This window comes from Triticum aestivum, chromosome 7A (genome assembly GCF_018294505.1).
Source record: "Triticum aestivum cultivar Chinese Spring chromosome 7A, IWGSC CS RefSeq v2.1, whole genome shotgun sequence".
Lineage (NCBI taxonomy): Eukaryota > Viridiplantae > Streptophyta > Magnoliopsida > Poales > Poaceae > Triticum > Triticum aestivum.
Window position 1 is genome coordinate 260,038,070 of NC_057812.1, and position 288,358 is coordinate 260,326,427.

The 288,358-nt window shown below is 44.7% G+C and overlaps 1 protein-coding gene across 1 annotated transcript; it reads right to left on the minus strand.

The window, feature by feature from the left end:
- Positions 1-117,389: 117,389 nt before the first annotated feature.
- Positions 117,390-120,762, minus strand: LOC123151853 (uncharacterized). Its single transcript, XM_044571498.1, has 6 exons — positions 120,545-120,762; positions 119,417-119,674; positions 119,218-119,324; positions 118,971-119,103; positions 118,641-118,835; positions 117,390-118,116 (listed from the first exon to the last, which is right to left on the minus strand). Exons 2-6 carry the CDS (start codon positions 119,663-119,665, stop codon positions 117,691-117,693), a joined length of 1,110 nt encoding a protein of 369 aa, XP_044427433.1. The 5' UTR covers positions 119,666-119,674; positions 120,545-120,762; the 3' UTR covers positions 117,390-117,690.
- Between the last annotated feature and the right edge of the window lie 167,596 nt (positions 120,763-288,358).

Below are 288,358 nucleotides of genomic sequence, written 5' to 3' on the forward strand. Positions count from 1 at the left end.
CAGAACCGGTATCAAATACTTAGGGGTTACTATGAACACTAGTAAAATACACATCAATAATATGTATATCAAATATACATTGTTCGCTTTGCCATCATTCTTATCGGCCAAGTATTTGGGGCAATTCCACTTCCTGTGACCATCTCCTTTGCAGTAGAAGCACTTAGTTTCAGACTTGGGTCCAGCTTTGGGCTTCTTCACGGGAGTGGCAACTTGCTTGCCATTCTTCTTGAAGTTCCCTTTCTTTCCCTCGCCCTTTTTCTTGAAACTAGTGGTTTTGTTAACCATCAACACTTGATGCTTTTTCTTGATTTCTACCTTCTCCAATTTCAGCATCGCGAAGAGCTTGGGAATTGTTTTTGTCATCCCTTGCATATTATAGTTCATCACGAAGTTCTAGTAACTTGGTGATAGTGACTAGAGAACTCTGTCAATCACTATCTTATCTGGAAGATTAACTCCCACTTGATTCAAGTGATTGTAGTATCCAGACATTCTAAGTACATGCTCACTGGTTGAGCTATTCTCCTCCATCTTGTAGGCAAAGTACTTGTCAGAGGTCTCATACCTCTTGATTCGGGCATGAATCTGAAATACCAATTTTCAGCTCTTGGAACATCTCATATGCTCCGTGGCATTCCAAACGTTTTTGAAGTCCCGGTTCTAAGCCTTAAAGCATGGCGCACTAAACTATCAAGTAGTCATCATATCGAGCATGCAAAACGTTCATAATGTCTGCATCTGCTTCTGCAACAGGTTTGTCACCTAGCGGTGCATCAAGGACATAATTCTTCTGTGCAGCAATGAGGATAATCCTCAGATCACGGACCCAGTCCGCATCATTGCTACTATCATCTTTCCAACTTAGTTTTCTCTAGGAACATATTGAAATATATATATATATATATATATATATATATATATATATATATAGAACAACACTATTCTAATCCCGGGATTAGAATAGTTACTCTGATCACGATACTCTTGAACTTGCCGAACCAGCAGCTAAAAAAAGCAAAAATCCAACCCCGACCCTGACCCCAATGACCCCCCTCCGCAGGCGGCGCGACCTCCTAGATCCTCGCCGCCGCGCCCTAGCTTGGGCGCCGACCTAGCAGCCATGTGGGCCGCCCAACCACTTCCCTGCGCCACCGCCTGCGCACAACAGCCGCCGCAACCCACCTCCCCGCACCTCCACCTTCCCACCACCACCGCCACTGGGATCCATGCACCTCCATGCGTCACCGGTACCTGTGCTCATCAGCGTGCCTATGTTCTTCCCCGTTAACGAGATCGAGCGAGTGCCTCCGGTTCTGCCGCCAAGTCTCCTCCCTCGCACGATGCGGGCCTCCCCGAGGCATCGCGCGCCAGCAACCCACGGCTATGTCTCCCACCCTCCGGCTCTTCTTGACTTCCCCCGGCGAGGCTCCACAGCCACCGCACCGCCTCATCCAGGTGGGGCTCTTCCACCATGGTGCCAGGCTGTTCAATCACAAAGCCCAGGTATGTTCATAGGCGCAATGTCCGTATGATCCCGCTGCAACCATGCTATTCTCGTCAGTGCACCATCCATGACGGGCGCCATTTTCTGTTTCTTCACTACATATGTGAATCCTCTCCTCCAAATGGCCACTTGATGTAGACTGCGTCATCTTAGAGGAAAGCCGGTGACGATCTGTCGAGTGAAAACCGTGCACTGTCAAGCGAACATACATGTGGAGCTGACAATTTGGTCAGCGGCAGCAACATTTCTTGGCACGTGGGTGTTGGTTTTGGCGGGCAAAAGCTACTAGAAGATGAAAAAATATTTCTGGATCAACAATGTTTTACATCGCGACGTCACTTGTTTATAATTTGATGGTAGGATGTTAGATTTAGTTGACAGTTGATGGTGTCATGTCATTCCTACTATTGAATGCACTCTGAATTTGTATGGTCAATTCTATGAATTATTGAAGTTGATGGACAGGTTTGTAGAATACTCAACCAGATGTGTTAGTCTTCAAACAGCAGTAGAGTTTGTTTTCAAACAGTAGTACCAATGTACATCTTTCTACAAACAAAAAAGGTAAAATATGCTAGTCTTGCTGCTTATCTACTCTTAATTTTGAACTAAAAAAAATTATTGATATGAACTAGCAGGTGTTTTGATTGGCTCCTCTGACTCCCTTCTCCATGCCAATCACCTCGCGTAGCTGGACCACCACGGTCGCAGGCAGAATCCTTTTGTTCAGTATCCAGCGCAAGCAATCTAAAGCGCAAGCCTTCCGTTGCCGAGTCAGCCCTCCTTCTGCTGACTGCTTCTACAGTAGCAAGTCACGCCACCTGCACCTATTATCACCACAAGACGTTCTACTACACCCATGTTTTCTACTATGACTAAACGCCAATGGTGGTGAAGTTCTACTATGGCTATACGCTAAGTTCTACTACAGTTGTATGTCAGCGACCATGAAAATTCTACTACAGATGTACGCCAAGTTGTACTACTGTTATACACCGGCCGTCACAGTGGTTCGCATAACTCCTGTGTGGTTACAGGACATGTGTGTGTGTGTGTGTGTGTGTGCTTGTGGGATTACTGGACGTGTGTTGGTCTAAGCGATAGGCTTGCTCTCAACACCATATCCTTATATTTTTTATCTCTCTTACTATTTACTTCACAAAAATGTTTGCATACATTTTTCTCTGTAAAAAATGTGTGCACACGAGTGAAAAAACCAAGAATTTTGAATGAAAAATAACCATTTCAAATATTATAAGAGAAAGATTTCCTTGTTTCAAGAAAAAACCTTGAGGTTGAAATTTAAAAGACAAAGAAGTTAAAAGTTTATTAGAAACCCAACAAGCTAGAATTAAAAAAAAGCATCTCAGACAATTTTACTAAAAAACATGATATTCTCCGTTAAAAAACCCTAGAAGTTTGATTAAAAATGGAGCAGTACGATGTTTGTACAAAATTCAGATTTCTTCTTATTAAAGAATGAAAAAAAGAAGTTCAAAATAAAATAACACGGTACTTCAAAATCTTAAAATAGAACAGTTCAAAATTCACAATAAAGTATTTTCACCATTTCTAAATAAAATACTCTCGAAGTTCAAATTTAAATAACAAACCGTTTCAATATTATTACAAAACTAGGATTTTTTTCGTTACTCAAATAAATAAACCAAGAAGTCCAATTTACAAAAATAGAGTAGTCCGATATTTATAAAAAGTATATTTTCCTTGTTACTAAAGAAATAAAATCAAGAAGTTAAACTAAAATCAAGAAATAAAAAATCAATGTATACAGAAAATCCAAAATTCTTTCTGTTTCTATGAAAAATAAAACTATGAAGTTCATTTTTTTTTAAAATGCTTGATGCTTATTTAAAAACATTTTTTCTAAGAATCAAACTAAGAAGTTCAAATTGAAATAACAGAGAAGTTCAAAGTTTATAAAAAAACTCGGATTTTTTTCTCGTTAGTAAAGAAAAAAAATGAAGAAGTTCAAATTTAATTAAATGGAACAACTAAAAAATTAAATGAATTTCCCCGCTTATAAATGGACTTGTCTTAACTCTGAAAGTTTAAAGTTAATAAAATGGAGAGGTCAAAGAAAATGACAGAACAAAAAGGATCAAATTATTCCCATGGATTTCGATGAATTTTTATAATTTATAAAAAACAGAATTTCAAATTAAATAGATGAGCAGTTTGATGTTTATTACAAATCTAGAATCTTTTTCCGTCAATAAAAGAAATAAAACCAATATAGAAGTTCGAATTAATAATCCTTTATAATAGTGTTACAAACGAAAACTCGGATATCATCTATTATTAAAGAATCGACCATGAAGATCAGAAATAAAAAAGTAGTCTAATTTATGTTTAGTTAAAAATGAAAAACAAAAACTTTACTCAAAAAAATATGAAGTTCAAAGTAAAAATAACACAGAAGTTCAAATTATATCAAAACATGGGATTTAGAAGCTCAAAATACAAAATAATAATAATGCCATTTTGGGCATTTTCCCCCAATACTAAAGATTAAAACGAAAAAGGTCAATTTTAAAAAATTGAGTACTTCAATGTATGTAAGAAAACTCAGTTTTTCACGTTATTAGAGAATAAAACCAAAAAGTTCAATTGGAAAAAGTGGAGCAGTTCGATATCTATTTGAAAAAAAATCGGATTTTACTAGTTACTAAAGAATAAACCAATAAGTTCAATTTGAAATAACGAAGAAGTTTGAATTTTCTAAAAAACCTCCAATTTTCACATTTCTAAAAAGACACAATGAAGTTCAAATAAAAAGGTCAATGTTTATAAAACTCAAATATTTTCGCGTAACCGAGAGAAGTTCAGATTGATAACCACCAGAAGTTCACGTACTACACGGTGTGCATTTGTATTAAAAAGGAATAAAAAAGCAAAGTCTAAAAGTTTTGTTGTTGTAAGTTCAAGTCCTCCATCAAAGAAAGTTTAAAAAATTATTGTGAGAGAGGTTTGTACAAAAGGAATATCATTTGTGTAACACGGACAAATGAATGAGAAAATTACAAACGAAAGTACGTCACAGAAGTTCAACATGAAAACAGCAGGAAGTTCTACTACTATAGTGAATGAATTTCAGATGACAAACTTCTAAATCATCGCAAGTATGAAAAAATGATCAACACGTCAAAGTTGTGTGTTTACATCAGCTTTCCACCGGTATATTACTTGCTCAATTTCGGTGAGTGTTCCGGTGAGTGGATGGAGAGCTACGGGCAAAAAAGCCCATGAAAAACAGAGTGAAGTTCAAGTAGACATGCCGAGAAGTTCAGGTTCTTCACGCGGTGCATTTTTGAAAAATCTATTTTGCGATAAAGGCAGAACGAATGGTCTCACCATTTTTGAAATTACTTGAAAACAGATAAGAATCGGAGGAAACCATCAACATGAAAAAGTTTCACATTTTCCTTAGCTTTTCAGCGATATATTATTTGCCCCATTCCGATAAAGTTGGTAAAAGTTACAACGAAAATACATTTTTAGCCATTTTCAAAATTGACTTAAAACAGTAAGGAATTTGGAGAAACAATATATACCAAAAAGTTTCGCATTTCCTCAAGCTTTCCAACACCATATCATTTGCAACATTCGGACGTACGGTTAAAAAATTAGCTCGAAAGTACGAACTTGGTGCAACTTGGACCGTTTTCTAAATTACTTTTAAACCATTCAAAATTAGAAAAAACTTTAAACATGAAAAAGTAGCGCATTTTCATAAGTTTTCCAACGCCATATCATTTGCCTCCATTGGATTAGCCGTTTAGAAATGACATAGAAAATACGAACTCGGTTGTTTGGTTTGTGAAATTTTACGATTTTCCAAATTATTCTTTAACTGTAGGAAATTAGAGAAAACTTTCAGCATGTGGAAGGAGCGGTTTTGCAGCAGCTTTCCAACAACATATTATTTGCCTCATTCCGATGAACAGTTTTGAAATGCGATCAAAAATATGATTCACGTTTTTTGTATGAAGAAAAAACAGTTTTCAAAACTGCTCTTAAATTGCTTACATTTTGCCAAAAAGTTAACTTGGTTCATGATACTCATGTCCGTAGCTTTCGAACGGTATATCGCATGCCCCATTTGGGCAATGTTTGCGGAATTTCAACCTAGCACTAGGGGAAGTTCAGGTCGAACAACTCAGGCAGTAAAATTGCAACAGAGACATGTTTCATCACGACCCGAGAGCAAATCCGCCAATGAGCAAGATTCCTATTTAAAATGGGAATTTAGTTGCTAAAAACCGTTTGTAGATTACACTTACATCGCATAGAACATGACTGACCAAAAAAATTTGCACGAGGAGACATGGTTGAGAAGATAGCCCGAAGGTCGGGTTCCTACAGAGTGAAGTTCAAGCATGTAACTCAGGAAGTTCATGTTGTGATCAGAATAATATTCTGATCCCGTGATTAGAATAGTGTTTTATATATATATATATATATATATATATATATATATATATATATATAACACGCTATTCGTCACCCTGGGTGAGGAATATTTATTCTTCACCCCCTCTATTTTACCATCAACGCACCGTAATTTTACGTTCCGTAAGTTTTTTCTTATTTTCGACGCAAAAAAAGACCGTAAGAAAATATATAATGGCCGTAAAAATATTTTATTTTATTTAAAATTACAAACGTAAAAACATAGTCCAAAATACACATAAACTGTAAATTTTCTTGTCTCATGACCTATATTTTTATTTTCTTAAATCAAATTTTACGTAGTGAATCAAATGGAATGTAACTATTTGAATTCCAAATCTAATTTAATTATGAAGTGATCGTTGATGACCCACAAGTATAGGGGATCTACCGTAGTCCTTTCAATAAATAAGAGTGTCGAACCCAACGAGGAGCAGAAGGAAATGATAAGCGGTTTTCAGCAAGGTATTCTCTGCAAGTACTGAAATAAGTAGTAACAGATAGTTTGCTGATAAGATCATTTGTAACGAGCAACAAGTAACAAAAGTAAATAAAGTGCAGCAAGGTGGCCCAATCCTTTTTGTAGCAAAGGACAAGCCTGGACAAACTCTTATATAAGGAAAAGCGCTCCCGAGGACACATGGGAATATCGTCAAGCTAGTTTTCATCACATTCATATGATTTGCGTTTGGTACTTTGATAATTTGACATGTGGGTGGACCGGTGCTTGGGTGTTGTTCTTACTTGAACAAGCATCCCACTTATGATTAACCTCTGTTGCAAGCATCCGCAACTACAACAAAAGTATTAAGGTAAACCTAACCATAGCATGAAACATATGGATCCAAATCATCCCCTTACGAAGCAACGCATAAACTAGGGTTTAAGCTTCTGTCACTGTAGCAACCCATCATCTACTTATTACTTCCCAATGCCTTCCTCTAGGCCCAAATTATGGTGAAGTGTTATGTAGTCGACGTTCACATAACACCACTAGAGGCTAGACAACATACATCTCATCAAAATATCGAACGAATACCAAATTCACATGACTACTAATAGCATGAATTCTCCCTTGTCCTCAGGAACAAACGTAACTACTCAGAAAGCATATTCATATTCATAATCAAAGGGGTAATACTACGCATAAAGGATCTGAACATATGATCTTCCACCAATTAAACCAACTAGCATCAACTACAAGGAGTAATTAACACTACTAGCAACCTACTAGCACCAATCCCGGACATGGAGACAAGAATTGGATACAAGAGATGAACTAGGGTTTTGAGATGAGATGGCGCTGATGAAGATGTTGATGGAGATTGCCCTCTCCTGATGAGAGGAGCATTGGTGATGACGATGGCGATGATTTCCCCCTCCAGGAGGGAAGTTTCCCCGACAGAACAGCTCTGCCGGAGCTCTAGATTGGATCCGCCAAGGTTCCGCCTCGTGGCGGCGGAGTTTCGTCCCGAAAGGTTGCTTCTTATTTTTTTTCTCGACAAAAGACTTCATATAGGAGAAGATGGTCATCAAAGAGCCACCAGGGGGCCCACAAGGTAGGGAGCGCGCCCTAGGGGGGGCGCCCCCCACCCTCGTGGCAAGGGTGTGGGCCCCCTGGTCTTCATCTTTGGCAAGGATTTTTCATTATTTATTATACGGTATTCTGTGGAGTTTCAGGACTTTTGGAGTTGTGTAGAATAGGTCTCTAATATTTGCTCCTTTTCCAGCCCAGAATTCCAGTTGCCGGCATTCTCCCTCCTTATGTAAACCTTGTAAAATAAGAGAGAATAGCCATAAGTATTGTGACATAATGTGAAATAACAGCCCATAATGCAATAAATATCGATATAAAAGCATGATGCAAAATGGATGTATCAACTCCCCCAAGCTTAGACCTTGCTTGTCCTCAAGCGAAAGTCGATAACAATAAATATGTCCCCATGTTTAGAGGTAGAGGCGTCGATAAAAATAAAATACATACATGAGGGCATCATGATTATTCTCATAACAACAACATATATAGATATTGTCATATGATTACTTATGTTCAAGTGATGATCTATTCACAATGCAAAAGTATGAATCAGAAACCTTATTGAGAATCAACAAACTATAACCTCAGTCATTGAAGCAATTGCAATTTATCATAACATCAGAAAGAGTCTATGTCATAGCTGAAAAGCAAGTCCACATACTCAACTATCATCTAGTCCTTCATAATTGCTAACACTTGTGCAATACTTGTGGTTACGGAGTTTTAATCGGACACAGAGAAAGATAGGGGCTTATAGTTTCGCCCCACAACCTTTTACCTCAAGGGTAATGTCAACAATAATAACTCATGCCCCCCTACATCCAATTAGATATATCTATCAGGATCTTTCCAACACACTGTGCTTGCCAAAGGATAAAATGTAAAAAGGAAAGGTGAAGATCACCATGACTCTTGCATCAGGTAGAAGATAATAATAAAAGATAGGCCCTTCACAGAGGGAAGCAGAGGTTGCCATGCGCTTTTATGGTTGGACGCACAAAATCTTAATGCGAAAGAACGTCACTTTATATTGCCCCTTGTGATATGAACCTTTATTATGCAGTCCGTCGCTTTTATTACTTCCACATCACAAGATCATATAAAGCTTATTTCTCCCACACTAATCATACATATTTAGAGCAATTTTTATTGCTTGCACCAATGACAACTTACTTGAAGGATCTTACTCAATCCATAGGTAGATATGGTGGACTCTCATGGCAAAACTTGTTTAAGGGTATTTGGAAGCACAAGTGGTATCTCTACTTGGTGCTGAGAATTTGGCTAGCATGAGGGGGAAAGGCAAGCTCAACATGTTGGATGATCCATGACAACATACTTTATCTCAGATATAAGAAAACATAACCCATTACATTGTCTTCCTTGCCCAACATCAACTCTTTAGCATGTCATATTTTGATGAGTGTTCCCAATCATAAAAGATGTCAATAATAGTATATTTATATGTGAAACCTCTCTTTCCTTATTACTTCCTATTAATTGCAACGATGACCAAAGCTATGTCTGCCAACTCCCAACAACTTTTAATCATCACACTCTTTCTATGTGAAGTCATTACTATCAATAAGATCAATATGAACTTTTGTTTCTTCTTATTCTTTTTCTCTTTTCTTTTATTCACCCAAGATCATAGCAAGAAAATCAAGCCCTTGACTCAACACTAATCTTTATTATATAGCTCACGGACTCGATTACATAGAGAGATCATAAAGCAAAAATTAAAACTAGATCATGCCAAAAACTTTATTCTGCTAGATCAAAATACTACTAATAGGATTGAACTAAGGAAAACGGTAAAGATAGGAGTTGTGATTGTGATACGATACCGAGGCACCTCCCCCAAGCTTGGCGGTTGCCAAGGGGAGTGCCCATACCCATGTTATTATATCTTCTTCTTTGTTGTTGGTGAAATATTCTTGGCGATGATTCCTCTCAGGATACGATTCTCCTCCTCGAGCTTGTTGACTTGCTGCTTGAGGTCCATTGTTTCCTTATGAAGCTTTCCTGTGACGGCTAAAGCTCCTTGCACCCAATGGTGTTTCATAGCTGCGGGAGAACAAGTGACACTCCTCTTCATATTTTCATAAGAAAGAAATCTAATATTGGAAGGGATAACCGAGTTTGGAATAGCTGAGCTCTGTAGTTCCCCCATCGTGAACCCAGCTCGGAAACGAGAGGTGACTTCTTGATCCTCCATGGCATCTACCCTCATTAAGTCCGCCTCCATCTCTTCCTCCGTTGCTGGCCCAAGGTGGTCAGGGTCGCTGTCTGCCCTTGGTTCTGGTGCAGGATCAGATACCTGACTCTCCCCGACTGACTCTTGAGAAGACATCTTGCTCTAATCTGCAGCAGCAACAGCTCAAAACAAAAACAGAGGATATTTGCGTGATACGGGAGTCAAAACCTTGGGGAGAATATATAGTGAATTTTTACCGACCGAAATATGTATCGTGCAAGAAAACGGAGTCCAGAAGGCACACGAGGTGGTCACGAGGTAGGGGGTGTGCCCAGGGGGGTAGGGCGCGCCCTCCACCCTCATGGGGCCCTCGTGTCCTTCCCAGACTGCTACTTAATTTTCTATTTGTCTAAATATTCCAAAACAGAGAAATATTGCCTTAAAGTTGTTTTGGAGTCAGTTTACTTACTGTACCACATACCTATTCCTTTTCAGAATCTGAAACATTCTGGAAAGTGTCCCTTATGTATTCCTCGGGGTTACGATTTCAATAATATTGGTTTCAAAATTTATGAGATTACCTGAGATATAATGTTTAATTCTTTGACCGTTTACCACCTTCGGATTTGTGCCTTCGAAGTTGTTGGTTTTTATTGCACCGAAACGATAGACTTCCTCGATAACATAGGGGCTTTCCCATTTAGAGAGAAGTTTTCCTGCAAAAAATCTTAAACGAGAGTTGTATAGCAATACATAATCACCTACATTAAACTCACGCTTTTGTATCCTTTTGTCATGCCATCTTTTAACCTTTTCTTTAAACAACTTGGCATTTTCATAAGCTTGGGTTCTCCATTCATCAAGAGAGCTAATATCAAATAGCGTCTTTTCACCGGCAAGTTTGAAATCATAGTTGAGCTCTTTAATAGCCCCATATGCCTTATGTTCTAGTTCGAGAGGTAAGTGACATGCTTTTCCATATACCATTTTATACGGAGACATACCCATAGGATTTTTATATGCAGTTCTATAGGCCCATAATGCATCATCAAGTTTCTTGGACCAATTCTTTCTAGACCTATTGACAGTCTTTTGCAAAATTAATTTAAGTTCTCTATTACTCAATTCTACTTGACCACTAGACTGTGGGTGATATGGAGATGCAATTCTATGATTGACGTCATATTTAGCAAGCATTTTACGGAAAGCACCATGAATAAAATGTGAACCACCATCAGTCATTAAATATCTAGGGACTCCAAACCTCGGAAAAATAACTTCTTTAAGCATTTTAATAGAAGTGTTATGATCAGCACTACTAGTTGGAATAGCTTCTACCCACTTAGTAACGTAATCAACGGCAACTAAAATATGTGTATATCCATTAGAGGCAGGAAAGGGTCCCATATAATCAAAGACCCAAACATCAAACGGTTCAATAACAAGTGAATAGTTTATAGGCATTTCTTGACGTCTACTAATATTACCAATTCTTTGACATTCATCACAAGATAGGACAAACTTACGGGCATCCTTAAAGAGAGTAGGCCAATAAAAACCGGATTGCAATACCTTATGTGCAGTTCTATCTCCCGCGTGGTGTCCTCCATAAGTTTCAGAGTGGCACTTGCATAGGGTCTATTCCTGTTCATGCTCAGGTACACAACGTCTAATAACACCGTCTACTCCTTCTTTATAAAGATGTGGGTCATCCCAAAAGTAATGTCTCAAATCATAGAAGAACTTTTTCTTTTGTTGGTATGTGAAGCAAGGTGGTATAAATTTAGCAACTATGTAATTAGCATAATCAACATACCAAGGGGTATTACGAGAAGTACTTATGACATTTAATTTTTCATCAGGAAAGCTATCATCAATAGGTAGTGGGTCATCCAGAACATTCTCTAACCTAGATAAGTTGTCTGCAACGGGGTTCTCAGCTCCTTTTCTATCAACGATATGCAAATCAAATTCTTGTAGCAAGAGAACCCATCTAATAAGTCTAGGTTTAGCATCTTTCTTCTCCATAAGATATTTAATAGCACCATGATCAGTGTGGATAGTTACTTTAGAATCAACAATATAAGGTCTGAACTTATCACAAGCAAATACAACTGCTAAAAGTTCTTTTTTAGTAGTAGCATAATTTATTTGAGCATTGTCTAGAGTCTTACTAGCATAATGGATAACAGTTAATTTCTTATCAACTCTTTGCCCTAGAATAGCACCTACAGCATAATCGCTAGCATCACACATAATTTCAAAGGGTAAATTCCAATCAGGTGGCTGAACAATAGGTGCAGAGACTAATGCTTTCTTAAGTATTTCAAATGCTTCTACGCAATCATCATCAAAAACAAATGATATATCTTTTTGTAATAAATTAGTCAGAGGCCGAGAAATTTTTGAGAAGTCCTTAATGAATCTCCTATAAAATCCGGCGTGACCAAGGAAACTTCTTATACCTTTGATGTCCTTGGGACATGGCATCTTTTCAATAGCATCAACCTTGGCTTTATCAACTTCAATACCTCTTTCAAAAACTTTATGCCCCAAGACAATACCTTCATTAACCATAAAATGGCACTTTTCCCAATTCAAGACAAGATTAGTTTCTTCACATCTCTGCAAAACTCGATCAAGATTGCTCAATAAATCATCAAAAGAAGATCCATAGACGGAAAAGTCGTCCATGAAAACCTCGCAAATCTTTTCACACAAGTCAGAGAATATAGCCATCATGCATCTTTGAAAGGTAGCAGGTGCATTACATAAACCAAAAGGCATACGTCTATAAGCAAAAGTACCAAAAGGGCATGTAAAAGTAGTCTTTGATTGATCTTTAGCCGACACAGGTATTTGAGAGAAACCAGAATAACCATCTAGAAAGCAGTAATGTGTATGTTTGCATAATCTTTCTAGCATTTGATCAATAAAAGGTAAGGGGTAATGATCTTTCTTAGTAGCCTTATTTAATTTGCGGAAATCAATTACCATCCTATAACCTGTAATAATTCTTTGTGGAATCAATTCATCTTTATCATTAGGAACAATAGTAATACCTACCTTCTTAGGGACACAATGAACAGGGCTTACCCACTGACTATCAGCAATAGGATAAATTATACCTGCCTCTAGAAGCTTTAGTATTTCTTTTCTTACCACTTCTTTCATTTTATGATTCCGACGTCGTTGAGGATCACGAACTGGTTTGGAATCTACTTCCAAATTTATTTTATGTTGACATAGAGTGGGACTAATGCCCTTAAGATCATCAAGAGTATATCCAATAGCAGCATGGTGCTTCTTCCGAGTTTTCAATAATCTTTCTTATTCATGCTCTCAGAGGTTAGCACTAATAATAACAGGATATATCTTCTTTTCATCAAGATAAGCATATTTAAGATTATCAGGCAACGGTTTAAGCTCAAACACGGGATCACCCTTAGGTGGAGGAGGATTCCCTAGGATTTCAACAGGTAAATTGTGTTTCAGCATAGGTTCCTGTTTAAAGAATACTTCATCTATTTCCCTTCTTTCATTCATAAACATATCATTCTCATGGTCTAGCAAATATTGTTCTAAATGATCACTAGGAGGTACGGCAATAGAAGCAAGACCGATAATTTCATCCTTACTAGGCAGTTCTTCTTCACGGTGTTGTTTACTAAATTTAGAGAAACTAAATTCATGAGTCATATCATCTAAGCCGACGGTAACAACATCCCTTGTGCAATCTATGGTAGCATTAACAGTATTTAAGAAGGGTCTACCAAATATAATGGGACAAAAGCTATCTTGTGGGGAACCAAGAACAAGAAAATCAGCAGGATATTTAGTTTTCCCACACAAGACTTCAACATCTCTAACAATTCCCATTGGTGAAATAGTATCTCTATTAGCAAGTTTAATAGTAACATCAATATCTTCTAACTCAATAGGTGCAATGTCATGCATAATTTCTTTGTATAAATCAATAGGTATTGCACTAGCACTAGCACCCATATCACATAAGCCATGATAACAATGATGTCCTATTTTAACAGAGATAACATGCATGCCTACCACAGGTCTAGGTTTATCTGTATCACGGGGTTTAACAATTCTAGCAGTTTCATTACAGAAGTAAATAACATGCCCATCTATATTATCAGACAAGAGATCTTTAACAATAGCAATATTAGGTTCTACTTTAACTTGCTCAGGAGGTGTATATGTTTTAATATTGCTTTTACGAACCACAGTTGAAGCTTTAGCATGATCCTTTATCCTAACAGGGAAAGGTGGTTTCTCAACATAACAAGTAGGAACAATAGGATCATTCTAAGTGACAGTCTTTTCTTCAACTTTAATGGGTGCAGCTACTTTTACTTCTATGGGAGTATGATATTTAAACCACTTCTCCTTAGGGAGATTAACGTAAGTAGCAAAAGATTCACAGAAAGAAGCTACTATCTCAGAATCAAGTCCATATTTAGTGCCAAACTTACAGAAAATATCGGTATCCATAAAAGATTTAACACAATCAAACTTAGGTGTCATACCTGACTCCTTACCTTTGTCGAGATCCCAATCTTCAGAGTTGCGTTGAATTCTATCCAATAAATCCCATCTAAATCCAATAGTCGTCATCATAAAAGAGCCAGCACAAGAAGTATCGAGCATGGTGCCATTATTTTCAGAAAGCCGAGCATAAATTTTTTGAATAATCATTTCTCTTGAGAGCTCATGATTGGGGCATGAATATAACATTGATTTAAGCCTCCCCCAAGCTTGAGCGATGCGTTCTCCTTCGAGAGGCCAAAAATTATATATATAATTGCGATCACGATGAACAAGATGCATAGGGTAATACTTTTGATGAAATTCCAATTTCAATCTTCTATAGTTCCATGATCTCATATCATCACATAGCCTATACCATTTCAATGTGTCTCCCTTCAAAGATAAAGGGAAGACCTTCTTCTTAGCAACATCATCGGGTATACCTACAAGCTTAAATAATCCACAAACTTCATCCACATATATTAGGTGTTCATCAATATGCTTTGTTCCATCTCCTGTAAAAGGATTAGCTAGCAGTTTTTCTATCATACCCGAAGAATACTCATAAGGAATTTCATCTTCAATAGGTTCAGTAGGTTGAGGAGAAACTCTTTGCTCTACTGGTCGGGGTGAAGATACCCCGAACAAGCCCCACAAAGGATTACTTTCCATAGTAACAAGTGACAGTAAATTTCAGCACACTATATAAATTTTTCCTTACCAAATTCCACCTACCAAAGGCGCTTCACTCCCCGGCAACGGCGCCAGAAAAGAGTCTTGATGACCCACAAGTATAGGGGATCTATCGTAGTCCTTTCGATAAGTAAGATTGTCGAACCCAACGAGGAGCAGCAGGAAATGATAAGCGGTTTTCAACAAGGTATTCTTTGCAAGTACTGAAATAAGTAGTAACAGATAGTTTTGTGATAAGATCATTTGTAACGAGCAACAAGTAACAAAAGTAAATAAAGTGTAGCAAGGTGGCCCAATCCTTTTTTTAGCAAAGGACAAGCCTGGACAAACTCTTATATAAGGAAAAGCGCTCCCGAGGACACACATGAATATCGTCAAGCTAGTTTTCATCACGTTCATATGATTCGCATTCGGCACTTTGATAATTTGACATGTGGGTGGACCGGTGCTTGGGTGTTGTTCTTACTTGAACAAGCATCCCACTTATGATTAACCTCTATTGCAAGCATCGACAACTACTACAAAAGTATTAAGGTAAACCTAACCATAGCATGAAACATATGGATCCAAATCAGCCCCTTAGAAAGCAACGCATAAACTAGGGTTTAAGCTTCCATCACTCTAGCAACCCATCATCTACTTATTACTTCCCAATGCCTTCCTCTAGGCCCAAATAATGGTGAAGTGTTATGTAGTTGACATTCACATAACACCACTAAAGGCTAGACAACATACATCTCATCAAAATATCGAACGAATACCAAATTCACATGACTACTAATAGCAAGACTTCTCCCTTGTCCTCAGGAACAAATGTAACTACTCACAAAGCATATTCATATTCATAATCAGAGGGGTAATACTATGCATAAAGGATCTGAACATATGATCTTCCACCAATTAAACCAACTAGCATCAACTACAGGGAGTAATTAACACTACTAGCAACCTACTAGCACCAATCCCGGACTTGGAGTCAAGAATTGGATACAAGAGATGAACTAGGGTTTTGAGATGAGATGGTGCTGATGAAGATGTTGATGGAGATTGCCCTCTCCCGATGAGAGGAGCGTTGGTGATGACGATGGCGATGATTTCCCCCTCCGGGAGGGAAGTTTCCCCGGTAGAACAGCTCTGCCGGAGCTCTAGATTGGATCCACCAAGGTTCCGCCTCATGGCGGCGGAGTTTCGTCCCGAAAGGTTGCTTCTTATTTTTTTTTCTCAACGAAAGACTTCATATAGGCAAAGATGGTCATCGGAGATCCACCAGGGGGCCCACGAGGTAGGGGGCGTGCCCTAGGGGGGCGCCCCCACCCTCGTGGCAAGGGTGTGGGCCCCCTGGTCTTCATCTTTGGTGAGGATTTTTCATTATTTATTATAATGCATTCCGTGGAGTTTCAGGACTTTTGGAGTTGTGTAGAATAGGTCTCTAATATTTGCTTCTTTTCCAGCCCAGAATTCCAGTTGCCGGCATTCTCCCTCCTTATGTAAACCTTGTAAAATAAGAGAGAATAGCCATAAGTATTGTGACATAATATGAAATAACAGCCCATAATGCAATAAATATCGATATAAAAGCATGATGCAAAATGGACGTATCAATCATAAGATTACCTCAGATGAAAAATAACTTATTGTACACCCTATATATAGGAGCTATATTGCGAGCCATTGATCTACAACGTAGATATGCAAAACTATCAAGACTAAGTTCATGATAAATTAAGTTAAATTAATCAAATTACTTAAGAACTCCCACTTAAATAGACATCCCTCAAGTCATCTTAAGTGATACGTGATCCAAATCAACTAACCCATGTTCGATCATCACGTGAGATGCAATAGTCATCAATGGTGAACATCTCTATGTTGATCATATCTACTATATATGATTCACATTCGACCTTGTTCCAAGGCCATGTATGTACATCCTAGGCTCGTCAAGTTTAATCCAAGTATTCTGCATGTGCAAAACTGTCTTCCACCCATTGTCTGTGAACGTAAAGTATATCACACCCGATCGTCACGTGGTGTCTCAACACAACAAACTGTAGCAACGGTGCATACTCAGGGAGAACACTTTTACCTTGAAATTTAGTGAAGGGATCATCTTATAATGCTACCATCGTTCTAAGAAAAATAAGATGTAAATAAGATAACCATCTCATGCAATCAAAATATGTGACATGATATGGCCATCATCATCTTGTGCTTTTGATCTCCATATCTAAAGCATCACCATGGTCTCCATTGTCACCGGCTCGACACCTTGATCTGCATCATAGCGCCATGGTCATCTCGCCAACTATTGCTTCTACAACTATCGCTAACGCATAGTGATAAATTAAAGCAATTACATGGCATTTGCATTTCATAAAATAAAGAGACAGCCATAAGGCTCCTGCCGGTTGTCAGATATCTTACAAAACATGATCATCTCATACAATAACGTTTATCACATCATGTCTTGACCATATCACATCACAACATGCCCTGCAAAAACAAGTTACACATCCCCTACTTTATTGTTGCAAGTTTTACGTGGCTGCTACGGGCTACTAGCAAGAGCCATTCTTACCTACGCATAAAACCACAACGGTGTTTCAGCAAGTTTGCTGTTTTAACGTTCTTCAAGGACCAGCCGCGGTCAATTTTGATTCGACTAAAATAGGAGAAATAGACACCCGCCAGCCACCTTTATGCCAAACTAGTTGCATGTCAGTCGGTGGAACCGGTCTCATGTGCGTGGACATGTAAGGTTGGTCCAGGCCGCTTCATCCCACAATACCGCAGAATCAAACTAGGACGTTGGTGGTAAGCAGTATGATTATCACCGCCCATAACTCTTTGTGTTCCACTCATGCATATCATCTACGCATAGACCTGGCTCTGATACCACTGTTGGGAAACGTTGCATGGAAAACAAAAAAAATCTATGCACACGCAATGATCTATCCATGGTCATGCATAGCAACGAGGGGAAGAGTGTGTCTATGTACCGTCGTAGATCGTAAGCGGAAGCGTTTCTCAATGTGGTTGATGTAGTCGAACTTATTCACACTTCAACCGATCAAGTACCGAACGCATGGCACCTCCGCGTTCTGCACATGTTCAGCTCGATGACGTCCCACGCCTTCTTGATCCAGCAAGTTGTCGAGGTAGCAGATGAGTTCCGTCAGCACGACGGCGTGGTGACGGTGATGGTGAAGTGATCCTCGCAGGGCTTCGCCTAAGCACTACGAAGATATGACCGTGGGAGTAAACGGTGGAGGGGGGCTCCGCACACTGCTAACAATTGTCTGGGGTGTGCTAGGGGCGCTGATAACCCAGAAGTAGTAGGGGATCGCAACAGTTTTCGAGGGTAGAGTATTCAACCCAAATTTATTGATTCGACACAAGGGGAGCCAAAGAATATTCTCAAGTATTAGCAGCTGAGTTTTCAATTCAACCACACCAAGAAAGTTAATATCTGCAGCAAAGTATTTAGTAGCAAATTAATATGATAGTAGTGGTAGTGGTAGCAAAAGTAATATTTTTGGTTTTATAGTGATTCTAACAGTAGCAACGGAAAAATAAATAAGCGAAGAACAATATATGAAAAGCTCGTAGGCAATGGATCAGTGATGGATAATTATGTCAGATATGATCAATCATGCAACAGTTATAACATAGGGTGACACAGAACTAGCTCCAGTTCATCAATGTAATGTAGGCATGTATTCCAAATATAGTCATACGTGCTTACGGAAAAGAACTTGTATGACATCTTTTGTCCTACCTCCCGTGGCAGCGGGGTCCTATTGGAAACTAAGGGATATTAAGGCCTCCTTTTAATAGAGTACCGGACCAAAGCATTAACACATAGTGAATAAATGAACTCCTCAAACTACGGTCATCACCGGTAAGTATCCAGACTATTGTCACTTCGGGGTTAACGGATCATAACACATAATAGGTGACTAAAGACTTGCAAGATAGGATCAATAACTCACATATATTCATGAAAACATAATAGGTTCAGATCTAAAATCATGGCACTCGGGCCCTAGTGACAATCATTAAGCATAGCAAAGTCATAGCAACATCAATCTCAGAACATAGTGGATACTAGGGATCAAACCCTAACAAAACTAACTCGATTACATGATAAATCGCATCCAACCCATCACCGTCCAGCAAGCCTACGATGGAATTACTCACGCACGGCGGTGAGCATCATGAAATTGGTGATGGGGGAAGGTTAATGATGACGATGGTGATGGATTCCCCTCTCCGGAGCCCCGAACGGACTCCAGATCAGCCCTCCCGAGTGAGTTTTAGGGCTTGGCGGTGGCTCCATATCATAGAACGCGATGAATCCTTCTCTCTTATTTCATTCTCCCCGAACACGAATATATGGAGTTGGAGTTGGAGTTGAGGTCGGTGGAGCATCAGGGGGCCCACGAGGCAGGGGGCGCGCCCCCACCCTCGTGGACAGGGTGTGGGCCCCCTAACGTGGATTCTTTCGCCAGTATTTTTTATATATTCCAAAAATAATCTCTGTTGATTTTCAGGTCATTCCGAGAACTTTTATTTTTGCAAAAAAATAACACCATGGCAATTCTGCTGAAGACAACGTCAGTCCGGGTTAGTTCCATTAAAATCATGCAAGTTAGAGTCCAAAACAAGGGCAAAAGTGTTTGGAAAAGTAGATACAACGGAGACGTATCAACTCCGCCAAGCTTAAACCTTTGCTTGTTCTCAAGCAATTCAGTTGATAAACTGAAAGTGATAAAGAAAAACTTTTACAAACTCTGTTTGCTCTTGTTGTTGTAAATATGTAAAGCCAGCATTCAAGTTTTCAGCAAAGATTATTAACTAACCATATTCACAATAACATTTAGGTCTCATGTTTACTCATATCAATGGCATAATCAACTAGCGAGCAATAATGATAAATCTCGGATGACAACACTTTCTCAAAACAATCATAATATGATATAACAATATGGTATCTCGCTAGCCCTTTCTGAGACCACAAAACATAAATGCAGAGCACCTTTAAAGATCAAGGACTGACTAGACATTGTAATTCATGGTAAAGGAGATCCAGTCAAGTCATACTCAATGTAAACTAACGATAATACATGCAAATGACAGTGGTGCTCTCCAACTGGTGCTTTTTAATAAGAGGATGATGACTCAACATAAAAGTAAATAGATAGGCCCTTCACAGAGGGAAGAAGAAATCTGTAGAGGTGCCACAGCTCGATTTTGAAATAGATATGAATAATATTTTAAGTGGTATACTTTCATTGTCAACATAAAAACCGAGAGATCTCGATATCTTCCATGCTACACACATTATAGGCGGTTCCCAAACAGAATGGTAAACTTTATACTCCCCCTTCCACCAACAAGCATCAATCCATGGCTTGCTCGAAACAACAAGTGCCTCCAACTAACAAGAGTCCCAGGGGGAGTTTTGTTTGCAATTATTTTGATTTAGTTTGCATAAAGCATGGGACTGGGCATCCCGATGACCAGCCATTTATCTCGTGAGTGAGGACCGGAGTCCACTCCTTTTGAGAATAACCCACCTAACAAGGAAGATACAGACAGCCCTAGTTGATACATGAGCTATTCGAGCATACAAAACATGATATTTATTTGAAGGTTTAGAGTTTGGCACATACAAATTTACTTGGAACGGCAGGTATATACCGTATATAGGAAGGTATGCTGGACTCATATGGAATAACTTTGGGGTTTATGGAGTTGGATGCACAAGCAGTATTCCCGCTTAGTAAAAGTGAAGGCTAGAAAGAGACTGGGAAGCGACCAGCTAGAGAGCGAAAACAGTCATGAACATGCATTAAAATTAATCAACACTAAATGCAAGCATGAGTAGGATATAATTCACCATGAACATAAATATCGTAGAGGCTATGTTGATTTTGTTTCAACTACATGCGTGAACATGTGCCAAGTCAAGCCACTCGAATCGTTCAAAGGAGGATACTACCCTATCATACCACATCACAACCATTTTAATAGCAAGGTAAACCATTATAAACTCCTAGCAAATTAAGCATGGCATAAGCAACTATAATCTCTAATTGTCATTGCACACATGTTTCATTCATAATAGGCTGAATCAGGAACGATGGACTAATCATATTTACAAAAACAAGAGAGGTCAAGTTCATACCAGCTTTTCTCATCTCAATCAATTCATCATATATCGTCATTATTGCCTTTCACTTGCACGACCGAATAGTGTGGATTATAATTAATAATAGTGCACGTGCATTGAACTAAGCTGGAATCTGCAAGCATTCAATTCAAGGGAGAAGACAAGGTAATATGGACTCTTTGTTAGATCAACAATAATGCATATGAGAGCCACTCAACATTTTCATTAAGGTCTTCTCCTCAAGACCCCCAAAGAAAAAGAAAAGAAACAAAACTATTTACACGGGAAAGCTCCCAGCAAGCAAAAGAAGAACGAGAAATCTTTTTGGGTTTTATTTTTAGTTACTACTACTATAGGCATGGAAAGTAAACTAGCTAAAAGCTACAACTAATTTTTTGGTTTTTCTTAAGGTTTTTCAAACACATAAGAAGAAAGCTTAAAAAGAAAATAAACTAGCATGGATGATACAATGAAAAAGTATGAGCGCCGACAACTGGCATGAGTGTGTGAACATGGATGTAATGTCGGTGAGGAATACGTACTCCCCCAAGCTTAGGCTTTTGGCCTAAGTTGGTCTATGCCCATGGATCAAAGTTGTAGCTGGGGTCGTACTGAGAAGGGTCCTCAGGTTGCCACTGGTTGGTGATGTCCTCTGGATTCCACTGATAAACAGACTGACGGTGAGGATCAGATGGTGGCTCCAGCTCTGAAGCTGACATCTGGCCTCGGTACGCATGAATGGCCTCGGGCAAAATGAGGTGCGTGCCTGAAAATATGTTAAACAAAGAGGGCGCAGGCAAGGTAATAATCTCACAATAATTTTTACCAAATATTAATTTGTACTTAAGTATCTTATTCTTATCATTAACAATAAACTCATGTGCTACCATACTCTTATAACCTAGAACAATAGGAGGCAGCAACTTTTCCTCTTTCTCAAAATGCCTGATAGGTATGTTAAAGTGTGCAGCAAGGCGCGAGGCAAAGATACCTCCGAGGACGGGGCCCTTTGTACGGTTCAGATTTAACCGTTTAGCAACAATAGCGCCTAAACTGAAAGTAGTATCACGAAACATGGCATGGCGCAAAATAACAATATCAGGGGCACTAAGGTTTCCGCAGTTCCCACGACCAATTAAACATCTACTAGCAAATATTGCGAAGTAACGCAGAACAGGAAAATGTATGCTAGTGATTCTTGCATCAGAAACCTTTCTAGTTTCCCCTACAGCAATCGTATCAATAAACCCTTCCACATCGTTATGATGCGGTTCCTCTACGCTGCCCGCAAAGGGTATCAAATAGACCCGGCAAAAATCATAAAGTGACATCTCCTTATGCTTATCATATAAATAAAATTCCACCGAAGGTGGTGATCTCCTAGCATGGAAATGAAAATTTTGCACAAAAATATTGGTGAGTAAGAGATACTGTTCACACTGGTCATGGAGGAAGTCGGTGAGGCCTGCATTCTCTACCAAACAATAAAAATCATCATAAATCCCGGCTTCTCTCAAGAACTCATCACAAGGCTATTCACATGGCCGAACCTCCGCAGTACGAGGGAGATTATGCTTGGGCTTATTATTCTCTTCACTTTGCTTATCCTTAGAGCTTTGGCTCGATGAGCCCCTCAAGAATCTCTTCATCTTTTTCTGAAATTTTTAGTAACTCAAAAATAAAAGTGAACCAAACTCAACAAGATTGATAGCAACTACTCCTACAAGTGCCTAGAGGCCATATCATGCATTAGAACTACTTTTGACCTCATAAATTTGACATCAAGCTCAAGAACAGGGTCACCTAAGCAGCAAAAAATTGCAATAAATAAAGCACTACAACAAAAACTAATTGGACAATTGGAGGAGTCACATACCGAAGAACAATCCCCCAAAGCAGTTTTGTGAATGGAGCTTTGAGCAAGGAGATCGAAAATGGTAGCAAGATGAGCTAGAACTCGGGTTTGAGCTGGTGGGTGGTTTTTTCTGGAGCAAGGCGAAGTGTGTGGGTGCAAGGATAAGTGGAGGGGACCCACGTGGTGTCCATGAGGCAGGGGGCGTGCACAGGGGGTAGGGCATGTCCTCCACCCTCGTGGGCATGTGGATGCTCCCCCTGTTGTGTTCTCAGTGCCTAAAATCCTTAAATATTCTGGAAAAATCATATTTCATTTTCAGGGCATTTGAAGAACTTTTATTTTCGAGGTATTTTTTATTGCAAGGATAATTCAGAAAACAGACAGAAAATACTATTTTTGCTTTATTTAAGATAAATAACAGAAAGTAACAGGAGGGTACAAAAGGTTGTGCTTTCTAACTTCATCCATCTCATGCTCATCAAAAGGAATCCACTAACAAGGTTGATCAAGTCTTGTTAACAAACTCCTTCTTAATCGCATGAAATCGGAGAAATTTAGAATAACACTAGGTTACCTCAACGGGAATATGCATGTCCCCAACAATTAGAATATCATATTTCTTCTTGGCAGTAGGAAGAGGACATTCAAAACCTCCAATAATAATCGTTGAAATTTTTCCAATAGAATTGATACTATGGACTTGAGGTTGTTTCCTCGGGAAGTGTACCGTATGATCATTACCATTAACATGAAAAGTGACATTGCCTTTGTTGCAATCAATAACAGCCCCTGCAGTATTCAAAAAGGGTCTACCAAGGATAATCGACATACTATCGTCCTCGGGAATATCAAGAATAACAAAGTTCGTTAAAATAGTAACGTCTGCAACCACAATAGGCACATCCTCACAAATACCGACATGTATAGCAGTTGATTTATCAGCCATTTGCAAACATATCTCAGTAGGTGTCAACTTATTCAAATCAAGTCTATGATATAAAGAGAGAGGCATAACACTAACACCAGCTCCAAGATCACATAAAGCAGTTTTAACATAGTTTCTTTTAATGCAGCATGGTATTGTTGGTACTCCTGGATCTCCAAGTTTCTTTGGTATTCCACCCTTAAAAGTGTAATTAGCAAGCATGGTGGAAATTTCAGCCTTCAGTATCTTTCTTTTATTTGTAACCATATATTTCATGTATTTAGCATAAGGGTTCATTTTAAGCATATTAGGCAAACACATACACAAAAAGATAGGTCTAATCATTTCAGCAAAGTGCTCAAAATCCTCATCATCCTTTTTCTTGGATGGTTTAGGAGGAAAAGGCATGGGTTTCTGAACCCATGGTTCTCTTTCTTTACCGTGTTTCCTAGCAACGAAGACTCTCTTATCATAACATTGATTCTTTGATTGTGGGTTATCAAGATCAACAGCAGGTTCAATCTCTACATCATTGTTATTGCTAGGTTGAGCATCAACATGAACATCATCATTAACATTATCACTAGGTTCATGTTCATTACCAGATTGTGTTTCAGCATCAGAAATAGAAATATCATTGGGATTCTTAGGTGTGTCAACAACAGGTTCACTAGAAGCATGCAAAGTCCTATCATTTATCTTTTTGTTCTTCTTAGAAGAACTAGGTGCATCAGTATTAGTTCTCTGAGAATCTTACTCAATTCTCTTAGGGTGGCCCTCGGGATACAAAGGTTCCTGAGTCATTTTACCCCCTCTAGTCATAACTCTAATAGCATTATCATTTTTATTATTATTTAATTCATTGAGAAAACCATTATGAGCCTTAAGTACTTGTTCTACTTGAGTGGTAACCATATAAGCATGTTTACTAATAAGTTTAAGTTCACCTTTAACTCTAGACATATAATCACTCAAGTGTTCAAGCATATGAGCATTATGTTTCAATTGTCTACCAACATAGGCATTGAAGTTTTCTTGTTTAACAATAAAATTATCAAACTCATCTAAGCATTGGCTAGCAGACTTATAACGAGGAATATCACCTTCATCAAATCTATAGAGAGAATTTACCTTTACTACCCGTGTCGAGTTATCAAGGCCATGTATTTCTTCAATAGGTGGTAAATTCTTAACATCTTCAGCTTTAATACCTTTTTCTTTCATATATTTCTTCGCCTCTTGCATATCTTCAGGACTGAGAAATAGAATACCCCTTTTCTTCAGAGTTGGCTTAGGAGTTGGTTCAGGAAGTCTCCAATTATTTTCATTAGTCAACATATTATTCAATAGCAATTCAGCTTGATCAACAGTTCTTTCCCTGAAAACACAACCAGCACAACTATCCAGGTAGTCTCTAGAAGCATCAGTTAGTCCATTATAGAAGATATCAAGTATTTCATTTTTCTTGAGAGGATGATCAGGCAAAGCATTAAGTAATCGGAGAAGCCTCCACCAAGCTTGTAGGAGACTCTCTTCTTCAATTTGCACAAGATTATATATTTCCCTTAAGGCAGCTTGTTTCTTATGAGCAGGGAAATATTTAGCAGAGAAGTAATAAATCATATCCTGGGGACTACGCACACAACCAGGATCAAGAGAATTAGACCATGTTTTAGCATCACCCTTTAATAAGAACGGAAACAACTTAAGGATAAAGTAATAGCGAGTTTTCTCATCATTAGTGAACAGGGTGGCTATATCATTTAATTTAGTAAGATGTGCCACAACAGTTTTAGATTCATAGCCATAAAAAGGATCAGATTCAACCAAAGTAATTAACTCAGGATCGACAGAGAAATCATAATCCTTATCAATAATAAAGATGGGTGAAGTAGCAAAAGCAGGGTCATATTTCATTCTAGCATTCAAAGACTTTTCTTTAAGCTTTGCTAATAATTTCTTAAGATAAGATCTATCATTGCAAGCTAATAAGTCTCTGGCCGTTTCTTCATCCATAAGATAACCCTCAGGCACAACAGGCAATTCATATCTAGGAGGAGAATCTTCATCATCACTTTCATCAATATTATTAGTTTCAATAATTTCATTCTCTCTAACCCTAGCAAGTTGTTCATCAAGAACTTCACCTAGTGGCACAGTATTACCAAGCATAGGAGTAGTTTCATCATAAGTATCATGCAAAGAAGAAGTGGCATCATCAATAACATGCGACATATCAGAATGAATAGCAGGTGTAGGTGTCGCAAGTTTACTCAAAATAGAAGGTGAATCAAGTGCAGAGCTAGATGGCAGTTCCTTACCTCCCCTCGTAGTTGAGGGAAAAATATTGGTTCTTTGATCTTTCAAGTTCTTCATAGTGATCAGCAGATATAAATCCCAAGTGACTCAAACAATGGAGCTATGCTCCCCGGCGATGGCGCCAGAAAATAGTCTTGACAACCCACAAGTATAGGGGATCGCAACAGTTTTCGAGGGTAGAGTATTCAACCCAAATTTATTGATTCGACACAAGGGGAGCCAAAGAATATTCTCAAGTATTAGCAGCTGAGTTGTCAATTCAACCACACCTAGAAACTTAATATCTGCAGCAAAGTATTTAGTAGAAAAGTGATATGATAGTAGTGGCAGCGGTAGCAAAAGTAATATTTTTGGTTTTATAGTGATTGTAACAGTAGCAACAGAAAAGTAAATAAGCAAAGAATAATATATGAAAAGCTCGTAGGCAATGGATCAGTGATGGATAATTATGTCAGATGCGATCAATCATGCAACAGTTATAACATAGGGTGACACAGAACTAGCTCCAGTTCATCAATGTAATGTAGGCACGTATTCCGAATATAGTCATACGTGCTTATGGAAAAGAACTTGCATGACATATTTTGTCCTACCCTCCTGTGGCAGCGGGGTCCTATTGGAAACTAAGGGATATTAAGGCCTCCTTTTAGTAGAGTACCGGACCAAAGCATTAACACATAGTGAATACATGAACTCCTCAAACTACGGTCATCACCGGTAAGTCTCCAGATTATTGTCATTTCGGGGTTAACGGATCATAACACATAATAGGTGACTATAGACTTGCAAGATAGGATCAATAACTCACATATATCCATGAAAACATAATAGGTTCAGATCTAAAATCATGGCACTCGGGCCCTAGTGACAATCATTAAGCATAGCAAAGTCATAGCAACATCAATTTCAGAACATAATGGATACTAGGGATCAAACCCTAACAAAACTAACTCGGTTACATGATAAATCGCATCCAACCCATCACCGTCCAGCAAGCCTACGATGGAATTACTCACGCACGGCGGTGAGCATCATGAAATTGGTGATGGGGGAAGGTTAATGATGACGATGGCGATGGATTCCCCTCTCCGGAGCCCCGAACGGACTCCAGATCAGCCCTCCCGAGAGAGTTTTAGGGCTTGGCGGCGACTCTGTATCATAAAATGTGATGAATCCTTCTCTCTTAATTTTTTCTCCCCGAACACGAATACATGGAGTTGGAGTTGAGGTCGGTGGAGCATCAGGGGGCCCATGAGGCAGGGGGTGCACCCGGGGCGGTAGGTGCGCCCCCACCCTCGTGGATAGGGTGTGGGCCCCTGACGTGGATTCTTTCGCCAATATTTTTATATATTCCAAAACTAATATCCATTGATTTTTAGGTCATTCCGAGAACTTTTATTTCTGCACAAAAATAACACTGTGGCAATTCTGCTGAAAACAGCGCCAGTCCGGGTTAGTTCCATTCAAATCATGCAAGTTAGAGTCCAAAACAAGGGCAAAAGTGTTTGGAGAAGTAGATACGACGGAGAAGTATCAGGCGCCCCCACATATATATAAATGGGAGGGAGAGGGGAGAGGCCAGGAGGTGCCCCAAGTAGGACCGAATCCTACTTGGGTTCCTCCTAGGTTGACGCCCCCCTTCCTTATTTACGAGGGGGGGAAGGAAAGAGGAGGGAGGAGGGAAGGAAGGGGGAGGCCGAATCCCCCCCTTTCCTTCTCCATTCCCCTCTTTCCTTCCCCTCTGGTTTAGCCCATATGGGGGCGCACCAAACCCTTGTGTCTGGTGCATTTCCCCTCTTGGCCCATTAGGCCCATATCTTTTGCCGGGGGTGCCCGGAACCCCTTCCCGTTTGACCCGATATGTACCCAGTACCCTCCGGAACACTTTTGTTGTCTGAATACTATCGTCCTATATATCAATCTTTACCACTCTACCATTTCGAGACTCCTCGTCATGTCCGTGAGCTCATCCGGGACTCCGAACAACATTCGGTCACCAAATCACATAACTCATATAAAACAATATTGTCATAGAACGTTAAGCGCGCGGACCCTATCTTGATAACCCACAAGTATAAGGGGTCAATTGTAGACTCTTTCGATAAGTAAGAGTGTCTAATCCAGCGAGGAGCTAAAGGTATAACAAATATTCCCTCAAGTTCTATCGACCACCGATACAACTCTACGCACGCTTAATGTTTGCTTTACCTAGAACAGGTATGAAACTAGAAGTACTTTGTAGGTGTAACGGGGTAGGTTTGCAAGATTATAAAGAGCACATAAATAAAAACTAGGGGCTGTTTTAGGTAAATAAGCAATAAATTTAGTATAGCGAGTGTGGAAAACTGGTGGTAGGAGTTGCGAAATTGTCCCTAAGCAATTGACTACTTTACTAGACTAATAGCAAGTTTTATGTGGGAGAGGCCACTACTAGCATGCCATCCCTGACTTGGAATTATATGCACTCATGATTGGAACTATTAGCAAGCATCCGCAACTACTAACATTCATTAAGGTAAAACCCAACCATAGCATTAAGATATATTGGCCCCCCTTCAATCTTGTATGCATCAATTTCTATGCTAGGTTGAAGCTTCTATCACTCTTGCCCTCCAATACATAGTCCTATCAACATACAACTAACCCTATGGTATGATCCACGCGTGCGCTCATATGATGGGCACCAAAGGATAACAACATAACCACAAGCAAATTAAACCAATCATAGCAATTCACCAATTACCGATAGGACAACGGAAATCTACTCAGACATCATAGGATGGCAACACATCATTGGATAATAATATGAAGCATAAAGCACCATGTTCAAGTAGAGGGTACAACAGGTTGCGGGAGAGTGGACCGCTGTAGATAGATGGGGGAAGGTGATGAAGACATTGATGAAGATGACGGAGGTGTTGGTGTAGATTGTTGTCGCCATGATGGCCCCGGCGGCGTTCGAGCGCCATCGGGAGAGAGGGGGGAGACCCCCCTTCTTCTTCTTCTTCTTCTTCTTCTTCGTTGATGAGAGGATCGAGAAGTGGAGTCTAGAGGGGGGTGAATAGACTTTAATCAAGAAAATTTATAGCTTTTTAATCTCTTTAGATTTAAGTAGAGTTTTGGCACAAGTTTAAACATTCACAATACATATCAAGCAAGCATGACAAGAGTATATGAGCAGCGGAAAGTAAAGCATGCAAGTTGCAAGCATGTAAGGTGATGGGAATGGAGCGTGCAAACGCAATTGGAGACACGAAGATTTTTGGCGTGGTTCCGATAGGTGGTGCTATCGTACATCCACGTTGATGGAGACTTCAACCCACGAAGGGTAATGGTTGCGCGAGTCCACGGAGGGCTCCACCCACGAAGGGTCCACGAAGAAGCAACCTTGTCTATCCCACCATGGTCGTTGCCCACGAAGGACTTACCTCACTCAGGTAGATCTTCACGAAGTAGGCGATCTCCTTGCCCTTACAAACTCCTTGGTTCAACTCCACAATCTTGACGGAGGCTCCCAAGTGACACCTAACCAATCTAGGAGACACCACTCTCCAAGAGGTAATAGATGGTGTGTTGATGATGAACTCATTGCTCTTGTGCTTCACGTGATAGTCTCCCCAACACTCAACTCTCTCTCACAGGATTTGGATTTGGTGGAAAGATGATATGAGTGGAACGCAACTTGGGGAAGGCTAGAGATCAAGATTTAGGTGGTTGGAATGGAATATCTTGACCTCAACACAAGTGTAGGTGGTTCTCTCTCAGAAAATGTATGTTGGAAGTGTAGGCATGTTCTGATGGCTCTCTCCGCGAATGAAGAGTGGGTGGAGGGGTATAAATAGCCTCCACACAAAATCTAACCGTTACACACAAATCACCAAACTCGGTGGGACCGAATCATGAAACTCAGTTGGACTGATTTAGTTCAAAATGTGACCGTTAGGCATTTTAGTGGGACCGATATAATCGACTCGGTGGGACCGATGTGCTAGGCTTAGGGTAAAGCCCAATCTCGGTTTGACCGATTACACAAACTCGGTGGGACCGATTTGGGTAATAAGCAAAACAGAGAGTTAGCCAAGCAAACTCGATGGGACCGATTGCATACCTCATTGGGACCAAAATTATTGCAATAGGCAACAGAGAGTTTGTAAGCCCATCTCGGTGAGACCAGATCCCATCGGTGAGACCGAATTGATTAGGGTTTCTGGCAGTGGCTATGTCAAGAGAACTCGGTGGCGCCGGATAGAAAGTTTTGGTGGGGCCGATTTTGACTTTTGGTTTGGGACATATGTGGATATGAGAAAGTAGTTGAGGGCTTTTGGAGCATATCACTAAGCACTTTGAGCAAGCAAGCCATTGAGCAACACCTCATCCCCTCTTAATAGTATTGGCTTTCCTATGGACTCAATGTGATCTTGGATCACTAAAATAAAATGTAGAGTCCTGAGCTTTAAGATTGAGCCAATCCTTTGTTCTCAGCATCTTGAAGGGGTTCCACATCCTCTAGTCCATGCCACTCCATTGTTGAACTTATCTGAAACATACTAGGTAGAAGCATTAGTCCAACGAGAGATATGTTGACATTAATTACCAAAATCACCCAGGGAGCACTTGTGCTTTCAATCTCCCCCTTTTTGGTAATTGATGACAACATACATCAAAGCTTTAGATAAAGATATAGAAAATAACAAGTAAAGCTTTGGAAAGACATGTAACATGCATAGGCTCCCCCTACATGTATGCAATCATGTAAATATGGAATATAGGAGCATGTGAATGCATAAGCATGACAGAGTAAGTCATGTGTTACATGTATCTTGGCTATATGCATCAGAGCAAATGATGTGAATATAGGAGATGTACCTTCATGCTCATGAGTCCTTCTTGCAAACAATATGTACAACAGCAAGAAATCCTCATACACATGACTGTGATGCATATACTTACCTTGTGGTCTTGAGTTGGCTTAGGAAGGAATGAACCTGAGTAAACAAGGTTAGATAACATAGATACACCTACTAGCTAGAGCGAACAAAAGAAACCACAAGAGTACCAAGACTGGGATGACATATAGAGAGTGAGTACTTAGTACCCTATTGGATATAGACATGTCCCCAAAGGTAAAGATGTGCAATGAATTCAAGGATTTCCTTCCCTTGGATGTCTTGCTCCCCCCTGAATCTTGCATGGGATATTGGGAGAAGATAGGGAAAAGAAAACTAGAGCAACGAAAAGAAACAAAGCTAATGCAAATAATCGAATATGAAGATGTCTTTCCCCTCTTAAAGACATGTGACTTCTCTCCTCTGGAATACCAAGCATCTGGGGTTTCTTACACTCTCCCCCTGAGTATGCTCTCCCCTTATAAAAATGATTAAGCTTTGATGTGATCTCTCTCCCCCTTTGACATCAATTTCCAAGAAGGGCTATTCTGGATTGTTATTACAAATGGGTTCGGTCCTTGAGTCACAATGCAAAGTAGCAAGTCGATGTGATGCTGGTAGAGGACAAGAAACATTGAGTGGAGCTGGAGCAAAAAGAATGCAGGAATCAAGTGGCAAGCTATCTTTCCTGTAGTGAAATCGGTGGCACCGAGTTGTGTACTTTGGTGGCGCCGAAAGAATTCTGTTGGACCGAAGGAAACAAACCGGTGTGACTGAGTCCATCACAGAGAAAACACTTTTCACCTCAGCTCAATAGGCAATTTAGATCACACAAGGATTTGCAAGGAATTAGCTAAAAGATTTGCAATGAATTGGATGCAGGGAATGTAGAACACGAATAATCAGAAAGGAAATCTAGATGAAGTTTTTTTTTAAAGGGGAAATAAATATGCACGAGACAAATGCAAGAGCACAGAGAAACACAAGAGAACCTCATCTAGAATTGGTCGGCGACAAAGTCACCTATGTTAGAGTATATTGACTTAGGAGTCAAGTGAGGACACTTGGTCATAGGTCATACTCATAATTTAAGCTCAAAATGGGGTTACCATTTTTCATTTAAGCATCTTGATGTATTCACATCTTGTTGAGTTGCTTTGATCCATGTCTTGGAGTAAAGTTTCTCTAAGATGGAATAACATACCTTGGGTGGTAGTGTTGATCTTGATCATGTAGTTTAACTTGTGTGGGTTGCTCAAGGTCGATGTAGCTCATCAAGAGTTGGGAGCACCACTTGGAATTTGAGTTCATCTTCCTATATGGATAGCTTTGCAAGGAAGAGCACTTGTATATCCAAGATGACAATCATAAAACTTAATGTAGAATTTGTCAAAGGATATGTTTGAAGGGTTTCGTGCTTCCTTGACTTCAACCACCATTGTGTAGAGACTTTGTGATGTAGAGATTTCTCAAGATATGAGTGAGTTACAATATCATGGATTTAGATTCATCCAAGTACCTACAAGGGTTGGGTAGCATTCAAGGATGCAAGTATATCCAAGACATATAAATAGCATCATGACAGAAATATCAAGGATTAGTCAAAGGCTCATGCCTTGCATGTATCCAAATGGAATTTCTAATCCAAGTTTGAAGCATCAACGATGTTCAATTCTCCTCTCAAATGGCAAAAGACTTTCTCATCAAGCGGTTTGGTGAATATATCTGCCAATTTCTTATCGGTACGAACATGCTTAAGATCAATGTCCCATTTGGCAACGTGATCTCGAATGAAATGATGACGAACTTCAATACGCTTGATAACCCACAAGTATAGGGGATCGCAACAGTTTTCGAGGGTAGAGTATTCAACCCAAATTTATTGATTCGACACAAGGGGAGCCAAAGAATACTCTCAAGTATTAGCAGCTGAGTTGTCAATTCAACCACACCTGGAAACTTAATATCTGCAGCAAAGTGTTTAGTAGCAAAGTAATATGATAGTGGTGATAACGGTAGCAAAAGGTAATAATAGTAAAAGTAATGTTTTTGGTATTTTGTAGTGATGATAGCAATAGCAACGGGAAAGTAAATAAGCGAAGAACAATATATGGAAAGCTCGTAGGCAATGGATCGGTGATGGAGAATTATGATGCGGTTCATCATGTAACAGTCATAACCTAGGGTGACACAGAACTAGCTCCAGTTCATTGATATAATATAGGCATGTATTCTGAATATAGTCATACGTGCTTATGGAAAAGAACTTGCATGACATCTTTTGTCCTACCCTCCAGTGTCAGCGGGGTCCTTACGGAAACTAAGGGATATTAAGGCCTCCTTTTAATAGAGAACCGGAACAAAGCATTAACACATAGTGAATACATGAACTCCTCAAACTACGGTCATCACCGGTAAGTATCCCGATTATTGTCACTTCGGGGTTAACAGATCATAACACATAATAGATGACTATAGACTTGCAAGATAGGATCAAGAACACTCATATATTGATGAAAACATAATAGGTTCAGATCTGAAATCATGGCACTCGGGCCCTAGTGACAAGCATTAAGCATAGCAAAGTCATAGCAACATCAATCTCAGAACATAGTGGACACTAGGGATCAAACCCTAACAAAACTAACTCGATTACATGATAGATCCCATCCAACCCATCACCGTCCAGCAAGCCTACGATGGAATTACTCACGCACGGCGGTGAGCATCATGAAATTGGTGATGGAGGATGGTTGATGATGACGATGGCGATGGATTCCCCTCTCCGGAGCCCCGAACGGACTCCAGATCAGCCCACCCGAGAGGTTTTAGGGCTTGGCAGCGGCTCTGTATCGTAAAACGCGATGATTTCTTCTCTCTGATTTTTTTCTCATCGAAACTCAATGTATGGAGGTGGAGTTGGAGCCGGAGATGCAATAGGGGGTCCACGAGGTAGGGGGCGCGCCCCCCACCCTCGTGGCAAGGTGGTGGGCCCCCTGGCCTTCATCTTTGGTAGGTATTTTTCTTATTTTCTGAAAAGTGGCTCCATGAAGTTTCAGGTCATTCCGAGAACGTTTGCTCCTGCACATAAATAACACCATGGTAATTCTGCTGAAAACAGCGTCAGTCCGGGTTAGTTCCATTCAAATCATGCAAGTTAGAGTGCAAAACAAGGGCAAAAGTGTTTGTAAAAGTAGATACGTTGGAGACGTATCAACTCCCCCAAGCTTAAACCTTTGCTTGTCCTCAAGCAATTCAGTTGACAAACTGAAAGTGATAAAGAAAAACTTTTACAAACTCTGTTTGCTCTTGTTGTTGTAAATATGTAAAGCCAGCATTCAAGTTTTCAGCAAAGATTATAACTAACCACATTCACAATAACGCATAGGTCTCAAGTTTACTCATATCAATAGCATAATCAACTAGCGAGCCAAAATAATAAATCTCGGATGACAACACTTTCTCAAAACAATCATAATATGATATAACAAGATGGTATCTCGCTAGCCCTTTCTGAGACCGCAAAACATAAATGCAGAGCACCTTTAAAGACCAAGGACTGACTAGACATTGTAATTCATGGTAAAAGAGATCCAGTCAAGTCATACTCAATGTAAACTAACAGTAATGAATGCAAATGACAGCGCTGCTCTCCAACTGGTGCTTTTTAATAAGGGGATGATGACTCAGCATAAAAGTAAATAGATAGGCCCTTCGCAGAGGGAAGCAGGGATTTGTAGAGGTGCCAGAGCTCGGTTTTGAAACAGAGGTGAATAATATTTTGAGCGGTATACTTTCATTGTCAACATAAAAACCAAGATATGGCGATATCTTCCATGCTACACACATTATAGGCGGTTCCCAAACAGAATGGTAAAGTTTATACTCCCCCTTCCACCAACAAGCATCAATCCATGGCTTGCTCGAAACAACGAGTGCCCCAACTAACAAGAGTCCCAGGGGGAGTTTTGTTTGCAATTATTTTGATTTAGTTTGCATAAAGCATGGGACTGGGCATCCTGGTGACCAGCCATATATCTCTTGAGTGAGGAGCGGAGTCCACTCCTTTTGAGAATAACCCGCCTAACATGGAAGATAGAGACAGCCCTAGTTGATACATGAGCTATTCGAGCATACAAAACAGGATATTTATTTGAAGGTTTAGACTTTGGCACATACAAATTTACTTGGAACGGCAGGTAGATACCGTATATAGGTAGGTATAGTGGACTCATGTGGAATAACTTTGGGGTTTTAAGGGATTGGATGCACAAGCAGTATTCCCGCTTAGTACAGGTGAAGGCTAGCAAAAGACTGGGAAGCGACCAGCTAGAGAGCGACAACAGTCATGAACATGCATTAAAATTAATCAACACTGAATGCAAGCATATGTAGGATATAATCCACCATGAACATAAATATCGTGAAGGCTATGTTGATTTTGTTTCAACTACATGCGTGAACATGTGCCAAGTCAAGTCACTTAAATCATTCAGAGGAGGATACCACCCTATCATACCACATCATAACCATTTTAATAGCATGTTGGCACGCTAGGTAAACCATTATAACTCACAGCTAATCAAGCATGGCACAAGAAACTATGATCTCTAGTTGTCATTGCAAACATGTTTATTCATAATAGGCTGAATCAGGAATGATGAACTAATCATATTTACAAAAACAAAAGAGGTCGAGTTCATACCAGCCTTTCTTATCTCAGCCAATTCATCATATAACATCATAATTGCCTTTCACTTGCACGACCGAACGGTGTGAATAATAATAATAGTTTACGTGCATTGGACTAAGCTGGAATCTGCAAGCATTCAACAAACAGGAGAAGACAAGGCAATATGGGCTCTTTTGTCAGATCAACAATAATGCATACAAGAGCCACTTCAACAATTTAATTATGGTCTTCTCCTATCGACCCCCAAAGAAAAGAAAAGAAATAAAACCATTTACATGGGAAAGCTCCCAACAAGCAAAAGAAGAAGAGGAAATGTTTTTGGGTATTCTTTCTAATTACTACTACAAGCATGGAAAGTAAATTAATTAAAAGCTACAACTAATATTTTTTGGTTTTTCTTAAGGTTTATTAAACACACAAGAAGAAATCATAAAAAGGAAAATAAACTAGATGATACAAAGAAAAAGTATGAGCACCGACATCTAGTAATGAGTGTGTGAACATAAATGTAATGTCGGTGGGAAATACGTACTCCCCCAAGCTTAGGCTTTTGGCCTAAGTTGGTCTATGGCCACGGCTGGCCTGGCGGATATCCATAATAGTAGCTGGGGTCGTACTGCGATGCAGCAGCTATCGCCTGCTGAGCTGCAGCGTGGCGACGAGCGGCCTCCTCTCTCCTCTCGTACTCATCTGCCTCCTCTCTGGTAATAGTATATCCTCCTCTTTCCTGATAATCAAAGAAGGCAGGAGCAGGGAGAGTAATATGGACAGCACGGTGTCTGTCAAAGATTAGTCGATACTGGAGAGGTGATTCGTTCCTCTCGACAAACTGGTGGTGAACCATAGCATTAAAATCTAGATAAGCAGAAGGTAATTCGATATCATCTTCGCGTATGGCTATACCAAGAAAATTAGCTATGCGGGTTTCATAAATTCCACCAAAGAAATCTCCATTAAGTCTATTAAGATGCAACCTACGTGCAACAATGGCTCCCAAATTATATGATTTGTCTCCTAACACAGCACTCCTAAGAATACTAAGATCAGGGACACACATGTGACATGCCTCATCTTTACCATTAATGCATCTACCTATGAAGAGAGCAAAATAATGTATAGTAGGAAAGTGAATGCTCCCTATGGTAGCTTGTGTAATATCTCTATATTCTCCCACAGTTATTCTAGCAAGAAAATCTCTAAATTCAGATTTGCGAGGATCCCTTATACTACCCCATTGTGGAAGTTTGCAAGCAGTGGTAAAATCCTCTAAGTCCATAGTGTACGATTTATCATAAAGATCGAACAGGACAGTTGGAGAATTACGTGAAGTTGAAAATTCAAACCTCCTCACAAAGGTACTGGTGGGATAGTGATACTGGCTGCACTTCTCTTCCTCGAAGCTCACAAGATCAGCGTTACGCAAATATGCGTTAAATTCTTCCTTAATTCCCGCTCGATCCATAAAGTTCTCAGAAGGCCATTCACAAGGACGCACTGGAGCGTCTCTTGGTGGCTCTTCATCAGCATCACGCATTGCAAGCCTGGGTCCTTGCTTCCTTGAAGAACCACCTTGGAACATTTTCCTAAGCATATTTCTTCCTCTGAAAAATTCTGAAATTTTTTAGTAACTTGAAAATAAAAGTAAACCAAACTCAATAATATTGATAGCAACTACTCCTACAAGTGCCTAGGGCCTATATCATGCATCAAAACTACTTTTGACCATATAAATTTGACATGCAAGCTCAAGAACAGGGTCACCTAAGCAACACAAATTTGCAATGAATAAAGCACTAGAACAAAAACTAATTGGACCAATGGAGGAGTCACATACCAAGGAACAATCTCTGAGCAAGGAGATCGAAAATGGCAGCAAGATGAGCTAGAACTCGTGCTTGAGCTGGTTATTCGTGTTTGTGGGAGGAAGATGAAGTGTGTGGGTGCAGGAATAAGTGGAGGAGGGCCACCGTGGGCCCACGAGGCAGGGGGCGCGCCCTCCACCCTCGTGGGCAAGTGGTTGACCCCCCTGGTGTGTTCTCAGTTCCATAAATCCTCAAATATTCTAGAAAAAATCATATTTAAATTTTAGGGCATTTGGAGAACTTTTATTTTCGAGGTATTTTTATATTGCACGGATAATCAGATAACAGACAGAAAAATATTTATTTTATTTTATTTAATATAAATAACAGAAAGTAAAAGGAGGGTACAGAAGGTTGTGCCTTCTAGTTTCATCCATCTCATGATCATCAAAAGGAATCCACTAACAAGGTTGATCAAGTCTTGTTAACGAACTCATTCCGAATAACATGGAACCGGAGAAATTTCGAATAACACTATGTTACCTCAACGGGAATATGCACATCCCCAATAATAAGAATATCATATTTCTTCTTGATAGCAGGAAGAGGAAATTCAAAACCTCCAAATATAATCGATGGAATTTTTCCAGTAGAGTTGATACTATGAACTTGAGGTTGTTTCCTCGGAAAGTGTACCGTATGCTCATTACCATTAACATGAAAAGTGACATTGCCTTTAGTGCAATCAATAACAGCCCCTGCAGTATTCAAAAAGGGTCTTCCAAGAATGATAGACATACTATCGTCCTCGGGAATATCAAGAATAACAAAGTCCGTTAAAATAGTAACGTTTGCAACTACAACAGGCACATCCTCACAAATACCGACAGGTATAGCAGTTGATTTATCAGCCATTTGCAAAGATATTTCAGTAGGTGTCAACTTATTCAAATCAAGTCTACGATATAAAGAGAGAGGCATAACACTAACACCGGCTCCAAGATCACATAAAGCAGTTTTAACATAATTTCTTTTAATGGAGCATGGTATAGTTGGTACACCGAGATCTCCAAGTTTCTTTGGTATTCCACCCTTAAAAGTATAATTAGCAAGCATGGTGGAAATTTCAGCTTCCGGTATCTTTCTTTTATTTGTAATAATATCTTTCATGTACTTAGCATAAGGATTGGTTTTAAGCATATCAGTTAATCGCATACGCAAAAAGATAGGTCTAATCATTTCAGCAAAGCGCTCAAAATCCTCATCATCCTTTTTCTTGGATGGTTTGGGAGGAAAAGGCATGGGTTTCCGAACCCAAGGCTCTCTTTCTTTACCATGTTTCCTAGCAACAAAATCTTTCTTATCATAACATTGATTCTTTGATTGTGGGTTATCAAGATCAACAACAGGTTCAATTTCTATGTCATTATCATTACTAGGTTGAGCATCATTATGAACATTATCATTAACATTATCACTAGTTTCAGGTTCATTACCAGATTGAGTTTCAGCATCGTAAATAGAAATATCATTTGGATTCTCAGGTGTTTCAACAATAGGATCACTAGAAGCATGCAAAGTCTTATCATTTTTCTTTTCCTTCTTTTTAGAAGAACTAGGTGCATCTATATTATTTCTCTGAGAATCTTGCTCACTTCTCTTAGGGTGGCCTTCAGGATATAAAGGTTCCTGAGTCATTCTACCAGTTCTAGTAGCCACTCTAACAGCATAATCATTATCTTTACTATTCAATTCATTGAGCAAATCATTTTGAGCTTTAAGTACTTGTTCTACTTGAGTGGTAACCATAGAAGCATGTTTACTAATAAGTTTAAGTTCACCTTTGACATTAGCCATATAATCACCCAAGTGTTCGAGCATATTTGAATTGTTTTTCAATTTTCTACCAAAATAAGCATTAAAGTCTTCTTGCTTAGCCATAAATTTATCAAACTCATCTAAGGATGGGCTAGCAAATTTAGTAAATGGGATTTCAGCTTTATCATATCTATAGAGAGAATTCACCTTTACTACATGTGTCGGGTTATCAAGACCATGAGTTTCTTCAATAGGTAAAGAATTAAGATTATATGTTTCTTCAATAGGCGGTAAATTAAGACCATGTATTTCTTCAATAGGAGGTAAATTCTTAACATCTTCAGCTTTAATACCTTTTTATTTCATAGATTTCTTTGCCTCTTGCATATCTTTAGGACTGAGAAATAGAATACCCCTCTTCTTCGGAGTTGGTTTAGGGATAGGCTCAGGAACTGGCTCAGGAGGTGTCCAATTATTTTCATTTGTCAACATATTATTCAATAGAATTTCAGCTTCATCCGGTGTTGTTTCCCTGAAAACAGAACCAGCACAACTATCCAGGTAATCTCTGGAGGCATCGGTTAGTCCATTATAAAAGATATCAAGTATTTCATTTTTCTTAAGAGGATGATCAGGCAAAGCATTAAGTAGTTGGAGGAGCCTCCCCCAAGCTTGTGGGAGACTCTCTTCTTCAATTTGCACAAAATTATATATATATCCCCTAAAGCAGCTTGTTTCTTATGAGTAGGGAATTATTTAGCAGAGAAGTAATAAATCATATCCTAGGGAGTACGCACACAACCAGGATCAAGAGAATTAAACCATATCTTAGCATCACCCTTTAATGAGAAAGGAAATATTTTAAGGATGTAAAAGTAACGAGTTCTCTCATCTTTAGTAAACAGGGTAGATATATCATTCAATTTAGTAAGATGTGCCACAATAGTTTTAGATTCATAACCATGAAAAGGATCAGATTCAACCAAAGTAATTATATCAGGATCAACAGAGAATTCATAATCCTTATCAGTAACAAAGATAGGTGAAGTAGCAAAAGCAGGGCCAGGTTTCATTCTAGCATTTAAAGATTGCTTACTCCATTTAGCCAATAACCTTTTGAGTTCAGTTCTATTTTGGCACGCTAAAATAGCTAAGGAAGCTTCTTGATCAAAGACATAACCCTTAGGAATAACAAGTGATTCTTCATCATCACTTTCATCAGTATCATCAGATTCAATATTTTCAATCTCTCTAGCCCTAGCAAGTTGTTTATCGAGAAAATCACTAAGTGGCATAGTAGTATCAGGCATAGAGGTAGTTTCATCATAAGTATCATGCATAGCAGAAGTGGCATCATCAATAACATGCGACATATCAGAACGAATAGTAGAAGCAGGTGTAGGTGTCGCAAACTTACTCATAACAGAAGGTGAATCAAGTGCAGAGCTAGATGGCAGTTCCTTACCTCCCCTCGTAGTTGAGGGATAGATCTTGGTTTTTGGATCTCTCAAGTTCTTCATAATGATAAGCAGATATATATCCCAAGTGACTCAAAGAATAGAGCTATGCTCCCCGGCAATGGCGCCAGAAAATAGTCTTGATAACCCACAAGTATAGGGGATCGCAAGAATTTTCGAGGGTAGAGTATTCAACCCAAATTTATTGATTCGACACAAGGGGAGCCAAAGAATACTCTCAAGTATTAGCAGCTGAGTTGTCAATTCAACCACACCTGGAAACTTAATATCTGCAGCAAAGTGTTTAGTAGCAAAGTAATATTATAGTGGTGATAACGGTAGCAAAAGGTAACAATAGTAAAAGCAATGTTTTTGGTATTTTGTAGTGATGATAGAAATAGCAACGGGAAAGTAAATAAGCGAAGAACAATATATGGAAAGCTCATAGGCAATGGATCGGTGATGGAGAATTATGCCGGATGCGGTTCATCATGTAACAGTCATAACCTAGGGTGACACAGAACTAGCTCTAGTTCATTGATATAATGTAGGCATGTATTCCGAATATAGTCATACGTGCTTATGGAAAAGAACTTGCATGACATCTTTTGTCCTACCCTCCCGTGTCAGCGGGGTCCTTATGGAAACTAAGAGATATTAAGGCCTCCTTTTAATAGAGAACCGGAACAAAGCATTAACACATAGTGAATACATGAACTCCTCAAACTACGGTCATCACCGGTAAGTATCCCGATTATTGTCACTTCGAGGTTAACGGATCATAACACATAATAGGTGACTATAGACTTGCAAGATAGGATCAAGAACACTCATATATTGATGAAAACATAATAGGTTCAGATCTGAAATCATGGCACTCGGGCCCTAGTGACAAGCATTAAGCATAGAAAAGTCATAGCAACATCAATCTCAGAACATAGTGGACACTAGGGATCAAACCCTAACAAAACTAACTTGATTACATGATATATCCCATCCAACCCATCACCGTCCAGCAAGCCTACGATGGAATTACTCACGCACGGCGGTGAGCATCATGAAATTGGTGATGGAGGATGGTTGATGATGACGATGGCGACGGATTCCCCTCTCCGGAGCCCCGAACAGACTCTAGATCAGCCCTCCCAAGAGGTTTTAGGGCTTGGCGGCGGCTCCGTATCGTAAAACGCGATGATTTCTTCTCTTTGATTTTTTTCTCATCGAAACTCAATATATGGAGGTGGAGTTGCAGTCGAAGACGCAACAAGGGTCCCACGAGGTAGGGGCGCGCCCTAGGGGGGCAGGTATGCCCCCCACACTTGTGGCAAGGTGGTGGTCCCCCTGGCCTTCATCTTTGGCAGGTATTTTTCTTATTTTCTAAAATGTGGCTCCGTGAAGTTTCAGGTCATTCCGAGAACGCTTGATGCTGCACATAAATAACACCATGGTAATTCTGCTGAAAACAGCGTCAGTCCGGGTTAGTTCCATTCAAATCATGCAAGTTAGAGTCCAAAACAAGGGCAAAAGTGTTTGGAAAAGTAGATACGTTGGAGACGTATCAATGCTTAGTTCGAGAATGTTGCACGGGATTGTGAGCAATCTTGATAGCACTTTCATTGTCACAAAGCAATGGAACATGTTTCACATATATCCCATAATCTTTAAGAGATTGGGTCATCCAAAGTAATTGAGCACAACATGAACCAGCGGCAATGTATTCCGCTTCGGCGGTGGATAAGGATATCGACTTTTGTTTCTTGGAAGACCAAGACACAAGAGATCTACCAAGAAATTGACAAGTACCCAAAGTGGACTTTCTATCAACCTTGTCTCCGGCATAGTCCGAATCGGAGTAACCAACAAGATTGAAAGAAGACCTCTTAGTATACCAAATGCCAAAATCTGGTGTGTGTATTAAGTATCTCACTATCCTTTTCACAGCCTTAAAATGACATTCTTTAGGAGCCGCTTGATATCGTGCACACATGCACACACTTAGCACAATATCGGGATGAGAGGCACATAGATATAACAATGAGACAATCATGGAGCGGTAAACCTTTTGATCAACCGGTTCACCATATTTGGTCAAATCAAGATGTCCACTAGTAGGCATGGGTGTAGTCATACCTTTGCATTCTTGCATGTTGAACTTCTTGAATAAGTCCTTGGTGTACTTTGTTTGAGAGACAAAGGTACCTTCCTTAGTTTGTTTAATTTGCAAACCAAGAAAGAATTTGAGTTCACTCATCATAGACATCTGAAACTTCTCCGACATTAGCTTTCCAAACTTCTCACTAAATCAGGGTTAGTCGAACCAAATATTATATCATCAACATAAATTTGGCACACAAATAGTTCTCCATTAAGCCTTTTAGTAAAAAAGAGTAGAATCTAATTTTTCCAATTTCAAAGCCTTTTCCAATAAGGAACTTGGTCAAGCATTTATACCACGTCTAGGAGCTTGTTTAAGACCATAAAGAGCCTTGTGAAGTTTGTAAACATGATTAGGTTTCCTAGGATTGACAAAGCCGGGAGGTTGCTTAACATAAGCTTCCTCCTCAATTTCACCATTAAAAAAACACTTTTAATGTCCATTTGGTACAAGGTGATATCATGGTGATTAGCATAAGCAAGTAAGATGTGAATGGACTCAAGTCTAGCAACGGGGGCACATGTCTCACCATAGTCCATACCTTCGACTTGAGTGTAGCCTTGGGCGACTAGACGTGCTTTGTTGCGAACAACTTGTCCATCTTCATCTTGCTTGTTGTGAAACACCCATTTGGTACCGATGATGTTGTGGTTGTTGTCGGGCTTCTCAACCAATGTCCACATTTTATTTCTCTCAAAGTTGTGTAGCTCTTCATGCATGGCGTTTATCCAATCTGGATCTTCTAATGCTTCTTCAACCTTCATAGGTTCAATGCTAGAGATGAATGAATAATGTTCACAAAAATTAGCCAAACGAGTTTTAGAGTGAGTGATTCTCCCGGTTTGGATATCATTGTAGATTTGCTCGACGGGATGGTCTTTGGCGACTCTTGCTCGAACTCGTGGGAGCTTTTGCTTGGCTCCGGGTGGAACATCCTCTTCATCTTGTTCTTCTTCTTGGCCTTCTTCATTGTTGACGTTGTCATTCTCTTGTCGTGGTGGAGAAGGAGGTTGTTGATGTTCATCTTGGCATACTTCCTCGTTTTCTTCATCTTGGTGTGTCCCACTTGTGGATGCTTCCATATGAACTCTTGGTTCACCTTGTCGTGGGGTGGAAGGTTCCACTTGGACGGATGAGGTACTCTCCTTCACCTCCGTTGGACGGATCTTGCCAATAGACAAGTCTTGGATTGCTTCCGAAGGGTCTTTGTCTTCTACATCAATTGGCAATTGCTCTACTTGTGAGCCATTAGATTCATCAAACTTCACATCTACCGTCTCTTCAACCTTTTGGGTGAAATTGTTGTAGACACAGTAAGTGTGAGAGTTTGAGCGATAACCAAGTAGGAAACCTTCATGAGATTTAGGAGCAAATTTAGAACGATGATGCTTATCAAGAATGTAGCACTTTGAGCCGAATTCTCGAAAGTATCCAACTTGGGGTTTGTTACTGGTGAGGAGCTCGTATGCCATCTTGCCTAGTAGCTTTTGAAGATACAAGCGATTTGTTGCATGACAAGCTGTCTCAATCTCTTCCGCCCAAAAGTGTTTTGGAGTCTTGTACTCATCAAGCATCGTTCTTGCCATCTCAATAAGAGTCTGGTTCTTCCTCTCAACAACTCCATTTTGTTGAGGTGTCTACGTAGCCGAGAACTCGTGTGAAATCCCCTCTTCGTCAAGAAAGGTATCCACATTTGCGTTCTTGAACTCTGTTCCATTGTCGCTTCGAACCTTCTTGATCTTCATGTCAAATTGATTTTGGGCCTTCCTAGCTGTTTTTGAAGATCTTTTGGACCTGCGATTTATCATCAAGAAAGAACACCATGTAAATCTTGAAAAATCATCGACTATGACCAGACCAAATGAGTTACCACCGAGACTCTTGTAGGCATTGGGACCAAAGAGATCCATGTGAAGTAGCTCGAGCGGTCTTCTCGTGGTCATGATGTTCTTCACGGGGTGACTCCCTCCAACTTGTTTTCCTGCCTGACAAGCACTACAAAGTCTATCCTTGTCAAATATGACATCTTTTACTCCAAGGATATGATCACCTTTAATAAGCTTATCAAGATTTCGCATGCCCACATGACCTAGCCGTCTATGCCACAACCAGCCTTTAGAGGATTTAGCAATTAAGCAAGTTCTAGGTTGAGCCTTTTTAGTGAAATCAACAATGTAAAGATCACCTCTACGTATACCGGTAAAGACCATTTTATGATTGTCTCTTCGAAACACTTGGCAGTCTACTTCAGTTAATAGGACATTTAAACCGAAATCAGCAAGTCTAGATACTGAAAGAAAATTGTACCCAAGAGATTCAACGAGCATGACATTTTGTATGGAGCTATCATGTGAGATGGCCACCTTACCGAGGCCAACCACCTTTGAGTTATCAACAAAAGTGATATACTTTCGAGGGTCGTCGTTTTCAGCAAGCTCACGAAACATATCTTTGTCTCCGGTCATATGATCAGTACATCCACTATCAAGAACCCATTCCTTTCCTCCAGCCATGTAGCCACGAAGATTAGCCATAAGACCAAAGTGTCTCATCGCATCGTCAAGATCACTGTCGCTATCATCATCCTCATCATAGTATCCATGTTCAACATCGTCTTGTATTTGATCAATTCCTAGAGAGGGTAATTCATTAGATAAATGATCATCACAATAGTCACTGTCGGTGTCAAAACCGGCGAATCTCAGGTAGGGGGTCCCGAACTGTGCGTCTAGGCCGGATGGTAACATGAGGTAGGGGACACAATGTTTTACCTAGGTTCGGGCCCTCTTGATGGAGGTAAAACCCTACATCCTGCTTGGTTAATATTGATGATATGGGTAGTATAAGAGTAGATCTACCACGAGATCGGAGAGGCCAAACCCTAGAAGCTAGCCTATGGTACGATTGTATGTTGTGGTTGTTGTCCTACGGACTAAAACCCTTCGGTTTATATAGACACCGGAGAGGGTTAGGGTTACACAAGGTCGGTTACAAAGGAGGAGATATCCATATCCGTATTGCCTAGCTTGCCTTCCATGCCAAGTAGAGTCCCATTCGGACACGAGACGAAGTCTTCAATCTTGTATCTTCATAGTCTAACAGTCCGGCCAATAGAGATAGTCCGGTTGTCCGGAGACCCCCTAATCCAAGACTCCCTTAGTAGCCCCTGAACCAGGCTTCAATGACGATGAGTCCGGCGCGCAGTATTGTCTTCAGCATTGCAAGGCGGGTTCCTTCTCCGAATACATCACAGAAGAATTTGAATACGAGGATAGTGTCCGACCCTGCAAAATAAGTTCCACATTCCACCGTAGAGAGAATAATATTTTTGCAGATCTAATTTGCTGGCTTGTTTTGGCAGCATGACGTTCTATCATGGCCCAGTGATTATTCGAACCGTTTCCTTTAACCAGCCCCGCACATAACGTGAGGCAGTTTTTCGACACGTCTCGTTAAAGCAGAGATTGTGTCCCCTTATTACGGGATTCTCATCAATACGGGCGTGGGTAACCCAACCGTGCCATCAATTACGGCGCTTGGTGGATAAGCGAGTTTTACCAGGCAAGTGGGAACGCTTAGTTTCGTCTGCCCATATAAAGGATAAGGATTCACCTTCCTATCCACGCCTTCTTCCTCCTTTGCTCATCCGTTTTCGCACACTCGAGCTCTAGCGCCCAAGTCCACACTTCCTACCTCAACCTTCTCCAACCATGTCTGGAGCGGGAGGCAGGTGGATGGTCTCCTCCATCACGGAGGGAACTGAGGAGAGCCGGATACCTGCTCTACGACATTGCGCACCGGCTCCCAGATGAGGGGCAGCTCGTCCCCACCCCAGGCCCCATGAGAGGGTAGTATTCCTCACCCATTTCCTCCGCGGACTGGGATTCCCTCTCCATCCATTCGTCCGGGGGCTCATGTTCTATAATTCTATTACGGCCTGGATTTCCACGATCTGGACCCGAACTTCATCCTCAACATCTCGGCGTTTATCGTCGTGTGCGAGGCCTTCCTCCGCATCAAGCCCCACTTCGGCTTATGGTTGAAGACCTTCAATGTCAAGCCGAAGGTGGTGGGCGGCCGCCAGGCGGAGTGCGGAGGCACCATGGTGGGCAAGATGCCCAATGTAACATGGCTCGAGGGCTCCTTTGTGGAAACCATAAAGGGGTGGCAATCGGGGTGGTTCTACATCACCGAGCCGTGCGACCCTGTATGGGCAGCGGCCCCCGAGTTCCGATCTGGCATCCCCACGTGGCTCACCTCCTGGAAAGAGAAGGGCATGTCATGGGGTAGTTCGAAAGAGCTGACCAGACTCCAAACATGTATTCAAAACATGGTGAACTAGAAGCTCAAACTTGTCAACATGGTCCAGGTCATGCTCCACCGCCGGATTCTCCCGTGCCAACAACGGGAGTTCAACTTGTGGGAGTTCGACCCGGCGCGGCACCGAACTCTGAATAGGCTTTTCGACACAACTCACGAAGATGCCTGGAGGGTGCTATTCAAAAGCGTTGAGGTCCCCCCTCCCATTACTGAGGATCATGGATTCAGCGCGAAGCGCCAAGCCAAAGTGGTAAGCTGCTTTACCTCTCGCAGGATACTTATTTTTTATAGGTTGACTCCATGCGGGATCTAAACTCTCGTACCTTTGACAAGACTGGCAGGAGACGGCCGGATAGATCGATTGTCCGGCTCCTTTGTCCGAAGGCCCAGCAGACGCTCTTCTGGCGAAGATGCTGACTCCAGCTCCTTATACGGTGCCTGAGAAGACAAAGAAGTCCAAGGGAAGCCGAAAGAGTTCCCGACGCCAGGCGTCGTCGGACTCACCGTCTGATGACTCTGCGGCGCACTCCTCCCTCGAAGACGAGGAAGAAGAAGAAGAAGATGCTCCCCCTCCTGCAGGGGGAGATAAGAAAAGGAAGGCCGCCCTAACTGGGGGGCCGAAGGGTCCAAGAAGGGAAGGACTCTCCTTCCGGACAGCTCCACCGCCGCCGACGAGGACGAAGACGAGTGGTTGCCCAGGGCCAAGCCCCTGGGGAGATCATAAGTATTCGGATACCAGAGTAACTCGTAGCATTCCTTTGTCGCACTGCTTTCCCTAACGCCAAACATGATTATGCAGGCTGCCGCGAACCAGCATCGATGTATCATCAGACGGCTCCCTGGGCTCGTCGGACATGGATAGCGATCCAGTCCCGACCGCCACCTCCCCTCATCCTGCTGACGACGCTGAGGTGCTGTCTCAAGAGGCACCGGGTCGAGGGGAGACAGTCCTGGAGGCGCCTCAAGGCGACCTTCTGGACTTCGGGAGCCGAGAGGACGGGGCCCCTGAGAGCTGTGAGTTCGGCCCTCAGCCGAACACCGCGCTGGACCCTCCAGCGGTTCCGGGCTCGGGCAGGCAGCCTCCTTCTAAGAGGGGCAAGACGCCTGTGCCGGTGACCTCTGTCCATCCAGGGGTGCCGGACAATCTACTGGAAGCGCTTCGCAGCACTTCCATCGACGAGGAGCACCGCATTATCATGAGTGCGGTGATCCAGAAGGTTCAGTCCGCCAAGAGCGGATTGACTGAAGCCTATGCCAGCCTTCTAACAGGCTTTGAGGTAAGTGTTTTAAAATGTAGTAGAAATATTACCGCATAGATAGTAGCCCCTGATGCTTTGTTCGGTGTTCACAAAGAAAAGCCGAACAGAGGATCAAATAATATCGCATGAGTCTAATATAAGTATGTCAATATGCATATGCAGGCTTCGTTGTTGGCGTCCGCCGCACTGAATGCGGAGGTCGCCGTACTGAAGCAGGACCTCGAGAGGTCCAGGAAAAAGCTGGGCCTTGCCAAGAGGTAGCTCGAGGAGAACAAGGGTAAGTAATACCATGTCTATTGATATGTATATATAAAAGAAGACGCGGTTGCAAAATGACAGGATCAACGTATATTTTCCAGGGGCCACGACCGAGGTGGCGACCCTGAAGCAAGTGCTAACCAAGGCCAAGGATATAGCGGCCAAGGAGCGCACCGAGCGAGAGAAGCACGAGGCTCAGGTGGGCGAGGTGCAGGAAGAGCTCCAGGCTCTCGTGGCGAAGCACGAGGCATTGGACCTTAACTCAGAGACGCGGGAGTCTGAGCTTGCCGCGGCCCTCGAGAGCACAAGAAAAGCCAAGGCCGAAGCCCAAAAGGCCCTCCAGGAGATCGACGCAATGAAGAAGATAGCGGCGGGTAAGGCTTTCTATATGCAAAGCAAGCATGTAAAAGTAAATTACTGATTACTTACCCGAATCCGGAGCTCTCCAGGAGCATTCGCAGATTTTCCCCGCAGTGTGTCCGATGCCGCACAATTTTTCTAGGACAAGGATCGAAGCTCAATGGAGAAGTTGTTCTGGTCTCAGTATGCTGAGGCCGAACACCCGGTGCCAATGAGCGACCAGCTGAAGCAGATGGTCGAGCTACATAAGGCGGCCGATTGGGCCATGAAGAGCTTTATAGTCCAGCTGTGGCCTGGCGACGCCCTTCCGAACAGCTTCTTCGGCCTGGTGAGGCGGCTTGTGGATGCATGCCCGCGGCTGGAGGTCGCCAAGCGACCTGTCTGCATTGAAGGTGCACGCCGGGCTTTCGCCCGTGTGAAATTGCAGTGGGTCAAGCTAGACGCCGTGAAGCTGATCAAGGAGGGGCCGCCGGAGGGCAAGGAGCACCATCACCCCGATATGTACTACGAGAGTGTTCTGTCGGGTGCCCGTCTTATAGCGGACGAGTGTTCCAAAGATGTAATATTTGAGTGAGACTTGCTCGTTTTATCCTGTATTTATGAAAACTTGTTTCATATGCGCTATGCAACGCTTGTTTGAATTTAAAATATTACCTTCTGTTTGGCTGTTTATCCAATCTGAGAGATGGCTAGTCCTCGGCTTCTGCCCCCATGCCACGAGTGCTGGGGTGTTCGGGATAAACCTGAGCACTCTTGTTCCCATGTTTGGGTCCTTCGAGGGAGGTGCTCAGCACAGCGAACAAGGCAACCGGACTAATAATGCTTTATCACTCTCACTTAGCCATAGAATTCTATAATTTTAAATTTCGGCGAAGCCCCTGGTATTCGGAAGGCCGAATTTGGGGCGCGATACACGCCTTTAAGCCGGACAGGGCCGGCCCCTCGCTCTAAGCGGCATAAGTCTTTAGGGACTCGAAAACATCGCCGAACAGCGACCAGTCTCTCGCCTTATCATGACAGTCAGTTTTAGCTTTCTCTACTGAGGTGCTGAACCTAGCAGAACCGGGGCACAATCGCAGTAGTTCTCCTAGCGCTACCTTAGCCGATAGAGCGGAACGTAAGGTACCAAAACATTGGAGCCGGGCAAACCCAACATTTGACCAAAGACATGATTCGGAGCTGATGCATATAATGCTATAAGTTCGGGGTGCCGCACTTGTGAAAGTGTTCGGACTTTTCACACCATATTGTTAGGTACGTTAGCCCCTGGTGTATTAGCCGTACCAAGGTGTACAGTTGCAAGGCGTCATTAATGAACACATAGATATATATAACAAGAATGCAATAATAGTCGTAATGTCATGCATTGTTTATTAAAAAATTGCGTTAAAGTAGAGTGATACAGATAGTGCGATAAGAAAAGAATAGGACTATGTCCCTTCCAAGGGCAAGCTGAGGAATGATATGAAATCGAATATTTCGCTCGTTACTGTAATCAACCTGGGAATTCCGTGGTATGACGTAGCTATCTGCCTCCTTGGTTGCTACATCATGTTTTTGGCAATAGTGCTACTGGATAGTTTTTCCAGAGATTAAGGTCCTGAAAAAAAGGAAAAATAACCAGACGGGAAGCCCCTAGTGCGGTTTAAGCCGCGTCTTGGTGCGTGCCGCAGTTGTGCCCCCCTCCCCACCTGTGCCCATGGTATTTTTAATGCGTAATTATGTACGCGCGGCACGAGTTTCGCCGCTGGGCTGGGATTGGGGTGGCCACCATATTGTTACGCGAGCTCAGATCGCGCCAGGTGGTCTATTTGCCGATTGCTGCAAGTGCGCTTGAAGGTGTCCGGGCTTTGAAGCGTCGAACTGGTTGATTGCCTTGAGAGGCTGCTTTGTGCTTCTGCTGCGAGGGCCGTGGTGTGCTCCTCTATTCGGAGGGAGCGCTCTGTGTTTCCATTTACTGTAATAACTCCGCGAGGTCCTAGCATCTTGAGCTTGAGGTATGTATAATGCGGTACCGCATTGAATCTAGCAAATGCGGTTCGCCCGAGAAGCGCGTGATAACCACTGCGGAATGGGACTATATCAAAGATTAACTCTTCGCTTCGGAAGTTATCCGGGGATCCGAAGACCACTTCCAGTGTAATTGAGCCTCTGCAATGGGCCTCCACACCTGGAATGACGCCTTTAAAGGTTGTTTTTTTGGGTTTGATCCTTGAGGGGTCTATACCAATTTTGCGCACTGTGTCCTGATAGAGCAGGTTCAGGCTGATGCCGCCATCCATAAGGACTCGAGTGAGGTGGAATCCGTCAATGATTGGGTCTAGGACCAGTGCGGCAAATCCGCCATGACGGATACTAGTGGGGTGGTCCCTGCGATCGAAGGTGATCGGACAGGAGGACCAAGGGTTGAACTTTGGGGCGACTGGCTCCAACGCATATACGTCCCTGAGCGCACGCTTCAGCTCCCTCTTGGGGATGTGGGTCGCGTATATCATGTTCACCGTCCGCACTTGCGGGGGAAACCTCTTCTGCCCTCCGGTGTGCGGCTGCCGGGGCTCCTCCTCGTCATCGCTATGCGGCCCCTTGTCCTTGTTTTCGGCAATTAACTTGCCGGCCTGCTTGAACACCCAACAATCCCTGTTGGTGTGATTGGCTGGCTTGTCTGGGGTGCCGTGTATTTGACACGAGCGATCGAGTATACGGTCCAAGCTGGACGGACCCGGCGTACTTTGTTTGAATGGCTTTTTCCGCTGACCGGGTTTAGAGCCTTTGAATCCGGCATTGACTGCCGTATCCTCAGTATTTTCGCTATTAATGCGGCGCTTATGTTTGTTGCGACGTGACCTGCTATTGCCGTCCTTGGTATCTGAGGTACCATGGTTCTTTGATATGTTATTACTGCGAGCCAGCCAGCTGTCTTCTCCCGCACAAAAGCGGGTCATGAGCGTCGTGAGAGCTGCCATAGATTTCGGCTTTTCCTGACCAAGGTGCCGGGCTAGCCACTCGTCTCGGATGTTGTGTTTGAAAGCCGCTAAGGCCTCCGCATTCGGACAGTCGACGATTTGATTTTTGTTTGTAAGAAACCGAGTCCAGAATTGCCTGGCCGACTCTTCTGGCTGCTGAATTATGTGGCTCAAGTCGTCGGTGTCTGGTGGTCGCACATAAGTGCCCGGAAAGTTGTCGAGGAATGCGACTTCCAGATCTTCCCAACAGCTAATGGAGTCCGCTGGCAAGCTGTTAAGCCAATGCCGCGCTGGTCCTTTGAGCTTTAGTGGGAGGTATTTGATGGCGTGTAAGTCATCACTGCGGGCCATGTGGATGTGGAGGAGAAAATCCTCAATCCATACTGCGGGATCTGTTGTGCCGTCGTATGATTCAATATTTACAGGTTTGAAACCTTCTGGGAATTGATGTTCCATTACTTCGTCTGTGAAGCATAAGGGGTGTGCGGCGCCTCTGTATTGGGCTATATCACGACGCAGCTCGAATGGGTCTTGCCCACTGTGTTCGGCCTGGCCGGATTTGCTTTCACTGTATCCGGCGTGACGTTTATCGTCTCGCAGAGTGGCGCCCCATCGTGATCCGTAGATCGATCTTGCATGATTTGCTTTCTCCTCCAATATGTCTCGCAGGTCTAGCGTATCTCCCCATGCCTTTTTATTTGAATGGCGTCGGGGTGGAGGCTGAGCTTTTGGTTGGAATGCCTCTCTATCGCGGCCTCAGCCGTATCATACGCTTCTTCCTCCAGTCGGGGTAGTAACCTGCACTTTGGGTAATTCTTGGAGGGGCGCTCGAGTTTATATTCCTCGGCCGTGAGGACTTCAGTCCATCTGTCAGCTAGCAGATCTTGATCAGCTTGAAGCTACTGCTGCTTTTTCTTCAGGCTATTTGCAGTGGCCATAAGCCGGCGCTTGAAGCGCTCTTGTTTGATGGGATCCTCTGGTACGGCGAATTCACTGTCGCCGAGGCTTGCCTCGTCTTCGGAGGGGGCATGTAATTGTCATCCTCCTCCTCTTCGTCTGCCGCTCTCTCAGGAGAGCTGGCTCCTTCATCCTCCTGCTCTAAATCTTGCTGGAGGGGATTGTTGTTGTCTTCGGCACTATCCGGAGTGTTATTATCTCTTGTGCCGGTATCACCACTTTTGCTTTGGCGGGACTTAGAGTAGCGCCGCTGACGTCGGCGCTTGGGTTGCTTCTTGGAGGGGTCATCCTCCGCTACCTCGTCGCCATTGCCTTCGTTGGGTGTATCCACCATGTATATGTCATATGACGAGGTGGCTTTCCTGTGCCCTATAGGCGCTGGTTCATGTTCATCTCCTACATCGTCATCCATACCGTCGATGTCTTCAGAGTCGAAGTCGAGCATGTCGGTTAAATCATCGATAGTGGCTACAAAGTGGGTGGTGGGTGGGCGTCGAATTTCTTCGTCGTCTGCATCCCAATCCTATTGGCCATAATCCGGCCAGGGCTCTCCTGACAAAGAGAGAGACCTTAGTGAATTCAGAATGTCGCCGAAGGGCAAGTGCTGAAAGATATCTGTGGCGGTGAATTCCATGATCAGCGCCCAATCGGATTCGATTGGCAGGGGCGCGGGCGGTTCAGAGTCCGAAAAAGAGTCCGGCACCTTGGAGTCACGGGCTGCGCAGAGGATTAGGCTGGTGTTCAGCTCGATCGCCGTTGAGAGTGCATCCCCTGAGGCGGTGTCTAACCACCCGTCCTCGATTGGCGTAGTTGGCTCCAAGCTAAGGGTGGGAGCCGATGCGGGCGCGGCCTCTGGGGTACTGTTTGGCGGCAGAGCTAGGTCATACCCATCGTGACAGTGCGGCGCGCCCGGCTGTGGCTCGGATCCGTCAAAGATCAAGTCTCCGCGGATGTCAGCCGTGTAGTTCAAACTTCCAAATCTGACCTGATGGCCAGGGGCGTAGCTTTCAATCTGCTCCAGATGGCCAAGCGAATTAGCCCGCAGTGCAAAGCCGCCGAATACGAAGATCTGTCCGGGGAGAAAAGTCTCACCCTAGACTGCATCGCTATCGATGATAGTAGGAGCCATCAAGCCTAACGGCGACGACATAGAGGAACTCTCAATGAAAGCACCAATGTCGGTGTCAAAACCGGCGGATCTCGGGTACGGGGTCCCGAACTGTGCATCTAGGCCGGATGGTAACAGGAGGCAGGGGACACAATGTTTTACCCAGGTTTGGGCCCTCTTGATGGAGGTAAAACCCTATGTCCTGGTTGATTAATATTGATGATATGGGTAGTACAAGAGTAGATCTACCATGAGATCGGAGAGGCTAAACCCTAGAAGCTAGCCTATGGTACGATTGTATGTTGTGGTTGTTTTCCTATGGACTAAAACCCTTCGGTTTATATAGACACCGGAGAGGGTTAGGGTTACACAAGGTCGGTTACAAAGGAGGAGATATCCATATCCGTATTGCCTAGCTTGCCTTCCACGCCAAGTAGAGTCCCATCCGGACATGAGACGAAGTCTTCAATCTTGTATCTTCATAGTCTAACAGTCCGGCCAACATAGATAGTCCGGCTGTCCGGAGACCCCCTAATCCAAGACTCCCTTAGTCACCTTTATGAATTCTAATAGCTTCGGATATGATATTGCTAATGATTCCAACATCTCCTTTGGCATGCATGAGATTGGTAAGCTCAAATAGACAATCACCAAACATAGGATCACTAGAATTCATCTTACTCAAGGCAATAGACTTATGAAGAATTTCATCTAAGTTTTGTAAGGAATATTTGGAAATCTTTCCTCAAGAAATCTCCATATAGTATAGGCACAATCAAGAGTAGGCAAACATCCAATCAAGTTTCTAGGCAATCCTCTAGTGATAAGATTAACAGTTCTAAGCATGTGGATCATGTCAATAGACTCATCAAGGGTAGGATGCAAAGGATCAACACGAGGTGCACAAGGACTAGTAATGTACTTGTTCAAATGATATTCATTGGAAATCTCAAGAATCTCATTTTTCCACTCATGAAAGAACTCTCCATCAAGAATAGGCACTCTACGTCTAAGACTCCCCAACGTAGACTCATCCATCTTCCTCCAATGGTGATTAAACCAAAGCAATGGAGACCAAAGCTCTAATACCAATTGAGAGGATCGAGAAGTGGAGTCTAGAGGGGGGTGAATAGACTTTAATCAAGAAAAGTTGCAGATTTTAATCTCTTTAGATTTAAGTAGAGTTTTGGCACAAGTTTAAACATTCACAATACATATCAAGCAAGCATGACAAGAGGATATGAGCAGCGGAAAGTAAAGCATGCAAGTTGCAAGTATGTAAGGGGATGGGATTGGAGTGTGCAAACGCAATTGGAGACATGGAGATTTGTGGCGTGGTTCCGATAGGTGGTGCTATCATACATCCACGTTGATGGAGACTTCAACCCACGAAGGGTAACAGTTGCGCGAGTCCACGGAGGGCTCCACCCACGAAGGGTCCACGAAGAAGCAACCTTGTCTATCCCACCATGGTCGTCGCCCATGAAGGAATTGCCTCACTCAGGTAGATCTTCACGAAGTAGGCGATCTCCTTACCCTTACAAACTCCTTGGTTCAACTCCACAATCTTGACGGAGGCTCCCAAGTGAAACCTAACCAATCTAGGAGACACCACTCTCCAAGAGGTAATAGATGGTGTGTTGATGATGAACTCCTTGCTCTTGTGCTTCAAGTGATAGTCTCCCCAACACTCAACTCTCTCTCTCACAGGATTTGGATTTTGTGGAAAGATGATTTGAGTGGAAAGCAACTTGGGGAAGGCTAGAGATCAAGATTTATGTGGTTGGAATGGAATATCTTGACCTCAACACAAGTGTAGGTGGTTCTCTCTCAGAAAATGTATGTTGGAAGTGTAGGCATGTTCTGATGGCTCTCTCCATGAATGAAGAGTGGGTGGAGGGGTATATATAGCCTCCACACAAAATCTAACCGTTACACACAAGTCACCAAACCCGGTGGGACCGAATCATGAAACTCGGTCAGACCGATTTAGTTCAAAATGTGACCGTTAGGCATTTCGGTGGGACCGATGTGCTAGGGTTAGGGTAAAGCCTTATCTTGGTTTGGCCGATTACACAAACTCGGTGGGACCGATTTGGGTAATAAGCAAAACAGAGAGTTAGCCAAGCAAACTCGGTGGGACCGATTGCATACCTCGGTGGGACCAAAATTATTGCAATAGTCAACAGAGGGTTTGCAAGCCCATCTCGGTGAAACCGAGATCCCATCGGTGAGACTGAATTGATTAGGGTTTCTGGTAGTGGCTATGTCAAGAGAACTCGGTGGCGCCGGATAGAAAGTTTTGATGGGACCGAGTTTGACTTTTGGTTTGGGACATATGTGGATATGAGAAAGTAGTTGAGGGCTTTTGGAGCATGTCACTAAGCACTTTCAGCAAGCAAGCCATTGAGCAACACCTCAACCCCTCTTAATAGTATTGGCTTTCCTATGGACTCAATGTGATCTTGGATCACTAAAATAAAATGTAGAGTCCTGAGCTTTGAGCTTGAGCCAATCCTTTGTCCTCAGCATCTTGAAGGGGTTCCACATCCTCTAGTCCGTGCCACTCCATTGTTGAACTTATCTGAAACATACTAGGTAGAAGCATTAGTCCAACAAGAGATATGTTAACATTAATTACCAAAATCACCCAGGGAGCACTTGTTCTTTCACTTGACCTTCTCCCTAGATGGGAGGAGGATTTCCCCTCTGGTCATTGGCTTCCATGGAATGGGAGGGGCGAGAGCCCCTCCGAGATTGGATCTGTCTCTTTGTCTCTCTCTGTTTCTGCGTTCTAGATTTTGGCCTTTCACCGTTTCTTATATTCCCAGAGATCCGTAACTCCGATTGGGTTGAAATTTTAACACGGTTTTTATCTGGATATTGCCTTTCTTGTGGCGAAAGAAGGGCACCAACCACCTTAAAGGGTGCCCACGAGGGTCAGGGGCGCGCCCACCCCCCTAGGGCACGCCCCCCTTCCTCGTGGCCCCCTCGGGCATCATCTTGCATTGATTCTTCTTCCCAAAAATAACATATATTCCAAAAAAATCTCCATAAGTTTTTATCCCGTTTGGACTCTGTTTGATATGGATTTTCTGTGAAACAAAAAACATGCGACAAACAGGAACTGGCACTGGGCACTGGATCAATTTGTTAGTCCCAAAAATAGTATAAAAAGTTGCCAAAATTATATGAAAGTTGTATAATATTGGCATGGAACAATCAAAAATTATAGATATGACGGAGACGTATCAGCATCCCCAAGCTTAATTCCTGCTCATCCTCGAGTAGGTAAATGATAAAAAAGATAGTTTTTTATGTGGAATGCTACCTAGCATAATCTTGATCATGTAATCTAATCATGGCATGAATATTAAGACATGAGTGATGCAAAGCAATAGTCTATCATTTGATATTAAGACAATAGTACTTCAAGCATACTATTAAAGTAATCATGTCTTCTCAAAATAACATGGCCAAAGAAAATTCATCCCTACAAAATCATATAGTTTGGCTATGCTACATCTTCATCACACAAAATGTTCAAATCATGCACAACCCCGATGACAAGCCAAGCAATTGTTTCATACTTTAGTATTCTCAAACTTTTTCAACCTTCACACAATACATGAGTGTGAGCCATGGATATAGCACTATAGGTGGAATAGAATATGATGATGGAGGTTATGTGGAGAAGACAAAAAGGAGAAAGTCTCACATCGACGTGGCTAAACAACGGGCTATGGAGATGCCCATCAATTGATGTCAATGTGAGGAGTAGGGATTTCCATGCAATAGATGCACTAGAGCTATAAGTGTATGAAAGCTCAAACTGAAACTAAGTGGGTGTGCATCCAACTTGCTTGCTCATGAAGACCTAGGTCATTTGAGGAAGCCCATCATTGGAATATACAAGCCAAGTTCTATAATGAAATCCTACTAGTATATGAAAGTGATAACTCAAGAGACTCTCTATATGAAGAACATGGTGCTACTCTGAAGCACAAGTGTGGTAAAAGGATGGTAACATTCCCCTTCTCTCTTTTTCTCTCATTTTTTGTGTTTTTATGTTTTTTTAGTCTGAAGTTTCATCCCGACTTGTGGGGGAATCATAGTCTCCATCATCCTTTCCTCACTGGGCAATGCTCTAATAATGATGATCATCACACTTTTATTTAGTTACAACTCAATATTACAACTCGATGTCTAGAACAAAGATATGACTCTATATGAATGCCTCCGGCGGTGTACCGGGATGTGCAGTGATCTAGCGTAGCAATGACATCAAAAAATGGACAAGCCATGAAAACATCATGCTAGCTATCTTACAATCATGCAAAGCAATATGACAATAAATGCTCAAGTCATGTATATGATGATGATGGAAGTTGCATGGCAATATATCTCGCAATGGCTATGGAAATGCCATGATAGGTAGGTATGGTGGCTATTTTGAGGAAGATATAAGGAGGCTTATGTGTGATAGAGCATATCGTATCACGGGGTTTGGATGCACCGGCGAAGTTTGCACCAACTCTCGAGGTGAGAAAGGGCAATGCACGGTACCGAAGAGGCTAGCAATGATGGAAGGGTGGGAGTGCGTATAATCCATGGACTCAACATTAGTCATAAAGAACTCACATACTTATTGCAAAAATCTACAAGTCATCAAAACCAAACACTACGCACATGCTCCTAGGGGGATAGATTGGTAGGAAAAGGCCATCGCTCGTCCCCGACCGCCACACATAAGGAAGACAATCAAAGAAACACCTCATGCTTCAAATTTGTTACACAACGGTTACCATACGTGCATGCTACGGGACTTGCAAACCTCAACACAAGTATTTCTCAAATTAACAATTACCCACTAGCATGACTCTAAATCACCATCCTTATATTGCAAAACTATTGCAAGGGATCAAACATATCATATTCAGTGATCTACAAGTTTTATGTAGGATTTTATGACTAACCATGTGAATGACCAATTCCTGTCATCTCTCTAAATAGATATAAGTGAAGCAAGAGAGTTTAATTATTTCTACAAAAGATATGCCCATGCTCTAACAAATATAAGTGAAGCAAAAGAGCATTCTACAAATGGCGGTTTTCTATGTGAAGAGAAACAGGCAATCCAAACTTCAAATGATATAAGTGAAGCACATGAAGCATTCTATAAAGCCATACTCAAAAGATATAAGTGAAGTGCAAAGAGCATTCTATAAATCAACCATGGACTATCTCATACCATCATGGTGCATCAAAGAAAAGTGAAAACTAAATGCAAAAGACGCTCCAAGATTTGCACATATCACATGAATGAAACGAAACCGAAAACATACCGATACTTATTGAAGAAAGATGGGATGCCTTCCGGGGCATCCCCAAGCTTAGACGCTTGAGTCTCCTTGAATATTTAATTGGGGTGCCTTGGGCATCCCCAAGCTTGAGCTCTTTCCTCTCCTCCTTCTCCTCATATCGAGGCCTCCTCGATCTTTGATCACTTCATCCACACAAAACTCAACAGAAAGTTTGATAATATCTGTTAGTGTAATAAAGCAAATCACTACTCTAAGTACTGTTGCAAACCAATTCATATTTTGTTTTTGCATTGTAGCTACTGTAATATAACTTTTCCCTGGCTTGATCCACTGATAGAAATCGATAGTTTCATCAAAACAAGCAAACAATGCATCAAAAACAGAATATGTCTTAAACAGGACAGTCTGTAGTAATCTGAACATTCACCATACTTCTGGTACTCCAGCAATTCTGAAAAAATTAGGAAAAATAAAAAATTTGTATAGAAAGACAGTGCAAACAGTTTCAGAATCGTTTTACGTTCCAGTAAAAAATGTAAAATCATGCACTACAGCCAAAATTTCTGTTTTGCACCGCACAAACCAACAAGCAATGTAAACATCCTAAAGACAAATCTTGGCACATTATTTTTATGATAGAATGGATTTGTAAAAGGGGGTAATTATTTTTATTGAAAAGTTTCTGTAATCAAGGGTCACAAAGTTTCCATGGGCATGAACAAAGTTCAAGGCTAGCTCCCACTTTAACAATGCTCGTCTTTCTCACTTTCGCTTTTCTTTTTGAAAAAGTTTTAGGTTCCCCTCTTTTTTATTTTTTATTTTTTTAAAATTTGTAAAAGCACACAACAGAAATAAATGACTCTCTAAAACTTCTGGGTTGTCTCCCTGGCAGCGCTTTCTTTAAAGCCATTAAGCTAGGCTTATAGTGCTCAAGTAATGGATCCACCCAGATCCCAAGGTATATCAAAGCCAATTTTAATTAACAATGATTTGTGATTTAGTAGTGAGAACAAAGTAACATATATCATGCAACAACGAAGTCTAACTCTCTTCCTATGCATCGGCATGTCATAAAAGAACAATTCATGCATGCATAGTAAAGGCCAGTGCATAGTATAAACAATTTCTTGCAATTTTATCATATAGGAAACATGGAGAGGCGGAGATGTAGTTCCTCTCTCATAATAATTGCAAGTAGGAGCATCAAGCACATGCATATTATATCTATCTAAATCATCATGTGTACTAGTAAAACACAACCCATCAATATAATCCTTAATAAGGGCAAACTTCTCCGATATAGTGTAGTCGGAAGAATTCAAAAAGATAACAGGACTATCATGCGTGGGTGCAATAGCAACAATTTCATGTTTAACATAAGGAACTATAGCAAGTTCATCTCCATAAGCATAATTCATATTGGCATCTTGGCCACAAGCATAGCCAGCATCATCAAAAAGGGATATTTCAAAAGAATCAATGGGATCATAACAATCATCATAGCATTCATCCTTTGGTAAACTCGAAGGGAAATTAAACAATGTATGGGATAAAGAGTTACTCTCATTCGATGGTGGGAACGGGTGTTCAATCTCTCTTCCTCCTTTTGTTCTTCGCTCTCCTCCTCATCTTTTTCATCCAATCAGCTCACAATGTCATTAATTTCTTCTTCCATAGACTCCTGCAAAATATTAGTCTCTTCTTGGACAGCAGAGGAGTCCTCAATATATGGTTTAGTATAAGGATTAGAAGCATAATTATCATAGCAGTATTTAAATATGGCCAAATTTTCAGATTTGTAGAGAGTAGTATCACATTCTTCAATAAAAGAAGCAATTTCACAAGTACCCCTAAAAGCAACAAATTCTTCAATTTGTTGAACATCATAGTAATTATAAACACCCTTAGTATACGAAGATACGATTCCATTATCACTAAACTCACATTGGTAAGGAAGGTGTTTCTTAGGGTCTTTAGAACAACAAGTACAATCATATATTTCACATAAATTCCAAGCATAGCACTGCAAACGATGAATTTGATCTAGTAAAAGTTTCCTTTTTTCAGATATGCGGTGTCGCACATAACAAGCATGCTCATCTAAAGATTTTCCCTCAACTAAGCTAGTTGGGGTTTTAGCCCGAGTACATAGGAATCGAAGATGATCCAAGTAAAAAGCTTCAGTAGTGAGATAGATTTTGAGTGGTTCTTCAACCATTGGTTCAGTAGGTACCACTAATTTTTTTTAGTATTTTGCATTTCCTACCCATAACTAAAGATAGAAAACAAGAGCACAAAATAAAAACTACTTAGTGATAAAGCAAACAAGCACACATGAGAATATTCACCCCACGCTATAACTCCCCGGCAACGGCGCCAGAAAAAGATCTTGGTAACCCACAAGTATAGGAGATCAATTGTAGCCTCTTTCGATAAGTAAGAGTGTCAAACCCAACGAGGAGCTAAAGGTAGAACAAATATTCCCTCAAGTTCTATCGACCACCGATACAACTCTACGCACGCTTAACGTTCGCTTTACCTAGAACAAGTATGAAACTATAAGTACTTTGTAGGTGTAACGGGATAGGTTTGCAAGAATATAAAGAGCACGTAAATAAAAACTAGGGGATGTTTTAGGTAAAGAAGAAATAAAGTTAGTATAGCGAGTGTGGAAAACTGGTGGTAGGAGTTGCGAAATTGTCCCTAAGGAATTGACTACTTTACTAGACCGATAGCAAGTTCTATGTGGGAGAGGCCACTGCTAGCATGTCATCCCTGACTTGGAATTCTACGCACTCATGATTGGAACTATTAGCAACCATCTGCAACTACTAACGTTCATTAAGGTAAAATGCAACCATAGAATTAAGATATATTGGTCCCCCTTCAATCTCGTATGCATCAATTTCTATGCTAGGTTGAAGCTTCTGTCACTCTTGCCCTCCAATACATAGTCCTATCAACATACAACTAACCCTATGGTGTGATCCACGTGCGCGCTCATATGATGGGCACCAAAGGATAGCAACATAACCAAAAGCAAACTAAACCAATCATAGCAATTCACCAATTACCGATAGGACAACGAAAATCTACTCAGACATCATAGGATGGCAACACATCATTGGATAATAATATGAAGCATAAAGCACCATGTTCAAGTAGATGGTACAGTGGGTTACGGCAGAGTGGACCACTATAGATAGATGGGGGAAGGTGATGAAGACATTGGTGAAGATGATGGAGGTGTTGGTGTTGATCGTTGTCGCGATGATGGCCCCGGCGGCATTCCGGTGCCACCGGGAGAGAGGGGGAGAGAGCCCCCTTCTTCTTATTATTCCTTGACCTTCTCCCTAGATGGGAGAAGGGTTTCCCCTCTGTTCCTTGGCTTCCATGGCACGGGAGGGGCAAGAGCCCCTCAGAGATTGGATTTGTCTCTCTGTCTCTCTCTATTTCTGCGTTCCAGATTCTGGCCTTTCACCGTTTCTTATATTCCCAGAGATTCGTAACTTTGATTGGGCTCAAATTTTAACATGGTTTGTATCCGGATATTGGCTTTCTTACGGCGAAAGCAGGGCACCAACCGCCTTATGGGGTGGCCATGAGAGTCTGGGGTGCGCCCCCTGCCTCGTGGCCCCCTCGGGCATCGTCTCGCATTGATTCTTCTTCCCAAAAATCACATATATTCCAAAAAAATCTCCGTAAGTTTTTAACCCATTTGGACTCCGTTGGATATGGATTTTCTGCGAAAGAAAAAACATGCAACAAACAGGAACTGGCACTGGGCACTAGATCAATATGTTAGTCCCAAAAATAGTATAAAAAGTTGCCAAAAGTATATGAAAGTTGTATAATATTGGCATGGAACAATCAAAAATTATAGATACGACGGAGACGTATCACCCTACAGGTTCGAGAACTATGTATACATGACCGAGACACCTCTCCGGTCAATAACCAATAGTAGAACCTGGATGCCCATATTGGCTCCTACATATTCTACGAAGATCTTTATCGGTCGAACCGTTATGACAACATATGTAATTCCCTTTATCCATCGGTATGTTACTTGCCCGAGATTTGATTGTCGGTATCTTCATACCTAGTTCAATCTCTCGCTATCGGCAAGTCTCTTTACTCGTTCCGTAATACATCGCCTCGTGACAATCTCCTTAGTCGTTTGCTTGCAAGCTTATGATGAGTATTATCGAGAGGGCCCAGAGATACCTCTCCAATAGTCGGAGTGACAAATCCTAATTTCGATCTATGCCAACTCAACAAACACCTTCAGAGATACCTGTAGAGCATCTTTATAATCACCCAATTATGGTGTGATGTTTGATAGCACATAAGGCATTCCTCCGGTATCCGGGAGTTGCATAATCTCATAGTCGAAGCAATATGTATTTGACATGAAGAAAGCAATAGCAATAAAACTGAACGATCATTATGCTAAGCTAACGGATGGGTCTTGTCCATCACATCATTGTCCTAATGATGTGATCCCATTATCAAATGACAACTCATGTCCATGGTTAGGAAACCTTAACCATCTTTGATCAATGAGCTAGTCTAGTAGAGGCTCACTAGGGACACGGTGTTTGTTTATGTATTCACACATGTATTAAGGTTTCCGATCAATGCAATTCTAGCATGAATAATAAACCATTATCATGAATAAGGAAATATAGAATAACAACTTTATTATTGCCTCTAGGGCATATTTCCTTCAGTCTCCCACTTGCACTAGAGTCAATAATCTAGTTCAGATCACCATGTGATTTAACACCCATAGTTCACATCGCCATGTGACCAACACCCAAAGAGTTTACTAGAGTAAATAATCTAGTTCACATTGACATGTGATTAACACCCAAAGAGTACTAAGGTGTGATCATGTTTTGCTTGTGAGAGAGGTTTAGTCAACGGGTCTGTCATATTTAGATCTGTATGTATTTTGCAAATTTATATGTCTACAATGCTATGCATGCAGCTACTCTAGTTAATTGCTCCCACTTTCAATATGTATCCAGATTGAGACTCAAAGTCATCTGGATCGGTGTCAAAGCTTCAATCGGCGTAACTCTTTACGATGAACTCTTTACCACCTCCATAACCAAGAAACATTTCCTTAGTTCTCTTTAGGTACCTAAGGATAATTTTGACTATTGTCTAGTGATCTACTCTAGGATCACTATTGTACCCCCTTGCCAAACTCATGGCAAGGCACACAACAGGTCTGGTACACAGCATGGCATGCTTTATAGAACCTATGACTAAGGCATAGGGAATGACTTTCATTCTCACTATATATTCTGTCGTGGTCGGGTTTAGAGTCATACTCAACTTCACACCTTGTGATACACGCAAGAACCCTTTCTTTGACTGATCCATTTTGAACTTCTTCCAAACTTTATCAAGGTATGTGCTTTGTGAAAGTCCTATCAAGCATCTTGATCTATCTTTATAGATCTTGATGCCCAATATATAAGCAGTTTTACCGAGGTCTTTCATTGAAAAACTATTATTCAAGTATCCTTTTATGCTATCCAGAAATTCTATATCATTTCCAACCAACAATATGTCATCCACATATAATAACAGAAATGCTATAGAGCTCCCACTCCCTTTCTTGTAAATACAGGCTTCACTGTAAGTCTGTATAAAACCATATGCTTTGTTCACCTCATCAAAGCATATATTGAAACTTCGAGATGCTTGCACCAGTTCATAGATGGATCGCTGAAGCTTGCACACTTTGTTAGCACCTTTAGGATCGACAAAAACTTATGGTTGCATCATATAAAACTCTTCTTTAAGAAATCCATTAAGGAATGCAGTTTTGACGTCCATTTGCCAAATTTCATAATCATAAAATGCGGCAATTTCTAACATGATTCGGACTGACTTAAGCATTGCTACCGGTGAGAAGGTCTCATCATAGTCAACCCCTTGAACTTGTCGAAAACTTTTCGCGACAAGTCGAGCTTTGTAGACTATGACATTACCATCAGTGTCAGTCTTCTTCTTGAAGATCCATTTATTCTCAGTGGCTTGCCGATCATCGGCAAGTCCATCAAAGTCGACACTTTGTTCTCATACATGGATCCTACACAGATTTCATGGTCTCAAGCCATTTATCGGAATCTGGGCTCATCATAGCTTCTTCATAGTTCATGGGTTCGCCATGGTCTAGTAACATGACTTCCAAGACAGGATTACCATACCACTCTGGTGCGGAACATGTTCTGTTCGACCTACAAGGTCCAGTAGTAACTTGATCTGAAGTTTCATGATCATCATCATTAGCTTCCTCTCTAGTTGGTGTAGACATCACGGGAACAGATTTCTCTGATGTGCTACTTTCCAAATTAAGAGAAGGTACAATTACCTCATCAAGTTCTATTTTCCTCCCACTCACTTCTTTCGAGAGAAACTCCTTCTCTAGAAATGTCCAATTCTTGGCAACAAAGATCTTGCCTTCGGATCTGTGGTAGAAGGTGTACCCAATTATTTCCTTAGGGTATCCTATGAACACGCACTTCTCTGATTTGGGTTCGAGCTTATCAGGCTGAAGCCTTTTGACATAAGTCGCAACCCCAAACTTTTAAGAAACAACAGCTTAGGTTTCTTGCCAAACCACAATTCATACGGTGTCATCTCAATGGATTTAGATGATGCCCTATTTAACGTGCATGTAGCTGTCTCAAATACATAACCCCAAAACGATAGTGGTAAATCGGTAAGAGACATCATAGATCGCACCATATCTAAAAAGTACGGTTACAATATTCGGACACACCATTACATTGTGGTGTTCCAGGTAGTGTGAGTTGTGAAACTATTCCACATTGTTTTAAATGAAGGCCAAACTCATAACTCAAATATTCGCCTCCACGATCAGATCGTAGAAAATTTATTTTCTTGTCACGATGATTCTCCACTTCACTCTGAAATTATTTGAACTTTTCATATGTTTCAGACTTGTGTTTCATTAAGTACATATACCCATATCTGCTCAAATCATCTGTGAAGGTCAGAAAATAACGATACCCGCCACGTGCCTCAACACTCATCAGACCGCATACATCGGTAGGTATTATTTCCAATAAGTCATTGGCTCGCTCCAATGTTCTGGAGAACGGACTTTTAGTCAACTTGCCCATGAGGCATGGTTCTCAAGTATCAAATGATTCATAATCAAGTGATTCCAAAAGTCCATCTACATGGAGTTTCCTCATGCGCTTTTCACCAATATGACCTAAACGGCAGTGCCACAAGTATGTTGCACTATCATTATCAACTTTGCATATTTTCGCATCAATATTATGAAAATCTGTATCACTATGATCGATTCAATAAACCATTCATATTGGGTGTAAGACCATAGAAGGTTTTATTCATGTAAACAGAATAACAATTATTCTCTAACTTAAATGAATAATCCTATTGCAATAAACATGATCTAATCATATTCATGCTCAACGTGAACACCAAATAACATTTATTTAGGTTCAACACTAATCCCGGAGGTAGAGGGAGTGTGCGATGGTGATCATATCAACCTTGGAATCATTTCCAACAGACATCGTCACCTCGCTTTTAACTGGTCTCTGCAACTCCTATTTCGAGTTACTTATCATAGCAACTAAACCAGTATCAAATACCTAGGGGTTACTACAAAAACTATTAAAATACACATCAATAACATGTATATAAAATATACCTTTGTTCACTTTGCCATCATTCTTATCCGCCAAGTATTTGGGGCAGTTCCACTTCTAGTGACCATTTCCTTTGCAGTAGAAGCACTTAGTTCCAGGCTTGGGTCTAGCTTTGGGCTTGTTCACGGGAGTGGCAACTTGCTTGCCATTCTTCTTGAAGTTCCCTTTCTTTCCCCCGCCCTTTTTCTTGAAACTAATGGTCTTGTTAACCATCAACACTTGATGCTTTTTCTTGATTTCTACCTTCGCCGATTTCAGCATCCCGAAGAGCTTGGGAATTGTTTTTGTCATACCTTGCATATTATAGTTCATCACAAAGTTCTACTAACTTGGTTATAGTGACTAGAGAACTCTGTCAATCACTATCTTATTTGGAAGATTAACTCCCATTGGATTCAAGTGATTGTACTACCTAGACATTTTGAGTGCATGCTCACTGGCTGAGCTATTCTCCTCCATATTGTAGGCAAAGTACTTGTCAGAGGTGTCATACCTCTTGACACAGGCATGAATCTAAAATACCAATTTTCAGCTCTTGGACCATCTCATATGCTCCGTGGCATTCAAAACGTTTTTGAAGTCCCGGTTCTAAGCCGTAAAGCATGGCGCACCAAACTATCAAGTAGTCATCATATCGAGCTTGCAAAACGTTCATAACGTCTGCATCTGCTTCTGCAACAGGTTTGTCACCTAGTGGTGCATCAAGGACTTCATTCTTCTGTGTAGCAATGAGGATAATCCTCAGATCATGGACCCAGTCTGCATCATTGCTACTATCATCTTTCCAACTTAGTTTTCTCTAGGAACATATCAAAATATATATAGGAGCTATATCGCGAGCTATTGATCTACAACATAGATATGCAAAACTATCAAGACTAAGTTCATGATAAATTAAGTTAAATCAATCAAATTGCTTAAGAACTCTAACTTAAATAGACATCACTCAAGTCATCTTGAGTGATACGTGATCCAAATCAACTAACCCATGTTTGATCTGTTGGGGAACGTAGTAATTTCAAAAATTTCCCTACACACACGCAAGATCATGGTGATGCATAGCAACGAGAGGGGAGAGTGTTGTCCACGTACCCTCGTAGACCGAAAGAGGAAGCGTTAGCACAACGCGGTTGATGTAGTCATACGTCTTCATGATCCGACCGATCAAGTACCGAACGCACGGCACCTCCGAGTTCTGCACATGTTCAAGTCGATGATGTCCCTCGAACTCCGATCCAGCCAAGTGTTGAGGGAGAGTTTCGTCAGCACGACGGCGTGGTGACGATGATGATGTTCTACCTAAGCACCGCTACGATATGATCGAGGTGGATTATGCTGGAGAGGGGCACCGCACATGGCTAAGAGATCAAGAGATCAATTGTTGTGTCTTTGGGGTGCCCCCTCCCCCGTATATAAAGGAGTGGAGGAGGGGGAGGGCCGGCCCTCTCTATGGCGCGCCCTAGGGGAGTCCTACTCCCACCGAGAGTAGGATTCCCCCTTTCCTAGTAGAACTAGGAGCCCTTCCAAGTAGTAGGAGTAGGAGGGAAGGAAAGGGAAGAGAAAAGGAGAAGAAAGGAAGGGGGCGCCCCCCCCCCTCCCTAGTCCAATTCGGACCAGCCCATGGGGAGGGGTGCGGCCACCCTTTGAGGCCTTTCTCTCCTTTCCCGTATGGCCCATTAAGGCCCAATACGAATTCCCGTAACTCTCCGGTACTCCCGAAAATTCCCGAATCACTCGGAACCTTTCCGATGTCCGAATATAGTCTTCCAATATATCGATCTTTACGTCTCGACCATTTCGAGACTCCACGTCATGTCCCCGATCTCACTAGGGACTCCGAACTCCTTCGGTACATCAAAACACATAAACTCATAATATAACCGTCATTGAACTTTAAGCATGCGGACCCTACGGGTTCGAGAACTATGTAGACATGACCGAGACACGTCTCTGGTCAATAACCAATAGCGGAACCTGGATGCTCATATTGGCTCCTAGATATTCTACGAAGATCTTTATCGGTCAAACTGCATAACAACATACGTTGTTCCCTTTGTCATCAATATGTTACTTGTCCGAGATTCGATCGTCGGTATCTCAATACCTAGTTCAATCTCATTACCGGCAAGTCTCTTTACTCGTTCTGTAATACATCATCCCGCAACTAACTCATTAGTTGCAATGCTTGCAAGGCTTATAGTGATGTGCATTACCGAGTGGGCCAGAGATACCTCTCCGACAATCGGAGTGACAAATCCTAATCTCGAAATACGCCAACCCAACAAGTACCTTTGGAGACACCTGTAGAGCACCTTTATAATCACCCAGTTATGTTGTGACGTTTGGTAGCACACAAAGTGTTCCTCCGGTAAACGGGAGTTGCATAATCGCATAGTCATAGGAACATGTATAAGTCATGAAGAAAGCAATAGCAGCAAACTAAATGATCAAGTGCTAAGCTAATGGAATGGGTCAAGTCAATCACATCATTCTCCTAATGATGTGATCCCGTTAATCAAATGACAACTCTTTGTCTATGGCTAGGAAACATAACCATCTTTGATCAACGAGCTAGTCAAGTAGAGGCATACTAGTGACACTTTGTTTGTCTATGTATTCACACATGTATCATGTTTCTGGTTAATACAATTCTAGCATGAATAATAAACATTTATCATGATATAAGGAAATAAATAATAACTTTATTATTGCCTCTAGGGCATATTTCCTTCAGTCTCCCACTTGCACTAGAGTCAATAATCTAGTTCACATTGCCATGTGATTTAACACCAATAGTTCACATCACCATGTGATTAACACCCATAGTTCATATTGTCATGTGACCAACACCCAAAGGGTTTACTAGAGTCAATAATCTAGTTCACATCGTTATGTGATTAACACCCAAAGAGTACTAAGGTGTGATCATGTTTTGCTTGTGAGAGAAGTTTAGTCAACGGGTCTGCCACATTCAGATGCGTATGTATTTTGCAAATTTCTATGTCAACAATGCTCTGCATGGAGCTACTCTAGCTAATTGCTCCCACTTTCAATATGTATCCAGATTGAGACTTTGAGTCATCTGGATCAGTGTCAAAACTTACATCGACGTAAACCTTTACGACGAACCTTTTGTCACCTCCATAGTCGAGAAACATATCCTTATTCCACTAAGGATAATTTTGACCAATGTCCAGTGATCTACTCCTAGATCACTATTGTACTCCCTTGCCAAAAACAGTGTAGGGTATATAATAGATCTGGTACACAGTATGGCATATTTTATAGAACCTATGGCCAAGGCATAGGGAATGACTTTAATTCTCTTTCTATCTTCTGCCGTGGTCGGGCTTTGAGTCTTACTCAGTTTCACACCTTGTAACACAGGCAAGAACTCTTTCTTTCACTGTTCCATTTTGAACTACTTCAAAATCTTGTCAAGGTATGTACTCATTGAAAAACTTATCAAGTGTCTTGATCTATCTCTATAGATCTTGATGCTCAATATATAAGCAGCTTCACCGAGGTCTTTCTTTGAAAAACTCCTTTCAAACACTCCTTTATGCTTTGCAGAATAATTCTACATTATTTCCGATCAACAATATGTCATTCACATATACTTATCAGAAATGATGTAGTGCTCCCACTCACTTTCTTGTAAATACAGGCTTCACCGCAAGTCTGTATAAAACTATATGCTTCGATCAACTTATCAAAGAGTATATTCCAACTCCAAGATGCTTGCACCAGTCCATAAATGGATCGCTGGAGCTTGCATATTTTGTTAGCACCTTTAGGATTGACAAAACCTTCCGGTTGCATCATATACAACTCTTCTTCCAGAAATCCATTCAGGAATGCAGTTTTAACATCCATTTGCCAAATTTCATAATCATAAAATGCGGCAATTGCTAACATGATTTGGACAGACTTAAGCATCGCTACGGGTGAGAAGGTCTCATCATAGTCAATCCCTTGAACTTGTCGAAAACCTTTTGCAACAAGTCGAGCTTTGTAGACAGTAACATTACCGTCAGCGTCAATCTTCTTCTTGAAGATCCATTTATTCTCAATTGCTTGCCGATCAATGGGCAAGTCAACCAAAGTCCACACTTTGTTCTCATACATGGATCCCATCTCAGATATCATGGCTTGTAGCCATTTTGCGGAATCTGGGCTCACCATCGCTTCTTCATAGTTCGTAGGTTCATCATGATCTAGTAGCATGACTTCCAAAACAGGATTACCGTACCACTATGGTGCGGATCTTATTTTGGTTGATCTACGAGGTTCGGTAGTAACTTGATCTGCAGTTTCATGATGTAGGTGTCACAGAAACCGGTTTCTGTGATGTACTACTTTCCAATAAGGGAGTAGGTACAGTTACCTCATCAAGTTCTACTTTCCTCCCACTCACTTCTTTCTAGAGAAACTCCTTTTCTAGAAAGGATCCATTCTTAGCAACGAAAGTCTTTCCTTCGGATCTATGATAGAAGGTGTACCCAACAGTTTCCTTTGGGTATCCTATGAAGACACATTTCTCCAATTTGGGTTCGAGCTTATCAGGTTGAAGCTTTTTCACATAAGCATCGCAGCCCCAAACTTTCAGAAACGACATTTCTTGCCAAACCACAATTCATAAGGCGTCGCCTCAACGGATTTCGATGGTGCCCTATTTAACGTGAATGCAGCCGTCTCTAAAGCATAACCCCAAAACAATAGCGGTAAATCTGTAAGAGACATCATAGATCGCACCATATCTAATAAAGTATGATTACGGCGTTCAGACACACCATTACGCTGAGGTGTTCCGGGTGGCGTGAGTTGCGAAACTATTCCGCATTGTTTCAAATGTAGACCAAACTCGTAACTCAAATATTCTCCTCCACGATCAGACCGTAGAAATTTTATTTTCTTGTTACGATGATTTTCAACTTCACTATGAAATTCTTTGAACTTTTCAAATGTTTTAGACTTATGTTTCATTAAGTAGATATACCCATATCTGCTTAAATCATCTGTGAAGGTGAGAAAATAAAGATATCCGCCACGAGCCTCAATATTCATCAGACCACATACATCTGTATGTATGATTTCCAACAAATCCATTGCTCTCTCCATAGTACCGGAGAACGGCGTTTTGGTCATCTTGCCCATGAGGCACGGTTCGCAAGTACCAAGTGATTCATAATCAAGTGATTCCAAAAGTCCATCGGTATGGAGTTTCTTCATGCGCTTTACACCGATATGACCTAAACGGCAGTGCCACAAATAAGTTGCACTATCATTATCAACTCTGCATCTTTTGGCATCAACATTATGAATATGTGTATCACTACTATCGAGATTCATCAAAAATAGACCATTCCTCAAGGGTGCATGACCATAAAAGATATTACTCATATAAATAGAACAACCATTATTCTCTGATTTAAATGAATAACCGTCTCGCATCAAACAAGATCCAGATATGATGTTCATGCTCAACGCTGGCACCAAATAACAATTATTTAGGTCCAAAACTAATCCCGAATGTAGATGTAGACGTAGCGTGCCGACCGCGATCACATCGACTTTGGAACCATTTCCCACGCTCATCGTCACCTCGTCCTTTGCCAGTGTTCGCTTAATCCGTAGTCCCAGTTTCGAGTTGCAAATGTTAGCAACAGAACCAGTATCAAATACCCAGGTGCTACTGCGAGTTCTAGTAAGGTACACATCAATAACATGTATATCACATATACCTTTGTTCACCTTGCCATCCTTCTTATCCGCCAAATACTTGGGGCAGTTCCGCTTCTAGTGTCCAGTCTGCTTGCAGTAGAAGCACTCAGTTTCAGGCTTAGGTCCAGATTTGGGTTTCTTCTCCTGAGCAGTAACTTGCTTACTGTTCTTCTTGCAGTTCCCCTTCTTCTTCCCTTTGCCTTTTTTCTTGAAATTGGCGGTCTTGTTGACCATCAACACTTGATGCTCCTTCTTGATTTCTACCTCCGCAACCTTTAGCATTGCGAAGAGCTCGGGAATTGTCTTATCCATCCCTTGCATGTTATAGTTCATCACGAAGCTCTTGTAGCTTGGTGGCAGTGATTGAAGAACTCTGTCAATGACACTATCAACAGGAAGATTAACTCCCAGTTGAGTCAAGTGATTATGATACCCAGACATTTTGAGTATATGTTCACTGACAGAACTATTCTCCTCCATCTTGCAGCTATAGAATTTATTGGAGACTTCATATCTCTCAATCCGGGCATTTGCTTGAAATATTAACTTCAACTCCTGGAACATCTCATATGCTCCATGACGTTCACAACGTCGTTGAAGTCCCGATTCTAAGCCGTAAAGCATGGCACACTGAACTATCGAGTAGTCATCAGCTTTGCTCTGCCAGACGTTCATAACATCTGGTGTTGCTCCAGCAGCACGCCTAGCACCTAGCGGTGCTTCCAGGACGTAATTCTTCTATGCAGCAATGAGGATAATCCTCAACTTACGGACCCAGTCCATGTAATTGCTACCATCATCTTTCAACTTTGCTTTCTCAAGAAACGCATTAAAATTCAACGGAACAACAGCACGGGCCATCTATCTACAATCAAACATAGACAAGCAAGATACTATCAGGTACTAACTTCATGATAAATTTAAGTTCAATTAATCATATTACTTAAGAACTCCCACTTAGAAAGACATCCCTCTAATCTTCTAAGTGATCACGTGATCCAAATCAACTAAACCATAACCGATCATCACGTGAAATGGAGTAGCTTCCAATGGTGAACATCAATATGTTGATCATATCTACTATATGATTCACGCTCGACCTTTCGGTCTCAGTGTTCCGAGGCCATATCTGCATATGCTAGGCTCGTCAAGTTTAACCTGAGTATTCTGCGTGTGCAAAACTGGCTTGCACCCGTTGTAGATGGACGTAGAGCTTATCACACCCGATCATCACGTGGTGTCTGGGCACGATGAACTTTGGCAATGGTGTATACTCAGGGAGAACACTTTTATCTTGAAATTTAGTGAGAGATCATCTTATAATGCTACCGTCAATCAAAGTAAGATAAGATGCATAAAAGATAAACATCACATGCAATCAATATAAGTGATATGATATGGCCATCATCATCTTGTGCTTGTGATCTCCATCTCCGAAGCACCGTCATGATCACCATCGTCACCGGCGCGACACCTTGATCACCATCGTAGCATCGTTGTCGTCTCGCCAATCTTATGCTTCCACGACTATCGCTACCGCTTAGTGATAAAGTAAAGCATTACATTGCAATTGCATTGCATACAATAAAGCGACAACCAGATGGCTCCTGCCAGTTGCCGATAACTCGGTTACAAAACATGATCATCTCATACAATAAAATTTAGCATCATGTCTTGACCATATCACATCACAACATGCCCTGCAAAAACAAGTTAGACGTCCTCTACTTTGTTGTTGCAAGTTTTACGTGGCTGCTACGGACTTAGCAAGAACCGTTCTTACCTACGCATCAAAACCACAATGATAGTTTGTCAAGTTGGTGTTGTTTTAACCTTCGCAAGGACCGGGCGTAGCCACACTTGGTTCAACTAAAGTTGGAGAAACTGACACCCGCCAGCCACCTGTGTGCAAAGCACGTCGGTAGAACCAGTCTCGCGTAAGCGTACGCGTAATGTCGGTCCGGGCCGCTTCATCCAACATTACCGCCGAACCAAAGTATGACATGCTAGTAAGCAGTATGACTTATATCGCCCACAACTCATTTCTGTTCTACTCATGCACAACATCAATGCATAAAACCTAGGCTCGGATGCCACTGTTGGGGAACGTAGTAATTTCAAAAATTTCCCTACGCACACGGAAGACCATGGTGATGCATAGCAACGAGAGGGGAGAGTGTTGTCCACGTACCCTCGTAGACCGAAAGAGGAAGCGTTAGCACAACGCGGTTGATGTAGTCGTACGTCTTCATGATCCGACCGATCAAGTACCGAACGCACGGCACCTCCGAGTTTTGCACACGTTCAACTCGATGACGTCTCTCGAAATCCGATCCAGCCGAGTGTTGAGGGCGAGTTTCGTCAGCATGACGGCGTGGTGACGATGATGATGTTCTACTGACGTAGGGCTTCGCCTAAGCACCGCTATGATATGATCGAGGTGGATTATGGTGGAGAGGGGCACCGCACACGGCTAAGAGATCAAGAGATCAATTGTTGTGTCTTTGGGGTGCCCCCTTCCCCCGTATATAAAGGAGTGGAGGAGGGGGAGGGCCGGCCCTCTCTATGGCGCGCCCTAGGGGAGTCCTACTCCCATCGGGAGTAGGATTCCCCCTTTCCTAGTAGAACTAGGAGCCCTTCCAAGTAGTAGGAGTAGGAGGGAAGGAAAGGGAATGGAAAAGGAGAAGGAAGGAAGGGGGCGCCCCCCCTCCCTAGTCTAATTCGGACCAGCCCATGGGGAGGGGTGCGGCCACCCTTTGAGGCCTTTCTCTCATTTCTCGTATGGCCCATTAAGGCCCAATACGAATTCCCGTAACTCTCTGGTACTCCTGAAAATACCCGAATCACTCGGAACCTTTCCGATGTCCAAATATAGTCGTCCAATATATCGATCTTTACGTCTCGACCATTTCGAGACTCCTCGTCATGTCCCCGATCTCATCTGGGACTCCGAACTCCCTCGGTACATAAAAACACATAAACTCATAATATAACCGTCATCGAACTTTAAGCGTGCGGACCCTACGGGTTCGAGAACTATGTAGACATGACTGAGACACGTCTCCGGTCAATAACCAATAGCGGAACCTAGATGCTCATATTGGCTCCTACATATTCTACGAAGATCTTTATCAGTCAAACCGCATAACAACATACGTTGTTCCCTTTGTCATCGGTATGTTACTTGTCCGAGATTCGATCGTCGGTATCTCAATACCTAGTACAATATCGTTACCGGCAAGTCTCTTTACTCGTTCCGTAATACATCATCTCGCAACTAACTCATTAGTTGCAATGTTTGCAAGGCTTATAGTGATGTGCAGTACCGAGTGGGCCAGAGATACCTCTCCAACAATCGGAGTGACAAATCCTAATCTCGAAATACGCCAACCCAACAAGTACCTTTGGAGACACCTGTAGATCACCTTTATAATCACCCAGTTACGTTGTGACGTTTGGTAGCACACAAAGTGTTCCTCCGGTAAACGGGAGTTGCATAATCGCATAGTCATAGGAACATGTATAAGTCATGAAGAAAGCAATAGCAACAAACTAAACGATCAAGTGCTAAGCTAACGAAATGGGTCAAGTCAATCACATCATTCTCCTAATGATGTGATCCCGTTAATCAAATGACAACTCTTTGTCTATGGCTAGGAAACATAACCATCTTTGATCAACGAGCTAGTCAAGTAGAGGCATACTAGTGACACTTTGTTTGTCTATTTATTCACACATGTATCATGTTTCTGGTTAATACAATTCTAGCATGAATAATAAACATTTATCGTGATATAAGGAAATAAATAATAACTTTATTATTGCCTCTAGGGCATATTTCCTTCACGATCATCACGTGAGATGGGGTAGTCGTCAATGATGAACATCTCTATGTTGAGCATATCTACTATATGATTCATGTTCGACCTTTCGGTCTCAAGTGTTCCGAGGCCATGTCTGTACATCCTAGGCTCGTCAAGTTTAACCCAAGTATTCCGCATGTGCAAAACTGTCTTGCACCCGTTGTCTATGAACGTAGAGTCTATCACACCCGATCATCACGTGGTGTCTCAACATGACGAACTGTAGCAACGGTGCATACTCAGGGAGAACACTTTTACCTTGAAATTTAGTGAAGGGATAATCTTATAATGCTACCGCCGTTATAATCAAAATAAGATGTAAATAAGATAACCATCTCATGCAATCAAAACACGTGACATGGTATGGCCGTCATCATCTTGTGCTTTTGATCTCCATCTCCAAAGCATCATCATGATCTCCGTCGTCACTGGCACGACACCTTGATCTGCATCATAGCGTCGTGGTCATCTCGCCAACTATTGCTTCTACAACTATCGCTAACGCATAGTGATATAGTAAAGCAATTACATGGCGTTTGCATTTCATAAAGTAAAGAGACAACCATAAGGCTCCTGCCGGTTGTCAGATATCTTACAAAACATGATCATCTCATACAATAATGTTTATCACATCATGTCTTGACTATATCACATCACAACATGCCCTACAAAAACAAGTTAGACGTCCCCTACTTTGTTGTTGCAAGTTTTACGTGGCTGCTACGGGCTACTAGCAAGAACCGTTCTTACCTACTCATAAGACCACAATGGTGTTTTGTCAAGTTTGTTGTTTTAACCTTCTTCAAGGACTAGCCACAGTCACATTCGATTCAACTAAAGTAGGAGAAACAGACACCCACCAGCCACCTTTATGCGAAACTAGTTGCATGTCGGTCGGTGGAACCGGTCTCATGTGCATGGACATGTAAGGTTGGTCCGGGCCGCTTCATCCCACAATACCGCCGAATCAAAATAGGACGTTGGTGGTAAGCAGTATGACTATCACCGCCCACAACTCTTTGTGTTCTACTCGTGCATATCATCTATGCATAGACCTGGCTCTGATACCACTGTTGGGAAACGTTGCATGGAAAACAAAAAATTCTACGCACACGCAATGATCTATCCATGGATATGCATAGCAACGAGGGGAAGAGTGTGTCTACGTACCCTCCTAGACCGTAAGCGGAAGCATTTCTCAATGCGGTTGATGTAGTCGAACTTCTTCATGCTTCAACCGATCAAGTACCAAACGCATGGCACCTCCGCATTCTTCACACGTTCAGCTCCGTGACGTCCCTCGCCTTCTTGATCAAGCAAGTTGTCGAGGTAGTATATGATTTCCGTCAGCACGACTGCGTGGTGACTGTGATGGTGAAGTGATCCTCGTAGGGCTTCGCCTAAGAACTACGAAGATATGACCATGGGAGTAAACGGTGGAGGGGGCGCCGCACATGGCTAACAATTGTCTGGGGTGTGCTAGGGGGCACCCCCACATATATATAGGTGGGAGGGAGAGGGGACAAGGCCAGGATGTGCCCCAAGTAGGACCGAATCCTATTTGGGTTCCTCCTAGGCCGGCGCCCCCACCCCTTCCTTATTTACCGGAGGGGGAAGGAAAGTGGAGGGAGGAGGGAAGGAAGGGGGAGGCTGAATCCCCCCCCCCCTTTCCTTCTCCCTTCCCCTCTTTCCTTCTCCTCTGGTTCGGCCCATATGAGGGGCGCACCAGCCCCTTGTGGCTGGTGCATTTCCCCTCTTGGCCCATTAGGCCCATATCTTTTGTCGGGGGTGCCCGGAACCCCTTCCGGTGACCCGATATGTACCCGGTACCCTCCGGAACACTTCCGGTGTCCAAATACTATCATCCTATATATCAATATTTACCTCTTGACCATTTCGAGACTCCTCATTATGTCCGTGATCTCATCTGGGACTCTGAACAACATTCAGTCACCAAATCACATAACTCATATAATACAATGTCATCATCGAACGTTAAGCGTGCGGACCCTACAGGTTCGAGAACTATGTTGACATGACCGAGACACCTCTCTGGTCAATAACCAATAGCAGAACCTGGATGCCCATATTGGCTCCTACATATTCTTTGAAGATCTTTATCGGTCGAACCATTATGACAACATATGGAATTCCCTTTGTCCATCGATATGTTACTTGCCCGAGATTCAATCATCGGTATCATCATACCTAGCTCAATCTCGCTATCAGCAAGTCTCTTTACTCGTACTGTAATACATCGCCTCGTGACCAACTCCTTAGTCGTTCGCTTGCAAGCTTATGATGTGTATTACCAAGGGCCCAGAGATACCTCTCCTATACTCAGAGTGACAAATCCTAATCTTGATCTATTCCAACTCAACAAACACCTTCGGAGATACCTGTAGATCATCTTTATAATCACCCAGTTACGTTGTGATGTTTCATAGAAAACAAGGCATTCCTCTGGTATCCGGGAGTTGCATAATATCATAGTCGAAGGAATATGTATTTGACATGAAGAAAGCAATAGCAATAAAACTGAAGGATCATTATGCTAAGCTAACGGATGGGTCTTGTCCATTGTCGGTGTCAAAACCGGCGGATCTCGGGTAGGGGGTCCCAAAGTGTGCATCTAAGGCGGATGGTAACAGGAGGCAGGGGACATGTGTTTTACCCAGGTTCGGGCCCTCTTGATAGAGGTAAAACCCTACGTCCTGCTTGATTGTTCTTGATGATATGAGTATTACAAGAGTAGATCTACCACGAGATCAGAGAAGTTAAACCCTAGAAGCTAGCCTATGGTATGATTGTATGTTGTCCTACGGACTAAAACCCTCTGGTTTATATAAACACCGGAGGAGGCTAGGGTTACACAAGGTCGGTTACAAAGGAGGAGATATCCATATCTGTATTGCCTAGCTTGCCTTCCACGCCAAGTAGAGTCCCATTCGGACACGGGACAAAGTCTTCAATCTTGTATCTTCATAGTCCAACAGTCCGGCCAAAGGATATAGTCCGGCTGTCCGGAGACCCCCTAATCCAGGACTCCCTCAGTAGCCCCCGAACCAGGCTTCAATGACGTCAAGTTCGGCACGCAGTATTGTCTTCGGCATTGCAAGGTGGGTTCTTCAAATTTTGAATGTTTGTCAAGCAGTGTCCGGACCCATAAATGTTGAACTTCTTGGCTTCTGCGCCCAATAAGTGCTATCCTCCACGCGTCGAATGAATTCGAGGAGCTAGGGCGTTTTTACATTCACCCCCTAGCTAGATAAATAAATCGTCTATTAAAGGGATGGGGATTCTTAGAACCAATCCATACCATCCTCCCATAGCGAGAATCCATTGGAGCGCGCTTCGGAAAAATCCATTCCAACATGGCCGACCACCGCAGCTCCTCCTCCCGCCCCCGTAGCCCTAAGCCCGGTGATTGGGAGAGATGTTCCGTCCCACACAGTCAATTAGTCGAACTGCAGACTCAGGGATTCCTCCCTCCAGCGTATATGGTTCCTGTCCGAGCCGGGCTCGCCACCTACAATGGTGGGGAGCAAGCGGAGAGCTTCCCTAGCCCCTCCACGGGGGAGCGGGTGTGCCTTGTTCCCTACTTATTAAGGGGACTCAGATTTCCAATTCATCCGTTCCTCCATGGGCTCCTGGAGTTTTATGGCCTCCAACTGCATAAATTTCACCCCTGCGTCCATATTACACATCGCCGGCTATGTTGCCCTTTGCGAGTTATTCCTGGGCTGTGAGGCTCATTTCGAGCTGTGGAAGAGGTTATTTTGTCTCGTCCCTCGCACACAGAAGGGGTCACTTTATCAAGTGGGCGGAGCCGAAATATGGCGCATCGCCGAAACCGGATACCTGTCTGCTACTCCAAAGAAGATGTCCGAAGACTGGCCTTCAGAATTGTTTTATATGGAGGACGTCCCTCTTCCGGACCCTGTTCGGTGGGGTCTTCCTGAGTTCAACAATGCTCCTCTGAAGAAAAGCCGAAGCTGGCGCCCACGGAGCCCCGGGAGGAAGATAACGAAGAAGTCCTTTACCTGATGAACTGGATTAAAGCGCTGGCTCAATCAGGATTGACAGTAATCAAAGTTATGTCAATATCCATAATGCAGGGAGTGAAGCCGCTTCAATATCGAGGGCACCCCCTGTGGTGTTTTAACGGGGAAGATGATGCCACCCGTTGCGGGCGTAAGGGACCGGACTCCGCTGCTGCTTTAGCAAAAATTATGTCCGAGTTGTTCAAGGGAGAGGAAGAGGAGTTTATCCGCATCAAGCCACGGGATGGACTCTCCATGTACAACCCTCCAAGCTGGGTGAGTTATATCTCCTTACTCCCATTCTTCCCACATTTTTTGTCGTGGGTACTTACCATGCCATTTTACGACAGGAACTGCGAAAAGATGTAAGGGAGGTCAACAGCCCATCTCCACAACCAGAGGACCCTGACCGGGCCCTTGGTCCCGGACTCGAAGAAGATCCGGACATATTCGTGGAGCTGATAGACAGGTAGTTCTATCAATTGAGATGTGATGACGCCATGGTGTCCATTACGGCCGACTATCCCGGACTGCTTCCTGCATCACACGTAAGAAAAACCAAAATCCCAACTCTAAAAACTAGGATCCCCTTTTAGACATTTCACCTACCATATAAATATGGTGTTTTACAGGGAAGGCATTTGGGACGCCGTGCCGAACCCGCAGCAACTCGCCAGCAAGAGGCACCGAGGCCGGGTAGGCCAAAGAGGAAGGCGGTCAGGACAAAGACGCCGGTGCAGAGGTATGACAAAAAACCCCGCTCCGTGGTTGTCGTCTTTCTCAAAATGTAATGACGTCCATGTTTCTTTAATAGAAAAAATGCTCGCCGGAATATGTCCGGAGAGGCTGCCGATCATGCTTCCACCAGTCGGGCTCCAGGGCTGGACATAGAGGCGGAAGCCGACATGGGGTGGACGCCGGATATTCCTCCTACAGAGGATGCGGATAGACTGTCTGCTACAAATTCAGAAGTGGAGAGTGCCATGAATCATAGGCATCGCCGGGCCATACTCCGTGATGCTTGCTTCTCACCAGAGCCATTTGATGCCTTCAATCCTGGAGACGCGTACCTCCGTGCTGCTCAAAATGGTCTAGCCAGAGCCACGGACCAGTATGTAAGGGATGTACAGGTAAGTAAATCTGACGATTATATGTATCCGTAGCCCCTAAGACTTGAAACAGTTGACGCAACTGATTTAAGGATCAATATTTGTGCAGGTTCTTACTGAGAAGAATACCCAATTGTCTCAAGAGCTGGACGAGTGCAAGGCCCAGCTGGAAGCCGCTGTTGCCGCATTGAAGGAGTCCACAAAGGGTCCCCCTGGTAACTCTTTTGTCTATTGCAAAGAATATCAGTACCAGGTAGTATGCGGCGTACATGCACACCTAACAATAGATGTTGCAGGTGGCCCCGGAGTGAATCCGGAGGCCATGGAGGCGGATACGACACGTGATGATCGACAACGAAATGCTGGCGAGCGCGTGCTAACACGAGTCAGGCAGGAGAAAAACGATCTTCAAGATGCCAATATCCGGCTGGGCGTGGAACTAAAGGATGTCCGAGCCCAGCTTGCAGACTCCGTGAAGGAGAATAAACGGCTTCAGCGCGGCATTTTTAGTAAGTGCTTGAACGAACTTTTTTAAAGGAGTTCGGCGAAGAAGCCTGCTAACAGCGTTATATCTGCAGGTATGCTGACAGGTCATCCCACGGAAGAGATGCCTGGGTCCTCGGGTGATCTTCTGCCAGAGCTCTCACAACTGCACGAACAAGTTTGGCAGGTGATGCATAGTATTGCCCATGCCTTGTGGCCGTCCGCGTCCCCGCCAGGAGGCATGGTGAGCTTATAGAGAAGCTGAAGGGAGCACGGCGGCGCTTCCGGTTATGGAAGATATCGGCCTATCGACAGGGTGCACGGGAAGCCTGGGCTATGGTGAAGACACGATACACCAAGGCTGACCCAAACCACATGGCCGAGGTCGGACCTGTGGGGCCCGATGGGAAAGAAATCCCTGTCAGTTTAGTGTATGATCAAGTAGATTTAGCCGCAAAGTATTCCCAACAGGATTGTAGGCTAGACAGCCTGTTGGATGGTATAGAAGAAGAATTTAATCAGTCTTAGCGACTGTGTACTTCAAGTGACATATGTAATGTCCCTAGCCGGATTGTAAATCATTTGTCATGGCGGACCTTTTCGCTTCGACCTCTGGACCCGATAGTCCAGAGTGTATCCGGATACCCACTCGGTTATATAAAAACTGGGGCATGCATGGAAACCAGGTGTAGAGGTCATAAGTGCTTGAACAGACAAGTGCCCAGCTAGCTATGTTATATTACATGGGTAGTAAGAAACATCTTCCAGGGAGAATAGTTCCGTTAAGGGTTCCTTTCCCTGGGTACGCATGCCCTAATGTGCATGTCCGGGCTGCGAGTCACAGGTTAAAAACATCTGGGGGCATGTAGTAATTTAAATAAAAGTCATCTTTTATTCACCGACCGAATATTCCCTTAAGAACGCTAGCTTTCAGCTTCACCCAGTCTGAGGTACACATCCGGCTGACCCGGCAGTAACAATCACAGAGGAGCTCCCCTTATGCCCTAGCCGAATTAACGGGAACGTAGGGCATAAACACAAGAGCCAGGCAACCCAGCTTGGCCAAAACTTAAGTCATATCGATGCATATAATGGCGAAAAAAGGTACATACGGAAGGATGACACATGTGCGGGGCATGAAGCCCGGAAAGATAATTAGATTAAGCTTCTGTATAGGAAGTGTCGGTGTCAAAACCGGCGGATCTCGGGTAGGGGGTCCCGAACTATGCGTCTAAGGCGGATGGTAACAGGAGGCAGGGGACATGATGTTTTACCCAGGTTCGGGCCCTCTTGATGGAGGTAAAACCCTACGTCCTGCTTGATTTATTCTTGATGATATGAGTATTACAAGAGTTGATCTACCATGAGATCAGAGAGGCTAAACCCTAGAAGCTAGCCTACAGTATGATTCTATATTGTCCTACGGACTAAAAACCTCCGGTTTATATAGACACCGGAGAGGGTTAGGGTTACACAAGGTCGGTTACAAAGGAGGAGATATCCATATCTATACTGCCTAGCTTGCCTTCCACGCCAAGTAGAGTCCTATCCGGACACGGGACGAAGTCTTCAATCTTGTATCTTCATAGTCCAACGGTCCGGCCAAAGGATATAGTCCGGCTGTCCGGAGACCCCCTAATCCAGGACTCCCTCAGTAGCCCCTGAACCAGGCTTCAATGATGATGAGTCCGGCGCGCAGTGTTGTCTTCGGCATTGCAAGGCGGGTTCCTCCTCCGAACACATCACAGAAGAGTTTGAATACTAGGATAGTGTCCGACCCTGCAAAATAAATTCCACATACCACCGTAGAGAGAATAATATTTCCACAAATCTTAATCTGCTCACACGCTTTGGCAACATGACATTAGGCCATGGCTCGGTGATTATTCGAACCATTTTTCTTCAACTAGCTCCACACATAACGCGAGGCGGTTTCTTGACACATCTTGTCAAAGCAAAGATCGTGTTCCCCTAATTATGGGATTCTCATCGATATGGTCGTGGGTAACCCAACCGTGCCTAGGACTCCTAGATTTCAGGCAAGTCCCAAATGGCCACTAGGAGGATGCTTGATATTCACCCTCTTTATAAAGGGACAAGGCTTTTCCCTCCCGTGCTTAATCGAATCCTTCCCCCGCCTCGAGTTCTAACACCCAAAGGCCAGGTCAGGTGCTTCGGGCCTTCAATCATGTCCAGATCTAGCCTTCAAGGCCGGTGGATGCCCTCCTCCATTACAGAAGAGGATATCAAGAACTTGAGGGAGGCCAGATACCTGACCGCCAAGGTTTCGCATCGGCTGCCTGCCCGAGGGCAGGTCGTCCCTACTCCCGAACCCAACAAGAATGTTGTGTTCATCTCCCACTTCCTCCGAGGTCTAGGCCTCACTCTACATCCCTTCGTTAGGGGTTTGATGTTCTATTACGAGCTAGATTTCCATGATCTAGCCCCGGACTCCTTTCTCTACATCTCGGCATTTATTATCGTATGTGAGGCCTTCCTCCGCATTACCCCTCACTTCATCCTGTGGCTCAAGACCTTTGACATGAAGCTGAAGATGGTCGAGGGGCAGCATGTAGTGTCCGGAGGCGCATTAATAAGCAAGATCGCTGGAGCTCCATGGCCAAAGGGTTCCTTTCCAGAGGTGTCCGGATTATGGCAACGGGAGTGGTTTTACATCACAGCTCCCAAAAGTGCCAAGTGGGTGGCTGCCCCTGCTTTCTGCTCGGGCCCTCCACCACAACTGATGTCATGGATTAGCAGAGGGCTGAGCTGGGGTCCAGCCAAGGACGTGCCTATACTGCAGAGCCGCATTCAAGATCTCTTCGAAGGAGATTTCAGTCTGGTTACAGTGGTGCAAGTCATGCTGGTTCATCGAGTCCAGCCATGCAAACGCCGGCCCCTCCGCATGTGGGAGTTCAACCCAGAAGGACCGCGCACTATTCAGAATTTCCTTGGCCTGACACACGAGGAGATGGATAAATCATTCTTCGGACCCCAAATAGAGTGTCCGGACACCACCGAGGACGTGGGCCTGAGCAGCAACCGCACCGCGGCCCAAGTAAGTAATCCTCCAGCCGAACACACTGTCTTTTATTTATCATGACATCATTCTGAAGAATCGCTCTTTGACCAGGACTGGATAACAAAGGCGAAGATGATCCGGTGTTCGGCCCCCCTTCCTGAAGGCTTGGACAATTCGGTGCTGGAGAAGATGCTCGAGCCAGCACCTTGCCCGGTGCCCTCAAAGGAAGATGGAGGGGGGAAAGAGGGCGAAAGCGGGCCTCCATCGCTACCTATTCCGACCGAGGGAACGAGTGCCTCCGTGAGGGAGGATAACCAAGGGGAGGAATCTGACATTCTCTCACCCCGGGGAAGGAAGAGGACTACCTTTGAAGATCCGGAAACCAAGGTTTACAAACAGGAGAAGAAATTTCCACCAGAGGGTCCTGCCTTGGAGGGCGCTCTTGCCGCACAAAGTCCGCGTGGGGATCAGCCCTCTAACGAGCTGTAAGTAATAAAAAAGTACTTTGATAGTGAAGATATACTACCTTACCTCTGAGGAAAATAACCGAAGCATTTATCTTGCAGTTTGGAACTTAGCCCTTCTCAGCAGAGCTCGTCTTCGGGGGATCTTCTTTCGGAGATGATGGAGAGCGAAACGCCTCCCCCGGACTCCCCCGCTCAAGAAGCGGGCGACCTTGAAGTGTCGCCACGGAGGGCCTCACTGGATCAGGTGAGGCCAGAAGATAATCCTATGGTCGCCCGAAGTCCCCAGTATCCGGCTCTTGAAGAGAGCAACCAAAAGAATCCGGCACCGTCTGGTATGCGGTCGAACACACTAAGGGATCTGCTAGAGCGAGCAACTATCTCAGAAGAACACCATACATTGATGGGTATGGTGATTGAAAGGATTTCGTTCGCCGAAAGCGGTTTGCATGAAGCCTTTATGAGTCTACTAACGGGTTTTGAGGTACGTGAAGTGATATACATTTGTGATAGTACCGCACATTTTTAGGTGTGCCCTGTGTAGATAGTAGCCCCTGAGACTCTGGTTGTCGTCGAGAACGGAGGCAAATAGAGGATCGTAGTCCCAGGTAATAACCAGACCGCCTTCATGTGCAGGTGGCTAAAGCTCCGGTGGCTAGCCGGACTTATGGGTTTGCTGAACTAAAGCGACAATTGGATGCGGCGGATGCCGACATCGAGCTTGTTAACAAGCGGCTCGATGAGGCACAGGGTAAGGGATGTTTTCTGGTGAATGTCACATATTAAGAGCAGCGTGATGCCAGTATCTTTAATATGTTGTGACAGCAGATGGAGCTGCCACCGTGGAGACCCTTCGGGCGGAGCTTGCCCGAGCCAAGGAGCAAGCAAGAAGTAATAATGCGGCCGCTTTGAAGGCAGCCGAAGAGTTAAGAGCCGAGAAGGCCGCGCATAGCGAGACCAAAGAAAAAATGGCCAAGATTACTATAAAGTTGAAAGACACTGCCGACCGTTGCCAGCTTCTTGAAGAAGAAAACCGGGCGAAGGCGATGGACCTGAAAAAGGCCACGATGGTGACCAAAGACACCTGCTCTGCAATGAGAGCAAAGAAGGAGGAACTGCGTGAAGCCGGGGATATAGTGGCTGGGAAGCCCTTTATGCTGCGGAGGAAGTTTGGAGATCCTCGGTATGCCCCTCTGGATCGGCTGTGGAGTTCGGCAGACGCATATTTGGACTTGGCGGCAAGCGCTGTCGGTGCGGCTGAATACTTCCGAGATCAAACAGATCGTGAAGTGGACAAACTGTTCTGGTCGTAATTTAACGTTCCAGAGCGTCCGCTTCCATTGACTGATCAGCTTGCCGAATGGGCCGAGCTGAATAGATTGTCTGGACTTGCCATGAGGTCTGTTGTAGATCATCTGTGGCCGGAAAGGACAAAGCCGAACAGTTATTTTAGCTTGGTGCAGCAGTTCCTTGATGTGGTGTCGTGCATTAATGCGATGAAGAGGTCGGCATGCATAGAAGGCTCGCGGATGGCCCTTGCCCGTGTCAAGACATACTGGGCGGAGATGGATGCCACCACTGTTGCGGCGCAGGGTTCGGCCATAGGCCGAGTGGCTGCCGAGCACTATTTTGAAGAAGTTCTTGAAGGCGCTCGTTCGATAGAGGCCCAGTGCTCGAAGAATATTATGTTTGAGTGACATGTATTCCCATTGTAAAAACAATGTTTTATTGAATTTATCAAGGCTGTATTTATACTTTTGCCCAAAAGTAATATGATGCCTCTTGTGCGGCCGTTTACATATATATGTATATAACCTGAAAGATTGCAGTCGTCGGCTTCAGCCCCCACGCATATAATGCGGGGGTGTTCGCAGAAGACGCGTTTTCACACTTAATCCAACGTCTTGGTCCTATTATGGAGGTGATAGCGCAGCGAACTAGGCAACCGGACTATAATGCTTTAACACTTTCACTTAGCCAGAGGAGTTTGACAGTGGGGCTACTATATAGCCCCTGGTGGCTCCGCACTCGTCTGAATTCGGGGTGCGTACATGCCTGGCCGGGAAACGGCCCTTCGTTTAGGCGGAGGAATCCCGAAGATTCCGATAGGTCATCGAGTGGTTGACCAGTCTCATGCTATATCATGACAGTCAGTTTTCGGCTTTCTCTACTGAGGTGCTCGTCCGGATGAACCAGGGCACAATCGCAGTAGTTCTCCGGGTGCCGCCTTAGCCGATAGAGCGGAACATAAGGCAGCAAAACATAGGAGCCGGGAAAACCCAACATTTGATCAAAGACATGATTCGGAGCTGATGCATATAAGGCCAAACTCGCGACGCCGAACACTCCCTAAGGTGTTCGGTCTTTATTGTGGGCCTAAACCGTGCCCTTTGTAAGAAGCCCCTGGTGTCCAGGTACGTGCATTATTCTGACGTGGCCACATGCCAAGACGTCAGCATCCTTCTCAATTGTACTGAGAATGCGAGGGATGTGTATCAACAAGAGACAGTAAAAAAGGTTGATGCAAGGTCTTAATCTAAAAAGAATCCTTGGAACGGGTCCCTGCTACACGTCTGCGCCTGTGTCTCTGTTGTGCCGTATCCTAGACGGGTGTAGCGTGATGGTCATCTGTAAAAGAGAGGAACTTAGGTGAAAAGTTGTCGTGCAAAAAGGTAGGTTTAAAGAAACCATGTTCAATTAAAGATGAGTAAAAATTGCCACTTGTCTACGCGCGTTGAGCCCCTTGTATTTGTAATAGGGGTGTGGCCATCAAACCTGTATGAATTACATATAGTTGCGCCGGACTCGTCTAACCGTGTCCGTGGTCTTGACGACCTATCGAATGCTTTAGTTGGTGAGGCTGTTTTAGTGTGCGGCTGCCAACGCCGCTGCACTCTCTTCGGCGCGCAGGAATCGCTCAATATTTCCATTTACTGTAATGATGCCACGTGGATCGGGCATCTTAAGAGTGAGGGAAGCATAATGCGGTATTGCATTAAAGTGAGCGAAAGCTTCGCGTCCAAGTAGTGCTTGATAGCCACTTTGGAATGGCGCAATGTGGAAGGTTAAATTTTCGCCGCGGAAGTTATCAGGGAAGCCGAATATAACCTCTAGTAGCAGGGAACCCGTGCAATGAGCCCCTGGGCCTGGCGTTACTCCTTTAAAGGTAGTATTCCTGTGGCAAATTTTCGTTGGGTCTATCACAATTTTGTGGACTGTGTCCTGATATATCAGGTTTAGACTGCTCCACTGTCCATCAGGACTCGTGTGAAGTGGTTTCCATCAATTATTGGATCTAATACCAAGGCAGCCCATCCTGCGCACCGGATACTTGTCGAGTAATCCTGATGGTCGAAGGTGATAGGTTGAGACGGCCAGTGGCAGAACTCCGCGGTGATAGGCCCTTGGGCATATTTATCTGGGAGTGCCGCTTTGTTTCTCCCCTTTATCACGTGTAACACGTTTACTGTTTTGACTTCTGGTGGAAATTTCTTCTGTTCCCCAGTGCTTTGCTTGCAAGGCTCATCCTCGTCTTTGCTTGGTGTATCCTACCCCTTGTGTTTGGCGTTGAGCTTGCCGGACTGCTTGAAGACCCAGCATTCTCTGTGGGTATGATTTGCATGTTTATCAGGGGTGCTGTGGATCTGACATATTTGGTCCAGAATTTTATTTAGGCTGGACAGTTCATCTCTGGCGCCTTTAGAGGACGGATTTCGCTGACCTGGCCGAGAGCTTCTGAATCCGGCGTTTACCGACGTGCTCTTCGGGATGTCTTCTTTATTCCGACGCTTATTATTTTTGTTGCGTTGTGATTTCCCGTTTCCATCTCTAACTTCGGATGTACTTGGGTCGCTGGTGCTGCATCGGGCTAGCCAGCTGCCCTCGCCCGCACAAAAGCGGGTCATGAGGCTTGTTAATTCTGCCATTGTTCTCGGCTTTTCTTGGCCGAGGTGTCTGGCAAGCCATTCGTCTCGGACGCTGTGCTTAAAAGCTGCCAAGGCTTCGGCGTCCGGACAGTCGACTATTTGGTTCTTTTTAGTAAGAAACCTGTTCCAAAGCTTTCGGGCTGACTCTCCGGGCTGTTGAGTTATATGACTCAAATCATCCGCATCCGGAGGTCGGACATAAGTCCCTTGAAAATTTGCCCGAAAAGCGTCCTCAAGCTCTTCCCAGCTTCCAATGGAGCTTTCGGGGAGGCTTTTAAGCCAGTGCCAGGCTGGCCCTTTGAGCTTGAGGGGTAAGTACTTGATGTCATGGAGATCATCTCCTCGAGCCATGTGGATATGGAGGATATAGTCCTCAATCCAGACCCCAGGGTCTGTTGTTCCGTCGTATGCCTCTATGTTTACGGGTTTGAATCCCTCTGGAAATTCGTGGTCCAGCACTTCGTCAGTGAAACATAGGGGGTGTGCGGCACCCTTGTATCTGGGTGTACCGTGATGTTCGGATGTTTGTTGTGTTGCATCGTATGCTGGAGCGCGCTTGCGTGGTCCATAGATGGATCTGGTTGTGCCGTACTTTTGATGCGAGCCCTCGCGTGGATCGCGTATTGGCTTATGTGCGGCGTTGTTTGCCACTCTATGTTGGCCTTGAGGTCGACTATCCGGCCAGATGGTTGTTTTAATTATTGGTTGCGGGGGATCTAAGGCCTCCTCATCGAATTCAGGTAGCAACTTCCGCTTCGGGTAGCTCTTGGTGTGGCGATTACCGCCGTACTTCATTGTTGTGTTGAGTACTTTACTCCATCTGATACTGAGTGTGTCTTGCGCAGCCTTGAGCCTTTGCTTCTGCTTTTTTAGACTCCTCGCGGTGGCAACAAGCCTTTGATGGGCATTCTGTTGCTCCGGGTGTATGTCTGGTGTGATGTCGTCCGGACTATTATCTTTGACAGAGTTGGGTTGTTTGGTTTGATTCTCTGTGTTGTCGTGGTCCGGCGATGGTTCACCCTGCTCTAACACTGGGTCTATATGATCGTTGTTTCTGCCGAGGCGGGATTTGGAGCGGCGCTTACGCTGTCGCTTTGACTGCTTCTCGAGGGAACAACCCTTCGTTGCGTCCTTCAGTTCCTCGTCGTCGTTTTCTTTTGGTGTGTCCACCATGTATACGTCATGCGATGAAGTGGGCGTCCAATGCCCTGTGGGCAGTGGTTCCTGTTCGTCTCCTGCATCGTCGTCCATACCGTCGATGTCTTCAGAGTCGAAGTCGAGCATGTCGGTTAAGTCATCAACAGTGGCTACTAAGTGGGTGGTGGATGACCGGCGAAGTTCTTCGACATCCGCATCCCGATCCTGCCGGACATAGTTCGGCCAGGATCCTCCTGACAAGGAGAGAGACCTTAATGAGTTCAGTATGTCGCCGAAGGGCGAGTGCTGAAAAATATCCGCGGAGGTAAACTCCATGATCGGCGCCCAATCGGATTTGATAGGAACGGGCGCAGGCGGTTCGGAGTCCGTGGCCGGAGAAGGATCCAGCAGTTTAGCAACACGGCTCTCGTGAAGGGTAAGGTCGATCCTCGGCTCGATCGCTGCTGAGAGTGCGGCCTCCGTGGCGGGGTCTATCCCTCCGTCCTCGGATGGCGCAATAGGCTCCGAATTGAGGGTGGAGCAGTTGTCAGTGCGATCTCCTGAACATTGTCTGATGGCAGAGCTAAATCATGCTCATGAAGAACGTGCGGCGCACTCGGCAGAGGCTCGAATCCGTCGAAGATCAAGTCTCCGCGGACATCGGCCATGTAGTTTAAGTTTCCAAATCTGACCTGATGGCCAGGGGCGTAATTTTCGATCTACTCTAGATGGTCAAGCGAGTTGGCCCGCAATGCGAAGCCGCTGAATACAAAGATTTGTCCGAGGAGAAAAGTCTCACCCTGGACTGCATCGCTACCGATGATCAAAGGAGCCATCAAGCCTAACGGTGACGACACAGAGGAACTCTCAATGAAAGCACCAATGTCGGTGTCAAAACCGGCGGATCTCGGGTAGGGGTTCCCGAACTATGCGTCTAAGGCGGATGGTAACAGGAGGCAGGGGACACGATGTTTTACCCAGGTTCGGGCCCTCTTGATGGAGGTAAAACACTATGTCCTGCTTGATTTATTTTTGATGATATGAGTATTACAAGAGTTGATCTACCACGAGATCGGAGAGGCTAAACCCTAGAAGCTAGCCTATGTTATGATTGTATGTTGTCCTACGGACTAAAACCCTCCGGTTTATATAGACACCGGAGAGGGTTAGGGTTACACAAGGTCGGTTACAAAGGAGGAGATATCCATATCCGTACTGCCTAGCTTGCCTTCCACGCCAAGTAGAGTCCTATCCGGACACGGGACGAAGTCTTCAATCTTGTATCTTCATAGTCCAACAGTCCGGCCAAAGGATAGAGTCCGGTTGTCCGGAGACCCCCTAATCCAGGACTCCCTCAGGAAGCCCCCAGGTATATTGAGCGCGGCTAGCGCGTCAAGACTGTGTAACCAAGACACGGGTTTAGCCCTTTAGGGCTTTGAAGAGAAAACAGAGAAAGAAAGAGGAAAAAACAAATGTGCAAAAAAATCATGGAGGTAAGGAGACGAACAAAGAGTCCGGGCTAGGCGTAGAATCTTCATAGTCTGGCTGCATTCCATGGGTTTGGCTCGAGTCGATTATTCGATGCATCCCGCAGACGGTACGCTCCACCGGTCAGAACCTGGTCAATAATGAAGGGACCTTCCCATTTGGGCTTGAGCTTGTTCTTTTTCTTCTCCGGCGGGCGCAGAACTAGTTCACCAACGTTATAGGTTTTGGCCCGCACTTCTCTTCTTTGATACCTTCGAGCCTATTGTTGATAGAATGAGGAACGGGCTTTTGCCACGTCGCGCTCCTCCTCCAGGGCATCCAAACTATCCTGCCGATCGAGCTCGGCCTCTCTTTCTTCGTACATGCGCACTCGAGGTGAGTCATGGATTATGTCGCAAGGCAGTACCGCCTCAGCGTCGTACACCATAAAGAACGATGTGTATCCGGTAGTGCGATTCGGCGTGGTCTGCAGTCCCCATAGTACGGAGTCGAGCTCCTCTACCCAATGGGTGTCTGATTCCTTTAAGGACCGGACTAATCTGGGTTTCATACCACTCATGATAAGACCATTCGCGCGTTCAACTTGACCATTAGTTTGTGGATGATAGACAGAAGCGTAATCGAGCTTGATGCCCATGTTGCTGCACCAAAGTTTCTCCTCGTTGGCTGTAAAGTTTGTGCCGTTGTCAGTGATGATGCTGTGGGGGACGCCATAACGGTGCACAACCCCGGATATGAAGTCTATCACCTATCCGGATTCAGCCGTTTTGATAGGTTTGGCCTCTATCCATTTGGTGAATTTGTCCACCATGACCAGTAAGTATTTTCTCTTATGGGTTCCCCCTTTGAGGGGTCCGACCATATCGAGCCCCCAGACCGCGAAGGGCCAAGTAATGGGGATGGTTTGGAGGGCGGTAGGTGGCATGTGGCTTTGGTTTGCAAAAAGCTGGCAACCAACACAATGTTGAACCAGATGCTGTGCATCTGCTTGGGCCGTCGGCCAATTAAAACATGTACGGAAGGCCTTGCTTACAAGGGCCCGGGCTGCTGCATGGTGGCCGCCGAGTCTGGCATGGATTTCTGTCAACAGCTTCCGCCCTTCCTCTTCTGAGATGCACCTTTGAAGGACTCTGGTTGTGCTTTTCTTATAAAGCTCTCCCTCATGGACCTTGTAGGCTTTAGATCGCCGCACTATGCAGCGAGCCTCATTTTGGTCCTCGGGTAATTCATGTCTAGTTAGGTAGGCCAGGAATCGTTCTGTCCACGGGGCGATGACGACCATTATCACGTGGGCTGAAGGTGTTATTTCGGTGGCAGAGCCTCTGATTATGTCAGAGTATTCGATATCTGGGGTTGTGGCCGGGTCCGGACTAATTTTTCTGGTGTCCCCTTCCCATACCACAGATGGTTTAAACAGTCTTTCTAGGAAGATGTTTGGTGGGACAGGGTCGCGTTTAGCGCCGATACGAGCTAGGATGTCCGCTGCCTGGTTGTTTTCCCGAGCCACGTGGTGGAATTCCAGCCCCTCAAACCGAGCTGACATTTTGAGGACGGCGCTGTGATATGCTTCCATTTTTGGATCCTTGGCATCAAAGTCTCCATTTATTTGGGATATTGCGAGGTTCGAGTCCCCACGCACCTCTAGGCGTTGGATGCCCATGGAGACCGCCATCCAGAGGCCGTGTAGTAGGGCCTCGTATTCGGCTGCGTTATTGGAGTCCATATATAGTATTTGGTGCACGTATTGCACCGTGTCTCCGGTGGGGACGTCAGGACGACGCTAGCCCCTAGACAAGCCAGCATTTTAGAGCCATCGAAGTGCATGATCCAATTGGAGTATGCATCGTACTCTTTAGGGAGTTCGGCTTCTGTCCATTCGGCTACGAAGTCGGCTAGTACTTGTGACTTAATGGCTCGTCTATGTCCATCTTTTGGAGAGTTTCCTCATAGATGAGGTGTAATCCGCTGCCGCCATCCATGAGCACCTTAGTGAGCTGAAAGCCGTCCACAATTGGACTGAGGACCAGAGCGGCTGGTGTTCGATCTGTTCGGAATTTAGGTTCGTCACTGGCGTTGAAGGTGATAGCCGTGTCGCTCCATGGATTTATTGTTGCCACGTGGCAGACTTCGGCGAGGCCGCGGAGTGCTCGCTTATGCCTATTATTTGAGGCGAAGGTCTCGAAGACTGTTAGTACTGTGTTGTTATCCGTGGGGAGGTGCTCTGAGGTATTTTGGGTGAGGAGATCCTCACTGCTTTTGGCAACCTGCCGGAGTACCCAACATGCTCTAAGGCTGTGTGTTGATATGGTATCCGTTGTACTATGAATTTTACAGGGCCCGTTGAGCCATCCCTCCAATACGATTCCACGCCCTGTAATGGGCTTTTGCTTCTTTGTAATTGGGTCGGGCGACTTATAAGAGTGCGCCCTTTTAGTTCAGACTGGGGGTTTTGTCAGAGCCGGATTATCCCAAAATTGTGTTTGGGTTTTCCAGGCACTCTCCATCGTATAGTATATCCGTACAATGTCCGCCAAATCAGCGAAGTGTGCTACGTCACGGCGACTTATGGCATTGAGGACTCCCTTGTCCGTGCAATTGTTGCAAAAGAACGAAATTGCATCTTCCTCGCGACAATCCTTGACCTTGTTCATTACAAGGAGGAATCTGGCCCAATATTGATGTACTGTCTCTTGGGGCGCTTGCCGAATGTGGGAAAGATAGTTTGTATCTGGGTGGGTGGGTGGATTGAAATCCGAACCTTGACCCGATTTATGATCCCGGGGCAGGGGAGTTTCCGATCTTGGAAGTTCGGGCTCCGGGATATTGCCCTGTGGGTTCGGTATGCGTCCTGATTCTGGATTCAGGGTTAGGGCAGCGTCCTCCCGTGAGCGCGTATCCTGTTCAGAGAGCTCGGGAATCCGGACATAGATCGTCCTCAGGATGGAGGGAGAATCGCCGCATTGCTCCTCCACCACCGCTATTTGATGGCTGACCGGCGAAGAGTTAATCTCCCTTTGGTCGGGTTTAAGCCCGATCCAATCGTAGTCCGTAGCGACTCCCAGAGTGGCAATGCAATCCAAGAGCTCGCTCAAAGAGGAGATCTCCATTGGATCCATCTGCTCGGCGAATTTTGAGCCGATGTGGAGGCTATTTTTGATGACCCGAGAGGTCATCGTCGGCGCAGCGGCCGAGCGGGCGTTCATGACGAAGCCGCCTAGTCGGAGAGTTTTGCCTACAGCCAGGGCTCCCCCAGAGGTGATGTTTTCCTTGACAACAAGGCGATCCATCTTCCTTATGATGACGACACAGTGGAATTTTCAATGAAAGCACCAATGTCGGTGTCAAAACCGGCGGATCTCGGGTAGGGGGTCCCGAACTATGCGTCTAAGGTGGATGGTAACAGGAGGCAGGGGACACGATGTTTTACCCAGGTTCGGGCCCTCTTGATAGAGGTAAAACCCTGCGTCCTGCTTCATTGTTCTTGATGATATGAGTATTACAAGAGTGGATCTACCACGAGATCAGAGAGGCTAAACCCTAGAAGCTAGCCTATGGTATGATTGTATGTTGTCCTATAGACTAAAACCCTCCGGTTTATATAGACACAGGAGGAGGCTAGGGTTACACAAGGTCGGTTACAAAGGAGGATATATCCATATCCGTATTGCCTCACTTTCCTTCCATGCCAAGTAGAGTCCCATCCGGACATGGAACGAAGTCTTCAATCTTGTATCTTCATAGTCCAACAGTCCGGCCAAAGGATATAGTCCGGCTGTCCGGAGACCCCCTAATCCAGGACTCCCTCATCCATCACATCATTCTCCTAATGATGTGATCCCGTTATCAAATGACAACTCATATCCATGGTTATCAAACCTTAACCATCTTTGATCAACGAGCTAGTCTAGTAGAGGCTCACTAGGCACACGGTGTTTGTATATGTATTCACACATGTATTAAGGTTTCCGATCAATACAATCTAGCATGAATAATAAACCTTTATCATGAATAAGGAAATATGGAATAACAACTTTATTATTGCATCTAGGGCATATTTCCTTCAGTCTCCCACTTGCACTAGAGTCAATAATCCAATTCACATCACCATGTGATTTAACACCCATAGTTCACATCGCCATGTGACCAACACCCAAAGAGTTTACTAGAGTAAATAATCTAGTTCACATCGACATGTGATTAACACCCAAAGAGTACTAAGGTGTGATCATGTTTTGCTTGTGAGAGAGGTTTAGTCAACGGGTCTGTCATATTTAGATCCGTATGTATTTTGCAAATTTATATGTCTACAATGCTATGCATGCAGCTACTCTAGTTAATTGCTCCCACTTTCAATATGTATCCAGATCGAGACTCAAAGTCATCTGGATCGGTGTCAAAGCTTGCATTGGCGTAACTCTTTACGACGAACTCTTTACCACCTCCATAACCAATAAACATTTCCTTGGTCCTCTTTAGGTACCTAAGGATAATTTTGACTGTTGTCCAGTGATCTACTCCAGGATCACTATTGTACCCCCATGCCAAACTCATGGCAAGGCACACAACAGGTCTGGTACACAGCATGTCATACTTTATAGAACCTATGACTGAGGCATAGGGAATGACTTTCATTCTCACTATATATTCTGTCATGGTCGGGTTTAGAGTCATACTCAACTTCACACCTTGTGACACACGCAAGAACCCTTTCTTTGACTGATCCATTTTGAACTTCTTCCAAACTTTATCAAGGTATGTGCTTCGTGAAAGTCCTATCAAGCGTCTTGATCTATCTCTATAGATCTTGATGCCCAATATATAAACAGCTTTACCGAGGTCTTTCATTGAAAAACTATTATTCAAATATCCTTTTATGCTATCTAGAAATTATATATCATTTCCAATCAATAATAAGTCATCCACATAGAGTATCAGAAATGCTATAGATCTCCCACTCACTTTCTTGTAAATACAGGCTTCACCATAAGTCTGTATAAAATAATATGCTTTGATGACCTCATCGGAGCGTATATTCCAACTCTGAGATGCTTGCACCAGTCCATAGATGGATCGCTGGAGCTTGCACACTTTGTTAGCACCTTTAGGATCGACAAAAACTTTTGGTTGCATCATATACAACTCTTCTTTAAGAAATCCATTAAGGAATGCAGTTTTGACATCCATTTGCCAAATTTCATAATCATAAAATGCGGCAATTGCTAACATGATTTGGACTTGCATAAGCATCCATACGGGTGGGAAGGTCTCATCATAGTCAACCCCTTGAACTTGCCGAAAACCTTTCGCGACAAGTTGAGCTTTGTAGACGGTGACATTACCATCGGTGTGAGTCTTCTTCTTGAAAATACATTTATTCTTAACAGCTTGCTGATCATCAAGCAAGTCCACCAAAGTCCACACTTTGTTCTCATACACGGATCCTATCTCAGATTTCATGGTCTCAAGCCATTTATCGGAATCTGGGCTCATCATAGTTTCTTCATAGTTCGTGGGTTCGCCATGGGTCTAGTAACATGACTTCCAAGACAGGATTACCGTACCACTCTGGTGCGGAACGTGCTCTGTTCGACCTATGAGGTCCGGTAGTAACTTGATCTGAAGTTTCATGATCATCATCATTAGCTTCCTCTCTAGTTGGTGTAGGCATCACGGGAACGGATTTCTCTGAGGTGCTACTTTCCAAATTGAGAGAAGGTACAATTACCTCATCAAGTTCTATTTTCCTCCCACTCACTTCTCTTTTGAGAGAAACTCCTTCTCTAGAAATAGTCCATTCTCAGCACCAAAGATCTTGCCTTCGGATCTGTGGTAGAAGGTGTACCCAATTGTTTCCTTAGGGTATCCTATGAAGACGCACTTCTCCGATTTGGGTTCGAGCTTATCAGGCTGATGCCTTTTGACATAAGTGTCTCAACCCCAAACTTTTAAGAAACAACAGCTTAGGTTTCTTGCCAAACCACAGCTCATACGGTGTCGTCTCAACGGATTTAGACGGTGCCCTATTTAACGTGAATGCAGTTGTCTCCAATGCATAATCCCAAAAGGATAGTGCTAAATCGGTAAGAGACATCATAGATCGCACCATATCTAATAAAGTACGGTTACGATGTTCGGACACACCATTACGTTGTGGTGTTCCAGGTGGCGTGAGTTTTGAAACTATTCCACAATGTTTCAAATGAAGGCCAAACTCATAACTCAAATATTCGCCTCCACGATCAGATCATAGAAACTTTATTTTCTTGTTACGATGACTCTCCACTTCACTCTGAAATTCTTTGAACTTTTCAAATGTTTCAAACTTGTGTTTCATTAAGTAGATATACCCATATCTTCTCAAATCATCTATGAAGGTCCGAAAATAACGATACCCACCACGTGCCTTGGCACTCAATGGACCGCATACATCGGTATGTATTATTTCTAATAACTCATTTGCTCGCTCCATTGTTCTGGAGGATGAAGTTTTAGTCATCTTGCCCATGAGGCATGGTTCGCAAGTATCAAATGATTCATAATCAAGTGATTCCAAAAATCCATCTGCATGGAGTTTCTTCATGCGCTTTACACCAATATGACCTAAATGGCAGTCCCACAAGTATGTTGCACTATCATTATCAACTTTGCATATTTTGGCATCATTTTATGAATATGTGTATCACTGCGATCGACATTCATTAGACCATTCACATTGGGTGTAAGACCATAGAAGGTTTTATTCATGTAAACAGAATAACAATTGTTCTCTAACTTAAATGAACAACCATATTGCGATAAACATGATCTAATCATATTCATGCTCAACGCGAACACCAAATAACATTTATTCAGGTTCAACACAAATCCCGAAGGTAGAGGGAGTGTATATCAAATATAACTTTGTTCACTCTGCCATCCTTCTTATCCGCCAAGTATTTGGGGCAGTTCAACTTACAGTGACCATTTGCTTTGAAGTAGAAGCACTTAGTTTCAGGCATGGGTCCAGCTTTGGGCTTCTTCACAGGAGTGGCAAGTTGCTTATCATTCTTCTTGAAGTTCCCTTTCTTTCACTCGCCCGTTTTCATGAAACTAGTCGTCTTATGAACCATGAACACTTGATGCTTTTTCTACCTTCGCCAATTTTAGCATTGCGAATAGCTTGGGAATTATTTGTGACATCCCTTGCATATTATAGTTCATCACGAAGTTCTAGTAACTTGGTCGTAGTGACTAGATAACTCTATCAATCACTATCTTACCTGGAAGATTAACTCCCACTTGATTCAACTGATTGTAGTTGTTGGGGAACGCAGTAATTTCAAAAAAAATCCTACACACACACAAGATCCATATAGGTGATGCATAGAAACGAGGGGGGAAGAGTATGTCTACGTACCCTCGTAGACTAAAAGCGGAAGCGTTATGAAAACGCGGTTGATGTAGTTGTACGTCTTCATGATCCGACCGATCTCAACACCGAATGTACGCACCTCTGTGTTCAGCACATGTTCAGCTCGATGACGTCCCTCATACTCTTGATGCAGTTGAGGCCGAGGGAGAGTTTCGTCGGCATGACGATGTGGTGAAGGTGATGATGAAGTTATCGGTGTAGGGCTTCGCCTAAGCACTACAACGATATGACCGAGGTGGAATATGGTGGAGGGGGGCACCGCACACGGCTAAGACAACTGTCAAGTTGTGTGTTCTAGGGTGCCCCCTGCCCCCGTATATAAAGGAGCAAGGGGGAGGCCGGATGGCTCTCATGGGGCGTGCCCCAAGTAGGATTCCTACTAGGAAAAGGAATCCTATTCCTAGTAGGTTTCCAACAAGGAAGAGGGGGGAAGGAAGGAGAGGGAGAGAGAGAGAAGGAAAGGGGGGGCGCCCCCCCCCCCTTCCCTAGTCCAATTAGTACCCAAGGGGGAGGGGGCGCATGGCCTGCCCTAGCCACCCTCTCTCTCTCCACTAAGGTCCATGAGGCCCATTAGTTCCCCGGGGGGTTCCGGTAACCCTCCGGCACTCCGATTTTATCCAAAACTTCTCCAAAACATTTCCAGTGTCCGAATATAGTCATCCAATATATCAATCTTTATGTCTCGACCATTTTGAGACTCCTCCTCATGTCCATGATCACATTCGGGACTCCAAACTACCTTCGGTACATCGAAACACATAAACTCATAATATCGATCGTCATCGAACATTAAGCGTGCGGACCCTACGAGTTCGTGAACTATATAGACATGACCGAGACTCACTTCCGGTCAATAACCAATAGCGGAACCTGGATGCTCATATTGGTTCCTACATATTCTATGAAGATCTTTACCGGTCAAACCGCATAACAACATACGTTGTTCCCTTTGCCATCGGTATGTTACTTCCCCGAGATTCGATCGTCGATATCTCAATACCTAGTTCAATCTCATTACCGGCAAGTCTCTTTACTTGTTCCGTAATGCAACATCCCGTAACTAACTCATTAGTCACATTGCTTGCAAGGCTTATACTGATGTGCATTACCGAGAGGTCCCAGAGATACCTCTCCGATACACAGAGTGACAAATCCTAATCTCGATCTATGCCAACTCAATAAACACCATCGGAGACACCTGTAGAGAATCTTTATAGTCACCCAGTTATGTTGTGACGTTTGATAGCACACTAAGTGTTCCTCCGGTATTCGGGAGTTGCATAATCTCATAGTCATAGGAACATGTATAAGTTATGAAGAAAGCAGTAGCAACAAACTAAACGATCATCGTGCTATGCTAACGGATGGGTCAAGTCAATCACATCATTCTCTAATGATGTGATCCCATTAATCAAATGACAACTCATGTCTATGGTTAGGAAACTTAACCATCTTTGATTAATGAGCTAGTCAAGTAGAGGCATACTAGTGACACTCGGTTTGTCTATGTATTCACACATGTACTAAGTTTACGGTTAATACAATTCTAGCATGAATAATAAACATTTATCATGATATAAGGAAATATAAATGACAACTTTATTATTGCCTCTAGGGCATATTTCCTTCAGTCTCCCACTTGTACTAGAGTCAATAATCTAGATTACAAAGTAATGATTCTAACACCCATGGAGTCTTGGTGCCGATCATGTTTTGCTCATGAGAGAGCCTTAGTCAACGGGTCTGCAACATTCAGATCCATATGTATCTTGCAAATCTCTCATGTCTCCCTCCTTGACTTGATCACGGATGGAATTGAAGCGTCTCTTGATGTGCTTGGTTCTCTTGTGAAATTTGGATTCCTTTGCCAACGCAATTGCACCAGTATTGTCACAAAAGATTTTCATTGGACCCAATGCACTAGGTATGACAGCTAGATCGGATATCAACTCCTTCATCCAGACTCCTTCATTTGCTGCTTCCGAAGCAGCTATGTACTCCGCTTCACACGTAGATCCCGCCACGATGCTCTGCTTGGAACCACCAACTGACAGCTCCACCATTCAATAAAAATATGTATCCGGTTTGTGACTTATAGTCATCTGGATCGGTGTCAAAGCTTGCATCGACGTAACTGTTTACGACGAGCTCTTTGTCACCTCCATAAAAGAGAAACATATCCTTAGTCCTTTTCAGGTATTTCAGGAAGTTCTTGACCGCTGTCCAGTGATGCACTCCTGGATTACTTTGGTACCTCCCTGCTAAACTAATAGCAAGGCACATATCAGGTCTGGTACGCAACATTGCATACATGATATAACCTATGGCTGAAGCATAGGGAATGACTTTCATTTTCTCTCTATCTTCTGCAGTGGTCGGGCATTGAGTCTGACTCAACTTCACACCTTGTAACACAGGCAAGAACCCTTTCTTTGCTTGATCCATTTTGAAATTCTTCAAAACTTTGTCAAGGTATGTTCTTTGTCGAAGTCCAATTAAGCGTCTTGATCTATCTCTATAGATTTTGATGCCTAATATATAAGCAGCTACGCCGAGGTCTTTCATTGAAAAATTCTTATTCAAGTATCCTTTTATGCTATTCAACAATTCAGTATCATTTTCGATCAACAATATGTCATCTACATATAATACCAGAAATGCTACAGATCTCCCACTCACTTTCTTGTAAATACAGGCTTCTCCAAAAGTTCGTATAAAACCATATGCTTTGATCATACTATCAAAGTGTACATTCCAACTCCAAGAGGCTTGCACCAGTACATAAATGGATCACTGGAGCTTGCACACTTTGTTAGCACCTTTTGGATCGACAAAACCTTCTGGTTGCATCATATACAACTCTTCTTTAAGATATCTATTAAGGAATGCAGTTTTGACATCCATTTGCCAAATTTCATAATCATAAAATGCGGCAATTGCTAACATGATTTGGACGGACTTAAGCATCGCTACGGGTGAGAGGGTCTCATCGTAGTCAACTCCTTGAACTTGTCGAAAACCTTTTGCAATAATTCAAGCTTTGTAGACAGTAACATTACCGTCAGCGTCAGTCTTCTTCTTGAAGATCCATTTATTCTCTATGGCTTGCCGATCATCGGGCAAGTCAACCAAAGTCCACACTTTGTTCTCATACATGGATTCCATCTCAGATTTCATGGCCTCAAGCCATTTTGCGGAATCTGTGCTCATCATCGCTTCCTCATAGTTCGTAGGTTCGTCATGGTCAAGTAACATGACCTCCAGAATAGGATTACCGTACCACTTTGGTGCGATCTTACTCTGGTTGACCTACGAGGTTCAGTAGTAACTTGATCGGAAGTTTCATGATCATCATCCTTAGCTTCCTCACTTACTGGTGTAGGAGTCACTGGAACTGATTTCTGTGATGAACTACTTTCCAATTAGGGAGCAAGTACAGTTACCTCATCAAGTTCTACTTTCCTCCCACTCACTTCTTTCGAGAGAAACTCCTTCTCTAGAAAGGATCCATTCTTAGCAACGAATATCTTGCCTTCGGATCTATGATAGAAGGTGTACCCAACAGTCTCCTTTGGGTATCCTATGAAGACACATTTCTCTGATTTGGGTTCGAGCTTATCAGGTAGAAGCTTTCTCACATAAGCATCGCAGCCCCAAACTTTAAGAAACGACAACTTGGGTTTCTTTCCAAACCACAGTTCATAAGGTGTCGTTTCAACGGATTTCGATGGTGCCCTATTTAACGTGAATGTAGCCGTCTCTAAAACATAACCCCAAAATGATAGCAGTAAATCAGTAAGAGACATCATAGATCGCATCATATCTAATAAAGTGTGGTTACGACGTTCGGACACACCATTATGCTGTGGTGTTCCAGGTGGCGTGAGTTACGAAACTATTCCGCATTGTTTCAAATGAAGACCAAACTCATAACTCAAATATTCACCTCCACAATCAGATCGTAGAAACTTAATTTTCTTGTTACGATGATTTTCCACTTCACTCTGAAATTCTTTGAACTTTTCAAATGTTTCAGACTTATGTTTCATCAAGTAGATATACCCATATCTGCTCAAATCATCAGTGAAGGTCAGAAAATAACGATACCCGCCATGAGATTCAACACTCATCAGACTGCATACATCAGTATGTATTATTTCCAATAAGTCTATTGCTCGTTCTATTGTTCTGGAGAACGGAGTCTTAGTCATCTTGCCCATGAGGCATGGTTCGCAAGCATCAAGTGATTCCAAAAGTCCATCAACATGGAGTTTCTTCATGCACTTTACACCAATATGACCTAAACGGCACTGCCACAAATACGTTGCACTATCATTATTAAACTTATATCTTTTGGCTTCAATACTATGAATATGTGTATCACTACTATCGAGATTTAGTAAAAGTAGACCACTCATCAAGGGTGCATGACCATAAAAGATATTACTCATATAAATAGAACAACCATTATTCTCTGATTTAAATGAATAACCGTCTTGCATCAAACAAGATCCAGATATAATGTTCATGCTTAACACTGGCACCAAATAACAATTATTCAGGTTTAATACTAATCCCGAAGGTAGATGTAGAGGTAGTGTGTCGACAGCGATCACATCGACTTTGGAACCATTTCCCACGTGCATCGTCACCTCGTCCTTAGCTAATCTTCGCTTAATCCGTAGCCCCTGTTTCGAGTTGCAAATATTAGCAACAGAACTAGTATCAAATACCCAGGCGCTACTATGGGCATTAGTAAGGTACACGTCAATAACATGTATATCAAATATACCTTTCACTTTGCCATCCTTCTTATCCGCCAAATACTTGGGGCAGTTCCGCTTCCAGTGACCAGTCCCTTTGCAGTAGAAGCACTCAGTCTCAGGCTTAGGTCCAGACTTGGGCTTCTTCACTTGAGCAGCAACTTGCTTGTCGTTCTTCCTGAAGTTCCCCTTCTTCCCTTTACCCTTTTTCTTGAAACTGGTGGTCTTGTTGAGCATCAACACTTGATGCTCCTTCTTGATTTCTACCTCCGCAACCTTTAGCATTGCGAAGAGCTCGGGAATTGTCTTATCCATCCCTTGCATATTATAGTTCATCACGAAGCTCTTGTATCTTGGTGGCAGTGATTGAAGAACTTTGTTAATGACACTATCATTAGGAAGATTAACTCCTAGCTGAGTCAAGTGGTTGTGGTACCCTGACATTCTGAGCATATGTTCACTGACAGAACTATTCTCCTCCATTTTGCAGCTGTAGAACTTATTGGAAACTTCATATCTCTCAATCCGGGCATTTGCTTGAAATATTAACTTCAACTCCTGGAACATCTCATACGCTCCATGACGTTCAAAACGTCATTGAAGTCCCGGTTGTAATCCGTAAAGCATGGCACACTGAACTATCGAGTAGTCATCAGCTTTGCTTTGCCAGATGTTCTTAACATCATCAGCAGAATCTGGAGCAGGCTTGTCACCCAGCGGTGCTTCCAGGATGTAATTCTTCTATGCAGCAATGAGGATAATCCTCAAGTTACGGACCCAGTCTGTGTAGTTGCTACCATCATCTTTCAACTTAGCTTTCTCTAGGAACGCATTAGAATTCAACGGAACAACAGCATGGGCCATCTATCTACAACAACATGGACATGCAAAATACTATCAGGTAATAAGTTCATGATAAATTAAAGTTCAATTAATCATATTACTTAAAAACTCCCACTTAGATAGACATCCCTCTAATCATCTAAGTGATCACGTGATCCATATCAACTAAACCATGTCCAATCATCATGTGAGATGGAGTAGTTTTCAATGGTGAACATCACTATGTTGATCATATCTACTATAAGATTCACGCTCGACCTTTCGGTCTCAGTGTTCCGAGGCCATATCTGCATATGCTAGGCTCGTCAAGTTTAACCCGGGTATTTTGCGTGTGCAAAACTGGCTTGCACCCGTTGTATGTGAACGTATAGCTTATCACACCCGATCATCACGTGGTGTTTCGGCACGACGAACTGTGGCAACGGTGCATACTCAGGGAGGACACTTGTACCTTGAAATTTAGTGAGAGGTCATCTTATAATGCTACCGCCGAACTAAGCAAAATAAGATGCATAAAGGATAAACATCACATGCAATCAAATATAAGTGATATGATATGCCATCATCATCGTGTGCCTTTATTCTCCATCTCCTAAGCACCGTTATGATCTCATCACCGGCTTGACACCTTGATCTCCATCGAAGCATCATTGTCGTCTCGTCAACTATTGCTTCTACGACTATCTCTACCGCTTAGTGATAAAGTAAAGCAATTACATGGCGATTGCATTTCATACAATAAAGCGACAACCATATGTCTCCTGCCAGTTACCGATAACTATGTTACAAAACATGATCATCTCATACAACAATTTATATAATCATGTCTTGACCATATCACTTCACAACATGCCCTGTAAAAACAAGTTATACGTCCTCTACTTTGTTGTTGCAAGTTTTATGTGGTTGTTACGGGCTTCTAGCAAGAACCGTTCTTACCTACGCATTAAAACCACAACGTGGTATAGTGACTGCTTTTTGATCTTCAGAAAGAGCCATGTTCATTGAAACCGATTCAACTAAAGTTGGAGAAACAAACACCCACTAGTCACCTGTGTGCGAAGCACGTCGGTAGAACTAATCTCGCGTAAGCGTACGCGTAATGTCAGGCTGAGCCGCTTCATCCAACAATACCGCTGAATCAAGAATCAACTAGTGATGGCAAGCAATATGTATATACTCACACCCACAACTCCTTTGTGTTCTACTCGTGCATATAACATCTACGCATAGACCTGGCTCGGATGCCACTGTTGGGGAATGCAGTTATTTCAAAAAAAATCCTATGCACACGCAAGATACATCTAGGTGATGCATAGCAACGAGGGGGTAAGAGTATGTCTATGTACCCTCGTAGACCGAAAGTGGAAGCATTATGACAACGCGGTTGAGGTAGTCGTACGTCTTCATGATCCATGCGATCTCAGCACATGTTCAACTCGATGACATCCCTCGTACTCTTGATCCAGTTGAGGCCGAGGGAGAGTTTCGTCAGCACGACGATGTGGTGACAATGATGATGAAGTTACCAGCGCAGGGCTTCGCCTAAGCACTACGACAAGATGACCGAGGTGGAATATGGTGGAGGGGGGCACCGCACACGGCTAAGACAATTGTCAACTTGTGTGTTCTAGGGTGCCCCCTGCCCCCATATATAAAGAAGCAAGGAGGAGGCCGGCCGGCCCTCATGGGGAGCGCCCCAAGTAGGATTCCTACTAGGAATAGGAACCCTATTCCTAGTAGGTTTCCAACAAGGAAGAGAGGGGGAAGGAAGGAGAGGGAGAAAGGGAGAAGGAAAGGGGGGCGCCCCCCCCCCTTCCCTAGCCCAATTAGGACCCAAGGGGGAGGGGGCGCGGCCTGCCCTAGCCGCCCCTATCTCTCTCCACTAAGGCCCATTAGTTCCCCTCGGGGGTTCCGGTAACCCTCCGGCACTCCGGTTTTATTCGAAACTTCTCTGGAACATTTCTGGTGTCCGAATATAGTTGTCCAATATATCAATCTTTATGTCTCGGCCATTTAGAGACTCCTCATCATGTTCGTGATCACATCCGGGACTCCGAACTACCTTCGATACATCAAAACACATAAACTCGTAATATCGACCGTCATCGAACGTTAAGCGTGCAGACCCTGCGGGTTCAAGAACAATGTAGACATGACCGAGACTCACTTCTAGTCAATAACCAATAGCGGAACCTGGATGCTCATATTGGTTCCTACATATTCTACGAAGATCTTTACCGATCAAACCGCATAACAACATACGTTGTTCCCTTTGTTGTCGGTATGTTACTTGCCCGAGATTCCATTGTGGTATCTCAATACCTAGTTCAATCTCATTACTGGCAAGTCTCTTTACTTGTTCTGTAGTGCAACATCCCGTAACTAACTCATTAGTCACGTTGCTTGCAAGGCTTATAGTGATGTGCATTACCGAGAGGGCCCAGAGATACCTCTCCGATACACGAAGTGACAAATCCTAATCTTGATCTATGCCAACTCAATAAACACCATCGGAGACACCTGTAGAGCATCTTTATAGTCACCCAGTTACATTGTGACGTTTGATAGCACACTAAGTGTTCCTCCGGTATTCGGGAGTTGCATAATCTCATAGTCATAGGAACATGTATAAGTTGTGAAGAAAGCAATAGCAACAAACTAAAAAATCATCGTGGTAAGCTAATGGATGGGTCAAGTCAATCACATCATTCTGTAATGATGTGATCCCATAAATCAAATGACAACTCATGTTTATGGTTAGGAAACTTAACCATCTTTGATTAACGAGCTAGTCAAGTAGAGGCATACTAGTGACACTCAGTTTGTCTATGTATTCACACATGTACTAAGTTTCCGGTTAATACAATTCTATCATGAATAATAAACATTTATCATGATATAAGGAAATATAAATAACAACTTTATTATTGCCTCTAGGGCATATTTCCTTAAGTAGTACCCAGACATTCTGAGTACATGCTCACTGGCTGAGCTATTCTCCTCCATCTTGTAGGAAAAGTACTTGTCAGAGGTATCATACCTCTTGACATGGGCATGAATCTGAAATACCATTTTTTTATCTCTTGGAACATCTCATATGCTCTGTGGCGTTCAAAAAAAAATTGAAGCCCTGGTTCTAAGTTGTAAGTCATGGCACACTAAACTATCAAGTAGTCATCATATCATTACAATTCTAGCGTGAATAATAAACCTTTATCACAAATAAGGAAATATAAAATAACAACTTTATTATTGCCTCTAGGGCATATTTCCTTCAATGCCTACATTATATTGATGAAGTGGAGCTAGTTCTGTGTCACCCTAGGTTATAAATGTTACATGATGAATGTCACCCAGCATAATTATCCATCACTGATCCAATGCCTACGACTGTCACATACTGAACTTGCTAAGTTACTACATTGTTGTTACTGTTACAATTGCTACAAAACTATTACTGCTACTTTCACTGTTACTATTATTGTTGCTATCATTACTACCACTATCAAACTATCATACTAGTGTGCTACTGATCACTCTGCTGCAGATATTTAGTTCTCCATGTGTGGTTAAATTGACAACTCAACTGCTAATACTTGCAAACATTATTTGGCTCCCCTTGTGTTGAATCAATAAATTTGGGTTGAATACTCTACCCTCAAAAATTGTTGTGATCCCCTATACTTGTGGGTTATCAGTGATTTAGTGGAAAACTCATATGCATGTGTGGAATAATATACTGTTAAATGAAAGGTTCCTAATCATGCCTCTAGTACTAGCTCAAGTGTTGTTGGTGATTATGTTTTCTGGCTCTTAGGATATCATTTAAAGTGTTAAACGATAGTCCTAAAACAACTTTGAGATTATGACGTTGGAAGAACGATCATACTGAATCGATCCAAACTTGTTTATTGTGAATTGAATTAATATCGTCTGTATTCAATTGTAATAACACAGAGTGTTAAGATGTGATTTTTCTCCTTAGATCATGGGGGTATCATGGTCAGTTCTTATAGTACGGTGGGCTTTGGGGTTGCTCAAACGTCACGTGTAACACGGTGATCATAACGACAACTGATACATCCATTTTGCGTCATGTTTTCCTACTGTTATTTATAATGTTTTTTATCAATATAATACTTTGTGGTGCAATTCTAATGTCGTTTCTCTCTTAATTTGCTAGATTTACATGAAGAGGGAGATTGTTGGCAGCTGGAATTCTAGACCTGAAAAAGCTACATCAGAGATACCTATTCTGCACAACTCCAAATGAGATGAAAATTCACGAAGAATTATTTTAGAATATACAAAAAATACTGGAGAAAAGAAATACCAGAGAGGGCCCACTAGGTGCCCACGAGGCACATGGGTGCGCTCACCCCCTGGGCATGCCCATGTGGCTCGTGTGGCCCCTGGCCAGCCTCCGAGGCCCATCTTCTCCTATATGATGCCATTTTCCCTAGAAAAAATCTAGAGAGGACTTTAGGGACGAAGCTCCACCGTCTCGAGGCGGAACTTGGACAGGAGCACTTTTGCTCTCCAGCAGAGCGATTCCGTTGTGGATACTTCCCTCTAGGAGGGGCAAATCGAAGCCATCGATATCACCAACAACCCTCTCATCATGGGAGGACCAATATTCATCAACATATTCACCCGCACCATCTCATCTCAAACCCTAGGTCATCTATTGTATTCAATCTTTGTCTCAAAACCTCAGATTGGTTCCTATGGGTTGCTAGTAGTGTTGATTACATCTTGTAGTTGATGCTAGTTGGTTTATTTAGTGGAAGATTATATGTACAGATCCTTGATGCTATTCAATACCCCTCTGATCTTGAACATGAATATGATTTGTGAGTAGTTAATTTTGTTCTTGAGGACATGGGAGAAGTCTTGTCACAAGTAATCATGTGAATTTTGTATTCGTTCGATATTTTGATGATATGTATGCTGATGTTTCCCTTAGTGGTGTTGTGTGAATGTCGACTACATGACACTTCGCCATACTTGGGCCTAAGGGAGGAAATTGTGGAGTAGTAATTAGATGATGGGTTGCTAGAGTGACAAAAGCTTAAACCCAGTTTATGCGATATTCCGTAAAGGGCTGATTTGGATCCATATGTTTCATGCTATGGTTAGATTTATATTAATTCTTCTTTTGTATGCGGATGCTTGCAAGAGGGAGTAATCATAAGTGGGAGGCTTGTCCAAGTAAGGACAACACCCAAGCATCGGTCCACGCACATATCAAATTATCAAAGTAGCGAACGCGAATCAAACAAACATGCTGAAAGTGACTAGATGAAATTCCCATGTGTCCTCAAGAACACTTTGCTTACTATAAGAGATCATTCCGGCTTATCCTTTGATATAAAAAGGATTGGGCTACCTTGCTGCACTTCTGTTACCGTTACTACTTGTTGCTCGTTACAAATTACATTGCTACCAGACTATCTGTTACCGACAGTTTCAGTGCTTGCAGACAATACCTTGCTGAAAACCGCTTGTCATTTCCTTCTGCTCCTCGTTGGGTTCGACACTCTTACTTATCAAAAGGACTATGATTGATCCCCTATACTTGTGGGTCGTCATCAACTTATAGGTTCATCAGAAAGTTTAACAAGTGGCCAGATAGCTCGAGAGTGGGATTTGCTCCTCCAACGATGGAGAGATATTCTTAGGGCCCTCTCGGTGTGACGGCATCGATCATAGTCTAGCCATACACACGTGACTTCGTAACGGGGATGCCGGAACACAATAACGAGAAAGAAGAACAAAACTCGGGAGGATACCGATCCTTCTCGGGTTTTGTGAAGTACCGCGAAGCAAAGGGGACATCACATGATAACCAAAGGTTCACTGGAATATCATTCATGTGCTCATAGGGACCGATACTGACGTCCACGGTCCCGCTATCGGTCATTGAACAAACAGTTTCGTTCATGTCTATGAGTTACCGAACCTACGGGGTCACAGACTAAGGAAAGTCACGATCTGCTAAGCGTTAGTAGTGCGGGATTCATGAGAATATATTTGTGGAATTATTTCATGAATATTCGAAATAGTTCCGAGAGGATCCGGAAGCATTTCAGGATCACCGGAAGGGTTTCACAGAGTATCGGGAAATACCGGGTGTTACTGATAAATTATATGTAGGTGGAAAATGTTTCCGGAGATGTTAATATATAATATGGTCTAGAGGTATTTAGAACATTATATATTTAATTTAAATATCAATGGGCGAAAAAAGGCCAAGTGGTGGAAGACCACTTGGGCCACTTGGGCCCAATAGGGGTGGCGCCCCCTTCTCCCGATGGAAAGGGGAGAGGGAGGCCGAATTGGAGGGAAGGTTCTCCTCCTCCTGGATCAGCCAAGGGAGGGTACTTTCCCTCCCTCTTGTGGCCGCCCTCCTCTCCTCCTAACCTATATATACTTGAGGTATTGGCCCTTTCTACACACAAGTTTTGGAGCCTCCTCTAGTTCTTCTAGTTCATGTTCTAGTTGGTCCTAGTTGACTAATTAGAGTGTGGCTCATCCTCTTGTCCTCATATTTAGAAGCCCTGTGTGGTTCTAATCTCCTCCCTCTAATTCTTCGGCGACAATTAGCTCTGGATGGCGAAGCGCTGTCGGGTCATGAAGGTTGCACGCTTGCAACCAAGTAGAGAGGTTGTGCTTTCGGTCTTCGGTTCAAGGAACTATTCATGGGAGGTATGAAGGATCGTTTATCGACGGTTCGAGGGACTCCAAGTATGATCTACACCGATATGTTCTTCTTTCACTGCAACTCGGTGATGGTAACGATCGTGATCCCAACCCGTAATGCATCTTCATATTGATCTTGGGTGATCGTAGGTGCGATTTTTTTGTTTTCTACTACGTTTCCCAACATGTAGTACTCCAACAAATATCAAACAGTGAAAGGAAGTCTACATTTTGTTTCCTCGTCCACTAGGTCATTGCAATAAATCCATAGATTCCCGCTGACCGGTAATCTGCGTCTTGATCACCGGCTTCCAGAGGCATAGTTCCTCGGGACTGGATCCTTGATACTTTCCTTCTTTTCACGCATCCAATCGTTTAGATCTTCTCTTGTGATTGGTTCCATTGCTCCCCAAAGCTAACCGGACGACTCTCTGTTGCCTCATTTCTATGGTTGGATGCTACTTGTGAGTTGCGTTGGGATTTCCTCGAAGAGAAGAGGATGATGTAGTACAGTAGAGATAAATATTTCCCTCAGTTAAGAACCAAGGTTATCAATCCAGTAGGAGAACCACGCAAGACCTCGTGAACATCACATACAAAAGAATAAATACTTGCACCCAATGCAAACAAGGGGTTGTCAATTCCTTGGCGGTTAATTGCAAGGATCAAATCTCATAGTGATACATAGATAAACAAAAACACAAAATAAAATAACGGTAAATAAATTGCAGCAAGATATTTTTGGATTTTAATATATGATAAAGATAGACCCAGGGCCCATAGTTTTCACTAGAGGCTTCTCTCTCGAACAAAAAACATATGGTGGGTAAACAAATTACTGTTGGGCAATTGATAGAAAAGCGCACAGTTATGACGATATCCAAGGCAATGATCATGTATATAGACATCATGTCCGAGACAAGTAGACCGACTCTTGCCTGAGTCTAATAATATTACTTCACACATTGACCGCTATCCATCCTTCATTTAGAGTATTAAGTTCATAAAGAATGGAGTAACGCCTTAAGCAAGATGACATGATGTAGACAAAGTAAATCCAATCAATATGAATAAACCCCGTTGTTTTCCCCTTAATGGCAACAATACAAATACGTATCTTGTCCCTTTCTGTCACTGGGATATAGAACACCGCAAGATTGAACCCATTACAAAGCACCTCTTCCATTGCAAGATAAGTCAATCTAGTTGGCCAAACCAAACGGATAGAACAAAGAGAAATACAAAGCTATAACAATCATGCATAAAAGAGTTCGGAGAAGACTCAGATAATATTTATAGATAATCTGATGATAAACCCACAATTCTTCCCAACAAACAAACCGCAAAAGAAGATTACATCGAATAGATCTCCAAGAACATTGAGGAGAACATTGTATTGAAGATCAAGGAGAGAGAAGAAGCCATCTAGCTACTAGCTATGGACCCGTAGGTCTGTGGTAAACTACTCACACATCATCAAAAGGGCGGCAAGGTTGATGTAGAGGCCCTCCGTGATCGATTCCCCCTCCGGCAGAGTACCGGAAAAGGCCTCTAAATAGGATCTCGCAAGAACAGACACTTGCGGTGGTGGAAAAAGTAGTTTGGGTGGCTCTCTGTTGGTTTCCCGATTTTAGAGAATTTATAGAGTTGGAATTAGGTCAAACGAGAAACGAAGGGCCCAGAAGGTACTAGGAGGCGCCTCCCCCCCCCCCCTCCCTGGGCGCGCCCTAGTGCCTTCTGGCCTCCCCCCGAAGCTTCTAGGGTCTCTTATGTCCAGAAAAAAAATCGTCAAAAAGTTTCATGACATTTAGACTTCGTTTGGTACTGATTTCCTGGCAAACCAATAACAGGCAGAAAACAACAACTGACACTTGACACTAAGTTAATAGGTTAGTCCTAAAAAATAATATAATATTGCATACAATTGCATAAAAAGCATCCAAGATTGATACTATAATAACATGGAACAATCAAAAATTATAGATAGATTGGATACGTAACATTGGAGACGCCGGATCGGGTGGTAATGGTGGGGATCTTTTTGTTCTGATTACCAAGTGTTAGCATAGCTATAGTATCACTCACTCAAAATCAGATTCTAATATTTGTGGTTTTGGCATCACGAATTGCAAGAACGTACTAGTCGACCCAATCTCGCGTGTGACTCTCAGATTGGGTCGCTTATTCCTCTTGGGCCTTGTATTGTCATGGGCTTTGAATCCACTAGGGGAAGAGGTGCTAACGCACATCCAAGCAACTAGCGTCTTTGTTTCAAAAAAAAAAAAGCAACTAGCATCTCTCTTTACTAAAAAAAAAAGCAACTAGCGTCTCTCAATGTTGGCATTGGCCTCAAACTTTGTTACGTCTAGCCAGAAGGCCCTCTGACAAACAAAACCAACACTGGAAAAGGCCTGGTCAATGCTTTGTCAAGCTCAACGTAGATGCTTCTTTTCACGTTGATGAAGGACTATGATCTTTTGCAACTATCATCAGAGATGCTAATAGTAATTTTGTGGCCGCTCCTTGTGCTTCTATACCAAATGTGTTGGATCCTATGATGGCCGAAGCAACCGCTATGCAAATTTCATTGGCTACAACATCTAGGCGGAGTCTGGTTGAATGAAGGTTATTGATGTATGTACACAACAGAAGGCATGGTGGAATGGCTTTGCTGCTATATTCACAAATTGAATTGATAATGTAAAATTTCTCACTATTTAAGAGCAAATTCAATGGGGCGACTCATTAAATTCGTTGGCGTTTGTTGGGTCGGCGCGGACACAAAAGACGGCCCAACGCGCTGACCCAAACGGACGCACGTCCGCTTTTCGTCCGCGGGCGACCCATTTCCGATCCATTTTGAGCCGGATTTGCGTCGGCGCCCACATGAGACGGACGCGCACACGCTCGTCTTCTCCTCCCCTGGGCCCGCTGGTCGGTGGCACATTGGCCTCCTCCCATCCAATAGCAACCCTCGCCCGCCTCCTTGGTCGCCGATGTCGCCACCCATTTTTGCCGGCGACTCTGCCAGCTGCCGGTGCATCCACATCCGTCCAGCAATGCAGCCCACTCCCACGTTGCCCGCCACCGCCGTCTTGCCGCCCGGGAGCCGAATGCTTCCCATCCCCGCTCCCCTCCCACCACACAGCCGCCCGCGACCAAGAAGCCGCCTCGCCGCCACGGCCAGATCCTCACCAGCATGCTCGTCGGACGCCGGCAGGGCAGCTAGTTGGTCCGTGCGCTCCGCGACTCCCTTCACCGGTCGTCTCCTTCGTCAACGCCCGCAAACTGTTCGACAATTTGCCAAGTTACAAAATGGACTCCGCCGACGAGTTCTTTTTTCCCAATTTCCTTTGCGACTCCGATGATTCGTCGTCTGATGACGAGGAGGAGATATTGGCTGCCGTGTTGGTCCATCACCACCTCAACAGCCAGCGGCCGTTGTTCCGTGGCTCCATTCCGGGCCACCTTCTGGCGTTGAATCGCAACCGAGAGAGCTGGCATTTCCTTCTTTGAAAGTACTATTTTGATACAACAAACCCGTTGTTCAAACATCAAAAATTTCGCCGCCGTTTCCGTATGAGTAGGCATATTTTCAACCGTATTAGAGAGGGGGTGGTCAGCCATGATGACGATTTCGAGTGCAAAGAGGATGCCGTTGTCAAGATTAGTTTCTCCTCTTATCAGAAATGCACTGCTGCCATCCGAATGCTTGCATAAGGAGTGCCTGGTAATCTCATTGACGAGTACGTCCGTATGAGTGAGTCTACATGTCTAAAGTCTCTGTATAAGTTCTACAAGGCTGCTATTGCTGTGTTTGACCCTGAGTACTTGAGAGAGCCGACTCCTGAAGATACATCCCGCTTGTTGGCGATGAATAGGGCTGCAAGAAAAGCTCGAGGCTGGTGAGCCGCTCGAGATCGACTTGTTTTTTGACTTGACTCGAGATCGACTCGAAAAGAAACGAGCTAAGTTTGAACACTTTATGTAGCTCGACCGAGAAACGAACCGATCTTGAGCCAATGTTGGCTCGTTCAATTTTAGCTCGATAGCTCGACAGAATATCATTATGGTAAATGATCATACCATATATTAAATGGAAATAAGAATATTTATTACTATATATGTTGTCCATATTTGTCTGCATTTTATTTACCAACAAATCTGGAAACTTAATTAAGTGCAAAGAAGATTTAGGCCTAATTATGACACGTGGTCGACTATGTGTTAAATATCCTATATTTTTTGCAAAGGATCCCAGCATATTCATTTTGATTTTTTTTCATCCATAGATTTATAATTTTTATCATCTCATTTGGCTCGAAACTAGCTCAAGATCGACTTGAGATCGTTACAAGTTAAGCACGAATCATGTTCTACAGCTCGATCATGAGCTTCACTCAGTTTGAGCTCGCTCGAATTTTCATATGAGTTGAGCTGAACCAACTCCAACTCGCTCGAGCTCGACTCGTTTGCAGCCCTAGCGATGAATGCCAGCAAAGGCTTCGCAGGGATGCTTGGCCGCCCAATTTCAACAAATAGCTCAATTTTGCATTGATGAATTTGCATTTAAACATATAGTCAAATAACATGGTTTAAATCGAATAAATCATAGTTTTACAAGCCGAATAAAAATAGAACAGGACGGACGCCGAGCGGACGGCCAACCCAAACGGACAAAAAACGAGACGAAATCGCCGTCCGTTTGGATCGCCCCATTGGAGTTGCTCTAAGGGACGCGAATGAATCATGGCACATGAATGAACACTGATTTATATTATTTTATGTACTTGGGCCAATGAACACCTCGATATTATCTTGCGACCCTCATGAACAATGTAAATAGTCTATGATTAATAAAGCTGATATGATGTCTTCGTCTCAAAAATACACGGCAGCCAAACGCTCCTTTGCAAGAGGGCACTCCACTCTCCTGATTATGACTCCTGTTACAAACGCTCTCCGCTCTCCTGATTATGACTCCGGTTATCGGTGGGTGTGCATTGAGCTTGATGCAGCTCCGGTTGGAACACAATGGAACCAAGTACATCCAAAGCTAAAACCACAAAACGCAAATTAAAAAAATGCATACGCGAACACATAAAGAAAAGAAGGGGCTGTAGTACTCCAAATATTGAACGGTGGAAGAAATTCTACATTCCCTGACTGACCAACCAATGCCAAACTGATAAGTAGTGACGGAACCAAAGGATTATACAGTCAACTATAAGGGACTATATCTCGCACCAATATTAACACCCACCCCAGGCCTCAAGCCTGAAGAACTCCAGCAAAAGGAGATTCGATTTACCGACTGAGGAACCCATAAACCATGTACAGCAAAAACTTGAATTGGATGTGGAAAAATCGCAACATCGCTTTGTGTCAGCCAACTCCCAACGCTAGCAGCCCACGGCCGCAGCACCTTCTTTCGTAGCAACAGGGACGCCACCTTCTTTTGGAGCAACAACAACAGAGATGCCGCCTTCTTTCATGGCAGCAGGGACGGCGCCTTCTTTCAGAGCAGCAGAGATGCCGCCTTCTTTCGGGGCAACGGGGACACCCACAGTGACACGGAGGATTGCTTGGGCGCTTAACGTGGAAAGCTTAGATAGACAGAAAGCCTCCCAGGTTTCAGCTTCTGGTGAAATAGCAGGTGCACTTTCATCTTCGGCTGAACCAGAGGCTTGAGACTTCTCATAGAATGCTTGTAGCTCCAGTGAAAGGTTACGAGCAGCCTCCCTTGATTCAGGAAGCTGGTCGCTGAGCTGGGTTGCTGCGACCTGAATGAGCTTGTCCATTCCGTATTCTTTGATTCCCTCCAGACCCTGGGTAGAAAGAAGAAGGTACTGTTATAACATTTAGAACAGCAACCAAGAGTAAGCCGGTGCACGCAGACCCACACCACCTAATAATTTATATGCTCAATCTCCAATAAATGGTCACCCTACTGAAATGACTGGTGTGAAGATCTTTGAACAAAAGACTACAGCTAAACATACAGTAGCCACTAATATTCTGAACTCATCAAACTTCCGCCACATGCATGAAATCATCTGCAGCTAAGCTCCAGCTTCATAACATGAGAAAGAAAATTCAAGCAAAGCATCTGCATATCCAAATAAAGTGCAAACTTCTGGAGGACGTTCAATGGAAACTCTTAACTAAACCCCATGGACAGAAAAGAATAGCACAAGGAGGTCAAATTATCAATCTGTACAACTGTATCTAATTGAGCCATTGGGACATCAGAAAAAAAAATACTATGTGGTCTATTTAATTGATACTTTGGTTGGAGATAGTTTGACAATAAGCTATGATCTCAGATAAATTTGAGGAGACTTCCACTTACAAGGCGTGGTACACTCTTACTGAAACAAACAGATGCTTTTGCTCGAATTCGTGGATTCCTGTTCTTGAGGTAGGGCTGCATTTTTGGTAACAATACAGAGGGGGAGATCCAGCTTGTCATTGATATAAGGGCTGCCTCAGCTGCTTCACAAACAAAGCGCTTGTCTTGTGAAGATTTCAGAAATAGCGGCATTAGCTGTGAACACATTTGACAGACAAGATGTTTTAAGAGACTTCATGGTTAGTGCAAGAAATCATCGAGTGAAAACTAAACATGTACAGTCATGCACAACAATATTTAACTTTTTAAGAAGGGGGGGTGGGAACACACCAGCAGATCAATCAAGTCGACCATTTGTTCACCGTATGCCTTAAAGATGTCAGCGCAGGTCATAAGTGCAGTTTTACATAGAGCACTCCTTGGATTCTTAACAGATTTCACAATAAGAGGAACTAGAGGCTCCCTGGAATTTGACACAATCAATATAAGAGATGTAGTATAGTTTTATAGCATTGTGGAAGCACAGATGGTGTTGTAAGCTAATAAAAGTTACTCCAAAAACAAGGAAACAACTTACAGCAGCTCCTGCAACCTTTGCTTGTGATATATTGCCAACTGACGAACATTATTAAGAGCTTCACATGTCTTGATCCAATCCTTTGAATCCAACCTAGCAAGCAAAGTCTGTTGAAAATAGAAAATGGAAAACCTTAGGTCACAGAAAGAACTTTAAGCATCCAATAAAAAGGCATGAATATGAACAACTAGAGGCATACACTCAGGCTTGTGTCAACATCTGGAAGATCCGTGAGATTCTCAGAATCAATATATTCAACATCTACAACTACAGCATCGCATCCATTGGTTACATCAGGACATGCAGGTACAGCATTTCCTTCCTTCTTGACACATTTGTTCCCGTTTAAGACAGGCTTAGAACTGCAGGGTTCCACAGAACTGTCTTTGCTTTTCTCCAGCACAACAGATTGAGCAGCATTGAGATCTTGCAATGCACTATCTGACATGTTCACAGTCTGCATTGATTGCCAGAAACAGATATAAGAAGAAGAAAAAAGAAACTGCTGCCTCTCCTAGCAGTTACATAGAAAAATAGTGGAGCATCTCTGATAAATGTGTGGAGCGTTTTTCATAAATGTACGTTACAGGCAGTACCAAGTCATTCAATCGAACAACAATATGACAGCAAAAACAAGTGCAGATTAGATGGTTTTCACAAAATTAACTTCATCAAAGCAAGTCGACTGCAAACGACTCCCACAAAATAATGAAAATCGATTGCACTACACTGTGGGCACTGGGGAGCTCTCCTTGACCTAAATTCCTCCGGAAACAAACACTTCATTTCTGTTGAGCAATCATGCGAGGAAATACTTACTAGGTACCAATAACCACTTAAGAACCTAAACCACACGCAAAACAGCTAGAAGTGCCGCCGCACAGGAATTCACCATGAACTAGATCAGTGACATGGTAGAGTCAACTCAACGACCTAAGCATCACCGAGCGTAGTAGCAGGGGCGCCGGATTTTACCGACCCTAGCTATTTACGCATGACTACCGCAATTCCATCCATGGCCTAATATCCATCAACCTACTACACCAAAACCTCGATTTAGCACCGATTTCCCAATGATGGACAGATCTCCAACTCCGCCGCTGCTCCCAGCCGCGCCACGAGCGGGTCAAGGAAGCGCTAAACACGCCCGGCATTTCATCCACGGTAACCAAATTCGGCGAGATCTAGCCCGCAAAACACCTAGAAATTACTTGGACAGGAAAACGGATCACGCCGCAGGGGAAGCGGGCCGTGAGCCCAGATCCGAGGAGCAAATGCTGCTGCGGGGAGGGATCGCAAGGGATGAATTGGGGGAGAGGAGGGCTACCTCGGACGGGAGCGCAGGGGGAGGGAGGGAGGGGACGAAGACGACGCGGCCGGCAGTGGCAGGCAGGCACCAGTTCGCTCTCGCTGCGGCGCGGGGTGGAGTGGGGAGGGGGAATCGGTTGATTGGTTCTACCCTTTCCTGCTGCCGTCCTCCTCGACTGGAATGGGCTGAGCCTGAGCGAGCGGGGCGTCAAGTTATACTGTCCTGGTCCTCGTGTCGCCTGCGCTGCTGCTCTTGTGCTTTGGTCTCTTGGACTTGGTCTTCCAAAATTGCATCCAGGGACCTCGAGATATCGGGTATTGAAAGAGCGTTTAATTGTAAGATTTCGCTACAAATCGAATGTCAGATTTTTTAACGTGACAATCGAATGTTTATTATGGCAAATTATGGTGTCGCGATAATGGCTGTTTTCCTTAACAAGCATAGCTAAAGTTTTTTTTCTGGATTTATCATGCTTGCGAAGTTTAATTGTCATCCTGACGACAAACATATTTTTTCATAAAAAAACATTTGATTTTGTCATAGTTGAAAATCTTCTTCGAAAGGGAGGACTACCTCCGGCCTCTGAATCGAGTGATGCACACAACCAACATGTTTGAAAATTTGATGTTAGATTTTTACCATTCTCGTAATTTTGCGGGAGAGTTGTGCTTCCGCACGATTCGTTGATGTTTGATTTTGATTTGCAGGATTCTAAAGCCATAGGAATAGAAAACACGTGATTGGGATGCCATGCCCATTCAAATTCTACACAGTTTTCTTTTGTTTGATTAAGTCATGGAGCAACAAGTCATTAATTTCAAAAGGTTTGAGTGGATGATAAACTCTCCTGAACAGGAATCCTTAGAAAAAGTCTCGTATATGACAAATAGAATGACAACTGTTGAAATAGAATGACAACTGTTTAAATAAGATTGTGCTTGTCACATAAAAGGAGTACTGAAGAATTTGACCATCAAGCAAGCATACCACCACTGAACGGATGATTGAAAACATATGAAAATGATGTTACCCTTATTGTGTCGTACATCATTTATTTATTTATTTGTAAATTTCGGAGTGAAGTGGATACTACCAAATGCTAAACCTTACTGTGTGTATAAGACCCGGGAACAGATTCGCTGGTCTCCGAAACTAACAGCTGACGACCGTCTTCTTGTTGCCGGCCTTTCTCATGGCATTCTTACTAGTGATCCTGTGTATTTTCTTTTGTCATTAGTAACTTGCGATTTGAGCTGGCTGAGGCCTACGAAAACTCCAAGCAACTGAGTATGAGCAAGCAAAAATGGTTAGGCGTATGCCCACAATACAAAACCGGCATTATGCTAGGGTCTGCACGCAAAGCTCTCATTGGATTCCCATAATAATTCGGCAATAATTAAGGGATTCCATATACTCCATCTAAGCTGAGGTGGCTGTCTGTTGGGCCTGTGTTTTAAAAAAGGGAAAATCCGGGGGAGCGATTGATTGGCTGCGCGGTTGCTTTTTTTTTTTTTGAGGTGACTGCGCGGTTGCTGATTTGATTTGTGGTACGAGACTACCGCGAGAAGGGAGTGGGCCCTCATCAGCCATTAGAGCTTCGCTTCAGTCCATTTCTCCTTTTCTTTTTGCGGGAGCTTCAGTCCATTTCTCGGGCGGACGAAATGAGGAGGCGGGGCGGGGGCATCTCCGTGTGGACGCCGGCGAAGTGGCCTGTCACTGCTGGTCGGCCTCTTTCAGTGCTTCGTCGTTTCGTTCAGGCAAGCCACAAGATTTCTTCTCCAGCCAAGATTAAAATGATGGCCCCTGGAAGTTAGCTACTCGACCTCGGGAATAGCGCCCGCATCTGGCGACACAGGGGGAAACCCTCGCTCCGGAAGCCCCCCTTCGACTCCGCCACGCCCGCATCGCCGCCGCCGGAGGGCCAGCCGCGCCGCGCCCGAGGATGGCGGCGCCCGGGCGATTCCGTTCCTGCCCTGCCCGCTCCTGCATCGGGCCGCCCCTCCGCCACCGGCTCCCTGCAACGCCGCCGCCCGAGGGCCGGCTGTGCGGCCGCGTCATGTCGGAGGATGGCTGCGGTGGAGCGTCGCGCACGTCTCTCCCTCGCGTCGCCTGCGTCGCCCCCCCCCCCCCCCCCCCCTCGCGCTGGCATCTTTGGATCCTGATCTGGCGACTTTGGGATTGCTCGGACTAGGCCACGCGAAATCCATGCTCAGCTTGTCAGCTTGCCAATGCTGGCAGCGGCGACACCCGTGGGTGTCATTTCCCTTCCTGGAGGCGATGCCATGGCCTTTGTCCATGCACCCCTTCGAATATCAGGGGAAACCCTAGGTCCGGTTTTCTGGATCGGATGGCGACGACGTCACGACATCGTTCCCCTTCTTGAAGGGCTATCTTGCTAGCTCGTGGTGTCCCGGTGTTGGAATTGAAGATGTTCGACGTCTTGCTGATTTGGTATGCTCCTCTAGTTTTAGGTTTGGTGGGTTTAGTTGTGTCCTTCACCCTGTTTGGGCTAAGCACCCCGTCTCTCTCTGCTCCGAACACCATGATTATGCCTTCTTGCGTTCATGTCATGTGTTGTATCATTTATTGTACTCTTTCTTCTTCCTTCTATCAATGAAATGATACGCAAGCTTTACGTATTCGCGAAAAAAGCAAGTTAGCTACTCGCTTCATTTTTATTTACTTTGTATATTAGCTTGTCTTTGGTCAAATTTTTAAAATTTTGATCAAGTTAGAAAAAATAATATCCACAATACCAAATCAATACAATTAGAATCATCATTCAATATTATTTTCATGTCGTATATATATTTTTGTTATGAAAGTTTAGATTGTTTTTGATAAACCTAATAAAACTTTATAAAATTAGGCCATAACACCCGGTTTGGTCTTTTTGTGTGAAACAAGATAATAGGAAGAAAAATATGAAAAGACACTGCGCAAAATTTGGTCTGGGCTTTGATAGTACTGACAGTAATGGTAACACCGATTAGCTTTAGATGGGACTAGAGTCACAATGGAGGTTAACATGTGTGTATGGGGAACCTAGAGTGGAAAGTAGGCATAAAGTGTGGTCTATGCTAAATAACCTCAGTACCCAATCTGGCCTACCCTGGCTTGTGGTGGGGGATTTTAATGAGTGTATGTGGGACTTTGAGCACTTCTTATTGACACCAAGGCCGTTGGATCAAATGCAAGCATTTCGGGATGCATTAGAAGTGTGTGGATTAATGGATCTAGGCTTCTCCGGGGTGCCACACACATATGATAATAGGAGAGGAGGAGCAAATGTTAAAGTTCGCCTGGACAGAGCCGTAACTAATAGATCATGGAAAAATTTATTTGAGCATCCGGCTGTGCACCACTTGGTCTCCCCTGTTTTAGACCATGCGACCTTCCATGTAAGTATGAAGGTTCTGGAGAATGTGCATGTAAAGAAAAAAAATCAGCAATTCGAGGTAATGTGCGAAGGAGAACCGGTTCTGCATGACATTATAGCAAAAGCATGGACGAAGCTGGGCAAAAAGATTGTCTGGGTGATGTCCGTGCAGCGCTTCGCTCGACGACGTCTAAGCTCGCCACCTGGAGTAAAGATCACTTTGGTAATATGACTAGAGAAATTGAGAAGTCTAGAACACAACTAGAAGAGTTGATGTTCATGAATGTTGATCGTTGTGAGATTCAAAGAGTTGCGGACAAGATGAATGAGTTACTTTATAAGGAGGAGTTGATGTGGATGCAACACTCTCGTGTGGATTGGCTTAAGGAAGGTGATCGCAACACACACAAAATCCATGCCAAGTCCGTTTGGAGAGCACGTAAAAACAGAATAAATAAACTTGAAGACACACATGGTAATGTTCATACAAAGCAAGGAGATTGGGGGTGCAGCCACTGAATATTTTGAGCATTTGTTCACGGCCGACCCCATGCTTGATCCTTCGCCCATAGTTGATTTGTTTGAACCAGTGGTTACTCATGAGACAAATGAGGCCCTATGTGCAGAATTTTTAGATAAGGAGATCGTGGATGCCCTGTTCCAAATTGGCCCTTTGAAGGCAGGAGGACCAGATGGATTCCCTTCCAATTCTATTGAAAGTAAATGGGGGTGCGGCCACTAAATATTTTAAGCATTTGTTCACGGCTGACCCCATGCTTGATCCTTCGCCCATAGTTCATTTGTTTGAATCGGTGGTTACTTAGGAGACAAATGAGGCCCTGTGTGCAGAATTTTTAATAAGGAGATCACGAATGCCTTGTTCCAAATTGGCCCTTTAAAGGCACGAGGACCAAACGGATTCCCTTCTCGTTTGTTTCAATGGAACTGGGCAACTATGAAGGAAGGTATTATTTTTGCAGTAAAGCACTTTTTTCTCATGGGAGTCATGCCTCCTAATGTTAACGGTACTATTATTGTCATGATTCCGAAGGTGAATAATCTGGTAAAGATAATGGATTTCTGGCCTATTAGCTTATGTAATGTAGTTTACAAAGTGGTCTCGAAGTGCTTAGTAAATCGTTTGAGACTGACATTTGATGACATTATTTCTCCTGGACAAATTGCGTTCATCCCCGGATGCATGATCACAGATAATGCATATGTGTACTTTGAATGCATTCACCATATTAAGCAAGAAAAGGACCACACAAAGAGTTATTGTGCATATAAGCTTGATCTATCTAAAGCTTATTATAGGGTGGATTGGAATTACCTTAAGCAAATGATGCAAAAGCTTGGCTTCGCTCATCGGTGGATTGACTGGATAATGGCGTGTGTGCCCTCAATGAGATATTCCGTAAAATTTAATGGAGCCATTTTGGATTCGTCTTCACCGCCGTGTGGTCTTCAGCAAGGTGACCCTGCTTTGTCCCCATATTTATTCTTATTTATTGTTGATGGTCTCTCTGCTCTTATTACTAAGGGTATCAACTCTGGAGAAGTTTCACCTTTGAGAATTACCAGGAGGGCTCTGGGTGTTTCACACCTAATTTTTGTGAATGGTACACTTCTGTTCTTTAAGTCAAGTGATCAGGAAGCAAGCCATATAAAGAGCATCTTGGAGGTCTATGCAGCTACCACTGGGCAGCTAATAAATCCTCCAAAGTGATCATTGTTGTTCAGTAATTCATGCCATTGTCCAACAGTGGAGAATGTTAAAAATGTGACGCAGGTCACATCTTCTGGATTTTAAGAGAAACATTTGGGGTTGCCTACTCCAGATGGTCGTATGTCAAAAGCGTTTTTTTGGCCTATGGTGGCCATCCCACCCAAGCAGGTAAAGAAGTTTTGATCAAGGTGGTTGCACAAATCAATTCCCACATATTTAATGAGTGTTTTCAAGTTGCCCTTAGAAGTGTGTGATGATTTGAACCAGATGGTCAGAAATTATTTTTGGAGAGCAGAACAAGGAAAGAGGAAGACTCGTTGGGTTGCTTGATAACAAGGCCAAAGAAACAAGGAGGGCTTGGTTTCAAGGACTTCCGTATTTTCAACCAAACTTTGTTGGCTCGACAAGCTTAGCGCGTCTTAGAGTATCTTAATAGACTTTGTGCAAGGCTTTAAAGGCGAAGTATTTTTCTAATGGACGTCTCCTCAACACGGTTTTCACGAGAAATCCTTCCCCCACATGACTACTAGGGAAAACGTTATACACATAATCTTAGCAGCAGCGTGGTTTAAAAACAGGCGCTACTGCTAACTAGCAGTAGCGAGCTTAAAGGAACCGCGCTACTAATAACTAGATAGCAGTAGCGCTCTAGGTGAAACAAGTGCTACTACTATAATTGCCACGGATTTGCCCCCAGGCTAGATATAGTAGTAGCGCCCTTCCTTGGACGCGCTGCTGCTAAATTACTTAGTAGCAGCGTGTTTCTACAAAACTCAGTGCTGCTAAGTGTTGCACCTAATTAAGTTTAGTCCCATACTGCTAAGTGAACAAGGTGTTTACCACCTTAAATATGTTGACTATTTAGATTCTACACAAAAAGATCAATGATGACCAACGTATATTTTTGATGCGTGCTTAGACTTAGCAATAGCGTTTTTCCTGAAAACGCGCTATAGCTACTTTAGCTATAGCGCGTTTCCTGAAGTGCGCTATTGCTAGTTCGACTTAACCACCCGCCCGCTCAAAATTTTGCTAAGTCCTCCTTCCCCCTACTGTTCCCCTACTCCTCTGTCGCCGCCGCCCGAGCCCGAGCCTGCCCTCACCGCCGCGCCCGAGGCCGCCGTCAACCTCACCGCCGCCGCCCGCCGCCGCTCTCGACCTCATCGTCGCCGCCGCCTCCCCCACCCCCTCCGCTCTTGACCTCACCGTCACCGCCGCCTCCCCCAACCCCGTCGCCGCCTCCCGATCCCGAGCCCGCCCTCGCCGCCCCTACCTCTCCATCGCCGAGCACCTCCCCGCCACCGTCTCTCCCCTCTCTGTAAGCCCCCACCCCTCCCCCACCCTCATTCTCTCTGCTTAGTTAGTACTAGATGTTTTTTAGTAGTAGTACATGTTAATTTAGGGTTCATAGATAATGATTTTTAGCAGTAGTAGATGTTAATTAGTAGTAGTGATGGTACTAGTTAACTATTGTATAATGTAGTTTATTTTTACTGTTTTTAGTAAGTGTTTAAAATAATTAGTAAGTAAATTAATAAACTAGTTGAACTACTTTAGTTGTAGTTGAACTAGTTTAGTAAGTAAATTAATAAACTAGTTGAACTAGTTGAATTAATAGAACTAATGTATTTTTAGTAAGATAATTAATATAACTAGTTGAACTACTTTATTTTTAGAAAGAACTAGTTTTTTTATTTATAGTAAGTTTATATTTAGTAAGAACTAGTTGAATTAATAAAACTAGTTGAACATGTCATATTTGTTGTTATTTTTTAGTTTAAGCAATTATTCGGGATGTATTAGTGATAACTTATACGGTTTTTGCTTTTGCAGAAATCAAGGAGCCCCTCCATCATCCCCGCCGTCGTCCCCGTCACCGACCCCCTCCGACATTAAGGTGAGACCAGCCAAATATCCATGTATATCTTGTGTTGCTCAAATAGAATATGTAGTTGCCCAAGTGGCCGTTCATGTTCAGTTTACACCTCCGAGTGGCCTATGTTTTGCCGGAGTGTTGATTAATTTCCATTCCGACAAATTTCAGGCGCTCGATATGTCCTTTTTTAGCAAAGGTCATGCCGGATTTTTTCGTGAATTCTGGCATGACTTGTGCTAGAATATGTAGGAAATATCGAGTGGCCTGGATTTTCTCGAAAAATAATGATCTAATTTAGGTTTTTAGTACATATATTTAATTTTACAAGTTTAATCTTTGAATTATGGACGTAGGAAATGTCGTACTCGGACGACGACAATCTCCTAAGGGAGTGCAGCTGGTGCCACGACGATCGAGATATGTGCGACAGGTTCGTTGAGCTGGACGAAGATCAGCGCTTCAGCATTAAGCTCGAGGAGACCTTCGATGTTGAAACGGTACGCAACAACGACAAGTGTTTTTTTCGTAATTAAGCATGACTTCAACTATTTCAACGTCTAATTTTCATCTTTTACAATTCGATTAGCTTATCCCATGCCATGCAAGACGTTATGTCTTGGAGAGGATGGGTTTTGAAGACCATGAAAATTTTCAAACAAAGAAAATACACCTAAGGACCCATCATGATATCGATTTTGAAGTAAATCTATACAATTTTCAGAGCGTAACCCATTTTGGTTGCCAAAATTGGGAAGCACTTTGCAAAATGTATGGTTTTTATGAGGGTATGATTGTCACCATGGATCTTGGTGATCCTGACATCGAACAAGACAATATGGACATTTGGGTCCTTGTTGATACGCTTCCGATTCTACCGTAATGTGAGTTTCTCAAACATAGTTATTAACTAATTTATATTGTTTATTTCAAAATAGTTGACAGCTTATTTCCATTGACAGCTTATTTTGAATTTTCAAAGAATGTGTAGAAGATGGTAGACAAAACCCACTACACCGATGGCTCCGAATTAACTTATAAGGAGAAAAGTCATCTGATTGCTTATTGTACTTATCTTGAGAATTACAATACCTATTATCGAACTCCTCCAAATTATGGTGAATACGTGCCACTAGTGCACGTGTTGAACCACGGTAACTTCTATGGAGATACCCTGGTAAGATTTTTTACTATTACGACATCAGTCCATCTTTTGCATACTTCTAAAACTAGTACATCATTGCTAACTACGAAGTTATTACTATGTTTTTCAACAGAAAATCCCGATGGATTGTGTGCCTCATCTGATGTATCAGAATGGTCACCTTGCAGTTCTGAACATACAGCCAGGTCAATCTAAGGAGCTCACCTGTGCATATCAGATTTCTAAAACCGGTGAACACATGCTCATCAAAGAATGGAAAAAATATTTGGACATTCGCGAGGAGGTTCTTGGAAGTAACATTAAGCGAAAGGCAAGAATTGGAGACAGGATAATCTCCATTCTCCATAATGGAGAGTCAGGGGCTATCTTGTTTTTTGCTATTTTATCTTAGAGAATATAGTAGGTCCTAAGAGAATGTAGTAGGTCCTATGAGGTACAATATGTTTATTATGTGATACAATGTGTTAGAGTTGATGATGAGGAATACTTGTGATTACGACTAGTGACCAATTTGCTATGTGATGTCTCATTGATGAAAACGATGATCTTGAGGAGGTGTTATATGACAATGATGTATTATGATGATAAGTTGTTAATGATATGATGATGATGATGATATTTATTATATCATTGGGTGAAAGAACCGCGGATTAGTTTCAAGTGGATGTCCATCCACTTGAAACTAGTCCACAGTTCTTTCACCCCGTGATGTAATAACTCATTATGATGTAAAAACAATTTCTAAATTCCTGTTGTATGAAAACTTGTGTAAAGGTGTACGAATACAACATGAAATAAAAAAATACGAAATAATAGTAGCAGCGCGGGCAGGGAGAAGCGCTACTACTAATTACCAGTAGCGCTCCTCCGGGAAGTCGCTACTACTAAGTCGATTTAGCAGTAGCATGGGCGGAGGCACGCTACTGCTATACGTTCGTTGTAGTGCCTTATCAGTAGCGCATCGCCCCGCACTACTGATAGGCCTAAAACCCGCGCTGCTGCTAGGATTTTCCTTAGTAGTGCATGGCAGGCTATTATCCATGGCTTAGAGCTCCTAAAAAGGAATGGTGTGGAGAATCGACAATGGACAGAGTGTTCGTATCTGGCATGATCGCTGGATAGCGCGGAAACCCTTGGGTGGTTTAATTACTACTAAGGGGAGGTGTCGATTAAAATGGGTCTCCAAACTCATTTCTCTGAATGGTACGTGGGACATAGAACAAATAAGGCACTATTTTCTGCCAGTGGATGTTGTGGAAATTCATAAGATCAAGCTCTCACCACGTTTGGATGAAGACTTTGTCGCCCGGGCTCCTAAAAAAGTGGCATGTCTCGGTTCGCAATGCATACAAGCTAGCTAGTGATGAAGCTTGTAATTCGATGGTCACATCCACAAGCATATGTCCTGATGGTACTAGGGAGGGTCGGAATAATATATGGAGGAGTAGCTCACCTCCAAAGGCATCACCCTTTGCTTGGCGATTGGGTACAGATTCACTTGCAACATGGACTAATAAAGTTAAGAGAAATCTAGAAATATCTACTATCACTACAAAAAAGCACTTCTGTGATGATACATGTTTGTCATAGTAGGTCATGTTTTCTGTCATGCAAGTACATCCATGATGATTTTATGACAGAATCAAGATAGTCATACCTGTGTTGTCATAGAAGTGTTCCATGACAATACCAAAATTATCATCATGGAAGTGTCCACTTCCATGATGAAAAATAGCGCGTCATGGAAGTGTTTTCGCCAAGGGTGACCGACACATGACATCCACCGTAATGGGTCGTTGTTAAGCTACCGGGTTCCGGTTTGGATTCGATAACCCGTTAGCAGCCCGGACCAATGGGGATTTTCCATGTGTAAAATTCTCATTCGCCGAATGATTCCATGTGTCAGCTCGGCGTTGGGACAGATGTCATCCCTACAATGGATGGAACGCGCCTATGATACGTCGACACGTGACCCGGCCCAACAGTGGCCCATTTAGGTTAAAAAGGCCAATCCGTTTGACTTGGTCAAAGGTTAATGAGTCGGCCCATCGAAAGCTTGTTAACGGCATGTGCACATATATTTACGTCCCGTTATGGCTTTTTCGAATCCGGCCCATTAACGTCTTGTGGGCAGTCCAATATAATTCGAGCCCGTTCTCACTTTTGGCCCATATGAGGCTTTTTGTTTCTTTAGGCCCTTTAACGGCTCGTAGTGACTTTGGCTCATAATATACATTTAACTTGCTTTATACCCATTAACAGCCCATGATTCAGTTGGGCCGTTTCCAGCCCGTGTTATCTTTCGGCCTTCTAAGGCCCGTGTCGGTGTCAAAACCGGCGGATTTTGGGTAGGGGGTCCCGAACTGTGCGTCTAGGAGCGATGGTAATAGGAGACGGGGGACACAATGTTTACCCAGGTTCGGGCCCTCTGTATGGAGGTAATACCCTACTTCCTGCTTGAGTGATCTTGATGAATATGAGTATTACAAGAGTTGATCTACCACGAGATCGTAATGGCTAAACCCTAAAAATCTAGCCTGTCTGACTATGATTATGATGATATATCTACGGACCTAGCCCTCTGGTTTATATAGACATAGGAGGGATCTAGGGTTACACAAGGTCGGTTACAGAGAAAGGAATCTTCATATTTGGTCGCCATGCTTGCCTTCCACGCCAAGGAGAGTCCCATCCGGACATGGGTAGAGTTTTCGGTCTTTGTATCTTTACGGCCCATCAGTCCAACCCATATCCAATAGGTCGGACACCCGAGGACCCCTTAGTCCAGGACTCCCTCAGTAGCCCCTGAACCAGGCTTCAATGACGAGGTGTCCGACGCGCAGATTGTCTTCGGCATTGCAAGGCGGGTTCCCCTTTCCGAATACTCCAAGATAGTCTTTGGATAAAACGAATGTGTCTGAATCTGCAACACAATTACCACACATGACTGCAAAGAATATAATATTTCACGAGTCCCATCTGCTGACAACTTTTGCAATGTGTCATCATGTCTGTCCGGTCATTATATCAAACCGTTTTTGTCTGCCATTCCGCGTTTTGAGATGCGGTTTCCATTGGCACGTCTTGTCAAAGCAGAGATCGTGCCCCCTTATTACAGGATTCTCATCAAGACGGGCACAGGTAATCCAACCGTGCCGTTTACACAGCCCTCGGGAATAGGCGAGTTTTAAGGAGAGTGGGGAGGCGTTCGATATTCACTTCCTTTATAAAGGGATAAGGATTCCCCTTCTTCTCCCATGCCTTCTCTCTTCCTCTGCTTCCACTCTTGAGCTCTAGCGCCCAAGTTCTCATCTCTCCCCACTCGAGCAAGCACTCAACCATGTCCGGATTCGGAGGTCAAGGCAAGTGGATGGCCTCCTCCATCAAGGAGAAGGACATCACTGAACTTCGGGCGACCGGGTATCTGGCGAAGGAAATCGCCCACCGTCTTCCAGCCAAGGGGCAAGTCATCCCTACACTGAAGCCCAACGAGAGGGTGGTATTTATCCCTCATTTCCTTCGTGGGGTAGGGTTTCCACTCCACCCTTTCGTCTGCGGGCTGATGTTCTATTACGGGCTAGACTTCTATGATCTAGCCCCGAACTCCTTCCTCAACATCTCGGTGTTCATCGTCGTGTGTGAGGCCTTCCTCCGCATCCAACCCCACTTCGGGCTGTGGATCAAGGTCTTCAATGTGAAGCCGAAGGTGGTGGATGGCCAGCACGCGGAATGTGGAGGCGCTATGGTGAGAAAGCTGACCAATGTCTCCTGGCCAAAAGGTACTTTCATGGAGACTGTCAAGGAATGGCAGAAAATGTGGTTCTACATCACAGAACCCGCGACACCACATGGGCCGCGGCTGCTGAATTCAACTCCGGCGCTCCAATGCGACTCACCTTCTGGGTTGAGAAGGGCCCAAATTGGTCTTCGTCAGACGAGTTGATAGTGTTGCAGACGTGCATTCAAAGCATGGTGGATAAAAACATCAAGCTCGTCGACATAATCCAGGTGATGCTGGTTCGCTAGATCCTCCCATGCCAAAGCCGAAGCCGCCCTCTATGGGAGTTCAATCCGAAGAAGCACCAAACCTCGGAGAGGCTCTTCGGAACTACTCACGAAGATGCCTGGAAGTTGTTCCTCAAGGGCAACGAGACACCGCCAGCCACAGACGCGAACCGCAGGCACGACATTAACCATCCCGCCAACAAGGTAAGTCTTTAACGCATCCTCTACTTGCTTGTTTCCAGGAGGATATCTGAACTTTTATTATCATTGCTTCTTCAGGAATGGATGGAGAGGTCGAAGCGGATTCGGTGTCCGGCTCCGCTACCTGAGGAACCAGTCATCCCATGCCTGGCGAAGATGCTGGTACCGGCGCCCTATAAGGCGTCAGAGAAGAAGGCCAAGGGGGTCTGGAGTGGCCCCCGCTGCAAGGGAGCTTCGGACGTGTCGTCCGAAGACAAGACTCGCTCCTCCGCCGGCGAAGATGACGATGAGGAGGAGGAAGAGAGCACTTCTCCCCTTGATGAGGGGAGGAAGAAGAGGGCAGCCTCCACAAGTCTGGAGGCAGAGGCACCCAAGAAGGGGAAAGGCCCTCTCGCGGATAACTCCGCCTGGGATGTCGTCAGCAGCCCGGAGCGAAGGCCCCGGAACAAGCCCCTGGCCGCATTGTGAGCACTAAGAACCTGCACTCGTTTATTTATCCGGCCTCTCCACTTTATGGTATTAATATGGTTAATCATGTTATTGCAGTCTGGCCCATGACAACTCCCAGTGATCCTCATCAAGAGGCTCGTTGGATTCAAAGGCAATGGCCAGCGAGACGCCGTCGGCCGCTCACTCTCCCAAGGCCAAGGAAGACGACGAGGTGCTGTCCCAAAGGACCTTCCCAGGCCAGGGAGAGGTTTAGGAGGCCGCCATGGTGGTGCCAGGAGGCAAGACCTCGGCTTCCGGACACATGGGGGAGCAGATCCCCATGGCGACTAAGGGCGTGGGCCTCGATCAGTTCGGCCCCCAGCCGAATACAATTCCGGAGACCCATGCGGCTCCGGAATCCGACAAACAATCTCCTTCGAAAGAAGGGGGTATGCCTGTTCCACCGGTGACCTCTGTCGAACCAGAGGCACCAGATAATCTACTCGAAGCGCTACGAGGCGCTTCCATTATGGAGGAACACCGTATCCTTATGGGTACGGTGATTGAGAAGGTTCAGTCCGTCAAGAGCGGACTGACCGAAGCCTGTAGTGGCCTGCTGACAGGTTTTGAGGTAAGCAGCATAACAGGGAAAATCCCAATATAGATAGTAGCCCCTGAGACACTGTCCGGTGTTCGGAAAGAAATGCCGGACAGAGGATCAAGTAAATTTCGCAGGAAACTAACTAAAATGTGTCTGGTGTGAATAAACATGCTTCGTTGCTAGCCGCGATGTCACACACTGTCGAAGTCTCCGGCCTGAAGCAGAGACTGGAGCAGGCCGAGGAGGAGCTCGGCCAAGCAAGGAAGCAGCTGGAAGACCAGGAAGGTATGTGATGACTCGTTATATATTCGTAAAGAATAGGTGATGTATATTGACCGTAATGTCATGATATGTGTAGGGGCGACGACCGAGGTCGAGACCCTTAAAAAGGCCCTGGCCGAAGCCGAGGGGAAAGCGGTCAAGGAGCAGGCCGCTCGTAAGAAGCTTAAGGCCCGACTGAACAAGGTTCAGCAAGAGCTCCAGGATGCTGTGAAGAAGTATGAGACCCTGATGGGCGATGTTTCGGCTCGAGAGACCGAACTCGCCAAGGCTCGTCAAAGCGCGGAAGCAGCATGGGTTGAAGCCCAGGGTGCCCTCCAGGAGATCCAGGAGGCCAAGAAGATTGTGGCGGGTAAGGCATTTAGTATGCAAAGCAAGTATGTATGTGAAGAAGAAGTATTTCTTACTAACCCGGATTCGGAGTTCTCCAGGGGCATTTGCAGATCTGCCATGCAGTGTGTCCGACGCTGCAGAGTTCTTCCGAGCCGAAGAAGGGAGCTCAACGGAGAAGTTGTTCTGGTCGCAATACCTTGTGCCAGAGCATCCCGTGCCCTCCACCGATCAGCTAAAACAGCTGGTCGAGCTGCATAGGGTGGCCGAGATGGCCATGAAGGATTTAGTAATCCAGCTGGGGCCTGCCGAAGCTATGCCCGGCAGCTACTTCGGGCTCGTGAAGCGGCTGGTGAACGCATGTCCTCGGTTGGACATCGTCAAGAGATTGGCCTGCATTGAAGGTGCGCGCATGGCCTTCGCCTGCGTCAAGGTGTGGTGGGCGAAGGTGGACGCTGTCAAGCTGACGACCGAGGGGCCGCCAGAGGGCAAGGAGCACCGCACGCCCGAGCGGTATTTTGGAGATGTCCTAGAGGGGTGTCGCATTGTAGCAACGCAATGTGCGCAAGACATTATTTTCGAATGAATAAATTCATGTTGTCTTTGCCTTGTATGATGAAACAAAATCGTTATGTAATATAATGTTTATTATTTAAAAAAATTCTCCTCCTGTGCGGCCGTGTTATGTGAAATCTGAGAGTTGGCTAGTCGTCGGCTTCTGCCCCCACATAGGAAATACGAGGGTGTTCGGGATGTAATCTAAACACTTTTGATCCAATTGTTTGGTCCTTGAAGGAGGTGTTTAGCGTGACGAACCAGGCAATCGGACTATGCGGCTTTAGCACCCTCACTTAGCCATAGGAGTTTGACAATAGAAATATAGGCGCAGCCCCTAGTATCTGGACTAGGATGATGTGAACACTTGATCGGGTAAGTACCAATCCCTCACGTAATGCAGAAAAAATCTCTAAGGATTTGAGACCTCCGAAGAGCCGACCGGCTCTCGCTGCATCATGATAGTCAGTTTTAGGCTTTCTCTACTGAGGTGCTCAACCTAGTAAACCAAGGCACAATCGTAGTAGTTCTCCCTTTACTACCCAAGCCGATACAGCGGAACAGAAGGTAGTAAGCACAGGAGCCGGGCAACCCAACTATTGACCAAAGACATGATTCAGAGCCAATGCATATAGTGTTAAATTCGGGGTGCCGAATTGTATTGTAAAAGTGTTCGGACTTTTTTTGCCATGTTGTGGGTCGCTATGAAGCCCCTGGCAAATTGAAATGCACCAGAGTGTACAGGTGCTATCTGATAGAGTTACCAGAAAAGGGAAGACAAAAAGGAAGAAAGAGAAGAACAAGTAGTAAGCTAGAGTCGTAAATTTTGGGCCGCAAAACTGTTTCTATTATAATTTCATTGGTGTATTGAAGCGCATGTATACAAGTAGTGCAATAAGCAGAAGGCTATTTACTATGCCTTAACCAAGGAAGAGCTGCATGTGGGTCCTGAAAACAGGTAAAGGGGTTGTTAAAGAAACTACCTAAAGATTCCCCCATACGTCCATGCTTCTTGTCGTCTTGGTGTTTTTATCCTTCGTAAGGAATCGATGGTCAAGCCGTCAGGAAAGGCTTGTAAAAAAGAAACCTGAAGAAGAAAGAAAAAGGAAATGGGGAAGTAGTGAAAGTATGTGTGTCCAGGGCGGTCGAGCCGTATTGCGGATCACAAGCTGGTTATGCCTCCATCCGTGTCCATGGTATTTTTAGTGCGTAGTTATGTACGCGCGGTACAATTGCCGTCACTTGGTCGGGACTGAGACGGAGGCCAAATTGCTAGTTGAGCTCTTGACGAGCCGAGCTGTCGTGCTGCAGAATGGTTTAGACTCTCTTGACAGTGTCTGGAGGATCGACCGCCTAATTAAGGTTCTACTTGAAAAGGCCACTCTGTACCTCTGCCGCTAAGGCAGCGGTGTGCTCCTCGGTGCGGAGGGAGCGTTCCGTGTTTCCATTAACTATTATGACGCCTCGTGGTCTAGGCATTTTCAGCTTGAGATAAGCGTAGTGCGGCACCGCATTGAATCGAGCAAATGCGGTTCGTCCAAGCAGTGCATGATAGCCACTGCGAAAGGGGACGATGTCAAAGATTAACTCCTCACTTCGGAAATTGTCCGGAGATCCGAACACAACCTCTAGTGTGATTGAGCCCGTACAACGGGCCTCTACGCCCGGTATGACTCCTTTAAAGGTAGTCTTTGTGGGCTTGATCCGTGATGGGTTAATGCCCATTTTGCACATTGTATCCTGATAGAGCAGGTTGAGGCTGCTGCCACCGTCCATCAGGACTCGCATCAGGTGGAACCCATCAATTATTGGGTCCAGGACTAGTGCGGCTGAACCGCCGTGACGGATACCGGTCGGATGATCTCGGCGATCAAAAGTGATTGGGCATGATGACCATGGATTAAATTTTGGGGCGACTCGCTCTATCGCGTAGACGTCCCTGAGCGCACGCTTGCGCTCCCTCTTGGGGATGTGGGTAGCATATATCATGTTCATCGTTTTGACCTGAGGGGAAAACTTCTTCTGTCCCCCTGTGTTCGGTGGCCGGGGCTCCTCGTCGTCATCTTCGCTTTGCGATCCCTTCTCCTTGCTTTTGGCATTTAACTTGCCGGCCTTTTTAAAGACCCAACAATCTCTGTTGGTATGATTGGGTGGTTTATCTGGGGTGCCGTGAATCTGGCGCGGACGATCAAGTATGCGGTCCAAGCTGGATGAGCCCGAATTGTTCTTTTTGAACGGCTTCTTCCGCTGACCGGACTTAGAGCCACTGAGTCCGGCATTGACCGCCGTATCCTCGGTGTTGTCATCGTTGTTTCGACGCTTGTATCTGTTGCGTCGAGACTTGTCGTTGCTATTTTTTGCTTCCGGGGTGCCGACGTCGCTTGCATTGTTTTTGCTACGGGCCAGCCAACTATCCTCGCCCGCGCAAAAGCGGGTCATGAGTGCCGTGAGGGCTGCCATGGACTTTGGCTTCTCTTGGCTGATGTGGCGAGCGATCCATTCATCGCGGATGCTATGTTTAAAGGCCGCTAGGGCTTCGGCATCCGGACAGTCGACGATCTAGTTCTTTTTAGTTAAGAACCTAGTCCAGAATTTCCTGGCGGACTCTCCAGGCTGTTGAACTATATGGCTTAAGTCATCAGCATCCGGAGGTCGAACATATGTACCTTGGAAGTTGTCAAGGAAGGCTTCTTCCAAGTCCTCCCAGCTCCCGATGGAAATTTCGGGCAGGCTGTTCAGCCAGTGTCGGGCTGGTCTTTTGAGTTTTAGAGGGAGGTATTTAATGGCATGAAGGTCATCGCCACAGGCCATATGAATATGGAGGATGAAGTCTTCAATCCATACCGCAGGATCTGTGGTTCCATCGTATGCTTCTATATTCACGGGTTTGAACCCTTCTGGGAATTCATGTTCCATGACTTCGTCAGTGAAGCAATGAGGGTGTGCGGCGCCTCTATATCGGGCCACATCGCGATGTAGCTCTGATGGAGTCTGTCTGCGGCTTTCAGCCTGCGTATGACTAGGTTTGTCACGTCCAAATAGACGGTCGTCGTCGCGTGTCGAGGCACGTCCTTGCGATCCGTAGATCGATCTAGTACGTCCTGCTTTGTTTTTCAGGTCCTGCCGAAGGTCAAATGTATGACCGTGACCTGTTTTGCCTTTGCCTTTGCGATGAGGCGGGGCGGGCTGGTGTTCAGCTTGAGTTGTCGTTTTATCCCGACCACGTGGTGGTCGGTCAGCCACATTGCGCGATGGTGGTATGTGTTCCGGTGCCTTGTCATCGAACTGAGGTAGCAATTTGCGCTTCGGGTAGCTTTTGTCTAGGCGCTTGAAGCCGTATTCTTCGGCTGCTAGGACGTCGGTCCATTTATCGTTGAGCAGATCTTGGTCAGCTTGAAGCTACTGCTCCTTCTTTTTCAGGCTCCTTGCAGTGGCTATTAGCTGGCGCTTGAAGCGCTCCTGCTCAAGAGGTTCCTCGGGCACGATGAAATCCTCAGTGCCGAGGCTCACCCCATCCTTGGAGAGCGGAAGATAATTACTGTCCTCTGAGTCTTCGTGCGTGGCCTGTTTACCAGGGCTAACCTGCCCATCTTCCCATTCATCCTGTTTAGTAGCTGCGTCAACGGGTGATACGTCTCCAACGTATCTATAATTTTTGATTGTTCCATGCTATTTGATTGACTTGTTGCGAGTCTTGCACTCAGTTTCTTCAAGAATAGCAACTGGCTGCTCATGATAAGACATGTCTTCTTGGAGATCAATGTCTTCGAAGTTGACGGTGCGGTCAGAGGTTTTGAAGCACTTGCGGAGTTGAGAGACATGAAACACGTCGTGCACATTTGCAAAGTTGGAGGGAAGCTCAAGTTGATAGGCGAGATCGCCTCTCTTGCTGACGATCTTGAAAGGACCCACGTATCTAGGGGCAAGCTTCCCTTTGATACCGAAGCGACGAGTACCATTCACTGGAGAGACGCGGAGGTAGACATGGTCTCCGATCTCGAAAGCCAAGTCACGATGCTTGCTATCATAGTAGCTCTTCTGACGCGATTGCGCTGCTTTGAGATTATCACGAATGACTTTGCACATCTCTTCTGCCTCTGTGATCAAATCATTGCCAAGAAGTTGACGTTCACCAGTCTCTGACCAGTTAAGAGGAGTACGACACTTCCTGCCATAAAGAATTTCGATTGGGGCCTTGCCCGAACTCACTTGGAAGCTGTTGTTGTAGGAGAACTCGGCATATGGAAGACAATCTTCCCACTTCATACCGAAGGAGATAACGCAAGCCCTGAGCATATCTTCGAGAATTTGATTGACACGCTCGACTTGGCCACTAGTTTGAGGATGAAAAGTTGTGCTGAAACGGATGTTGGTGCCCATGTGTGACGCCCCGAGACCGATGTGCCAGGTGTCCTCAAGTTATTCGCTGGCGTTGCCATGTCATTCGCTTGCGTGTTGCATCTTGTCATGTCATCATGTGCATTTCATCTTCATGTTTTCAAAACTTGCATCCGTCCCGGCCTCCTCGTTCTCTCCGTTGTCCGTTCTGAGCCCAGACACACTTGCACGCGCCCGTGGCATGTCCGAAATATTATTTTATAAGTGGCCAGAAAATGTTCTCAGAATGGGATGAAAGTTGGCATGTGGTCTTATTATAGTGTAGATAGACCGCCTGTAAAGTTTCCTCGCATTCGGAGTTCGTTTGATAGCCCAACCGTTAAACTATAGCGGCATTATAGCCGGTCAAACGTCGGACGTTTCCGGTCTCCGGAAATAGTTGCCGGGCTGCACTACTCTCCTCTCATCTCAGCCCAACCTCTTTTTCACAACTCACCTGCAGTCCACCTAAACCCCTCTTCATTCCGGACCGTCAGATCGCGACTGGAGGCACCGAAACGCTCCTAAAACCCCTCCTAACCCCCTCTTGCCCTAGCCCTAGCTATAAAAGGAAACCCCTTCCATTTTTGGCAACAGACAATCCCTCCCTGTTTTCAGTGCGCCACCAGCCTCCTCCCACCTCCACCTCGCTTCCCGCACCACCTGAACCCGCCGCCGCCACTTGGCGCTGCCCCAGCGGGCGAGCCGCCACCAGCGCCGCCGCCCAGGGTCCAATCCCCCGCCTCCACGTCATCCCTGGTCACCCCGCGCCGCCGCGAAGCCCGCGGGCCCGCCAAGACCCGGATCGGACCCTGGAAGCCCATCGGGGCCCGAGCGCATCCATCGCCGCTCCCCTGGTTCCTCCCCGCGCCACCTAATCCAGCGCCGCTCCACCCTCATCGCCGGTCCTCGTCTTTGCCGGAACCTCGCCGCTGTCGTACTCCGCCTTGTCACCGGCGCCCCACAGGTCGCGTCCCAGGCCGCCCCTCTCCTTCCTCCCTCCTCGTTTTCCTCCCTGTCTCATCTCTCTCTGCCTCTTTCGGCAGAGCCTCCATGGCCTCGTATCTGTGCCGCCGTCGCTGGAATATGCCGCCAGTCTCCCGATCCGGCCTCCCTGTTGGCAGATCTGGGAAGCCCGCGCCGCCCCGCATCCATTCAGGCTGGATCCCGCTCCTCGCCGATCCTCTCTGCACCGCCCCTTGCCAGCGTTTGACGCGGCAGCCGCCGCCCCTGCTTCCTGATCGAGCGGGTGCTCGAGGAGACCGAGCGCGTTGACCCCGCACTCAAGGCCCGGATCCAGTGTTGCATGGGCCTCACACAGGCCGGGCCAACTTCTGCCCCATCCGACGTCCTCTGCTTCCTACTGGGCCGAGCCCATGGGTGAGGAGCCCTCTCGTTTCCCTGTTCCTTCGGGCCTGCCAGTTTCGGCCTATGTGTTTTTTTCCTGTCAGGACGTTTTTCTGAATTATCCCGAGGCTGTCGGTTTTGCAGAAAACCCCCTAGGCAACATGCATATAATAACTTCCCAACCATGCATCACATGTAAAAACTTAATATATGAAACTTGCTTAAAATTTTGTGTGGATTAATAATTTGCCACTTTCATCTATGTTTAAAATGTTTAAAATGATGTTTGTTTAAATTTGCTCAAATAGCATGCTAAAATGATTTAATTCATAACTAATTAACCGTAGCTCCAAATCTAACAAACTTTATATGTAAATGGGGTAGAAAAATGCCTAGTTTAACATGGTGGCCTCACTCTGCATGTTGAACAACCCTAAAAGTGTGTTTAGGGCAGAACAGTACCAAACCTAAAATATGCACATGAGGAGTTTCCGGACTTGTTGTTTTGTTGTTCCGGCCTCATTTAAACTTGACTAGATATGTAGTTTTACTTTGCTTCACCCTCTTGCCATGTTTTAACAACATTTAATATTGTTGGGTACATAAACGAGATCGAACTTAATAACTTGAATGTGGTGTTTCGTCAATATGCAACGGAGCTCCACTTAATTTGTAGGATTGTTTGTGCACTTTGCCATGCCATGCCTCATTAAACCGGACATGCATCATACTTGATTGTGCATCATGCCATGTTTATGTGGTGGTTGTTTACTATGTTGTTTGCTTTCTTTCCGGTGTACTTCTTCTCGGTAATCCGGTAACGTTGCGTTTGTGAGGATCCATTGGCTACGTTCGTTTGTCTTCTTCATGGACTCGTTCTTCTTCCTTGCGGGATTTCAGGGAAGATGACCATACCCTCGAAATCACTTCTATCTTTGCTTGCTAGTTGCTCGCTCTTTTGCTATGTCTATGCTGCGATACATACCACTTGCTTATCATGCCTCCCATATTGTTAAGTCGAGCCTCTAACCCACCTTGTCCTAGCAAACCGTTGTTTGGCTATGTCACCGCTTTGCTCAGCCCCTCTTATAGCGTTGTTAGTTGCAGGTGAAGATTGGAGCTTGTTCCATGTTTGGAACATGGATATTTTGTTGGGATATCACAATATCTCTTATTTAATTAATGCATCTATATACTTGGTAAAGGGTGGAAGGCTCGGCCTTATGCCTGGTGTTTTGTTCCACTCCTGCCGCCCTAGTTTCCGTCATATCGGTGTTATGTTCCCGGATTTTGCATTCCTTACGTGGTTGGGTTATAATGGGAACCCCTTGACAGTTCGCCTTGAATAAAACTCCTCCAGCAATGCCCAACATTGGTTTTACCATTCGCCACCTAGCATTTTCTTTCCCTTGGGTTCTGCAGACTCAAGGGTCATCATTATTTAAACCCCCCCGGGCCAGTGCTCCTCTGAGTGTTGGTCCAAACTAGAGCCCTGTGCAGTGCCCCCTCGGGGAAACTCGAGGTTTGGTTTTAGTTGTATGGAGCGCTCATCTGAGTGTGCCCCGAGAACGAGATATGTGCAGCTCCTATCGGGATTTGTCGACACATTTGGGCGGTGTTGCTGGACTTGTTTTACTATTGTCGAGGATGTCTTGTAACCTGGATGCCGAGTCTGATCGGATTGTCTTGGGAGAAGGAATATCCTTCGTTGACCGTGAGAGCTTGTGATGCGCTAAGTTGGGACACCCCTGCAGGGATTTGAACTTTCGAAAGCCGCGCCCGTGGTTATGGGCAAATGGGAATTTGTTAATGTCCGGTTGTAGATAACCTGAAGTTGATCTTAATTAAAATGCACCAACCGCGTGTGTAACCGTGATGGTCTCTTCTCGGCAGAGTCCGGGAAGTGAACATGGTGTTGGAGTTATGCTTGACGTAGGTTGTTCTAGGATCACTTCTTGATCCTAGTTTCTCGACCGTGCTTTGCCTTCTCTTCTCGCTCTCATTTACGTATGTTAGCCACTATATATGCTAGTCGCTTGCTGCAGCTCCACCTCATACCTTTTACCTTACCTATAAGCTTAAATAGTCTTGATCGCGAGGGTGTGAGATTGTTGAGTCCCCGTGACTCACAGATACTTCCAAAACCAGTTTGCAGGTGCAGGTGACTCAACCAAGCTCAAGGAGGAGCTCGATGAAGATCTTGTCCTTTGTGTTGTTTCGTTCTAGTTGATCAGTAGTGGAGCCCAGTCGGGACGATCGGGGATCTGTGTAGCATTTGGGGTAGTCTTCTTTTATTTTGGTTCCGTAGTCGGACCTTGATTGTATTTGGGTGATGTAATGCTTTATTCATGTATTTATGTGAAGTGGCGATTGTAAGCCAACTATGTAACTCTTTTCCCTTATGTATTACATGGGTTGTGTGAAGATTACCTCACTTGCGACATTGCTTTCAATGCGGTTATGCCTCTAAGTCATGCTTCGACACGTGGGAGATATAGCCACATCGAGGGTGTTACAAGTTGGTATCAGAGCCTTCCCCGACCTTAGGATCCCCCTGCTTGATTGAATCGTTGGCGTTGTTGAGTCTAGAAAAATGTTTGGAGTCATTTAGAAATTATATATCGGAGAGTTTAGGAATTCTTTTTACTCCCCAGTCCCTTCATCGCTCTGGTGAGGCATCCTGACGTAGAGTTTTGACTCTTCTCTTCTCAAATTTCACTATTTTTTAGGATCACGCGGGTATCTTGGAATCGTTCCGATGGTTTTGTGACGAGAACATTGTTCTTGGTGCCTCCTGTCATTTAGGGGTTGTGGCAGTGTCCCGGGGAGTTGAGCTCCAAGGTGTTGTCGTCACAATTTTATCGTTGCAATTCTGGAATACCTGAGTTTAGTTTCGCCAACATCGAAAATCTCTTTTATGCAGTTGTTGGTGAGATAACCTCGACGCCACCTAGTACTGGGGCGGGAGTTCGGGAGTATTGCCATAACTCGTATAACGGATGCTTTTCGAAGGTTGAGGTAAACGATTTCCGAAGGTTTCTTGGTTATGTGTTGAAGGATGGATACAACTGGATGTAGGATTTGTTAGTTTTGGGTGAGATATTATGCTTCCCCTGTATCCCCAACACCTGATTGCATAACCGGAAAATTTCGGGAGTTTATAAGTGGGAATTCAAGTAGCTCTTAGGATTTCTTTCCAACGGATATATGATATGAAATTGGGGTTCGACGTCAAGTGGTCCGCCTATCCACGGTTGGTTTTATAGTGGTCTTGTTGTGTCTTAAAGAGTCCTTGGCTATGCCGACTCGGGGACACTTCGTATGTCATGTGCACTGCCTTGTACATGATGGTGCTGTACGATCGAGCCCGTGTAGGCCCCACCACGAAAACTTCAGACGAAATCTATATCATATGTTTGTTCCGGCTTATTTTGCAAGCCAATCATTTGTTTTGTTTTCAGTTGTGGTATTTGAGTTGCTTCGAAGTCAAATGTGGATTTCATCCCTTGTCTAAACGGTGTTCTCATACTCCGATGTGAATACCAACCCTTCATGATAATCGATATTGTCATGTCAATCCTTTTCAACCGGTGTGTCTCTCGTCAAGCGGATCCGTTCATTTCCAACATCCGCAAGATTCAATCTCAGCTTTCTAAACGGTGTTCGTTTCAGCCATCCCAAGTTGTCTTTGTTGTCCCTCCCTCCCACCCTTGTTTCTTCAAGGACTCATATTTGTTAATCAAGTATCCATCTTATGGATGTGAAGTCTCTCCATTCTTTTCCGTCAATATTCTTACCCGGTGGTTCACATGAAGATGCTCTTCTAGTTCGTCATTCGTCATTCCTTTTTCTTCTCCGGTGGAACCAATTCAAGCTTTGTTGATCGTATTCTTTCCTCGTTCCAAATACCTTCTCATGCTGGTGCACCTCTTAATCATCCACTTCTCGCTATTCAATTGTTCTAGAGTGTTCAAGATATCTCAGAAGGCTCGTCTCGTAATTCAAGATCCGTTCAACTTATTTCGATTTTGTTATCTCATTCAAGCCATTTTAAATCAACCGGGTGTAATCTCCCTTTCTAGTAATCGTTAAACGGTGTTTCTTTTCAGTGGGCCCTAACCCACAGGTCTTTTCCAGGATTTTACCTGACTCTTATAATTTTCATTAGAGCTATTCCTAAATTCTTTCCAAAGTTTGACGTAAGAATGATTCATCATCAGTCATAGGTATTTCTCCAAGATCTTTCAAATTCTTTTCATCATTGGTTCAACCTTTCTAATTTTTCATTCCGGAGTGCCTCAAAAATTCATGGTGGTGTTTCTCGTCGTCATTCTCAGATTTTGAAGACCAAAGAAGAGTTTTTCCTCCAAATCTCACCCGTTCTCTCAAGATTCATGATTCTAACGTGATGCCATCCTCTCATAATTATTTTTGATTGTGAGATATTCTTTTCACCTATCCGGAGCAATTCAAAAGTCTTCTCATTTTGTTATCCGGAGTTCATCATTTCGGGATTATTCATTCTAGCTTTGAGCTCTCATCCTCCTAATTTTACCGGTGCATCGATCAAATATCCTCTAATCAGTGCATGATCTCTTCTTTCTCTCATATATAAATTCTCTCAAGCATCTTCATTCATTTGCTAATTCTTCCCAGTGTTTTCTTTATCTTCTCTTCGTTCATTTTCAATTCTTACGGTGGTTCGTCCAAGAGTTCTCGTCATTCGTTATCATATCAATTTATTCTTTGTTGTCAATCCTTCTGGTGGTTCGCTGAAGACCTTCTCAAGTTTGCGCTATATCTATCTTAATCTTTTCAACGAGGATAAGTAGTATACCAAATCCATTGCTTGTCATCAATTTAATTGGTGAAGGATAAGCATAATGTAATTCTTATTCTTGTTTCATCGAATATATTCAATTATTTATTACGGGGGCTCATCAAATTCTCGGTTTCACTTGATTCATCTTTTCTTTTCCGGAGCTCCAAGTTTCAACTTATCTCGTTGCAGAGCTTCATCCAATCATCGCAAGGTTTCACCTTGTGTTTTCAACTTCTCTTTCTTTTCGTTCTGCTTTTGTTACCGGAGTTGTTCATGAAGGTTCTACATGATGGTGCATCAAGGATTTTTCCTTCTCGAAGTTGTCATCGAGATTCTTTTCTAAAGGGCTCAAGTTTCTTCATCTTGCAATCCGGAGTGCAATTCTTTCTTCCATATCATTGGAGGTGGTATTATGTCAGTCTTGATAATGTGAGTTCATGTTTCATGATTCACATGTTGTTAAGAATGAGGTATTTTAAATCCATGAATCTCTTCGTTGGAGTTATCTTGGGTTATATTTCACCTAAAGCTCTTCCCTAAGGATCGTGCTATTTATGGTGCTCATAAAGGACCCAAGTTCTTCTTTATCCTTCCGGTGAACAAGTTTTCTCGTCTTCTTGTTCTTATCAATCCAATTCTTTTTCCCGTGAGTGGCAGATTGTCACCTCATAATTTGAGATGTATTCCATAAGACAATATCAAGCTTATTCTTTTCATTGTTGGTTTTCCAACAACTTCGTTCTAGCATTTGGTCGTAAGCGTGCTCTCTCAAGATCTCGTTTCACTCTGTTCATTTCATTTCTTTCTTTCTTTGTTTCGGAGGCATTGTGATGTTGCTCTTTTATCTCATCATCTCGAATGGTGAGGATCGTGTTTTTTTCGTGCTTACCCATTCAACCGGAGTGTCATGCCCTCTTTTCAAGTTCTTCCCATTTTATCAACCGGAGTGCCATCTGAAATCGTTCTTACCCATTGTGCCATTCTTTCATTAGTTCCGGAGGCAGTGTGTTGTTGATTTCATCAAGTACCTCTCGTCTTGTAAGGTTCTAGTTAATTCCTTCCATTTTCAGTCAGAGTGCTGTCCAAATTATATCATTCTTATTCCCTCTCTATTTTGTTTTGATCGGAGTGGCTTCAATGTCTATCTTGTCACTTAAGCTCGTCTTTTTCGCCGTATTTCTGACTCCTTGGCTAACGGAGTGTTTTCCACTTTGTTCATCTCCATTGTATTATTCTTTTCAATTTGTTCAACCTCTCAAGGCGTGTGGTTTCATTCGTTTTTCAAAGAAGCAACTTAGCTTTACCTCTTCTCTTTCTCTTCCGTTTTCCCTCCGGTGCCATTCTAGATCTCGGGACGAGATCCTCTCGTAGTGGTGGAGTGTTGTGACACCCCGAGACCGATGTGCCAGGTGTCCTCCAGTTATTCGCTGTCGTTGCCATGTCATTCGCTTGCGTGTTGCATATTGTCATGTCATCATGTGCATTGCATCTTCATGTTTTCAAAACTTGCATCCGTCCCGGCCTCCTCGTTCTCTCCGTTGTCCGTTCTAAGCCCAGACACACTTGCACGCGCCCGTGGCATGTCCGAAATATTATTTTATAAGTGGCCGGAAAATGTTCTCGGAATGGGATGAAAGTTGGCATGTGGTCTTATTATAGTGTAGATAGACCGCCTGTCAAGTTTCATCGCATTCGGAGTTTGTTTGATAGCCCAACCGTTAAACTATAGCGGCATTATAGCCGGTCAAACGTCGGACGTTTCCGGTCTCCGGAAACAGTTGCCGGGCTGCATTACTCTCCTCTCATCTCAGCCCAACCTCTTTTTCACAACCCACTTGCAGCCCACCTAACCCCCCTCCGTTCCGGACCGTCAGATCGCGATCGGAGGCTCTGAAACGCTCCTAAAACCCCTCCTAACCCCCTCTTGCCCTAGCCCTAGCTATAAAAGGAAACCCCTTCCATTTTTGGCAGCAGACAATCCCTCCTCGTTTTCAGTGCGCCGCCAGCCTCCTCCCACATCCACCTCGCTTCCCGCGCCACCTGAACCCGCCGCCGCCACTTGGCGCTGCCCCAGCAGGCGAGCCGCCACCAACGCCACCGCCCAGGGCCCAATCCCCCGCCTCCACGTCGTCCCTGGTCACCCCGCGCCGCCGCGAAGCCCGCGGGCCCGCCAAGACCCGGATCGGACCCTGGAAGCCCATCGGGGCCCGAGCGCATCCATCGCCGCTCCCCTGGTTCCTCCCTGTGCCACCTACTCTAGCGCCGCTCCACCCTCATCGCCGGTCCTCGTCTTCACCGGAACCTTGCCGCCGTCGTACTCCGCCTTGTCGCCGGCGCCCCACAGGTCGCGTCCCAGGCCGCCCCTCTCCTTCCTCCCTCCTTGTTTTCCTCCCTGTCTCATCTCTCTCTGCCTCTTCCGGCAGAGCCTCCATGGCCTCGTATCTGTGCCGCCATCGCCGGAATATGCCGCCAGTCGCTCGATCCGGCCTCCCTGCTGGCAGATCTGGGAAGCCCGCGCCGCCCCGCATCCATTCAGGCCGGATCCCGCTCCTCGCCGATCCTGTCTGCGCCGCCCCTCGCCGGCGTTTGACGCGGCAGCCGCCGCCCCTGCTTCCTGCTTGAGCGGGTGCTCGAGGAGATCGAGCGCGTTGACCCCGCACTCAAGGCCCGGATCTAGTGCTGCATGGGCCTCAGACAGGCCGGCCCAACTTCTGCCCCATCCGGCGTCCTCTGCTTCCTACAAGGCCGAGCCCATGGGTGAGGAGCCCTCCCGTTTCCCTGTTCCTTCGGTCCTGCCAGTTTCGGCCTATGTGTTTTTTTCCTGTCAGGACATTTTTCTGAATTATCCTGAGGCTGCCGGTTTTGCAGAAAACCCCCTAGGCAACATGCATATAATAACTTCCCAACCATGCATCACATGTAAAAACTTAATATATGAAACTTGCTTAAAATTTTGTGTGGATTAATAATTTGCCACTTTCGTCTATGTTTAAAATGTTTAAAATGATGTTTGTTTAAATTTGCTCAAATAGCATGCTAAAATGATTTAATTCATAACTAATTAACCGTAGCTCCAAATCTAACAAACTTTACATGTAAATGGGGAAGAAAAATTCCTAGTTTAACATGGTGGCCTCACTTTGCATGTTTAACAACCCTAAAAGTGTGTTTAGGTCAGAACAGTACCAAACCTAAAATATGCACACGAGGAGTTTCCGGACTTGTTGTTTTGTTGTTCCGGCCTCATTTAAACTTGACTAGATATGTAGTTTTACTTTGCTTCACCCTGTTGTGATGTTTGAACAACATTTAATATTGTTGGGTACATAAACGAGATCGAACTAAATAACTTGAATGTGGTGTTTCGTCAATATGCAACGGAGTTGCATATTGAGCTCCACTTAATTTGTAGGATTGTTTGTGCACTTTGCCATGCCATGCCTCATTAAACCAGACATGCATCATACTTGATTTTGCATCATGCCATGTTTATGTGGTGGTTGTTTACTATATTGTTTGCTTTCTTTCCGGTGTACTTCTTCTCGGTAATCCGGTAACGTTGCATTTGTGAGGATCCGTTGGCTACGTTCATTTGTCTTCTTCATGGACTCGTTCTTCTTCCTTGCGGGATTTCAAGGAAGATGACCATACCCTCGAAATCACTTCTATCTTTGCTTGCTAGTTGCTCGCTCTTTTGCTATGCCTATGCTGTGATACCTACCACTTGCTTATCATGCCTCCCATATTGTTAAGTCGAGCCTCTAACCCACCTCGTCCTAGCAAACCATTGTTTGGCTATGTTACCGCTTTGCTCAGCCCCTCTTATAGCGTTGTTAGTTGCAGGTGAAGATTGGAGCTTGTTCCATGTTTGGAACATGGATATTTTGTTGGGATATCACAATATCTCTTATTTAATTAATGCATCTATATACTTGGTAAAGGGTGGAAGGCTCGGCCTTATGCCTGGTGTTTTGTTCCACTCTTGCCGCCCTAGTTTCCGTCATATCGGTGTTATGTACCCGGATTTTGCGTTCCTTACGCGGTTGGGTTATAATGGGAACCCCTTGACAGTTCGCCTTGAATAAAACTCCTCCAGCAATGCCCAACATTGGTTTTACCATTCGCCACCTAGCCTTTTCTTTCCCTTGGGTTCTGCAGACTCAAGGGTCATCATTATTTAACCCCCCGGGCCAGTACCCCTCTGAGTGTTGGTCCAAACTAGAGCCCTGTGTAGCGCCCCCTCAGGGAAACTCAAGGTTTGGTTTTAGTTGTATGGAGCGCTCATCTGAGTGTGCCCTTAGAACGAGATATGTGCAGCTCCTATCAGGATTTGTCGGCACATTCGAGCGGTGTTGCTGGACTTGTTTTACCATTGTCGAGGATGTCTTGTAACCTGGATGCTGAGTCTGATCGGATTGTCTTGGGAGAAGGAATATCCTTCGTTGACCGTGAGATCTTGTGATGGGCTAAGTTGGGACACCCCTGCAGGGATTTGAACTTTCGAAAGCCGTGCCCGCGGTTATGGGCAGATGGGAATTTGTTAATGTCCGGTTGTAGATAACCTGAAGTTGATCTTAATTAAAATGCACCAACCACGTGTGTAACCGTGATGGTCTCTTCTCGGCGGAGTCCGGGAAGTGAACACGATGTTGGAGTTATGCTTGATGTAGGTTGTTCTAGGATCACTTATTGATCCTAGTTTCTCGAGCATGCTTTGCCTTCTCTTCTTGCTCTCATTTACGTATGTTAGCCACTATATATGCTAGTCGCTTGCTGCAGCTCCACCTCATACCTTTTACCTTACCTATAAGCTTAAATAGTCTTGATCACGTGGGTGTGAGATTGCTGAGTTCCCATGACTCATAGATACTTCCAAAACTAGTTTGCAGGTGCAGGTGACTCAACCAAGCTCAAGGAGGAGCTCGATGAAGATCTTGTCCTTTGTGTTCTTTCATTCTAGTTGATCAGTAGTGGAGCCCAGTCGGGATGATCGGGGATCTGTGTAGCATTTGGGGTAGTCTTCTTTTATTTTGGTTCCGTAGTCGGACCTTGATTGTATTTGGGTGATGTAATGCTTTATTCATGTATTTGTGTGAAGTGGCGATTGTAAGCCAACTATGTAACTCTTTTCCCTTATTTATTACATGGGTGTGTGAAGATTACCTCACTTGCGACATTGCTTTCAATGCGGTTATGCCTCTAAGTCGTGCTTCGACATGTGGGAGATATAGTCGCATCGAGGGCGTTACACCATGGCCTTCTGAAAAGATTCCCAAAACTTGGAGGTGAAGATGCTGCCATGATCCGAAGAAATCAACTGCGGAATGCCGTGCAGAGAGACAATCCGGGAGGTATATAGCTCTACCAATTGAGCTGCTGTGATAGATTCTTTGATAGGAAGGAAATTAGCCACTTTAGTGAGTTTGTCGATGACAACGAAGATAGCATCATTGCCACGCTTGGACTTTGGAAATCCCGTCACGAAGTCCATCTCAATGTTGTCAAACTTCCATTCTGGAATGGCAAGAGGTTGGAGGAGACCAGCTGGTCGTTGGTGTTCTGCCTTCACTCTTCTGTAGACATCACATTCATTCACGAACTGAGCAATCTCGCGCTTCATTCGATTCCACCAATATGACTGCTTGAGGTCATGGTACATCTTTGTACTTCTAGGGTGGATAGAGAGGAGTGAATTGTGAGCCTCGATCATAATGACTTTACGAAGGTCACCTTTAGGCACAACAATACGATCCTCGAAGAATAGAGTATCCTTGTCATCAAGGCGATAGCACTTGTACTTGGGTTGACTCTTGGCAATCCCAATCTTGACCTTCTTCACCATAGCATCAAGAAGTTGAGCCTCGCGAATCTGATCTTCCAAAGTAGGAGAGACTTGGAGGTTGGCGAGAAATCCTTGAGGAACAACTTGCAGATTGAGTTTGCAAAAAGCTTCACAAAGCTCAGGTTGGTAAGGCTTGGGAATCAGACTGTTGCAGTAAGCCTTTCTGCTCAATGCGTCAGCAATTACATTGGCCTTGCATGGAGTATATTCGATACTCGGATTATACTCTTGGATCATTTCGACCCAATGAGTCTGCTTGAGGTTGAGATTAGGATGAGTGAAGATGTACTTGAGACTCTTGTGGTCAGTGAAGATGTCCACTTTTCGTCCCAACAAGAGATGTCTCCAAGTTAAAAGAGCATGCACAACTGCCGCCAACTCGAGGTCATGAGTGGGGTAGTTCTTTTCGTTGGGCTTCAACTGGCGAGAGGTATAAGCCACAACTTTCTTCTCTTGCATCAACACTGCACCAAGACCTTGAAGGGAAGCATCATAGAAGACCTCGAACGGTTTGGATTCATCATGAGGAGTCAGAACTGGAGCACTGACTAACTTCTCTCTCAGGGTGTTGAAAGCGATGTCACATTCAGGCGACCAGACGTACTTGACATGCTTTTAGAGAAGGTTGGAAAGAGGCTTCGTGATCTTTGATAAGTTCTCAACGAACCTTCGACAATAGCTTGCAAGCCCAAGGAAGCTACGGAGTTGCTTCACGTTCTGAGGTGGTTCCCAATTCAAAATTGTAGACACCTTCTCAGGATTCACCGCTATGCCCTTGGGAGAAATGATATGTCCAAGGTAGAGAACCTCATCGAGCCAAAACTCTCACTTTGAAAACTTGGCATAGAACTGATGTTCTCTGAGCTTATCCAGCACCAAACGCAAGTGCTTGGCATGATCTTCCTTGTTCTTGGAAAATACCAAAATGTCATCGAGGTAGACCAAGACGAAGTCATTTGTGTAGGGGTTGAAGATGAAGTTCATCATGCGAGAGAATGTTGGCGGAGCATTGACGAGGCCAAAAGACATGACAGTGTATTCATATGAACCATAGCTTGTTCTGAATGCTGTCTTGGGGATATCTTCTTCACGAATGCGAATCTGATGATAACCCATATGAAGATCAAGCTTGGAGAATACTTGAGCACCTTTGAGTTGTTCAAACAGCTCATTGATGTTGGGAAGTGGGTACTTGTTCTTTATAGTCTTCTTGTTCAATGGATGGTAGTCGACACAGAGTCGGTCCGTTCCATCCTTCTTCTTCACAAAAAGAACACCACAACCCCATGGAGAAGAACTAGGTCGGATGAGACCCATTGGCTCTTGAATAACGAGTTGCTTCTTCAACTCCTTCAACTCTTCAGGTCCAAGCTTGTAAGGACGTTTGCAAACAGGTTCCGTGCCAAGCTCAAGATCGATGACAAATTCAACTGACCGGTGCAGAGGCATTCCTGGAAGCTCTTCTGGAAAGACGCCTTGATATTCGCAAACGACTGGAATTTGAGAGATGGCATCCAGCTCGCCCTTCTCATTGAGAGAAAACAGTCAAACTGTATCATCCCGAGCGGCAAAGACGATAACATCCTTAGAAGAATGAGTCAATTGAATCTGCCTGGCAGCACAATCAAAGTGAGCCTTGTGCTTAGAAAGCCAGTCCATTCCAAGAATAAGATCGATATCCGAGTTACCAAGGACCATTGGCGAAGAAAGAAACTTATAGTCGCCCAATGTGATAGTAACATCCGGAGCCATCATTTTGGTGTTCATGAACAATCCCGGAGAAGAAACCGCTATCGGCTTAGGCAAATCAATAGTATACACATCATGCATGGATGCAAAAGGCTTCGATAAAAATGACAAGGATGCACCAGTATCAAAAAGAACTCTTGCAGGAATATCATTAATAGGGAGGTTACCCATGATGACATCTGATGAGTCCTCTTCCTGAGCTGCGTTCATCATGTTGACCTTGGCGAACTTGGGGTTATGCTTGACCACTGCGATACAGGCAGATCTCACAGGAGGAGGAGGAAGACGCCTCTGATTGAAGCATTTGTTGGCATAGTGACCCTTCTGCTAACACTTGTTGCATGTGACCTCCGAGAGCGGACGGTGATACGGAGCACTTGATCTTGGAGCTTGAGACGAAGTCTTGTTCTGAAAGCCTGGGTTGGGTGGGTGGGAAGATCCATTGCCACCTTTGCTCTTCTGCTGATAAGGCTGACGGAACGGAGGAGGAGGAAGCCAATACTTTTGCTGCTTAGCCACTTGAGTTGAGGAAGGAGTTGCATCTCTGACTCGCTTCTTGGAAGCATCGCACTTGAGTTGAGCAGCCTCTTGTTTCATTGCCATGTTGTAAAACTCATCGCACTTCTTAGGCTCAAAAAGGACGAGAGCTAGTTGGAGATCTTCTCTGAGGCCACCCCTGAACTGATAAATCATGCTCTTCTCGTCAGGGATGTCTTTCTTGGTGAAACGAGCGAGCCTCTGGAACAGAATGTTATACTGGTAAATAGACAAGCTGCCTTGCTTCAGGTTGCGGAATTCCTCACGCTTGCTTTCAACAACACTCCGAGGAATGTGATGAGCTTTGAAGTCTTGACGGAATTCATCCCAGGTAATCACATGGCCACCTCTGGAATCTTTGTATTGCTGAAACCATTCTGCAGCTTGGTCTTTGAGTTGGAAGGAGGCAAACTTGACAAAGTCCTCAGGCCTGACGTTACTGCACTCGAAATGCTTGCATATATCCACGAGCCAATCATCAGTGTCTGAGGCCTCGACATAGTTGCTGAAGGTCTTTGGCTGGTTAGCAACGAACTGGTTGAGTGTAGCAAACTGATTCTGATTGTTGCCATGGCCTTGGTTGTGCTCTTGCAAAATTTGCATGATCAGCTGCGTGTTTGCATTGGTAGCGGCCATCACAGCTTGCCATGCCTCCGGAGGTGGAGGTGGTGGTGGCGGATCCTAATTCTGATTCTGACCCTTAGCAGGAGCCATCCTAAAGAAGGTGACACCCGTTAGCATTTTGACAGACAAATATTCAAGCTGAATCAAACGGATTGAAATTTGCAACATAAAGTCTTCACATCCGAACAAAATGAACGAATGAATTCCAATTGAAATGGTCACATTTCCATAAATTGAGAAGCCACTTAGATAGAGGTAGAAGAATAAAACAATAAGGTACGGACAAGAACAAATACTTGGTGAGGATTACCCAATCCCAAACCAAATATCTGCGGAAGAAGAACTAGAGCTATAAGAATTCCCACCTATGAAACTCCCGAACCTTTCCGGTTATGCAATCAGGTGTTGGGGATACATGGGAAGCATAATATCTCACCCAAAGCTAGCAAATCCTACATCCAGCCGTATCCATCCTTCAACACATAACCAAGAAACCTTCGGAAATCATTTACCTCAACCTTCGAAAAGCATCCGTTATACGAGTTATGGCAATACTCCCGAACTCCCGCCCTAGTACTGGGTGGCGTCGAGGTTATCTCACCAACAACTGCATAAAAGAGATTTTCGATGTCGGCAAAACTCAGGTATTCCAGAATCTTAACAATAAAATTGTGACGACAACACCTTAGAGCTCAACTCCCTGGGACACTGCCACAACCCCTAAATGACAGGAGGCACCAAGAACAATGTTCTCGTCACAAAACCATCGGAATGTTCTCGTCACAAAACCATCAGAACAATGTTATCTGGAGCGGTATCATCGGTCCCTGCATCTGGTTTTGGAAGTAATCCGTGAGTCACGGGGACTCAGCAATCTCACACCCTCGCGAACAAGACTATTTAAGCTTATAGGTAAGGTAAAGGTATGATGTGGAGCTACACCAAGCGACTAGCATATATGGTGGCTAACATACGCAAAAGAGAGCGAGAAGAGAAGGCAAAAGCATGGTCGAACAACTAGGATCAAGAAGTGATCCTAGAACAACCTACGTCAAGCATTACTCCAACACCGTGTTCACTTCCCGGACTCCGCCGAGAAGAGACCATCACGGTTACACACGCGGTTGATGCATTTTAATTAAGTTAAGTTTCATGTTATCTACAACCGGACATTAACAAATTCCCATCTGCCCATAACCGTGGGCACGGCTTTCGAAAGTTCAAATCCCTGCAGGGGAGTCCCAACTTAGCCCATCACAAGCTCATACGGTCAACGAAGGATATTCCTTCTCCCAAGACAATCCAATCAGACTCGGCATCCCGGTTACAATACATCCTCGACAATGGTAAAACTAAACCAGCAACACCACCCAGATGTGCCGACAAATCCCGATAGGAGCTGCACATATCTCATTCTTAGGGCACACCGGATGAGCAAGACGTCGCATAGGCCAGCCCAGAGTTGCCCCTGGTAGCCCCGGACATCGCTCAGTTGGACCAACACTTAGAGAAGCACTGTCCCGGGGGGGGGGCGTTAAAATAAAGATGACCCTTGAGTTCGCGAAACCCAAGGGAAAAGGCTAGGTGGCGAATGGTAAAACCAATGTTGGGCATTGCTGGAAGAGTTTTATTTAAGGCGAACTATCAAGGGGTTCCCATTATAACCCAACTGTGTAAGGAACGCAAAATCCGGGAACATAACACCGATATGACGGAAACTAGGGCGGCAAGAGTGGAACAAAATACTAGGCATAAGGCCGAGCCTTCCACCCTTTACCAAGTATATAGGTGCATTAAGATAAACAAGATAATATGATGATATCTCAACAATAAACATGTTCCAACAAGGAACGATCTCCAATCTTCACCTGCAACTAGCAATGCTATAAGAGGGGCTGAGCAAAGCGGTAACATAGCCAAACAACGGTTTGCTAGGACAAGGTGGGTTATAGGTTTGACATAGCAATTTTGGAGGCATGATAAGCAAGTGGTAGGTATCGTAGCATAGGCATAGCAAAAGAGCGAGAATCTAGCAAGCAAAGATAGAAGTGATTTCGAGGGTATGGTTGTCGGTGTCAAAACCGGCGGATCTCGGGTAGGGGGTCCCGAACTATGCGTCAAGGCCGGATGGTAACAGGAGACAAGGGACACGATGTTTTTTACCCAGGTTCGGGCCCTCTCGATGGAGGTAATACCCTACTCATGCTTGATTAATATTGGTGATATGGGTAGTACAAGAGTAGATCTACCACGAGATCAAGGAGGCTAAACCCTAGAAGCTAGCCTATGGTATGATTGTTGTGTATGGAGTTTATTCCCTACGGATTACAACCCTCCAGTTTATATAGACACCGGATAGGGTTAGGGTTACATAGAGTCGGTTACAATGGTAGGAGATCTTGAATATCCGCATCGCCAAGCTTGCCTTCCATGCCAAGGAAAGTCCCATCCGGACACGGGACGAAGTCTTCAATCTTGTATCTTCATAGTCCAGGAGTCTGGCTGAAGGTATAGTCCGGTTACCCGAACACCCCCTAATCCAGGACTCCCTCAGTAGCCCCCGAACCAGGCTTCAATGATGATGAGTCCGGCGCGCAGATTGTTCGGCATTGCAAGGCGGGTTCCTCTCCAAATCTTGTGTACCTGTAGGAGTAATGTCCGATTTTTGTAATGTAGTGCTCCTCGGCTTCCACGCCCAATAATGGCCGTCTTCCACGTGTTCAAACGAATGCGAAAAGCCGGGGTGTTTTTACATCCACACCCCTAGCCGTATAAACGAGCCGCCTATTTAACGGGATGGGGATTTAGGTCCAAACCACATCTTCTCCTTTCCGCGAGTTATCATCAGAGCGCTTCCAGCAAAGGTCCATTCCAACATGACCAGCCGTCGCAGCTCCTCCCCTCGCCCCTCCGGTCCCAAACCCGGGGACTGGGAGAGTTGCACCATCCCGCATAGCGAGTTAGCGTCACTTCAGGCCAAGGGATTTCTCCCTCAGGCATACATGGTCCCGGTCCGAGCCGGTCTCGCCACCTATAATGGCGGAAAACAAGCGGAGAGCACCCCCAATCCTTCTAAAGGAGAGCGGGTGTGCCTCGTCCCCTATCTAATAAGGGGACTGGGATTTCCAATTCACCCATTTCTCCGCGGGCTTCTGGAGTTCTACGGCCTCCAGCTGCACAACCTCACGCCCGCCTCCGTATTGCATATTGCGGGTTTCGTCGCCCTTTGCGAGCTATTTTTAGGCGTTGAGGCTCATTTCGCGCTGTGGAAGAGGTTATTCTGCCTGGTGCCCCGTTCTAAAGAGGGGTCTATATACCAAGTGGGCGGAGCCGAAGTATGGCGCATCGCCGGGACCGGATACCTATCCGGAACCCCGAAGAAGGCGTCCGAGGACTGGCCTTCGGAATGGTTTTATATAGATGACGTCCCGCTACCGGACCCTATCCGGGTCGGTCTCCCTGAGTTCAACAGTGCTCCATTGAAGAAACGCTTGAGCTGGCGTCCGCGGAGCTCTCAGAGAGAAAGCGACAGAGACGTCCTTTACCTGATGGGCCGGATAAGACTGTTGGCTCATTCCGGACTAACCATGATTGGAGTCATGGCCGCATGCATTATGCGGGGGGTGCAGCCACTTCAATATAGAGGCCACCCCATGTGGGATTTCAACGGGGAGGATGACGCCACCCGTTACGGTCGTAAGGGGCCGGCTTCAGCTGCCGCCCTAGTAAAGATCTTATCCTCTTTGTACAAGGGAGAAAAGGAGGAATTCCTCCGCGTCAACCCGCAGGCCGGATTTACTATGTACGATCCTCCAAGTTGGGTAAGTGAACAACTGCGCTTGCCCGTTTGTTTTGTACTCCCACGGTTAGATATGTAGTCTAACGACTTCAATGCAGGAACTGCGACAGGTGGTAAAGGATATAAACAGCCGCCCTCCACAACCCGAGGACCCAGAACGGTCCCTCGATCCGGACTCCGAAGAGGATCCGGACATATCGGTGGAGCTTATCGACGGGGTGTTCCATCAGCTAAGCAAGGACAATACCTTGGTAGCCATCACGGCTGATTACCCAGGGTTAATCCCGGCCTCCCAGGTGACAGAAACCGGAGTCTCATTCCCTTGAGAGAGATTCCACTCTCACGTATTCCGGTGTTTCTGACGACAACCGTGTTTTGCAGGGGAGATTTCCGAGGCAGGAGGCCGAACCTGCGGCGGCTAGCCAACGAGGGGCCGCAGGGCCCCGTGGGGCAAAAAGGAATGTAGTCCGGACTGAGATGCCGGCGCAAAGGTATAGCGCACCCTCTGCTTCCCTGGTGTTATTCTGTCCGGGCATATTAACGTTCGTGCTATCTTCAGAACGAAGAGACCTCGCCGGACTATATCCGGAGAGGTTGCCAATCGCGCCTCCACCAGCCAGGCTCCAACGTCTGGCCAGGAAGCGGAGGCGAGCACAAGGCGCGCACCGGACGCTCCTCCGACAGAGGATGCGGACAGGCTGTCTGCCACAAATTCTGAAGTGGAGAGTGCCATGAACCACAGGCGTCGCCGGACAGTTCTACGCGACGCTTGTTTCTCCCAAGAGGCTTTAGATGCCTTTAATTCGGGAGATGCGTACCTCCGTGCCGCTCAAAATGGTTTAGCCAGAGCCACGGAGCAGTATGTAAAAGACATACGGGTAAGAAAATTTTGGTCAAATATATATATACCCGTAGCCCCCGAGACTTGAAATAGTTAGAGCAACTGATTTAAGGATCATTTAATATTCATGTTCTTACAGAGAAGAATACTGTACTATCCCAGGAGCTGGAAAAGTGCAAGGCCCAACTAGAGTCCGCACTAGCCGCAGCAGGGGAGTCCAAAGAGACCCCCTCAGGTAAGATACACTTCGAAAGATTAGTATTGTGCGGTGTGGGTGCAAATCTGACAAATCATGTTGCAGATGGCACCGGACTCGATCCGGAAAAGCAACAACTCTTACGCCGGCTAAAGGCCGGTGAGAGTACGTTGACAAAGGTGAGGCGAGAGAAGAATGATCTTCAGGATGCCAACACCAGGCTGGACGTCGAACTTAAAGATGTTCGTGGCCAGCTGTCGGACTCCACGAAGGAGAATCAGCGGCTTCGACGCGGCATATTTAGTAAGTGCTTGAACGAACTTTGAAAAAAGAGTTCGGCGAGGAAGTCGACTAACAGAGTAATGTCTGTAGGTATGCTCACAGGTCATCCTGCAGAGGAGATGCCCGGTTCTACGGGTGACCTTCTTCCCGAACTCATGCAACTGCACGAGCGAATTCGGCAGGCGATGCGAGGTGTTGCCCAAGCCTTATGGCCTGCCCACTCCATGCCCGAGGGCCTTGGAGAGCTTGCGGAGAAGCTGAAGGGAGCTCGGCGGCGCTTCCGGTTGTGGAAGATATCGGCCTGCCGACAAGGCGCTAGGGAAGCCTGGGCCATGGTGAAGACCCGTTTTACGAAGTCTGACCCAAACCACATGGCCGAGGTCGGACCAGTGGGGCCTGACGGGAAGGAGATCCCTGTGAGCTTAGTATACGGCCAAGTAGAGTTGGCCGCGAAGTATTCCCAGCAGGACTGTAAATTAGACAGCCTGTTAGATGGTATAGAAGAGGAATACAATCAGTCAGAATGACTATGTAATTTTGAATTGACATGTGTAATGCCTTCTAGCCGGATTGTAGATCGTTTGTCGTTGCCGACCTTTTCGCTTCAACCTCGGGACCTGACGGTCCGGAGTGTGTCCGAATACCATAGCGGTTATATAAGAACCGTGGTATGCGTGGAGACCAGGCATAGGGGTCATTAGTGCTTTATCAGACAAGTGCCCAACTAGTTATGTTATATTACATGGTTAGTAAGAAACATCTTCCAGAGAGAATAGTTCCGTTAGGGGTTCCTTTCGCTGGGAGGCATGCCCTAAAGTGCATGTCCGGACTGCGTAAAAAGACGCAGAAAAAAGCATCTGGGGCGCATAGAATGAGTAAAAAGACCGTCTTTTATCTCACCGACCGAATATTCCCTTAAGAACGCTAGCTTTCGGCTTCACCCAGTCTGAGGTACACATCCGGCTGACCCGGCAGTAACAATCGTAGAGGTGCTCCCTTTACCACCTAGCCGAACAATCGGGAACGTAGGGGTAAGCACAGGAGCCAGGCAACCCAGCTTGGCCAAAACTTAAGTCATATCGATGCATATAATGGTGAAAAAAGGGTACATGCGGAAGTTTGACGCATGTGTTGGGCGTGAAGCCCGTATAAATAAGCTTCTGTTAAAGAAGCCCCCAGGTTTAATGAGCGCGAGTGGCGCGTCACTAGATGAGCCTTTAAGGGCTATAAAAGAAAAGAGGGGAAGGAGAGAAATGTAAGACAGAAAAATGCAAAAAATGGACAGAGGAAGGAGACGAACACAGAGTCCGGCGCTAGGCATAGAATCTTCGGAGACGGGTGGCGTTCCACGGGTTCGGCTCGAGTCGGTTATCCGACGCATCTCGCAGGCGGTACGCCCCGCCAGTCAGGACTTGGTCGATTATGAATGGACCTTCCCACTTGGGCTTGAGTTTGTCCTTTTTCTTATCCGGCAGGCGTAGAACTAGTTCGCCAACATTGTAATTTTTGGCCCGTACTTCTCTGCTTTGATATCTTCGGGCCTGCTGTTGATAAAATGCGGAACGGGCTTTTGCCACGTCACGCTCCTCCTCCAGGGCATCCAAGTTGTCCTGCCGATCGAGCTCGGCTTCTCTTTCTTCGTACATGCGCACTCTAGGTGAGTCATGAATTATGTCGCAGGGCAGAACTGCCTCTGCGCCGTACACCATAAAAAATGGTGTGTATCCGGTGGTGCGATTTGGCGTGGTCCGCAGCCCCCATAGCACGGAGTCGAGCTCCTCTACCCAGTGCGTGTTAGATTCCTTGAGGGACCGCACCAGTCTGGGTTTAATGCCGCTCATGATAAGACCATTTGCACGTTCGACCTGGCCGTTGGTTTGTGGGTGATAGACGAAAGCATAATCGAGCTTGATGCCCATGTTTTTGCACCAGAGTTTTACCTCGTCGGCGGTAAAGTTTGTACCGTTATCGGTTATGATGCTGTGGGGGACGCCATAATGGTGTACAACCCCGGATATGAAGTCTATCACAGGTCCGGATTCGGCCATTTTAACAGGCTTGGCTTCTATCCATTTGGTGAATTTATCCACCATGACCAGTAAGTATTTTTTCCTATCGGTCCCACCTTTAAGGGGTCCGACCATGTCAAGCCCCCAGACCGCAAAAGGCCAGGTGATGGGTATAGTTTGGAGTGCGGTGGGTGGCATATGGCTTTGGTTGGCAAAAAGTTGGCAACCAGCGCATCGTTGGACTAGGTCCTGAGTGTCTGCCCGGGCCATCGGCCAATAAAAGCCTGTACGGAAAGCCTTGCTAACAAGGGACCGAGCAGCGGCATGGTGACCACCGAGTCCGGCATGAATTTCAGCCAAAAGGTTCCGCCCTTCCTCTTCGGAGATGCACCTTTGAAGGACTCCGGTAGCGCTTTTCTTATAAAGCTCTCCCTCATGGACTCTATAGGCTTTAGATCGCCGCACTATGCAGCGGGCCTCGTTTTGGTCCTCCAGGAGTTCCTGCCTAGTAAGGTAGGCTAGGAATGGTTCTGTCCACGGGGCGATGACAGCCATTATTACGTGGGCTGAAGGTGTAATTTCATTGGCAGAGCCTCCAATTGTCAAAGTCTCCATTTATTTGGGATATCGCGAGGTTTGAATCCCCGCGTACCTCTAGGCATTGGATACCCATGGATACTGCTATCCGGAGGCCATGTAGGATAGCCTCATATTCGGCTGCATTGTTGGAATCCATGTACATGATCTGGAGCAGATATTGGACTGTGTCTCCTGTGGGGGATGTCAGGACGACGCCAGCCCCCAGTCCGGCCAATATTTTGGAGCCGTCGAAATGCATAATCCAGTTTGAATATGTGCCGTACTCTTTAGGGAGCTCGGCCTCCGTCCATTCTGCGACGAAGTCGGCCAAAACTTGCGATTTAATAGCTCACCATGGCTTATAGGTTATATCGAACGGGAGAAGCTCGATGGCCCATTTTGCAATCCGGCCCGTTGCGTCGCGGTTGTTGATAATATCGTTGAGTGGTACATCCGAGGCTACTGTTATGGAACACTCTTGAAAGTAGTGTCGTAGCTTCTGGGATGCCATGAATACCGCGTATGCAATCTTTTGATAATGCGGGTACCGTGATTTGCATGGAGTGAGGACGGTGGATACGTAGTAGACCGGCCTTTGAAGGGGGAATTTGTGTCCATCTGTTTCCCGCTCGACAACGAGTACTGCGCTGACAACTTGATGTGTTGCTGCAATGTACAATAACATTGGTTCGCCGGTGTTCGGTGCGGCCAGGACTGGGTTTGTTGCCAATATGGCTTTTATTTCATCAAGTCCGGCCGTGGCGGCCTCCGTCCACTCGAAGTGTTCGGTGCACCGAAGGAGGCGATAGAGGGGTAGTGCCTTTTCTCCCAAGCGGGAGATGAAGCGGCTTAAAGCCGCCACACATCCGGTTAATGTTTGTATTTGTTTGAGGTCCTTTGGGATATCCAATTGTGACAAAGCTCGGATCTTGGCTGGATTTGCTTCAATTCCTCTACCGGATATAATGAAGCCCAAGAGCTTTCCGGCTGGAACGCCGAAGACGCATTTTTCCGGGTTGAGCTTGATGTCATATTTTTGGAGGTTATCGAATGTAAGCCTCAAGTCGTCTACTAGAGATTCGACATGTCTTGATTTGACGACCACATCGTCCACATACGCCTCCACTATTTTGCCGATCTGATTTGCCAGACATGTCTGGATCATGCGCTGATATGTTGCGCCGGTGTTTTTTAGCCCGAAGGGCATTGTGTTGAAGCAGAATGGGCCGTATGGTGTGATGAATGCTGTTGTAGCTTAGTCTGATTCTGCCATCTTGATTTGATGGTAACCGGAGTATGCGTCGAGGAAACACAACAAATCGTGTCCTGCGGTGGCATCGATAATTTGGTCGATGCGGGGGAGGGGGAAGGGATCCTTTGGGCAAGCCTTGTTAAGGTCTTTAAAGTCGACACACAGGCGCCGGGATTTGTCCTTCTTTGGTACCATCACCAGGTTTGCTAGCCTGTCCGGATGTTTTATGTCTCTGATGAATCCGGCCTCCAATAGCTTGGCTAGCTCCTCTCCCATAGCCTGTCTCTTGGGTTCGGAAAAACGCCGAAGGGCTTGTTTGACAGGTTTAAATCCTTTTAGGATATTTAAGCTGTGTTCGGCCAGCCTGCGTGGGATCCCTGGCATGTCTGAAGGGTGCCAGGCGAAGATGTCCCAGTTCTCTTGTAGGAACTCTCGTAGTGCGGCGTCTGCATCAGGGTTCAGTCGTGCCCCGATTGAAGCTATTTTATTGGGGTCCGTTGGATGGACCTCGAATTTGACTATTTCGTCGGCTGGCTTGAAGGATGTGGATTTGGATCTCTTATCGAGTATCACATCATCCCTGTTAACCGTGGAGCACAGCGCAGTCAGTTCCTCGGCCACTAAGGCTTCGGATAGCGCCTCAAGGGCTAATGCGGCCGTCTTGTTTTCAGCGCGGAGTGCTATGTCCGGATCACTAGCTAGAGTGATAATTCCATTTGGCCCGGGCATCTTAAGCTTCATGTACCCGTAATGGGGTATTGCTTGGAAGATTGTGAATGCTTCTCGCCCTAGTAAAGTGTTATATCCGCTCTTAAATGGGGCCACCTGAAACGTGACTTCTTCGGACCTGTAATTATCCGGCGTGCCGAACACCACATCTAGTGTGATTTTTCCTGTGCAGCGCACTTCCCAACTGGGGATTATTCCTCTAAAGGTTGTGCTGCTTCGCTCGATGCGGTTCCAGTCTATTTCCATTTTTTGAAGGGTTTCCTCATAAAAGAGGTTCAGTCCGCTGCCTCCATCCATGAGCACCTTGGTGAGGCGAAAGCCGTCCACTATGGGACTGAGGACCAATGCGGCTAGTGCTCGGGCTGTTCGGAATCTAGGTTCATCACTTGCGTTGAAGGTAATAGCAGTGTCGCTCCATGGATTTATTGTTGCAACTTGATAGACTTCGGCGAGGCTGCGGAGTGTTCTTTTTCGCATATTGTTTGATGCGAAAGTCTCGAAGACTGTGAGAACGGTACTGGTGTCCTCGGGCTGGCTTTCTGCGGCCTCCAGAATTAAGAGGTCCTTGCCAATTTTGGCCACCTGCCGGAGTATCCAACATGCTCTAAGGTTGTGAGTTGGTGTGGCGTCCTCTGTACTGTGAATTCTACAGGGTCCATCAAGCCACCTTTCCAGTACGGTTCCATGCCTTGTAGAGGGTTTTGGTTTTTTGGTGTTTATCCCGGGTGTCCTATGATGATGCACCCTCTTAGTTCAGACGGGATTACTATTCAAGGCCGGATTATCCCAAAACTTTATTTCGGTTTTCCAGGCGCTTTCCATCGCACAGTATTTTTGTACTATGGACGCCAAGTCAGCGAAGTGTGTAATATCACGACGACTTACGGCGTTAAGGATTCCCTCGTCCGTGCAATTACTGCAGAAAATTGAGATTGCGTCTCCCTCACGGCAATCCTTTATCCTGTTCATAACCAGGAGGAATCTGGCCCAGTAATGATGTACTGTTTCCTCGGGCCTCTGCCTGATTTGGGAGAGATCGCTTATGTTTGGGTGGGCGGGTGTCTTTGAATCTGAAACCTCGCCCAATCCAAGATTCGGAGGCCGAAGAGTTTCCGAACTCTGAAGTTCGGATTCTTGGATGTTGTCCAACGAATCTAGCCCGTTGCCTGATCCTAAGCTCAGGTCTTGAGTTACATCCTCCTCTCCGCGGGTATCCGGCTTGGAGGAGTCAGAATTCGGACGTAGCTAGTCCTTAAAATAGATGAAGGGTCGCCGCACTGCGCCTCTACCACGGCAACGTGGTGGGTGACTTGGGGAAAGTTTATTTATCTTAGATCGGGTTTAAGCCCAACCTGGTCATAATCCGTAGCGACCCCCAGGGCGGCGATGCGATCCAAGAGCTCGTTTACGGAAGAGGGCTCCATTGGATCTAGCTGCTCAACGAGCTCCAAGCTGACGTGTAGGTTGCTTTTGATGACCTGAGAGGTCACCGTCGGCGCAACAGCCGAACAGGCGGTTATGAGGAAACCACCTAGCCGGAGGGTTTGGCCGACAACCAAGGCTCCCTTAGCAACGACACCGTCTTTAAAGACGGGGGGAGGCATCCTTCCTGATTGTGACGGCACAGAGGAACTCTCAATGAAAGCACCAATGTCGGTGTCAAAACCAGCGGATCTCGGGTAGGGGGTCCCGAACTGTGCGTCAAGGCCGGATGGTAACAGGAGACAAGGGACACGATGTTTTTTACCCAGGTTCGGGCCCTCTCGATGGAGGTAATACCCTACTCCTGCTTGATTAATATTGATGATATGGGTAGTACAGGAGTAGATCTACCACGAGATCAAGGAGGCTAAACCCTAGAAGCTAGCCTATGGTATGATTGTTGTGTATGGAGTTTATTCCCTACGGACTACAACCCTCCGGTTTATATAGACACCGGATAGGGTTAGGGTTACATAGAGTCGGTTACAATGGTAGGAGATCTTGAATATCCGCATCGCCAAGCTTGCCTTCCACGCCAAGGAAAGTCCCATCCGGACACGGGACAAAGTCTTCAATCTTGTATCTTCATAGTCCAGGAGTCCGGCTGAAGGTATAGTCCGGTTACCCGAACACTCCCTAATCCAGGACTCCCTCAATGGTCATCTTGCCTGCAAAGTTCTTAGAGTTTCCTTGATCCTCAAAAGCGTACTCAACGGGCTCCTCGTTCACGTACTCGTCTCCCGGCTCTACCCAAGCAAGAACAACAAGCAAAAGGAACACAATCAACCACGTGCAATGCTCAAGCAACATGATGCAAACATGGTATGATATGCGGGATGCGATATGGGATGCATAGGCATGACTTGGAAAGGAATGATTTAACCTGGCCTCAACTTGGAAATGCAAGAGTGCCACTGGAAAGGTGAGTTGATTTCGATCGAAATAGATATAAAGATCACCGGAATCGGATGCACGGTTTGGAAATGGCAAGCAAAACAAATATGGCACCGGTCTGCGATAATCAGCAAGTGACCATCTAAAAGCAACAAGAACAACATGCTAAAGCACTCAAACATAGCAACAAAATACATGGCAGGGATCCACTCATGATGCTTGGCAAAAGATGAACACTGAGCTACGGCTAATTCACTCATTAAAAGGTTCAAACAAGCATGGCAAAAGTGCAAATGATAACAGGTTTCAGACTTAGTGAAATTAACAGCATGTCAGGAATTTATCTTCAGGAAGCAATCTTACGAGCATGAAAACTACATGCTACAGGAACATATCATGGCAAAACAAGGCATGGAATGAAGCTACTAAAAGCATATAACAAAAGTCCCTTAGTGACCATGAGCCGAAAGGGATCAGAAAATACAATTGCAAGCATTTGAACATACCATAAACATAAACAGATTCAGACTTAGTGAAAAACTGGAGCATGCAAAACAGTTAACGAGTAGGCATGTTTACGAGCTCGATGCACTCACTACGAAGCATTGCATGACAAACTAAGCATACACCCAGCAATTATACATGACATAGAAGCTAGACATGGAAAGAACAACAACATAGCATGCACGGATCAACTACAACAAGCTTGGCAAAATCGCTAAACATGTTAACAATCTGCCAGGAACATTTTATAGCAAAAGTAGAGCTCGATTGACTCAAGCTAGGGTGCTCCAAAATTGCAAAAAAAGACATGGATAGATAGAGCACCACAATATTAACAAAACATCCTTACTGGTCATTCTCAAAAGAGGCACGGATCACTAGGAAACAACATGAATATATGGCATAAAAATAATGACAGGGCAAGGACAATGAAATTTAAGTCCCTGAAATCAGCATCATTGGGTAAGCTACTTTGCAAGCTTGTGCTAGTCACCACAAAGATCAATAAATACATGGCATACACCCCTATAAAGATGGCATGGCATATAACAAAACACATGTAGAACTCAAGATCATAGCATGCACACATTAATCATGGCAAAAATGACAAAAGACCATTTGCTGAAACAGATCTGAAATAATCCTCACATAGCCCTCTTCCAACAGCATTTTGGGCATCAAGATGAGCTCAAATGAAAATGATGCAATGAGATGAAATGATGTACTCGTCGAGTCGAACATTTTGATATGCTACACGCTCGAATCGGAGCCACGATGAGGAAGTTATGGCATGCCAAACTATGCAACCAAAAAATAACAGGAGGAGAGGGAAAAGTCAACCCTCAAGAACAGATCTAGGGTTCCTGTAGCTTCATGCAATCCGAGGTTCGCCGGCACCAGAGTTGAGGTCGCCAGACTTGGCGAGTGGAGGAGGAGGTGGCCGGATCTGCAGCAGGAACTTGCCGAGGGCGGCGGCCGGAGTTGGCACCGGTCGACGAGGTGGCGAGGACACAGACTCCGGCAGCCGGAGCTTGCAGCGGCGATGGAGCGTGACGCTGGCGGGTGGCGGAGTGGCGTCGGGGGCGGCGAGGCGGCGGCTCGCCGGCGCGTCGAGTCAGGGCGGTGAGGGTGGCGCACGGGCGTCGCAAGAGGTCGAAGGGTGGCGCGCCCCAGTGGGCTTGGAGGGCCCGGTGCGGGCCTGCCCAGGCCAACAGCAGGAGGGAGGGGGCGGCGACAGGTGGCGTGCAGCGATTGGCGGTGGCAGTGTGTCCGCTAGGCGGCGGACATTGTCCGGCGGCGGCGGGGCTGATGGACTAGGGTTAGGGGGGTTTTAGATCCGGAATTTAGAAATGGGGGTCTATATATAGAGGTGGAGGGAGCTAGGAAGCTCCAAATGAGGTGCGGTTTGCGGCCATGCGATCGTGATCGAACGATCTAGGTGATGGAGGAGGTTTAGGTGGGTTTTGGGCCACTTTCGAGGGGTGTTGGGCTGCAACACACATGAGGCCTTTTCCGTCCCTCGGTTAACCGTTGGAGTATCAAACGAAGTCCAAATGGCACGAAACTTGACAGGCGGTCTACCGGTAGTAAACCAAGGCCGCATGACAAGTCTCGGTCCAATCCCGGAAATGTTTAACCCCCACACACGAAAAGAGGAAGAAAGGGACACCGGGTGACATAGGAGCGCCGGAATGCAAAACGGACAACGGGGAAAATGCTCGGATGCATGAGATGAACACATATGCAAATGCAATGCACAAAATGACATTATATGAGACGCATGACAAAGACAAAACACACGGAGACAAAAATCCAACTACAAGGAAATATCATAACTTAGTGCCGGAAACGACAAGAGTTGGAGTACAAATAAGGTAAATTACATCCGGGGTGTTATACCAGATGCTTGGTGTTCAAGAGGAGAGAAGTCACATGTCTTCAAGAGGGGAAAGACATGTTCATATTTGCTCGATTGCATTACCCTATTTATTTCCTTTGAGCTCCAAGTTTGCTCTGATTTTCTGTTCCCTATCTTCTCCCAATATCTCATGTTAGATTCAAGGGGAGCAAGACATCTAAGGGAAGGAAATCCTTGAGTTTATTGCACATCTTTACCTTTGGGGACATGTCTATATCCATTGTGGTACTTAGTACTCACTCTACATGTCATCCCAGTCTTGGTGCTCTTGTGGTTTATCTTGGTTGCTCTGGCCAGTAGGTGTATCTATCTTACCTAACCTTGTTTACGCAGGTTCATCCCATCCTAAGCCAACTCAAGACCACAAGGTAAGTATATGCATCACAATCATGTGAATGAGAATTTCTTGCTGATGTACATACTGTTTACAAGAAGGACTCATGAGCATGAAGGTACATTTCTCATATTTTCATCATTTGCTCTGATGCATATAGCCAAGATACATGTAAAAAATTGCTTACTCTGTCATGTTTATGCATTCACATGCTCCTATATTCCATAATTACATGATTGCATACATGTAGGGGGAGCCTATGCAAGTTACATGTCTTTCCAAAGCTTTACTTACTACTCTTAATATCTTGATCTAAAGCTTTGATGTATGTTGTCATCAATTACCAAAAAGGGGGAGATTGAAAGCACAAGTGCTCCCTAGGTGGTTTTGGTAATTAATGTCAACGTATCTCTTGTTGGACTAACATTCTTATCTAGTATGTTTCAGATAAGTTCAATAGTGAAGTGGCATGGACTAGAGGATGTGAAACCCCTTCAAGATGCTAAGGACAAAGGATTGGCTCAAGCTCAAAGCTTAAGACTCTACATTTTCTATTTTAGTGATCCAAGATCACATTGAGTCTATAGGAAAAGCTAATACTATCAAGGAGGGATGAGGTGTTGCTTAATGAGGCTCTTGCTCAAATTCTTAGTGATATGCTCCAAAACCCTCAACTACTTTCTCACATCCACATATGACCTAAACCAAAAGTCAAACTCAGCCCCACCGATTCCTTCTATCCGGCGCCACCGAGTTTCAAATGTCATAGCCACTGCCACAAACCCTAGGCAAATCGGTCTCACCGATAGGGATCTCGGTCTCACCGAGATGGGATTGCAAACTCTTTGTTGCCTATTGCAATACTTTTGGTCTCACCGAAAACTTGTGATCGATCCCATCGAGATTGCAATGTAAACTCTCTGTTTTCCCTTTGTAACGTTTCGGTCTCACCGAAATGAGCGATCGGTCCCATCGAGTTTACCTGACCAACTCTTTGGTTAGCTTATTACCAAAATCGGTCTCACCGAGTTCGTGTAGTCGGTATCACCGAGATTACGTTATGCCCTAACCCTAATCATATCGGTCCTACCAAGTTGCATGTTGGTCCCACCGAAAACCCTAACGGTCACTAGCTTTGCTGAATCGGTCTGACCAAGTTTAACCATTCGGTCCCACCGAGTTTGGATAGTTATGTGCAACGGTTAGATTTTGTGTTGAGGCTATAAATACCCCTCCAAATCCTCTTCATTCGTGGAGAGAGCCATCAGAACAAACCTACACTTCCAACCTATATTTTCTGAAAGAGAACCACCTACACTTGTGTTGAGACCAAGATATTCCATTCCTACCATATGAATCTTGATCTCTAGCCTTCCCCAAGTTGCTTTCCACTCAAATCTTCTTTCCACCAAATCCAAATCCCGTGAGAGAGAGTTGAGTGTTGGGGAGACTATCATTTGAAGCACAAGAGCAAGGAGTTCATCATCAACACACCATTTGTTACTTCTTGGAGAGTGGTGTCTCCTAGATTGGCTAGGTGTCACTTGGGAGTCTCCGACAAGATTGTGGAGTTGAACCAAGGAGTTTGTAAGGGCAAGGAGATCGCCTACTTCATGAAGATCTACCGCTAGTGAGGCAAGTCCTTCGTGGGCGATGGCCATGGTGGGATAGACAAGGTTGCTTCTTCGTGGACCCTTCGTGGGTGGAGCCCTCCATGGACTCGCGCAACCGTTACCCTTCGTGGGTTGAAGTCTCCATCAACATGGATGTACGATAGCACCACCTATCAGAACCACGACAAAAACATCCGTGTCTCCAATTGCGTTTGAATCTTCCAAACCCTTCCCTTTACATTCTTGCAAGTTGCATGCTTTACTTTCCGCTGCTCATATACTCTTTGCATGCTTGCTTGATATGTATTGTGTTTGTTAAACTTGTGCCTAAACTCCATTTCAACCTAAAGAATTTAAAAACTGCAACTTTTAGCACTTAGTGTCTAATCACCCCCCCTCTAGACACCTCTTCTCGATCCTTTCACTTGGCACAAACACTAATTAAACACAAAAAACACAAACAAAACAGTGGCTAGATAAATTATTTATTACTAAACAGGAGCAAAAAGCAAGGAATAAAAATAAAATTGGGTTGCCTCCCAACAAGTGCTATCGTTTAACGCCCCTAGCTAGGCATAAAAAGCAAGGATAGATCTAGGTATTGCCATCTTTGGTAGACAATCCATAAGTGGCTCTCATAATAGATTCATAAGGTAATTTAATTTTCTTTCTAGGAAAGTGTTCCATGCCTTTCCTTAATGGAAATTGGAATCTAATATTTCCTTCCTTCATATCAATAATTGCACCAATCATTCTAAGGAAAGGTCTACCAAGAATAATAGGACATGAAGGATTGCAATCTATGTCAAGAACAATAAAATCTACGGGCACATAATTACTATTTGCAACAATAAGAACATCATTAATTCTTCCCATAGGTTTCTTAATAGTGGAATCCGCAAGGTGCAAGTTTAAAGAGCAATCATCAAAATCACGGAAACCTAAAAAATCACACAAAGTTTTTGGAATCGTGGAAACACTAGCACCCAAATCACATAAAGCATAGCATTCATGATCTTTAATTTTAATTTTAATAGTTGGTTCCCACTCATCATAAAGCTTTCTAGGGATAGAAACTTCCAATTCAGGTTTTTCTTCATAAGATTGCATCAAGGCATCAACGATATGTTTAGTAAATGCTTTATTTTGACTATAAGCATGAGGAGAATTTAGCACGGATTGCAACAAGGAAATACAATCAATCAAAGAGCAATTTTCATAGTTAAATTCCTTGAAATCCATAATAGTGGGTTTAGCAACATCTAGGGTTTTAATTTCTTCAATCCCACTTTTATCAATTTTAGCATCAAGATAAAAAAATTCCGAATTCTTGGAACGCCTTCTAGGTAAAGGTGGATCATATTGAGTCCCATCATTATCAAGATTCATATTGCAAAACAAAGATTTAATAGGGGACACATCAATAACTTTTATATCTTCATCTTTATTTTCATAGGAACTAGAAGAACACACTCTTATAAAGGCATCTTTTTTAGCACGCATCCTAGCGGTTCTTTCTTTGCACTCATCAATGGAAATTCTCATGGCTTTGAGAGACTCATTGATATCATGCTTAGGTGGAATAGATCTAAGTTTCAAAGAATCAACATCAAGAGAAATTCTATCAACGTTCCTAGCCAACTCATCAATCTTAAGCAAGTTTTCTTCAATCAAAACATTAAAATTCTTTTGCGAAGTAATATATTGTTTAATATTAGATTCAAAATCAGAGGGAATCTTATTATAATTTCCATAAGAATTGTTGTAGGAATTGCCATAATTATTAGAGGGATTACTAGGATAAGGCCTAGGATTATTTCCTCTATACGCGTTGTTACCAAAATTATTCCTACCAACAAAATTCACATCCATAGATTCATTATTATTCTCAATCAAAGTAGACAAGGGAATATCATTAGGATCAGAAGAAACACTCTTATTAGCAAATAATTTCATAAGTTCGTCCATCTTTCCACTCAAAACATTAATTTCTTCTATCGCACGCACCTTTTTATTAGTAGATCTTTCAGTATGCCATTGAGAATAATTAACCATAATATTATCTAGGAGTTTAGTAGCTTCACCTAAAGTGATTTCCATAAAAGTGCCTCCCGTGGCTGAATCTAAAAGATTTCTAGAAGCAAAATTCAATCCGGCATAAATTTTTTGTATAATCATCCACAAATTTAAACCATGAGTAGGGCAATTACATATCATTAGTTTCATTCTCTCCCAAGCTTGTGCAACATGTTCATGATCAAGTTGCTTAAAATTCATAATATCGTTTCTAAGAGAGATGATCTTAGTGGGAGGAAAATACTTAGAGATAAAAGCATCTTTGCACTTGTTCCATGAATCAATACTATTTTTAGGCAAAGACGAAAACCAAGATTTAGCACGATCTCTAAGCGAAAAAGGAAATAGCTTCAGTTTAACAATATCATTATCCACATCTTTCTTCTTTTGCATATCACACAAATCAACGAAGCTATTTAGATGGGTAGCGGCATCTTCACTAGGAAGGCCGGAAAACGGATCTTTCATGACAAGATTCAGCAAAGCAGTATCAATTTCACAAGATTCGGTATTGGTAAGAGGAGCAATCGGAGTGATAATAAAATCATTATTGTTGGTATTGGTGAAGTCACACAATTTAGTATTATCTTGAGCCATCGTGACAAGCAAGCAAACTAACACACAAGCAAACAAAAAGCAAGCGGGCAAAAAGAGGCAAATAGAGCAAGAGAGGGAGGATAGAGAGAGAGAGGGCGAATAAAACGGCAAGGGTGAAGTGGGGGAGAGGAAAACGAGAGGCAAATGGCAAATAATGTAATGCGGGAGATAAGGGTATGTGATGGGTACTTGGTATACTAACTTTTGCGCAGACCTCCCCAGCAACGGCGCCAGAAATCCTTCTTGCTACCTCTTGAGCACTGCGTTGGTTTTCCCCGAAGAGGAAGGGATGATGCAGCAAAGTAGCATAAGTATTTCCCTCAGTTTTTGAGAACCAAGGTATCAATCCAGTAGGAGGCTACACACGAGTCCCTCGTACCTGCACAAAACAAATAAATCCTCGCAACCAACGTGAATAGGGGTTGTCAATCCCTACACGGCCACTTACGAGAGTGAGATCTGATATATATGATAAGATAATTGTGACACCCCCGATTTGACCGTACACTAATCATACACGCAAACATGTACGATCAAGATCAGGGACTCACGGGAAGATATCACAACACAACTCTACAAATAAAATAAGTCATACAAGCATCATATTACAAGCCAGGGGCCTCAAGGGCTCGAATACAAGAGCTCGACCATAGACGAGTCAGCGGAAGCATCAATATCTGAGTACAGACATAAGTTAAACAAGTTTGCCTTAAGAAGGCTAGCACAAACTGGGATACAGATCAAAAGAGGCGCATGCCTCCTGCCTGGGATCCTCCTAAACTACTCCAGGTCGTCGTCAGCGGGCTGCACGTAGTAGAAGGCACCTCCCGAGCAGTAGTCGTCGTCGTCGACGGTGGCGTCTGGCTCCTCGGCTCCAACATCTGGTCGCAACAATCGAGTATAGAAAGGGGGAAAAGGGGGGGCAAAGCAACCATGAGTACTCATCCAAAGTACTCGCAAGCAAGGAGCTAAAGTACATATGTATGCATTGGTATCAAATGGAAAAGGCTATCATATGTGCACTGAACTGCAGAATGCCGGAATAAGAGGGGGATAGCTAGTCTTATCGAAGACTACGCTTCTGGCCACCTCCATCTTGCAGAATGTAGAAGAGAGTAGATGGTAAGTTCACCAAGTACCATTGCATAGCATAATCCTAACCGATGATCCTCTCCTCTCGCCCTGTGAGAGAGCGATCACCGGTTGTATCTGGCACTTGGAAGGGTGTGTTTTATTAAGTATCCGGTTCTAGTTGTCATAAGGTCAAGGTACAACTCCGGGTCGTCCTTTTACCGAGGAACACGGCTATTCGAATAGATCAACTTCCCTGCAGGGGTGTACCATATAACCCAACATGCTCGATCCCATTTGGCCGGACACACTTTTATGGGTCATGCCCGGCCTCGGAAGATCAACAGGTCGCTGCCCTACCTAGGCACAACAGAGAGGCCAGCACGCCGGTCTAAATCCTATGGCGCAGGGGTCTGGGCCCATCGCCCATTGCACACCTGCATGCTGCGTACGCGGCCGGTGAGCAGACCTAGCAACCTCCATTACAAAGGAAGTTGCGTTACGCGGTCCAACCCAGCACGCGCCGCTCAATCGCTAACATCACGAAGGCTTCGGCTGATACCACGACGTCGAGTGCCCATAACTGTCCCCGCGTAGATGGTTAGTGCGTATAGGCCAGTAGCCAGACTCAGATCAAATACCAAGATCTCGTTAAGCGTGTTAAGTATCCGCGAACACCGACCAGGGCCATGCCCACCTCTCTCCTAGGTGGTCTCAACCTGCCCTGTCGCTTCTCCACAAAGTAACAGTCAGGGGCCGTCGGGAACCCAGGCCCACCTCTACCGGGATGGAGCCACCTGCCCCTTTAGCCCCCATCTCCGTGCAGTATCATAAGTAATGTAACAGTATAAAGTGTATAACATATGGCCGTGATCACCTCCCGAAGTGATCACGGCCCAGTAGTATAGCATGGCAGACGGACAAGGGTGTAGGGCCACTGATGGAACACTAGCATCCTATACTAAGCATTTAGGATTGTGGGTAAGGTAACAACAGTAGTAGCAATGACAGGCTATGCATCAGAATAGGATTAACGGAAAGCAGTAACATGCTACACTACTCTAATGCAAGCAGTATAGAGGAGAGTAGGCGATATCTGGTGATCAAGGGGGGGGGGGCTTGCCTGGTTGCTCAGACAAGAAGGAGGGGTCGTCAACACTGTAGTCGTACTGGGTAGCAGCGGCGTCGGTCTCGGTGTCTAGCGAGAGAAGAGGGGGAAGAAACAATAAATATTAAGCAAACAGATGCATAGTGATGCATGCCATGACAAGTAGCGGTGCTAGGGGTGCCCTAACGCGGTATGAGGTGGTACCGGTGAAGGGGGGAAACATCCGGAAAAGTATCCCCGGTGTTCCGCATTTCCGGGCAAAGGGCCGAAGGGGGAAAGTTGCGAGTTCGATAGGTTAGGGATGCGTGGCGGATGAACGGGTAGCGTATCCGGGTTTGTCTCGTCGTTCTGAGCAACTTTCATGTACAAAGTTTTTCCATCCGAGCTACGGTTTATTTTATATTAATTTTAAAAGTTTTAAATCATTTTCTAAATTGTTTTAATTCGAAAATCAAATCTTAAATTGCTATGGGTACACAGAATTGTACCCAACAGAATGTATGTGTGGCTGGCAGGTGGGGTCAAGGGGGGGGGTCCAGTCAGCATTTAACCAGTCAACTGTTGACTGGTCAACAGGGTCAAACATGGCCCACCTGTCATAGACTGGGTCAACCCAGTCAACAGTTTGACTGGTCAAACTGGACAGGGGCCCACATGTCATTGACTGACAACTAATGAATTAGTTTAGTTAACAAATTAATTAACCTAATTAATTAGTTTAGTTAACAAATTAATTAGGTTAGTTAATTAGTTTAGTTAACAAATTAATTAGGTTAGTTAATTAATTAGGTTTATTAATCAGTATTATTTAAGTTAATTAATTAATTAATATTTTTTATTTATTTATTATTTTTTAATTATTTTTTTTCAAATCGTTCTGGGCGTGGGCCCCATTCATCATACACAGGAGGGTCTTAGTGGGCGCTGGCGCTAGCGGTAACGGGCGCCGGAGCATGCTGGCGTGGGCACTAGTGCCCGACAGGACGCAGCAGGACGGCGAGTGGCGGCGGCCGCAGCAGGCAGCGCACGAGCGGCACAACGAGGTCAGGTGAAGTGGGGCAGCGTGCGGGCGAGGTGATTGACCAGGGAGCGTGCGAGAGGAGGCGTTGTGGCGTGGTCGGGCGAGGATGGCGCCGGAGTGTGCTGCTAGATGCGTCAGCACAGATGTGGTCATGGAGTGTAGAGGCAGAAGCAGCGAGGGTGTGCGGGCGGCACCGGAGCGGGGCAGGAAGGAGTAGCGGCGACCTCGACAAGCAGCAGGACTGCGGCGCACGGGCGGCTACGGGCGCGGACGGCCAAGCGAAGCCCGATGCGGCTGCAGGCGGGGCAAGCAGAGGTGGACGCCGGCGGCAGCGGCGCAATCGGGGGCATGCGCGCGCGTGGTCAGTAATGCGCGGGGATGTGCAGGAGTGGAAGCAAGCGCGCGCGTGCGGGTGGGCATGGATCTCCGGCCATGGCGGCCTCAACGGGAGTTGGCAGCCACAGCAACGGATCGAGGCGGGACGGGACGCGGTGGTGTTCGCGTGTGGGACGGCACGGGCGCGCGGTGACGACGGCGCGGGCGCGTAGAGGAGGGGAGGGAGACGAAGGGAGGTGGCATCTCATAGGGGAGCGGGAGGGGCATGGCAGTGGGCTCGGAGACGACCCGTGGGGAGGAGGACGATGGGGAGGCAGCACAGCGTCGGGACGACGACGTTCGGCGGCGGCGAGCGGCTCCAGGGCGATGGGGCGACTCCAGGCGAGGTGGCGGGTGGTGCCGGAGTCGATGAGCGGCGTCGGCGGAGACCTCAGGCAGTGTTGGTTGGCGACGGGGGCTTCAACGGCGGCAGGATCGGGCGATGAGCGCTAGAGCGCTCCCGATCCAGATTGCGCGGGGGAAGGGGGAGTGGGGATCGTGGGGAGGGGGAATGGGTGAGTGGGGTTGGGCTAGGGTTTCCCCCTCGTGGGGATAAGGCAGGGGCGGGTCGGTTGGCTGGGCCAGGTGGGTCGGCCTGGCCGGTGAGCTGGGCCGTCTGGCCCAGTTGGCCAGGGGGCCTTTTTTTCTTTTTAGTTTTGTTTTGTATTTTGCTTTTGTATTTTCTTTTCTTTTATTTCTTTTTTTGTTCTATTAATTTCTATTTTTTTTATAAAATACAAAAGTTGTATCTAAAATAGCATTAATAATTATGCCACTACCACAATTAACTTGGCACCTAATATAAAATAGTTTGTAATTGTTTATTATTTTATAATCATTTAACTAATTGTTTTTCTACTATTTTATTCATTTTAGAGTATTTTCACATTTTATACAAGTGTGGTATCTTCAACATATTTACTTATGAATTATTTGGCACATATAGAACATTTTAGTTTTAATGTTTGAAAACTTTATTGTTTGACTTTATTTTAAATTTGAATTTTTGTTCGGTTTTGAACTAACGTGAGATTAACCAAGTTAAACGTGGTGACGTGGCATCATTAGTAGAGGGTTACTGTAGCTTAACGATCCGGGCGTCACAATTCTCCTCCACTACAAGAAATCTCGTCCCGAGATTTAAGAGGGGAGTAAGGGGGAAAGTTCTGGTTTCGATATTCTAATGGATCTTCTCAAAGAGGTTAATCCCTTTCGTTGATGTCTTCAATTCTTTATTCCAATGCATCATGATGAAGTTGTCGTCCTTTCTTCAAGAACTCCATCGTACTTACAAAAGGATAAGGGGGTATTATGGAAGAACGGACCGTTACAATGTTTGCTTATCTAGTTGATAACATCAGGGAAGGTGGCAGAAAGTAACCCTCGAATTGAAACTTAAGACATTATCGAGAGCAAAGTAAGAAGGTGCAAAATAGAAGTTTCAAGCGCATAGACAATCGTTCGTTTCCTGATACAAAATGTAACAGGGGGTTCAGAGTAATGGGAAAGTATTGCGTCTGGTACCAGAATAGATCACTAGGCAGGTGGCTCGTGAATCAAATACGAAGTCAAGCACGAGGAATAACTTTGACAACAAGGTGTATAAAAGAGTCAGGTTTCGATCCTGGGACATGTGGGTTATGGGCCCACCATGTGGGTTAAAAGTAGGAAGGGCGGTGACGTCTTACATGATCATGTAAGCAAGGCATGTCAGAGGATAGCCTGTCAGTTATGTCGGCAACAACATCGGTACCAAGGGCGAGGGACGAAGAGAACTAGTTTCCTGCTCATTGAACGAGGCGGGCCACTTGGCAAAGTTCTCGTCCATCGGTGGTTACTGGAATGTCAACAACAATAGTAACAATGTCTTATTGACAGAGTTGTACACTGAGGTGCTTATAAAAGCAGTGACGTATTACTACTTAGATCATATAAACCTCAAGAAGGTTAAACAGAACAATGGAAAGGAAAATGTGATTATCAGATTAAACGGAACAATAGAAAGGAAAATGTGTTTAAACACATATTTCAGGGGTATATCCTTCCCAAGAACAAGCAGAGTATGATATCCAAGACCGAATAGAAGGTAGAAAACCACTTAAGTAAGGGGGGGAGCTCATGATATTACCCATACACCGGTGTTTGGATAATTGAGCAGGAATCATTTAGCATTAGCTTCAATGTTCTTGTTGAAAATCGAAATACCATAGATATGCTTCGAGATAGCATTGACATGGTCAACAGGTGAAGATCAGACTCTGGAGACACAAAGGATCCATCAGGAATAACTTGAAGAATAGGTCTTACAATTCCCTCATGGAAGAAGGGATAACTTTGCTGAAAAGGAATCTATAACAAGAAGTCCTCCGGCCAGGTGTGATAGGCATGACATCACCATACCGATATATAAGGACCAATGTAATAATTCTTGGAAATATGTTCCAACCATCATATCTGACCGAGATTTAGATCTGATTGGTGCCAGGATGCCTCAGACTCGGGATGCCTGAGAAGAAAAGGTACAACACAATTGATGAGACGACATTGTAAGATTCTCGGGAAATGTACTATGGAAGCGAGTTTCGAAACAAGAGTTCATCGTTAAAACCAAGGAGAGGATGAAGAGGTGGCTGATGAACTCCGCGACAATTCATTGAGATTTTCAAAAGATGGATTTCCACACTTATGTGAACAAGGAGATAACACTTGTCAGATCAAACGATATAGTGATGTATACTCGAGGAAAACATACACAATTAAACATTGGTTGAAAGGTGCACCCGAAATATGGGCTGGGTTGCACGACCAACGTCGGAATGGTGATTCAATAATCAATAGTCTAAGAATGAACGGCCGACCATTAACTTCAAAGCAATAGGGTTGCTAGAAGGGCAGAATCCAAACAACACCGTTCACTTGTTGGTACCCCGGTTGGCATCAACACGAGGACAGAAAGAATGGTGATGGTGAGAAGTATCACTATACCAAGAATTCTTAAGAGGTGGAGCAATCCTCACAATTTCCTTGTCATAAAAGACATTGATACTTCAAGGTAGAACATCATACATGCTGGATAGCAAGTTGCATCCATAGATGAACAATTTTGTGTTTGGGGGAAGGCAAGAATGTTGTCGATGATAACACAATCATCAAGGGGCAAGGATGGTATTTCCCATCAAGAATTTGATTGATATCCTGGAAGAGCTCAAAATGTTGATGATATCCTGACACATTTGTCGAGAGATTTCAAGATGTAATCGATCGGCGATGACATCAAGTCAAAGGAATGGTGAAGCGAAAGGTTATTGGGACCAAGGGTACGACACAAACTCGAAACCAAGCTTGCTGTTCAGGGCGAAAAGATATGATGAGGAAGATTGACGTAAGCTTAGTTCATCGTCGAAAATTATGCTCCGGGAATAAGGACCAGGTAGCACAGTTAAAGTTTATCATGATAAAGATATAGCCGATCAGGCTAGGAATGATGTGATGGAATACTACTCCAATTAAGAATTTTCAAGAGGAAGTGCAATGACACGATATCCCCTAGATACCAGGGGTAATACTCGAAGGTAAATCATAATAGAGGTTTGGCAGACGTATTGATTTGTAGAAGACAAGTGCTTTAACTTGTCCGAGAAATGGGATCAAAGAAGAACAATCATGGTTGGAACCACGGTTGCAAAGGACAAATTCCCATATATAAGACAAACTTATACCAAAGAGGGTTTAAGAGAAGTATCCATGATAAGATCAGCATCGTGTCCATGGGCATGAATGCAAGGTTCAGGGTCGACTCCCACTTCTCTAACACAACTTCTCATTTACTACTCTCAGTTAAGAATGATTAGAGTTTGAAAGTTTAACTGACGGAGTACCAGAAAGTTATGACCCATGAAGGCTTTTGGGTTCACACAAATGAAGGAGGTATATGTTCAACCCATCGGGGCATCTTAGAAACATATACCACAATTCGAGGAGTAATTTATACAAGCTCGAAAATAGCACATGGTCGAGAAAGCAGAGGATACAATTTATCCAAGGCATTATGTATCCAAGGATGGCTCAGAAGATTATTGAATGTGAAGGATGCTATCAGATAAAATCCAACAAAGTATCTGACGGTCCATAACAGTGCTAATGTGAGTACCGGCACAATCAAAGGAAGAAACAATGCAAAGGCATCTGGATTATAGAAACAACTGACTAATTCAAAGTTCAGATGCAAGGAATTTATGACTTCCAAATCAAGGGATCAGAAGCAAACGCTCTGATTAAGGATGGATAACTTGAGTAAGCTTAGGGGTAGAAACGACGACAATATGATTGGTCGAGATCCAGCTCATGTTAAAATGATGTCTGAGCCAGAAAGATGAATTCTAGGATTCATCCGAGGATTGCAAGCAATCGCAAAATATTGAATCAACGGACTCGAAATGATAATGACAAAGGATGCCAATAAGATTACTAGACTTATGGGGTTAACCATAATGCAAGCAAGTAAGAATTTCTAGAACAACATGTTGTTGAGGATTTTCGAAAGATCGAATAGTATTTCGAAGACTTTTGTGAAATAGATGAACAACTGGGGAGAAACAAATCCTCGGTATGTGTGAGGATTAATTTGTAGGTGTATTCAGGCGAGCAGAAACTACAACGCAGTAGGCACAGAGTTTTCTCGTCGCAATAGAGAGAAATTGGGGGTATCTTGTAATATCAAGATTGATTGGGAATAAAAGTAAGAACGACAGGTGTAAGCATTTATCCATAAGGATATTTCGGTGGTAGGGAATAGCAAAAGCAACGGGCACAAGGTCTCGAGAAAATATTGGAGAGTATCTTCGAAATCTTCTTGTGCATCCGATGATCATCTGGACGGAAGGGGCTCTCTGAGAGAAAGTATTTTCGAGAACCTAGAGTTTGTTTTTAGTAAATTCATTAAACCCTAATAGAAGAGAGATCAGAGTCCCAGAGTATAGGTCAAGGAATAAAAGATCCTACTACCACCCAATGGCGACATGTGCCCGTAAGACACACAACCATGTTAGTAAAAGTTTTGCAATGTCTAGACTCGACTTCGGCCAAGGAGTGTGGAAGGGGGATTCCTACAGGCAGTCGGCTCTGATACCAACTTGTGACGCCCCCGATTTGACCGTACACTAATCATACACCCAAACATGTACGATCAAGATCAGGGACTCACGGGAAGATATCACAACACAACTCTACAAATAAAATAAGTCATACAAGCATCATATTACAAGCCAGGGGCCTCGAGGGCTCGAATACAAGAGCTCGATCATAGACGAGTCAGCGGAAGCATCAATATCTGAGTACAGACATAAGTTAAACAAGTTTGCCTTAAGAAGGCTAGCACAAACTGGGATACAGATCAAAAGAGGTGCATGCCTCCTGCCTGGGATCCTCCTAAACTACTCCAGGTCGTCGTCAGCGGGCTGCACGTAGTAGAAGGCACCTCTTGAGTAGTAGTAGTCGTCGTCAATGGTGGCGTCTGGCTCCTGGGCTCCAACGTCTGGTCGCAGCAATCAAGTATAGAAAGGGGGAAAAGGGGGAGCAAAGCAACCGTGAGTACTCATCCAAAGTACTCGCAAGCAAGGAGCTACACTACATATGTATGCATTGGTATCAAATGGAAAAGGATATCATATGTGGACTGAACTGCAGAATGCCGGAATAAGAGGGGGATAGCTAGTCTTATCGAAGACTACGCTTCTGTCCACCTCCATCTTGCAGAATGTAGAAGAGAGTAGATGGTAAGTTCACCAAGTAGCATTGCATAGCATAATCCTAACCGATGATCCTCTCCTCGTCGCCCTATGAGAGAGCGATCACCGGTTGTATCTGGCACTTGGAAGGGTGTGTTTTATTAAGTATCCGATTCTAGTTGTCATAAGGTCAAGGCACAACTCCGGGTCGTCCTTTTACCGAGGGACACGGCTATTTGAATAGATCAACTTCCCTGCAGGGGTGCACCACATAACCCAACACGCTCGATCCCATTTGGCCGGACACACTTTTCTGGGTCATGCCCGGCCTCGAAAGATCAACACGCCGCAGCCCTACCTAGGCACAACAGAGAGGTTAGCACGCCAGTCTAAATCCTATGGCACAGGGGTCTGGGCCCATCGCCCATTGCACACCTGCATGCTGCGTACGCGGCCGGTGAGCAGACCTAGCAACCTCCATTACAAAGGAAGTTACGTTACGCGGTCCAACCTGGCGCCTGCCGCTCAGTCGCTAACGGCATGAAGGCTTCAGCTGATACCACGACGTCGAGTGCTCATAACTGTCCCCGCGTAGATGGTTAGTGCTTATAGGCCAGTAGCCAGACTCAGATCAAATACCAAGATCTCGTTAAGCGTGTTAAGTATCTGCGGACGCCGACCAGGGCCAGGCCCACCTCTCTCCTAGGTGGTCTCAACCTGCCCTGTCGCTTCGCCACAAAGTAACAGTCGAGGGCCATCGGCAACCCAGGCCCACCTCTACCGGGATGGAGCCACCTGCCCCTTCAGCCCCCATCTCCGTACAATATCATAAGTAATGTAATAGTATAAAGTATATAACATATGCCCGTGATCACCTCCCGAAGTGATCATGACCCAGTAGTATAGCATGGCAGACGGATAAGGGTGTAGGGCCACTGATGGAACACTAGCATCCTATACTAAGCATTTAGGATTGCGGGTAAGGTAACAACAGCAGTAGCAATGACAGGCTATGCATCAGAATAGGATTAATGGAAAGCAGTAACATGCTACACTACTCTAATGAAAGCAGTCTAGAGGAGAGTTGGCGATATCTGGTGATCAAGTGGGGGGGGGGGAGGGTTGCCTGGTTGCTCAGACAAGAAGGAGGGGTCGTCAACACCGTAGTCGTACTGGGTAGTAGCGGTGTTGGTCTCGGTGTCTAGCGAGAGAAGAGGGGGAAGAAATAATAAATATTAAGCAAACAGATGCATAGCGATGCATGACATGACAAGTACCGGTGCTAGGGGTGCACTAACGCGGTATGAGGTGGTACCGGTGAAGGGGGGAGACATCCAGGAAAGTATCCCCGTTGTTTCGCATTTTCGGGCAGAGGAGCCGGAGGGGGAAAGTTGCGAGTTTGATAGGTTAGGGATGCGTGGCGGACGAACGGGTTGTGTATCCGAGTTTGTCTTGTCGTTCTGAGCAACTTTCATGTACAAAGTTTTCCCATCCGAGCTACGGTTTATTTTATATTAATTTTAAAAGTTTATAAATCATTTTCTAAATTGTTTTAATTCGAAAATCAAATCATAAATTGCTATGGATACAAAGAATTGTACCCAATAGAATGTATGTGTGGCTGGCAGGTGGGGTCAAGGGGGGGTCTAGTCAGCATTTGACCAGTCAACTGTTGACTAGTCAACAGGGTCAAACAGGGCCCACCTGTCATAGACTGGGTCAACCCAGTCAACAGTTTGACTGGTCAAACTGGACAGGGGGCCCACATGTCATTGACTGACAACTAACTAACCTAATTATTTAGTTTAGTTAGCAAATTAATTAGGTTAGTTAATCAATTAGGTTTATTAATCAGTATTATTTAAGTTAATTAATTAGTTAATTAATTAATTAATATTTTTATTTATTTATTATTATTTTAATTAAATTTTTTTCAAATCTTGGGCGTGGGCCCCATTCATCATACACAGGAGGGTCTTAGTGGGCGCTGGCTAGCGGTAACGGGCGCCGGGGCGTGCTGGCATGGGCGTTAGCGCCCGACAGGACGCAACGGGACGGCAGGCAGCATGCGAGCGGCACATCGAGGCCAGGTGAAGTGGGGTAGCGCGCGGGCGAGGCGGTTGACCAGGGGGCGTGCGAGAGGAGGCGCGGTGGCGCGGTCGGGCGAGGACGACGCCGGAGTGTGCTCCTAGATGCGTCAGCACGGATGTGGTCATGGAGTGCAGAGGCAGAAGCAGCGAGGTTGTGCGGGCGGCACCGGAGCGAGGCAGGAAGGAGTAGCGGCGACCTCGACAAGCAGCAGGACCGCGGCGCACGGGCGGCTACGGGCGCGGGCGGCCAGGCGAAGCCCGATGCGGCTGCAGGCGGGGCAAGCAGAGGCGGACGCCGGCGACAGGAACGCAAGCGGGGGCATGCGCGCGCGTGGTTAGTAATGCGCGGGGATGTGCAGGAGTGGAAGCAGGCGCGCACGTGCGGGTGGGAACGGATCTCCGGCCATGGCGGCCTCAACGGGAGTTAGCAGCCACGGCAACGGATTGAGGCGGGACGGGACGCGGTGGTGTTCGCGTGTGGGACGGAGCGGGCGTGCGGTGACGACGGCGCGGGCGCGTAGAGGAGGGGAGGGAGACGAAGGGAGGTGGCGTCTCACAGGGGAGCGTTTGGGGCATGGCAGTGGGCTCGAAGGCGGCCCGTGGGGAGAAGGACGATGGGAAGGCAGCACGGCGTGGGGACGACGATGTTCGGCAGCGGCGAGCGGCTCCAGGCCAACGGGGCGACTCCAGGCGAGGTGGCGGGTGGTGCCGGAGTCGACGAGCGGCGTCGGCGGAGACCTCAGGAAGTGGTGGTTGGCGACGGGGGCTTCAACGGCGGCAGGATCGGGCGGTGAGCGCTAGAGCGCTCCCGATCCAGATCGCGCGGGGGAAGGGGGGTGGGGATCGTGGGGAGGGGGAATGGGTGAGTGGGGGTGGGCTAGGGTTTCCCCCTCGTGGGGATAAGGCAGGGGCGGGTCGGCCGGCTGGGCTAGGTGGGCCGGCCTGGCCGGTGAGCTGGGCTGTCTGGCCCAGTTGGCGAGGGGGCCTTTTTTTCTTTTTAGTTTAGTTTTGTCTTTTGCTTTTGTATTTCTTTTCATTTATTTCTTTTATTTCTATTAATTTCTAGTTTTTCTTATAAAATACAAAAGTTGTATCTAAAATAGCATTAATAATTATGCCACTTCCACAATTAACTTGGCACCTAATATAAAATAGTTTGTAATTGTTTATTATTTTATAATCATTTAACTAATTGTTTTTCTACTATTTTATTCATTTTAGAGTATTTACACATTTTATACAAGTGTGGTATCTTCAACATATTTACTTATGAATTATTTGGCACATATAGAACATTTTAGTTTTAATGTTTGAAAACTTTATTGTTTGACTTTATTTTAAATTTGAATTTTTGATCGGTTTTGAACTAACGTGAGATTAACCAAGTTAAACGTGGTGACATGGCATCATTAGTAGAGGGTTACTGTAGCTTAACGATCTGGGCGTCACAATAATATTTTTGGTATTTTTGTGATAAAGATGCAAAGTAAAATAAAGGCAAAGTAAAAAGCAACGGAAATAACTAAGTAGTAGGAAATTAATATGATGAAGATAGACCCCGGGGCCATAGGTTTCACTAGTGGCTTCTCTCTGGAGCATAAGTATTCTACGATGGGTGAACAAATTACTGTTGAGCAATTAACAGAATTGAGCATAGTTATGAGAATATCTAGGAATGATCATGTATATAGGCATCACATCCGAGACAAGTAGACCGACTCCTGCCTACATCTACTACTATTACTCCACTCATTGACCGCTATCCAACATGCATCTAGAGTATTAAGTTAAAAACAGAGTAACGCCTTAAGCAAGATGACATGATGTAGAGGGATAAACTCATGCAATATGATGAAAACCCCATCTTGTTATCCTCGATGGAAACAATACAATACGTGCCTTGCTGCCCCTACTGTCACTGGGAAAGGACACCGCAAGATTGAACCCAAAGCTAAGCACTTCTCCCATTGCAAGAAAGATCAATCTAGTAGGCCAAACCAAACCGATAATTCGAAGAGACTTGCTAAGATAACCAATCATACATAAAAGAATTCAGAGAAGATTCAAATATTGTTCATAGATAGACTTGATCATAAACCCATAATTCATTGGTCTCAACAAACACACCGCAAAAAGAATATTACATTGAATAGTTCTCCACAAGAGAGGGGGAGAACATTGTATTGAGATCCAAAAAGAGATAAGAAGCCATCTAGCTACTAACTATGGACCCGTAGGTCTGAGGTAAACTACTCACACTTCATCGGAGGGGCTATGGTGTTGATGTAGAAGCCTTTCATGATCGATGCCCCCTCCGACGGAGCTCCGGAACAGGCCCCAAGATGGGATCTCGTGGATACAGTAAGTTACGGTGGTGGAATTAGGGTTTTGGCTCCGTATTTGATTGTTTGGGGGTACGTAGGTATATATAGGAGGAAGGAGTACGTCGGTGGAGCAATAGGGGGCCCACGAGGGTGGAGGGCGCGCCTGGGGGGGTAGGCACGCCCGTACCTCGTGGCCTCCTCTTTTGTGTCTTGACGTAGGGTCCAAGTCTCCTGGGTCTTGTTCGTTGAGAAAAATCACGTTCCCGAAGGTTTCATTCTGTTTGGACTCCGTTTGGTATTCCTTTTTTCGAAACCCTAAAATAGGCAAAAAACAACAATTCTGGGCTGGGCCTCCTGTTAATAGGCTAGTCCCAAAAATAATATAAAAGTGGATAATAAAGCCCAATAATGTCCGAAATAGTAGATAATATAGCATGGAGCAATCAAAAATTATAGATACGTTGGAGACATATCACAATCTCGGTGGTCTTCTTCTTGGCAGGTCTTTTGGTGACCTTGGTTTTGGTACCAGCCGGTTTGGCCGGCTTATCTTGTGGTTTCTTCTTCCGAAATGGAGAATCAACCTGTGGAAATAAAAAAAGATTATAAGTAGGCATAACTGTTACAAACATGGTTGAGCGGAAGGTGTGCAACACTTACGGCTAGCGGCTTGTTGAAGGTACAAAAAGGACTAAGTCCTGTTCTACTGCATTCCTTTGCAGGCTCGTTCAGCAATTTCTTGGTGGCTTCTGTAATTTCTGTGTTAGTCAGTTGAAAGTCGCAGTGGCACTGGGGATCTTGTAAGTCGCCAGTATATTCACACATTAAGCTGGGGCGACAACTTAATGGCAATATGCTCCATGACACCGAACACCGAACAAAGTCAACGCTGGTTAGGCCATTAGCAATGAAGGCTCTAAGCTTTGAAAAGGCTGGTGCATATTTTGCCCGCTCCTTTGCGTTCATTCTTGGGGGAAGCGGATGTGTGTTGCTAAGCCGGTGGTCGCGGTAACCCAGCGAGGATTCTCGTCTGATGGAGAAGTGTCTTTACAATAGAACCAAGTTTGGTTCCAATCTTTGGGGTGACTCGGCGGCTTGGCGTAGGGAAAGTTGACTTCTTTCCTCTTCTGAATTGAGATCCCACCAAGTTCCAAGATGGGCCTATCAGTAAACTCTGGCTGACGGTTTAAGTAATAAAATTCTCCGAATAATTCAACGGTGGGCTCTTCTTGTAGATAGAACAAAAGACTTGGAAATTGCAAATATTGGATACAGAGTTGGGCCCAATATCTTGAGGGTGAAGTTGGAAGAAATGAAGCACGTTGTAGAAAAACTTTGAGCCGGGCGGGCTGAACCCCCGGCTCAGGTGGTCAGTGAAGATAATTACTTCTCCATCCTTGGGTGTAGGAGGGTTTTCTTCAATAGGGACCATCCAGTGGATATCTTCTTTCTTGGCTAGAGCGCCAGTTGCAACAAAATTGTTTAGGTCTTCTTCAGTGACCTGGGATTGGACCCAGTTGCACAAGGTATATGTCTTAGCCATTTTTTTGATGATCTGGAAGGAAGACTATGCCGGTTCAAGATTATATGGTCAAGCCGACTGTTGGCTTAAAGGCAAAAAATAATGAAGCATGCATAGATGTTAAACCGGAGGATGGCATTGAAGTTATAAATATAAGCCATTAGTGGCTTAAGAGGGGACTAATGGTACCTGGCGGGTTACGGTTTCTAAGTTAAGCCACCCACACAAATATTGATTTCACAGATCTGAGAATGGGAAAATTGCCAAGTGTTGGAAAAACAGATTTCATAGATTGATGCTACAATTTTGGATCTACGACACTTTAGAGAATGGAAAATATTTAGACCAAAGTTGCAGTACGTGAGCAGTTCATGTGTCCAGATTGGTTTTATTACGCAAGGGAGATGTTCTAATAACAAAAATGAGTACCACGACTACCACCGCGCAGGAGGGGTACTAAGTTTGAATCAAAAGTTACAAGCTACAGCAAAGAACAAGGATGAACTCTGACGAACTCATGGAAACCCTAATGGGATCTAGAGGAAAGGGAAGTAGGAGAACTCACCAGAGCTCTTGAACAACGGAGGCGCGCAGGCAAACTCTGGTCAAATCAGGTTGATGTAGCGGCCGTTGTCGATGCGGTGGCGAGAGTCGATGGCGTCGGCAGAGCTCGGGTGCTGAAGCAACCTGAGGAAGAAGATGGAGACGAGAAGACAAGGGGGGAAAGTGAAAAGGGACCCCTGACCCTATTTATAACGACGGAAGGATAAGTGACATGCGCGGGAATTGAGGAGGCCAAAATATGGATATGCAACACCACAGACGCCTCGTTTTTCGGGAACTTATTTAAAAAATAGGATATACATATATTGAGATTTGGGATTTGCGTAATATTAATGACAAATGACGTCACGGCGGGTTATCGCAATCCTAGGAGATGACATCATGGCGGGTTACAAGATCTTGCAAGAGCAGACAAAGAAGGGTTTTTTCTAAGTGTTGAAAGATTGATATGAACAAAGTTAACATCAACCTGGGGCCTAATGTTGGGGATATAACTATTGGGTATGACCCGCCCAGGAGGGGCCGGGTCATACCGCTGGCAAATCGTAAAATACAAAGCTCATGAAGATGCTGAAGATGGCGGTTCACGAAGCAGGCTTACTGAAGGCCCAAAGCCCAAAGGTGATTTAAAGCCCACATGTGTAAACCACCATATATATAACTTGTATTGTAAGGCATGCATAGTTAGTCACCGGGCCAGACACGTTTGAGTCGACCGGGACTCCATGAGCCGCTGGGCATCAACCTGTGTATATAAAGGGATGACCCGGCGGCGGTTTAGGGCAAGAGATAAGAGATCGAAAGATGGGCAAGAGATAAGAGATCGAAAGCTATGTCAAGCGTATTCGCTCCCTGGTAATCGAAACCCAAGCAATACCACCTCAAACTGGAGTAGGCCTTTACCTTCACCACAAGGGGTTGAACCAGTATAAACTCCATGTGTCCTTTGTCCCATTTAACCCCTTTAAGCTAACCTAGTTGCGATGGCTCCATGACTAAGTCCTTCTACTAGGACATCTACCGTGACGATTCTACGACACAATGTGAGAAATAAATCTAATTTGGCTGTACTAAATACATGAGAAACAAATACAATTGCTATATTTCCATGTTGTTAAGCATGCTTGGTTTGGTTAACTGTCTGATCTTCAATTAGGAGTATGTTATATTGTGCAATGTGGTGCTCAGTTAATGTTTGGTTCATTTGTTGTGGTGTTTAGTTAACTGTTTCGTTCGGTTCAATTCTGCAATGCGATGTTCAATAGTTGTGGGTGCATTCTATTATTGTATACCATGTGAGGAATAAATTGAATTTGGCTGTAGTAAATACATGACAAAAAATACAATTGCTATATTTCCAAGTTGTTAAGCATGCTTGGTTTGGTTAACTGCCTGATCTTCTATTAGGAGTATGTTATATTGTGCAATGTGGTGCTCAGTTAATGTTTGGTTCATTTGTTGTGGTGTTTAGCTAACTGCTTGGTTTAATTCTACACTGCGATGTCCAATTGTCGTGGGCAGAATTTTGTATTGTTGTGCATGTGAGGAATAAATCGAATTTGGCTGCACTTAATACATGAGAAACATATACAAGTGCTATATTTCCTAGTTCTCAATCATGCTTGGTTTGGATAAGTGGGTTTTTCCATGTGGCTTGAATTAATATGATGAATCTGCAATGTGCTTATTTATCATCAACATATTTTACTGATAGCATGCAAACCCTTACTTAACCTGATGACTAACTACCTTATATGTGTTGCAGGGAAACAATTGGAAGCATTGACATTTACAATCGAGGTTAGCACATGCATGGTCTGTTGTCTAATAGCACATTATTGGGCAATTGTAGGAACCATTCTAATATTTAGGTTTTTAACAATTTGGTCTTGCACATGTAGGTCCTGCTGTTAGAGGTTTTGACCCACTGTTCGACCCTTTTTGCATATGGGGAAATGAGTTGTCCATGAATATCAGTCAAGTCAAGATACTCAGAAAGATTTATAGGATAACGAAATTAGTGACAAAAAACAACAAGATCTTTGTCTGCACAATGGAGAAGACATCAGTTCACTACAGGATGGTACTAACTATTATACCATCTCTTTTTTATTCATTTGCCCCATTTCCAATATAGAGAAGATATTTATGCACATCCTTGTTTGCAGGCCTTTCCAAAGCAGTTCACTGATGATTACCTCTCAAACCACCTGTATGGTCAGGAGGCGAGGAAGGTATTCATACAACACCAACGATTCAATATTGAAGTGTTCCTGAAGAGGACGAACGATGGCCGATCAATCATCCACACGCTCTGGCCCAAAGTTACAAAGACTTTCAACATCAATGAAGGCTCAATATTCACCTTCTGCTTCAGCAGTTTTCCAGATGAGATGCATCTGTTTATGCACCGTCTATGATGCTAATTTCGAAAGGTTATAGATGTTGCATGTGAAACTTGGTCCTTGTGTAGTTGTGTAATGGGGTAGTTGAGTGCTGAAGCTATATGATATTGTACTATGATGTATTTCAATAATGAAAATGAAATATATTGTGTGCTTAATATGAAATGTCAATTAGATTAATAAATGGATTATGAATAATCGGATAATTAGCGTGCTAATGGCGAATTAGCCTGTGATGTCTACTACACAACCTTCTTCTTGTAGACATTGTTGGGCCTCCAAGTGCAGAGGTTTGTAGGACAGTAGCAAATTTCCATCAAGTGGATGACCTAAGGTTTATCAATCCATGGGAGTCGTAGGATGAAGATGGTCTCTCTCAAACAACCCTGCAACCAAATAACAAAGAATCTCGTGTGTCCCCAACACACCCAATACAATGGTAAATTCTATAGGTGCACTAGTTCGGCAAAAAGATGGTGATACAAGTGCAATATGGATAGTAGATATAGGTTTTTGTAATCTGAAAATATAAAAACAGCAAGGTAACAAGTGGTAAAAGTGAGCGTAAACGGTATTGCAATGCTAGGAAACAAGGCCTAGGGTTCATACTTTCACTAGTGCAAGTTCTCTCAAAATAATAACATAACTGGATTATATAACTATCCCTCAACATGCAACAAAGAGTCACTCCAAACTCACTAATAGCGGAGAACAAACGAAGAGATTATGGTAGGGTACGAAACCACCTCAAAGTTATCCTTTCCGATCGATCTATTCAAGAGTCCGTAGTAAAATAACATGAAGCTATTCTTTTCGTTCAATCTATCATGGAGTTCGTACTAGAATAACACCTTAAGACACAAGACAACCAAAACCCTAATGTCACCTAAATACTCCAATGTCACCTCAAGTATCCGTGGGTATGATTATATGATATGCATCACACAATCTCAGATTTATCTATTCAACCAACACAAATAACTTCAAAGAGTGCCCCAAAGTTTCTACCGGAGAGTCAAGACGAAAACGTGTGCAACCCCTATGCATAAGTTCACGAGGTCATGAAACTCACGAGTTGATCACCAAAATATACATCAAGTGGATCACGTGATATCCCATTGTCACCACAGATTAGCACATGCAAGACATACACCAAGTGTTCTCAAATCCTTAAAGACTCAATCCGATAAGGTAACTTCAAAGGGAAAACTCAATTCATCACAAGAGAGTAGAGGGGGAGAAACATCATAAGATCCAACTATAATAGCAAAGCTCGTGATACATCAAGATCGTTCCGAATCAAGAACACGAGAGAGAGAGAGATCAAACACGTAGCTACTGGTACATACCCTCAGCCCCGAGGGATAACTACTCCCTCCTCTTCATGGAGAGCGCCGGGATGATGAAGATGGCCACCGGAGAGGGATTCCCCCCTTCGGCAGGGTGCCGGAACAGGCCCAGATTGGTTTTCGGTGGCTACAGAGGCTTCTGGCGGCAGAACTCCCGATCTATTCTGCTCCCCGATATTTTTAGGGTATATGGACATATATAGGCGAAAGAAGTCAGTAAGGGGAGCCATGAGGGGCCCACAAGTGGCCCACGAGGGTGGGGGGCGCGCCCAGGGGGGTAGGGCGTGCCTCCCTGCCTCGTGGCTTCCTCGAAGCTTCCCTGGCGTCTACACCAAGTCTCCTGGATTGCTTTTGTTCCAAAAATAACTCTCCTGAAGGTTTCATTCCGTTTGGACTCCGTTTGATATTCCTTTTCTTCGAAACACTGAAATAGGCAAGAAAATAGCAATTTGGGCTAGGCCTCCGGTTAATAGGTTAGTCCTAAAAATAATGTAAAAGTGTTTAGTAAAGCCCATAAACATCCAAAACAGATAATATAATAGCATGAAACAATCAAAAATTATAGATACATTAGAGACGTATCAAGCATCCCCAAGATTTTTGATGTGGAATGCTACCTAACATATTTATCAATGTAATCTTCTCTATTGTGGCAAGAATATTCAGATCCATAAGATTCAACAAAAAAGTTTAATATTGACATAAAAATAATAATACTTCAAGCATACTAACTAAGGAATCATGTCTTCTCAAAATAACATGACCAAAGAAAGCTATCCCTAGAAAATCATATAGTCTGGCTATGCTCTATCTTCATCATACAAAATATTTAAATCATGCACAACCCCAATGACAAGCCAAGCAATTGTTTCATACTTTTGATGTTCTTAAACTTTTTCAATCTTCACGCAATACATGAGCGTGAGCCATGGACATAGCACTATAGGTGGAATCAAATGGTGGTTGTGGAGAAGACAAAAAAGGAGAAGATAGTCTCACATCAACTAGGCGTATCAACAGGCTATGGAGATGCCCATCAATAGATTTCAATGTGAGTGAGTAGGGATTGCCATGCAACGGATGCACTAGAGCTATAAGTGTATGAAAGCTCAAAAAGAAACTAAGTGGGTGTGCATCCAACTCGCTTGCTCACGAAGACCTAGGGCAATTTGAGGAAGCCCATCATTGGAATATACAAGCCAAGTTCTATAATGTAAAATTCCCACTAGTTTATGAAAGTGACAACATAGGAGACTCTCTATCATGAAGATCATGGTGCTACTTTGAAGCACAAGTGTGGTAAAAGGATAGTAGCATTGCCCCTTCTCTCTTTTTCTCTCATTTTTTTATTTGGGCCTTCTTTCTTTCTTTTTCTTTTGGCCTCTTTTCTCTCTTTTTTTCGTCCAGAGTCTCATCCCGACTTGTGGGGGAATCATAGTCTCCATCATCCTTTCCTCATTGGGACAATGCTCTAATAATGATGATGATCACACTTTTATTTACTTACAAATCAAGAATTACAACTCGATACTTAGAACAAAATATGACTGTATATGAATGCCTCCGGCGGTGTACCGGGATGTGCAATGACTCATGAGTGACATGTATGAAAGAATTATGAATAGTGGCTTTGCCACAAATATGATGTCAACATGATCATGCAAAGCAATATGACAATGATGAAGCGTGTCATAATAAATGGAACGGTGGAAAGTTGCATGGCAATATATCTCGGAATGGCTATGGAAATTCCATAATAGGTAGGTATGGTGGCTGTTTTGAGGAAGGTAAATGGTGGGTTTATGGTACCAGCGAAAGTTGCGCGGTACTAGAGAGGCTAGCATTGGTGGAAGGGTGAGAGTGCGTATAATCCATGGACTCAACATTAGTCATAAAGAACTCACATACTTATTGGAAAAATCTATTAGTTATCGAAACAAAGTACTACGCACATGCTCCTAAGGGGATAGATTGGTAGGAAAATACCATCACTCGTCCCCGACCGCCACTCATAGGGAAGACAATCAATAAATAAATTATGCTCCGACTTCATCACATAACGGTTCACCATACATGCATGCTACAAGAATCACAAACTTTAACACAAGTATCTCTCAAATTCAAAACTACTCAACTAGCATGACTCCAATATCACCATCTTCATATCTCAAAACAATCATCAAGTATCAAACTTATCCTACTATTCAACACACTTTATATGAAAGTTTTTATTATGCCTAAAAGCAAATTACCATGTTGTTCTAAAGGATTCTCAAAATAATATAAGTGAAGCATAAGAGATCAATTATTTCTATAAAATAAAACCACCACCGTGCTCTAAAAGGATATAAGTGAAGCACTAGAGCAAATGACAAACTACTCCGAAAGATACAAGTGAAGATCAATGAGTAGTCGAATAATTATGCAACTATGTGAAGACTCTCTAACATTTAATAATTTCAGATCTTGGTATTTTATTCAAACAACAAGCAAAACAAAACAAAATAAAATGACGCACCAAGCAAAACACATATGATGTGGTGAACAAAAATATAGCTCCAAGTAAAGTTACCGTTGAACGAAGACGAAAGAGGGGATGCCTTCTGGGGCATCCCCAACCTTAGGCTCTTGACACTCCTTATTCCATAGTCCATCTAATCTTTACCCAAAACTTGAAAACTTCACAACACAAAACTTAACAGAAAACTCGTAAACTCCGTTAATATAAGAAAATAAATCACCACTTAGGTACTATTGTGAACTAATTCTAAATTCATATTGGTGTAATAACTACTGTATTCCAACTTATCTATGGTTCATACCCTCCGATACTACTCATAGATTCATCAAAATTAGCAAACAACACATAGAAAACAGAATCTGTCAAAAACCGAACAGTCTGTAGTAATCTGGATCAAACATATACTTATGGAACCCCAAAAATTCTAAAATAAATTTCTGGACGTGAGTAATTTATCTATTATTCATCTGCAATAATAATTAACTAAATAGCACTCTCCAGTAAAAAGTGGCAGCTAATCTTGTGAGGGCTAAAGTTTCTGTTTTTTACAGCAAGATCGCAAGAACTTCCCCCAAGTCTTCCCAAAGGTTCTACTTGGCACAAACACTAACTAAACATATAAAATACAATCATAAAAGAGGCTATATAAATTATTTATTACTAAACAGGAGCAAAAATCAAGGAACAAAAATAAAATTGGGTTGCCTCCCAACAAGCGCTAACGTTTAACGCCCCTAGCTAGGCATGATGATTTCAATGATGCTCACATAAAAGATAAGAATTGAAACATAAAGAGAGCATCATGAAGAATATGACTAGCACATTAAGTATAACCCACTTCCTATGCATAGGGATTTTGGATCAAACAATTTATGAGAACAATAATCAACTAGCATAGGAAGGCAAAACAAGCATAACTTCAAAACTTTAAGCACATAGAGAGGAAACTTGATATTATTGCAATTCCTACAAGCATATATTCCTCCCTCATAATAATTTTCAATAGCATCATGAATGAATTCAACAATATAACCAGAACCTAAAACATTCTTTTCATGATCTACAAGCATAGAAATTTTATTACTCTCCACATAAGCAAAATTCTTGTCATTCGGAATAGTGGGAGTATCATAAGAAACTCGAATACTATAAATTGTTTCCACATAAGAAACTCGAATACGATCATGAAACAATTTGCATTGGAGATTTAAATGACCATGTTCATTGCAAAGTTCACAAGTATGGCGAAGAAATTTTAAATTTTCAGCACAAACATCTAGCCTCTTTTGCAACCATTTAGTTTCTAAATACTTATGCCTCTTGCAAAATATATCTTCCCTATTTGGTGTGTACTTGCAAACTCTATGCACTCCACAAAAGTTGACATGCTTATAAGAGACATTTTCATCATGACTGGTGCAATCATCATTAGTACTATGGATATTCAAGGAGTTCATACTAACAACATTGCAATCATGCTCATCATTCAAAGATTTAGTGCCAAACATTTTATAGACTTCTTCTTCTGGCATTTGAGCACAATTTTCCTTTCCATCATTTGTCAGGACCCCGACTCGATGTCACATCGATCTAGCCGGTAACACCTCATATCACTTTGCGGCCTCACGCACGGTATCCCCACGGGTGTCGCCTTACCTTTGCCCGGGACCGTTTGCGCCTTTTGGCTCACGTATATGATAGTGTCGCTAGCATCCATATGATAAGGAGCCCGGGCTGACATGACTAGTCGTAAACCCAAAGTGGCACAGACTTACAGGGACAGGCATCCATGACCCAGCTTCGAACGTGTCGGTCATCAGCAAGTGGGTCCGGGCTGTAGCACTGGGCTAGCAGGACTCCGGTAAACCGGGCTGTAGCGGGCTAACAGGACTCCGGTACTCAAAGCGTGACATTTCCCCGAAGGGACAGACACAGGAACGAAGAAGGACACATGCCGGCCAGCCTAAGTGTTCCAGAGCAGTAGCAAGCTACCATGGCTCAGCGGTAACACTAGGAGACATTTCCCGGTAAGAGAGGCTACTAAAGATAAACAACTAGATAGTCAGATCCCACACATACCAAGCATTTCAATCATACACACAATATGCTCGATATGTGCAAATACAACGAAGCATCACAACATGACTCTACGATACAAGTACTTTATTTAAGGCTCAGAGAGCCATACATAACATACACAAAGGTACGGGTCTCACGACCCAACATTCAAGTCATACAGTCATACAAACCAGCAGCGGAAGTAACTTGTCTGAGTACAGACAACTAGTAAAATAAAAGAGGCTTGGAAAGCCTAGCTATACTACATGGTCCTTCACAAGCTCAGGATCACCACCTGGGCCTTTAGCCTACTCGTTGATGTCAACGTCTACATAGAACCCATCAGAAGGGGTTGCAGCGTCTTCTGTAAAAATGTAAATTATAGCAACATGAGTACAAAGGTACTCAGCAAGACTTACATCAGATCCTACATACATGCATATTATCAAGAAGGGTTGGTGGAGTTATTGCAGCAAGCCAGCTTTGACTCTTGGCTAGACTATCCTACGATACTCCAACTTGAAATGGTTTTGCGCACACGAGTCCACTACTCACCACTTCAATACACTACCGAGGATCCGCCTCCGTCTTCCTACGACAGAGCCATCCTCGGCACTCACACTTATCTTGAAGCTTTTAGTAGTTTCCATTTACTTGTCTATGAACTGTATAGGCAACCAAGTAGTCCTTTACCGCGGACGCGGCTATTCGAATAGATTATGATAACCCTGCAGGGGTGTACTTCTTCATACATGTTTCCACCACTTAGCGTCTGCACACGACATGTGCTCGGCAGACTTCAAGCGAAAGCCGACGTGGGTGTAGACCACGACCTACCTAAACACTTAAGCCTCTAGTCCAGGTTTATCGCCTATTCAGGTTCCATCCGCAGGGAGTCCGGCCGAGGTTTCCCATACGGCCCCGAACGATGTGAACAGGGTTCCCGAGATACCTAACGGGTATTCGGTACACCGTGCCACGTACCTACCGCATCACAGCCCACCCCTATGGTCAGCGCTATCCACGGCCTCCAGTAGGCTACAAACACCAGAAACTACTTGCAACTCCTGGACAGAGAGCTAGGGTGAATAAGAAGTCGAGCGGGGTCATATTTCAGGGCCCAATGCATGGTAGTAACTGTATCTTAAATCACACATACAGATCTCAGTGCTTAAGGTCGGCTTCAATGAAACAACCCACCATGTACTCCTACATGGCCTCTCATCGATACCTTTACCAAATCGTGTTCACCACACCACTCTCATTACCGACATAATCATTTCACTCTAGCCCATCACCCAGATGAACCAGACCTGACACGACTCTAAGCATAGCAGGCATAGCAAGGTAGGAACAACACATACATATGGCTCATACAACTCCTACACATGCTAGTGGGTTTCATCTAGTTACTGTGGCAATGACAGGTCATGCAGAGGAAGTGGGTTCAACTACCGTAGCACACAGCAGTTTGAAACGCGTTGTCTTAATGCAGTAAAAGAGAGCAGGAGCGAGAACATGGGATTGTATCGATATGATCAAATGGTTGGTTGCTTTCCTGATGGTTCGATGCACTGATACGGTTCTTCGTTAGGGTAATCACGGTACTCCTCGGAGGCAGAACCTGTCGCAAAGGACACCGATACACAACCATTACCAAACAATGTGCAACAATATGATGCATGCATGAAACATGGCAATATGAGTGTGTTGGGCTAATGCAACTAAAACCAGAAGGGTTTGAACAAATTTGAATCAAAGATTCAAATTTCAAACTCAAACATGGCCTTTTAAAGTGCTTTTCCTTGTTCTGCTTAAAACATCAATTTAACTTGTTTGATCATGCATGAAAATAGTACAGATGGATAGATTGGATTTTTCTGATCATTTTTCATATATAATTTGTCTAATTTGGAGTTACAGAATAAAAGTTATGAATTTTTGAAGTTTAAATAATATTCTGGAATTTCCTGATTTAATTTAAATCCAGAAATATATATATTGCGCCAGCATGACGTCAGCATGACGTCAGCGGTCAACTGCGGCTGGCTGGGGTCAAACCTGACGTGTGGGGTCCACACGTCAGTGACAGGGGGGTTTAATAGGGTTAATTTAATCCTAATTAGGAATTAGTGGCGCTGGGGCCCACTAGTCAGTGTCAGGGGGTTAACTAACAGTGATTAGCACTAATCTGACCACCTGGCCGACGGGGCCCACGCGTCAGTGACCCTGGGGGGGTCAAACCCCAGGTCAAACAGGTCAAACCCACCGGCGACATGACGCCGGCGAGGCCCGAGACGGCGGCGCGATACGGAAACGTGCTACAGGGCACGGGCGAGGCTGTGCTTGGGCTCGTTGGAGAGCCCTTGCTGGTGCGCATCGAATGGTGGTGGTGGCCGTGCCTGAGGTGGCCGGTACCGACGACGGCGAGCTCGTGAGCGGTGGCCGGAGTTCGGCCAACGACGGGTTCGGCGATGCAGGGCGCTAGGGGAGGCGTTGGTGCGTGCTACGTGCTCCTGGTGAGGTGTGTAGCACGATGGTGTGCTCGGCTTCGAGCTACAACGGCTCCAGCCACGGCGGTGACGAGGCACGGCGGCGGCGAGCTTCGGAGCTCAAGGGGACGGCAACTACAGGATGCTAGGGACGACGGGGCAAGGGGGAATCGGTTCAGCGGCTCACCGCGGAGCTGCAGGGATGGTTAGCAGGCTCGGGGACGTCCGGAGTGCAGCGAATTGACGGCGACGATCTCCGGTGGCCGAGGAGGGGAACGGCGACGTGGGCGGCAGCAGGGCTTCCGGAGGGCCGTGGATCGGTGGGGAGGAAGAGGGGGTCGAGGCGGAGCTCGCAAGCACAGCGAGGGGTCGAGGGGGTGGCCGGTGACGGCTGCTATGGCGAACGGCGGCGATGGGTGCGTCGGGTGAGAGAGAGAGCAGGGGGAGAAGCACGGGAGAGAGGGGGGGATAAGGCCAGGGGATCGGGGCGGCTGCGTGGCGTCATCCGGGGCATCGAGGGCGACGAGAAGGGCGCCAGGCAGGCAGGGAGGGAGGTGGCGTGGCGCGGTGGCGCGCGCGCGCGCCGGGCACGCTCCCCTTCCTCTGTCGAGGACGAAGACGACAGAGGAGGGAGGCGGGCTGGGCCGCCTGCTGGCTGGGCCGGCCAGCTGGCTGGGCCGGACAGGGAGGAGCCCAGGTAAGCTCCTCCTTTTATTTATTTTTGTTTTCTAATTTCTGACATTTGTTTTGATTTAAAAAAAATATTAAATCATTTATTTACCTTATGCCAATTTTTGCAGGAGCTAGATATATTATTCCAGAGCTCCTTTATAAATGGCATAATATTTGGACGTATATTAATATATATAACTAATATATTTCCAAAGCAAATATTTATGCATTAGATCCAAATGCCCAAAATAAATACCTATGAGCTCTTAAAAATATTGGTTTGATTTTTATCTCTGTCCAATATTTTCAGAGAGCAACATGAGCATTTTCTTGGACCCTTTTGGAGAAATTTTTATTTGGGTCATTTTCAAAAATGATTCTGAGGGTTTCACAGATCCCCATTTCAAGTTTCTGATGAAAGAGTAAACATGATGCAACACTCTAATGCATGACTAGCTAGGGTGTGACAACTCACCCCCACTCAAAAGAATCTCGTCCCGAGATTTGGGTTCCTCCGGGAAGAAGGCGGGATACTCGAGTCGAAGACGATCCTCCCTTTCCCAAGTTGCTTCATCCTCAGAATGGTGCGACCATTGGACTTTGAGAAACTTGATATTATGACGTCGGGTGGTACGTTCGGCCTGATCGAGGATACGAATGGGGTACTCTCGATATGTAAGATTATCTTGGAGATCAAGCGTTTCGTGGTCCACTCCACGGATAGGATCCGAGAAGCAGCGCCTGAGTTGAGAAACGTGGAAGACATCGTGGACTCTGGAGAGGTGCGGAGGTAGTTCCAACTGGTAGGCAACTTCTCCTCGTTTGGCAAGAATGCGAAAAGGTCCAATGTAACGAGGAGCCAATTTGCCTTTGATACCGAAACGATGGGTTCCCTTCAGAGGGGTGACCCGAAGATAAGCCTTCTCGTCAACCTCGAAAGTCATAGCCTTATGTTTTCGGTCATATTGACTCTTTTGACGAGATTGGGCTGTTTTCAACTTTTCACGAATGATACGAACTTGTTCTTCTGCTTCCTGAATCATATCCGGGCCAAAGAATTGTCTTTCCCCGGTCTCTGACCAGTTAAGGGGTGTTCGACACCGTCGCCCATAGAGAACTTCAAAAGGGGCTTTACCCAAGCTAGATTGATAGCTGTTGTTGTAAGCGAATTCGGCAAATGGAAGGCACTTCTCCCAGTCCATTCCGAATGAGATAACAGAGGCTCGAAGCATGTCTTCTAGAATCTGGTTGACGCGTTCCACTTGACAACTCGACTGAGGGTGGAAGGCGGTGCTAAAGGAGAGACGGGTTCCCATAGCATTTTGGAAACTTTCCCAAAATCGAGAGGTGAAAAGACTTCCTCGATCCGAGTTAATTTCCAAAGGAACACCATGGAGGGACACTATTCGGGAGATGTATAAGTCTGCCAGCTGACTAGCGGTTATACTCTCACGAACAGGTAAGAAATGGGCTACTTTGGAAAGACGATCGACAACGACGAAAATAGCATTATTCCCCCTCTTGGTCCTGGGAAAACCGGTAATGAAATCCATACCAATTTTATCCCATTTCCATTCAGGAATAGCTAAGGGTTGAAGGGTGCCAGCAGGCCGTTGATGCTCTGCTTTTACACGACGACAGACGTCGCAATTTGCAATATACTGAGCAATTTCTCTCTTCATCCTAGTCCACCAGAACCTCTGGCGTAGGTCCTGATACATCTTAGTACTACCGGGATGGATGGTGAGAGGAGATTCATGAGCCTCCTTAAGGATCAACTGCCGTAGATGCTGGTTCTTGGGAACCACTAGACGGTCCTCAAAGTACACAACACCATGATCATTTGTGGAGAAACAACTAGCACCTCCGCTAGCAATGTTCTCTTTGATTTTAGATATTCCCTTATCTCGCTTTTGGGCAGCGATGATTTGATCCGTAAGAGTAGGTTTTGCTACCAAGGTGGAAAGAAAACCTTGAGGTACAATGTGAAGGTTAAGCTTCCGAAATTCCTCATGGAGAAGCGATTGACTTTGTTGTAACATCAGGTTGTTACAATAAGATTTACGACTTAGTGCATCAGCCATGACGTTGGCTTTCCCTGGGGTGTAGGTTATTCCTAAGTCGAAGTCTGTGATCAACTCAGCCCAACGTCTTTGCCTGAGATTCAGATCCGGTTGGGTGAAAATGTACTTCAGGCTTTGGTGATCAGTGAATATTTCGCAACGGTTACCGAGGAGGTAATGTCGCCAGGTCTTAAGTGCATAGACTACGGCTGCAAGCTCTAGATCATGAGTAGGATAATTCTCCTCATGTGGGTGCAATTGCCGTGAAGCGTAAGCAATTACGTGTCGATCTTGCATGAGAATACAGCCTAGTCCTTGTCGCGAGGCGTCGCAGTAGATAACAAAGTCCTGAGAGAAGTCTGGTGGTACCAGTACGGGAGCAGAAGTCAGGCGTCTTTTCAGTTCCTGAAAGCTGTGCTCACATTGTGGAGTCCATTCGAACTTCTTATCTTTCTTGAGGAGTTCGGTTAGAGGTTTAGCAACTTTGGAGAAGTTTTCGACAAAGCGACGGCAATAGCTCGCTAAGCCCAGAAAACTCCGAACTTGCTTGACCGATTCAGGTGGAGTCCAATTAAGGACGGCTTGAACTCGCTCAGGGTTAACAGCAATACCTTTACCAGATATTACATGACCCAGATAGGTCACTTCTGACAACCAGAATTCACATTTAGAAAATTTGGCATAAAGGCGATGCTCTCGAAGTTTCTTCAACACTAGCCTTAGATGTTCGGCATGTTCCTCCTCGTTCTTGGAGTAGATGAGTATATCATCGAGGTAAACCACGACGAATTTATCCAAATACTCCATGAAGATTGAGTTCATTAACCGAGAAAAGGTGGCTGGAGCGTTGGTTAAACCGAAGGACATGATGGTGTACTCGTATTGGCCATAACGAGTAACAAAGGCCGTTTTAGGAATGTCCCCGTTTCTGATTTTGATTTGATGGTAGCCCAACCTCAAATCCATCTTGGAGAAGACTGAGGATCCAGCGAGCTGATCATACAGGTCGTTGATCCTGGGAAGCGGATATTTGTTCTTGATTGTGACCAAATTGACAGGTCGGTAATCTACAACCATCCGGTCCGTACCATCCTTCTTCTTGACGAATAGGACGGGGCAAGCCCACGGAGATGAACTAGGGCGGATGAAACCCTTTTTCAAGGACTCATCGAGTTGTTTCTTAAGCTCGGCTAGTTCTAGGGGTGCCATCTTATAGGGTCTTCTAGCAATCGGAACGGTTCCTGGAATGAGGTCTATTACGAACTCAACATCCCTGTCAGGTGGAACACCTGGCAATTCTTCTGGGAAGACATCCAGGAAGTCACGGACTACCGGAACGTCCTCAAGGTCTGGCAAAGGGCTGGCGTTAAGAGAAAATAACTGTCGCTTGGCTATTCGGGTCAAGACATTGACTATCTTCCCCGAAGGATGGGTGAGTTGAACAGTCCTAGAGAAGCAATCAATTTTGGCTTGATGAGCTGACATCCAATCCATACCCAAAATGATATTAATATCTGAAAATTTAAGGGCTATCAAAGATGCAAGGAAAACAAGTCTGTCGACTTGGATTTCATTTCCATGGCTTACTCTAGAAGTTTGCCATTTGGATCCCGGAGTTTGAATTACCATAGAGGTTGGCATATCACCGAATGCGACGTTATGCAAACGAGCATAGTTTTCAGATATAAAAGAATGAGAGGCTCCTGTATCGAAAAGAACAGATGCCGGGTGGCAATTAACAAGAAGCGTACCGAGAACGACGTTGGGATCCTCTTGAGCTTCTTCGGCAGAGATACAGTTGACATGGCCACGTGAGGCGGTGGCCGGCTTGGCGTGGAATACTTTTCCTGTCGGCTTGCCACGGCCAACAGCTTTAGCAGACTGGTTGGGGTTGGTCTGGGGACACTCACGCATATAGTGGCCAGATTCCCCACACTTGAAACAAGTCACGGAACTGGTACGTGGAGGAGCATTGTTGGTTGGACCCCCATAGGGCTTGGCCGGTGCAGACTGTTGAACAGGGCGAGGCGCCTGGAAAGATGGCCTCGGTGTGAACCTGGGTGGCAGGGCGGTGTTGGGTACCCACACGTGGCGCTTCTGAGGACCAGCACCGGATGAGGAACCCATGTCACGGCCATGCTTGCGTGTTGCGTCATAGTCAGTCTGACCAGTTTCAGCACTGATGGCTTTGTTGACAAGTTTCTGAAAGGATGTGCACTCATGCAGACGGAGGTCACGGCGAAGCTCAGGACTAAGTCCCTTACGGAACCTTGCTTGCTTCTTGGCATCAGTAGACACTTCCTCGGCTGCATATCGTGCGAGGTTACCAAACTCCCTGCTGTAAGCATCCACAGAAAGTCGGCCTTGAGTGAAACTGCAAAATTCCTCACGTTTACGGTCCATGAGACCCTCCGGAATGTGATGTTCACGGAAAGCCTCACTGAATTCAGCCCAAGTAGTGACATGGCCCGCTGGGCGCATAGCTCCATAATTCTCCCACCATAGACTGGCGGGGCCTTCAAGATGATATGCAGCAAAGGTGACCTTGTCAGCCTCCGCTACCAGCGCGGAACGCAGTTTGTGAGAGATACTGCGAAGCCAGTCATCAGCGTCGAGAAGCTCGACGGAGTGGTGGAACGTGGGTGGATGTAATTTGATAAAATCACTGAGTGACACCACGTTAGTCCTCTGATGGTGTGCCGTGTTCTGTTCAATACGCTCCAACAAACGGTTGGTCTCCCACTTGTTTCTCTCAGCTTCCATCATAACCTCGGCTAGGGAAGGAGGATGAGGCAGATTTGTATCCCTGACTTCACTGCCTTCGGCCTGCTCTTGAGGAGCAGGGTTAGTGCGCGTGTTGACCATCCTAGGTAAACAAGACAATGATTTAGTCAGGATGATAAAATTCCAACATAGGATACAAAATGTAGGGAATAGCTCGAAATGCAAGATGATCATCCGTATGACATGGTAGATACAGAAACTGCTTCTTTATTCCATCGTCATACACACCATACAGGGTTTAGTACAAGACCAAACAAAGTACTATTACGGTGAAAGAGGATTACATCTTATCGGAGGCATCCCAAGCTCCTATACATTATTTTTCTACACCTCCGGAAAGAGTACAAACTAGGTCATATCCCACGAGTCACGCGGGACGAAAGACGACACAGTTAGTGCGATCTAGTGATACTACCACTAACTCAGACCGATCCGTAGTAGTCCTCGTAGAAGTCACCTCCATAGCCTGGAAGCTCAACATGATCATCCGGAAACAGACGATCTCGCGGAGCTTGTGGACCATAGGGGCTAGGATGAGGCCTTGGACCAACAGACGGTGGCCTGCGGGGACCGCGAGGTGGGGTGATGCCTCCTACATCACGCCATCCCATCACGTCTGGCAGAGCAGATCTCACAGGATAGAGATCGCGCATATCTGAATATCCAGCTTGCACCGCCGGTGCGAACCGAGTCAAAGTGGCCCAGTGGTCAGCACGGGTATTGAAGAGCTCTAACCTTAAGGCCCGATTTTCACGGTCCTTATCCTCGAGCATCTCAGCAGTGGTGCGAGTCCGTGAATCCTCCTGGGTGGGGTCAGCATAGATAGCCTGGAGATACCCTTGTGCTCCCGGAAGTGATCCTGGCATATACCGGAAATCAGAGTCCCGAAATAGACCAGACCTGACTCGCATGATGGTCATCATAGAGTAGGCGGCGTCCTGCACAGCCACCTCAATAGTAACCCCGAGTCCATAGGAGCAGTGAAGGGGCTCGGTAGATCCAGGATAAGATGGAAATATCCTGACAGTGCAGAGATACTGGCTTTGATTAAAGTCTCGGAATTGCTCTTCGACCGTGTATTCAGGATACCAGCGGTATCCAGCCTCAGTCATTACCCTGACCAACTTGGCAGTATGGCCGGGTACATCTAGGCATCGAGTCAGGCGAACCACTTGATTGAGGTCGCGAGTGGCCATCTGAAAGCACAATCATAATGCAAAGGCATTAGAATTTCTAGCAAAATTTCGGCAGCATAACAGCTGTAAATGCTCAAGAAGGATTTTGAGACATTTGACAAAGGATTACATACACACTCAACATCATCATATCAAATTCTGAGTCCATCCTAGCAACATAATATGGTAGAAGAACTGAACTAGGCTTGTATCCATCATACCTATAAGGTACTACTGATTAGTAACACGTGATCCTGATAGAGAGAATAGATCCTAATTCCTTAACCCCCGGTGGAAGAATGGACTGACTCAGATCAGAATATCACAAGATAAAGGAGTAAAAAGAGCCTTACGTTCCAACCCACAAACAATTCCCCTACATATAACTAAAGAATTTCTAGACTCAACATCGACCAGTTTGGCTTGGAGAACCTACAGGCAGTCCAGCTCTGATGCCAACGCTGTCAGGACCCCGACTCGATGTCACATCGATCTAGCCGGTAACACCTCATATCACTTTGCGGCCTCACGCACGGTATCCCCACGGGTGTCGCCTTACCTTTGCCCGGGACCGTTTGCGCCTTTTGGCTCACGTATATGATAGTGTCGCTAGCATCCATATGATAAGGAGCCCGGGCTGACATGACTAGTCGTAAACCCAAAGTGGCACAGACTTACAGGGACAGGCATCCATGACCCAGCTTCGAACGTGTCGGTCATCAGCAAGTGGGTCCGGGCTGTAGCACTGGGCTAGCAGGACTCCGGTAAACCGGGCTGTAGCGGGCTAACAGGACTCCGGTACTCAAAGCGTGACATTTCCCCGAAGGGACAGACACAGGAACGAAGAAGGACACATGCCGGCCAGCCTAAGTGTTCCAGAGCAGTAGCAAGCTACCATGGCTCAGCGGTAACACTAGGAGACATTTCCCGGTAAGAGAGGCTACTAAAGATAAACAACTAGATAGTCAGATCCCACACATACCAAGCATTTCAATCATACACACAATATGCTCGATATGTGCAAATACAACGAAGCATCACAACATGACTCTACGATACAAGTACTTTATTTAAGGCTCAGAGAGCCATACATAACATACACAAAGGTACGGGTCTCACGACCCAACATTCAAGTCATACAGTCATACAAACCAGCAGCGGAAGTAACTTGTCTGAGTACAGACAACTAGTAAAATAAAAGAGGCTTGGAAAGCCTAGCTATACTACATGGTCCTTCACAAGCTCAGGATCACCACCTGGGCCTTTAGCCTACTCGTTGATGTCAACGTCTACATAGAACCCATCAGAAGGGGTTGCAGCGTCTTCTGTAAAAATGTAAATTATAGCAACATGAGTACAAAGGTACTCAGCAAGACTTACATCAGATCCTACATACATGCATATTATCAAGAAGGGTTGGTGGAGTTATTGCAGCAAGCCAGCTTTGACTCTTGGCTAGACTATCCTACGATACTCCAACTTGAAATGGTTTTGCGCACACGAGTCCACTACTCACCACTTCAATACACTACCGAGGATCCGCCTCCGTCTTCCTACGACAGAGCCATCCTCGGCACTCACACTTATCTTGAAGCTTTTAGTAGTTTCCATTTACTTGTCTATGAACTGTATAGGCAACCAAGTAGTCCTTTACCGCGGACGCGGCTATTCGAATAGATTATGATAACCCTGCAGGGGTGTACTTCTTCATACATGTTTCCACCACTTAGCGTCTGCACACGACATGTGCTCGGCAGACTTCAAGCGAAAGCCGACGTGGGTGTAGACCACGACCTACCTAAACACTTAAGCCTCTAGTCCAGGTTTATCGCCTATTCAGGTTCCATCCGCAGGGAGTCCGGCCGAGGTTTCCCATACGGCCCCGAACGATGTGAACAGGGTTCCCGAGATACCTAACGGGTATTCGGTACACCGTGCCACGTACCTACCGCATCACAGCCCACCCCTATGGTCAGCGCTGTCCACGGCCTCCAGTAGGCTACAAACACCAGAAACTACTTGCAACTCCTGGACAGAGAGCTAGGGTGAATAAGAAGTCGAGCGGGGTCATATTTCAGGGCCCAATGCATGGTAGTAACTGTATCTTAAATCACACATACAGATCTCAGTGCTTAAGGTCGGCTTCAATGAAACAACCCACCATGTACTCCTACATGGCCTCTCATCGATACCTTTACCAAATCGTGTTCACCACACCACTCTCATTACCGACATAATCATTTCACTCTAGCCCATCACCCAGATGAACCAGACCTGACACGACTCTAAGCATAGCAGGCATAGCAAGGTAGGAACAACACATACATATGGCTCATACAACTCCTACACATGCTAGTGGGTTTCATCTAGTTACTGTGGCAATGACAGGTCATGCAGAGGAAGTGGGTTCAACTACCGTAGCACACAGCAGTTTGAAACGCGTTGTCTTAATGCAGTAAAAGAGAGCAGGAGCGAGAACATGGGATTGTATCGATATGATCAAATGGTTGGTTGCTTGCCTGATGGTTTGATGCACTGATACGGTTCTTCGTTAGGGTAATCACGGTACTCCTCGGAGGCAGAACCTGTCGCAAAGGACACCGATACACAACCATTACCAAACAATGTGCAACAATATGATGCATGCATGAAACATGGCAATATGAGTGTGTTGGGCTAATGCAACTAAAACCAGAAGGGTTTGAACAAATTTGAATCAAAGATTCAAATTTCAAACTCAAACTTGGCCTTTTAAAGTGCTTTTCCTTGTTCTGCTTAAAACATCAATTTAACTTGTTTGATCATCCATGAAAATAGTACAGATGGATAGATTGGATTTTTCTGATCATTTTTCATATATAATTTGTCTAATTTGGAGTTACAGAATAAAAGTTATGAATTTTTGAAGTTTAAATAATATTCTGGAATTTCCTGATTTAAATCCAGAAATATATATATTGCGCCAGCATGACGTCAGCATGACGTCAGCAGTCAACTGCGGCTGGCTGGGGTCAAACCTGACGTGTGGGGTCCACACGTCAGTGACAGGGGGGTTTAACAGGGTTAATTTAATCCTAATTAGGAATTAGTGGCGCTGGGGCCCACTGGTCAGTGTCAGGGGGTTAACTAACAGTGATTAGCACTAATCTGACCACCTGGCCGACGGGGCCCACGCGTCAGTGACCCTGGGGGGGTCAAACCCCAGGTCAAACAGGTCAAACCCACCGGCGACATGACGCCGGCGAGGCCCGAGACGGCGGCGCGATACGGAAACGTGCTACAGGGCACGGGCGAGGCTGTGCTTGGGCTCGTTGGAGAGCCCTTGCTGGTGCGCATCGAATGGTGGTGGTGGCCGTGCCTGAGGTGGCCGGTACCGACGACGGCGAGCTCGTGAGCGGTGGCCGGAGTTCGGCCAACGACGGGTTCGGCGATGCAGGGCGCTAGGGGAGGCGTTGGTGCGTGCTACGTGCTCCTGGTGAGGTGTGTAGCACGATGGTGTGCTCGGCTTCGAGCTACAACGGCTCCAGCCACGGCGGTGACGAGGCACGGCGGCGGCGAGCTTCGGAGCTCAAGGGGACGGCAACTACAGGATGCTAGGGACGACGGGGCAAGGGGGAATCGGTTCAGCGGCTCACCGCGGAGCTGCAGGGATGGTTAGCGGGCTCGGGGACGTCCGGAGTGCAGCGAATTGACGGCGACGATCTCCGGTGGCCGAGGAGGGGAACGGCGACGTGGGCGGCAGCAGGGCTTCCGGAGGGCCGTGGATCGGTGGGGAGGAAGAGGGGGTCGAGGCGGAGCTCGCAAGCACAGCGAGGGGTCGAGGGGGTGGCCGGTGACGGCTGCTATGGCGAACGGCGGCGATGGGTGCGTCGGGTGAGAGAGAGAGCAGGGGGAGAAGCACGGGAGAGAGGGGGGGATAAGGCCAGGGGATCGGGGCGGCTGCGTGGCGTCGTCCGGGGCATCGAGGGCGACGAGAAGGGCGCCAGGCAGGCAGGGAGGGAGGTGGCGTGGCGCGGTGGCGCGCGCGCGCGCCGGGCACGCTCCCCTTCCTCTGTCGAGGACGAAGACGACAGAGGAGGGAGGCGGGCTGGGCCGCCTGCTGGCTGGGCCGGCCAGCTGGCTGGGCCGGACAGGGAGGAGCCCAGGTAAGCTCCTCCTTTTATTTATTTTTGTTTTCTAATTTCTGACATTTGTTTTGATTTAAAAAAAATATTAAATCATTTATTTACCTTATGCCAATTTTTGCAGGAGCTAGATATATTATTCCAGAGCTCCTTTATAAATGGCATAATATTTGGACGTATATTAATATATATAACTAATATATTTCCAAAGCAAATATTTATGCATTAGATCCAAATGCCCAAAATAAATACCTATGAGCTCTTAAAAATATTGGTTTGATTTTTATCTCTGTCCAATATTTTCAGAGAGCAACATGAGCATTTTCTTGGACCCTTTTGGAGAAATTTTTATTTGGGTCATTTTCAAAAATGATTCTGAGGGTTTCACAGATCCCCATTTCAAGTTTCTGATGAAAGAGTAAACATGATGCAACACTCTAATGCATGACTAGCTAGGGTGTGACATCATTCTTGCGAAAGAAGATGAAGCGTATGAGGCAAACTCAATTCCATTTTTTGTAGTTTTATTTTATAAACTAAACTAGTGCTAAAACAAGAAACAAAAAGATTCAATTGCAAGATCTAAAGATATACCTTCAAGCACTCACCTCCGCGGCAACGGCACCAGAAAAGAGCTTGATGTCTACTACACAACCTTCCTCTTGTAGACGTTGTTGGGCCTCCAAGTGCAGAGGTTTGTAGGACAGTAGCAAATTTCCCTCAAGTGGATGACCTATGGTTTATCAATCCGTGGAAGGCGTAGGATGAAGATGGTCTCTCTCAAACAACTTTGCAACCAAATAACAAAGAGTCTCTTGTGTCCCCAACACACACAATACAATGGTAAATTGTATAGGTGCACTAGTTCAGCGAAGAGATGGTGATACAAGTGCAATATAGATAGTAGATATAGGTTTTTCTAATCAGAAAATATAAAAACAGCAAGGTAACAAGTGGTAAAAGTGAGTGTAAACGGTATTGCAATGCTAGGAAACAAGGCCTAGGGTTCATACTTTCACTAGTGCAAGTTCTCTCAAGAATAATAACATAATTGGGTCATATAACTATCCCTCAACATGCAACAAAGAGTCACTCCAAAGTCACTAATAGCGGAGAACAAACGAAGAGATTATGGTAGGGTACGAAACCACCTCAAAGTTATCCTTTCCGATCGAGCTATTCAAGAGTCCGTAGTAAAATAACATGAAGCTATTCTTTTCGTTCAATCTATCATAGAGTTCGTACTAGAATAACACCTTAAGACACAAATCAACCAAAATCCTAAAGTCACCTAGATACTCCAATGTCACCTCAAGTATCCATGGGTATGATTATATGATATGCATCACACAATATCAGATTCATCTATTCAACGAACACAAATAACTTCAAAAGTGCCCCAAAGTTTCTACCGGAGAGTCAAGATAAAAATGTGTGCCAACCCCTACGCATAAGTTCACGAGGTCACGGAACTCGCGAGTTGATTATCAAAACATACATCAAGTGGATCACGTCATATCCCATTGTCACCATAGATAAGCACATGAAAGACATACATCAAGTGTTCTCAAATCCTTAAAGACTCAATCCGATAAGATAACTTCAAAGCGAAAACTCAATTCATCACAAGAGAGTAGAGGGGGCGAAACATCATAAGATTCAACTATAATAGCAAAGCTCCCAATACATCAAGATCATTCCGAATCAAGAACACGAGAGAGAGAGAGATCAAACACATAGCTACTGGTACATACCCTCAGCCTCGAGGGATAACTACTCCCTCCTCGTCATGGAGAGCGCCGGGATGATGAATATGGCCACCGGAGAGGGATTCCCCCCTCCGGCAGGATGCCAGAACGGGTCTAGATTGGTTTTCGGTGGCTACGGAGGCTTCTGGCGGCGAAACTCCCGATCTGTTCTGATCCCCGATGTTTTTAGGGTATATGGACATATATAGGTGAAAGAAGTCGGTCAAGGGATCCACGAGGGGCCCACGAGGGTGGGGGCGCACCCAGGGGGTAGGGCGCGCCTCCCTGCCTCGTGGCTTCCTCGAAGCTTCCCTGACGTCTACTCCAAGTCTCCTGGATTGCTTCCGTTCCAAAAATAACTCTCCCGAAGGTTTCATTCCGTTTGGACTCCGTTTGATATTCCTTTTCTTCGAAACACTGAAATAGGCAAGAAAACAACAATTTGGGCTGGGCCTCCGGTTAATAGGTTAGTCCCAAAAATAATATAAAAGTGTTTAGTAAAGCCCATAAACATCCAAAATAGATAATATAATAGCATGAAACAATAAAAAATATAGATACGTTGGAGACATATCAGCCTGCTAATTGGGTTTTGCCATAGCAAACGGTTGTTGAAAAAATACCATGGGCGATGACCTCATGCAATGCACAGAGTTTCTAGGAATAAACCATGTTGGATCAATGAATAATCACACACGACTTTCTCTTGAAAACTGTTTGCGTTAGGCCACCTTGCGCAAATGTTTACCACATAAAAATTGTGTGTGATGGGCAGCCTTTGCCACACAGTTTCTTCTACGGACCGTGTGTGATACATTCAATAACGCAAACGATTTAACAGGAAAAATTATGTGTGATGTACCTGTGAACGGAAACGTTTTCCTTGGAGGGACTATGTGGGATGTACATACGAACAGAAACATTCAGCGAGGACTCATTGTGTGGGATGTACTTGTGATCGGAAACAATTTCGCTGTATAATTGTATTTTTTTAGCTCTACTATACGTATTTCCGTATTTGAGCGCTCGCCGGTCGCACACGACCTCATTTTGCCGAGCGTGTGTGCCAGGAGGGCATATCCCCGACGGTTTCTGGGTCGTGTGGGAAAGACCCCCTATCGCCCACACTCACTTGGCGACGGTTCCAAATGCCGTCGCGGAAAGGGGTTAAAACCGTTTGTTTAGCACCTCGCTATACTACTGTGTATTTATTAAATAGGTTGGCATGCCATAATTCATGTACATGCCGCCTATGTAAACATGATGGCATGATATAATTCACAAATAGAATGACATAATTCAAAATATGATGATTATGTAAACACAAAACATGATGAGATGATATAACTATATGATGTCTTTATTAAATGGGTTGGCATGCCATAATTCAGGTAGATGTTGTCTATGTAAACATGATGGCATGATATAATTCAAATATAAGATTTATATACTAAGCAAGTAAGTAGATGCAATCACATATATGACGTCTAAACTAAGCAGATGGCATTCAATATTGTGTATATGATGTAAAAACTAAGCAATGCAAGACAACATATGCATGATATGAGTAATATAACGCTGCCAAGTTTGAGCATGCACATCAGGGGGGAAATAGGACTAATCATCTGTCTCTGAATCCTCCTTTGAGGAGATATCTATAACCAGCAAGATGTCTGCTTCAACAGGTAGCATTGTCTGCTCTGAAGACCTTGTTTTCACTCTAGATATTTCCATCACCGATTCAAATGGCTGATGCACAAGAAGAGTAGTTGAATATACAAACAATGTCAACAAATGGAATACATGATACCAAAAAAAGGATAACATGATATAATTCACATATATGATGATTGGCTAAACAGCATGGCATTGCATAATTCACATATATAATGCCTTGCAAGAAGATAGCATTGCATAATTCACATATATAATGCCTTCCAACAAGATGACATCGCATAATTCACATATATGGTAATTAGACACTAAGCTGGTGGCATTCACACAAAGCATGTCTAAAGTAAGCAAAATGACATAGCAATGCAAGACACCATACACACGATATGTGAAGGAAATATGCCCTAGAGGCAATAATAAAGTTATTATTTATTTCCTTGTATCATGATAAATGTTTATTATTCATGCTATAATTGTATTAACCGGAAACATAATACATGTGTGAATACATAGACAAACAGAGTGTCACTAGTATGCCTCTACTTGACTAGCTTGTTGATCAAAGATGGTTATGTTTCCTAACCATAGACATGAGTTGTTATTAACGGGATCACATCATTAGGAGAATGATGTGATTGACTTGACCCATTCCATTAGCTTAGCACTTGATCGTTTAGTTTGTTGCTATTGCTTTCTTCATAACTTATATATGTTCCTATGACTATGAGATTATGCAACTCCCGTTTACCGGAGGAACACTTTGTGTGCTACCAAACGTCACAACGTAACTGGGTGATTATAAAGGTGCTCTACAGGTGTCTCCGAAGGTATTTGTTGGGTTGGCGTATTTCGAGATTAGGATTTGTCACTCCGATTATCGGAGAGGTATCTCTGGGCCCTCTCGGTAATGCACATCACTCAAGCCTTGCAGCATTGCAACTAATAAGTTAGTTGCGGGATGATGTATAACGGAACGAGTAAAGAGACTTGTCGGTAACGAGATTGAACTAGGTATTGAGATACCGACGATCGAATCTCGGGCAAGTAACATACTGATGACAAAGGGAACAACGTATATTGTTATGCGGTCTGACCGATAAAGATCTTCGTAGAATATGTAGGAGCCAATATGGGCATCTAGTTTCCGCTATTGGTTATTGACCGGAGACGTGTCTCGGTCATGTCTACATAGTTCTCGAACCCGTAGGGTCCGCACGCTTAAAGTTCGGTGACGATTGTAATTAGGGTTTTTGTGTTTTGATGTACCGAAGGTTGTTCGGTGTCCCGGATGTGATCACAGACATGACGAGGAGTCTCGAAATGGTCGAGACATCAAGATTGATATATTGAAAGCCTACATTTGGATATCGGAAACATTTCGGGTGAAATCAGGATTTTACCGGAGTACCAGTGGGTTACCGGAACCCCCTCGGGGGTTATTGGGCCTACATGGGCCCTAAGGGAGAAGAGGAGGGCCGGCCAGGGCAGGCCACGCGCCCCGTCCCCCTAGTACGAATAGGACAAGGAAGGGGGGGGCCTTTCCTCTTTCTCCCTTCCCCCTTCCTTTTCCAACAAGGCAAGAGGGGGGAGTCCTACTCCCGGTGGGAGTAGGACTCCTCCAGGCGCACCCCTTGGGCCGGCCGCACCTCCCCCTCTCCCTCCTTTATATACGGGGGCAAGGGGGCACCCTATGACACACAAGTTGATCTTCGTGATCGTTCCTTAGCCGTGTGTGGTGCCCCCTTCCACCATATTCCACCTCGGTCATATCGTAGCGGTGCTTAGGCGAAGCCCTGCGTCGGTAGAACATCATCACTGTTATCACGCCGTCGTGCCGACGAAACTCTCCCTCAACACTTTGCTGGATCGGAGCTCGAGGGACGTCACCGAGTTGAAAGTGTGCAGAACTCAGAGGTGCCGTACGTTCGGTACTTGGATCGGTCGGATCGGGAAGACGTACGACTACTTCCTCTACGTTGTGTCAACGCTTCCGTTGCCTGTCTACGAGGGTACGTAGACAACACTCTCCTCTCTTGTTGCTATACATCACCATGATCTTGCGTGTGCGTAGGAAAATTTTGAAATTACTACGTTCCCCAACAGTGGCATCAGAGCCTAGGTTTTATGCGTTGATGTTGTGCATGAGTAGAACACAAGTGAGTTGTGGGTGATATAAGTCATACTGCTTACCAGCATGTCATACTTTGGTTCGGCGGTATTGTTGGATGAAGCGGCCCGGACCGACATTACGCGTACGCTTACGCGAGACTGGTTCTACCGACGTGCTTTGCACACAGGTGGCTGGCGGGTGTCAGTTTCTCCAACTTTAGTTGAACCAAGTGTGGCTACGCCCGGTCCTTGCGAAGGTTAAAACAGCACCAACTTGACAAACTATCGTTGTGGTTTTGATGCGTAGGTAAGAACGGTTCTTGCTAAGCCTGTAGCAGCCACGTAAAACTTGCAACAACAAAGTAGAGGACGTCTAACTTGTTTTTGCAGGGCATGTTGTGATGTGATATGGTCAAGACATGATGCTAAATTTTATTGTATGAGATGATCATGTTTTGTAACCGAGTTATCGGCAACTGGCAGGAGCCACATGGTTGTCGCTTTATCGTATGCAATACAATCACGCTGTAATGCTTTACTTTATCACTAAGAGGTAGCGATAGTCGTGGAAGCATAAGATTGGTGAGACGACAACGATGCTACGGTGGAGATCAAGGTGTCGCGCCAGTGAAGATGGTGATCATGACGGTACTTCGGAGATGGAGATCACAAGTACAAGATGATGATGGCCATATCATATCACTTATATTGATTGCATGTGATGTTTATCTTTTATGCATCTTATCTTGCTTTGATTGACGGTAGCATTATAATATGATCTCTCACTAAATTATCAAAGTATAAGTGTTCTCCCTGAGTATGCACCGTTGTGAAAGTTCTTTGTGCTGAGACACCACGTGATGGTCGGGTGTGATAGGCTCTACGTTCAAATACAATGGGTGCAAAACAGTTGCACACGCGGAACACTCACGTTAAACTTGACGAGCCTAGCATATAACAGATATGGCCTCGGAACACGGAGACCGAAAGGTCGAGTGTAGATATGATCAACATATTGATGTTCACCATTGATACTACTCCATCTCACGTGATGATCGGACATGGTTTAGTTGATTTGGATCACGTGATCACTTACAGGATTAGAGGGATATCTCTCTAAGTGGAAGTTCTTAAGTAATATGATTAATTGAACTTAAATTTATCATGAACTTAGTACTTGATAGTATCTTGCTTGTCTATGTTTGATTGTAGATAGATGGCTCGTGCTGTTGTTCCGTTGAACTTAGTGCGTTCCTTGAGAAAGCAAAGTTGAAAGATGATGGTAGCAATTACACGGACTGGGTCCGTAACTTGAGGATTATCCTCATTGCTGCATAGAAGAATTACGTCCTGGAAGCACCGCTAAGTGCCAAGCCTGCTGCAGGAGCAACAACAGATGTTATGAACGTCTGGTAGAGTAAAGCTGATGACTACTCGATAGTTCAGTGTGCCATGCTTTACGGCTTAGAACCGGGTCTTCAACGATGTTTTGAACGTCATGGAGTATATGAGATGTTCCAGGAGTTGAAGTTAATATTTCAAGCAAATGCCCGGATTGAGAGATATGAAGTCTCCAATAAGTTCTATAGCTGCAAGATGGAGGAGAATAGTTCTGTCAGTGAACATATACTCAAAATGTCTGGGTATCATAATCGCTTGACTCAACTGGGGGTTAATCTTCCTGTTGATAGTGTCATTGACAGAGTTCTTCAATCACTGCCACCAAGCTAGAAAAGCTTCGTGATGAACTATAATATGCAAGGGATGAATAATACTATCCCTGAGCTCATCGCGATGCTAAAAGCCGCGGAGGTAGAAATCAAGAAGGAGCATCAAGTGTTGATGGTCAATAAGACCACCAGTTTCAAGAAAAAGGGCAAAGGGAAGAAGAAAGGGAACTTCAAGAAGAACAGCAAACAAGTTGCTGCTCAGGAGAAGAAACCCAAGTCTGGACCTAAGCCTGAGACCGAGTGCTTCTACTGCAAGCAGACTGGTCACTGGAAGCGGAACTGCCCAAAGTATTTGGCGGAACTGGTCACTGGATGGCAAAGTGAACAAAGGTATATGTGATATACATGTTATTGATGTGTACCTTACTAATGCTCGCAGTAGCACCTGGGTATTTGATACTGGTTCTGTTGCTAACATTTGCAACTCGAGACAGGGGCTACGGATTAAGTGAAGATTGGCTAAGGACGAGGTGACGATGCGCGTGGGAAATGGTTCCAAAGTCGATGTGATCGCGGTCGGCACGCTACCTCTACATCTACCTTCGGGATTAGTATTAGACCTAAATAATTGTTATTTGGTGCCAGCGTTGAGCATGAACATTATATCTGGATCTTGTTTGATGCGAGACGGTTATTCATTTAAATCAGAGAATAATGGTTGTTCTATTTATATGAGTAATATCTTTTATGGTCATGCACCCTTGAAGAGTGGTCTATTTTTGATGAATCTCGATAGTAGTGATACACATATTCATAATGTCGAAATCAAAAGATGCAGAGTTGATAATGATAGTGCAACTTATTTGTGGCACTGCTGTTTAGGTCATATAGGTGTAACGCGCATGAAGAAACTCCATACTGATGGACTTTTGGAACCACTTGATTATGAATCACTTGGTACTTGCGAACCGTGCCTCATGGGTAAGATGACTAAAATGCCGTTCTCCGGTACTATGGCGAGAGCAACAGATTTGTTGGAAATCATACATACAGATGTATGTGGTCCAATGAATGTTGAGGCTCGTGGCGGATATCGTTATTTTCTCACCTTCACAGATGATTTAAGCAGATATGGGTATATCTACTTAATGAAACATAAGTCTGAAACATTTGAAAAGTTCAAAGAATTTTAGAGTGAAGTTGAAAATCATCGTAACAAGAAAATAAAGTTTCTACAATCTGATCATGGAGGAGAATATTTGAGTTACGAGTTTGGTCTACATTTGAAACAATGCGGAATAGTTTTGCAACTCACGCCACCCGGAACACCATAGCGTAATGGTGTGTCCGAACGTCGTAATCGTACTTTATTAGATATGGTGCGATCTATGATGTCTCTTACTGATTTACCACTATCGTTTTGGGGTTATGCTTTAGAGACGGCTGCATTCACGTTAAATAGGACACCATCAAAATCCGTTGAGACGACGCCTTATGAACTGTGGTTTGGCAAGAAACCAAAGTTGTCGTTTCTGAAAGTTTGGGGCTGCGACTCTTATGTGAAAAAGCTTCAACCTGATAAGCTCGAACCCAAATCGGAGAAATGTGTCTTCATAGTATACCCAAAGGAGACTGTTGGGTACACCTTCTATCACAGATCCGAAGGCAAGACTTTTGTTGCTAAATTCGGAGTTTTTCTAGAGAAGGAGTTTCTCTCGAAAGAAGTGAGTGGGAGAAAAGTAGAACTTGATGAGGTAACTTGTAACGCCCCGAGACCGATGTGCCAGGTGTCCTCCAGTTATTCGTTGTTGTTGCCTTGTCATTGCTTGTGTGTCATGCATTGTATATCATGTCATCATGTGCATTTCATTTGCATACGTGTTCGTCTCATGCATCCGAGCATTTTCCCCGTTGTCCATTTTGCATTCCGGCGCTCCGTTCTCCTCCGGTGGTCCTTTCTACCTTTCTTTCATGTGTGGGGGTTAAACATTTCCGGATTGGACCGAGACTTGCCAAGCGACCTTGGTTTACTACCGGTAGACCGCCTGTCATGTTTCATACCATTTGGACTTCGTTTGATACTCCAACGGTTAACCGAGGGACCGAAAAAGCCTCGTGTGTGTTGCAGCCCAACACCCTTCCAATTTGGCCCCAAACCCACCTAAACCCTCTCCATCATCTAGAGCGTTCGATCACGATCGCGTGGCCGAAAACCGCACCTCATTTGGACTCTCCTAGCTCTCTCTACCTATAAATATGTGCTCCCCTCCCGAATTTCGCGGTTGAAACCCTAAAATTCCTCCCGCACGCCGCCGGACATGTCCGCGCCCGCCGGACGAAATCCCGCCGCCGCTCCCTTCCAGTGGCAACGTGCCACGTGTCCCGCGCCCGCCGTCCCCGCCGCTGGCCCGCGCGGCCCGGATCGGGCCCGCGGAGCCCACCCGTCACCGCCGCCATCCGCGGAGGGCGCTCGCCGCCCGCGCCAGCCGGATCCAGCGCCGCGCCACCCGCCTCTTCCTCCGCCGGAGCTGCGCCATGCCGCCCGCCTCTTCCTCCGCCGGAGCTGCGCTACCGCGCGCGAGCTCGCCAGCCGCGACCACCGCACCCCGCCGCCTCGGGCGCCCCGCATCGCCGCCGTTTTCCCGTCGCGCCCTGCCGCCCCGGAGGAGCTCCCCGCCGTCCCGGAGCTCCGGCAGCTCCACCATCTCCGGCCGCCATCGTCTTCAACTCCGGCGAAGATCCGGCCGCCTCGATTTCCGCGTCGGGCAAACCCTAGATCTGGAGGTAGCAATTTCGGCTAAGTCCCCAATTTTTCAGATCCATCTGCCCATATTCATCGCATCATAATTCAGCATCTGTAACTCCAATTTGAGCATATAGCATATCAAAATGTTCGTCTCAGAGAGTACATCATTTCATATCATTGCATCATTTTCATTTGAGTTCATCTTGATGCCCGAAATGCTGTTGGAAGAGTGCTACTTGAGATAATTGTCAGATCTGCTGCTCCATTTAGATATTTGTCATTTTTGCCATGATTATTGTGTGCATGATATGCCCATGAGCTCTACATATGTTTTGTTAAGGGTTTTGCCATCTATCCAGAGGTGCAACCCATGTATTTTTGTGATGTGTGTGGTGACTAGCACAAGCTTGCAAAGTGAGGCACTTGGTAATGCTGATTTCAGGGACTTAGTATTTCCACTAAGTCCTTGATCTGTTTATCTCATATGGCCATATGTTCATGTTGTTTCCTAGTGATCCGTGCTTCTTTTGAGGATGATCAGTAAGGATGTTTTGTTAATCTTTTAGTGATCTATCCATCCATGCCTTTGTTTGCAATTATGTAGCACCCTAGCTTGAGTCAATAGAGCTCTACTTTTGCTATTTCGCGAATCTGGGCAGATTGTCTACTTGTTAGCGATTTTGCCGATGATGTTTTAGTTGATCCGTGCATGCCATGTTATTGTTCTTGCCATGTCTAGCTTGTATAATGTGTATTCTTGATGGGTGTATGCTTAGATTGTCATGCCTTGCTCTGTAGTGAGTGCATCGAGCTCGTAAACATGCCTACTTGATATCTGTTTCAGCATGCTCCAGTTTTCACTAAGTCTGTGATCTGATTATGTTTTTGCCATGTTCACATGCTTGCAATTGTATTTTCTGATCCCTATTGGCTCAAGGTCACTAAGGGACTTTTGTTAAGCTCTTTGAGTAGATCCATGCCATGCTTTACTTTTCCATGTTCAGGCCCTGTAGCATATAGTTTTCATGCTCTGAAGTGTGCTACCTGATCTGAAATTCCAGACAAGTGTTAATTTCACTAAGTCTGAAATCTGTTTACCATATGCATTTTTGCCATGCTTGTTTGGACCTGTTAATGGATGAATTGGCCGTAGCTCACTGCTAGGCTTTTGTTAAGCATCATGAATGGATCCCTGCCATGTATTTTTTTGCCATGTTTGAGTGATGTAGCATGTTCATCTTGTTGCATTTAGATGGCTACTTGCTGTATATCGCAGACCGGTGCCATATTTGAATTGCTAGCCATTTCCAATCCGTAACTCCGTTTCCGGTGTTCTTTATATTGTTTTCAAGCGATTTCATCTCATCTTTCCAGTGGCAGACTTGGATTTCCAAGTTGAGGCCAGGTTCAATCATTCCTTTGCATATCATGCATATGCATCGCATACCGCATCCCGCATATCATACCATGTTCATGTGTTGGTTGTTTACTATGTTGTGTGATTCTTTCCGGTGTTTGCTTCTTCGGGTTGGTTCTGGTAACGTCGCGTTTGTGAGGATCCGTTTGTCTACGTCCGTTTGTCTTCTTCATGGACTCGTTCTTCTTCCTTGCGGGATCTCAGGCAAGATGATCATACCCTCGAAATAACTTCTATCTTTGCTTGCTTAGTTGCTCGCTCTTTTGCTATGCCTATGCTGTGATACCTACCACTTGCTTTTCATGCCTCCCATATTGTTGAACCAAGCCTCTAACCCACCTTGTCCTAGCAAACCGTTGTTTGGCTATGTTACCGTTTTGCTCAGCCCCTCTTATAGCGTTGTTAGTTGCAGGTGAAGATTGAAGTTTGTTCCTTGTTGGAACATGGAGATGTTGTTCCTTGTTGGAACATGTTTACTTGTTGGGATATCACAATATATCTTATCTAATTAATGCATCTATATACTTGGTAAAGGGTGGAAGGCTCGGCCTTATGCCTGGTGTTTTGTTCCACTCTTGCCTCCCTAGTTTCCGTCATATCGGTGTTATGTTCCCGGATTTTGCGTTCCTCACGCGGTTGGGTTATAATGGAACCCCTTGACAGTTCGCTTTGAATAAAACTCCTCCAGCAAGGCCCAACCTTGGTTTTACCATTCGCCACCTAGCCTTTTCCCTTGGGAGTCGCGCATCCCGAGGGTCATCTTTATTTTAACCCCCCCGGGCCAGTGCTTGTCTAAGTGTTGGTCCAAACTAGAGCCACTTGCGGCGCCACCTCGGGGAAACTTGGGGGCTAGTTTTACCTGTACATAGTGTTCATCCGGTGTTGCCCTGAGAACGAGATATGTGCAGCTCCTATTAGGATGTCGGCGCATGGGGCGGTCTTGCTGGACTTGTTTTACCATTGTCGAGGATGTCTTGTTGTACCGGGATACCGAGTCTGATCGGAATGTCTCGGGAGGAGGTCTATTCCTTTGTTGACCGTGAGAGCTTGTGATGGGCTAAGTTGGGACACCCCTGCAGGGTTTTGAACTTTCGAAAGCCGTGCCCGCGGTTATGGGCAGATGGGAATTTGTTAATGTCCGGTTGTAGAAAACCTGAAGTTGACCTTAATTAAAATACATCAACCGCGTGTGTAACCGTGATGGTCTCGTTCCGGCGGAGTCTGGGAAGTGAACACGGTGTTGGAGTTATGCTTGACATAGGTTGTTTTAGGATCACTTCTTGATCATAGTTTATCGACCGTGCTTTGCCTTCTCTTCTCGCTCTCATTTGGGTATGTTAGCCACCATATATGCTAGTCGCTTGCTGCAGCTCCACCTCATACCTTACCTTACCCTTAAGCTTAAATAGTCTTGATCGCGAGGGTGTGAGATTGCTGAGTCCCCGTGGCTCACAGATACTTCCAAAATACAGCTTGCAGGTGCCGATGAGACCGTGCAGTTGACGCAACCAAGCTCAGGAGGAGCTCGATGAAGATCTTGTCCTTTGTGGTGTTTCGTTCTAGTTGATCAGTAGTGGAGCCCAGTTGGGGTCGATCGGGGACCTTTGTCGCATTTGGGGTTCTTCTTTTATTTTGGTACCGTAGTCAGACCTTGTTTGTATCTGTTCGATGTAATGCTTTATTCTTGTAATTGTGTGAAGTGGCGATTGTAAGCCAACTATGTATCTTTTTCCCCTATTGTATTACATGGGTTGTGTGAAGATTACCTCACTTGCGACATTGCTTTCAATGCGGTTATGCCTCTAAGTCGTGCTTCGACACGTGGGAGATATAGCCGCATTGAGGGCGTTACATAACTATACCTGCTCCCTTGTTGGAAAGTAATACATCACAGAAACCGATTTCGGTGACACCTACACCAATTAGTGAGGAAGCTAATGATAATGATCATGAAACTTCAGATCAAGTTACTACCGAACCTCGTAGATCAACCAGACTAAGATCCGCACCAGAGTGGTATGGTAATCCTGTTCTGGAAGTCATGCTACTAGATCATGATGAACCTACGAACTATGAAGAAGCGATGGTGAGCCCAAATTCCGCAAAATGGCTAGAAGCCATGAAATCTGAGATGGGATCCATGTATGAGAACAAAGTGTGGACTTTGGTTGACTTGCCCGTTGATCGGCAAGCAATTGAGAATAAATGGATCTTCAAGAAGAAGACTGACGCTGATGGTAATGTTACTGTCTACAAAGCTCGACTTGTTGAGAAAGGTTTTCCACAAGTTCAAGGGATTGACTATGATGAGACCTTCTCACCCGTAGCGATGCTTAAGTCTGTCCGAATCATGTTAGCAATTGCCGCATTTTATGATTATGAAATTTGGCAAATGGATGTCAAAACTGCATTCCTGAATGGATTTCTGGAAGAAGAGTTGTATATGATGCACCCAGAAGGTTTTGTCGATCCAAAGGGAGCTAACAAAGTGTGCAGGCTCCAGCGATCCATTTATGGACTGGTGCAAGCCTCTCGGAGTTGGAATAAACGCTTTGATAGTGTGATCAAAGCATTTGGTTTTATACAGACTTTTGGAGAAGCCTGTATTTACAAGAAAGTGAGTGGGAGCTCTGTAGCATTTCTGATATTATATGTGGATGACATATTATTGATTGGAAATAATATAGAATTTCTGGATAGCATAAAGGGATACTTGAATAAGAGTTTTTCAATGAAAGACCTCGGTGAAGCTGCTTACATATTGGACATTAAGATCTATAGAGATAGATCAAGACGCTTAATTGGACTTCCACAAAGCACATACCTTGACAAAGTTTTGAAGAAGTTCAAAATGGATCAAACAAAGAAAGGGTTCTTGCCTGTGTTACAAGGTGTGAAGTTGAGTAAGACTCAATGTCCGACCACTGCAGAAGATAGAGAGAAAATGAAAGATGTTCCCTATGCTTCAGCCATAGGCTCTATCATGTATGCAATGTTGTGTACCAGACCTGATGTGTGCCTTGCTATAAGTCTAGCAGGGAGGTACCAAAGTAATCCAGGAGTGGATCACTGGACAACGGTCAAGAACATCCTGAAGTACCTGAAAAGAACTAAGGATATGTTTCTCGTATATGGAGGTGACAAAGAGCTCATCGTAAATGGTTACGTTGATGCAAGCTTTGACACTGATCCGGACAATTCTAAATCGCAAACCGGATACGTGTTTACATTAAACAGTGGAGCTATTAGTTGGTGAAGTTCTAAACAAAGCATCGTGGCGGGATCTACATGTGAAGCGGAGTACATAGCTGCTTCAGAAGTAGCAAATGAAGGAGTCTGGATGAAGGAGTTCATATCCGATCTAGGTGTCATACCTAGTGCATCGGGTCCAATGAAAATCTTTTGTGACAATACTGGTGCAATTCCCTTCGCAAAGGAGTCCAGATTTCACAAGAGAACCAAGCACATCAAGAGACGCTTCAATTCCATTTGGGATTTAGTCCAAATGGGAGACATAGAAATTTGCAAGATACATACAGATCTGAAAGTTGCAGACCCGCTGACTAAGCCTCTTCCACGAGCAAAACATGATCAGCACCAAGGCTCCATGGGTGTTAGAATCATTACTGTGTAATCTAGATTATTGACTCTAGTGCAAGTGGGAGACTGAAGGAAATATGCCCTAGAGGCAATAATAAAGTTATTATTTATTTCCTGTATCATGATAAATGTTTATTATTCATGCTAGAATTGTATTAACCGGAAACATAATACATGTGTGAATACATAGACAAACAGAGTGTCACTAGTATGCCTCTACTTGACTAGCTCGTTGATCAAAGATGGTTATGTTTCCTAACCATAGACATGAGTTGTTATTTGGTTAACGGGATCACATCATTAAGAGAATGATGTGATTGACTTGACCCATTCCGTTAGCTTAGCACTTGATCATTTAGTTTGTTGCTATTGCTTTCTTCATAACTTATATATGTTCCTAGGACTATGAGATTATGCAACTCCCGTTTACCGGAGGAACACTTTGTGTGCTACCAAACATCACAACGTAACTGGGTGATTATAAAGGTGCTCTACAGGTGTCTCCGAAGGTATTTGTTGGGTTGCGTATTTTGAGATTAGGATTTGTCACTCCGATTGTCGGAGAGGTATCTCTGGGCCCTCTCGGTAATGCACATCACTCAAGCCTTGCAAGCATTGCAACTAATAAGTTAGTTGCGGGATGATGTATTACAGAACGAGTAAAGAGACTTGCTGGTAACGAGATTGAACTAGGTATTGAGATACCAACGATCGAATCTCGGGCAAGTAACATACCGATGACAAAGGGAACAACGTATATTGTTATGCGGTCTGACCGATAAAGATCTTCGTAGAATATGTAGGAGCCAATATGAGCATCCAGGTTCCACTATTGGTTATTGACCGGAGACGTGTCTCGGTCATGTCTACATAGTTCTCGAACCCGTAGGGTCCGCACGCTTAAAGTTTGGTGACGATCGTAATTAGGGTTGTGTTTTGATGTACCGAAGGTTGTTCGGTGTCCCGGATGTGATTACGGACATGACGAGGAGTCTCGAAATGGTCGAGACATAAAGATTGATATATTGGATGTCTATATTTGGATATCGGAAACGTTCCGGGTGAAATCGGGATTTTACCGGAGTACTGATGGGTTACCGGAACCCCCCCGGGGGTTATTGGGCCTACATGGGCCCTAAGGGAGAAGAGGAGGGCCGACCAAGGCAGGCCGCGCACCCCCTCCCCCCTAGTCCTAATAGGACAAGGAAGGGGGGGCCTTTCCTCTTTCTCCCTTCCCCCTTCCTTTTCCAACAAGGCAAGAGGGGGGAGTCCTACTACCGGTGTGAGTAGGACTCCTCCAGGCGCACCCCTTGGGCCGACCGCACCTCCCCCTCTCCCTCCTTTGTATACGGGGGCAAGGGGGCACCCCATGAAACACAAGTTGATCTTCGTGATCGTTCCTTAGCCGTGTGCGGTGCCCCCTTCCACCATATTCCACCTCGGTCATATCGTAGCGGTGCTTGGCAAAGCCCTGTGTCGGTAGAACATCATCACTGTCATCACGCCGTCGTGCTGACAAAACTCTCCCTCAACAATTTGCTGGATCGGAGCTCGAGGGACATCACCATGTTGAACGTGTGCATAACTCGGAGGTGCCATACGTTCGGTACTTGGATCGGTCGGACCGGGAAGACGTACAACTACTTCCTCTACGTTGTGTCAACGCTTCCGTTGGCGGTCTACGAGGGTACGTAGACAACACTCTCCTCTCTTGTTGCTATACATCACTATGATCTTGCGTGTGCGTAGGAAATTTTTGAAATTACTACGTTCCCCAACAATATGAGCAACATAACCCTGCCAAGTTAGAGCATACACCTCGGGGGGGGGGGGTAGGACTTGCCATCTGTCTCTGAATCATCCTCTGAGGAGCTATTTGTAAGCAGCAAGATATGTGCTTCGTCAGATAGCATTATCTGCTCTAAAGGCCTTGTTTTCACTCCAGATTTTCCATCACCATGTCAAATGGTTGACGCACAGGAAGAGTAGTTGAATGTACTACCATTGTTGACAAATGTAATACATAATGAGAAAAAAGGATGGCGTGATATAATTCACATATAATATGACTGGATCAGCAGGATGGCATTGCAAAATTCACATATATGATGCCTGGCTAAACAACATGGCATTGCATAATTCACATATACGATATAGAAACTAAACAGATGATATTCACACAAAGCATGTCTAAACTAAGCAGATGAAATATTTAATGTATAAAGTAAACAATGCAAGGCACCATATGCATGATATGACCAACATCAGCATGCCAAGTTAGAGCAAAGAACTCGGGGGGTAAATAGGAGTGGTCCGCTCCTTCTGAATCCCCCTCAAAACAGTGGCTAAACAAGATGGCATTGCATAATTCACATATACGATATAGAAACTGAACAGATGGCATTCACACAAAGCCTGTCTAAACTAAGAAGATGACGTATTTGATGTATAAAGTAAGCAATGCAGGGCACCATATGCATGATATGACCAACATCAGCATGCCAAGTTAGAGCAAAGACCTCAGGGGGTAAATAGGAGTGGTCTGCTCCTTCTGAATCACCCCCAGACCAGTTATCTTCCTCTTGATTACAATCTGAAATGGGGTGAGGGGGTTGCCTTTGCGCCCACCATGGAACGCCGTCTGCATGAAATTTTATTGCCATGCAAGGCTTCTCTCTTTTTCTCTACATCTTCAGTACCATTGTGTATAATAACTGACATGCATAGGAATAAAACATAGTGAAATTATGTAAGGAGTGCATGCAGAAATCCAGAGTGATGGTAGCAACATGTGGATAGACCCAAAACCAATGATAGCAGGTAGATAATAGCTTTTGTTAAAAATATATATAATGGCCTCTTTACTATTTGTTTCCCACCCAACATGGAACTCATAGTAGACACCAGAGATTAACCAGATAGTAGACAGATACTATTGATTGTGGCCACGATATGTACCCCAATACCCTTTAAAAACTCAAGTTTGAGCATTAGTTTGGAGCTGACTCAGAGTCTAATCGGTGAACAAGACGAGAAAGTAGCATGTCATATTAAGCGATGCATAACATAAGCAAACACGAAAGGGTGCGGCCTGTCTTCCGAACCCGTGTAGTCCACAAGGTCATCTCCTCAGTTGATGATGGTAATGCAGTTGTCATGGCTGTCAGCGGTGGGGAAGAAGATTTGAGGCGACAAAATACAGTCTGCAGGGCGGATCCCTATTGTGGTCGACCCTTTCGTCGTTGGAGCAGCTGAGCTGGGGTGGATGACGCCATGGCAGGAGCGGGACAAACCACACAAGGTTTTCTTTGACAACTATCTATAACATAAGTAATTTTGTAAGGGCTCGTTTGAATTGGAGGATTCTAACAATGCAGGGATAGGAAATACACAGGAATATGATAGTAATGCATGTGCAAAACAGAGAATTTAAAATCACTGGATTTCTGTCAATATGGGTGTTTGGTTCACAGGAATTGGAAGGTCATAGGAATGCAAAGAAGCATGGTCAAATTAAGTCAAACCACAAGAAAATGTACATTTATAATGCTTTTATGCTACTATCACTTAGTCTTCTTCTTCATGAATAGGAATTTGAAAAGGAGGGCCAAGTGGATATTAAAATTCCTACGATTTTTCTTTGAAAGAGACACTAAAGGAACAAATCCTACAGTTTTCCTTTGCTCCATTCCTTTGAACCAAATGCATGAACAGTAGTACCATAGAAAACTTTCCAATTCCTATGTTTTTCCTTCGCTTTTCCTTTCAACCACTGGCGATTCTAGTAGGTAGGCTTGAACAGGCAAAAGCATACACTCCAAAAAAGTTTTTGTGGTACTTTAACTACTTTGAACCTACGCCACTACCCTACAAGCTCAACTCCCAGACCCATCTACACATGCACAGCTCAAACGCGCAGAAATAAATAATGATGGCTTTCAAGAGAGTCAATCATGGATAGCTAAGTTTCCTGGTACCTCACTGCTTGTTATATAGGAGAAAGTAATCGTATTTCACATTACTACGTGTGCTCAGTGGACAATATATATAACTTGTAGAGTAAAAAAGCGATGCAGCAAGTGTACAACCTCTTTGGCGAAGTCATGTCGATCTCAGCATCATTGGGTTGGTCGCTGAGGATGTTGTGGCTGATGTGGCTCTCAGAGGAGGGGAAGAAGATCTTAGGCGTCTCGAGATGGAGCCAAGGGTACTGCTCCGCTGTGATGGAGGGTTTCATCGTTGGAGCAGCTCCGATGAGGTGTACGACGGCGAGGCTGAAGCAGGACAAGAGAGACAACGTTAACCTGAAGTGGTATTTCAATAGCATCTCCAATAGATGATGCAAAATACATAACAAAAAAGTGCTAGATGTAAAATACATCAGCGGCTCATCTCCGAACTTAACTGTTGAAACTGAATTTAACTTTTGATACAGAATTTTACTGTCGAAACTGAATTTTTCTATTGAAACTAAATGCACTAGTAGCAGAAAAGCAGTGCACTAATAGTTTTGGCCACTCGAGCACTAGTGGTAGAGTAGTAGTGATCTAAATTGGTAGCTGCTCCAGCAGGAAACATAGTATCAGAGAGTAGCCATGGCAGCTGGTCATGCAGCAGCAGCACCCGGAGCAACAGCGCATGCGAGAGCCGGTGCAGCTGGTCGTGCAGCAGCATCTTAGGTAGTAGCACTAGGGGCTCAAGCGAGAGCCGAATTTGCTGCTCGTGCAGCAGCAGGGTGAGCAAGAGTAGAGCAGCAGCGAGAGCAAGAGCAAGAGCAGCAGCAAGAGCAAGAGCAAGAGCAGACCAGGTAGGGGACCGAGAGCAAGAGCAGAGCAGCAGCGCGAGCATGAGCCGAAGCAGTAGCAGTAGCAAAAGGGCTAGTGAGAGCCGGAGCAACAATAGTAGCAACTCCTACTGTTGTGGTCGTCTCCATAGAGGGAGCGATGCCGTGAGGGAAGTGGCCGGCGTCGCCACCGTAGATGGAGCCACGCCATGGCGGCTTGAGACAAAGTACCGGCAGCACCATGTGTCGAATCAAGAAGAAAATGCTGCGATTAGTGTAGAACCTCTTTGGTGTCACCGATTAGGCCTCAGCTTCATTCGAGTAATCAATGATGGTGCTGCTCTTCCAGTGATGTAGGTGAAGACGACATTGTGGGAATGGACACTGGTACAGCGAGGTGATATACACACGGTTTTAACCCCTTTCCGCGACGGCATTTTGAACCGTCGCCAAGTGAGTGACTGCGGTAGGGGGTCCTTCCCACATGACCCAGAAACCATCGAGGATATGGAGCCATGATGTAGAGGCCTTACCAAATGTAATCGTATGCGATGCAGCACACACTAAAGTCTTTCGCACGTGTGGGATCGGTGATTAAACGTTTCTAATGATGCAGTGAAACCAAACGCTGTGTCGTAATGAACCGTTTAGGAAACATTATATAAGGCACACGGGCCAACATATGAACTATGTACAATATGTCCCCATCGCACATGAGTTTTCTGTGGAACCCGTCTACCATGCAAGACTCCATCGCAGACGTTTCCGAACAATTACCGTGTGCGATAATGTTCTATCACAAACAGTTCAGGAGCCCCTTCGCACGCATACAAGTATTGCGGGCCATTTGTGATTTGTTGTGTATCACCGACAGTTGCGGCAAGACTGGCGTGTGCTTTTTGTTTGGGATCCCACACGTTTCTTGAAAAAATTACGACTGGGATTGTATTTTACATTGGGCACGGTTTACTCCAAGCTCTCGTGTGCGATAACGTGATATCACAAACGGTTCTGGATCCCCTACGCACATGTAGTAGTGCTGCAAATCATTTGCGATCTGCTTTGTATCACCGACGGTTTTGCTACGATTGATGTATGCTTTCCGATGTGGATCGCACACACTCATTTAGTTGAACCGTGTGCGGAGCAATTGCCAGGTTAAAACAAAAATATTCCCTTTGAATCGGCATGCAAAAAGCAAATTCGCCAGAATATTCAATTGAAAAAATAGTGTCCAGAGGAAGAACATTCATCAGATTTCGCAACATTGAACAAATGGTAGCTAAATTCAAATGATTTGTCGACATATATATGCATTACATAATTAATCATAGTGTACGCAATATGAAGACCTCATCAGGTGGAAAACAATGGATCTGTGCGTATATGCTTGGCAGCTAACTCTTACTCAATGTTTCAGGAGAAGATATGCTAAAATCTTCATTATCACCAGTGGGATTGATGTAGTGATTCAGGAAGAAGTCGCTGATAAATCTCCGAACCATCAACAATTCACCAACGGGGAGCGGTTCAGGGGTTCGCGGTTCTAAGATGAGCTGCAATATTTTTAAGTTCAGAATGTGCCATATGAGTGGAGTAGAAGATATTAAAGATAGACTTACTGGTACTAATTCACGAGCATCTTCACAACTATCAGCAGATTTGCCGATGAAGATCATGTGTCCACAAACATAGTATCCACAAAGGTTGGTCCCTGCTTGTTCCTGAGGACACTGCAATTTTTTGTACGGAATTAGTCATGTATTTGTCCTGTTAGGAACAACCTAACCGGTGTTAGATGTATTTTTTTCTTTCGACATAAATAGAAAGAAGTTCATTTAGAAGCTTGAACATTTGACTAGCGTAAGAAAAGGTATTTGCAGACTATTGGATACATTTTCCAAAAAATAATGGATTTCGGTGTGTTACTGGAGAAACGATCTCATGCTGCAGAGGTAGTTCCCTCTTGAACAGGTTCCCTGGTTTAGTTTTCTAGAATGTGAGCACACTATACATGAAGATGAATTTTGACAACATCAATTATTGAACCAGATATGAATGCAAATTAATTTCAATATAATAGAATTCAATACCTATCCACGAATTGCTGAATATGCGTCCGATCCTAAGCATTTGTTGACTCTCTGAGAGAATCCATGTAGTAAACTATGTTCTTGTTTGGAACAATGAATACCAATATCTAGTGATTGCTACATATTAAGAAAGCCATGAACTTATGAATTATGTCGAAATCTGAAAGACAATCTATCGGAGTAAAGGACCACGGGTAGCCTCGTCGGCTCCCTATGGTATTTAAAGACATTGGGGCTAGCAACGCCCCTCACACCTCTTGGACGAACAATCGGCTTTTTGGGTCGGCTGGTCAATGAGGTCGGCTGCTAGAAGGCGGCAGAATACCAGAAGGTGGTTGCGAGGCGGCCGACCTCTAGCAGGAGGCCCCTCGTGTCCTCAAAATTTGCACCCACATAACTGTAACAGGATAGGGCGTGGCAATAGTGCAACCTGCCACCCCCGAATCCAGGACTGAGCACAGCTACAGTACGGGCGTACCCAGCGGAAGCCACTCATCCAGCGGGGTACTGTAGCCACGCTGCCCATGACATCACCTACCACCTAGGGAGCTATGCTCCCATGACAGCCTGTCGGTATGGTCCATAGGTGGCAGGCCCTACCTGTTGGCGAGCCCCAGAAGGCGGCAGATCCCCAGCAGGCGGAAACGAGGACGGGCTGCCTCCTAGGAGACGGCCCTCTCCCCCCTCAGAGTCCGTGTGCCATTAACCAGAAGAGACGGGGAGTGGCTATAGTGAAAGCCCACCAGGCGGCGGTACTGTAGCCACGCTTCCCCCAACAAAGCATCCATCATTAGTAGCAAGGCTACAATGCAAAACGACCCACCAGACCCGCAAGCAGCGGGCGCGGCCTGTCGGCTGAGTACACAACAGCCGGCGGGACCCACCAAGCGGCGGGCCCCAGCAGCCAGTGGAGAAGCCGGCGTCTAGAGACACTAAAGATCGGGTCCTACACCCGGCCAAGTTACCATTGTACCTCTGGGGGTAGGCCTATACAAACCCCCAGGGTTCCCCATGCAAAGGGTTCAGACCTAGGAGATCACACACACACCCATACAAAGAGAGGAGTAGGGCTAGCCTTGTTCTTCTTCCTCCTCTAGCAAAATAGCTCAAGGAGCAACTTGTAGCTACTCTATTTGATCATAGTCATCACTAGTTAGCGTGCACGTGCAACGCACGTCTCAAGGAGCAATATTTGTCCTCTGTTTGTATAGAAAAACAAGGAACTACGAGTTGCAAAAATATTTGTCCTTATATTGGCAAAAACAAGCATACTTGCAGAGTAGCACAAAAGCAATAAATCCAAAAAATACCCGCACTTTCCGTTGTAGAGCAAGTCTTAAACTAAGATTATCAAATTTTCAAGCTTATTATTCTTCACCTCCTAAGGTACACCAGCTTTGTTTGCACTCCAAAGAAGTAATCCAGCATAAGAATACTCCCGATGCATGCTAATAAATCAAGTATAGCATTAGTAAGCATGAGTTGTAATATTGACATGCGAAATCAGAGATAACATTAGTTTGACTATATATGGTTGTTAGGACTGGCTCTATACATAAATGAGTAAATGACGATCGGTCAACATGATTAGTCATATTGAGAAAATAAATCATAGATAACATTAAATTGGGCTATATATGATTGTTAGGAATGGATGTATACATAGATAACTAATCAGAAAAGGTGCCAGCCTCTCTCTCTCTCTCAACCTCAGTGACATACTTAAATCTAGACCTTGGATAAGCGTGATATATTATAGTGATATTAATATTAATAAACTAAATGACATTAAAGCATTTCGTGCACACTTATCATAACTTATAAAGACAAAAGTTGTATTATTATGAGCAAATGCACGACATCTATTTGAATAACCTGATATAATGTTCTGCCTCTATGAAAACATAGACTATGTCGCGTGCGGACACAACGTAACACCAACACGGAGGTTGCGGTCGCCCTTGGTGCCACCAATGCTGGTGAATTGAATGACGCCGGGCAAGTGCATTGCCTCCCGGCGGTCACCCACTGCCGTGGTGACCATCAGTGTTGCTCCCGCCTCCAGGCTCCCTGGGCAATACAACTGGGTCTATTGACACACCAAAAACAATAGAAAGTTCAATCAGTTACATTCACTAAGCACGAAGGAAAGAAAGGACACGAAGCGAATATGCATGATGCAGTAAAACTATCTAAATTATCCTAAGAGGAGAGAGAACTGGAAAATTCTCAATGCAAACTTGAACTCACTTAAATTTTGCTGGACTGAAAATGACACAGACTCCTATAAACATCTAACCGTAAAAAAACTACATGCAAACTGTACTTCCTTCATCTAGGGAAAACATTTTAAACAATACATTCAGCTTTCAACGAAGAACTACATAATAGGTAAATATTTTCTGCCCCAGTACTGAAATATTGATAAAGAAACAATAGTAAAAATAGAGTAACACCAACCTTGAATTGAACTTGTGAGAATCATGAGCTTGCATCAACCATCCTCGTAGGGTATACTCACTGCACATCGTTGCTTATGAATTTGACAGTACCATATCCGAGCCCGAGTAATTCAAAGACAAGAGTAAAAACATACCAGTAACAACAGCCAAACCACCAAACACTTTGTTGTGAAGCAAATTAACAACATCCTCCATCCCTGTTATATTTCCACTTGACATCTCCTCTTCTTCATAAAGGCGACAGGAGAGGAAAAGAAAATTCAGGCTGATCCATCTCTCCATCGCAAAACCCATATGAACACAATACCAAAGCAGCCGCCCCCTCAGTCGGGCCCGACCTCCAACCTCCGCCAACTTCGCCCCACACCCCAACGCAGTGATGCACCTCAACCCAACCCAATACTACCATCGCTGAATCTTAATGAAAAAATCAAGCTCGGTTCAAACTAGAGCACATGACAAAATTTGCATACAGTGGCATTGATAGAGACAAGAGGCAAAGCAAGAAGGATTGGTAAAGAGAGAGATGAAAAAACGATCTGAGATTTGCGTCATCGGCCGCGCTTGATGTAACTTACGCACGTGGCACTCCCCAGCCCTGCCTCTGCTCACGCCGCTTGTACCGGTTGCGGCACCATTCTCGTCGTGGACATGCATCAGTCGAGCCGCCGCTAGTCAATGTCCTCCACAATAGCACTGAATGCCGGATGCGCGAAAGAAGGGAAAGGAATGAGGGGCTGGGGCGGCGGCGGATCTGTTTTCACGTCTGCAACTACGGTCAAGATGGAGGAACTGCGCCATGCATGGGTGGCGGCGCGGGTGCCTCCCGAGGGAGGAGACGGGATTCAGAGCAGCGGTTTTGTCTCCCATGATTAGAGGAGATGATTGATGGGATATGTTTTTTCTTTGTTTTTGAGAATTTGTGGCGTGGCCCCTCCCGTGATTAGAGGAGATGATGAGAGAATAGAGATGGGATAGGTGTGATCCAGTGGAGAATGGTCAGCCAACACTAATTGCTACATGCAATCGTGGCCTCCGGTCAGATGTATTTAGGCCATTAGATCTCATTAGATGGGATAATCCTGTGGCACAAATTAGCCTACATATACATAATGGGGTGGCTTTAGAAAATAAAATGTTGGATTGTTTAATAGTTGTATAGATGTATAGATGTATAGATGCGGAGACCCCGCAGAGCAGGACTAGGGGTGTTATCTCCTTGGAGAGCCCTGAACCTCGGCAAGATTCGTAGGCGCATGCGGTATCGCTCACTGCCGCTTCTAGTGCCCGGCGACGTACTCTTGTCCCTCTCCATGATTAGCCATCCCCTGGCATATGTCGCTACACATCCCTGACATTCGGCGCCCACCATGGGGCAAGGTGCACCGTCGTCCGGAAACACGTTCTGGACGGGAACCCTTTTCCTTCCCAGCGAACACAGCCAGCCCGGCACACCGGATGGCGTTTGTGTTGACATGCTGCGTGGCGCAGAAGCCGCTTGCGCCGCGAGCAGTCTTTCTGATCTCTTCAGCGGGATCCGCCTTCCCGATGAGCCTGCGCCTAACGTGGGAGCAGCCAGCTCTAAAAGCTGCCTCGTCGACCTCCTCGGCAAGCTCCACACCGCCAATGAGCCCGCCTTCAACATAGAGTCGGTTGGCTCTACTGACCCGATGCTCGTCGACCTCGACGTGGCATCCCCCGACGACTTCCCCGCCAACGTGGTGGTCATCGATGACCCGCTCCCTCTTGCGACTAGTGACGCTAGCACTAGCACCGTCATAGAGGTGCTGGTCATTAGCCACGATGGGGCCTTTGATGGGGCTGCCCACGACCCGCTATAGGCGGCAGTGCGTGGTTTGTTCGTGCCCGTTGCGGAGAACGCGGACGGAGCGACGCTGGAAGCCTTCCGTGTCTCGCTCCTCGAAAGCGCCCAGAAGCTGGCAGCCATGAGACGCCTCAGCGAAGCTTACCAGCGCGAGATCGACCGTGCTCTCTGCGGCACACCGGCTGCTGGCGGACCAAGCCTGATGAGCACCGTTCAGAAGCATGGCGCTGCCGTCGCCAACATGCTGGGAGTCGACCGCCCCATCTACTCCACGCTCTTGGAGAATCTGCGGGCCGCCCACGAGGCAGTAGATGAGCTGGATCACTTGGAGGATGACGAGTGATGCTGCATGACGGAGCGCATCCAGTAGCTCCTCGACATGGCCGCCATGGAGCAAAAAGCCGGCCGCCGCGTGGTGGAACCCGGCCTGCACTCCGAGAACCTCCCCCTCACCGAGAGCATAGCGCAACATCCCGGACGCTGACAGGCGGCGCCCGCGACCGAAGAGACCAAGAGCCGGCTGCTAGCCGCAGCCGGACATGCATCACCATCAAGCGCGACCAAGACGGCCGCCCTCGAGCAGTCGAGCAGCAGGGCGACCGTCCGCCTCCCCCGCGCAGGGAGAGGCGCGTCTCCCCGCCGGCTGTTGAGCACCCGACTCTCAGAGTCCAGCTAGGCCCACGTGAAGGAGTCGGAGAGAACGACGCCCGCCATCGGATCGATCGACTAGTTTGATCCCTAGCGGTAGAAGAAGAAGATGCAATCGGCCCGACTTGTTTCGGCCCTCGCATTCACGACGAGCCCTTCCCGAAAGGGTTCTCGCTCCCTCGAGATACGCCCAAGTACAATGGCTCCGTGAATACGAAAGATTGGCTGGTAGACTACTCCACCGCCATCAACATAGCAAACAACAACAAGCACGTCGCCGTGAAGTACGTTCCGCTCATGATCCAGGGCACGGCCTGGACATGGCTGAACAGCCTCAAGCCCTACAGCGTTAACAGCTGGCTGGATTTCACCGAAGTCTTGATCCATAACTTCACCAGCACCTACAAGTAGCCGCCTAAGCCTCGCTAGCTCTCTCTATGCGTCCAAGACCCAACTGAGTCGACCCGCGACTACTTGACGCGGTGGGCCAAACTGCGCAATTCCTGCGAAGGGGTGCATGAGGTGCAGGCCATAGAGTATTTCACTGCCAGGTGCAGAGAAGGCACCCCGCTTAAGCACCGCCTTCTCTACGACGAGCCGACTACACTCGACGAATTGCTGATCATAGCAGACAAGTACGCCACTGCCGACTCCTCCATGAAGTCAGAGCTCCAAGTGGACGCGTCTCGGAAAGTGCTCCCCCTAGCTCCTCAGACGCCGGCTGGAGATTCCAGTCGGCGCCAGAAGACGAACAACAACAAGCGCAAGGCCCAGTAGCGGGCTTCTACCAGCCGACAAGTTTCAACAGTTGAAGATCAGCAGCCGGAGGGTCAGCCTGGCCCCAAGCGTCAGAAGGACTGGTTGCCCGCCTTCTCCTTCGAGCAGACCCTTGATGCTCCTTGCAAGTTCCATAGCGGCACGAAGCCGTCTAACCACACAACCCGGAAGTGCCACTGGCTCACCCGCATCGCCAAGGGCGAGGGGTTACCGCCTCCGCCTGCTGCCCCGCCGCCTCCGCCTCCTCAGCAGTCGGCGGTCCGCCCAGTCGGTGTTGTCCAAGATGAATTCCCTGAAGAACATGGAGCCTACATCGTCTTTACCAGCATGGTTGACAACAAGCACAACCGGCGCCAGCAGCACCGTGAGGTGAATGCTGTCGCCTCTGAAGTCCCATAATTTATGCACTGGTCCGAGAAGCCCATCAGCTGGAGCCGAGCTGACCACTTGGAAGTAATGCCTTCTCCGGGTTCCTATGCTATGGTGCTGATGCACTACAAAAAATTCACTTCCATGATGATACGTGTTTGTCACAGTAGGTCACGTTTTCTGTCATGCATGTACATCCATGACGATTTTATGACAGAATCAAGATAGTCATACATGTGCTGTCGTAGAAGTGTTCCATGACATTACCAAAATTATCATCACGGAAGTCTCCACTTCCATGACGAAAAATTGCGCATCATAGAAGTGCTTTCGTCAAGGGTGACCGACACGTGGCATCCACCGTAACCGAACGCCGTTAAGCTATCGGGTCCGGTTTTGGATCCGATAACCCATTAATAGCCCGGACCAATGGCGATTTTCCATGTTTAAAATCATCATTGGCTGGAGGAAACACGTGTCAGCTCCCCGTTGGCACAGGTGTCACTCATCCAATGGGCGAGATGCGCTTATGAAATGTTGACACGTAGACCGGCCCAAAAGTGGCCCATAAAGTTTAAATGGACCGGCCCAACTAAAGGCCCACAAGATTTTGCGGTCCATAATGGGCTGGCCTAGCAAAAGGCCCATGAGATTTTGCGGACCATAATGGGCCGGCCCAGCTAAAGGCCCACAAGATTTTGCAGGCCATAATGGGCCGGCCCAGCTAAAGGCCCGCGAGATTTTGCGGACCATAATGGGTCGGCCCAACTAAAGGCCCACAAGATTTTGCGGACCATAATGGGCCAGCCCAGCTAAAGGCCCACGATATTTCTCTGAGCATAATGGGTCGGCCCAGCTGAAGGCCCAAAAGATTTTGATGGCACTAGTAGGCCAGCCCATTAACAGGCTGCCATGTTTTGGGCCAAATGTCGGCCCATATTTGATCCGGTCTATTAACAGTCTGCCACGTTCCGGGCCTAATAAAGGCCCATATGAGATCCGGCCCGTTAAAAGCCTATCACGTTCTGGGCCAAATTACGGCCCAGATCAGGTCCGGCCCTTTGAGAGCCTTTGGGCTAAATTATGGCCCTTATCAGATTCGGCCCGTCAACTGGTCGGTATGCTTTTGGGCCCACTTGATAAAGGTCCATTTAGTAATTCGGCCCGATATTCGTTTCAGCCTGTTAAAGTCCGTTTAACATTTCGGCCCCATATATATTTTGGCATGTTAAAAGCCCGTCATATAGCTGGGCCTAACTACGGCCCCGTTTGCATCCGGCCAACTCACAGACGATAATCTGATTGGGCGAAATAAGGACCGAGATAATTTTGGCCTGTTACAAGCCCATGATTTGATTGGCACAATCATGGGCCGGGGTCTATTTCGGCCTGCTGCCGGCCCGTGAGCTGTTTGGCACATTCCAGGCCCAACCTACTTTTCAGCCTCCTAAAAGCCGATTGAGTTTTCTTGGGAAAATAGGGCCGGCGGTTTACTCGGCTGTGACGCCCCAAGACCGACGGTCCAGATGACCTCCATGTTTTCCGTGTCAGCTGTGTTTTATTTGCTTGCTGCATTTCATCATAGCATCGTTTGCATTGCATCATGTCATCAGGCTTCATCTCTTTTTTTTCTACAACTCAAAAAATAAATCGTGTGGATCTCCGATCCTTTTAAATTGAGGGAATGCACATGGTGAATTCTCTTTATAACTTATCCTCCCAATATCTAGGGAGCTATAACACAGTATTCCATTTATTTGGAATCAACCCAAAACAAACTTGCATGTTAAATCCCTTCTGTTCCCAAATATTTAAATCCTCGATCTTTCTCCTTTTACCCCAACCTAGTTGTGGAGCTTTGATAATATGTCAAAGTACTCGCATGCCATCTCCGGCAATTTAGGTTGTTTGGTCCTCCATATAAATCCCTTGCCTCCTCTTCTCTTTTCCTCTTTCTTTTCCGATTTATGGAAAAGAAAACCCCCCTTCTTTTTTTTCTTTTGGTTACCCGAGCAGGCCTCCTTGCCTTTTTCCAGTCCCACCGAAATGGGCCAGAACCCAGGCCGACCCATCCAACCTCTAGGCCACTCCCTCCTAACCCTAGCCCCGACCCCCTCTCGATCTCTCCTCTCGTTCCCCACTCCGTCGCCAGCCACTTGTCCCGATCGGGATCGTCCTCGATCCCCCACTTTCCCCCGTCTCCTCCCTCAGGCCGTCACCACACACAGAAGAGGGAGCTCGATCCCCATGTCCACGCACCACCGCGCCCGGTCCCTCTGTCGGCGACCTCCGCCGCCTTGCAGCCTCTGCTTCTCCTCGCTGGCAGGACTCCTGCGCCTCCTTCATGGCCCTCCTCCTCCAGCCTCCTCGTCGTCCTGCCATGGACGCCGAGCTCGAAGCTCCGTCCGACCCTGCCTTCATGACCTTTGCCGAGCAAGTCCCTCTCCTGGAGCCGCTCGCTGCTGCTGCTCTTCATCGAGGCGCCATGTTTCGTCGATCTGCAGCCATCTCCCTCGCGCCCTTCCTCCTAGCCGGCGTTCTGCTCGAGGACCAGCCCCGTGCACCCCTGTGCTCGTGGGCAGGGGACCCCAAGAGCGTCGCGTCGTCTCCCTACCTCGCCTGCGCTGCCGGCGTCAACAACAGCAGCGGACCAGAGCCCCTGCCTTGCTCCACCATGTCGCAGCGCATCCGGCCATCGGCGTCCAACACCTCACCAGCCAGCTACTACCTCGAGCAGTCCTGCCATGGCCATCACCTCCCCGACGCCCTTGCTGCTGCTGCTAGACCACCTCGGTGCCATCAGGGAGTACCATGGCCGCGACCGAGATCCTTGGATTCACCAAGATCGGCAAGTACAACGACTTACGGCACACGGACGACCACCGCACCGAACGCCAAAGTATAGGATGACCCGCGAAGCCCCTGGACACCATGTACCACTACAACTGTTGTGTTCCGTTTCGTCTTTGTCAAGTACCCATGGATGCCAAGTACCACAATGTCAGTGCCCCTCAAATTCGGCTACACGAAAACGCCAAGTACCCCTTCATGTCAGCAGACCCGCAAGTCGGACCCCGAATGATCGACGACTCGTGGACCATGTACATCTACCGTCGCCTTGGGTTTCGTCAAGTTCCTCTAACGATGACCCGAACAGCTACGAAATGCGTACACTACTGTCGCCGAAGACCCGTGTAACAAAACTGTCAAGTTCGACTACCTTCGTGTGTACCTTTACTTCCCACGATGACCATGTGTAACTACCATCGCGTGCATGTCGTGAAGTACCTCTTCGAAACGACCGAGTACCACTACCGTCGACCCTCGAAGACCCCACGGACAGCAAGTTCCTCGTTGCTGATGGGGAACGTAGCATAAATTCAAAATTTTCCTACGTGTCACCAAGATCTATCTATGGAGTCATCTAGCAACGAGGGAGGAGTGGATCTACATACCCTTGTAGATCGCGCACGGAAGCGTTCAAGAGAACGGGGTTGATGGAGTCGTACTCGTCGTGATCCAAATCACCGATGATCCTAGCGCCGAACGGACGGCACCTCCGCGTTCAACACACGTACGGAGCAGCGACGTCTCCTCCTTCTTGATCCAGCAAGGGGAAAGGAGAGGTTGATGGAGATCCAGCAGCACGACGGCGTGGTGGTGGAAGTAGTGGGATTCCAACAGGGCTTCACCAAGCGCTGCGGGAGGAGGGAGATGTGTCATGGGAGGGAGAGGGAGGCGCCAGGGCTTAGATTGGTTTGCCCTCCCTTCCCCCACTATATATAGGGCCAAGGGAGAGGGGGAGGGCGCAGCCTTGCCCCTTCCTCCAAGGAAGGGTGCGGCCAAGGGGGGGAGGAGTCCATCCTCCCCAAGGCACCTCGGAGGTGCCTTCCCCTTTTAGGACTCTCCCCTTTTTTTCTTCTCTTGGCGCATGGGCCTCTTGGGGCTGGTGCCCTTGGCCCATATAGGCCAAGGCGCACCCCCTACAGCCCATGCGGCCCTCCGGGGCAGGTGGCCCCACCCGGTGGACCCCCGGGACCCTTCCGGTGGTCCCGGTACAATACCGATGACCCCGAAACTTGTCCCGATGGCCGAAATAGCACTTCCTATATATAATTCTTTACCTCCGGACCATTCCGGAACTCCCCATGACGTCCGGGATCTCATCCGGGACTCCGAACAAATTTCGGGTTACCGCATACTAATATCTCTATAACCCTAGCGTCACCGAACCTTAAGTGTGTAGACCCTACGGGTTCGGGAGACATGCAGACATGACCGAGACGTTCTCCGGTCAATAACCAACAGCGGGATCTGGATACCCATGTTGGCTCCCACATGTTCCACGATGATCTCATCAGATGAACCACGATGTCAAGGACTTAATCAATCCCGTATACAATTCCCTTTGTCTATCGGTACGACACTTGCCCGAGATTCGATCGTCGGTATCCCGATACCTTGTTCAATCTCGTTACCGGCAAGTCTCTTTACTCGTTCCGTAACACATCATCCCGTGATCAACTCCTTGATCACATTGTGCACATTATGATGATGTCCTATCGAGTGGGCCCAGAGATACCTCTCCATCACACGGAGTGACAAATCCCAGTCTCGATTCGTGCCAACCCAACAGACACTTTCGGAGATACCCGTAGTGTACCTTCATAGCCACCCAGTTACGTTGTGACATTTGGTACACCCAAAGCACTCCTACGGTATCCGGGAGTTGCACAATCTCATGGTCTAAGGAAATGATACTTGACATTAGAAAAGCTTTAGCATACGAACTACACGATCTAGTGCTATGCTTAGGATTGGGTCTTGTCCATCACATCATTCTCCTAATGATGTGATCCCGTTATCAACGACATCCAATGTCCATGGTCAGGAAACCGTAACCATCTATTGATCAACGAGCTAGTCAACTAGAGGTTTACTAGGGACATGGTGTTGTCTATGTATCCACACATGTATCTGAGTTTCCTATCAATACAATTATAGCATGGATAATAAACGATTATCATGAACAAGGAAATATAATAATAACTTATTTATTATTGCCTCTAGGGCATATTTCCAACAGTCTCCCACTTGCACTAGAGTCAATAATCTAGTTCACATCGCCATGTGATTAACACTCACATGTCACATCGCCATGTGACCAACATCCAAAGAGTTTACTAGAGTCAATAATCTAGTTCACATCACTCTGTGATTAACACTCAATGAGTTCTGGGTTTGATCATGTTGCTTGTGAGAGAGGTTTTAGTCAACGGGTCTGAACCTTTCAGATCCGTGTGTGCTTTACAAATCTTTATGTCATCTCCTAGATGCAGCTACCACGCTCTATTTGGAGCCATTTCAAATAACTGTTCTACTTGGAGTTATTCTAAATTGTTGCTCCATTATATATATTCGGTATCTCTACTCAGAGCTATCCGGATAGGTGTTAAGCTTGCATCGTCATAACTCTTTACGTCGAACTCTTCATCACCTCCATAACCGAGAAACTTCCTTAGTCCACTAGTTACTAAGGATAACTTTGACCGCTGTACTGTGATCCATTCTTGGATCACTCTTGTACCCCTTGACTGACTCATGGCAAGGCACACTTCAGGTGCGGTACACAGCATCACATACTGTAGAGCCTATGTCTTAAGCATAGGGGACGACCTTCGTCCTTTCTCTCTATTCTGCCGTGGTCGAGCTTTAAGTCTTAACTTCATACCTTACAACTCAGGCAAGAACTCCTTCTTTGACTGGTCCATCTTAAACACCTTCAAGATCATGTTAAGGTATGTGCTCATTTGAAAGTACCATTAAGCGTTTTGATCTATCTTTATAGATCTTGATGCTCAATGTTCAAGTAGCCTAATCCAGTTTTTCCATTGAAAAACACTTTTCAAATAACCCTATATGCTTTCCAGAAATTCTACATCATTTCTGATCCATAATATGTCAACAACATATACTCATCAGAAATTCTATAGTGCTCCCACTCACTTCTTTTGGAAATACAAGTTTCTCATAAACTTTGTATACACCCAAAATCTTTGATCATCTCATCAAAGCATACATTCCAACTCCGAGATGCTTACTCCAGTCCTTAGAAGGATTGCTGGAGCTTTGCATACTTATTAGCATCTTTCAGGATTGACAAAACCTTCCGGTTGTATCACATACAACCTTTCCTCAAGAAAATCGTTGAGGAAACAATGTTTTGACATCCTATCTGCAAGATTTCATAAATAATGCAGTAATCACTAATATAATTCCAACAGACTCTTAGCATCGCTACGAGTGAGAAAGTCTCATCATAGTCAACTCCTTGAATTTGTCGGAAAACATCTTAACGACAAGTCGAGCTTTCTTAATGGTGATACATGCCATCATTGTCCGTCTTCCTTTTAAAATCCATCTGTACTCAACAGCCTCACGACCATCGAGCTGTTCTGTCAAAGTCTACACTTTGTTTCCATACATGGATCCTCTCTCGGATTTTATGGCCTCGAGCCATTTATCGGAATCCGGGCCCACCATCGCTTCTCCATAGCTCGTAGGTTCATTGTTGTCTAGCAACATGACTTCCAAGACAGGATTATGTACCACTTTGAAGTAGTACGCATCCTTGTCGACCTACGAGGTTTGGTAGTGACTTGATCCGAAGTTTCATGATCACTATCATAAGCTTCCACTTCAGTTGGTGTAGGTGCCACAGGAACAACTTCCTGTGCCCTGTCACACACTAGTTGAAGAGACGGTTCAATAACCTCATCAAGTCTCCACCATCCTCCCACTCAATTCTTTCGAGAGAAACTTTTTTTTTCTCAAGAAAGGACCCGATTCTAGAAACAATCCCTTATTGCTTTCGGATCTGAGACAGGAGGTACACCCAACTGTTTTGGGTGTCCTATGAAGATGCATTTATCCGCTTTGGGTTCGAGCTTATCAGCCTGAAACTTTTTCACATAAGCGTCGCAGCCCCAAACTTTTAAGAAATGACAGCTTAGGTTTCTCTAAACCATAGTTCATACGGTGTCATCTCATCGGAATTACGTGGTGCCCTATTTAAAGTGAATGTGGTTGTCTCCAATGCCTAACCCATAAATTATTGTGGTAATTCGATAAGAGACATCATGGTATGCACTATATCCAATATGGTACAGTTATGATGTTCGGACACACCATCACACTATGGTGTTCCAGGCTGTATCAGTTGTGAAATAATTTCCACAATGTCTTAATTCTGTGCCAAACTCGTAATTCAGATATTCATCTCTATGATCATATCATAGATCTTTTATCCTCTTGTCACGACGATCTTTCAACTTCACCCTGAAATTACTTGAACCTTTCAATAATTCAGACTCGTGATTCATCAAGTAAATATACTCAACATCTACTCAAATCATCTGTGAAGTAAGAACATAACGATATCCACTACATGCCTCAGCACTTATTGGACTGCACACATCAAAATGTATTACTTCCAACAAGTTGCTTTCTAGTTCCATTTTACTGAAAACGAGGCTTTCAGTCATCTTGCCCATGTGGTATGATTTGCATGTCTCAAGTGATTCAAAATCAAGTGAGTCCAAACGGTCCATTTGCATGGAGTTTCTTCATGCATATATACCAATAGGCATGGTTCGCATGTCTCAAGTGATTCAAAATCAAGTGAGTCCAAAGATCCATCAACATGGAGCTTCTTCATGCGTTTTATACCAATATGACTCAAATTGCAGTGCCACAAGTATGTGGTACTATCATTACTATCTTTTGGCATGAACATGTGTATCACTACGATCGAGATTCAATAAACCATTCATTTCAGGTGTAAGACCATTTGAAGGTATTATTCAAATAAACAGAGTAACCATTATTCTCTTTAAATGAATAACCGTATTGCGATAGACATAATCCAATCATGTCTATGCTCAACGCAAACACCAAATAACAATTATTTAGGTTTTAATACCAATCTTGATGGTAGGGGGAGCGTGCGATGCTTGATCATATCAACCTTGGAAACACTTCCAACACATATCGTCAGCTCACCTTTAGCTAGTCTCCGTTTATTCCATAGCTTTTATTTCGAGTTACTAACACTTAGCAACCGAACCGGTATCTAATACCCTGATGCTACTAGGAGTACTAGTAAAGTACACATCAACATAATGTATATCCAATATACTTCTATCGACCTTGCCAGCCTTCTAATCTACCAAGTCTCTAGGGTAATTCTGCTCCAGTGGCTGTTCCCCTTATTACAGAAGCACTTAGTCTCGGGTTTGGGTTCAACCTTGGGTTTCTTCACTAGAGCAGCAGCTGAATTGCCGTTTCATGAAGTATCCCTTCGTGCCCTTGCCCTTCCTGAAACTAGTGGTTTCACCAACCATCAACAATTGATGCTCCTTCTTGATTTCTACTTTTGTGGTGTCAAACATCGCGAATATCTCAAAGATCATCATATATGTCCCTGATATATTATAGTTCATCACGAAGCTCTAGCAGCTTGGTGGTAATTACTTCGGAGAAACATCACTATCTCATCTGGAAGATCAACTCCCACTCGATTCAAGCGATTGTTGTACTCAGACAATCTGAGCACAAGTTCAACAATTGAGCTTTTCTCCTTAGTTTGTAGGCTAAGAAAATCGTTAGAGGTCTTATACCTCTTGACGTGGGCACGAGCCTGAAATCCCAATTTCAGCCCTCGAAACATCTCATATGTTTCGCGACGTTTCAAAACATCTTCGGTGCCTCAACTCTAAGCTGTTTAACCGAACTATCACGTAGTTATCAAAATGTGTATGTCTGATGTTCGCAACATCCATAGACAACGTTCGAGGTTCAGCACACTGAGCGGTGCATTAAGGACATAAGCCTTCTATGAAGCAATGAGGACAATCCTCAGTTTACGGACCTAGTCCGCATAATTGCTACTATCAACTTTCAACTAAATTTTCTCTAGGAACATATCTAAACAGTAGAACTAAAGCGCAATCTATGACATAATTTGCGAAGACCTTTTGACTATGTTCAGGATAATTAAGTTCATCTTATGAACTCCCACTCAGATAGACATCCCTCTAGTCATCTAAGTGATTACATGATCCGAGTCAACTAGGCCGTGTGCGATCATCACGTGAGACGGACTAGTCATCATCGGTGAACATCTTCATGTTGATCGTATCTACCATACGACTCATGCTCGACCTTTTGGTCTCTTGTGTTCCGAGGCCATGTCTGTACATGCTAGGCTCGTCAAGTCAACCCTAAGTGTTTTGCATGTGTAAAACTGTCTTACACCCGTTGGCTGTGAACGTAAGGATCTATCACACCCGATCATCACGTGGTGCTTCGAAATGACGAACTTTAGCAACGGTGCACAGTTAGGGGAGAACACATTCTTGAAATTGTTATGAGGGATCATCTTATTTACTACCGTCGTTCTAAGTAAACAAGATGTATAAACATGATAAACATCACATGCAATCAAATAATAGTGACATGATATGGCCAATATCATATAGCTCCTTTGATCTCCATCTTGGGGCTCCATGATCATCTTGTCACCGACATGACACCATGATCTCCATCATCATGATCTCTATCATCGTGTCTTCATGAAGTTGTCTCATCAACTATTACTTCTACTACTATAGCTAACAGTTAGCAATAAAGTAAAGTAATTACATGACGTTTATGTTGACACACAGGTCATAAATAAATTAAGACAACTCCTATGGCTCCTGCCGGTTGTCATACTCATCGACATGCAAGTCGTGATTCCTATTACAAGAACATGATCAATCTCATACATCACATATATCATTCATCACATCCTTTTGGCCATATCACATCACATAGCATACCCTGCAAAAACAAGTTAGACGTCCTCTAATTGTTGTTTGCATGTTTTACGTGGCTGCTATGGGTTTCTAGCAAGAACGTTTCTTAACTACACAAAAACCACAACGTGATATGCCAATTGCCATTTACCCTTCATAAGGACCCTTTTCATCGAATCCGATCCGAGTAAAGTGGGAGAGACAGACACCCGCTAGCCACCTTATGCAACTAGTGCATGTCAGTCGGTGGAACCAGTCTCACGTAAGAGTACGTGTAAGGTCGGTCCGGGCTGCTTCATCCCACAATGCCACCGTATCAAGATTGGACTAGTAACGGTAAGCATATTGAACAAAATCAACGCCCACAACTACTTTGTGTTCTACTCGTGCATAGAAACTACGCATAGACCTAGCTCATGATGCCACTGATGGGGAACGTAGCATAAATTCAAAATTTTCCTACGTGTCACCAAGATCTATCTATGGAGTCATCTAGCAACGAGGGAGGAGTGGATCTACATACCCTTGTAGATCGCGCGTGGAAGCGTTCAAGAGAACGGGGTTGATGGAGTCGTACTCGTCGTGATCCAAATCACCGATGATCCTAGCGCCGAACGGACGGCACCTCCGCGTTCAACACACGTACAGAGCAGCGACGTCTCCTCCTTCTTGATCCAGCAAGGGGGAAGGAGAGGTTGATGGAGATCCAGCAGCACGACGGCGTGGTGGTGGAAGTAGCGGGATTCCAACAGGGCTTCGCCAAGCGCTGCGGGAGGAGGGAGATGTGTCATGGGAGGGAGAGGGAGGCGCCAGGGCTTAGATTGGTTTGCCCTCCCTTCCCCCACTATATATAGGGCCAAGGGAGAGGGGTAGGGTGCAGCCTTGCCCCTTCCTCCAAGGAAGGGTGCGACCAAGGGGGGGGGAGGAGTCCATCCTCCCCAAGGCACCTCGGAGGTGCCTTCCCCTTTTAGGACTCTCCCCTTTTTTTCTTCTCTTGGCGCATGGGCCTCTTGGGGCTGGTGACCTTGGCCCATATAGGCCAAGGCACCCCCCTACAGCCCATGCTCCCCCCGGGGCAGGTGGCCCCACCCGGTGGACCCCCGGGACCCTTCCGGTGGTCCCGGTACAATACCGATGCCCCCGAAACTTGTCCCGATGGCCGAAATAGCACTTCCTATATATAATTCTTTACCTCCGGACCATTCCGGAACTACTCGTGACGTCCGGGATCTCATCCGGGACTCTGAACAACTTTCGGGTTACCGCATACTAATATCTCTATAACCCTAGCGTCATTGAACCTTAAGTGTGTAGACCCTACGGGTTCGGGAGACATGCAGACATGACCGAGACGTTCTCCGGTCAATAACCAACAGCGGGATATGGATACCCATTTTGGCTCCCACATGTTCCACGATGATCTCATCGGATGAACTACGATGTCAAGGACTTAATCAATCCCGTATACAATTCCCTTTGTCTATCGGTACGACACTTGCCCGAGATTCGATCGTCGGTATCCCGATACCTTGTTCAATCTCGTTACCGGCAAGTCTCTTTACTCGTTCCGTAACACATCATCCCGTGATCAAATCCTTGATAACATTGTGCACATTATGATGATGTCCTACCGAGTGGGCCCAGAGATACCTCTCCGTCACACGGAGTGACAAATCCCAGTCTCGATTCGTGCCAACCCAACAGACACTTTCGGAGATACCCGTAGTGTACCTTTATAGCTACCCAGTTACGTTCTGACGTTTGGTACACCCAAAGCACTCCTACGGTATCCGGGAGTTGCACAATCTCATGGTCTAAGGAAATGATACTTGACATTAGAAAAGCTTTAGCATACGAACTACACGATCTAGTGCTATGCTTAGGATTGGGTCTTGTCCATCACATCATTCTCCTAATGATGTGATCCCGTTATCAACGACATCCAATGTCCATGGTCAGGAAACCGTAACCATCTATTGATCAACGAGCTAGTCAACTAGAGGTTTACTAGGGACATGGTGTTGTCTATGTATCCACACATGTATCTGAGTTTCCTATCAATACAATTATAGCATGGATAATAAACGATTATCATGAACAAGGAAATATAATAATAACTTATTTATTATTGCCTCTAGGGCATATTTCCAATAGTTGCGACCCCGAACACCTACGGAGTGTGTACAACTATGAAATGAGAACAACTACTTCCACTACGAATGTCTCGAGAACGTCTACTTCCTCTACTTTGCACCGAACGAGAACCATCCCGATTGCATGCTTTGAAGGTATAACCCCGAGACGACCGCCCGTTAACGAATGCATATGTTGTTTGAGATGCATGTTTGGATGTTGTATCCTCCCGTGAATGTTAGTTGTTTCCCTTGCATGGCACCGTCGTCGACCCGTGGGAACTCGGTATCCTAGATCACCCCACCATCCGTGCATGACACGCTCCCATGACACTTCCTTTGCACAGGTATCTCCGTGAGCTACCGGAACCGATATGGTGCGTGGCATCATTTTCGGATTCATCGCTGTGGCACCCTTTCTTTCCACCACGGTGACAAATGCTTCATAATATGCTCTTGTCAACTTTTATTAAAAATTGCATAAAACTTGCACATGTCATCCGCATCATGGTAACAACATCAAGAATGTTTAAAATTGTTGTTTGCATTAAATTGCTAAATGCACATAGAGGATTTACCTGAATTGTTGTTCGATGTTTCCGACCTCATTTAAAATGCCTAGCTATGTATTTTACTCATGTTTCACCTCTTGCCATGTTTAACAACATTTAATATTGTTGAGTACATAACCGAGAGAGAACTAAATAAGTCATGTGGTGTTTCGTCAATATGCAACTCGTTGCATATTGAGCTCCACTTAACTTGTAGTTTTGTTTGTGCACTTTGCCATGCCATGCCTCTTTAAACCGGACATGCATCATACTTGGTTGTGCATCATGCCATGATTATGTGATGGTCATTTACCATGTTGTTTGCTTCTTTCCGGTGTTGCTTCTTCGGGTTAGTTCCGATAACATCGTGTTTGTGAGGATCCGTTCGACTAAGTCCGTTTGTGTTCTTCATGGACTCGTTCTTCTTCCTAGCGGGATCTCAGGCAAGATGACCATACCCTCGAAATCACTTCTATCTTTGCTTGCTAGTTGTTCGCTCTATTGCTATGCCGCAATACCTACCACTTGCTATATCATGCCTCCCATATTGCCATGCCAAGCCTCTAACCCACCTTTCCTAGCAAACCATTGTTTGGCTATGTTACCACTTTGCTCAGCCCCTCTTATAGCGTTGCTAGTTGCAGGTGAAGATGAAGTTTGTTCCATGTTAGAACATGGATATTGTTGGGATATCATTATTATATCTTATTTACTTTAATGCACCTATATACTTGGTAAAGGGTGGAAGGCTCGGCCTTATGCCTAGTGTTTTGTTCCACTCTTGCCTCCCTAGTTTCTGTCATATCGGTGTTATGTTCCTTGATTTTGCGTTCCTTACGCGGTTGGGTGTTATGGGAACCCCTTGACAGTTCGCTTTGAATAAAACTCCTCCAGCAAGGCCCAACCTTGGTTTTACATTTGCCTCACCTAAGCCTTTTCCCCTTGGGTTTCTGGAGCCCGAGGGTCATCTTTATTTTAACCCCCCCGGGCCAGTGCTCCTCTGAGTGTTGGTCCAAACTAGAGCCCCTTGCAGCGCCACCTCGGGGAAACTTGAGGGTTGGTTTTAGTTGTACGGACTGCTCATTCGGTGTGCCCTGAGAATGAGATATGTTTAGCTCCTATCGGGATTTGTTGGCACATTCGGGCGGCTTTGCTGGTCTTGTTTTACCATAGTCGAAATGTCTTGTAACCAGGATTCCGAGTCTGATCGGTTCTTCCTGGGAGAAGGAATATCCTTCGTTGACCGTGAGAGCTTGTGATGGGCTAAGTTGGGACACCCCTGCAGGGTTTTGAACTTTTGAAAGCCATGTCCGCGGTTATGGGCAGATGTGAATTTGTTAATGTCTGGTTGTAGAAAACTTGACACTTAACTTAAATTAAAATGAATCAACCGTGTGTGTAGCCGTGATGGTCTCTTTTCGGCGGAGTCCGGGAAGAGAACACGGTCTCGTGTTATGCTTGAACGTAAGTAGCTTCATGATCACTTCTTGATCACTAATTATCTTCTCGACCGTGCTTTGCTTCTCTTCTCGCTCTCTTTTGCGTAAGGTAGCCACCATATATGCTAGTGCTTGCTACAGCTCCACCTCACTAACCTTTCCTACCTTTAAGCTTAAATAGTCTTGATCGCGAGCGTGTGAAATTGCTGAGTCCCCATGACTCACAGATACGTCCAAAACAGATGCACGTGCCGATGATGCCAGTGCAGGTGACGCAACCCAGCTCAAGTGGGAGCTCGATGAAGATCTCGTTTGTTGTGTTATGTCTTTTCCGGTTGATCAGTAGTGGAGCCCAGTTGGGACAATCGGGGATCTAGCATTTGGGGTTGTCTTTCTTTATTTTGGTTCCATAGTCGGACCTTGATTGTATTCTGGATGATGTATGTTATATTTATGTATTGTGTGAAGTGGCGATTGTAAGGCAACACTTTATCCCTTTTTTATTCAGTACATGGGATGTGTAAATATTACCCGTTTTGCGACATGCCTACCATGCGGTTATGCCTCTAAGTCGTGCCCCGACATGTGGGAGATATAGCCGCATCGTGGGTGTTACAAGTTGGTATCAGAGCTATCCCCGACTTAGGAGCCCCCTGCTTGATCGAATCGCTGACGCTGTTGAGTCTAGAACAAAATGTTTTGGAGTCTTAGGATTATATATATCGGAGAGTAGGAATCAGTTTACTCCTCAGTCCCTTCGCCGCTCTGGTGAGGCCTCCTAACGTAGAGTTTTGACTCTTCTCTCCACAAATTTCACTAAATTTTTTTAGGATCACGCGGGTATCCTGGAATCGTTCTGATGGTTTTGTGACGAGAACATTGTTCTTGGTGCCTCCTGACATTTAGGGGTTGTGGTAGTGTCCCGGGGAGTTGAGCTCCGAGGTGTTGTCGTCACAATTTTATCATTGCAATTCTGGAATACCTGAGTTCGCCAACATCGAAAATCTCTTTTATGCAGTTTTTGGTGAGATAACCTCGATGCCACCCAGTACTGGGGCGGGAGTTTGGGAGTATTGCCATAACTCGTATAACAGATGCGTTTCGAAGGTTGAGGTACACGATTTTCGAAGGTTTCTTTGTTATGTGTTGAAGGATGGATACAGCTGGATGTAGGAATTGTTAGTTTGGGTGAGATATGATGCTTCCCCTGTATCCCCAACACCTGATTGCATAACCAGAAAGTTTCGGGAGTTTATAAGTGGGAATTCAAGTATATCATAGGATATCTTTCCAACAGATACATGATACGATATGGGATCTATCGTAGGTTTGTTTCCGGCTTATTCTATAAGCCAAATCCTTTGTTTTGTTTTGAGTTGTGGTATTCGAGTTGCTTCGAAGTCAAGTGTTGAATCCATACCTTTTCCTAAATGGTGTTCTCATATTTCTATGGGAGTGCTAATCCTTTTCGACCATCGAGGTTGTCATGTTAATTCTTTTCCAACTGGCGTGTTTCTCTTCAAGATGATCCTACCATTTTTCCCACCCGCAAGATCAACTCAAAGTCTTCTCAACGTTATTTGTTTCATTTGTCTCCAAGCTGTCTTTGTTTTCCCCACCCTCCCACCCTTTTTTCTTCGAGGACTAAGATTTCTTAATCAAGTATCCATCTTATTGATGTGAAGTCCATTCTTTTCTGTCAATGTTTTTATCCGGTGATTCTCAGGAAGATTCTAACGGAGCTTCAAGTTCATCATTATTCGTTCCTTTTCTTCTCTGGTGGATCCAACTCAAGCTTTCAGTGTTGATCGTATCCTTTCCTCGTTTCATATGTTTTCTCATGCTGACGCACCTCTTAATCACGCACCTCTTGCTATTTTTGTATCCGGAGTGCTGAAGATATCTCAGAAGATTTGTGTCTCCATTATCAATCCGTTCAAGATATCTAGAGGTTGTCATCTCATTCTAGCCATTTAATTCAACCGGTGCAACCTCTCTTTTAAATCGTTCAACGGTATTTCTTTCGAGTGGGCCGTAACCCACAGGTCTTTTCCCAGGATCTTACGTGACTCTTCTAATTCTTTCCAGAGTTATTCTGAAATTCGTTTCCAAGTTTGACGTAAGAATGAATTATCATCAGTCATATGTCTTTCTCCAAGATCTGTCAAATTCTTTTCACCGTTGGCTCAACCTTTCTATTCGTCATCCCGGAGTATCTCAACAATTCATGGTGGTGTTTCTCGTCATCATTCTCAGATTTGAAGACCGAAGAAGAGTTTCTCTTAAATCTTGCCCCATTCTCTTCAAGATTCATGGTTCAACCTTGATGCCATCCTCTCATAATTGTTTTCCATTGTGAGAATTCTTTTCAACCATCCGGAGCAATTCAGGAGTCTTTTCAGTTTGAGTCTCTGAAAGCCATCATCTCAGAATTATTCATTCCAGCTTACAACTCTCGTTCTCCAAATCTTACCGGTGCATCATTCAAGTATTCTCTAATCAGCTGTGATCTCTTCGTTCACTTGTATCAAAAATCTGTCAAGTATCTTCATTCATTTTCTAATTCTTCCCAGTGTTTCGTTATCTTTTCTTTGTTCGTTTTTAAATCTTACCGGTGGTTCGTTGAAGACTTTCTCAAGTTTGCGCTATATCTATCTTAATCCTTTCTACGATAATAAGTAGTATGCCAAATCCGTTGCTTGTCATCAATTTAAATTGGTGAAGGATAAGCATAATGCAATTCTTATTCTTGTTTCATCCAAATGATTCAATTCCTTATTCCGGAGGCTCATCAAAATTCTCAGTTTCAATTGTTTCATCTTTTCTTTCCCGGAGTTCCAAGCTCTCTCAATTATATCATCACGAGGATCCATCTAAATCATTGCAAGGCTTCACCTTGTGTTTTCAATTTCTCTTTCTTTTTATCATCCTTATATTACCAGAGTTCTTCATGGAGGCTCTACATGGTGGTTCGTCAAGGATTCCTTTCATTCTTCATTTGTCCTCAAGATTTCTCTCGAAGTTATGATCCGCCAAGCTATACTCTCAAATAAACATGGTGTTCAACACATGTTTTGTTTTGAGGAGTTCAAGCATTCTTCATCTTGCATTCCAAATTGCAATTCTTTCTATCTTGTCTCTTGCGGTGGTGTTATGTCATTCTTGACAATTTCTTTCGTGTTTCATGATTCGCAAATTGTCAGGAATGAGGTATTTAAACCCATCGTTTTCTTCCTTGGAGTTATCTTGGTATAGATTTCACCTAAAGCCTTCCATTGGGAATGTTGCTCTTTGTGGTGATTATCTATGATCCAATTTTTATCCCAATCACCTCAGTGGAAGAAGCTTTCTATCTTTTCTAGCTCGCAATCAAATCTTGTTTCCGTTTGTGGCAGAATATCACCTCAAGTTTGAGATGTTTTTATAAGCCCACAAGCAGCTTATTATTTTCGTGGTTAATTTTTCTTTCAACAACTCCGTTCAAGCCTTCTTCGTAAGGATGTTCCTTTCAAATTCAATGATGGCAGAAGTTGCCTTTTTCTTCTCCATTCTACGATTCCAATGATATATCTTCTATTCTTCTTTCCAGAGGCATTGTGATGTTGCTCTCTTCGACCCATCATCTTGTTTTGTCAAGATCATGTTCAATTCCTTCCATTTACAGTCGGAGTGCTGCCCAAATTATATCATTCTTATTCTTTCTCTATCTTGTTTTAACCGGAGTGATTTCAATATCTATCGTGACACTTAACCTCAAGGGTTTTCGCAATGTTCTTTGCTCCTCTTTTCTAACGGAGTGTTTTCAACTTCGTTCATCTTTGTTGTATTATTTTCTCGAAATTGTTTAACCTCTCAAGGTTCTTTGGTTTCACTCGTTTATACAAGAAGCAACTTAGTGTTACCTCTTCTCTTCCTCTTCCATTTCCCTCCGGTGCCATCCTAGATCTCGGGACGAGATCCTCTTGTAGTGGTGGAGAGTTGTGACGCCCCAAGACCGACGGTCCAGATGCCCTCCATGTTTTCCGTGTCAGCTGTGTTTTATTTCCTTGCTGCATTTCATCATAGCATCGTTTGCATTGCATCATGTCATCAGGCTTCATCTCTTTTTTTTCTACAACTCAAAAAATAAATCATGTGGATCTCTGATCCTTTTAAATCGAGGGAATGCACATGGTGAATTCTCTTTATAACTTACCCTCCCAATATCTAGGGAGCTATAACAAAGTATTCCATTTATTTGGAATCAACCCAAAACAAACTTGCATTTCAAATCCTTCTGTTCCCAAATATTTAAATCCTTGATCTTTCTCCTTTTACCCCGACCTAGTTGTGGAGCTTTGATAATATGTGAAAGTACTCGCATGCCATCTCCGGCAATTTAGGTTGTTTGGTCCTCCATATAAATCCCTTGACTCCTCTTCTCTTTTCCTCTTTCTTTTCTGATTTATGGAAAAGAAAACCCCCTTCTTTTTTTCTTTTGGTCACCCGAGCAGGCCTCCCGGTCTTTTTCCAGTCCCACCGAAATGGCCCAGAACCCAGGTCGGCCCATCCAACCTCTAGGCCACTCCCTCCTAACCCTAGCCCCGACCCCCTCTCGATCTCTCCCTCGCGTTCCCCACTCCGCCGCCAGCCACTTGTCCCGATCGGGATCGTCCTCGATCCCCCACTTTCCCTCGTCTCCTCCCTTAGGCCGTCACCATGCACAGAAGAGGGAGCCCGATCCCCATGGCCACGCACCCCCCGCGCCCGGTCCCTCTGTCGGCGACCTCCGTCGCCTTGCAGCCTCTGCTTCTCCTCGTTGGCAGGACTCCTGTGCCTCCTTCATGGCCCTCCTCCTCCGGCCTCCTCGTCGCCCTGCCATGGACACTGAGCTCGAACCTCTAGCCAACCCTGCCTCCATGAACTTGCCGAGCAAGTCCCTCTCTTGGAGCCGCTTGCTGCTGCTGCTCTTCATCGAGGCGCCAAGTTCCGTTGATCTGCAGCCATCTCCCTCACGCCCTTCCTCCTCTCCGGCGTTCTGCTCGAGGACCAGCCCCGCGCACCCCTATGCTCGCGGGCAGGGGACCCCAAGAGCGTCACGCCGTCTCCCTACCTCACCTGCGCTGCCGGTGTCAACAACAGCAGCGGACCGGAGCCCCTGCCTTGCTCCACCACGTCACTGCGCATCCGGCCATCGGCGTCCAACTCCTCACCAGCCTGCTGCTACCTCGAGCAGTCCTGCCACGGCCATCACCTCCCCGATGCCCTTGCTGCTGCTTCTAGACCACCTCGGTGCCATCAGGGAGTACCATGGCCGCCGCCGATATCCTTGGATTCACCAAGATCGGCAAGTACAACAACTTACGGCACACGGACGACCACCGCACCGAACGCCAAAGTACAGGATGACCCGCGAAGCCACTGGACGCCATGTACCACTACAACTATTGCGTTCCCTTTCGTCTTTGTCAAGTACCCATGGACGCCAAGTACCACGATGTCGGTGCCCATCAAGTTCGGCTACACGAAAATGCCAAGTACCCGTTCATGTCGGCAAGACCCGCAAGTCGGACCCCGAATGATCGACGACTCGTGGACCATGTACAACTACCATCGCCTTGGGTTTCGTCAAGTTCCTCTAACGATGACCCGAACGACTACGAAACGCGTACCACTATTGTCGCCGAAGACCCGTGTAACGGAACCGCCAAGTTCGACTACCTTCGTGTGTACCTTTACTTCCCACGATGACCATGTATAACTACCATCGCGTGCATGTCGTGAAGTACCTCTTCGAAACGACCGAGTATCACTACCGTCGACCCTCGAAGACCCCGCGGACGGCAAGTTCCTCATTGCGACCCCGAACACCTATGGAGTGTGTACAACTACGAAACGAGAACAACTACTTCCAATACGAACGTCCCGAGAACGTCTACTTCCTCTACTTTGCACCGAACGAGAACTGTCCCGATTGCACACTTCGAAGGTATAACCCCGAGACTACCGCACGTGAACGAATGCATGTGTTGTTTGAGATGCTGATAGAGGCAAAGGTGTCCCGTCTTTCGATGAGATGGTGGATTTCGCTTTGGTGGAAGTCGACTTTGACGATCCGACTACGAACGTGCGAGGACGTCGCGCCTTAGCAATCGCTAAACCAACTCCGAGAGGTTATTGACCACGCCGGAGCACGATCAACCTGACCACGAGGGTCTGTTTCCTGCGAGCAAACGAAGAACAAGCAAGAAACTAAGATTGCAATCTGGATATTGCGAATATAAGATGAAAGCTTTATTGATCAAGGTGGGGTTCTGTGACGCCTTTGTCTGGTCGTTGAACACAAACGAAGTACGCGAAGTTGTAGCTATGGCGAACTTTTAATCTAAACAAAACCCAAAGTCTAAACGATGCCCTAAGGGCTGTATATATGGAGGAAGAGGGGGGAATTTCGTGGCCCTTGGTGGAGGGTTCCGAAATCAACCCTATCTCTTATTTCCCCACACATACGGACTCTAAAAATAGCCTATACTTATGTATTTCGAAATTACATGGGCCTGGCCCAATAATAAGGTGACGCAGCACCTAAAATAGCCTCGGGACGAAATTTATGAAGTGGCATCTTGTATATTTCGTCCAAGGCTTCATGCACCCATTATGGTGGCTTCAAAGTCCTGAAATCATCACTTGTCACTCCGTTCTTGTTTCCCTTGCGCATGCCATCATCTCCATGCTTGTTCTTGCTCCAATGTTCATCCTTCTCCAAGCTAGGCCCTTCATTTGTAAGCAAAACAAATGTATCCAATTTAGGCAGCATCATATTCTCATGAACATTAGAATCATTACCAAGAAACGAAAGTACCTGGTAATTTAATTGGCGTGCACGAGCTCTAGTAATTGGTCCAGTATGTATAGCAGCAGGGGCTGTGGGTGTAACAATTGTATTGATGTCCTCATCATCCTCCCCTTCTTGAAATGAAGTCGTCCTCGACGAAAGTTCATCTTCCTCACCCAAATAAGGCTTCAAATCTGCAATGTTAAAAGTGGAACTAACCCCAAAATCTGCAGGCAGCTCAAGTTTATATGCATTATCATTTATTTTCTCTAACACCTTAAAGGGACCATCAGCACGTGGCATTAACTTTGATTTGCGCAAATCAGGAAATCTATCCTTACGCAAATGTAACCAAACAAGATCTCCAGGTGCAAACACAACATGTTTTCTACCCTTATCTCCAGCAAGTTTATATTTAGCATTCATGCGCTCAATGTTTTCCTTAGTTAACTCATGCATTTTTAAAATCAATTCAGCACGTTGTTTAGCATCAAAATTAACCTTCTCCGAAGATGGAAGAGGCAACAAATCAATAGGTGCACGAGGTAGGAAACCATACACAACTTCAAAAGGGCACATCTTAGTAGTAGAATGCAATGAACGATTATAAGCAAATTCAATATGAGGCAAGCATTCCTCCCACATTTTCTTATTATTGTTCAAAACAGCCCTAAGCATAGTGATGAGGACATCAATACAATTGTTACACCCACAGCCCCTGCTGCTATACATACTGGACCAATTACTAGAGCTCGTGCACGCCAACTAAATTACCAGGTACTTTCGTTTCTTGGTAATGATTCTAATGTTCATGAGAATATGATGCTGCCTAAATTGGATACATTTGTTTTGCTTACAAATGAAGGGCCTAGCTTGGAGAAGGATGAACATTGGAGCAAGAACAAGCATGGAGATGATGGCATGCGCAAGGGGAACAAGAACGGAGTTACAAGTGATGATTTCAGGACTTTGAAGCCACCATAATGGGTGCATGAAGCCTTGGACGAAATATACAAGATGCCACTTCATAAATTTCGTCCCGAGGCTATTTTAGGTGCTGCGTCACCTTATTATTGGGCCAGGCCCATGTAATTTCGAAATACATAAGTATAGGCTATTTTTAGAGTTCGTATGTGTGGGGAAACAAGAGATAGGGTTGATTTCGGACCCCTCCACCAAGGGCCACGAAATTCCCCCCTCTTCCTCCATATATACAACCCTTAGGGCATCGTTTAGACTTTGGGTTTTGTTTAGATTAAAAGTTCGCCATAGCTGCAACTTCGCGTACTTCGTTTGTGTTCAACGACCAGACAAAGGCGTCACAGAACCCCACCTTGATCAATAAAGCTTTCATCTTATATTCGCAATATCCAGATTGCAATCTTAGTTTCTTGCTTGTTCTTCGTTTGCTCGCAGGAAACAGACCCTCGTGGTCAGGTTGATCGTGCTCCGGCGTGGTCAATAACCTCTCGGAGTTGGTTTAGCGATTGCTAAGGCGCGACGTCCTCGCACGTTCGTAGTCGGATCGTCAAAGTCGACTTCCACCAAAGCGAAATCCACCATCTCATCGAAAGACGGGACACCTTTGCCTCTATCAACGTGCCACCGGGATTACCGCCTATTCGAGGGATTGAGCATCAGATTGACTTAATTCCCGGTGCTTCACTGCCAAACCGTGCACCATACCGTACCAATCCAGAGGAGACGAAGGAGATTATGCGTCAAGTACAAGAGCTTCTCGACAAAGGTTATATACGCGAATCCCTTAGTCCTTGTGCTGTTCCTATTATTCTAGTGCCGAAAAAGGATGGTACATCACGTATGTGTGTTGATTGTAGAGGCATTAATAATATTACTATTCGTTATCGTCATCCTATTCCTAGGCTAGATGATATGCTTGATGAATTGAGTGGCTCTACAATATTCTCCAAAGTTGATTCGCGTAGTGGCTACCATCAAATTCGTATGAAATTGGGAGATGAATGGAAAACAGCATTTAAAACTAAGTTTGGATTATATGAGTGGTTAGTCATGCCTTTTGGGTTAACTAATGCACCTAGTACTTTCATGAGATTAATGAACGAAGTTTTACGTGCTTTCATTGGACGATTTGTGGTAGTTTACTTTGATGACATATTGATTTATAGCAGATCTTTGGAAGAACATTTGGAACATTTACGTGCTGTTTTTATTGCTCTACTTGATGCACGTTTGTTTGGTAACCTTGGGAAGTGCACCTTTTGCACCGACCGAGTATCTTTTCTTGGCTATGTTGTTACTCCACAGGGAATTGAAGTTGACAAAGCCAAGATTGAAGCTATTGAGAGTTGGCCGCAGCCCAAAACGGTCACACAAGTGAGGAGTTTTCTTGGCCTCGCTGGATTCTATAGGCGTTTTGTGAGAGATTTCAGCACCATTGCTGCACCTCTCAACGAGCTTACAAAGAAGGATGTGCCTTTTGTTTGGGGTACCGCACAGGAAGAAGCCTTCACGGTATTGAAAGATAAGTTGACACATGCTCCTTTACTCCAACTTCCTGATTTTAATAAGACTTTTGAGCTTGAATGTGATGCTAGTGGAATTGGATTAGGAGGTGTGTTATTACAAGATGGCAAACCTGTTGCATACTTTTCTGAAAAATTGAGTGGGCCTAGTCTGAATTATTCTACTTATGATAAAGAATGATATGCTCTTGTTAGGACTTTAGAAACATGGCAACATTATTTATGGCCCAAAGAGTTTGTTATACATTCTGATCATGAATCTTTGAAACATATTAAAAGTCAAGCTAAACTGAATCGTAGACATGCTAAATGGGTTGAATTCATTGAGACTTTCCCTTATGTCATTAAACACAAGAAGGGAAAAGAAAATGTTATTGCTGATGCATTGTCTCGTCGCTATACTATGCTTTCACAACTTGACTTCAAAATATTTGGTTTGGAGACCATCAAAGATCAATATGTGCATGATGCTGATTTTAAAGATGTAATGCAGAATTGTAAAGAAGGAAGAATGTGGAACAAGTTTGTCGTTAACGATGGATTTGTGTTTCGTGCTAACAAGCTATGCATTCCAGCTAGCTCCGTTCGTCTTTTGTTGTTGCAGGAGGCGCATGGAGGAGGATTAATGGGACACTTTGGCGTGAAGAAGACGGAGGACGTACTTGCTACACATTTCTTTTGGCCAAAGATGAGACGGGATGTTGAGCATTTTATTGCTCGATGCACTACATGTCAAAAAGCTAAGTCACGACTCAATCCTCATGGTTTATATATGCCTTTGCCTGTACCTAGTGTTCCTTGGGAGGATATATCTATGGACTTTGTTTTAGGTTTACCTCGAACAAAGAAGGGGACGGATAGCATATTTCTTGTCGTGGATAGATTCTCGAAAATGGCACACTTTATACCATGTCATAAAAGCGATGATGCTGTTAATGTTGCTGATTTGTTCTTTCGTGAAATTATTCGCTTGCATGGTGTGCCAAATACTATTGTTTCAGATCGTGATACTAAATTTCTTAGCCACTTTTGGAGATGTTTATGGGCTAAGTTGGGGACTAAACTGCTTTTTAGTACTACTTGTCACCCCCAAACTGATGGACAAACTGAAGTAGTCAATAGAACGTTGTCTACTATGCTTAGGGCTGTTTTGAAGAATAATAAGAAAATGTGGGAGGAATGCTTGCCTCATATTGAATTTGCTTATAATCGTTCATTGCATTCTACTACTAAGATGTGCCCTTTTGAAGTTGTGTATGGTTTCCTACCTCGTGCACCTATTGATTTGTTGCCTCTTCCATCTTCGGATTTTGGGGTTAGTCCCACTTTTAACATTGCAGATTTGAAGCCTTATTTGGGTGACGAAGATGAACTTCCGTCGAGGACGACTTCATTTCAAGAAGGGGAGGATGATGAGGACATCAATACAATTGTTACACCCACAGCCCCTGCTGCTATACATACTGGACCAATTACTAGAGCTCGTGCACGCCAACTAAATTACCAGGTACTTTCGTTTCTTGGTAATGATTCTAATGTTCATGAGAATATGATGCTGCCTAAATTGGATACATTTGTTTTGCTTACAAATGAAGGGCCTAGCTTGGAGAAGGATGAACATTGGAGCAAGAACAAGCATGGAGAAAAGTATGCAACAGGTTTGCCATCTTGTAATAACACACCTCCTAATCCAATTCCACTAGCATCACATTCAAGCTCAAAAGTCTTATTAAAATCAGGAAGTTGGAGTAAAGGAGCATGTGTCAACTTATCTTTCAATACCGTGAAGGCTTCTTCCTGTGCGGTACCCCAAACAAAAGGCACATCCTTCTTTGTAAGCTCGTTGAGAGGTGCAGCAATGGTGCTGAAATCTCTCACAAAACGCCTATAGAATCCAGCGAGGCCAAGAAAACTCCTCACTTGTGTGACCGTTTTGGGCTGCGGCCAACTCTCAATAGCTTCAATCTTGGCTTTGTCAACTTCAATTCCCTGTGGAGTAACAACATAGCCAAGAAAAGATACTCGGTCGGTGCAAAAGGTGCACTTCCCAAGGTTACCAAACAAACGTGCATCACGTAGAGCAATAAAAACAGCACGTAAATGTTCCAAATGTTCTTCCAAAGATCTGCTATAAATCAGTATGTCATCAAAGTAAACTACCACAAATCGTCCAATGAAATCACGTAAAACTTCGTTCATTAATCTCATGAAAGTACTAGGTGCATTAGTTAACCCAAAAGGCATGACTAACCACTCATATAATCCAAACTTAGTTTTAAATGCTGTTTTCCATTCATCTCCCAATTTCATACGAATTTGGTGGTAGCCACTACGCAAATCAACTTTGGAGAATATTGTAGCACCACTCAATTCATCAAGCATATCATCTAGCCTAGGAATAGGATGACGATAACGAATAGTAATATTATTAATGCCTCTACAATCAACACACATACGTGATGTACCATCCTTTTTCGGCACTAGAATAATAGGAACAGCACAAGGACTAAGGGATTCGCGTATATAACCTTTGTCGAGAAGCTCTTGTACTTGGCGCATAATCTCCTTCGTCTCCTCTGGATTGGTACGGTATGGTGCACGGTTTGGCAGTGAAGCACCGGGAATTAAGTCAATCTGATGCTCAATCCCTCGAATAGGCGGTAATCCCGGTGGCACGTCTTGTGGAAAGACGTCAGCGAACTCCTGCAAAATGTTAGTGACAGCAGGAGGCAAAGAGGAAGGCACGTCGTCGAATGAAAATAATGCCTCTTTGCACACAAAAGCATAGCAAACAGATTTGCCGAAATCTAGCTCATCAATATCAGATTTGGTGGCAAATAAACATGCACTTTTCAATTTAATTTCAGAAGCAACACTAGATGGTTTATTGTTAGGCTTCATTTGTTGCTCAAATTCTTTTGCCACAATCTGATTTTCACTCTTATTCGTCTCCTGTTTTGCTTTATTAGCTCTATTAATATCATCTTTCAAAATGGAATCAGGAGTCATAGGAAGCAAAGTAATATTTTTATCCTTATGAACAAGAGTATAGTGATTGTTTCTACCATGGTGTACAGAATTTTTATCAAATTGCCATGGTCTACCAAGTAATAAGGAACATGCTTGCATAGGTACCACATCACAATCAACATAATCAGCATATGTAGAGATACTAAAATGCACACGAACAGTACGTGTTACCTTAACCTTGACGCTGTTGTTGAACCATTGGATGTAGTAAGGATGTGGATGTGGTCTTGTGGTGAGAGAAAGCTTCTCCACCATCTCCATGCTAGCCAAGTTGTTGCAGCTCCCTCCGTCTATTATGACGCGCACAGAACGTTCCTTCACAACTCCCTTGGTATGGAACAAATTGTGCCTCTGATTTTGCTCAGCTTGTGTGACCTGCACACTCAAAACACGTTGAGCAACTAAACATTCATACCTGTCAGCGTCTTCAGGAGCCATGTATTGCGTCTCATGATCAGAATCATCTCCACCATGTTCTTCACGTGTAATAAGAGCCAAAGTCTCCTCATCATAGTCACTAGCGGACTCATAGCCACCATCCGCGGTAGCAATCATCACACGCGGAGATTTGCATTCTCTCGCATAATGACCTCCTCCCTTACAACGACGACAAATAATATCACTTGTGTGCCCTGTTGATGCCATGGAAGAAGAAGAACGCTGTGCAGGCCCCGCAGGTGCGCTCTTGGCAGATAATGGTGGTTGTGCCTGTTTTCTTGTATCACGGCTGGAGGTGGCACCGGATGGAGGTGCTGGTGCAGTTGAAGTAGAAGATGCACGTGGTGTCCATGATGAAGGTCGGCCTGCAGAAAAGTTAGTTCGCCCCAATGCTTGTCGATCCTGCACTTCACGTTCAGCTTTACAAGCAAGATGGAATAAACGAGTGATATTAGTATACTCCTTATAGTCTAGAATAGTCTGAATCTCTCTATTTAATCCACCCAGAAAACGTGCAAGCATAGCTTCATTCTCCTCAACAATACCACATCTAATCATGCCAGTTTGTAATTCCTGATAATATTCTTCTACAGAATTTTTCCCTTGTCTTAAACGCTGCAATTTTTGAAGCAATTCACGTTGATAATATGGTGGAACCCAACGCGTACGCATAGCAGTTTTCAAAGCAGCCCAAGTAGTTGGAATAGGATATAATCTACAATGTTCAGACCACCATACACATGCAAAACTAGTGAAAGCACAAACAGCAGCAGCAACTCGTCTCTCCTCAGGATATTGTAAACATGTAAATCGTTGTTCAGTTTCTAACTCCCAAGTAAGATATATATCAGGAACATATCTACCCTCAAATGGTGGAATATTCAATTTCAGTTTAGGAATATGGACATCATCGCGTACCTGAGGTGGTGGTGCAGGCCTACCATTACGAATATATACCTGAGGTCGACCTGGTGGTGGTGGTACAGGTGGCTGCACGTAGTGTTGATTTTGATCAACCTCATCCTCATAGTCTCCCACATAATCATCCTCCTCCGCATCAGCAGCAGGAGCCACAGAAGTATCAACAGCAGCACCAACAGTTTGGCCAAACGCAAGAGGAACACGGCTTGCTCGGCGGAGGTCTGCTTCGCGACGTGGAGGCAGACGTTGTTGTTGTTGGAGAGGTGCGTTAGCTGCAGCGGGTGGTGGTGGTGGAAGACGCGCGAGCAATTCATTAAACTTGTTATCGAGCTTTGTTTCGAACGTCTTCTCAAAGCCAGTGATCTTCTCCATGGCCTCTTCAAAATTGTTCAGCACATCTTGCACCTGTTCAGTCATCATTTGCTGAAACTTATCATGAAGCTCCTTGTTCGATAAATTCTCCCAGTCAATCTCGTCGGCTTGTGATCCTGGCATGGTTAGCAGCAATAGAAACACACAAGAATATGATCCTACAGACTCGATCTAAACTACAAAAAACTGTAAAATCTCACCGAGCAACCTGGAAATCTGATACCACTTGATAGAGGCAAAGGTGTCCCGTCTTTCGATGAGATGGTGGATTTCGCTTTGGTGGAAGTCGACTTTGACGATCCGACTACGAACGTGCGAGGACGTCGCGCCTTAGCAATCGCTAAACCAACTCCGAGAGGTTATTGACCACGCCGGAGCACGATCAACCTGACCACGAAGGTCTGTTTCCTGCGAGCAAACGAAGAACAAGCAAGAAACTAAGATTGCAATCTGGATATTGCGAATATAAGATGAAAGCTTTATTGATCAAGGTGGGGTTCTGTGACGCCTTTGTCTGGTCGTTGAACACAAACGAAGTACGCGAAGTTGCAGCTATGGCGAACTTTTAATCTAAACAAAACCCAAAGTCTAAACGATGCCCTAAGGGGTGTATATATGGAGGAAGAGGGGGGGAATTTCGTGGCCCTTGGTGGAGGGGTCCGAAATCAACCCTATCTCTTGTTTCCCCACACATACGGACTCTAAAAATAGCCTATACTTATGTATTTCGAAATTACATGGGCCTGGCCCAATAATAAGGTGACGCAGCACCTAAAATAGCCTCGGGACGAAATTTATGAAGTGGCATCTTGTATATTTCGTCCAAGGCTTCATGCACCCATTATGGTGGCTTCAAAGTCCTGAAATCATCACTTGTAACTCCGTTCTTGTTCCCCTTGCGCATGCCATCATCTCCATGCTTGTTCTTGCTCCAATGTTCATCCTTCTCCAAGCTAGGCCCTTCATTTGTAAGCAAAACAAATGTATCCAATTTAGGCAGCATCATATTCTCATGAACATTAGAATCATTACCAAGAAACAAAAGTACCTGGTAATTTAGTTGGCGTGCACGAGCTCTAGTAATTGGTCCAGTATGTATAGCAGCAGGGGCTGTGGGTGTAACAATTGTATTGATGTCCTCAGAGGAGTGAATTCACCTTGTGTCCAATGGCGTATGTTCGAGGTCTCGTCATATTGACTACTTCAGTTTGTCCATCAGTTTGGGGGTGACAAGTAGTACTAAAAAGCAGTTTAGTCCCCAACTTAGCCCATAAACATCTCCAAAAGTGGCTAAGAAATTTAGTATCACGATCTGAAACAATAGTATTTGGCACACCATGCAAGCGAATAATTTCACGAAAGAACAAATCAGCAACATTAACAGCATCATCGCTTTTATGACATGGTATAAAGTGTGCCATTTTCGAGAATCTATCCACGACAACAAATATGCTATCCCTCCCCTTCTTTGTTCGAGGTAAACCTAAAACAAAGTCCATAGATATATCCTCCCAAGGAACACTAGGTACAGGCAAAGGCATATATAAACCATGAGGATTGAGTCGTGACTTAGCTTTTTGACATGTAGTGCAGCGAGCAATAAAACGCTCAACATCCCGTCTCATCTTTGGCCAAAAGAAATGTGTAGCAAGCACGTCCTCCGTCTTCTTCACGCCAAAGTGTCCCATTAATCCTCCTCCATGCGCCTCCTGCAACAACAAAAGACGAACGGAGCTAGCTGGAATGCATAGCTTGTTAGCACGAAACACAAATCCATCGTTAACGACAAACTTGTTCCACATTCTTCCTTCTTTACAATTCTGCATTACATCTTTAAAATCAGCATCATGCACATATTGATCTTTGATGGTCTCCAAACCAAATATTTTGAAGTCAAGTTGTGAAAGCATAGTATAGCGACGAGACAATGCATCAGCAATAACATTTTCTTTTCCCTTCTTGTGTTTAATGACATAAGGGAAAGTCTCAATGAATTCAACCCATTTAGCATGTCTACGATTCAGTTTAGCTTGACTTTTAATATGTTTCAAAGATTCATGATCAGAATGTATAACAAACTCTTTGGGCCATAAATAATGTTGCCATGTTTCTAAAGTCCTAACAAGAGCATATCATTCTTTATCATAAGTAGAATAATTCAGACTAGGCCCACTCAATTTTTCAGAAAAGTATGCAACAGGTTTGCCATCTTGTAATAACACACCTCCTAATCCAATTCCACTAGCATCACATTCAAGCTCAAAAGTCTTATTAAAATCAGGAAGTTGGAGTAAAGGAGCATGTGTCAACTTATCTTTCAATACCGTGAAGGCTTCTTCCTGTGCGGTACCCCAAACAAAAGGCACATCCTTCTTTGTAAGCTCGTTGAGAGGTGCAGCAATGGTGCTGAAATCTCTCACAAAACGCCTATAGAATCCAGCGAGGCCAAGAAAACTCCTCACTTGTGTGACCGTTTTGGGCTGCGGCCAACTCTCAATAGCTTCAATCTTGGCTTTGTCAACTTCAATTCCCTGTGGAGTAACAACATAGCCAAGAAAAGATACTCGGTCGGTGCAAAAGGTGCACTTCCCAAGGTTACCAAACAAACGTGCATCACGTAGAGCAATAAAAACAGCACGTAAATGTTCCAAATGTTCTTCCAAAGATCTGCTATAAATCAAAATGTCATCAAAGTAAACTACCACAAATCGTCCAATGAAAGCACGTAAAACTTCGTTCATTAATCTCATGAAAGTACTAGGTGCATTAGTTAACCCAAAAGGCATGACTAACCACTCATATAATCCAAACTTAGTTTTAAATGCTGTTTTCCATTCATCTCCCAATTTCATACGAATTTGATGGTAGCCACTACGCAAATCAACTTTGGAGAATATTGTAGAGCCACTCAATTCATCAAGCATATCATCTAGCCTAGGAATAGGATGACGATAACGAATAGTAATATTATTAATGCCTCTACAATCAACACACATACGTGATGTACCATCCTTTTTCGGCACTAGAATAATAGGAACAGCACAAGGACTAAGGGATTTGCGTATATAACCTTTGTCAAGAAGCTCTTGTACTTGACGCATAATCTCCTTCGTCTCCTCTGGATTGGTACGGTATGGTGCACGGTTTGGCAGTGAAGCACCGGGAATTAAGTCAATCTGATGCTCAATCCCTCGAATAGGCGGTAATCCCGGTGGCACGTCTTGTGGAAAAACGTCAGCGAACTCCTGCAAAATGTTAGTGACAGCAGGAGGCAAAGAGGAAGGCACGTCCTCGAATGAAAATAATGCCTCTTTGCACACAAAAGCATAGCAAACAGATTTGCTGAAATCTAGCTCATCAATATCAGATTTGGTGGCAAATAAACATGCACTTTTCAATTTAATTTCAGAAGCAACACTAGATGGTTTATTATTAGGCTTCATTTGTTGCTCAAATTCTTTTGCCACAATCTGATTTTCACTCTTATTCTTCTCCTGTTGTGCTTTATTAGCTCTATTAATATCATCTTTCAAAATGGAATCAGGGGTCATAGGAAGCAAAGTAATATTTTTATCCTTATGAACAAGAGTATAGTGATTGTTTCTACCATGGTGTACAGATTTTTTATCAAATTGCCATGGTCTACCAAGTAATAAGGAACATGCTTGCATAGGTACCACATCACAATCAACATAATCAGCATATGTAGAGATACTAAAATGCACACGAACAGTACGTGTTACCTTAACCTTGCCGCTGTTGTTGAACCATTGGATGTAGTAAGGATGTGGATGTGGTCTTGTGGTGAGAGAAAGCTTCTCCACCATCTCCATGCTAGCCAAGTTGTTGCAGCTCCCTCCGTCTATGATGACGCGCACAGAACGTTCCTTCACAACTCCCTTGGTATGGAACAAATTGTGCCTCTGATTTTGCTCAGCTTGTGTGACCTGCACACTCAAAACACGTTGAGCAACTAAACATTCATACCTGTCAGCGTCTTCAAGAGCCATGTATTGCGTCTCATGATCAGAATCATCTCCACCATGTTCTTCACGTGTAATAAGAGCCAAAGTCTCCTCATCATAGTTACTAGCGGTGATAGAGGCAAAGGTGTCCCGTCTTTCGATGAGATGGTGGATTTCGCTTTGGTGGAAGTCGACTTTGACGATCCGACTACGAACGTGCGAGGACGTCGCGCCTTAGCAATCGCTAAACCAACTCCGAGAGGTTATTGACCACGCCGGAGCACGATCAACCTGACCACGAGGGTCTGTTTCCTGCGAGCAAACGAAGAACAAGCAAGAAACTAAGATTGCAATCTGGATATTGCGAATATAAGATGAAAGCTTTATTGATCAAGGTGGGGTTCTGTGACGCCTTTGTCTGGTCGTTGAACACAAACGAAGTACGCGAAGTTGTAGCTATGGCGAACTTTTAATCTAAACAAAACCCAAAGTCTAAACGATGCCCTAAGGGCTGTATATATGGAGGAAGAGGGGGGAATTTCGTGGCCCTTGGTGGAGGGTTCCGAAATCAACCCTATCTCTTATTTCCCCACACATACGGACTCTAAAAATAGCCTATACTTATGTATTTCGAAATTACATGGGCCTGGCCCAATAATAAGGTGACGCAGCACCTAAAATAGCCTCGGGACGAAATTTATGAAGTGGCATCTTGTATATTTCGTCCAAGGCTTCATGCACCCATTATGGTGGCTTCAAAGTCCTGAAATCATCACTTGTCACTCCGTTCTTGTTTCCCTTGCGCATGCCATCATCTCCATGCTTGTTCTTGCTCCAATGTTCATCCTTCTCCAAGCTAGGCCCTTCATTTGTAAGCAAAACAAATGTATCCAATTTAGGCAGCATCATATTCTCATGAACATTAGAATCATTACCAAGAAACGAAAGTACCTGGTAATTTAATTGGCGTGCACGAGCTCTAGTAATTGGTCCAGTATGTATAGCAGCAGGGGCTGTGGGTGTAACAATTGTATTGATGTCCTCATCAGATGCATGTTTGGATGTTGTATCCTCCCGTTAACGTTAGTTGTTTCCCTCGCTTGGCACCGTCGTCGACCCGTGGGAAGTCGGTATTCGAGATCACCCCACCATCCGTGCATGACACGCTCCCGTCACACTTCCTTTGCACAGGTATCTCCGTGAGTTACCGGAACCGATATGGTGCGTGGCATCATTTTCGGATTCATCGCCGTGGCACCCTTTCTTTCCACCATGGTGACAATTGCTTCATAATATGCTCTTGTCAACTTTTATTAAAAATTTCATAAAACTTGCACATGTTATTCGCATCATGGTAACAACATCAAGAATGTTTAAAATTGTTGTTTGCATTAAATTGCTAAATGCACATGAGGATTTACCATAATTGTTGTTTGATGTTTCCAGCCTCATTTAAAATGCCTAGCTGTGTATTTTACTCATGTTTCTCCTCTTGCCATGTTTAACAACATTTAATATTGTTGAGTACATAACCGAGAGAGAACTAAATAAGTCATGTGGTGTTTCGTCAATATGCAACTCGTTGCATATTGAGCTCCACTTAACTTGTAGTTTTGTTTGTGCACTTTGCCATGCCATGCCTCTTTAAACCGGACATGCATCATACTTGGTTGTGCATCATGCCATGATTATGTGATGGTCGTTTACCATGTTGTTTGCTTCTTTTCAGTGTTGCTTCTTCGGGTTAGTTCCGATAACATCGTGTTTGTGAGGATCCGTTCGACTAAGTCCGATTGTGTTCTTCATGGACTCGTTCTTCTTCCTAGCGGGATCTCGGGCAAGATGACCATACCCTCGAAATCACTTCTATCTTTGCTTGCTAGTTGTTCGCTCTATTGCTATGCCGCAATACCTACCACTTGCTATATCATGCCTCCCATATTGCCATGCCAATCCTCTAACCCACCTTTCCTAGCAAATCATTGTTTGGCTATGTTACCACTTTGCTCAGCCCCTCTTATAGCCTTGCTAGTTGCAGGTGAAGATGAAGTTTGTTCCATGTTAGAACATGGATATTGTTGGGATATCATTATTATATCTTATTTACTTTAATGCACCTATATACTTGGTAAAGGGTGGAAGGCTCGGCCTTATGCCTAGTGTTTTGTTCCACTCTTGCCTCCCTAGTTTCCGTCATATCGGTGTTATGTTCCTTGATTTTGCGTTCCTTACGCGGTTGGGTGTTATGGGAACCCCTTGGCAGTTCGCTTTGAATAAAACTCCTCCAGCAAGGCCCAACCTTGGTTTTACATTTGCCTCACCTAAGCCTTTTCCCCTTGGGTTTACGGAGCCCGAGGGTCATCTTTATTTTAACCCCCCGGGCCAGTGCTCCTCTGAGTGTTGGGCCAAACTAGAGCCCCTTGCAGCGCCACCTCGGGGAAACTTGAGGGTTGGTTTTAGTTGTACGGACTGCTCATCCGGTGTGCCCTGAGAACGAGATATGTTCAGCTCCTATCGGGATTTGTCGGCACATTCAGGCGGCTTTGCTGGTCTTGTTTTACCATTGTCGAAATGTCTTGTAACCGGGATTCCGAGTCTGATCGGTTCTTCCTGGGAGAAGGAATATCCTTCGTTGACCGTGAGAGATTGTGATGGGCTAAGTTGGGACACCCCTGTAGGGTTTTGAGCTTTCAAAAGCCGTGCCCGCGGTTATGGGCAGATGGGAATTTGTTAATGTCCGGTTGTAGAAAACTTGACACTTAATTTAATTAAAATGAATAAACCGTGTGTGTAGCCATGATGGTCTCTTTTCGGCGGAGTCCGGGAAGAGAACACAGTCTCGTGTTATGCTTGAACGTAAGTAGCTTCAGGATCACTTATTAGCTTCTCGGCCGTGCTTTGCTTCTGTTCTCACTCTCTTTTGCGTAAGGTAGCCACCATATATGCTAGTGCTTGCTGCAGCTCCACCTCACTACCCTTTCCTACCTTTAAGCTTAAATAGTCTTGATCGCGAGGGTGTGAGATTGCTGAGTCCCCGTGACTCACAGATACTTCCAAAATAGATGCAGGTGTTGATGATGCCAGTGCAGGTGACGCAACCCAGCTCAAGTGGGAGCTCGATGAAGATCTTGTTCGTTGTGTTATGTCTTTTTCGGTTGATCAGTAGTGGAGCCTAGTTGGGACGATCGGGGATCTAGCATTTGGGGTTGTATTTCTTTATTTTGGTTCCGTAGTCGGACCTTGATTGTATTCTGGATGATGTATGTTATATTTATGTATTGTGTGAAGTGGCGATTGTAAGCCAACTCTTTATCCCTTTCTTATTCAGTACATGGGATGTGTAAAGATTGCCCCTCTTGCGGCATGCCTACCATGAGGTTATGCCTCTAAGTCATGCCCCGACACGTGGGAGATATAGCCGCATCGTGGGTGTTACATCGTCCTATTAAAGGCCCGAATCTACTAGTGGGCCAGTTTACATTTAGTCGTGTTAACGGACCAAGATGACGGGCCCATGATGCGGATCGTACATAGTGATTTGCATGACGGCCCGATTATGTACCATAATTTTACGGTTTGGCCGATTTACTGCGAAGACAGGATATATATACAATAAAATAATTGCAGCATCATGAATTAGAAAAAAACTAGACTGTATAATAAAGAAATTACGGCATATTACATCCACTGGGCATCAAAGTTCGCCACTATGATAATAAAGCACAAGCAGACAACAGATTACATACACTGGGCATCAAAGATCGCCACCAATGCAATTAAACACGCCGACACATTAATATACAAAACCAACAACACTTCAATAGAGTTCAAGAAAGTTTAGCCCTGCTCGGGAGCTGCAGCGCAAGCAGCTGAGCAAGCTGATGAGACTACACTTGTTTGACACTTATATCCTCCTCACTCTGAAAGATAAATAAGCAGACAGATGATAGGTTTTGCACATATAAGTATCAGTGCTGACAATTCATCACATTTCTTACTCACGAATAAAGTGACACAGTTTAAAATAGCATTAACACAATATGGTATTGTTCAGGTCAAGACATGACAGGAAATTACATTGTGAAGGAGTTGGCAGCTTCACGACACCACTGGATTACATATCAAGAACTCGTAAGTATAAATGGTTAGTGTGCTGTGAATTTATCCCATTTCAGATTGGCAAAATAAGATCACTTGCTCTGTATAGTTTAATTTACATGGTATGAAGAAGGAACTTCATTGTACAACTAAAAACTTAAATTGAGAAGGACAAACTTTTGTTTATGAAGTACATAATAAACTTTAAACATGCAATTTGATGCAAACACCAAAAGTAAACAGCTGTTGTAGTCATGCCTAACCAAATATACACAACAAAGTTTGAAGGCTTGAGAAGGACAAACTTACATTATTGGTGAAGGCAGGCTCTATAAAGCCCTTGTCCATGCTGATGGGGGGGGGGGAAATTCAAGAAGTTTACCACAAAATCTTCTTCCTAAGCATTGCCTTTATTCTACATTTTGTTAACAGTAAATATAGATGTGACAATATAAGAAAAAATGGAGAATATTTAAGATAAGATGAAGAGTGATGCTACATAACCAAGTAGCTATAAATGTAAGTAAAGCGATACAGGCAAAAGGTACAGCCAAGATCAATGCAAAGCTAAACTTCTTCAGTACCATCGGTGTTATCCAACCTTATGGTAGGAGTAAATATAGATCTTATGTGTAGAAAATGGAGGGCAAAGGAAAATGAGCTGCAGAGTGATGGTACATGAAGAACTACCTGTCAATATAAGCACACTGATAAAGGACAACAGGTACTTACAAGAACAATGCAGCGCTAAAAAATTTCATTGGCATTGGATATATTCTACACTAATGTAACCATTCATATAGATCAGATAATTTGGAGCGAACAATTGATAAGCAAGCTATCATGCATACTGTTGTCACATAATGAACCAGGTATGTATGCAAGTACAGTGATACAGGACAACAGGTACTAACAAGAGCAAAGTAGCGGACAACATATTTGCGATATCCTGTCGTTCTTTTCAAACCGGAATTCCTTTTCGAGCAGATTTCCTATAAAAAAGATCTGTAAGGCACATGCGGAAAAGTAGAAGTTCAAATTGTCATGCAATATCATAGACAGTACCTCATCCTCGGAACGAGACCAGTGCATAACAAGGTTATTCCATTCAATGTCTTCTAAATTTAGCACAGGAGACTTCACCAGAAATTCGTTTATAGACTTGCCATCAAAGTGTGATTTCCTCAGGTAACACTGATACTATTGTAATGCTTCCTTGAAAAGTGCAAGCAAGCTTTGCTCGTCATGACTATCCAGATTGACCCTTGCCTACTTACAACAATGTAATGTGAATCATTAATGTGTTCAATCAGCAGAAAATAGGAAAATAATCACCACGAATAATAGCACTTACACGTAAGTGGGACAGGAAGATGTGAAAATGGTGTTTGGCTTTTAAACTGGGAATAATCACCACGAATATCAGCACTTACACGCAATTTGTTAGGGACTATAATCTTCCCATGATGGGAATATATGCATGTAGTCCCTAACAACAATGAAAGCATTGTCTTTTAAACTGGAAATAACTGGAATGGGGTTCCAATCTGCAGGATTTGCCCGTCTCTGCAGTTGGGATAGGTCTTCGGTTGGTGGACTTGCTGTACTTTTTGCTGGAGTGGGATTTTTCTGTGGTACGGCTGGTGCTATGGCAACTGAAATCAACATACCGTTTGGTGGAGTGCAGGTCCTGTGTGGTTGGGCTAGTGGTGTGGCCAGTGAAGTATGGGTACAGTCTGCTGGAGTCGGTCCTACGTTTTGTGCCACCAGTTCAACCAATATAAGTGGGGTGTTGTCTGATTTCTCCGGCACAACCACGTTTTTCAAGGACTTTGCTGGTGCTCCTTCAGGTTCGGCAATCACCCTCTTCCTTTTTGATGTCTAATGCACAGGAACAACATTTGAGTGGAAAAACATGGTATGATGACAGGTGGAATATGTATTGATAATGGATGGGCATGGCATCTCGACATATATGATGAGTAAACTAAGCAGATGGCGGTGCAAAAAGTAGAAGAAATGCAAGACAACATATGCAAGATACGCGTAATCAATAAAACATTGCCAAATTAGAACAGACACCTTGATGGGTGAACAGGACAGGCCATCTGCCTTTGACTCCTCGAGGTTAGAGTAGTCATTAGGATCATATTCTGAACAAGAATCAGCAGGTGGGGAGCGTATGAGTTTCATTGCATCTAGAATGGCACTCAATGTCTTGGTGCCAATTTTGTAAGTCATTGTAGTGTTTAGCTTCAAGAGTGGACTGCTGCTAGTGCGACACAAAGCAGCTACACAGATCATAGTGTAGATATAACGGGAAAACCGTAAGCATCAGAGTAAAATCAGCAAAGTGGAACTTGCTGGAATATATGTGCTAGTATTGCTAGTACGGCTAGAAAGGCTTCGGATACCAGCTCTCTTCAACTGAAGGTGCGGTACTATTAATATCAATGTAACTTTCAAAGGCGACACAGCTCCTCACATTTCCTTGCTATTCTTATAGGATTCAAGTGGGCAGGCCACTACAAATCCTATTCCCATGTTTACAAAATCCTACTAATCAAAGTGGCCCGAAGAGTTCAAAGTGTCCATCACAACCGACCGTATATACCTCTACACTGCAAATGTCCCTACTCATCTTCACTACAAGGCACATACTGTACTACTATCATACTCCCTCTGTTCCAAAATATAAGTCTTGGTAGAGATTTCCACTATGGATCACATACAGATGTATCCAGATACATTTTAGAGTGTAGATTCACTCATTTTGCTCCATATGTAGTCCATGGTGGAATCTATACAAAGACTTATATTTAGGAACGAAGAGAGTATTTATTAAAGAAGAACGGAAGAGGAACATGCTAAAGAAGAGCAAGCAGATTTTGGATAATAAAATGTTCGTTGCACAATGCCCACACATGATGAACCAGAGCACATTAAGAAAGCAACTCCCTGCTGTCTCTCTATATGTGGTGCACGTGCTTTTCGAACGTAAAGTAGGAACATTAGCCGACCAATTAAATGTTATCTGTTTTAGTAATATCAGAATCATATCAGATTCGTACATGAGCAACAAGTTTGGAATTATGAGTGGCATGTTGTTTAGCTTGATGGATTCAGGAGCAGTGCTAAGCAGGTACGATCATGGTACTGAATATAAAGGCATGTCTGCATGCAAGTCGCGTGACTTTTGTCATTTGGGTCAGTCGACCATTTCAGGCGGTTGGATGAAGATCCTATGTCTCCTAACCCTTCTTCTTCCTCGTCTCTGATTCTTCCCATACAGAACACCGCACGGGCCGCCGGCCGGACAACCGACCCCCATCGCTTGTGTTCCTCCTCCACCCCCACCCCACCCCCACCCCCACCCACGCCGGGTTTTCTTTGTTCTGCGAGGCCCCACCACCACCCCCCACAGCCACCATCCCCACCCGAGCCCCTTCGTTCGCACCGGCAAACTCCGGCGAGCTCTGAAAAATTGACTGACCCAATTTTGAAATTTAGTCTACTATGATTTAACTAGTGTGGAATATAAAAGGGGAAAACCATAAGCATTGGAAGTATAGTGTTGAGCATGCCATGGTGGATCTGAAGGTGCAAACCGGACAAAGGCAACTTCGCAACCAATGTTTGCTTTCAACTAGCAAGTAAGTGATGGACAAGAAATCAGAGTAAAGCAGTGGTGATCTATTTTCTTGTTGAGATAAATAAGTTGAGAAGATACGAAAGAGCACCGCCACTGGTGCGGCGCCGTGTATGCATCTGCTAAGAATTTGATGGTGCTGCGGTAGTGATGGCTGTCGGCGGCATGGAAGCAGATCTAGGAGGGTAGACGGTGGCGGCGGGGCACGGTGGACGAGACAGTCATAGGAGTGGCACTGGCAAGGTGGACGACGACGAGGATGAAGCGAGAGGACGGGATGCAAGGATCCCGGTCTGAAGCCGTGGATGAGAGAGGTCGATCTCTTGTAATGGACGGCGCGTAGGGGTATCAGCTCCGGCATGGTGGAGGAAGACGATGGTGGATGGGGTGGCGGACGGAGGAGGCTGGGGTGGAGAGGGTGTTTTGGCACCCACGGAGTACAAATGGGGAAATGGAGGTAGAGAGGAAGGGGGGAACCATGTCTTCCGGGCATGCTTGTCTCAAATGCGAGGAAATTTACAAACTTAGCCCCCGTTTCAAATTTCCTACATCACAGCAATATTAGTCGGTTGGGGATAGGACGGTAATCTCACATACACCAAATATTTGCGGACGAGAGTTTGTTTTTGGCGCTCACCGTGTATGAATCGGGGATGAGTCGATTTCGGCCGAGGACACATTGTGTTTTGGCGCCCACCATGTATGAATCCGGGTGAGAGGCGGTTATGTCACGTTTGAGTGAAATTACAAACCCACCCCTATCGAAACATATAGAAATCGAGCAGATTGGCTTTGCGTGGTGGGGATAGTCAGTAGTAATTTCCATCTCGCAGATTTTGGTTTCAGGCGGTTGCTGCGACTTTCCCCGCTTCGTTCAAATTTTGCAGAGTGCACGTTTACCGTGCCAACTCAATTCGAATCCCGTTTGTATTATGTTTTTTTCGGGCGGGATCCATTTTCGATTGGAATAAAATTCTATATACATCATTTTTTATATATACTTTCAAAAGCACAACACCTTTTATACATAAATATGGTTTACAAATGGCATGATCTCAGATTCATAAGGTTGTATCCATCAATTTGGATTTTCAAATATTTGAAACCACATTATGTTGAAATTCAATGTATGCATTCCTCGCTAACTGTCTCCAATTAATGTGTGTTTCATGCGGTTTTTTTACTTCTCAAACATGTATAATGTGTTTCACACATGCAACATATAGTGTAATCCCGTTTAGACATTAATTGCATATAAACCATGCATTGTTTCTAATTAAAGAATCTATGGATCACCAATATTGATAAACTATATAACATTACACGTGTCCCCATATTCAAATGAATATGCATGTTTGATACACCAATTTGCGCCGATGTCGTGATCTCCAGTTTAAATATTTGAATCCCATTTAATCTAGATATTCGTCTCATATAACTATCACCCATGCTTATATAGGACTATCTCTCTAGACATATACACGTTCATCGTCTCTCGGGTATCTCTCATGCTACTTGTATGTCGACAATGATCTTTTATCTTCGTAACACACTGATGGTACTCTCTCCCTGAACCTTCATCACTCTATCTCTCTCTAAGTATATCTCGCTCCCTGCAATGTGTCTCTAACTATGATTCTCCATGTGGAATCTCTTTCTCTCACACAAACACAAAACTTTGTCTCCGGGGGTCTCATTTCTCTCTACTATTCCCCTATGTGCCACTCGCACACCCCTCATACAGGGATGTCTTTCGCTCATTACGTATGAGAACCTACGACTCTTATTCTTAGATATCTCTTTCTCACACACAAACACAAACTCTGTCTCCCAGGGTCTCATATTTCTCCACTGTTCTCTTGTATGTCGCTCACACACACTCTCTCTCCCTAGAATATCTTGTGTTCCCTCATATGTCTCTCTAGCTATCACTCTCGTTGTGAAATATCTTTCTCTCTCGCAAACACAAAACTCCGTCTCTCGGGATCTCATTTCTCTCCGATATCTGTTTGTATGTGAGTCACATGCACCTTATCTTCATCTCTCTCACACCCACACACATAACTCAGCCTTCTGATCCACTTGACTTCTATCTCTAACGCACACTAGCTAGCATATTTATCTGTCTATTTATCTATTTCTCCATAAACCTTCTTTTATTTATAGGTTGATCTCTTTTGCACAATCGTTGTGCCTCACTCCCTCTGATCGCCATAGATGCATGCTCCAGCCCACGCCACTATCTCTTAAAGACAAAAACACATGCTCAATTGTCGGGCCTTCTTCCCTGCATTCTCACATGCATGCATATTGTCATACCGATCCGTCTCTCTCCCATGTCATTGATCTTATGACTTATGTCTTCTTTCTTTTATCTCGATCATGCGCGCGCGCACACGCACACACACATCCCACATATATATGTATACCTCTCACACATGCACGTTCAAGGTCTCTATGTCTCCATACGTAGTTAATTACCTCAACCCTAACGCCACATTGAATCGTTCTCTTTTTGTGTGCACATAACTTCCGCTTGGATGGGTAAAACACACACTCACACTTAACAATCTCCTTCTAGCTACCCCCTCCCACTCTTCCCCTATATCCTCGAAATCAATAAGACCATCCCTTCGTTTAATTCCCGCCTACATGCACCATCGATATATAGTAGTCTTCCTCCGCGTCTCTCGAACAAACACGTTCTCTCGATGTCGACTCCTCTCACGCGCACACACCTTCTCTTCCCTCTCTAAGGGCATTTTCTCTCTCACACCCCATCGTTAGTGGCCTCTGCCATACACATCACCTCTCTATGATGAAGCCATGCACACTTAAATTACATACACCACCGAGGACCCCGCGACACACACACACACCCACACACACAAACACACACACACACGCACGCACGCAACCACCCACCCACCCACACACACACACACTAAGACTCCATCTCTCTCTCTCTCTCTCAAACACACACACCACCCTTCATCCAACCTTACCCGTATGATAAATAATCACCTTAATTTACTTGTATAACATGGAAAAATTCCACTTTACTTTAGTAGTTGCAAACTTATCATCTGTACCCTTATAAAAAACCGAGTTGGCGATGATGGTGTGCATGCCATCTTGTAATATAGACCGTATGATCTATATCTGATGGATAGAAAGCAAACTATGATAATTTTACAAAATATAACCACACCTCTCTCCACATCCTTATCTCCCACAACCTCATTGCTGAGCAATTAAAAAAGAAAGTCTCTGGAACAATCTAGCATGGTGACCGCTGCCGCCTGCCGGCGCCGTCCATCCCCATGCCTCCGCCCATTCCGACCACCAGTCACCACCACGCTCCACTCCTCCTCACCTTATCTTTCATTTTTAGATGACATTCTTGAGATACCAGTTTTTTGATAAAATTCTCGAAATATCATTAGTTTTTACACATGGGATTACTCCTGCATGGGTAAATCACAACAGCTGTTTTGTAAAAAATGCATATTGATGTTCCGTGCAATGCACGAGCATCTTTCTTGTAATTATATAAGGCCAATCACGAGCAGGAAGTGACATTTTTTTACAGAACCACATTAACATGGCCACGTAAATCACTAGCTAAAGTAAATACCATTATACTTATATCCCGATGCAAAAGGTTGAGTACATGTCCGAAGAGTAGAGTCGCACACACGCACTCTGTCTCTCAGAATCACACACACACCAGTTACGTGACACCCACTTAAGCAGACACCTATGTTACAATTTGTGCACCCGCAGGTACATGTGATGCTGCGCATTTATTTAAGCTGGACGGCGAACCCAAATAGTAGCTGCATTCATTCCCCTCCCGCTGCTTCTTCTCTGGTCGCCGTCGCCCGGTAGCCATGGCCCGGCCGAAGGTAACAACATACGCCATACTTCCGCCGGAGCGGCGCTTTAATCTGGAAATTTTAGTGGTCATGCATGCATCTTTTTGTGCTAGCACTCCTATATAAGGGTTGACAGATCGCTTCTCGCGGACGTGCTCGGGCGGTGGAAGAGGAAGGAGAAGGGAAGCGGGCTATGGAGTAACGTTTTTTACCACAATTTCTTAGGGAACTGAGTGCAATAATTGAGTAGTTTTGCAAACTACCAGTACTACACCTGAAACGGTTCAAAACCTATACTCCCTTGCCAGCGCGCGCTTCTCGTGTGAAACGGTCAGCATCGCCTTGGAGCGTCAGTGCCGCATTAATGCCCGGCCAGAGCAGAGCCAACCTCTCACTGGCGCCGGCTTTGAAGCGCCGCGACGGCCGAGAGAGGGCCGCTTCCTGGTGCACGCGACTGCTCCGCGTCGATGCTGGCCATAGGCCCTGTTTGCATCCATGGGTTAGAGTTAGTTTGAGCTAGTTGGGCCTCAAATAGCCCTAAAGTATCCAAGCATGAGGGTTTAAATTGGAGCAAGTTGCACCGAACCCACCAAAAAAGACTATCCCACCCAAGATGTGCTAACTGGAGATAGTTCTCATTAGGACCACTGAAAAATCACTTTTCTCTCTCCATCAAGTGCATTTATTGTCAATCTAACCCTGTCACCCAAACACCTCTTTGGCTATAGTTTGTTCAGGGTTAGTCATGAGTTAGTCTAACCTTTAGCTAAGTTAGAGTATCCAAACAGGAGCAGTATAGGACATGCAAGTTGCTCAAAGCATACAGTCAAATTCGTACGTGAAAGGATTTTTCTTTTTGAAAACGGAATGTGAAAGGAATTTTTTTAGAATGCTCTTGACATGTCGCTAACATGTGATGATTTAACTGACCTCAATAGACGGCAAAAATGCCAGCCCGCTGCACTTTGAGTGAGACGAGGAGGAAGAAGCGATGCAGGCTGCTGGATTACTAGAGATAGGTGTCACACGGAAGCCAAGAAATATGGTGATAGCGTGGGTTAGCCATGTACTAGTATGATGTAACTACACTGGGCTGCCGTGTTTCGTACTCTTCCAGTCCACTGTGGAGATTATTCATTGATTTTATGTCGCTGAATAATATAAAATATTATGAGTGCAGACGCTCCACCACAAGGTTCCTTGCTCCTTCTCAGTCGTCGGGAATCTATGTTCTTCCACTCTATTTTTACGTGAGCTTTGTTCATCATTTTGCCAACACGCGAGACATCTAGCATCAAGGTGCACGTGTCATGTAAGGATTGTTCCATCTATATGAAGAACACGTGGGACTGGAAATACGAGACCGACATGTACCCAGGAGTGGACACGCGAACCCGTGTAATGTAGCACAGTAAGTGAAGTAGAAAGGCACAAATAGTATGAACATGCATGGCATATATGTTGGGGAACATAGTGATTTCAAAAATATTCCTACGCACATGCAAGTTCATGGTGATGGATAGCAACGAGAGAGGAGAGTGTTGTCTACGTACCCTCGTAGACCGGCAATTGAAGCGTTGACACAACGTAGAGGAAGTAGTCTTACATCTTCCCGATCCGACCGATCCAAGTACCGAACATACGGCACCTCTGAGTTCTGCACACGTTCAACTCGGTGACGTCCCTCGAGCTCCGATCCAGCAAAGTGTTTAGGGAGAGTTTCGTCAGCACGACGGCGTGATGACAGTGATGATGTTCTACCAACGCAGGGCTTCGCCTAAGCACCGCTATGATATGACCGAGGTGGAATATGGTGGAAGGGGGCACCGCACACGGCTAAGGAACAATCACGAAGATCAACTTGTGTGTCATGGGGTGCCCCCTTGCCCCCGTATATAAAGGAGGGAGAGGGGGAGGTGCGGCCGTCCCAAGGGGTGCGCCTGGAGAAGTCCTACTCCCACCGGGAGTAGGACTCCCCCCTCTTGCCTTGTTGGAAAAGGAAGGGGGAAGGAGAAAGAGGAAAGGGGGGCGCCGCCCCCCTTCCTTGTCCTATTCGGACTAGGGGGGAGGGGGCGCGCGGCCTGCCCTGGCCGGCCCTCCTCTTCTCCCTTAGGGCCCATGTAGGCCCAATAACCCCCGGGGGGTTCCGGTAACCCCCCGATACTCCGGTAAAATCCCGATTTCACCCGGAACGTTTCTGATATCCAAATATAGGCTTCCAATATATCAATATTTATGTCTCGACCATTCTGAGACTCCCTGTCATGTCCGTGATCACATCCGGGACACCGAACAACCTTCGGTACATCAAAACACAAAAACCCTAATTACGATCGTCACCGAACTTTAAGCGTGCGGACCCTACGGGTTCGAGAACTATGTAGACATGACCGAGACACGTCTCCGGTCAATAACCAATAGCGGAACCTGGATGCTCATATTGGCTCCTACATATTCTATGAAGATCTTTATCGGTCAGACCGCATAACAATATACGTTGTTCCCTTTGTCATCGGTATGTTACTTGCCCGAGATTTGATCGTCGGTATCTCAATACCTAGTTCAATCTCGTTACCGGCAAGTCTCTTTACTCGTTCCGTAATACATCATCCCGCAACTAACTTATTAGTTGCAATGCTTGCAAGGCTTGAGTGATGTGCATTACCGAGAGGGCCCAGAGATACCTCTCCGACAATCGGAGTGACAAATCCTAATCTCGAAATACGCCAACCCAACAAGTACCTTCGGAGACACCTGTAGAGCACCTTTATAATCACCCAGTTACGTTGTGACGTTTGGTAGCACACAAAGTGTTCCTCCGGTAAACGGGAGTTGCATAATCTCATAGTCATAGGAACATATATAAGTTATGAAGAAAGCAATAGCAACAAACTAAACGATCAAGTGCTAAGCTAATGGAATGGGTCAAGTCAATCACATCATTCTCCTAATGATGTGATCCCGTTAACCAAATAACAACTCATGTCTATGGTTAGGAAACATAACCATCTTTGATCAACGAGCTAGTCAAGTAGAGGCATACTGGTGACACTCTATTTGTCTATGTATTCACACATGTATTATGTTTCCGGTTAATACAATTCTAGCATGAATAATAAACATTTATCATGATACAAGGAAATAAATAATAACTTTATTATTGCCTCTAGGGCATATTTCCTTCAGTCTCCCACTTGCACTAGAGTCAATAATCTAGATTACACAGTAATGATTCTAACACCCATGGAGCCTTGGTGCTGATCATGTTTTTCTCGTGGAAGAGGCTTAGTCAGCGGGTATGCAACATTCAGATCCGTATGTATCTTGAAAATTTCTATGTCTCCCACATGGACTAAATCCCAAATTGAATTGAAGCGTCTCTTGATGTGCTTGGTTCTCTTGTGAAATCTGGATTCCTTTGCCTAGGCAATTGCACCAGTATTGTCACAAAAGATTTTCATTGGACCCGATGCACTAGGTATGACACCTAGATCGGATATGAACTCCTTCATCCATACTCCTTCATTTGCTGCTTCCGAAGCAGCTATGTACTCCACTTCACATGTAGATCCCGCCACGACGCTTTGTTTAGAACTGCACCAACTGACAGCTCCACCTTTTAATGTAAACACGTATCCGGTTTGCGATTTAGAATCGTCCGCATTAGTGTCAAAGCTTGCATCAACGTAACCATTTACGATGAGCTCTTTGTCACCTCCATATACGAGAAACATATCCTTAGTTCTTTTCAGGTACTTCAGGATGTTCTTGACCGCTATCCAGTGATCCACTCCTGGATTACTTTGGTACCTCCCTGCTAGACTTATAGCAAGGCACACATCAGGTCTGGTACACAGCATTGCATACATGATAGAGACTATGGCTGAAGCATAGGGAACATCTTTCATTTTCTCTCTATCTTCTAAAGTGGTCGGACATTGAGTCTTACTCAACTTCACACCTTGTAACACAGGCAAGAACCCTTTCTTTGCTTGATCCATTTTGAACTTCTTCAAAACTTTGTCAAGGTATGTGCTTTGTGAAAGTCCAATTAAGCGTCTTGATCTATCTCTGTAGATCTTAATGCCCAATATGTAAGCAACTTCACCGAGGTCTTTCATTAAAAAACTCTTATTCAAGTATCCCTTTATGCTATGCAGAAATTCTATATTATTTCCAATCAATAATATGTCATCCACATATAATATCATAAATGCTACAGAGCTCCCACTCACTTTCTTGTAAATACAGGCTTCTCCAAAAGTCTGTATAAAACCAAATGCTTTGATCACACTATCAAAGCGTTTATTCCAACTCCGAGAGGCTTGCACCAGTCCATAAATGGATCGCTGGAGCTTGCACACTTTGTTAGCTTCCTTTGGATCGACAAAACCTTCTGGTTGCATCATATACAACTCTTCTTCCAGAAATCCATTCAGGAATGCAGTTTTGACATCCATTTGCCAAATTTCATAATCATAAAATGCGGCAATTGCTAACATGATTCGGACAGACTTAAGCATCGCTACGGGTGAGAAGGTCTCATCGTAGTCAATCCCTTGAACTTGTCGAAAACCTTTCGCAACAAGTCGAGCTTTGTAGACAGTAACATTACCGTCACCGTTAGTCTTCTTCTTGAAGATCCATTTATTCTCAATTGCTTGCCGATCAACAGGAAAGTCAACCAAAGTCCACACTTTGTTCTCATACATGGATCCCATCTCAGATTTCATGGCTTCTAGCCATTTTGCGGAATCTGGGCTCACCATCGCTTCTTCATAGTTCGTAGGTTCATCATGATCTAGTAGCATGACTTCCAGAACAGGATTATCTTACCACTCTGGTGCGGATCTTACTCTGGTTGATCTACGAGGTTCGATAGTAACTTGATTTGAAGTTTCATGATCATTATCATTAGCTTCCTCACTAATTGGTGTAGGTATCACAGAAACCGGTTTCTGTGATGTATTACTTTCCAATAAGGGAGCAGGTACAGTTACCTCATCAAGTTCTACTTTTCTCCCACTCACTTCTTTCGAGAGAAACTCCTTCTCTAGAAAAACTCCGAATTTAGCAAAAAGTCTTGCCTTCGGATCTGTGATAGAAGGTGTACCCAACAGTCTCCTTTGGGTATCCTATGAAGACACATTTCTGTGATTTGGGTTCGAGCTTATCAGGTTGAAGCTTTTTCACATAAGCATCGCAGCCCCAAACTTTCAGAAATGACAACTTTGGTTTCTTGCCAAACCACAGTTCATAAGGCGTTGTCTCAACGGATTTCGATGGTGTCCTATTTAACGTGAATGCAGCCGTCTCTAAAGCATAACCCCAGAACGATAGCGGTAAATCAGTAAGAGACATCATAGATCGCACCGTATCTAATAAAGTACGATTACGATGTTCGGACACACCATTACGCTGTGGTGTTCCGGGTGGCATGAGTTGCGAAACTATTCCGCATTGTTTCAAATGTAGACCAAACTCGTAACTCAAATATTCTCCTCCACGATCAGATCGTAGAAACTTTATTTTCTTGTTACGATGATTTTCAACTTCACTCTGAAATTCTTTGAACTTTTCAAATGTTTCAGACTTATGTTTCATTAAGTAGATATACCCATATCTGCTTAAATCATCTGTGATGGTGAGAAAATAATGATGTCCGCCACGATCCTCAACATTCATTGGACCACATACATCTGTATGTATGATTTCCAACAAATCCGTCGCTCTCTCCATAGTACTGGAGAACGGCGTTTTAGTCATCTTACCCATGAGGCACGGTTCGCAAGTACCAAGTGATTCATAATCAAGTGGTTCCAAAAGTCCATCAGTATGGAGTTTCTTCATGCGCTTTACACCGATATGAC

Bases quoted from the DNA above. Each gene is read 5' to 3' on its own strand.
- LOC123151853 (XM_044571498.1), bottom strand. From the start codon at position 119,665: ATGTCAGATAGTGCATTGCAAGATCTCAATGCTGCTCAATCTGTTGTG. The intron at 119,104-119,217 runs GTAAGTTGTTTC...GTCAAATTCCAG, and splicing joins CAAAGGTTGCAGGAGCTGCT to GGAGCCTCTAGTTCCTCTTA. The intron at 118,836-118,970 runs GTGTGTTCCCAC...ATGTGTTCACAG, and splicing joins TCGACTTGATTGATCTGCTG to CTAATGCCGCTATTTCTGAA.